General features: G+C 35.1%; 12 protein-coding genes and 1 long non-coding RNA gene across 35 annotated transcripts; 7 read left to right on the forward strand and 6 right to left on the reverse strand.

Moving 5' to 3' along the window:
• Positions 1-53,341: 53,341 nt before the first annotated feature.
• LOC145726916 (uncharacterized) lies at positions 53,342-54,282 on the forward strand. The gene is made up of 2 exons (XR_014177741.1): positions 53,342-53,835; positions 53,902-54,282. It is a non-coding gene; the product is annotated as an uncharacterized LOC145726916 (long non-coding RNA).
• A 16,202-nt stretch (positions 54,283-70,484) lies between these two features.
• ct (homeobox protein, cut) lies at positions 70,485-157,341 on the forward strand. 6 transcript variants are annotated; one of them, XM_081976214.1, is made up of 13 exons: positions 70,485-71,001; positions 116,183-116,323; positions 141,999-142,299; positions 143,732-144,319; positions 144,427-144,663; positions 149,493-149,835; positions 149,912-150,324; positions 150,722-151,156; positions 151,204-151,673; positions 152,914-153,604; positions 153,662-153,872; positions 153,935-154,076; positions 155,455-157,341. In XM_081976214.1, the coding sequence occupies exons 1-13, from the start codon at positions 70,876-70,878 to the stop codon at positions 155,752-155,754; spliced, it is 4,398 nt and encodes a 1,465-aa protein (XP_081832340.1). In that variant the 5' UTR covers positions 70,485-70,875; the 3' UTR covers positions 155,755-157,341. The 6 variants fall into 6 exon arrangements, with proteins under 6 accessions (XP_081832340.1, XP_081832339.1, XP_081832337.1 ...); XM_081976213.1 differs by having other exon boundaries at positions 70,487-71,001; positions 149,511-149,835; positions 149,888-150,324; XM_081976211.1 differs by having other exon boundaries at positions 70,490-71,001; positions 149,888-150,324.
• Positions 157,342-158,656: 1,315 nt separating this feature from the next.
• Positions 158,657-163,294, reverse strand: Gen (XPG-like endonuclease). Its single transcript, XM_081976217.1, has 8 exons — positions 162,894-163,294; positions 162,662-162,835; positions 162,290-162,401; positions 162,078-162,231; positions 160,277-160,528; positions 160,013-160,224; positions 159,802-159,958; positions 158,657-159,530 (listed from the first exon to the last, which is right to left on the reverse strand). Exons 1-8 carry the CDS (start codon positions 163,049-163,051, stop codon positions 158,716-158,718), a joined length of 2,034 nt encoding a protein of 677 aa, XP_081832343.1. The 5' UTR covers positions 163,052-163,294; the 3' UTR covers positions 158,657-158,715.
• A 135-nt stretch (positions 163,295-163,429) lies between these two features.
• LOC145726915 (macrophage migration inhibitory factor homolog) lies at positions 163,430-164,262 on the forward strand. The gene is made up of 3 exons (XM_081976220.1): positions 163,430-163,670; positions 163,799-163,968; positions 164,027-164,262. Exons 1-3 carry the CDS (start codon positions 163,563-163,565, stop codon positions 164,103-164,105), a joined length of 357 nt encoding a protein of 118 aa, XP_081832346.1. The 5' UTR covers positions 163,430-163,562; the 3' UTR covers positions 164,106-164,262.
• A 2,967-nt stretch (positions 164,263-167,229) lies between these two features.
• On the reverse strand, positions 167,230-210,280 carry LOC145726911 (uncharacterized). Of its 14 annotated transcripts, XM_081976199.1 has the most exons (42): positions 210,168-210,280; positions 209,033-209,474; positions 205,968-206,240; positions 204,601-204,871; positions 204,418-204,544; positions 204,185-204,360; positions 193,333-193,553; positions 192,945-193,115; positions 192,691-192,732; positions 190,182-190,623; positions 189,912-190,131; positions 189,480-189,858; positions 189,280-189,426; positions 189,064-189,216; positions 187,740-187,914; positions 187,592-187,686; positions 187,343-187,540; positions 187,056-187,292; positions 186,601-186,878; positions 186,114-186,542; positions 184,688-184,922; positions 184,415-184,600; positions 183,643-183,984; positions 181,862-181,921; positions 179,993-180,102; positions 179,755-179,935; positions 179,408-179,700; positions 179,265-179,356; positions 178,367-178,696; positions 178,184-178,308; positions 177,705-178,130; positions 176,305-176,469; positions 176,083-176,246; positions 175,895-176,030; positions 175,727-175,810; positions 175,486-175,668; positions 175,312-175,428; positions 174,503-174,556; positions 171,118-171,531; positions 167,904-168,854; positions 167,514-167,671; positions 167,230-167,443 (listed from the first exon to the last, which is right to left on the reverse strand). In XM_081976199.1, exons 3-41 carry the CDS (start codon positions 206,238-206,240, stop codon positions 167,543-167,545), a joined length of 8,811 nt encoding a protein of 2,936 aa, XP_081832325.1. In that variant the 5' UTR covers positions 209,033-209,474; positions 210,168-210,280; the 3' UTR covers positions 167,230-167,443; positions 167,514-167,542. The 14 variants fall into 14 exon arrangements, with proteins under 14 accessions (XP_081832325.1, XP_081832322.1, XP_081832320.1 ...); XM_081976196.1 differs by having other exon boundaries at positions 179,265-179,700; positions 187,056-187,286; XM_081976194.1 differs by having other exon boundaries at positions 179,265-179,700.
• Positions 210,281-210,773: 493 nt separating this feature from the next.
• Yeti (yeti) lies at positions 210,774-212,351 on the forward strand. Its single transcript, XM_081976218.1, has 5 exons — positions 210,774-210,929; positions 211,003-211,310; positions 211,415-211,683; positions 211,737-211,957; positions 212,014-212,351. Exons 2-5 carry the CDS (start codon positions 211,094-211,096, stop codon positions 212,120-212,122), a joined length of 816 nt encoding a protein of 271 aa, XP_081832344.1. The 5' UTR covers positions 210,774-210,929; positions 211,003-211,093; the 3' UTR covers positions 212,123-212,351.
• A 1,859-nt stretch (positions 212,352-214,210) lies between these two features.
• On the forward strand, positions 214,211-226,673 carry whd (carnitine O-palmitoyltransferase whd). Of its 4 annotated transcripts, none has more exons than XM_081976658.1 (14): positions 214,211-214,428; positions 214,619-214,787; positions 214,841-214,977; positions 215,030-215,306; positions 216,787-217,082; positions 217,136-217,363; positions 217,426-217,630; positions 219,431-219,564; positions 219,654-219,719; positions 219,988-220,053; positions 220,560-220,738; positions 222,263-222,516; positions 225,572-225,883; positions 226,127-226,673. In XM_081976658.1, the coding sequence occupies exons 2-14, from the start codon at positions 214,647-214,649 to the stop codon at positions 226,220-226,222; spliced, it is 2,391 nt and encodes a 796-aa protein (XP_081832784.1). In that variant the 5' UTR covers positions 214,211-214,428; positions 214,619-214,646; the 3' UTR covers positions 226,223-226,673. The 4 variants fall into 4 exon arrangements, with proteins under 4 accessions (XP_081832784.1, XP_081832783.1, XP_081832786.1 ...); XM_081976657.1 differs by having other exon boundaries at positions 214,629-214,787; XM_081976660.1 differs by lacking the exon at positions 219,988-220,053 and having other exon boundaries at positions 214,212-214,428; positions 214,629-214,787.
• Positions 226,674-226,897: 224 nt separating this feature from the next.
• On the reverse strand, positions 226,898-235,404 carry LOC145727182 (phosphatidylinositol 4,5-bisphosphate 5-phosphatase A-like). 2 transcript variants are annotated; one of them, XM_081976662.1, is made up of 9 exons: positions 235,166-235,404; positions 234,893-235,061; positions 234,666-234,836; positions 234,439-234,614; positions 232,304-232,534; positions 232,094-232,247; positions 230,943-231,080; positions 229,338-229,526; positions 226,898-229,285 (listed from the first exon to the last, which is right to left on the reverse strand). In XM_081976662.1, exons 1-9 carry the CDS (start codon positions 235,177-235,179, stop codon positions 229,226-229,228), a joined length of 1,302 nt encoding a protein of 433 aa, XP_081832788.1. In that variant the 5' UTR covers positions 235,180-235,404; the 3' UTR covers positions 226,898-229,225. The 2 variants fall into 2 exon arrangements, with proteins under 2 accessions (XP_081832788.1, XP_081832787.1); XM_081976661.1 differs by having other exon boundaries at positions 230,943-231,149; positions 235,166-235,403.
• Positions 235,405-236,300: 896 nt separating this feature from the next.
• Positions 236,301-236,914, reverse strand: LOC145727184 (uncharacterized). The gene is made up of 3 exons (XM_081976664.1): positions 236,753-236,914; positions 236,574-236,693; positions 236,301-236,519 (listed from the first exon to the last, which is right to left on the reverse strand). Exons 1-3 carry the CDS (start codon positions 236,820-236,822, stop codon positions 236,356-236,358), a joined length of 354 nt encoding a protein of 117 aa, XP_081832790.1. The 5' UTR covers positions 236,823-236,914; the 3' UTR covers positions 236,301-236,355.
• A 118-nt stretch (positions 236,915-237,032) lies between these two features.
• On the reverse strand, positions 237,033-239,910 carry LOC145727186 (uncharacterized). Its single transcript, XM_081976665.1, has 3 exons — positions 239,729-239,910; positions 239,460-239,576; positions 237,033-237,176 (listed from the first exon to the last, which is right to left on the reverse strand). Exons 1-3 carry the CDS (start codon positions 239,784-239,786, stop codon positions 237,073-237,075), a joined length of 279 nt encoding a protein of 92 aa, XP_081832791.1. The 5' UTR covers positions 239,787-239,910; the 3' UTR covers positions 237,033-237,072.
• An 84-nt stretch (positions 239,911-239,994) lies between these two features.
• On the reverse strand, positions 239,995-242,798 carry Idi (Isopentenyl-diphosphate delta isomerase). The gene is made up of 2 exons (XM_081976663.1): positions 242,528-242,798; positions 239,995-240,489 (listed from the first exon to the last, which is right to left on the reverse strand). The coding sequence occupies exons 1-2, from the start codon at positions 242,740-242,742 to the stop codon at positions 240,045-240,047; spliced, it is 660 nt and encodes a 219-aa protein (XP_081832789.1). The 5' UTR covers positions 242,743-242,798; the 3' UTR covers positions 239,995-240,044.
• Positions 242,799-251,624: 8,826 nt separating this feature from the next.
• LOC145726380 (lipopolysaccharide-induced tumor necrosis factor-alpha factor homolog) lies at positions 251,625-252,573 on the forward strand. The gene is made up of 3 exons (XM_081975415.1): positions 251,625-251,820; positions 251,873-251,993; positions 252,049-252,573. The coding sequence occupies exons 1-3, from the start codon at positions 251,772-251,774 to the stop codon at positions 252,149-252,151; spliced, it is 273 nt and encodes a 90-aa protein (XP_081831541.1). The 5' UTR covers positions 251,625-251,771; the 3' UTR covers positions 252,152-252,573.
• A 3,586-nt stretch (positions 252,574-256,159) lies between these two features.
• Positions 256,160-257,021, forward strand: LOC145726378 (uncharacterized). Its single transcript, XM_081975414.1, has 3 exons — positions 256,160-256,442; positions 256,497-256,628; positions 256,678-257,021. The coding sequence occupies exons 1-3, from the start codon at positions 256,370-256,372 to the stop codon at positions 256,944-256,946; spliced, it is 474 nt and encodes a 157-aa protein (XP_081831540.1). The 5' UTR covers positions 256,160-256,369; the 3' UTR covers positions 256,947-257,021.
• Positions 257,022-288,358: the final 31,337 nt, after the last annotated feature.

Below are 288,358 nucleotides of genomic sequence, written 5' to 3' on the forward strand. Positions count from 1 at the left end.
GGTGTCAAAGTTGAAAAACTTATATCGTTTCTTGTTAATGTTTCGCAAATCGCAGTTTTTTTAGTGTAAATCAATTGAATTTGCTAAAAATTGTCTAGTTTGGGTGATTGAAGTTCAGTAAGTAAACATTCAGACAGAAAACATTCCTAAGCAAATATAAATATCTCTCTAAGGTTTTGATAGGGAATTAAACTAACTACAGCTTTTGCCTTTAAACTTAAAGAAAATACAGAAGGTTGAAATTGTTTTCAGAAACTCACAGATCTTGCCATAATCAATTTTTGCTTTTAGACTTTTGCTGAATTCTGCCAAGAAATAGAAAATACAGAAAATTGAAATTGTTTTTCAGGGACTCACAGATATTGTCATAGTTTTCGGGAAATAACTCCTTTCTGACGCCTTTGAGAGCAAAATGTCCTTTTTTGGTTTTCGTAGAAAATCAAACTTCCTACACTTTTTGTCCCTTAAAATTTTCCTGAATTTTACCATGTGGCCGAATTACAGGGGATTGAATTTCCGTAAGTAGACATTCAGATTCTTTGCGCTCACTAAACATTCCTAAGCAAGTATCTCCATTCTGAGGCCCTTAAGAACCAAATATCTCTCTAAGGTTTCAGTAGAGAATTAAACTAGCTACAACTTTTCCCTTTTGCTGAATTCTACCTAAGAAAAAGGAAATACAGAAGGTTGAAATTGTTTTTCAGTGACTCACAGAACTTGCCATACTTTTTGCAAAATAACTTATTTCTGACAGGCTTGAGGGCAAAATGTCCCCCCTTTTAGGTTTTCGTAGAAAATTAAATTTTCAACAATTTTTGTCCTGTAATATTTTACTAAATTTTGCTATGTTGCCAAGTTACCGGGGATTGAAGTTTTGCAGGTTTCAGACACTTACTTGCGCTTACTAAACATTCAAAAGCAAATATGTATCTCCTTCTGAGGCTCTTAAGGACAAAATATCCCTCTAAAATTTTCGTAGTAAATTATTTTCTACAGTTTTTGTTCTGTAACATTCTCCTAAATTTTGCCTTTTGGCCGAGTTCCGTAAGTAGACATTCATAGGCACTCACTAAACATTCCTAAGCAAATATCTCCTTCTGAGGCTCTTAAGGACAAAATGTCCTTAAAATAGGTTTTGGTACTAGGTGCAAATTGAAGGTTGTTGAATATGAATTAGATTGAAGTTCTGTAAGTAGACTTTCAATAAACTTCTAGCAAAAATCTTTTTTCTGATACCCTTAAGTTAAGGACAAAATGTTTCTCTAAGATTTTGGTAGAGAATTAAATTAGTCACAGTACACTTTTGTTTATGTGTTTACTGGACACCCTGTATAACCATTGGTGTACACCACACCATCGTGGAGAAAAAATCAAAATTAATTTTGCATATAAAGTACAGAAAAAAAAATCAAAGCGAAGGGTATTTAAAAGCATATTTTTCTCGTCTTCTTTAAAGGCAAACATCGATATAAATTATTAGCAGAGAGAGCGAAATATTAACCAAACCGAAGGAACGATGGGGTGGTGGGTTGGGGTAGGGGGATCCGACGCGATCCCGTTCCCTTTTGATCTCCTCCCTGGATGAATATAACCGCTTTTCATTGAAAATTACATCCGCGGCGTTTAAATATTTTCTACAAAAGCTTTTCAGATGGAAATCATAAAGCAATATTTTCCACCTATCCATCCAGAAAGACTAAAAGGAAATCATTACGAGAAATATCTGGGAAAGCGAATAACTTCAGCAGCGATAATAGTTAGATTGCGAATGAATTTTGCATTGAAAAGTTCTGCTGCGAGTAGCGGAGGCTTTTCAAAGGAATATAGAATGCAGGTATCGCATTGCTTCTGTGCGTTTTTTTCTCTTCTTTGCCTTCGGGAACAACTCGGCGTACGTTTTTTGAGGAAATATTTAGACGGTAGATATTGCCATCAAAGGGTTGAAAACCATTGAAGTTTTCTGTATAATGCATCCGGAAGTGCCGTCCTTTGTTCGTCCAAGATTCTGTTATTTAAAACATGTACGATCCACAATAATTCCAATTAAAGACAATTTAAAAGCCGTGGCAATTAACGAGAGGATCGCATTAACAGCAATTACATCAATGTAAATGATCAGGAAAAATAAAAGGGGAATTAATATTACTTGGTGCATTCTAACTTTTAACAGTAATTAACGCCGTTTATTAATCATATCCTAATAAACACTTTAGGAGCTGTTCACACGAGAACAATGAGTCATTTGTTTTCTGTTAGTTTGGTTTTACATATCGATAAATCAACACAGGTCATAATATGCTAAGTACAGTAGATAGTGTCAATATAAATAATAATTGTAACGAGACTTTTTATTATCATTAAATTGAATACATAATTGGTTCGACCTACAATTAATTTGAGTTAAAGTCTTTTCTTAACCCACTACCAGGTGTAAACTAAAATTGATTGCGGTTATACACACTCTAAACATTTCATAGAAGCTTCCAATGATGTAATATAACGTCATATAACTTCCAAAAAGTGCTAAATCCGATTTAAATTTGTTTAAAAATATGTTTTTTAACATTTACCTGGCTCTCTTTGTGTAAGCTACATTCATCCTCGAAACCGTCCGCAAATGACTGAAATTCACCATCTGAAGAAATGGTTATCTTCTCTGTAATTACACAACCTATTACTATTCTGCTTTTGGTTTGTCAAAACTTCATTATCTACACTGCTACTGACATCAACATTAAAAACGTCATTTTTTCTTTTTACTAGCTTGTATCAACCTCCTGATCCTTTGATGATATGATTTTCCAATGAGCAATGAAACTTTTCACTGTATTTCATTTGCTTTGGGATACCAGACCCAAAAAGTATATTTTGAAGTTAAGTAATGTGTCTTCAACGAAATATAATATCTCTAAAGAAATCAAGATCAGTGGAAAAAGCTAGAACCACATTTACTAAAATGAAGAAGATGTTCTGCGTAAAAGAAGTAAGCCTAAAACTTAAAATTTGCCTTGAGAGATGTTACGTCCTGAAAAATCTCTTTGAATATATAATATCGAAGACAAAAAGAGTGACTAATGTGGAGGATGCAGAAAGAATTGACATTTACTATTAAAAAACGCAAACTGCAATACTTGGGACATGTCATGAGGGAAGATAAATTCCAGTTGCTGCACCTTATTATCCAAGGAAAAATAATGGGCAAATGATCCTTAAAAAGAAGGAATTCATAGTTGAAGAACTTGAGAGAATGGTACAATTGCAGCAACTTGTTAACTGCTTAGAACTGCAGTATCAAAAATACGCATAGCTTTGATGATAGCGAAACAAAGACTGCACCTAAAGAAGAAGAAGGTGTGATTCGAGTTCACATTTGATCTGCTGGTTGGTCAATCACTTCTGACTGACTCTTTTCTGTGCCATTTCTATTCTGATCTTCATCTCCTCATCTTATTGGTCCAATTGATTGACGATTTACTAATTTCTACATTACCCATTTTGAAGATATTTACATTGTCAAAATTCTAAAGTCTTCTTCTCATTTATTTCCATACTGTTCTGTATTTTGTTGTATCGTACCATCTTCCTCCTGCCGATACACAAGTGACTTGAAACTTTGTTGATCTGTCGAGAATCGTTTTATAATAAGAAAGCAATCCAATGCAATAAACGAAAATTCCGGCTTATTAACGAGGTACTAAACATGGAAACAAACGGCAATTCGGTAGCGGTTTAATAGACCCGACGACACGAAAAATGATCGTCTTTTACGAGAAAAACTTTAATAACCCCGCCGAGATACCACGGCCAGTATAGTTCCTATCGAATATTACGATCTTTATTAGCGCCATCTTCGGACAAGTTCGAAGAACTGGAATTTGATATCTATCGGGATTCGCTTCTTCTTCGTGGTTGAAAATGCGGAAAGCATGGCCGGCGGACGACTGTTGTTGCGGTTTGCTTAAGAAAAACTCGAAACGGGGTGAATTTTCCGGGAGTAAACAACTGGACCTCGACTTTTCCCTGTTTACCTCGTACAAACAAAACACAGACCGCCGCATACGTTTACCTTAAAATCTATTTAACGGCCGTCGGACCAAACATAGCGGTCAGGTTTAGCGTTCATGTGTGGAAATTTGCTATTTTGATTTATGTACGTTACGGCAAGCTTTGGCTGATGTTTTCCAGCTCGTTTTTCTGTTAAGCTCTGTTAAGTTAGACAAAGTTGGTTAAATTACACATCTATACAGAAAATCAAACAAATTTAGAATAACTTTAGAAGGGAGTTTTGCAACAGAATAAATAATAAGTACAATTATCTTTGTTCAAAATTCTCTAAGCGACTTGTGAGTCTTGTGAAATCGTACAAATCTCTTTTAGGTAAAGATATTAACAAAAGCTATAAGTATTCAAAAATTTGGTACAGTTCAATATTTTTTAATGACTTAATGTCCTGTGTTAATTAAAATTACCAAATAGTTGCTGTTTTTCATATTGTTATTTATACATTTGGAGGTTAGGTTAGGCTAAGAAAAGAGATTATTTTCCTTGTTGAGTTGTTGCTTTTTTCTCTGTTCATTTTGTGGTTTGTCAATGTCTCAATTGTCGCCTTTGTTTTTAATTTAGTTTTAATAGTAATAATTTTCTGTTAATGTTGGTTTTTCGGTGAAAATATTGTGAAACATTATTTTGCTAGTTGGACTTTCTGGAAGGTTTATTGCTGTTCGATCTTTCTCCGCCATCACAGTTTCCAATATGTCTTTTGGCTATTTAATCTCAGTTAGAAATATAAATAATGCGTTTAGCTCCCTCTTATTTGCTTGTCTCAGTTTCAAAGGCTTTACTAAGAATAGTTGTGTTACTAACTTCAATTTCAAATTTATAATCTAATTTGATTTTGTGAAGTTTAAAAATACCTGATTTTGTGGACGATCTGGATAATCGATGTGCAGAGCTTTTTAAGAAATTATAGAATTTGCCATTGTATCATTTTTCACAAAAGTAATGGTTCGTACAGCACAGGGTTCAATTTTTGTATTCAGTTATAAATCACCCTGTATATAGGTCTCCATGTATTTCTTATAGGAATGAGTGATTTGGTTACAGCTTACTTCCTAGTTTCACATGTACAATTGATATAAAACTGTATAATTTTTTAACAGAAGCCAATTAAAAACATGTATTTGCATCATGTACAAAAAGTTTTACATTGTTTATCAGTGTGTTACAGCTATACAAAAAATCAAACCAAAATAGGACACAACAACGTAGTACATGTTTTGAATGTGACAGCATGCCTCTTTATTTGTCAAATTCAAAACATGCACTTATCTAATACATTGTTACATTATCCTATTTTTCTTTAACTTGTCTCATAGTTACTATTTGAAATCTGTCTAGTTTAGTGCAAAGTCGTCTAACATACAATATTCCCAAATCATTCATTTTCGAAAAACAATAATATCATATTTGTGCAAGGTTGTCAAATCGTTCAATTTCGTTAAACCGAACAAAAATCACATTTCTGCAATGTTGCAAAACTGACAATTATTCTACTTTTGTTCGAAATTAATGCAGTGTTGCAAAATCGCAATTTTTTGTAAAAACGAACAAAATCACATTTTTTCAGTGATGTCAAACTGACAATTCTTATAATTACTTTTGTAAGGAGTATATGTTCTGTTCTGTTCGAGAGTTTCAATGGCCTCTTGCGTAAGGAGTAGGTATATCCTGAGCTTTAAAGCCTCATGGTTATTAATTTTTTCTTAAAAACAAAGCACAAAGGGTAAAAAGAATCAAATTTACAGCAGTTTTATCAGAAGCTAGAGTCAAGTTTGTTGCTGTTGGTTACTGTTTGTTTTTATATCTACTCCTAGCATGGTAGTGAATCATTACATATCTCATTTTGAGTTACGTAATGAGGGATTTTATCACACTAGTGCGGTAAAGTACCATTAGAGTACAATAAGACAATCATTATCTTACTAGTGCGGTAAAACCTTTCATCACGTAACTCAAAGTAAGAGTAAAAAATAACCAATTTCTAAGTAGATCGTAGATAAAGTATTGTACAGTACTCGTGTGGTATGGCAAATTAATGGACTCGTGTGATCACCACAACTCGGGACTACAAAAATGGTCATACCAGTCATACCACACAACTAATGTAAATAACTTGTTATATTATTAGTAATAATTGATAGTAAGACACACTGTGGTAATATTATCCGTGTGGAATAGCAAATTATCGTCTGACAAACTTAGTCTACGACCTCACCGTGACGATATTCCATTCGTGTCTTTAAAATGCTCATACCACATTAGTGATGTAAATAACTATTATCAAACTACGTTGAAGGCACATGTAGGAGTTTTTGTACTTTGCAAAACGTGTTTTTAGGTTCAGAAACCCAATAATTTCCGATTAAGAATAGTGAAAGTTTAAGAAGGGCGCAACTATGGGAGACCTGATTAAAACAATTAGTAATCAAGTTTTGCATCTGATCTTATGTCAATTATGGGACCATGGAATTTAAAAACAATTTGTGATTTTTTTTGTACGTACAATCAAAATAGCCTAGTTTCCATGTAACTATAGTGTTGTGACTTGCACAAAGAAGGTAAGTTACATAAAATAGAAGTTTCCAAACGAGTTGTTTTTGGTTGGAAATTGTTAAACAAACCAAATAGCAATGCATATTTAAGTTTAAGTCAGGTTATGTATAGATTTTTTATAATTTAGGATAGATATATCTAAGTTTGGAAAAACATTGTTGACAGATAGTGATAATCGTGAAAGGCACTTGATTAACTCCCAGATAAGAAGTTATGTTTGTATCTCTACTTTGTATTACGGCAACACTGAGTTCTCTCACCAATTCCTGGTTAAATGTCGATCAATAAAGATTTTGTTCATACTTTCTTATGATTTACCCAGTATGGTTTGTATTTTACTGATCTGGATACCCGGTAAACGGCACCGATTCCCGTTAAAAGCAATAAAAATCATCCGTATGGGCATCGTTATCGAACAATAACATCTTTCCGGAGCGCGGCTTCAAAAAATCATTTCTTTGACGCGCTCTTACGCTTCTATGCCCACGTAGGTAATTTTCCCATCGTACCTAGACGACATCTTGTTTGAACAATTATCTATGTTCACGCATGCCTAATCGCACGATTTTTACTTATATTTCTTTCGGGCCCAATTATCCCGGTCAATGTTTATGACGGGGTAATTGCCGATACAATCAGGCCGAGCAACAAAAGTTGCTATTTTGCGATCGAACATCGCTGATAACCGGCTACAATTAAATGGGAAGTTGATGGAACCAATCCGCACATGTGTGCACCACTATCATACATTAATCGGATGAACTGACTTAAGCCTAGCATCATCATTAAACATGATGATTGCAAAACCTTTCCGGCCATGGCGAATTGTGCAGCGGAAGTGACATAAAGGCACTACCTTTCAATTGTTTTTAATGAGTTTCCATACGACTTGTTGTCTTACGCTTCTATATTTTTTTACTTCAGATCGTACGGTTAGATCAAAAAATTCTTGATAAATAACTACGTTTTGATTTTTTTATACAAAAAAATACTTACAATACGTGGCGTGCCAGTTTGTGATTATTGCAACTTGCAATGCATGAAAATTGCCATTGTAATAACTGAATACTAGACTATAGGGTGGTTACGTAAGGAGTTCCTCAAGAGAGGTATGGTTGATTTTTTTCTTGGGGGTTACGTCATTATTTCCTTTTCTTATCTATTACATGCATTCCTAGTGCAATAGATTTTGACATTATCAAGGACGACATTGTTAGTTAAAAGTAAACAAAGTCATGATTGTAATGTGAATTTTACAATGTTTCAATGATTATTTACTAAGTGTGAGATTATTTACTAAGGTTTGTATAAGTACGGAAACGAATGAATTTCTAATAGAAAATACTTATTGGTAAGCTAGTGGTTCTCAAAGAAATTTGGTTATAGAGCAAAGGTATATTTAATAGAAGCTCACTACTTATTAATACGAAATAAGTCATGTTTCTGGTACCTTATGCTTTGAACCAGTCCAATTTTGTAAAGTACCACTATCAATTGCTTTAAAAGGCTTCGAACCAAAAGTGATCGAAACCATGGTTGTAATGATTTTATTAAAATATGCAGTGTGCTGAAATAACAAATTTCTGATAAGTTGCAGGTAATATAATAATTATTTAGGTTAGGTTAGGTTAGGTTAGGAAAAAAGAAAAACTTGTTAGATAACTCTTCTTCGTTGCGAAAGCCTTAAGGCTTGTTTTACCCATTTATTTGTCCATCCTGGAAATGTGCTCGTTCCAGTAGCATCTTCTAAGCGTGTGTCCATCTAACCACATCCTCTGTCTTGCATTCTTCTTTAAATTTGTTACTCCTTCTTTGATTTCAAAATGTGTTTCCTGTGATCATTCTTAGTATTCTGGTGGGGCTTGATATACATGTATTTTTCCATATGGTTGTTCTCTTCTCTCTTCCGTACGCCATTCTAGAATTCACCATATGGTAATATTGTTGAATTCAGAAACCAGATCTATTGTTTTGTTGCTTAGTTGTTAAACTCTATTGCCTTCTCTACAACCTGCCTGATAACAAACACTGCTTGTGTACACTGTAAATATCACTGTATGTTGTACACCAGAACAGTGAAAAATGGACCATCAGTATTGTACTTTGGCGACACAGAGAAACGAGAAGTAGAATTAGGTCCCAAAAGCCCTGGATCGATTATATCAAGGAAGAAGTAGGTTGAAGCTGGTTCCGGATAGCACAAGACCGACAGAAGTGGAAGAGACATATGGAAGAAGGCTGAAGAAGAAGAAGAACAACAAAACCAACCAACAAGCTTGTCAAACATCAATAATTCTGTTATAAGTTACAAAAAACTGCTTCACACCTATCACACTTGACAAAAAACTTTTAGGATTTAATAGACTCAAGGATACCCACACTGCAATTGGTACTGGCAAAGTTGAGGGCAAATTTTATGGAATAATTCTGCAAATGTTGGTTCTGTGCTGTTAATAACTTCTTCGATTACACCTCTCTGTGATGTTCTTTCCAGATATCTAAAATTAAATGTGGTTGTTTTTCACAAGCCAAAGTTGGATGATTGAAATTTTTTGCCTTTCAGTTTTTCAGTATGACGATAAAAAATCCTTTTTGTACGACTTGTATAATTTTGAGTGTTTATAGCACCTGTTTTGAAGGCGGGAAGGACTAGTTTCTGTCTAGTTTCTGATTGCTAGGACTAACAAACCAGGAAGTAAATACTAGGAGCCTGATTCTTGAAAGCAAGGAACGGAATTTTCAAGAGAATTGTCGATAGAATGTGACAGAAGAAGCTGACAATGGCGGGTTCCTGTCACATTCTACAGGTCTTTCTCTTGATTATTTCCTTCCCTCGTTTCAAGAATTCAACCTGCTGTATTTACCGTTCAGCTGAACAGGAAGTAACATAGAGGATTAAAGGGAATTTGTTGGAATGTTTTCATTTTATTTAATAATTAGGATGATTTTGTTGAAGTCGTACAAAAAATAGTGTAAGCATCACGAACAGTAATATAGCTTTACTGATCTCAGACAAATTAGGGTCACTTCAAACTTTGTTATCGATTAGTAAAGCTTACTTACTGTTCTTGATACTTAATATACTATTAATTTCGCAAAATCTCGGAATAACAATAGAATGTGACATTAACAATACTTAATAAACCTAAACAACCATACGTTTTTATTAACTTCTGTTTGAGTTTTTAATGTCTCTTCTTTTTCACAATAAATGTTAACATAAGAAACACGTACACGTAACGTTCATTTTTTTCAAAACATTATTTATGTTTATTTTGCAATCCCTAGAAAAAGCACAAATAAGTATGTTTCACACAAAAAGGTCGCTTTGTCTTGCGGATTGCAACTAATCATAACATAAATTGGGTTTGAAAAAATTAACTTTACGTTTATGTTTACGTGTTTTTTATGTTAACGTTCATTGTGTTTGCGTTTGCGATTTAATTGGGATTTATAATATGTGACATCTATATCTTACAGTTGACACCGGTTGTTATTTTGAACGGAAAAATGTTCCTGCGGCTATTAACATCGGGACCCAGAAGCTAATTAAGAATGTCAAGAGTCCGTAGTACATAAAATACTCGGAAGTGGTACGTGAAAAGAATGTAACCGCATTAAAATTAAGGCATTCTATTTTGTTTCCCTGTAATTTCAGAATATCGTTCCCATGGTTATTTTTTATGGCGACACGGCAGTGTTGATGGTCTCGACACGGATAAATCAACACCACTGAAAGTATTACATTTATTTAAACATTTATTGGAGAGTTTTAGTCTGCTAGGTATATTTTTTTACTGTTACTATAAATTATAATCTTATTTCCTTTTATCTTCTTTCCTCAGCGTTATAAAACGTATTTTTAAAATGTATTATTGTAATATAGAAAATAATATTTAAAATATAAATAGTACATACATGCATGCAGATGGCCCCAAGACAACAATGATAGGTATATAAAAACATTTCAGAATTATGAACCAAAACAAGACGGATATCTTAAATATTACAATAATAAGATAAATGGTGCTTTAAATCTGTTGTGATCTGTTTTTCTGCTGAATAGGAATTTTCTGAGAAAGTAAAAAATTTTGAAAACAAAACATAATTTTAGAAGCTTTAAAGTATTACGTATATTCTGCATAACAATAAATTCCATTCTAATAACTAACTTTTAAAGGTAGTGGAATTGCTACTAATAACAACAATATTGACAGTGCAAATAAATTCATCAGATGTTCAAAATGTCCAGTAGGCAAATTTACATAATATCTGTTTTCAGATTTGTTTGTAATTTTTATAATTCTCAAGTTTCGAGCAGATTAAGGAATTTGCTGAGACGACGTTTGGTAATTAATAATGTGTCGTCACATTCGTCGTAAAAATTAACATTTTTAGAAGTTCAGTGTGTGCTAATTTGGTAATTTGATTTACGTCATAAAATAAGGTAGTAAATTGTTTTCAAAACTTGTTAATTTTGACTTTATGTGAATAATCAGTAAAACACCCCCTTTCCCCACCTCTGCCTCGATGCACTGCAGTCTAATAAATAGATCCACCACCACCCACGGTTTCCAATCTGTTCTGGCGCTCCTTTAAGAAACAAAACCCGCAATCGATAATCCAGCGAAACTGCTCATAAGTCCTGGAGCTCGCTCCTCGAAACCGCTATATATGTTTCGGGTTGCTCCACGTCGAAAAAATTCGTGATGTATCGCCCCCTGTCTTTCCAGCTCCCAGATTCACCAGATGGATTCTCTATTTAGTATGCCTCCGACCTTTCAAAGTCCTTTATACTTTATATAGTGGCCGGAGATGTTTGTATAGTCAAGTGGTTTCTTCTATTCAGATTGACTAAATAGTCATTCGCGAAAAAGGGAAATGTTTCTTCTGATGCTGAATGGGAAGTTCAATAGTGAGGGTGGTTAAGCCAAAATATGTACTTATTTGGTTTTGATGACGGACAAATGGTCACTACATTTTTTCCTATTTAGTATAAAGATTTTTGCACATAACCTTGAACTAACGTGATTATTATCGTATAAGATGATACATTTACAGTTTGCTTTCTAAGTCAAATTCGAAATCTTTATAGTTAAGTCTTCTAAAGCTCATACACAAAGCAAAGCTATTCAAATTTTTGAAAGAAAGTGTGAAGATTTTTGAATAAACAAAACACAAAAATAGTCTTTATTTGATAACAACCTTTTATCTTCTTCCAAATCAATGTAAATCATGACCAGAAAAATTCTTCTTTCCAATCTTGATCTTTGACTCACAAATCAATTTTTTTACAGTTTTGATAGAAAATTATAAAAACTCTTCAAACCTTTCAAAGTTTTAACTTTCTAAGTTTTACTATTTTGACTGGAAACACCGTACAAAAAAAGTACTTTTACATCATTTTTAATTATGAATCGACTATTTCCAGGTTAGTTAAATTCTTGAATCTAAATCGATTCCAGATAACTTAAATATAAAAGTTTCCTAACTTAAAATAATGTGAGTATATTGCAAATAAATTAAGTTTTAACATTCATTCTCTTTTTCTTCTTGTGTATGTATAACTCTCCTATAATGTCTGTTCTCTTCCACTTCTGTCGGTCTTCTGCTATCCGGAACCAGATTCGACCTACTTCTTCCTTGATATCATCTATCCAACGCCTTTGTGGCCTAGCTCTACTTCTCGTTGTTTCTCTGGGTCGCCAAAGTACAAACATTCTCGTGATCGCCATAACAGCTTGATTTGGAACAAAGACGCCGTTCCTGCGGAGGGACTGATCAGCTAGGAATCGATTGACTGATTTTACTATTTCATTGCCTCATTCTCAGAAATGATAGCCAAACTTCGGATCGAAGACGACACCTGAAGAAGAGAAGAAGAAACCTTCAATGCTGATTATAGGAATTTTGGAAGAACACATTGATTCCATTTAAAAAAAGGTAGTGGATGTCGCTGGTTCGAAGAACTCGGCACCAACAGAGGCTGTGATAAGGTAAAAACCATAATCAAGAGAAATTTTGTTAACCTTACGTGATATTCTAAAGGAAGCTATTTTTAGGGAAGCCTTAGAAGATGAGTCAGTGGGAATAGTTATAAATGAAGAAGTGATTAATAATATGAGATATGCTGATGACACCGTCTTGTTAACGAGCAATCTTGAAGACACACAGCACCTTTTGGAAAGATTAAATGGGCGATGTAATGAACACGGAGTAAAAATTAACTTTAAGAAAACCAAGTTAATGGTAGTTACATAGTTCCCGCAGAATCTGAACCATGTGAACCATGACGGTGTCAAACACCTCGATAGAGAATGTGCCGACATATAAATATTTAGGGGGGATCAAACAAGAGAGATAAGAACAAGGGTAGAGATAGCCAGAACAACATTTATAAAGATGAAAAATGTATTTACGAGTCGGAATCTAATCATGGAACTTACGATGAGGATGCTTCGTTGTTATGTTTTTTCCACGCTTTTGTACGGAGTTGAGGCTTGGATCCTCAAGAAAAACCACATGGACAAACTGCAGGCCTTTACAGTGTGGTGCCCAGAATGTGGAGGATTCCCTAGACCGATAGAATTGCTAATGCTGAACCGGATGCAGAAGGAGTGCGAAATAGTTAACACCATAAAAAAGAGAAAGCTCCAATATCTGGGTCATATAATGAGAGGACAGAAATACACACTTCTACAACTGATAGTCCAAGGAAAGATGGAACATTTTCAGACGCCGCGTGTCCTGGATAAGGAACCTAAGGGATTGGTTTGATTGTAGCGACGTTCAACTGCTAAGAGCTGCAGTCAACAAGGTTCGGATTGGTGTGATGATAGCAAACCTCCGATAGGAGATGCACTATAAGAAGAAGAAGTTCTTTGCAGCTTTCATCTTGTAAAAACAGGTAGGCCATTCCAGAACATTTGGAATAAAGGAAAAAAAATATCATCTTAGTATCTTTACTGGGAGAAAAGTGTTGCTCAAACTTTTGCATTTATTTCCTAGGAACAGTTTTTAATGCCAGTAGGTACGTTCAGAAGCGGAAGCAAACTGCCCCCGTCCAGTTGTTCGGCAAATAAGACCGAAAGCATGAAAGTCAAGCAAGTCCGGGAAACAATGAAAATAATTCATAAATTGAACGTTTCGCTATATTTAATTGTTAATTTAACGTGAGTGGTGGGTCCAGGCCCGGTCTTAAGCGGACGGTAATTAAGTTTGTTTTCTATTATATTCAGCCGTATAGGTACCCGGTTGACCGGTCGCCATTAATAATTCACTTGTTTTGCACGAGTGGCCACTCCAGTGGCGTACGAGTACAATTAACCCTTTTTCTGGTGCGAGATGTTGATGTTTGTTGGTAACAAGTGTGTTTGAACAGAAAAAGACAAGTGAACAACAATTTTGAGGGTGGAAAAGGGCAAATCCGGCATACAAATGGAACGGGACGAGGGCCGGCTAATTTATTAATAAGCATTTAGGCAAACAATATTTCGGAAAGGAGTCCTTTCCGCACAACGAATATTCTTGAATCCTTAATTTTCCGGTAACGCGGTCAAAAGCAACATTTTGAGCTACTTTTCCCTGAAGGAATAACGTATTGTGGCCGGCACAATACGGTGTGGCAAAGAGTTAAACTTAATTTAGCTAAGCGGCCGAAGTGAGTGGCCCCGGCCCTAGGCGATCTGGCCTTTCTGAACTGTATGAATCGAATTCGGTTGTCTTTTGCAGAGGCGTAGATATTCCAGCTTTGTGTACACGTTTACGCCCGTTTACCCGTTTAATTTAACAAACGATATACAAAGGTTTCTTCTTGTTGCCTCAAACGGTCAAAAGTCCTACTCGAGATGCTCTCCCCCAGACCATAGCGGAAATTTATAATTCAGTATCACATTTAATCAGGTTGCGACCAGGACCGTGTTATTCATCCTAACATAATATACGGAAACACTAACAACTTCAACTAAACAAAACCTAAACCTGTCCTGATATTCACTCGCAAGACATTGGCTGGAAAGCAAAGTGACAACAAAACAACAAAATTTATTTAATGATGGAACGTGCGATCTGATGGGACCGTGAGTCACTCAATTTTCTGAAATTGGAATAATTTACAATTTGCTGGCATTAACCGTAATTGATGCTGTCTCCTATTACTCGACGATTAAGTTGTTTCTATATGATAATGAATGCGTGAATTATCAACCCAGAGGAAAGCGGTTACGATGATTTTTTAAGTGACACGAAAACTGTCTGGGACGAGTCATCAACATTTTAACAATAAACTTTTCTAATTTAAAAATAGTTTTATTTTTCAGATAACAATTCAGGATCAACCAGCTAAGAAGAAGACAATGATTCATCCCAGACCCAGATCTTCCGCCCCGGGTGGCGAGAATTTTATTCTCAAAATCTGGGTAGAACCTTTTCGCAGTTATCCCGGTGCTAACTGGGCTCTGACTGCACTCCTGGCATTTTCCCCCGCTTCGCCTACGCAAAAGGGGGAAAACCATCCCCCTAACCTAACTCACCAGACCCTAACTCCAAAACTTTAGGATGTAAAAACGGACGGACGAAAGCCGGCTGTTTGGAGCACCAGAGATGGACCAGCTGACGAAGAAGAGCGCCAGAAGAGCCCCTCCGTCAGCATCCTTTTCCCAGGACAGAGAACGCTGATGCAACTCTGGGAACTTCCCGAAAGGAAAAATTCCTGGACTTGTAGCGACTTCCTCTTCCAGACCTATCCTTTTGGTCTATAGCAATGGGAGGGTAAAAAGCAGTAGTCTTGCTTGATCCATCTATCTGAGGCCACATTCCCTGCTAAAGAATATTAGCGATTTTACAGATAATATTGTCAAGATTTGTTCAGTTGTTTAATCAAAATTCTTCTTACTAAAGTCCCTAACATCAGTGTGGCTAATTTATTGTGCAAACAATAGTTTTTAAATAAAAGTCAATTTTTAATATTATACAAAATAAGAGAGATACAAATACGGATAGAACTCTTATTTTTACTAAAAATGTTATGCTATATAGAGATGCTCTGCTGAGGAAAATAGAATCCCATCCATAGTAATTTCTGACTGCAAAAGTTTATATTAGTTAACACATTTTAACTTATTCCCATCAAAATTTGTATGTCTTGTCATTAAATTCCAGTTTTTAAACATAATTATCAGCTACATAGGTAGGCAATTTGTTTGAAACCAATTTAAACACTAAATTAGTGTCAATTTTCGAATAGTTCTGGAAGATTTATACAGTTGTGTAAAATCAACCAAAAAGAACCATAGCAAGTAAATGCTCTCAACTAAGAAACAGCCAGCCAAACTTCATTTAAGTGACATTTTGCCTGAACACTCTAGGTATCAGAAAACTTGCACAATGTCTTTGACTGTCTGTCATATTATGTCACATTCACACCTCAGCTTTATCCAGAACATTATGGAATATATTCGGTTAACCTAATGACTTGCTTCAAGCTGATTTAGACCATATGTCCATTTTTTCTATTTGTTCAGATTGATTATAACTTCTACCTAAATGAAAAGGGTTTCTGGGTTGGTCTAAAAAAATGTTTGCTTTGTTCGATTTTTCTTTACGTCAGTTTTAGCTAATACAGTAAATTAAGTTAATCAGATAAGTGATTTCTTTACTTTTTTCAAGCCAATTAAACCGTATTAGCACTTGAGTTCTTTTTTAATTCGGTCGTATATTGGATGATCCAAAACATTCCCAAAACGAAACATTTTTTTAGCTTATTTTATGACTAAAAGTTTACATAAACTTCAGTCCGTAAATGCTTAGTTTGCAAAATACATGGTGTTGAAGTTTTATTTTATTTTTTCTGTTCTTTTATTTGCGGTTTTCAACGTTGACAAACTGTCCTAATTTAATACCCAATTTTGTAGTCAAATGCCACCTTAATATTTTCCTTAAAATTGCTCAAAAGTCATTAATATAGTCACATTCGCCATTCTTACCATTTTCTTGACTTAGTACCAAATTTTTGCCATTTTGTCAAGTTGACCTAATTCATAAACTTATTCATCAATACGGTTCAGTAGCAACACCAACCTGATCATTTCCTTTATTGTACACTTGTAATTTTATTTAACTAATTTTTTACAATAAATCGACACATATTACGTATAGTAACTAATACATGATCAATATTCACATTTGAACGACGTTGCCAAGCAAGCCTTATTTGCTAATTCAGTACCAAATTTTTGAAATATAGTCAAATTAACATTTCACGTATAATATACTCATAGATGATTAATATTTACATTTTCCTAATTTATTACTAAATTTTTGTCATTAAGCCAATTTGACATTTTTTCTATATTTCTATAAATCATCAACATTCACGTTTCAGCAACTATGCCAAACAGATTATTCTCTTTAGGTATTTAGTACCTAAAATACTTTTTATTTTTTATGTTAATCATTTTGCTAATTTAGTATCAATTTTTGCAATTTTTTCAGATTGAAATTTCAGCAAAGATGCCAAACTGAACATTACCGTTATTTAGTACCATGTTCGCATTGTTACCAAATTAAGATTTGTTCAAGAAAATTACTCAGAAAGCCATTAATAATCACATTTCATCAACAGTGCCTAATCGATCATTTTCTTGGTTTAATACAAAATTTGCATTGGTACCAAATTAACTATTTTCCTAATTTAGTAACAAATTTTGGCAATACCTACATATAGCCAAATTGACATTTTTCCTATAATTACTCATATCGACATTGCCCAATCATGACCATGTTTTGTATATTTCACATAACCAAATTTAGTTCTGAATTAGACAAATTGGTTTTTTCTCTAATAGAAAACTTTTGTAATGTTGCCAAATGGATCATTTTCCTCATTTATTATGAAGGTTTTGCAATATTATCAACTTGACATTTTACCTATAATGACTCAATATTCACATTGACCATTTTTCTAATTTAATACTAAATTTTTGCAATGTTGTCAAACTAAGATTTTTCTAAAAATCACTCTAAATTTTTAAATATTGATGCCATTTTGTCAAATTGATATATTTTTTTAAATGATTCATCAATTATCTACCTTCACCAATAGCAACAATGCAAAATTGATTCTATTCTTTATTTAACACCTAGTAAACTGGTGTATAACGTTGCCAAATGATCATTATTCTAATCTAGTTATACATTTTTGTAATATTGTCGAACTGGAATTTCACCTATAAAAGATGATCAATATTCTCATAAGCAACGGTGCCAAACTTACCATCTTCTTGATTTTGTACTACATTTTTTTGCAATATTGCCAAAGTAAACATTATCTTAATTTTGAACCAAACTTTTATAATTACTCAAGAATGATTAATATTCACATATTAAGTTTCAAAAATCAGTTCGAATATTTGCCACGTTGACAAATTGGTAATTTTTGTTAAAAGTTAGTAACAAGTTTTTGAAATAATTCCAAATTGATCTATGTCTTTCTAAAATTACTCATAAACAATTAGTATTGATATTTCAATAGTCAAAGTTCTTCAAAATTTTATTAAGGATTGCCAAAAAATTAATAATTATTGTCATTATTAAGTACACTTTTCCTTAACACCATTTTTAACTAACATAAACTTGCTTCAAGACAATTTCAGCTATAAAAATATAAACAATAATAATAAAAAAATTTAAAATAAAAAACTAAGTTATTTTATCATCAAGTTAAAATTTGACAAACAGTAATTACTGTCTCCCTATCAGTCATGAGCTATTATAAAGTTTCTTGTTATTTTCTTCTTTAAAGAATTCAATTTTTTCCCTTTTAGACTTTTGCCAGAATAAACTATCTGAAGGGCCTATTAAATTGAACACCGTAAATGTAGCAGTCCATTTGCCTTTGCCAAAGAGCAATAACATACCTTGGGTTGGAACGATTGATAGGGCGAAAATCAAAGTAAAAAGGGATGACGTAACAATGATTAACATTTTTTGTCATTAAAAACATTGATTACCTTTCTATTATATTGTTACATTATTTTATTTCACTTTGAGTGTAGCCATATTTGCAACTAGAAACCAAATAGGTACCTACTTATGAAAAATAAAAGATTGTTATTTCTATATTATTACATGAATTTTCCTCTCCGAGAACAAAATAAGGATTGTAATCCAATTTGTCTCTAAAAATTGCTGTTTTTAGTAATTGCTATACACAAGTGTTTTGTACATACAAAATTAGATGCAATACTCTTCCTACTTATCATGAAATGCAGCCAATTGGTATTAGTGCAGTAAAACTTGCTGAATATCTACTTTCGTTTTCTATTATTCGAGATCTTTAACTGAAAGGTTGACGACTTTCTCGAGATACATAAACATTTCTAATAGAGCCGTCATCTTTAAATAAACACACCACTGGCTCGTTGGCAAATCGAAAAGTCATAAATCCAAACTTCGCGTCTTTACAAATTCTGCCATTGCGACCTTATTTCAAACTTCCGCCTTCTTCGCTCTCTTTAAATATAAATTCGTCTTGTCTCTAGTTATTTCACTTGACACGCACCCGAGCATCTATTTCGCATGGCAAGGCGAAGAAAAAAAAGCCCAGCTCTAGTAAAACGACCGCATTACACACGTGAACCATTCCTTTATCGACCTTGACTCGAACAGTCACTCTTCCCCCCTCCCCACTGTCGTTCGAACGGGCAGCTCGAGAGCGCTTAAAAATCAATCGAACTGCAAACGGTCGCTCGTCCCGCCCCTCCCTCTCCCCCCTCGAACCCCCCGATTCCGAACCGATCACCGATCGAGCATCGGATTGGTGGAGCTGGCGCGCAGAATCGATACATGCCGTTCTATTGCTATAGATGACTACCTATCGAACCAATCGGGAGTATATACACCGTATCCGTTATGTACCTGAAATGAACCGAACAGTGATCGGAAATATCGGAGACTCGCTTTCGAGAGTATATAAGCCCCTGCCGGATGGGATGTTAAGGTACGAGCATGTAACTAAAAGCCATTCGAACTTGGCCGTATATATTAAAGTTTTAGTTACCAGGCCGTTTGAGAAAGTTTCCGCCAGCTCAACCCCTATAAAAAGAAACTTTTTGTACTCCCTCTATACACTCGATTATTCAACCTTTACCAACCCAATTAATCCGTTTTACATTATGAAAAGTTTAGATTTACTTGAGTAACTGGGAGCTAGATTTAAATAGAACACTTTGTATAGTACTTAAATCCAACATGCAAATGTATTTCCAATATTCACCCAACATAAAGTATGTTTTCCCCACAACTACATATTATATCAAACTTTTGGATACTAAACATAGTTTGGCAACACCGCAAACATAACATTAAAGTTTAAGAATCCTCTTTTTAAGTTACCTAGCAGTAAAATAAAAACAACTACTTAAGTTTCATGATAAATTGACCGAAATTCACACTTGACTGTTTTTAATTTAAATTTTAAGACAATTTTCAAGTTAATATACTTGTTTGACCTAAATTTTCATGTGTTTTGACTTTTCTCTGCATTAGTCAATTGACTTTCTCAATCAAAAATTGACTGAAATTCGACAACCAAGTCAATTTTCAAAAGTTTTTATTTTTATGGTCAACTTTCAAGAATGTGGAGTCAATTTTTATGACGCAACCGTGAAAACTAATTTAGATTTTATTAGATTTAGATCAATTTATCATGAAAATTGACTGATTATCAAATTAATTTTTACGCAAAAAATCTAAAAAAGCAATAAACTGTAGAAATTGACTTGAAAGTAATATGTTAGACTCTCAATTATCAACATTTTAGGGCAATTTATCATGAAAATGGATTGATAGTCAGATTTCAGGTTTTAAGTCAATTTTCATGCTAAAAACCCAAGAATGCAAAAAAGAACGAAAATTAACTTACTTAAAAGTTCAAAGTCAAATTTCAATATTTTGCTTCATTTTAAGTTAAGTCAATTTTCATGTGTTTTGACTTTTGCTCATTGACTTTTTCAATTAAAAATTACTAAAATTGCATGCCTAAAGTTTAACTATTAAATTTTCAAAAAATTGCATTTTAGGCCAATTTATCATGAAAATCAGCTTGAAAGTCAAATTTGATATTTACAAGCTAAACCACGAAAAGAACAAAATCCCACAAAATTTCACAGACAGAAATCGCTAAAATGCATCTTTAGGTAAATTTATCAGGAAAACTAACTAAATAATCAAACTTCATGCCCATCCAAGTTCATTTTCTTAAACTTTGACTGTTTCTTTCATTTGTAAATTGTCAATTTGTGATTTGTCCAATTCAAAAATTGACTTGCATGACAAAAATGTAGGTTTGTGTACTGGCAGGGAATTCGTAGCCAGGTCGTAGAAATAAAAAAATATATGGCAACATTGCAAAAACACTCTGGTGTTAAATTTTTTTGAGTCTTTAATTTGCCTTTCCAACCAAAATAAAAGTTATGTCTGGTATGAATACTTCCATGCCACAATCTGGTAATTCTGTAGGTGTAAAGTATCGGATAACTGAACCAATGTAGCAAATTTGGTAAATTTATAGGAAAGCTCGTTGCTGATACCGAATCCATATGACAACAATGCCAAGATTTATCTGAAAAATAAATGTATTGATAAATTATTTAATAATTTTCTTTAAATTTCATGCACTCTGCCAGATTTCTGTTTTAAAAAATCGCATTTTGACGTAAGTATAGAAATTACTTGACAACACTATACTATAGGTATAGTCAAATGGTATAGATATTTGGTTTGAAAACAGTAGACATATGAGTTTGCCAAACAACTTGTAGAAATCAAGGGTCAACCACTGAATGCATGGAGTTATAAACCAAAAGGAACTACAATAAAGCACCTTGGTCATTACTCCATTCATTCAGCGAGTGAACTGTAGAACTTTTTGCCTCTAGAGTAATTTGCACCAGGTCCTCCCCCAAAAACTGATTTACGACAAAGTTCATCAACCTGGTAATAAAACTGAACCCTTTAGGGCCTGAACTACTCGAGAACGGCGTTCAGATCGAGGAAAACATCATCTTCGAGGTGGTTCGGTGCACCAGCTTCCCGCATCTGCGGATCGGCGTCGTAGTCGGGGCGTCGCCTGAGAGTCTCGTCGACGTCCCCCGCGCCTCGACGTCCGCGTCCACCGCAAAAATCGAACGATGCCGTCTATTTGAGTGCGCGAGGAGTCGAACGAGAGCGGGGTCAAAGGTCAAAGGGGGGGTTTGGGGGGACGCCTCGTCGATGGACTTTTTTACGATATCCGCCGCCCCCTGGGGGGGCCGATCGAACGGAGCCGTGAAGAAGGCGGTAGCGCCGATATATAGAGCGCGCCCGGTGGTACATAGAGCCGGGATAGAGTTCGATATCGGTGCTGATTGGTTGATGGCTTTTCGATTTTACGCGGACGGCCGATCGAACCACCTCCCAATGCAGATTCGTCACTTTTTTTTGTTTTTTGCCATTAGCCTCTCTCTTTCCAGATCTGTCACTTGTCCTCTCATTTAGATGAAATTTGGTCAAATTACAGATACTCATAAAAGTGCATATCTACTAGATAGTATAGTGGGTGAAGATTAACCTAAACTTAAATGATTCCGTGTATTATGGCGGAAATAACCTAACTGAAGATACTACATACAGTGACCTAGCAGGCCACGCATTGACCAATTTCTTCATATAGGTATAATAAAAAGAATACAATAAGAAACATAGTTTCCTTTATACTAAACGTACGAACAAAACGACGTTATTCTGCTAATTTCAAATTTTCAAGACAAGTAAAAACTCTGATTTCAATCGAAATCTAACAAAAATACAGTGTGTTTGATTTCAATAATATTATATTGTATGACGTCGCACTTTTCTGAGCCTAATGATGTCAAAACGCAACAGCTTCGTAATATGACCCTGAATCAGAGATCAGAGAAAGTTAAGATTAGAACATGCAAACCATTTTGCTCTATCTCATTCTGATCAGGAGCTGTGGCACTCCAAAATGTAATTTTTCAAACGTCAATATCTCGAAAACAATAGAATATAGATATAGGTTAGAATACATGAAACATACTTGAAATTGTTGGGAGAATCTAAAAATATAATAATAAACAGGGTGATCCATTTAAAATACATAGTTAAGTTGGCAGCAACTGCGAGCGCCTAAGGTGGTACTTCTAAAGTTCTTCCTGAAAACATTTTACACAAATAAAATATAATTTATCGGTTGTTCGTTTTATTATACTATTTAATTGCTACTTTCGCTGTTTTTATTTTTTTTCTTTCCTTCTTAATCTCTAATTTTATCTTCACTTTGGCTTCTTTTAGGTGTCATTTTTTCATTCATTATTAAGATTAGTTACAGTTTTTTTTTTCTTTTGCTTTCAGAATATTTCAAATTCTTTTACAACACAACAGTTTCTGTGATAACACCATTTTCGCTCACCTTTCGACACATTAATATAAAATGTGATGCTTTTTAAGGATTCGCACAGTATTTTTGTGATAAATGCCATTTCGGTTCAAATTTGCTTAAAATAAGTCACTATCTTAATGGGTTTTGCCATAAGAACTAAAAGCGTTGACAAGCGATTTTTTGGAATTTTTTTTAAAAATTATTGTGTTTAAACTCTTGGTGATTCACTTTTTTTTCTGAGGATTGGTGTAGAAATCATCTACAAAATTTCATATTCTCCTGGTCTTTTAAAGATCGTCAAACCGATTTAAGTAAAACAAAAATAACAGATTGTGATTCAAATTTGCTTGAAGCAAGTCACCATCTGAATAGGTTTGGTTAGGTTAGGTTAGGTTAGGCTAACTAAAAGCAGTAGCAAATGCGAATATAGATCACATCACACAACATAATTTTCTGAGAAACCATGCTTTTTGTAATAGGTCTGTTCCTAGAGGCAATTTCAAATTGGTTTCCAACTGAAAATCGGAAATTGTTGGCTTTTATTGGTTGAATGCTCACGTGACATAGACATTTTAAGGGTAACGGCCAATAGCTGAACATATTCCTCTGATTATTAGTTGGAGATTCGTTCTGCGAACAGACCTAATGAGTATTGGGCTCACACTCTTGGTTAACTGCTTTAAAACAAAAACAATAAATGTGATTGTGATTCAAATATGCTTGAAATAAGTCACTGTTCTAGTGAGTTTTGTTATAAGAACTAAAACTCGTACTGTATAATCTATCGATATCTTGCCCCTTCTAATAGTGACGCGACTGATAGACACTTGAAAAGTCAGTTGTCAAAAATGTAAAATAATACACTTTGTGCGGGAACAAATTATAATACCTAATATTAAAAACGCAATTAAATTCGTTTAAAAAATCGTTTATTATAAATACATGCAGCATAAATACAGTCCATTCTAATAAGATCTTCGATAAGATCCAAAACATATAAAGTTATAGTATAAGTAGTTTCAGGTTCTAACTTTCTATTTTATTTCAACTTTAATGTACAGGGTGTTTTCTATGTACGCAATTTCAGCTTCTACGCTTTGTATATCAACGTATGAACCTCTATGGGTTATGTGGAATAGTTATTCTGAATGTCACTAAACTCTCCCTCAATAATACCTAGTTACGCCACTGATATCAAATGTGACTAACAATAAAATTGGCAATTCTGTTACATCAGCATAAAAACTGTCTCTAAACTTTTTGGTTTGTTTTTTTTATAGTTTTAAATTTGAATACTGCAAACTGAAAAAGTCATCACATCATTAAAATTAGAATATTCAGATAATGATTAATTATACCAAGACTCAAATTTAAGATACCAAACTTAAGTGTATCAGGAATGTCAAGTTGTTCAGCCAACTGTTCTGCCTTGTCACCAGACCTTCATGTCTATTAGACGCGACATTATTGTTCTTTGGAAATAGACAATGGCCAAAATGTTTTTGAGAATGTTAGTGTAACCACACAATGCAACAAAACTAGCCTGATTTACTTAGTACACCGAAAACATCTAATAAGAAAAGACAAAATAGCTATGTACGTAAAATGGGACTATAAATCCAGAGTCCTATTTTCGAGTTTCAAATATAGATTGGTTCGAATAAATCACGCGCGGCTATTAGCGGCAAAAATCTGATCTTGAAATTATTAAAAGCATAGTGAATAATACAGTAGGAAATAATTGCCAATCCGAAAATATAGTGTGAAATATTCGAGGTAATTTGGCAAAGGGTTCGAGTACATTATGTCGTAATAAAGCGATCAACTTATTGTTCGTGTTTTTGGGTTAATTTTCAAAGCGTCCCCGGTAGAAATCTTCGATTTTCCAGTAGCTATATATTTCCACGTCTATATACTCGAGATTCTGCAGTGGGCATTTTTTCTCATCCAGATCCGTTCGTTCGATTTTCTCTATATATAACGGCGACGCAGGGCGTCCGATACATCGCGCAAGCACCGGCATCGGAGGCGTCGGAACGATTGGTCGATCACTTTCCGATAGATGCGGTAAAATCACGCCTATTGGCCCGATTGATTTTGTTTATTGGAAATCGGCTATATCGGGAACCAATCGGGGCAGTGGCCGACCGGTTTCGACAGCTTTCCAGATGAAATTTCGATCCAAGACAGGAATATTCCTGAATTTCCGTTTCAACCGGGGCGTAAATTCATTTATTCAAAACGAAAGCATTTTTCCTTTTTTTTGCCTATTCCGTCTCGTCCCGCTTTCTATTCTGCCAATTCCTGCAGCGGAAAAACTGCAATTATAGCCTGAGCAGGATTTGTCGCTGCGCGCTCGATTATTTATGTGTTTAGATTGAGTTTAAGTAATGCATGATAATGGAAAATGGAAAATCGCCGCCGGCTCGAGAGACTTGGAAATATCTCATCGTGAAGCGCACTTTTTGATTAAATTGCTCTAAAATTTATTGCTCGGATTCTATGATTTGCACGGTTCGGCTGAATTTTTTTTATATTTATTGCTATAGTCGTACATTTGTCCCCCCTTAGACTTAAGTGCCCTTCTTAAGGCGTGAATAAGCTTTAACGAAATTATTTCAGCAAAAAATTCGCTTCTATATCATCCAGACACACACTTGGCATAGTTTCCAGCCACTTTGGACAACTCTTTCACACTTTCTTTGTTTCCAGAGAGCTGCACAGAAACTTGAATTTTCTGTTTATTAAGAAGTCCCACACGGCTCTTCGCTTATAATTGCACCACTTCAGGACACTTGAAAAACACACTGAAAAACAGCAAGGATTCAGGTCCAATAGATCAACGATGGACGCAATATTCATATTATGCCAAATGATAGAAAAATCGATAGAATTTAACAAGGTTTTCTTTGTCTGTTTTATGGACCAAGGCATTCAACAGGATCCGACTAGATGACATAATTAAGATTCTAGACCAGAACAACATCGATTACCGGTGCCAAAGAGTACTACAAGAACTGATGAGGAAGTGCGTGGACTGTCTGAGGAAGTGCAAATAAAGACTGGCATACGACAAGGGGACCCTGTTCAACATCATTATGGACCAAATCATGGAAAATATTATAAAAGTGGATATAGGATGCTATGCAGATGATCCTCAGCAGCAATCCTCTTAGCAGAGAATGAAGACGACCTACAACGCCTGTTATACAAGACGAAAGTAACAGCACACAAATTTAACATAAACATTGCAATAGAAAAACACAGTCAATGATTATCTGTAAAGAACCCATAAGGTGAAAACTGGCAGTCAACCACCTAATAATCCAGCAGGTGAGAAGACTACCTAGGAGTGAAGCAATCAAGAGAAGCACGAACACAAGCAATAAAAGCAATAAAAGTCAGCGGATACCTGAGAGATATCATGTGGCGAAATAAAATGATGAGTACAAAAAGCAAGCTGAGAATTTACCAAACATGCGTAACACCTATTTTAACGTACTTCACCAAAACCAAAACTGAAACAACAAAAAGAATATCAAGAACAAACGAACTGAAAATACTAAGAACTATCAAGGGATAGAATAAAAAGCCAGGGTATCAGAGAAGAACTAGAAATACAGGATGTGGTAAGATGGGCTTGAACACGCAAAATGTGCTGGATAGATCATGTGGAAAGGATCGCATATGAAAGATATGGGCAAAGTGGGCCTTGTCGCAAAAACCGAAATCACGAAGACCGATAGGCAGACCACCCAAGAGATGGCACGAAAGCTCAGCATCACAGGAAGAGCGACGACGAGACTAAACAGGACCTATTATAATAAGTTATAAGAAGAAAAAGAAGAGAAAATTTGACGAACGTAGAACGAAACTAGTTTCAAATCGTTGGAATTGCATCAGGTTCTCTCTGTCGATACACTAAAAGAGTTGTACTATTGAAATTTCCTGCATTCGTTTGAGAACATCATCAAGTACGCAAAATGACAATCTTAGAGTTTCTTAGAAACAAGGTATAAGCTTGAATATAGAGGATCGAACTATTCTAACAACTTTGAAGCAAGATTTCGTTGATAATTTAACTAAAAAAGAAGAAAAAAAAAGTAAGTGAGCAAACTGAAGCAATTAAATCAAGAATTGGGCAAGCCAGAATCGTATTAAATTTAACAGAATAGGAATTGTGTTATGCAATAGAAGTCTTAACTTACAACTTAGAGTCAGAATACTGAGATCCTGTGTTTTCTTGGTGTTGCTATGCGAGGGAGTCTTGGACTGGAAGTATTTGAGATGTGGTCATATAGAAGGACCTTAAGAATAAGTTAGATAGACATGGTAACAAATGAAGAGATACTGGAGAGAATGAGAAAGGACAAGGAGATATAGATCATAATTAAAATAAGGAAGCTGCAATATCTACGCCACGTGATGAGGAGAGAAAAATATGTATTATTGCAAATGGTACAACTAGTACTACTACTAGTAGTTCCATTAGAGTTATTTAAACATTGTTTAAAGCTGCAGCATCAAAAGTGAGACTAGCCATGATGATAGTCAACCTTCTGAGCGGAGATGGCACTTGAAGAAGAAGAAGATACACTTTAAAACACGAGACGAATCTAAAATTCAGTATAACAAAAATGTTTTAACCATCTCTGTTCCTGTAAAGCTGACGTTGAGTTTTGGGATACTCTATGTATTACGAGGTTAAATAAATCATTTTTTTTATGACAAAGTGTAAACTAAAAAAACTGTCGTATCAAAGAGGCAAAAACACCTCAATGCCATATTGTATGATCACTTCTTTTTTCATTTTTGCTATTTATTGCACTTTAAGCACACAACAACTGTTTCGGGTGTTCAAAGGCGACAAAGGCCAAATGATTGTGTCGATCCAGAAATGTTTGTCACCGATCCAAAAATAACCCCCTCGCCCAAGTATCGAAAAGCCAGTTTGTGGTCGTTCCGACTGGATTATTTTCGGAATGTTCGGTTTGTTAGTTTGGCATTCTTTGTCTCTTCGGATTTATCGACTTTCTCTTAAGCGTCCAAACCCCGTATTTATTGCTCGTGTTAATCTCTCGCCACCGATACATACGTTCCAGGGATTTTCTCGGGGGCTTAACAACACAAAATTTCAACAAAAAAAATCGAAAATAATAGGTTTATATGCGTGAGCGATCTGGTGTTGTCTGATGAACAGCGTTGAAGATGACGTCGTTCGTTTCAGATTACTGCCCAAGGCGATACGTTGAACCTCTGTATAACTCATTAGGTGAATCGTTAAACAACCGGCAATAAAAAATACGCGATTGTATGAAAAAGGAAATTGTAAAAATGGTCTAAAGCTATATATGTAACGATAAGAGTGGAATCAGTCAAACGTGACCGCTAACAGTGGCGCACTTAACCATCCAAGTGATAATTAAGTATTGTTTTCAGTGTTTTAATGAGCCCTTCATTATGTAAAGGTTACCAAGAATTAACTAAAAAAAATTGCTAAAATATTACTGGATAGATCTCTTGCGCACAGGCCCTCTATCGATTGAAGTTGCTTTCAAAACTTAATATTATCATGAAATTTGTTTCTTATTCCTGTACTAGCAAACATCAGTAGAATTAATAATAATAGTTTAAGGAAAATGTTAAAAATTGTCAAAATTATGTCCAAATGTTTTCAAGGTACACATTAAGGGACACGAAAGGAACACAGAAGTAAGGCACGAATGTGAGGTAGAAGAATAGGTAGAATTGTCAGGTTGGGGCATAAACGTAGAGCTTGGCATGATCACGTGGAAGACCTTCAAAGAGATAGATAGAAGATAATTTCGTGGTCTTTAACATCTCAAAGGAACTGAAAATTGAAAAATACAGGCCAAAGACCTACAATATGTGGAAAAAAAAGAAGAAATGAAATATTTTACTACTTTGACGAAGTATGTCGAAAACAGCTGCAAGTAAAACAAACTAAAAGAAATACAATGATACCAAATTACACAAATGAAATTGGTGATAATGGTTTGTTCACAATTTGGAACAGCGGAGGAGACATTATAACACCTATTAGGAGTCTGCCATCACTGGTCGTCTATCAGAAGGCGCTTTCTTGGGGCATCTATACTCTCCTGCAGGGAACTGTCTTCTACATATTCAAGTTTCTTCTCTTTCTTTGTTCATTCTTCCCAGTTCAGATTCATTAGTCCTCCCATTAGATCCTCAGAATTCTTCTGTATTCTCACATTTCAAATACTTAAAATGTGGTCGCCTTTGCCAATGTCCATAACTCTACTCCATAGAAAAGTATCGAAAAAGCAGGATTCTGACTTTGATGTTTAATTCAACTTGTGACTTTTAACATTTTGATAAAGGTTTGTTTTGCTTTTTTTATTCTGCATTTAATCTCTTGAGAGTGGTCCCATTGTTCACTAATTATCGTTTCCAACAAAGTGAATTTGGACACTGTTTCTACTGGACTCTCTCTGATAAACAGTTGACAGTTTCGGATGTCCTGCATACTTGGTTTTACTTGTGATCATATTGTTCACTAGCACCGTTTATCCTGTTCATCAACTCTTGCAAGTCAATTAAACTGTCGGCAATTACTACAGTGTCGTCTGCGAATCGAATGTTATGGATAACCGTTCAGCAGGATTCCGTGGTAGGTGTTCCTCAATATTGAGCTTAAGACATATTTAAAACCGAAAAAAGGGGCTTTTAATAATGGCTATCTAAAAGAAATAGTAATTAAAAACCTATAAGGACGAGAACCAAAACGCATTGTCTGGCCGTAGTCCGGACAGGTGTCGGGGGGCCCCCATATCTTAATTACTCGCCACGACCGAATGCCCTCTCCGTGTCAGTTGTTTAAAATAGTGTAATTAAAGCCTAATTTATTAATTTATTCTGATATTGTTTCTCTTGAAGCGTAAAAATTTGCTGATAACCGACGAGATAATGACACTAATACTGGCCTAGGAGTCGGTTAAAATGCACGTTGTAACCAATAATTGAGTTTATATGGCTACCAGTCAGTAGCGGAGCTTAGGCCCTTGTTATACTAATTAAACGTATACAACAACAAAAAAAAAATATTTATAGTGCAACCAGTGTTGTAGTTGGAAATATATCAGGCGGAATAACGAGGGATTAATTGAATTTGTCAGACAAAACCGCTTAATTAAAAAAATTCTGCTATTAATACACCAGCGATGTAACATGCTAATGTGTAGTGGAAATTTTGTGCAATTAGTGCTGAACCATTAGTTTTACCAAGGAAACTTTGTCATGAATATTAATAAGAAGTTCAATATACCATATTCACAAGTTGCATCGAAAAAACGAAACACAAAATTTCATTATTCCGTGAATAATAATAACGGAACAGGTATCTGAAACCTTCAATTATACAGGGTCTAGTGATTTGATCGACAATGGTGTTTTAGGAGTAATTCTCTCCACTCTTCTCATGAGTTAAATTTGTATAACTCGTACCACTTCAAGTAGCGACAATTCTGAACTCATTATTAGGCTTTATTAATAAAAGAAACAATTTTGAATCGGCAAAAGACCTGAAAAATAGCGCCTTCTTAAACAAATAACCCGCCAGAACGCATCTCTAATAGCCATATGTACGCGGGGCACAATAAGCCATAGCCTCTTGGAGTTTGGAGAGCGCCATTTTTAATTGGAAGACTCATTGTGAAGGTGTCAAACGGCTCGAGAGCTCCTCTCGTATGCACGTGTTCCCATTCTTGTTTTGTAGCTTTGTTTCCCGCATTTTGTAGCCCGTATATTTGACGGATCGCTAGATTAGTCTAGGCCTTTGTTCGCATTTGGAAAATCCGCTGGAAATTTTTTTTTCCCTGCATAAAAATTAAATCTGCACGGTATAGTCTGGAATTTTTCCAGGATTCCTATCCTTTCCTTGGATTATTGTCTCGGTACTTGTCTTAACATAAAAATGTAAATAATTTTTTGAAAATTTTGAAAATAGCGTTGTAAGATAGATCTCAAAAAGTAAGAAAAGAAGATGTAAACCATTTTGCTCTCTCTTCAACCATTTGCCTACTATAGACTTTCTAATAGTAAAAATTCCAATGTTTAATAGTCAATATCTCAAAAAGACAACATATAGAGTTAAACTGATTAGAATAAAAACTGTCTAGATTAAGAAACAGCATCAGTTACTAGGCTTGTCGAAAGAAAATTTATTATCGCCACTGATTTTGTGTAGATTCGGCAACGTTGGAACCACAAAAATATTGTAGATGTATTCCTTATGGCCATATTACTTAATGAAATTTTTGTTTCAAACATGTATCATTTTTGGTTTCATAGATACAGTATCTCGCAATCCTCGCAATTAACAAATTATTTGGCCACCCTGTACAATATTGTATTTTGGTTAATATTATGATGTTGAGGTCTAGTCTCTCAGAATGCTACAGAGTACTCGTATCTATCAAGAAGTGTAATTTTAATAGGGCTCTTTCCTTGTTCTTTGCACAAATTGTTATTGTTAATTCTACAAATTGAAAAAAGAACACAAAAACACATGTATAATACCAAAATCTGGATCAGCAATTTTCCAAAAATTTTATTATTTCTCAAGTATTAGCTACTACACTTAAATAAAGTAATCAATTATAATTTTCGTTTTAACTTTTTTAACTCTTTTAACTACTTGATTTTGAAAATACTTGTCAGAGAAACTACTTATAACTGCAATATCACTAACCAAAACAAAGTGATTAACCTTTACCTTATTAAGAACCCTACTAAGATGCAATCTTGAACTTGATGGAAAAGTAATCGAGCAGAAAATGAAGTTTAACTATCTTGGCATAGAACTTTCCAGCCTTGGTAATATTGAAGCATAGGTGAGAGATCAAACACCAAAAGCTATTAGAATAGCTGGCTACCTGAATACAATATGGTGCAATAAAGGATTGGGAACAGAAATTAAATCGAGGATCTACAAAATCGTCGTGAGGCCGGTGATATATACACAGAAACCAGGCCAGAAACATCGAAAACCACAAGACTCGTAGAGACAGCTGAGATGAAGATACTCCGTAGAATCACTGGAAAGACGCTGGTGAATAGAGAGAGAAGCGAGAATCTCAGAGCAGCATTAACGTCAAGAACAACAATGACAGGAAGAAGGAGTGGAATGAACACAGAAGGAGGATGAACAACCGCAGATTTGCTCTCGACAAGCCCCAGTAGGACGAAGAGACGTTGGATGCCGCAGAAAACGATGGAACGATAGCCTCCAACAAGAATGAAGAAGAATGAAGAAGAAAAAGAAGAGAAATTACTTGACTTGACTTTCAGGTCCACCGTTGATCCCTAGGTTCTATAACGATGGCAAATTATTCTTTTATATGAAATTTGACCACAAAAATAATATGAGGGCTTTTTATGGGCACAAAATAATGGTTTGCAAATGTAAGATCATCACTTATATACATATCAAGTCCTTTCACTCCTCGTAGGAGCATAGGGCCTCTACAAAGATTCTCCAGCGCGTCCTGTTGGGCGTTAGATATTTGACTTGGTGCCATCTCTTGCTGTGGTCTTCTGCCTCCTTCAATACAGCTCACCGATTCACAAAAACTTGCAGCGAGTGTGTTATCCCAACCGTTGTTTTCCAAGTCTCACAGCCATAAAGAAGAACTGAACGTTAGACCTGAAGATACTCAGTTTGGTGTTTGTCGTGTAGTGGGCGGAGGACCAGACGTTTCTAAGAATTTGCAAATGCTTGTCTGGCCTTCTTGACCTGTCTCACCCTTTGCAGTGATAATGCTTCCCAGATAACAAAACTCCTAGGTTCCTATTGTGAATTCCCTGGCGTTTTTTGCCCCTAGTCGCATGCTGTTTGTCTTCCGGATGTTGATTTGAAGACTTGCTTTGTCTGCAAGTGTGACCAAGTCTTGCAGTTTATTTTGCATAGGTTTGCTCCAGAAGACAGATGTCATTCGCGTAGTCCAGATCCTCAAGTCTTTTCCAGAAATTCCTTGTTATGCCTCTTGGGGTGTTATCTAGCTTTCCCATGATGTAATCCAGGACAATGATAAACAAGAGAGGAGACAGTACACATCTCTGCTTAACTCCAGATGGTACATCTGGACAGTGGAGTGGTTATAAAAGTTTTATGATCTTAAGTGGTACGCCTTTCTTCTCCAATACTATCCACATATACGGGTGTACAGAGGCGAATTCCATTCGTGGGATTGTTCAATGATTATGCGTCAGGTGTTAATATGGTCAACACATGACCTGTTTGAGAAAAATCCTGCTTGTTCACCTCGCAGTGTAGGTTCTAAGAATACAAGGATAGTAATATTGTTCCGGCAATGGTAAAATTCTCCAAAGCCCGTCCAATTTTTTTTTTTCAAAAAGAAAATTGGACGGGCAGTAATTAATTGCTACACACAATTTACTGATTGTGAGTCAAATTGCAAGTGCAACTGTCTTATAAATAAATCTATTTTCGAACAACCGAAACATGCATTGGTCGATATTTAACTTTAAAAACCGCGTTCCTGGTTTTATTTTGCCTGATAACCGTCAAAACTTAAAAAACATGCGTTTGGTTTGCTTTGGTGTTGAATACAAATTTAAAGCTGTAACGAGTTAAACTCACAGTCTAGTTGGGGATTAAATCATGTGAAACGATGGGGTTCTGATGACGGTGACAAAATTCAGGGACACGGCCGTTGACAAAGCGCGTTCATAGATTGAAATAGAATCGCAATAAAAGCGGAATAAATTCTCTATAATTAACCGTATTTCATTTATTAAATCATTTCGAGTGATTTTCGAAAATTTATGTCCGTATTTTCGCTGTGCCGGTGATTCATCGCTTCGAAATTGAGCGTGTTTAGTTTAATGACTTTTAAATACTTCCCATACCTCGTAAATTTTGATGAATTTCAACGCCGGCCATCCAGGCTCGGCGCCATTAACTGCAATATTGTTTAACAATTTATTGTTAGGATTTACGCAGGGAAATACTGCCACAAGGTTTTAACATTTAATAGTTTAATAAAAAATGATGATTTGAGCTGAAAACTCATCGAGGAGTATAGAAAGTGGGATCTGGATGTAAATGTTACAAAAATGGAGTATTATAGGACAGTTTCTAGCAACAGGACAGATGATGAAACATTGCAATATACATATAGAATTACCTCGGAATGGAAATATCTATGGAAAAGACACTAGACGAGGCAATATCGGACAGAAACTTACAAGCAAGAGCTACCTCCATGCTGAACGGTATTCTATGGGACAAAACAATTACAAAATAAAAATAAAAAGAGATTTTCAACTCCATCGTGAAAAGCATAGTAACGTGAGTATGAAGTGAGGCCGATAAAAGAAAAAAAAAACAAAAAGAAAGTTAAAAGCAACAGAAATTTTGGAGAAGAGCGGCAGGAAAATCCAGGAGAGATAGAATCCCCGAATGAAACCATTAGACAAGAAATGGGAATACAACATGACATTATTGATGACATTATAACTAAACAGCTAATATGGTATGGGCACGTCTAAAGATGCCAGAATACAGAATCTCAAAGAATGTACTAAAACTTCTTGTTATGTATCTTGAATGTACTGAAACCGGAAACGAGGAAGACCACGCAGAAGCTGCATAGATGGAGTGGACAAGAAAATTTGAGAGGCTTGGCGATTAGAATTCGGATGAAATCACGTGAATAAATATCACGTTCCAAGTATGTAATGATAACTGTAGTTTATAAATTACCTAATTATTAAATTATGAACCATCACATAAAGTGATAAAGTGATGTCTGATTATAAAAACTGACCTTAAGTCAAGACCTTAGAGCGCGATACAGGACATAGGAAGGTGTGACAGAGAAGAAAATACTGGAATAAACACGTAAACAGAATGGAAGACAACAGACTTGTAAAAATGATGAACTTAACGAACCCAAGGCAGACCTCCAAAACGCTGGAAAGAGTGCTGGACATCAGAAGTCCGAAGAGGCATAATAGGACAAAACAGGCATTAGCCTACCTATATGGACACCCATATTAGAAAGAAAGAAGAAGGTATTCTTCGTGACTGACCCTGTATACTTGCAAACCTCGTTTCACATTCACTTCACGTACTCTAATTTATTATAACAATAACCAACTTTTAGAAAAATAAAACCAGTAGTTTTTGAAATACTTTTTGGACATACATGATATATAAAATGATGAACACTGTTTTATAAGGTTTGGGGTGAATACATTTTCTTCGGTGTTTTAAGTAAGTAAAAATAAATAAACACGATAGTGTTTAACAATTTATTGTTAAGAAATACTGCCACAAAGTTTCAGCATTTAATAGTTTAATAAAAAAATTATAGAAAAGCTGACAACACTGTTTTATGCGGTTTTGGGTGAATAAATTTTCTTGGGCGTTTTAAGTAAGTAAAAATATAATTAACGCCTGCGGTAATTATTTTTCCTTTAGCTTATCGCCGCTTAGTTTGAATTATTTATATATTGATACAGGTACGCATAATAATAATTAATAATACCTTTACAAGTCGATGGGATTTTAACATATTAAATGCGAATTAAATGTTAAGTCGACATATATAGAAATACAATAAGCGAGAGTGGCGATTAGTCGGCCGATAATATTCATATATGCCGAAAACTTATATGGAGTTGTTCACGCAGCATAAGCCGTAATAAAAGTGAGCTTTACATTCCTTAAAGTTCATTACGCAGGACAGGATGTAACTTGAACGGCTCACGCAGCCTGTACTTGCCTGTGTATATAATAAATTTATGTGCCTGATGGGCAGGAATCCGAGGGTTTCCTTATCTAAATCCTCATTAGGTGTAATTAGTTCTTATGTGCATTCTACACAAATTCTTCGATAAGGCCCCATTATTTTCTTTTTTTCGGTTTTGGTTCATTTTTTAGGTATTAACTTATTTTCTAAACGTTCAACTTCAAATTTAATGCCTTCCAAAACACTTTTCTTAATGATCATCAAGGCAAATTTTGAAAATTTTAAAAATGTAAATGTAGAGTGCGTGACCTGCATATTCTATAAATGTAGCAAAAAGTGCCTTTATAGCAATAGAAAATTTCAAATGTATACAGGAATATCATATTATAATGAATGGTTTATTTTTTCTTTTGACGGTTACATCATAATTTGCATTAGATTGCATTGTTGCTTTAAAGTAAACAAATACAAATATTTATTTGTAAATGCAAAATTTTTCATTTGGTAGATTAGTTTTAAAAAAATATAATGACATAACCTGGGATGAAGAACAACAAAGCAAAAAGCATATCAGAATTATCAGATTTTCCAATTTTTCCGAAAAATTACCGAAAATTTGTATAAATTTAATTTTCCAGATATTTTACATCCCCGGTAATAAGTATATTTTTAAAAAGCAATAAAAATAAAAAAAATAATTTTGTCCTACGTCTACTATAAAACAGCTGATAATGACCGTTTGTTCCTCAATAAAAATAAACAAACGATCTATATGGTTATGTCTTATGAAAGTGAAAAAGATCAAATTGAAAGCACAAATGTCAACTGTTTTGCGAAGTTGCCGGCTTGTGTCACATTTGATGGGCTATAGGCACGTCAACGTCAACGTAGACACAACCAGGATATTAACAATTTTCAATTGGATTTCTAAAATATCTAGATCATTAAATTACCCATAAAATTATATTGCTTGTTTGTAATAGAAAAAGACCCTAATTAGAGGCATACAGGGTGGCCTTTTCTAAAATATGCTTGAAGAACATGTTTTTTTCAAATTTTGAAAAATCCTATCCAGAGATATTTGAATAAACCTGAATTTTTACGTTGCAAAGTAATTTTTGACAAACATTTACCCCAGTTTTGCTGTAGAAATATTAAAAAAAAAAGAAAAAAAAACGAAGTTGACAGCTTGAAAAAATTTCTGGCAGAAAGTACGGGTTTTACTCACAAAAAATGTTGACAGGTAAAGATGACAATGATCATGAAAAAATTCCTTACAGAAGATTTTTCAGGTTACTTCACAAGTTTTTAGTTTAATAATAATTGAAGCCTAACTGACTTTTAAATGTGAGTATAGAACACAAAAGTGAACTAACTTTATAGTAGCAAAAATATTCCTTTTCTAGCATAATATTCTGTCCGGAAAATATCTTATGAAAAGGATATTTAGATCCAAAACCAATAAATTTCGTAACTAGATAGATAAACTTGCCACAAAAACAAAAATAAAAATATACTAACACATACAAGCTTATAATTTATTTAGGTTTTCGTCGCAGATACCGAGTTTCGCGCGTTCGCGATTTTAGGAAAAGCTATCACCTTAAGTAGGGACATATTTCATTTTCCGATGATGGAAAATATCAGGGGCGGAACGTTTTTTGTATGATTGGAAATCACCCATAAAAATTTCAGTGACATAAATTTACTTGCATTGATTTGGCATTTTAAGAAGTGAGCTAGTGGAGAAGTTTGAAAGTAGCTAAAAAAGGACAATCATATAAGCCGCCACTGGAAAATTCTTAGCCAAAAATTGGTGTATAATGGAAAGGGTGGGAGAAAACTGGAAGACGAAATATTGCGTGTCGTTGCTAATGCGCGGGGGGTTATTTACTATCCCCCCAGTGTTCGAAATCCCCACCTTACACGAAAAAATAATTCACGCGGATCCGACAAATGCGTTTTTCAAAAGTTATTTATTGTCGCCTATAGGATTTGCGTGTTTCCCGGATGCCAACTCCGGTTTTAAAACGCTTCGCACTCGACGTAATATCAAAAACCGTTTGATTCCTTCTGGACGGCCTGGAGGGCTTTCAGGACTTTTTGAAGTGACTCTCTTGCCAGTCGAAAAACTCGAAAACAAATCAACTGGAGTGATCCCCGTATCCAGCCAGGGAGAAGTCGGGATTCGATGCCGGCGATAATATTGTTTTTATTGTGATTGCCAGTCGCAGAAGCTCGGCAAATACGCCTTAGCTGGTTTAGATCGGCCGGAAATTGTATCCAGGAGTTACTGCCAGAAATAAGTTTTAGGTAAGAGTGTACAAATTTAAGAAGAACTGAACGTAGGTGTTGATTAAGATTTTTATCTGATCCAGAAGGTAATTGGAAGATTGTTCGAGCCAAAATAAAATTAGTTTACTATACGCAACATGCATGTAATTACCCTGAAAATCACAATTTTTAAGAGTAGGAACTAAAAAGTAATACTCGGTAAGAATGAAAAGTATAGTATTAATACAAAAATTATAATAATAAAAAGTAGTGCTAAGTTAGAAGGTTAAATTTTACCAGCCTATTGTATGTTTAGTAATAAACTAAACTAAACTAAAAATTTTTAAAACACACCATAAAAAGACGCATAATACAGAGTGTCAAACTTTCTGAACATTATAAAAATCAAACCATAAAAATCACGTGACTGGATAATTTTTATTTTCAGTTATTTAAACCATTATCTTAAAATTTGGATTTTAACAGATTTAAAGTAGATTATGAGCACGTGACTGTGTTGTATGAGTTGATTTAAACAATTTGTAATTTAGATTTACAAACTGACAATTGTCAAATAACTGTCATAATCTCAGAAACACGTCTTGTTTCCAAAAATGTATTAAACTGTAATTCTTGACAAATTTTGATAGTTTTGACATTAGTGACATATCACGTGGTTTTTGAAAAATAATTTAGTTAGGCAGTGACGTGAACAGTGTCAAAATAACTGTCATAAATCTCAGAAACACGTTTTGTATCAAATACTGCAAGAGAGCTTTTCTAAACCCTAATTTTTGCAACTTTTGAGCACAGTTTGACAATCAGAAACAAAATTGCTTGCACTTGGAGTGAGAAAATTACTGTTTTAAGAAAAATTTTGAAATCCTCATTAAATTTCCTATCCAATAACCTGAAAAGACATTACTAAATTTGGTACAGTCAGGTAGAAAAGAGGTGTCAAAGTTTGAACTGCGAGGAATACAGTTTGAAAGGACAGTCAGGGGTATCTATGCATGTAAAACCCACTTGGAGTGAGAAAAATTACTGTTTTAAGTACATTTTTGGAATCCTCATTAAATTTTTTATAACCTTAAAAAAAAACAACAAAATTTGGTACAGTCAGGGAGAAAAATCTGAAAATTCAAAAATAATTAGTTTTTTACATTTTTGTACTATTAACTTAAAAGTTTTTAGGCAGTTGAGGTTAATATTACAAATAAAACATTTTTACTTGAAATTTCTTGACTGAAGGTAAAAGTTGTATCCCATCGAGGTGCATTTGTGGTAAGGGTTCCTGAGATATTGAGCAAAAACTGAAAAAAACGAAAGTCAACTTTGACGCCTTCTAGCGGCTAAACGGGACAACATAGTCGTGCTCGCTTAACGTCACGTGATAGCCCCGTTTATTACCTTTCTTTTGTTATACGGTGTGTTTATACAGAGTGTTTCAAATAAGCGAGTTATGGACGATTTTCTGAAAAAGTGCACCAAAATTTCGCTCAAATTGGGAATTTCTGCTTTCGAGGTGGGTGGTCGAAGTAAGGCTGCTAGAGCAAAAACAATTGAATACCGATACAAACATTTTACATCAAGTAGGCCTAGAATTTGACGTAGATTCCAAAAATCGAATAAAAAATTATAAGTTTGGTTTGTTGCTCAAATTTGGGACACCCTGTATACTGATGGATTATCTAGGAATAAAGTATATGCAAATATCTACAAGATTCTTATTTGGTATTTTTTTATAAAATGAAAATTAAATAAGTTACAAGGATGTTAAAAATTCATTGAATGACCCTGTAAACTACTCCATTGTATTGTCAATAACTCGGTTATTTTGACAATTATAGGGTGGTTCAATATACCAATTTGTAGCCCTTGAAATTCTCTTTTGACCACTCTGTATAGCGTTTTTACCTAAAACGTCGAATAAGTGAGTTATTTACTGTTAAAACTGAGTTGTTTGATTTTAACAGTTTTTACAGTGACAGCCCATAACTCTGTTATTTTGTCAGTTACAGGGTGGTTCAATATACCAATTTGTAGCCCTTGAAATTGTCTTTTGATCACCCTGTATACCATATACAGTAGAAATGTCACGCTACCGAAAGATTAAAGCTTTTATACAGGGAATGTGTTGTCCAGAAGGGATAAAGTTATAAATAATATTTTTTTCAAAATTCATATTAATTTGAAAAGTGTTGAAGTTAGGTATACAACATTTTTCTGAAAGTTTCCGGTAATTTTCCGGAAAAAATTGTAAAATCTAAAAATTCAAAAATAATTCGTTTTTTAATTATAATAATTGTACAACAATCCAATATCAATTCAAATAAAGTTTAATGTACTTTTAATCATTTAACCCCGTTTGCACCATCGTTTTGTATGCCGAGCTTAATTTAAGTGTGGGTCAGATTGTGACAGTACAGGTGAAAAAAGTCACACTCTAAACCACACTTAACTTAAGCTACGCTTAAAGTTTGTCTTAAATTATCTCATTAAAATGCATGATAAATTTGATAATAACAATGACAAGTTTAACAATTGTTTTCCCTATTCTTATGTAATTTTTCGGTAAATGTCCAAAAATGGAAATTTTCCGACTCAAAAATTACCACTTTTACATCTCTGTGTAAAGACTTTAGTGGCTGGGTCATTACACCGGATGACCTGCGTACGATGTAAACTCAACCCAAAATCGCAAAACCATTATTTTAGTTTCTAGCGTAGTTAACGCGTTCATAAATTCGAAAATAAGACGATGCAGAGGCCTGTGCCGGTGCCAGTATCTTTTACCAGCAATTTAACGTGACTTACGCGCAGTAAATGGTTCGAACGGGTCTCCGCAAAACTGGCAAATTTTTCGCGTCAAAAAAATAATTATTACATTAAATAAACAAAAGTGAAATAAAAACGGACTAACACGATGTTCACGCGTTTATCCGCTTATCGCCATTCATTTGTTCCTGGCCATGGGCGACCGTGTCCGGTGGCGATTTTTGCCATAAAAACAGCTGAACTGGAAAATTAAATTTGGGAAAATGTTCGCACGCACATTAGTTTTTGTTTCTGTTTAGTGTCCAACGCCCCGAGCATGGCTTATTCTCTCTAATGTCTAATTGCTTTTCCTCTCCACCCCCACGAACGTCAATTGACTCAACCCCGCACTATTTAGTAGCATTTCAACAAAAGCCACTGTCCTAACGTGGACTACGGTGATTATTCTAATCGTGTCCGGCGATGCAAAGAAGTCCCGGACTAAAACCCCCCAAACAGCCGAAAGAAAGCCGGAAAATCGATCGTCCCAGACGGGAAACCTATGTTCCGGGGCATTTTCCTTCTTTTAATCCATACTTATTACTCTTTTGCTTTTCTCGGGCCGTGTTTTATTCTTTTCTGCCGCTCGAGCCGATGATTAACGGTAATTGTGTTCGGAAAAACACTATAGATAGAGCCATTTAGGAAAAGCGCTCAGGAATGGGAATTAGCTCCCCGGGGAGAGTTATAGTTTCAATGTGCTTCCTTTGCTACTTTTATAAAGTTTAAACAATGGACTCTGGGAGGGGTGGAGAGGTGGACAAAGGAGAGATCAATCTGACATATATCGTGGAAAAAGGGAAATAAGACAAGTGACTGTCGACTAACTCTCGGTGCTCCAGACAATTGAAGAGCGCTCGTCCTGCTGCGATGAAGTATGTTCTAATGAGCAACGCTCCCGGCATTTTATTGGAGAAAGGCCTACTAAGCTAAAGAAATCCAGCAAAAGTTTCTAATAAGATACTTGTTTGTGTCCTAATGTTAACAGTAAAATTATAAACTTTTGGGTAGTATAGATATTGTTACGATTTTCCCGTGGGTTTACACAAAGTCAGTTTAACTCAACAATTAATAAATTTATCTACACTTCAAAACACTCCGTACAATAATTAACACAGCTACTAAAAACACTACTACAATTCCACAATTATTCCACTATTTAAACTTTACCGCGTTCCCAAATTCACTACTACACTACTACACCGTCGTCGACACCGCTTCTTTTATATTCGCAAACCACGTTCTAGAATGACCGCAAAACGCTTCGCGATTTACCTCGAATATCAAAGATGCTTCCACGTGTCGCTTCCTAACTGTGGCCTACGTTAACACGCGCGCGGCCAGATATTGCGGCGCATCGGTTTCGTCGAGTATCGACCATAGTAGGCCCAAACCGTAACAATATGGAATGAAAAAAAAAACGAAAATATGTGGAAAATCGAAGGAAAAAATAAATTTAAGAGACAGGTAACTGTTTTGAATGTGAAGTTTGCTCTTTTATCAGTCACATTCACAACATTTACCAATCTTATTCTATTGTTGTCTCATGTCTAAAACTACTTTAATAAAAAATACCATTATTTATGTAATAAAGTTTTCTTTAGTAAGCTGTCTATACTTAACTTAACACTAAATTCATCATGTAAAAATAGTATTTAGTTATAAACTACATCTAGAACTGTGTCCATACTAGTATTGAGCTAATTTCCATGTTGTGAACTCCGTTAAGCTAAGAGGAATAGTTGTATCAATTTGTCTCAATTGTTTTTGAAGATCGTTTACAAATATGAAACAGTCCTTTTATGTCTGAACTGAGAATGTCATGGTGTTGATCGAGTTTTTTGTATTCCCAGACTCATCTGCTGCTTCCAAATATCGGATTTAGAAAATATTTTAAACTAATTATCGTACGTTTTGAATAATTTTACACCGACGTTTAATTACCCACGATCAATAGCAAAACCTATCCAACCCCGTGAGGAGTTGCCAGTCGCTCATCGGGTCCCTCCCCAGGTGGCGGATAGGGGAATGCTTCTCAGATATGAGTGGTACCGGGGAAATCAAATACCCCGGGAGGACCAAAACTGACACAGGATACGTCGGATCTCCAGGTCAGGAGCGGTATTCCACAGCAGCTGATCTCCAGGTTAGGAGCGGCTGAAAATCGTGGCCAGCTTGGAAGACTTAAGGGTAAATTATCCCCCTATGGCAAATTTCAAAACAAACGGAACTGGTCCCCAGGTGGGTAAACAAAACTCCCACACCTTTGATAAGGTCAGCCTCATGGAATCTGGGGGAGACAAAAATTCGCTAGCACGTAAACCACCTTTAAAGGCCATAAATCTGTCAATTGGCACTTACAATATCAGAACACTAAGAACTGTAGACCGCATGTAAGAGCTGGAAGAAGAGCTAGGGCATATCAATTGGGATATAATTGGCCTGTGTGAGACACGACTGCCAGAAGAAAAATGCACAGTTCTTAGGTTGGGCCATATGATCTATCAAAATAATAGTGAGATAAACCATCACATTGGAGGAGTAGAACTACTCATCAATAAAAGGCTTAAAAATCAAGTAATCAAGATGAAATCATTATCCGATAGAGTCATCTATATAATCGTCAAATTATCAGAAAGATATAAGCTGCAGATAATCCAAGTGTATGCCCCCACAAGTACAGCAGAAAAACAGGAACAACTTTATGAGGATATAACCTCAGCAAGAAAATCTGAAAAGACGCACTTGCTATAATAATGGGCGACTTTAATTCCAAAATAGGAGATACGAACACAGACAACATTCCGAACAGAGGAAAATGTGGGCTAGGCGCCCCAAACGAAAGAGGTGAGACGTTAATTAACTATCTCCAAACAGAAAATCTTTTCTGCATGAAGTCTTTTTTCAAAAAGCCAGCTAACCGAAGATGGACATGGAGAAGCCCAGACTCAAAAACGGAATTGACTTTATAATAACGAATAAAAAGTACTTAATAACTGATGTTTCAGCATTAAATAGATTCGATGCAGGCAGTGATCATAGGCTGGTAAGGGCAAAAATTCAAATTAATATTGGAACGGAAGAAACTAATCCATTAAAAAAGATTTCCAACAATTCTGGAGCTTCAACAAAATGTGGACACCTATCAAAGGAACATTAAAAGCAAACTCCCTTCCATTGCCCAGATGACGAACGAAATGAACCTGGATTAATTGACAACAGATCTGTTCGGGGGAAAAACCAAAATGCAGTAAGATTAAAAAAGAAACAAGAGACCTCATGAATATAAGAAGGAACACACATAGAAGTGACCCTAACTATAGAGAACTTAACATAATAGTTAAAAGGAGTATAAGAGAGACATCTCCGATGACAATCAAATTGAACTCTGCATCCTGAAGATTGAAGAGGCTCTAGCAGAAGCGGTGATCTCAATCCAAACTATCTGATTAGTCCATGGAAAGTGATGGAAATCCAACAAGACACTAGGAATCAGACATTTCCTGATCATCCCACATGATTGAAAATGTTGTACCCTGTTCTTACCTTTCCACACCGAAAAATTCAGCTAACTGTCAACAGTAAAGCACCTCATACTCGGGCAAAACACGAAGAAAAGGGTTTAATTCCCAGTTAAGGAAAATTATTTGACCACACGGACCAGTAGGTCGAACACGATAAACTTTACCAACCGTCAAACAAGTATTAAAACAAATTTGGTTTAATCCCCGTACAAGATTTTACAAAACCCAAACTTGTTATTTTCGTCAAAGTCGGCCATCACAAGTCATCCACTCGCGTTCCACCAACGACAGCTGAAGTACACACATTGAAGACAAATTAAATGAATTTCAAAGACGTAACCAGAATTATTATCAAACGCACAACGCCAGTTCCGTAAAATACAGCTTCTTCGAGGCAGTGAAGTTCTTGAAACTTGAATAGATATTAAATCAGCTTTTTGGCAAGTACCTTTGAGTGAAGGTTCTAAAAAACTATTCGCATTCACTGTGCCTGGCAGAAGTTTATTTCAGTTTATTAGAATGCCTTTTAGTGGGCTTTCACACCAAAGTAGCATGCTTTCTGCTTCCAGGCAGCATGTCGCACATGTACTTTAGTGTGAAAGCCCACTTACCTGAACAAATGCGCTTGCAGCTGGGCATTTTAGGGATGCTTGGTCGTATTGTAGATTCTAGGGGATTAAGACCCGATTCGATCGATTCCTGCCTTGGTTCATGTGAATGAACGACGCTTCTACTACCGTGACTGTTTCCTGATTTGACCAAGGTACGACTTCTAGTCATTTTGAAACATAGTCCAAGGCTTCTTCTTTTTCATCCCTGTCCGTCCTTATCCACTCCTGGATATAAGCCTCTTCCAAATTTTTCAAATCCAGTTCCTTTCTGTAACATTTTGAATATCGTCTATGGGATGTATCAATACTCCGTTTGGTCTGTCTTGGAGAGAGAGTCCCGGGCTACCATCAGATATTTGTTGCCCGAATCTTCGACTTGATATAATAATAATAATAAATGTATTGCTCAAATACACAGTATCCCAGTGTTCAGCATTATCAAGGTACATATACTTAACAAATTACACAATATACAGCATAACTATAACATTACCTATATGATGTAACTATTGTTAACATAAAAAAGTTCATCTAGGGAGTAAGGACACAAATCTAGAAGTAATTATTGTTTTATTTTTGTTTTAAATGTTGCATAGGCCAAAGTTTTTTATTCTGTCTGTTATTGATATAGCTCTTGTCCGTTAAGGTAAGTCTGTGTCTTTGTGTTAATAAGTTTTCACCCTGTCTTGTGGTATAATGATGTCTGCTTACTGTTGGGTTGAGGCATGCAGCTACAACGTGGAGCTGAGCAGTGTTACAATGATGGTCAAGAAGGGTTGTGTCACATATCACACCGCTTACATAATTTCTCAAGGTATTATTTATTAATAATGGATAGGTGAAACATACAGTTATTGTGGAGAAGGCTGGGTGTTCCTCACTTACCGCTTTTATGATTTGCCTATCATTAAGTTAGTGTCTAGTTGGTTCAGTAAAATGGTTTGCAAACCATGAAAACATCAATACATATCGGTGAAAGTGAAAAACGTAGAAACAAATCTCTTCGGACATAATACGGCAATTAGCGGCGTGTTGCGATCGTGAATCTAAATATATACCGAGTGTTATAAATGAGTGCGGAGGTGCAACTCGGTGTTATTGTCTCGGTGTCGATGCCAAGAATGCGCGCCCAGACAGGAATATATTGTGGGTGCAGTTGAGACCCCGGTCTTGTGCCAATGCATTTGTCGACTTTGGTTGATTTACTGGAAATTCGTTTTCCTTTTATTTTCTATTTGTTTTAGGTGCGTTGACATCGAGCTCGCGTCTAGTAGGCGCAACTCCCTAAAATTGTTCGGCCATTTTTTCCTTCTGGCGCTATGCAATTCTTGGGTGGGCACTCGACCGAATATCCACTATAATGTATAGCAGAAAAACGAGCAACATTCATCACACCGACAGCTTCATACAGACTAAATAATGTGACCAGGTACATTCCCGAATTAGAAATCTTTGATTAGCTGGAAGATTATTAGAGGCGACCGGCAAGAGGATCGAACTCGGTGATTCACTGAGCAGCAGGTGTAGCTCAGACTTATTGAATCAGTTTTCGCGTTTGTCACTTATACCTCATTTCATACACTTCACCTCCACTCAAAACCAATTACGTTTCATTAATCAACACTTTAACAACTAAAAATTAACCACAACTACTGAATTAACCTCCAAATTAACAAAATAATGATTAGTTATTGAAGTTACAGTACAATTGGACAGGACGAAAACTCTCCATATTGGCGGGCAAAATAGCTCTCAGGTGTCGCAATGTGTGTGCCCGGTAAAACGGGATGGCTTTATTAACTTTAGAGATAGATTGGTTCTATGTTTATTCTTGGATCTGTTCAATTTTGAAGCTACCGACTAGTTAATGTGGCGATTCGGCACCTCCCACGGTCCCTTAATGCGAAAATTTGCTGCAAATTGTTCGAGAAAATTCGGAAATGTCGCGTAATGTTTACGAAGTTGGTCCCCAGTTTAATCATCACCTCACAGTGTAGTTTCTTCAGCTTGTCTTATTCGCCAACCTGGGCAAAGACGGTTAACAACCAGTCCAAAAGTGATTCACTAGTTTTTACAATGAAAATTGACCTCCCATGTGTTGGTTTGCCCTCCCGTGTGGTGTTGCTAGTCCTCCATCGGGCGCCTCCCCAAGTGGTGGATAGGGGAATGCCTCCCAGATATGGGTGGTACTGGGGAAATAAAATACCACCACAACTAACACTGAAGTGGGGAAGCAGCAGCGTCAGAACTTAAGTGAGAACGGGCTCAAACTCAGAAAGTTCCAAGCGAAGTCAGAATGGCTGAATCGGCTACAAGACTGCGATGAGGAAGGCGAGGGGAAACCACCACATTATAATTCCCGAGTATAGTTAACATGGTAGAAGAAAATACAGAAACAGCCCTTCCCCGGCAGCCCTTAAATGGGCAGAGGGTGCGTAGAATCGCCGGGAGGCATGTCGCACAATGTTGTCGCAGGAATGAAATGATGATGAGAGAAGATGAAAAGACTGACAGTAGATATTCTCGGCGTAAGTGACACCCACTGGCCTGGCAATGGACAATGTAAAGTAGAAGACCATGCAATTTACTACTCCGGCAATTACACTACACAACACAGAAATGGAGTTGCCATAATTGTCGCTCCAAATATTTTACCGACAGTTAAATCCATTACCCCCCTTCTCTGACAGAATGTGGTTGATGCAATTGAAAGCATACCCTCTGGACTTAAATATAATTCAAGTATACGCTCATGACGATGACCTCATCATCGAAGAGTTCTACGAACAACTGGAAACACTGATTAAACTGACAAAGAAGAACGAAGTAACACTGATAATAGGTGACTTAAATGCAAAAGTTGGAAATGGGCGAATATCTGACGTTGCTGTCGAAGAGGAGACCGTCTGGTACGCTTCTGTCAGGAACAGGAGCTGGTGCGAAGCAACATGTTTTTCAAGCTTCCGCTAGAGCCTACCTCTGGATACATGGAAATCCCCAGCAGATTCAGCGGTAACACTTATAAGAAACCAAATTGATTTCATCATGATACCAAAACGATATAGAAACCTATCATGGGGCAGACGTTCATTCCGACCATAACCCACTGGTCTGCAAAATGGAAGTTAAACTGAGGCGTTTTAAAATAGAGAGACCTAAAAATACCAAAATAAACATTAGAAAGCTTCACAATCCTGGTATAAAACAGTTAGTTACAGTTATCCTTAAGTACGAGTATAAAAGACATAAACAGTTCTACAATGGATGAAATCTGCAAGTGGGACAAAATTAAAGACGCCATTGAAGAAACATGCACAACGTATTTAGAGCAAGACCGTAGAATCAAGATTCAACAAAATACCAACAAAGATCCAACAAAATACCGAGACATTCATAATAACATAAGAAGAAAAATAAGAGAGGCGAAGGAAAACTGGCTGCCGATGAAATGCAACGATATCGAACAGTGTGAAAGAAAATTCGACTACCATAACATGCATAAGAAAGTTAGAGAATTGACAACTAAAAAGAAACCAAGCTGCCTACATTCAGGTTTATTGGACGCAGATGGGAACCTAATATCCGAAAGCTCAGAGCTTATAAACATGTGGAAGACTTACACAGAACAACTTAGTACACACATGACGAGGTGCAGACAGCCATTAAAGAACGACAAGTTTTGGCAGCATTGACCGCATTTACCTCGGTCTCAGAATCTGATACTATTGTAAATCCTGTTATTTAGGTGCATTTTGAGCAATTTTTGACAAAGTTTCTGAAATATTCAACTTTTTTTCAAAAAATATTTTTGCCAATTTTGGGGTTTCGGCGACTGTATAAAGATCAAATTGTTTGTTAAGAGACTTCTCAGTGAATCATTTGCAGATGAGTTTTTAAGACTAAGAGAATTATGACTGTATGGACATTATGAATTTTTGATGTTTTTTATGAGACACAAAGGATTATTTGATCTAGAACCTAAACACGAATACAAACAAGAACGTTAAACGCCGGCTGTATGAAACACATACTTACATATACCGAAAAGTCAGCCAACTGTTGTGCAAAACTGTTAAAAGCACTTCCAAATGACATTTTGAAAAATGAAAATGTTTTGAAAATGAAAATGAATTGTTTTAGTCTAGCGTCTAATCTCTCAGCCTTGCTTTTAAGTAGATACTAATAGAATAGTATAAATTTCATATACTACATAAAAAAGTAGATGTTTCTGCTTAGTTAACTTTTTTCGGAGAAAAATGTACTTTTATTGTTATTCTACTTCTTATATGATTCTAATGTTGTGACACACTGTAAAGGACTTTTGTCTAATAAAATACCATTTTCACAAGAATACTTTAAAACCAACTTAGTAAGCATTTTGCAGGTTATTTAAGTTTTGCGAACTCTAAAATCAGACTTTTCACATAAGGTAGTGATTCCGGATATACATATTCAGTTTTGCTTCCTAGCTTAACCGGGAAAACTACTAATACCCCCCGACTCTCCCTAATAGAGCAGCGCAGTAAGTAAGAGCCTGAATCTTCGATTCCCTCGTTCTTGATTACCTGTAGCTGACTTCATGCATAAACTAAAACCAAATTGGCCTATAAATCTATTTCGGAACAATGGCTGTTTGTTTCGTGCACCCCGCCACGCAGTGTTCCTCCAAAACGGGGATGTTTGCGGAACAAATTAACGTCAACGGGGTAGGTTAGAATTTCGGTTTCAAAAAATGTCCCAACCGGATAAAAAAAAAGTCAGGGTGTATATGAAGAGCATTTCGGAGACCGCATGCACACACATGTGGGATGGCGGTTTTCCGCCCCGAAAAATTAGCAAAAGGGGTGGGACGAATATCCTTTTTCTGTCCCCGGCTTAGATTAAACAACAGAAACAGAAATGTAAATTCCTGCTCGGTGGCCGGTCGTAATTAGTGACGTCCGATCTAATGAGTGGGCACGGGGCCTGCCCGGGAACAATTTGCATCTTTGCAGCAAGATGGAAATTCTTCTGTAATTTCTATTTCGAAATTAACGAATGCATTCGGACTATGCGAGCTCCGCATGAAAATATTAGGCTCCGAATATGTGTTGCTAGTTTAACTAGGCGAAATCCTAATTAAAATTCTTCCGTTCAACCTCATTTTCTCTCTTTTTCTATGGTACTTATTTCCACCGAGTTTCCACCATATATACCTCTGTTAAAAAAAATACTGCATCTAAAGGGAAAATAGTATATTCTCCAAAGAGAGTATAATGATGAATAATACTCCCGACTAGACTAGACTATACTTTCTCTACGATGATTTAAAATCACTTCTGGATACTAACTCTTGAAAGCAAGGAATAGGATTCTCGAGAGAAGTGTTGATAGAATGTGACAGAACAGTTGACAATGGCAGGTTTCTGTTAAACTCTACTCTTTCAAAGTTTCAAAAATACACTTGTCATTTGTCTCAAAATGTAAACAATAATATAGCCATGAAGGATTTCACGGTCGGTCAAAACTGAAATATGAAAGTTATCCAGTGGAATTGAATTTCTTCCTGACGTTTCAAATTTCCAGAGGACACGATATTAGTTTTGAAGAGGTGGAGGTTTTGGATCGATCACAACGTACTATCCCAGATTAACTACAAAAGCCATTGAGATCTTTAAGCACGAGAACATCATCAACAGAAAGGAAAAGAGAGGACAGAGACAAGTATGGCACAGCATTAGTTTGGGGAAGTCTTCGAAGAACAATCGTGTACTGAAACAACACTTGTTTCTCAAGACAATAAAAAGTACTTTGATTAATGATTGATATCCTATTCCACATAGGGATTTCCATATAAACTTCTAATTATACTCCATCTAAATTGAAACAGCTACATAAGTACTCTTTAACAAAACGTAAATTTAGAACTGTCAATACTGTATATTTACTTTTTCTATATTTGACGTAGTTTTACTAATTAAGTAAAGTAAATTCATTGCATAACTCACTTTCAGTTACGTAATGAACGATTATACCACAGTAGTTTTCATTCAAAGTAAGTAATAGCAACTGAGAAATTAAAGATTTAAAAATGGTATGAGGTCACATGTATTGTTTCACCATTTGGCAATGTTGCATTTACCTAATACCGTTTCAAGAAAGACGATTCTATATCACGTTTTATATATTTGGTTGTTACATTTTAAACATCCAGAAAAAAAACACTTTCTTTATTAAATGTTATGTTATTTATTTTTTTTTTACTTACGTCCCTTATTTCTACATTAACGTAACTTTTAGGGTTGTAAGCAAAATAATACAAAATCATATTGTAATATGTTGGAAAAAAATTTTGGTTATGTTGAGTAGGTTCTTCTTTTTTGAATGTCAATGTCAATAGAACCATGTCAGTTTTTGTCTTTTTTCTTATTGTCTCTGTTGTAACAGATTGATCAGAACCAATGTTGCCAAATATTTATAATTGGTTCTAATTTTGGTTTCTAAAGTTGTTCCTATTTCATATTTAGGATTAGACATTTAATACAACGCGATTATACCCCATTTCGCATTGTTTCAACGCACTAGTGTGGAAAAACATCGCAAGACACAGTAAAATATCGCACTAGTATAGTAAAACCTGGTTTAACGTATCTCAAAGTTAGAGTCATCAAATTACTCTTTTTTGTGTTGATTATAGATAATACCACAATACATTAATGGTGTGATAAACCGAGTTGTGGTGATCACAAGAGTTCAATTAAGATTTTTTGGATGTTTAGTGAAGAGATCTCGGAAACTAGCAAAGCTACGAAGTCAGTTTAATCGAGAAAGATTTGCAGTTTGAGAAGACTAATTTACAACCGTTTTTTTTTTGAAAAAGTGTTTAGGTCATTATATATTTAGCAAAAACCTAATTTTGTCGATTTGTTCATCTAGCCAATTTATTATTGCATGTAGAAAAATGATGTTGGTAGATATTTGTGAGCCTGACAAGATAAACTGCTCAGATTATTTCATTCACTTTATTGGTTATTTTTGACATTGACATCATTTTTTTAAAATTTTTACACACCTAAACTGCACAAACATTTGATTAATTTACTCTAATATCATTACCAACTTTAAAAAAAAAGGACAAAAGTGCTACCGGTTTTGGTTTTTAACCCCATTGTGTGTGTACTCTACCGCAGATGAGATATTTCTAAACCTTTCAGGTGTTATTTTTTATTTAAATGCTCCCTATTGTATTGATTTTTACCTGAGCCCTAATAGTTTCTTAAAAAACTGTCTGCACCTTTCTTGGATGGCCTTAAAAAGAATCGAAAGGGAAATGACATGTTTAATCTGCTTAAACATCACTAACCTACATCTAGAAGCGGTCTGTTTGTGATGCTTGTATTATTTATATCATCATTCAAAATGTTTTTGATTTATATACAAATATGGTAAATTTAGATAGTAGATTTATTAATTGCGTTCTATAACTTGTAATTTATTTAAATTAGCAATAAATAATTAGTGTCATTGAGCAGTGAAAATAAATTAGATTTACTAAAAATGGTTTATACTTTCAGAATTTATAAGAAATTAGTTACAATCGTAAACTTGCATTGCCAAATTCATTACTTACTTTTGGTCGACACAACAAATTTGGTAAATTTATAATTAGTTTTTTGTCTAGTATGGGCAATTTGACAACAATGTCAGTATTTTATAATATGCATCCAGTAAAGCAGAATGAAATCCGAAGTGGCCACATTGCAAAAATGTCAAAATGTAAAAAATTCTAAATATTTTAAAACTTTAGTTTGACATTTTGGTACTCCAGCGGTTTTTAGTTGCTAGTTGCCAGTTTTCCTTATTTTTCCAGTTTTTCTCAAAAATCGATTCTCATTGCAACGATCACCACGTGACTAAATTTTCATTCCAGTTAAGCTACACCCACAAAGTTACAGTTGTCATTTTCACAAGTTCTGATTTGAAAAGTCCATTTGATGCGATCGTTTTTAACAAGGTTAGTTAGAGTTTACATTTCGCAAAATCAAATTCAGGATTGTTATAATCACCTGACTGAATTGTGCTAAAACTTGAATTTCAAATGATTCTGGTTTAATTTATGATTTTTCATGTTGAAATCGAAAGGATTGAAGTCGTTTCGGGCAATCTTACAATCATTTCAAAAAGTATCTATTACTGTCACGTGACTCTGTGTTAGTTAAAATATACTAGTTTTTCATGGAGCAATTTGTAAGAGTGAATGCTGACTGGAATCTCAACTCGACTTGAAAATTTTGGAAAATCACCCTAGTGTCTGAATGTCACGTGACTGATGACTGTTACATCATTTGTTTCAATCATCATCCAAGTCCAATTCGTCGGTTAAAATCGTGGAAATTGGAGCACTAAGGCGGAAAGTTCATTCGGTCTCCCTTTCGCCCGCTCCTGCTTAACAATAAAACGAAACTTCTCAAATTTTCAGCCGACAACTCCTTTCCAACAATCAGTACTTGCCACTTTCCAACAGCCCGTTTGTGGCCAAAACAATTGCCGACAACTACCCCGGAATCTCCCTCGACACGACCTGGTGCCGTCTTCCTCTGACCTGGGGCGTGCGACAAAGACGGCCTCGTTGACGCCGCGGCAGGAAAAGCCGGAACGGCCGCAAGTTAAGAATAAGTGGTTTTACCTAATGTGGGGCTCCCTTCTCGTATAAGGGCGTAAAAGTTTTGTTTTAAAGGTGACTTTCTTTTGTTGTGGCTTTCAAGGGGTCAAGGATACAAAAGCGTATGAATGAGAGGACGGTGTAGTGGTGAAAACAGGTGAGTGCAGATGAAAGGTTTTTTTTTAGCGCCGATAGGTCCTGAAGGAATAAATTACCGTTTTAGGCGGGTAGTGGTCAGGACGACCCTCTGGTGCCATTATCCTGTCGGAATCGAATCCTGGTGCGGCCAGGGCTGATCATTAACACCGACCGCGATAAATAAACACCGGCACTAAATCGGCTTCGGCCTGCGATGTCCTGCGACAGGACGAAATTCCTGTTGTCCGGCTATTTTCCGATAGAACGGAAATTTATTCGGCCTGCCCTTCTCACACACGCTTTACTAACTCGTAACCGGTACATGTGTGCATCCTGAATCATGGAGTGACGAACGCATTAAATTAACTTTACACAAAAATTATTGCAATCCTCTTTGAATTCAACGTTATTGAATTCTTGTATTTATTACAATATCCATGGTGTAGAAATAAAAAAAATCCAAAATTTTGTAACGTGTTTTTAATCAACATACGCTTTTGCATGTTACATATGGAAAAATTAAAATCTTAACTCATTTACTATTAGGAATATAAACTGCTCTAGCCAAATGAAACAGATCAACTAAATCAACAAACAGATACTAGTATAATTAGTCAAATATGTAATGACAGCTATTACTCACGAAGATAAAAACTCCGCGAGTAACTGCCTTACATTCAAGTAGAATACGGTTTGGAAGGTTTACAAGGTACATATTTCGATGATTCTGGTATCTGTAAAATAGTTCTATGCATTTCCCTCTCTGCAACATAAATCAAAATGTTTGCTGCTGTTCGTCAGAATCACGTGATTACTCTTTAATGAAAGACAAAACAAACACGTGACTGCCCAAGCAAAAACTGCAGATTGATTAAATAAATAATTGTCAAATTGGCATATATTATTTTTGAAACTTTGTCATTTGATTGTAAATCTCACTGATAAAAGCAAGTAAAAATTTAGATTTAAAAGACGATAAAAAAGTTTTTTTGTTTGTTTTAACCCTCTGTAGGTTTTAAAACTTCTATAGACTGTTTGGTTAATTATTTCCTTGTTAATCCGATTTTTTCACAAAGAGTTTTAAGCCTTTTTGCGGTTTCAACAAAGAGAAAACGAAAATCAATAAAGCTTCTCTCTATTGCAAATTGATGCTAAGACAAGGAAAAACCATCTTTCAGCAGTCGTAAAACTTCGCCGCTCTAAAACAATTAAAATACGCCCGTCTCTAAAACCTAAAATGCCGAAAACAGTTAAGCATTGGGGTGGATCGAAAATCGAAAAAATCGGTTGATTTGTGATCCAAAAGGGGTGTAACTCGAACGAGCAATTGGGGCCCTTATTCTTAAACTAATTCAGTAATCTTTAAGTTTTACCAGTCCTATTCCTTGCATAATTTATGTTAAAATTTCTTAAGGAAGTTAACCGAAAACAATATATTAAATGTTGGGTTTAGACACGATTTAAGTAGTTAATACAGCTGCTAAAAATTTTAGGTTGAAGAATCGTGTTCCAAATGCAGAAGGTAATGATTCCACCCCTTTATGCTAAGAGAGAGCAGCAGAAAGTTTATGTCTTTTGATATTTTATACCATCTTCGCCGCTGTGTTCCGATGTTCGATATTAGGATTTAGGGGTGGGTTTATTAGGGCCTTTTAGTCGGAACGATGTCCCGAATATGCTGGCAAGTTTTCAGTTTTAGTAGACTTCTGAAGTCCGCTTTTGTTTTTGGGATGGTAAGTTCTTGAGTTAAGGCGATTGGTGGAGAACGAAAGTTTCGTCTTAAGCTAGTTATCTGTTTATATGTGGAAGTTAATAGAGAGTTGTGGCTTTTGTTGGCAGTAGTTTATAAGACAGGTGTAAATTAGAGACAAGTACAAACAATCACATGTGAACAATTGTATAGACATTTTGTTTTTTATATTTAACATAAAAATACTCATGCATTTTGATAACTCACAACATTAATGACATTTAATGATGAATGATAATTGGACCACTCACAGGAGATCAGGTGTAGAATAGAGAACGCAAAGGCCGAGAAAGAAAACTCGAAGCCTTCGAAATGTGGCTTTACGGGAGTATGATGAGAATATCATGGGTGAATAGAGTGACCAACAGTGATGGAGAGTATGAAGAACTTTTAAGTAATGAATACCATCAAGACAAGAAAGCTTGAGAACCGCGGACATATTATGAGGAACAAAAGACATCAAATATCGCTTTTTAAAGTCCGTTCTGCAAAGGAAAGTTTATGGCAGAAGACCATCAGGAAGAAGATGATATGAAAAGCCATGATATTCTCACGGCTTACAAACTTAACAATGGTTCTCAAACTGCGCCAATATTCTTTGGCTGGGAACTCGCCCTCAGATAGATGGGTCAAGACTACTGCTTATTACCCTCCCATCGCTGTAGACCAAAAGGATAGGTCTGGAAGAGGAAGTCGCTACAAGTCCAGAAATTTTCCCTTTCGGGAAGTTTCCAGAGCTGCATCGGCATCCTCTGCCCTGGGAAGGATGCCCCCGCTGACGGGGACTGACTTTCTTCTTTCTTCGTCAGCTCGTCCATCTCTGGTGGTCCTGGCAAACTATAGGATGTCCAAACAGCCGGCTTTCGTCCGTCTGTTTTTACATCCTAAAATTTTGGCGAGTTAGGGTCTTGCGATTGGGGGATGGTTTTTCCTCTTTTGCGTAGGCAAAGCGGTGCAAAGTGCCAGGAGTGCAGCCAGAGCCCTGCGGAAAGGTTCTACCCAGATTTTGACAATAAAATTCTTGCCACCCGGGGGGAACGCCTGAGGGAAATTGTGGTCCTCTTCTTGGCTAGTTGGTCCTGAATTGTCGTCTATCTGAGACAGAAAGAAAAAACTGATTAATAATATAATTAGATATTAGATCTGCTTGTTTTAACATTGTTGTATTACTATATTGTACCGCGTGACCCAATAAGACTGTTCCTCGACCATATCTCATAATCTCATTTTCTCAATATATTTGAGGTTAGGAACGAGAATTTGAAAAACGGTTTTCACTGGCCTATTTGGATGTTATTTGGCTACTTTTTCATAAAAAAAGTCATATCATTCCATTTGTTTTTTGGAATTTGAGTCATAGTGTCAAAAGTAGCCCCCTGGCGCAGAAAGATTTAACTAAATTAACTATATTTTGGTTGATACTTATTGCCCAAGAAATGCTCTTTTCAAAAGAATTTGTTAAAATTGGTAAAACCGTTAAGAAGCTAAAGGAGGTTATTGCAAAAACAATTGATCACCTCACGCCATCTTTGTTTTTGAAATAACAGAAATTTGTTTTTTACGAAAATGATAGACAAATGAAAATGGTTCGCTTTAAAAATGAGAACTAGTTATAAGTAATCAAATAAAATAAAATAATTGTTAGTTCTAAGGTAATAACTTTTTATTAAAATATAAAATTGAAATAATTTTTTTGATTTTGCTTTTAGAGGCACAAGATAGTTTTAGTAATTTTCAAAAAGATTAGGAAATAAACCTCAATATTCACTTATATTGTTATTCAAAATTCTCTGTTAAAAAACTGCGTCAACTTCTATATGTATAAGAAGTAAATAAAAACGAAATTTATATAATGTTCGGGTTTTAATGAAAAAATCTGGCAACGTGGCACGTTAAACGTCAATGACGTACATCGGCCGATTTATTGCCTTCTACTGTACAAGTGATTTAAATTGTTACTAAAATATTAGTTAAAATTTGTGTCATTCAATTTTTTGTGCTCTGTTAGTTTTTGGTTTGTTAGATGATTAATTACAAAGAGCAAATTATGACCTATTCTATTTCTATACTTCAAAATGCTTAATAATTATTTCAGAAAAATATTATGAAGAGACTTATAAATTTCATTTCACTCATTCTAAAAGCTTCTTAAAAGTTCTTGTAAGTATGTTATCATTTCTTAAGAAGTAAGCTGATATTTTTTGGTTGGTATCGTGCATTTTTTTGCGTTTAATTACTGAAATCTAACAAAGGAAACAAAAGAAACCCCTCTACGTGATCGAAATAAGGCTATACATATATCAGAATATAAAGTAGGCTTCGTTATCTCCCTCCGATATCTGGTCGGTGTTAATTCCCGTCAGTTGCGGTCGCGGACTCCAATTTTTACCATTTGGAGATTTCGTGTAAGATAATCTAACGGACATCTATAAATATGGCGACCAATACCAGGGGGTCGTTGTAAAATTAATTAGATGGAATTGTGTTTGGTCAGGGCGACGTTGCCGAGTGCCACTCAAAATAATATCACACTCTACATTGTGTGAACCACCTGGATAGTTGGTGCATGAGTTGGCAACGTCGCCGTTGACAAGTCGCTAAATTCGGACATATCGATACCTCGCGTGTCCAGCTTTTGATAAAAGAGAATTATTGGCCCTTCGGGTTTTGCATTTTGTTTGCCACCGTTTGACTTCTCGTATGTCACCCACACACACACACACACGTATTACTAATTTTTGCTGGGGGTGATTGTCTTTGTTAAAAAAAATACCTTCTGCTACGGGTCACATTCAAAGAGCAGTTGCGAGGTAGTGTGTGACACCTATGCGAGATTCTTCAAGGGATCGTTTTTTATGGGAAATTTGCATATGAAGTGTCATTTAGGGATTTCTGGGTTGATCTGATTGTGATTTATCGTACAACAGATGTGTCTGGAGTGGGTATTATGGTTACGCAGGTATGAGGCATATAAGATGCATTTCTTTTTACGCCGAGCAAGTCTCGTGTTAAAAAATGAAAATCATGGGTTAGACGCATTAATGTATAAACATTTCTCAGCTTACTATTTTGACTTTTACTTTGTTATATTTCTGAAATAATTTGAAAACGTTCCAATTTACGATACTGAATCAAGATAATAATAGCCTGTATATTTTGTTTTTTTAATAAATGTTCTACAGTTAGTCATTCTAAAATTGTCAGGTATTCAATTTACAAAATGTCGAACCAATTTTAAACATGCAAAAAAAATTTCTTTGCTTTTGCAAATGTGGAAATAAAAGTAGATAACACTTTATTTAAAACAAGAATATTTTGCCAGAGAAATCTTATTGTTCTGATTTTTTTTAAATTGACTTTTAAAACAACTAAACAAATAGAGGTTAAATTATACGAAAACAATTATTTTTGACGATTTTGTGAAAGTTAGGTAATAATTTTGTCCGTCATTTAGGTGAACTCTACCTTTCCTGGGCACTATTTTCACTGGGCTATTGGTTCGTTACCACAGAAAGGTAAAAATCGGTTCGGAACAAAATTTTTACCTAATTTTTAATTTCGGTTCAAATGTCAAATATTGTTTGTTTTTTTCTATTAAACATTACAGGCGACCAACAATTTCATTGGAGTATAAATTACATCAGAAATCTTTAGAATGTGATGTTACACTCAATCCAAACGATTTCTCCCAAAAAGTCAGAATAACAGAGTTCTTAGGGTAATGATATACAATAACACCAAAAATATGAAAACCATGTTGATATAATGCAAATGAAGTTGCTGCCAATGAACATTTTTCATTAGTTTATACAGGGTGTCCCTGAATTGGTGTCACAAACTGTAAGGAGAGATAGTACATCTAAAAATATGAGAAATAGTTTCTATAAACATATCTTCTTAAAAGTTTTTCACAAATTAAAATTAATTTTAAAACATTTTTAAAGTACCATCAAATTGAATACAAAAATGTAACAGTGTATTGTCTACTATTTGTTAAAATAGATAAGCACAAAAACAAAAAAAAAGTTAAAGAAGATAACAAAATTTGTAATTTAATTAGCAAAACCAAAATGGAGAAACATTGTTTAGTCAGTGATTTTTAACTTAGTTTAGATTTTTACAATTCTTACATTAAAATCGTGTGAATTAAAGTACATCAAAACATTGACAGCACTGTAGAGCAAACAAACAAATCAATGCAAATTGAATGAAGCAACGATTTTGCAATATTGCTTCATTACTAATTAAAATTTAAAAAACTGATGTGTAAAATGAAACCATTCCCAATACGGGAATTAACTAAATCCCATCTATTTTCTATTTTAAAAACTTACAGTGTTGTCATATTTAAATCTCTTTTAAAACGGTCTTTAATGGAAAATTATAGGTTTTCCAATGTTGGATAAATAATTGGACATTATACTTATGTGTAAGAGTTACTTTTTCCTATTTTTTCCAACAAAATTCTATATTTTAAGGTTGACTTAAGTAGATATGTACCGAGTGGCCAACTACCGGATGGTACTGTACAGGGTGGTCCACCAGGAACCGCCGCGATCCATTATGGGAAAACCGTAAGGAGCATAATTCTGAAAATTTGATGATATACCAGTCGACGGGGCAGTTCATCTAAAATATTTTCAAAATGGTGGTGCTCCCGGTTATGCCGGAAATAGGTACTACATGCTTATTTTAAATGAAACACCATGTGTATTATTATATTTTTAGATTCCGCTAACAATTTCAAATATGTTTTATGTATGATAACCTATCTGCAACGGTTTTCGAGATATTGACATATGAAAAATTACATTTTCAGATTTGGGAGTGTTAGAGCTCCTAAGCAAAAGGAGTTAGTAATGCTGCAAAGTTTGACAAATGTAAATTTTTTTACTCTTATAAATTTTTGACACCTGTCAAAATTTAAAAATATTACCAGGTAATAGATCTCAAAAAGTTAAGATAGGAACACCCAAATCTTTTTGCTCTATTTTTATCTGATTAAGAGCTATGACGGTTCAAAATGAGAAAATGTCATTTTTCAAACATCAATATCTCGAAAACAGTTGCATGTCTGTCTCTAGGAGAATTAAAAAATATAATAATATACAGAGTGGTCCATTTAAAATAGTGAAGTTACTTACGGTAAAATAATAAAATAAATAGTACCTACGGTGGTACCCCAAAAGTAAACGGCACCCATTTTTAAAAAGTTGCAGTCAAACAGTTGATGTTAGGACAAATCTTACTTGACTCTGATATTATTAGCGCATTTTCCAAATTTTAATAAAACAAAATTATGAGTGTTTTTGAAAATGTTGAAAATTCAGTCATAAGATCTCAGAAAAATAAGATATGAACATGCAAACCATTTCCTCCTAACATGATCTGTTTGCCTGCTACATATTGAAAATTTCAATGTTTATGGATGGAAATATCTCAAAAACGACAAAATTTAGAGAGAAACTTGTTAGAACAAAAATTGTCGAAACTAAGTAGCAGAATCGAATTATGGTATCAGTTACTAAGATTGTTGCACATAAATACTTTGTTGACACTGATTTTTTCTTTTGTAGATGTGGCAAAGCTGGTCTCGCATTCTTAGTTGTACCACACAATAAAACTGTTACTCAAACACTAAATTCAGAGTGTTTACATGTTTCCATCAAAATTTTGAATTCTAGCATCGATAAGAGTCAGTTTCTTGGAGTCAGTTCAGTAACTTGTTCAGTCCATTGATTTGTAATAGTTCTCACTACTTACATTCCTATGTATAATTTTGAAATCCATATACTTGTATGTATAAACATCGTAATCACTACTTCTACTACTACTATTTTGTGTTTTTTCCCTTAGTTTTTCACTGTATTCATCATGTATGCAACTGAATATAACAATATTGGGCAATACCAAATTTAAACTGTTTTTGCATCTACTTAAAAATAAAGCGCGTTGCCCTATGATTCCCACCAAACAGGTTTCCTAGTAAATAAAAGTCTCAATTTTTCTCATGAGGTGCCTCAATCAATCCATAGCAAACTATCAGAGCCCCTATAATTAAAAAAAATCTACATCGAGACCCCTAAATTAATAATATTCGCCGTTGCACTGCCATCAACCCTTCTCTTTGTACAGTCCTCCGTCCTGACCCGACCTAGGTCTTAGCGAAACCTTTATTAGCGGGCCTAAATCGTATGCAAGGGTATGCAAATATACCGGTTTTTAGGTAGTGGATCTGATTAGGTACGTCTTCGGCATCTAATTTTAATAACTCGGTGTATTGTTGTTGGTATTTGCCGCATTGATCTAGGTGTAATTTATGTGAAAACTTTAACTCATTCGTGATTAGAAATCTCTCTGTCAGATCTTATTACTCGCCCAGGTGCACCTGGGCGCCCTGGAAGGAAAAAGTGCAAATTTGGCACCCTTTTTTGCATACACCACCAAGACATTAAAGCTCTTTAATGTATCATCGAGGGTATTGTGCTCCGAATATTTGCATGCCGAAAATATGTGAGAGCCAACTTCGATCGGATCGGAAATTTAAATAATGTATTTGCTTAAGGTATTACTCAAATGGAAAAGACGGGTAGTCGAATGATATTATTTGACTAAAAGGGGTTTAGAACTATGGCTGGTCTGGTCGTGATTTATTGTATACGGATGGGTTTGTGGGTCATTTCCATATCTAATCCCTGTGAGAGTGATCGGGTTATGGGAAATTTTTGGTCGCGTTTTATTGCTTTCTTTTCACCTCTAATGGATTACGATCGAATTTATACTTGTACAAAAATTCAACCCTAAATTGTATACATTTACTATTGCAATAGGTGCAACAAGCAATATTTTAAAAAGGACGTCACTTGAATTTTCATTAATATTTGTTGACTTTTTGTCTTTGAGTATTCAAATGACACAAATAGCTTTAGTGGTGTGTATTAGTTATATAAATTACTGTCATTGTTAGATCATTTAAGGCCACTCAAACTATTATATAAAAACAGTTTTAGACCAAATATCTGTTGAAAACTTGTCGTATAGCTTTTTATTGTTGGCTTGTATTTATAATACTTATATTCTTAAACTTATTGTTACAACGTACCTATTTTATTATAATATAGAGATTTTTGTAATTAAAAGAAGAAACTCTGACACACAAGTGTAACATCCAAATCTATAAATTTCCATATAGACCGTTTTAAAAGACAATTAAATATGACAACACTGCAAGTACGTTGTAGACAAATGAAAGTTGTCAAAAATGAATTGAAAAACTCAATAGTACTTAAGGCTACAAAAATAATTTTTTTCTCATTTTAATAAAATTGTCAAATATGGTTAAGTAAAATAGAATAACGCAACAATGTAGGTAATAAGAAGTTATATATTTATATTTTTAATTACGCATTTTACTAATTATTATCATAAGTGCAAATAATCATAAAAACATTTAAATATAAAATCTTGACATTGCCCAAGCTTGAGAACAAGACATTCTAGAACACACAGATGTTCCATTGTCCAAATGTTTAAGTAACACTCTGTATATTGTTTACAACACTAAGATTGCTTTTTTTAAAATTCAGATGAGTAATCAAATTGGAAGACAATAAACTTAAATTTACCAAACATGGACGAGACATTATAGGACTGAAATCATCAAAAGAATAAAACAAATGCCGCACAAAAGTATGTGCTTATTTTTCAATGTTGCCAGTTCTACCGTTAAAACGGTATATCTACCGTTTTTGTGCTTTATCTACCGTTTTTAATAGCATTGCTATTATGAGTATTATGTGTGAAACATTTTATATATTGCAAATTGCCAAATTATGTTCTAATTTGTAGTGTTTTTTCAGGTTATTGGATAGGAAATCTAATGAAGATTCCAAAAATGTGACTAAAACAGTCTCCACTTTTCCACTTCACAGTGAATTTTACAGGCAATTTTGTCCTTCACTGTCCTTTCAAACTCTATTTTTGGCAGTTTTCCTGATACCAAATTTTGTAGTTTTTCAGGTTATTGAATAGGAAATTTAATAGGAATTTGAAAAATGTGCTTAAAACAGTAATTTTCTCACTCCAAGTGGGTATAGAGGCAATTTTGTCCCTGACTATTTTATCAAACTGTGTTTCTAGCAGTTCATCTTTTGACACCGCTTTTCTCCCTGACTGTACCAAATTTTGAACTGTTTTTTTTTAGGTTATTGAATAGAATATTTAATAAATATTTAAAAAATGTGCTTAAAACTGCTATTTTTTTACTACAAGTGGGTTTTACAGGCGATTTTGTTCCTGACATCTTATCAAATAGAGTTTCTGGCAGTTCAAACTTTGACATCGCTTTCCTACCTGACTATACCAAATTTTTAGTATTTTTCCAGGTTATTGAATAGGAAATTTAATGAGAATTCTAAAAATGTGCTTGAAACAGTAATTTTCTCATTTCGTAGGTTTTACGGGCGATTTTGTTGCTGACTGGCTTATCAAACAGTGTTTCTACCGACCGCTTTTCTACTTGACTGTACCAAATTTGGTAGTGTTTCTTCAGATTATTGAATAGAAATTTGATGGGGATTCCAAAAATGTGCTTAAAACCGCATTTTTTTTAATCTAAATAGGTCACGTGACTGACTAGCTAAATTATCCTCTAAAACCAAATTTGACTAAAACCTGCAAGAATTACAGTTTAACACAGTTTTCGAAACGAATGAGATTTATGACAGTTATTTTAACAATCATCACGTGACCGTCTAGCTAAATAGTGTTCTAAAATCACGTGACAACTGTCACTAACGTCAAAACTATCAAACTGTGCTCAAAAGTTGCAATGCATGATAAGTTTGATAATAACAATGACAAGTTTGACAGTTGTTTTCCCTATCCAGAAAAATGTTCATTTAAGCATGAAGTAATTTTCCGGTAAATTCCCAAAAATGGAAATTTTCCGACTTGAAAATTACCGCTTTTACATCTCTGACTGAGATATTACATATTTTTTTTGTTTTTATTCAAATTGGTTTTGACTCAGATTTTGACATCAACTGTCAAAAGTCAGACGTTTATTACTTTCTTATTTCTATGACAACACTTGAATGCTTAAAATTACTGCGTTTTTAACTTTAGAGTCAAGTTTAATTTTTTTTCTTTATTTTTTTTTAAATTATTTTCTACCATTATTTTAAAAATTAGTTCTTTAGTCGTTAATTATTTTAATTTGTGTGAAAATCGAGGTAAAAATATTTAAAAAGTAATTTCTTCTCTCTGTTACTCATTGCAACTTCATATTTCAGTTATTTGTTTTTAAAGTTATATTTGATTATAAGTGCGATTTAAAATAAGTTAATTATTGAGAAAACGGAAAAAGTGCCTTGAAAATGTTTTGTTTTATTTCGATATTTTCATAAACAAAAAAGTTGTGAAGAGTTTCCAAAATTCGAAAAACGCCCTCTAGCGCCGCAAACTGCCAAGATATCAAAATACGGTTTTTGCTATTAATTTTTTCAAAAATTGTGCTCTAGACATGTATACTATTTTTTTTTCCTATCTAGCCTGGAAATGGGGTTTTCCTGTCAAAACACACAAAATCCATTTACAGTCCTAATTCACTTTTTTTCACAATTTTGTGGGTTTTTTACGCATTGTCCTATATAAACGTAGTAACCCTGCAGGTATTGATACAATCGTGATTTTGCAACAAAGTAGTGAATCGCTTAATGATCGTTTGTATGCTTGAGATTACCCACGTTTGTTTAAACAATGGCGAACACTACTAGCACACCGTAGCAATAATAATAATTATTAATAATATGTAATTCAAAAAAACTTACGTAAAAATCGGCCATTTGAACGACAGAACCGGGCTTTGTTTAACCTGTTCCAAGCATTTAAAGTGTTAGGATTGTTAAAAAGGATAGTAAAGAGTCCATCCCTGTTTCAGTCAGGATATTTAGCAACAAAACGCATTAAAAACAGATAAACTGATTTGAAACAAGCAGGCCCAACAATTAGCAGTTTCAATTGTTTAGCGGCAATTGTTTTGAGCAACATTTATTGTCGATGTGCTTGAGCAAAAACAATTGAGGGCAATTATACCGTTATTAATAAGAAAGTTGCTGTTATTGTATTTTTTTAGTGTTTTTAAAAATAAAAATAATGATCAAAAAATCATCAACTCAGCTGGTGATATAACATTATACTTGTACAGCCGGGCGGGTGCATTCGTTACACCTGACCAAACTTTCGGTTAAAGACAACGTGCGGCTTCCTTCCCGTTAAAAACGCACTAAAAGGCATTTATTTTATCTTTATCTGAACCTACATGCACGAATGCAACTGCTCGAATCGAAGGGTCCCCCTTTATATTTTTCATTATTGATTACACCCCTTGAAACGGAAGTCGAAGACGTTAAGAACACGGAATTATAGAAATTGTTTCCTGTTAATAAGGAACATTCAAATGAGGCCCGGTTTTTGCTTACAACGAGACCTTTGTCCTCTCTCGAAGGGAATAAACCTACGAACAGTACACAGATAACGTATCTGCCGCCTTGGCCGTATACAGGAACAAATAGACGAACAGGTGCATGATGGTTTGTGGGGGGCTAGTTCGCGTGTTCCGTGTCCGTTCGTTCGTTTACCGGGCCTAATTTTCAATAAATGCCTCCCATTAAAAACTATTTCGAAACTTGTAAATCACGTTTAGTGGAGCGTGTGTGCGTAACTTCCTTCTTGCCAATGACTTCCAGCCACACTCTTAAAGACGTAAATCAGAATTTCAATTTAATCTTAGTCGGAAATAAGTACGACTAAATAGACCAAAAAAATGTTTTTTTTTTTCAATTGGAAAATAATTTTCAGCATTCTAAATCCACTGAAATAAAAAATGTCCGAAAACTTCAAAAATTTAAATGGCAAAAATACCATAAACGTAATGGTTTGTTCTCGACGAACAATTTTGCTATTTAACTTTTTTTTCCATCTCTTAATATGAAGTGGTGAGGATGGTCCAAAGGTTGCTTTGACAGAAATGGAATATCTCGAAAACGGTTGATCGTAGAGACTTTATCCCTTAAATTAAAATGTCCCGACACACGTGTTCAATTTAGTTTTCGGACTTAGTAGAAAGGGTTTTTCCAAAATTTACGCCTTCATCCTAGATATCTCAAGAAAATCAAATGCAAAAATATTGCTTTCTATGGTCTGTTCCCTAAAGAATCTGATTATCTATCGTGGTATGAAAACTGCAGTACTCTATCTCTTCTGTACTATTTATTAGACCTTTCTGTAGTTGAAAACATTACTTTACTGACTAAATAAGATTAATAAATGTTTTAAATAGGGTGGTTATAATGTACCAGGGTTTCTCTATAAGCTGTTAGTTAATCCAGAGTTGCGTACATAAATTCAAAAAACAAACAAAAATGCTACAAATGAAAACTGAGTTGCTTGCACTAATTACTGCTATTATAACCAGCCATTTTGAAACATATAATAATAATAATCTTATTTAGTTAGTAATGTAATATTTACACCTGTAAAAAGGCCTTTTTTATCGATTTTTTAAAGATATCTTGTGTTACAGAAGAGATCAATCGGATTCTTTACAGAACAGGTAATAGAAATCATTTGATTTTTTCGAGATATCGAGGATGAATGAACGTACATTTTGAAAAACGCTCTGTACAGGAAAGACGATAAACTAAAACGTCTCAAAACAAATGTTCAATTTAAAGGACAGAAAATGACCCAAAAACGAAGTCTCTATGATCAGCCGTTTCCGAGATATTTAATTTCTTTCAAAGCAAACTTTGAACCATCCGCACCACTTTATATGAAGAGATAGAAAAAAAAGTTAAATACCAAAATTGTTTGTTGGGAACAGACAAATATATTCATCGTATTTCTGCTATAGCTTTTCATATAAATTTTTAGAGTTTTAGGACATTTTCTATTTTTAGTGGTGTCGAAAAGCCCCCTAACGTTGGATTTAGAAAGTCAAAAATTATGACAGGAAAGTGTTTTTTGGGTATTTACTGCTATTTTTTGTATGATTTAACTAGTTTTCGGTCTAAAAATCGGTTTCTTGTCATAACTGTCAGACTGCTAAAGCAATTTTTAATCAGATTTAGAACAAATACATATAAAATTAATACTCATTATGTGATGTCAATGACGTTTGTCGAAACTGTCCAGTGGTGTAAATACAGAAATATGATTTTCATTTTTCTACCTTATTCTCTATGTCACTGGATATTGTTCAAAAATTTCAGTATTTTTTACTTTACTTGTTCCATTTGACAAAATAAGTATCTCTAATAAAATTCTGATTTGAAACTTCGTTTACGAGACATTTGAGTTATTAAGAATTGTCTTGAAAACGGTGAAAATTTACTTACGAAGCTTAAAAAATGTCTTTGTAGCCAGTTTTCATAGTTTCCAGACAAATTGAAAGACTTTAGTATTGAAAATTGACTTAGAAACCAGTAAACTTACTTTGAAAATTGACTTGAGAGGTTTAAAAATTGTCTTTGTAACCAGTTTTCACAGTTTTCAAACAAATTTAAAGACTTTAGCCTTGACAATGGACCTGGAAACTGTGAAAATTTACTTGAGAGGCTTAAAAACTGTCTTTGTAGTCAGTCGTTATAGTTTTCAGATAAGTTGACAAACTTTAGCAGTGAAAATTGACTTGTAGCTATGAAAAACTACTTTAACTAGAATTTTTTACTACAAATTCACACATTTCAACCTTGAAAATTGACTTGAACACCAAAAAGTGACTCTGAACCAATAAAAAGTGCCATCAAAAGCTTAAAATTTGCATTTGAAATAAGTTTTCATAATTTGAAAATACGTTTCAATATTTTAGTCTTGAAAATAGTATTAAATACAGGATATTGCCATTAGATTCATGAAAATTGACTAACTTTTCAAGTTTTTTTACTTTGTTTTTCATTTTCATAGAATTCTGGACTATTTATAGGGCTTTAAAACTGCTTTCAGCTTTGAAAATCGAGTTTTGGGGTTATCTTCACCAAGTTTTTGACATAGCAGACTTAAAAAACTATTTTTACATTTTCCATAGGCTTAAACATGTCATTTCACGCTTCGTCAGTATTAAACTGACTTCTAGACTGTGCTTTAAGACTGAAAAATCGAATTTTGAACTAATTTTTATAGTAAGAGATAAGTTTCAGACTCTTGATGAAAGTAAACAATTTTGGCATTAAATGCTACGATATTAGTCTTGAACACTAGTTTTTAGAATTAAGTTAGTCGGACAATTCGGACTGTTACCAGTGTTTAATTGAATAAAAAAAAGTTTGAATTGAATGATCAGTTTTACACTACCTATAGTCTAAAAAATTGAACGCCAGTAAACATTAGTTTAAAAATCCTGTTTTCTGACTATTTTCAGTGTCAAAAATTAACTCGTAAACCTCACAGATGACCAGATTTGAATCCTTTTGAACCATTTTAAAGTAAAAAATACAAAATAATCCAAGTAGACATTTTTGTCAATTTTGAATAATATCCAGTGAGCGTAGAAAATAAAGACTATCCCCCTATATCGACGCGTCTAAAGCTGAATTCATAGTTTGAAATCCGCAAGAAGTAAGAAGTAAGCAGTAAACCGAATTAAAAATAAACAATATAGTTGTAGCACTTTCATTCATAGTTTGACAAATAAGCGCAAGCGGTAAGCAGCAAGAAATGAATCATTCATTTCTTACCTTGCTTCTTACTGCCTCGTGCATCGTCGGCTGCCTGTTTCACCCATTCGTGGGTTTTCGAATTGTCATTTGTCAAGTATCCGATCTTTTCTGGTTTATTTTTCTGGTTTTCACTTGGATTACTTGCAGCTTGCAGCTACTATGATAGAATAGTTATCGACAAAATCCATTTTCCGTAAAATTGAGCAAACATTCAATGAATAGAATAGAAATAAAAAATTCTAACCAAATTTATATTGTAAACAAAAAAATAAACAGTCAATTTATTAACGTCAAAGCGTCGAACTATTAAATTGAAACATTTGCGGAAGGTTACTTCTTACTACTACTGCTTGCTGCATGCCGCTTACTTCTTGCGGAATTAGAACTATGAATCCAAGCTTAAACCATTTTGAAGAATGTCATTCACATCACATAACAAGTACTCATTTTATAATTACTTATCAAAATTGGTCCAACAGTTTGTTGATTTGTAAAAAAAAAAAACCATTTTTTAAACTGAACTTTGGAGGTCTGTGTCTTCCTTAGGAAGCGTTCTACAAGCAAATGACATAATGTATGTCAACTTATTTTTTGATGGGCTATCGATTGGTGAATTAATAACATTTAAAACTGGACCACCCTATATTACAAACATCAATAAGTACCTGAAGCAAAAAATCTTCCTAAAAGCTTAAAAGTAGATGTTGTGTAAAATCGTAAAAGCCTGTTCGAAAAAGCGGAACGTTTTACTATTCACCCGCTACAAACGACCAAAACGAAGGGAATTATAGTAGAAGCGCGGTAGAATCCGAGCATTAATTCCTATTGAAGAATCTCCTCCAGTTTCATAGACTCGATAAAAAGACAGAACAGGAAAAAAACTATCGAGGGGGAGGTGAGGGTGGAAAAATCCGAATATGCGCACCTCACCCCCACACACATACACACACATCGCAGAAGGAAGATGAAAAAAAAAACACAATACATATAAAATAAGAGGGAAGGGGTAAAAGATATACGCGCACACTTCGATTTCTAGGAAAAAAGAAAATATATCCGAAGCAAAGCAATCCACTATTGGCCCGGCCGGCTCGAGACGAACCGAAACCTTTCAATCCATCTTGCTGTGGGCCAGACAAGGACCGACGTCCTCCAGGTGGCAGCACCTACCAATAGAAGGGGCGGAGCGAGTGATGAACGAGAGAGAACGCGAATAAGAGCGTGTAAAGTTGCACTGAGGAGTTGAGGATGTCATTCAGTACGGGGAAGTCTCTTCTTCGACGAGTACGTGATAGAGCCGCGCCGAAAGTGCACCAACTCGGGATTGCACGCGCGTGATTCAACTATTTACAAAACTATAAATGTGTAAAAATAAAAACTAAATTAGTTTAACATTGTGATTGAATGATTGTGACTCGACTAGTGATAAAGACTGTGCAAAGACGATTTTTTTCTGTGATTGCTAAAGTGTCTGGAACAAAACACCAAATCCAAATATAATGAGGAAAAACTTTAGTAAAGTGGGTTCGGATTGCTAGCGGGTCGGTATCATCTGTCCAAGCTGGCTGAATTGGAAGAAAGATTGGTCTTGATGCAGCCGACCACGGCTGCCAATGTGCCTCCAAGTGGTGGAGAAATGGATCTCCAGACGATGCAAAGTATGGAGTGGCTGTTTAAGAAGGAAAGGATTTATTTGTTGGCGCAGTTTTGGCAACAGGTTAGTTAAGCGCTCCTGAGCCCACGTTGGGCGCCAAATTTTCAAGTTTGCCAAAGTGTTAAAACCACCCAAAAACTGTCACAAAGCATTCGATTCTCTAAATGTTTGAAATTGTGAAGATGATTTTTCTAAATATTCTGAACTGACATAGCAGTTAGAGCTGAAAACTCTGTATAACTGGGAATGTAAATCTTCTCAATTTCCTATAAGTGAAAATGCTTTTTTCAAACATTCCAACCTGATTGGTATAACAATAACAGCATCTTATTGAAGACCTGAAAACTCTGAAAAATTTTCTTATTTTCAACTACCTACTCCACTTTGTCTCAAATATGAGATTCAGTGTTGGTATCTTCCACAACAATATGTTCTTATTACTATTCCGCTGTCTTTTCTAAAATCTCTTCTATTGAAAATGCAAATTGTCGTCCGAAAAATGTTTCCCCAGACAAGGGTTTTTGCCTCCAAACTACTTCCCTAACAAACTTTTTGGCAAATCTTTAATAAAACATGACAATTTTGTGGTTTTTTCTTATTACAAATAGAACAGGAAGAGAATTTGGTCAATTCTCCGATAAATCTTACTTAAAATAAAAATCAACTCTCTTAGAAAAATAATTTAAAAAAATGTTAATTGTGGTTAGGAAAATATTTTCCCAGACAACCAGGATATTTGCTTTTAATTACTTTCCTAACATATCTGAGAAAAATACTTTTGAATATTTTAAATTATGTTAAATGCAGCCCCAATTACTTTTTCAAATACAAATTATAAAGCCAACAGTCTTCCATGTGATAGGTACTACCTATTACAACTTTTTCTTGGGACAATAAAAAGTATCTAATAGAAAATCAAACCAAGAAAATCTTTTAAGAACAGGATATGCCAAATCAGGTCTGTTGGGATGCCACTCATTTATTATAAAAAAATTACATTTTCGAAAATATCTTCAATTTTGTGTTCCAAACAATATCTTCATCTGCTTACATTAGTAATCAATGCAAGTTAATTTTAATACACTCTGTAATTTACGTATTTTTTTATTTAGTGTTTGTTTATTAATTTTTGAAAACATGATACATCAATAAAGTTGGAACAAATTGAGTGTTTGAGAATAAAACTAAAATTAGAGTCAATAAGACACAAGTGACCCAGCAAATGCCATGACTTAACATTCTTCATAAATTTTTTCTTTACTCATATATTTAGAGCACTTTTAGAGGAAAAGCAGGTTTCTTCACTTATTTACAGTTTAGTTTTATTAAAAAATAAACTGGACAAAGTAAGTCGTAAATAACGAGGTTACAGTGGTGGAAAACTAAAGAATGACTGGAAAATACCTTTAAAAATAAAATTATAATTTTAATGAATATAATGTGGGAATTAACAACTTTTCACATATTACAGGCTCTTTGTGATTTTCGACGTTTTATGACTTTAAATGTTAATATTAGAATAATTATTACCTATCAAGATCAAAAGCATCTCACACCATATACTAATCTCACAACTGAAGTTACTGTCAGACACCCATTATTTAGTTAACTAGATTAATAAAACACTAAAAATCACAAAAAAACTTTACGTTATCAGGTTTTAACAAGACTTGTTACAGAAAGTTTTACACACTGTTGAGATTTTAGTAGAACAAATTGTTAATAAATAATTAGTGTAATAAAACCAAGAATAAAATGAAAACATTCCTTTATCCAAAAAAATGTAAATTACATGATTGTCCCTACCTATACTACTGTTGGTAGTGTTTAATAGTCAATATAATTAAATACCCTGTATAATGGTGCATGTTTTTCTTAAAAAAAGGAAGAGTAGGTAGTTAGTTTTCAGATTAGTAAGGTTAGGTTTGATTAAGGCGGATTAAGATTACTCCCAAGATTACTAGAAATTCCTGTGATTTGATTTCTGCTGGATTTCTCTAAGTCAACCAAAAATCACCTATTTTCTTATTAATTAGTACCTCGATTAGTACCTACTGTCTGGTGTGTACCATTTGTATACATATGTTTAAACACCACTTTGCATACACCTAGTTAAATACAATAAGGTAATTAATAAACTACTTAATTCTTGACTTAATTACTAAATTTAGAAACCAAACTGAAAATTAATACTGTTGGATAATAGGGCTGTATACGTAATTATGCCTATTTGGCTTGTTACCATTTATGCAAAATCTTCAATACAGTTGGAATAAAATGAACAAAATTGCTTTTTGAACTTTTTCCCAGCACTTATTTTATTTCCAGGATTTTTCTATTGAAAAAAAGGGGACAAAGACAAAGGAAGTCGTAAATAACGAGATAAATACTGTCATCCAGTGCTAGGAAAAGCAAAAACTGCCTCCTAAATACCCTGGTAAATACCCTCGTAAATACCTAAAAAGATACACTAATCTCAATAATAAAATTAATTAATCACTTGTCTTGTGTTTTTTTTTAATTGTTAAAAAACCTAAAATTATTAGGTTTTCACAAATTTTAAGAGAAAAATGTTGAAGTAAATATTTAAAATTTTCTCTTATTTCAAAATTTGGTACAGCTCAGAGGGGTTTAGTATAGCAAATTGTTAATACCTAATTAGTGTAATAAAACCTGGAATAAAACTGAAAAATAAAGAAAATTTGTATAAAGAAAGTTTCAGATTTTAGTTTTATTGAAGGTTTTATCACATTAATTTATTAATAATTTGCTATAGTAAACTCCCCTCAGCTTATTTTAAGTTTTGCAATAACTGCCCTTCATTTCATAAATTAGTAGGTATTTAGTAACAATTATTATAACTTTCGGATTCCCCTGTGACAACTTATTAATACTTAAATTAAAATAAAACACATATTTGTACATTAAAATACAAATTTACAGGGATATACAGGGTGGAGGAACTCATTATGTTTTACAGGCTAGAATTATTGCAACTTAGTGCTCCCTTCGAGGGGTGTGACACTTCAATAATATTTGGGTCACTCACCAAATAATACTAATAATATGCAATAATCTTACTAATCTTGATAATACGACATAATCCAATAATATAGTACATAATGCAATAATACTAATAATAATCTGAATAATACGAATAATACCCCATAATATAAATAATACAGCATAATCTTGATAATACCACATAATCCAATAATATAGTAAATAATCTGAATAATACGAATAATACGGCATAATATGAAAAATCATAAAGCGGTGGGAATTGTTGGTTATTAAGAATAAATATAAACATTTTAAACCAACTAAACCAACTGAAGATTGAAAAGTGTAGAAATAATTATGCAGGTATGTTTTTTTTGCTTGGTTATTATAAGGAGCTTTTTGCTGGGCTTGTGACAATAATAAACTGACAATTTTTTTTTTTTTATTTATTTATTCCCTAAGTATTTTGCCAAAATGTATTTATCATCTTTAAATTAATAATTTATGCAATTACATATTAAATTACTAGCGGGTGATTAAATAAGAAACAACATGGGCAGTATTGAGGAAATTAAAACAAAAATGAAATAAAAAAATATGACCATAAAAACCTCGATCAAAACACATTCAAAATATTGAAGTGATTGGTTCGCACATCTACGTGAAACCAGTAGTAAACTCGGATTTTGTTATGACAGCTTTATTTACTGATACCATTTTTGTATTCTAAATTATAATCTAAACAATTTTTAACTTACTCGTTTGGGCTTTTGTAATAATATTGCATCATTAATATAATATGTAATAATCCAAGTAGTAAAGAATAATCCTTAATAATACGCTAATCAAGCAATAATACGTATAATATCAGTATTATTTGGAATAATACAATAATACAGGTATAATACCAATATTATCAATAATATCGCATAATATTGAATAATCTATGATAATCCTCGTATTATATAATATGGGCCCAAATTTAAGAGAGTGTCACACCCCTCGGCTCCCTTACAAAATGACAACAATTTTTGTCTTGTTTTGTTGCCAGATAATGTGCAAATTTTATATCCGTTTAGCTTACTATAAACTAGTATTTGCTGTGTTTTTAATTTAAGCAATTAAACTGAGATAGATTGTGTAAGAAAATGTCAAGTATTACTGTACTAGTATTGTCTTTTATTATTAAACTAAAGAGTATTCCTCTTTTACTTTAGGAAATGCAGAGGAAGCGATCAATGTTGTTGGACTAGTTTTTGAAACACTCTGTTACTGAACATGAATGAGATTTTTAAGATTTCTTACGACTACATCACTGTTAGTAAAAGACTCGGTAAAAGACAGTCAACAAGTATAAAATCTGTATGTTTTTCTGGCATAACAATGAACCAAACTGTTTACATTTTCCTGTAAAACAATTCATGTAAAGCGTTAACACATCTGGACCCTAATTTTCCAATCAAATTTTTCTATCGTTTCTTGATATAAAACCGACTTGACACATTTTAATTATTCTATTCCCGGACAGCTAATTGTCCCGCGAGCTAAATTTACGTTGAAAGGTGGCCGAGTCCAATTCATTTAATTAAACTAAGAGGTAACATCCAATCGGGTGTCGCATCCATTTTATTGTTGCACTAAAAAGGTGTCTATTTTAAACCGTGTGACAAACGGCCGTTCAGGAATCCATTCTACATCATTCAATAAACACGATATTTAATCCCGGGAAATTTACGGGGCACGACAACGGTGTCGGCGAAGGAAATTTACAAGGAAAACAACGGGATTAGGCAATGCAGGGAAAGCGAGGCCAGTTCGACGATACCTTGATGTCGGGACCTGGGATTTTCGTGTCGATGTCAAGTTTTCATTCCGGTGGTTTTTTAAGAAAAAAAAAAAGATTTAGTTGTTTTTTAGTGTCTTCTTTATGACGGGATATTTCTGGATTTTTTCGAAATAGCTTTATTACAGTCTAAATTTGTTAGTAGAGTGCATTTCACAGCTAATTGCAATGACGCAATCATTGTCTTTGAACGAATTTAGTGACGTATGTTTAGTGATTGGTAAATCACCGGTAAAGTACTTATCTTACTTTACTAGAAAAATGTGACCTGTAAATTTCAAATACTGTGTTTCTCTTTGACTGTACCAAATTCTGTAGTGTTTTTTTGTATAGGACAGTTAATGAAGATTCTAAAAATGTGCTTAAAACAGTCATTATTTTACTCCAAGTGGGTTTTACAGGGGATTTTTCCCTGACAGTTCTTTTAAACTATGTTTCTGGCAGTTCAAACTTTGACACCGCTTTTCTCTCTGACTGTACCAAATTTTGTACTGTTTTTTCAGGTTATCGGATAGGAAATTTAATGAAGATTTCAAAAATGTGCTTAAAACAGTCATTTTCTCACTCCAAGTGGGTTTTCCAGGCGATTTTGTCCTTGACTGTCCTTTTAAACTGTGTCTCTGACAGTTCAAACTTTGACACCGCTTTTCTCTCTGACTGTACCAAATTTTGTAGTGTTTTTTTGATGTTATTGGATAGGAAATTTAATAAGGATTCCAAAAATGTTCTTAAAATAGTCATTTTCTCACTCCAAGTGAATTTTACAGGCGATTTTGTACCTGACTGTCTAAACTGTGTTCAAAATTTAAACCACAATATCTCGAATAACTCGAAAATTATGAAAGTTTTTTCTAACTTTCAATTTTAGAGACTAAAAATCGAGCTAAAAATGTTCCTAATCAACTCCTTAACCCAACACCGTAAGTTTGCCGGACCGTTTTTGCTTCCACTATACAGGGTGTGCAAGAAAATTATGGTGGTTCATTATTTTTGTCACCCTGTACGCAATTTTTAAGATAGAATTTTTTGCTTAACACCACTGGAAACAGGAGCTCAAGACGGTTAATTTGGGTGGTTCAACCTCCCTAAATTCGCAAAAATAACCGAGTTACAGGATGCTCAAATTTCAAATCACTGAAAATTTCAACTGATTTTAAAATTTGTTGATGTGTTGTCAAAGCTGGTGATTATGCTAAATAACTAAGAAACGGTGAAAAATTCGAAATATTTAATAAGAGCAAAAATATTCGTAAAGAACTGCTAAACTAGTTCCTGGAAGTTTGACAGTCCGTCAGTGCCGCATCTATACAGGGGGTGCATGAAAAGTATAGTGATTCAGATTTTGTGGCTACCCTGCACGCAATTTTTAAGGTAGAATTTTTTGCTTTACACCATTCGAAAGAGGAGTTCAAGTCGGTTAATTTGAGTGGTTCAACCTCCCTGAACTCGCAAAAATAACCGAGTTACAGGATGCTCAAATTTCAAATCACAATTTCAACTGATTTTGAAATTTGTTGAATCAAACCAGTTTTTGAAATGAAAAAATGAAAAATGTTCGTAAAGAACTGTTAAACTCATCCCTGACTTTCACAGTCAGTGTCTCTGCTATACAGGGGGTGAATGAAAAGTTTAATGATTTAAAAAACCACGAAAGTGCTTTTGAAAGTGAATTTTGATTCTCTCTAGTGGCGTTTTCCTAACAGCTACAGTCTCATGTTGTATTGTTTCTGAATTGAAAGCTGAAAATTGGTTGATGTGAAAGTTGGTCGGTTGTACAGTCAAAGGTGCGCAAAAAGAGGATTTTTGAAACTTAACAAAAATGCCAGCATAAATTACCCAAAACCTAACCTAACTTAGCCACCTTTCAAGTTTCAAATGGATAAATCGTGGGATAAACCTACCCATTTATGAGATATCGTATTTGTAAAGAACGTATGCGCAAAATTGGTTTAAAATAAGCGAGAAAATAAAGTTATGCATGAATGTTATTACCAAATGACGAAAGTAAAATAGTATATCAACAGTGACGTTTCTATATTAAGTTACTTAATTTTTTCGACGTTTACTCTGTAGATCAGAAAGTGTAGAAACATCCTGTATAACTGTGTTGTAATAATAACATCTACTTTAAGAGAAACGTTAAAATTTTGGAACTAATCTCCAACATGAGCAAATTGCAGTGAGAAATAATGTCGTCACGGCCATTTACTTTGAACAGTTGTTTAGGCAGTCACATGCTGAACCGATTTTTTTTTTTTTGGTTAGGCTTGTGGAATGTTTTGATTCCGCGGTTTCGGAACCAGAAAATAGAAAGAATCCGCTTGAAGAGCAATGGAATTTATTAAGTCGGCCCCGGGACGTCAGGAAGACAAATTGGGATCAGGTCCCCGAGTTCGGAGTGTTGAAACCGTGATATTCTTCCCCGATAAAAATAGACCGGGATTTTAATTCATCGACATCGGCCGAATGATGAATGACGATCGAAGGAGCGAAAATGAAAATAAAAATGACACAAATTAAAAAACACGAAAAATCATTACTACCGACATCAAAACAGCGGTAGTAACCATTCATTAATAATATTTTTACACCTGTCCGAAACGTCTCAAAACAAGTCAAACCTTTAAAAATAAACTCTCATACAGATCCCGTGCGTTAAAAATAACTGGTTTTGGGAGAAAATAAAAATACACGGGCGAAAGCAATAACGATGGCGTTTTTCAAGAAAACCAACACGACAAATTTGTTATTCCTATATAATAAAATAACGTAGTAAAAATGCGGACCGCTATTAAAATGAAATACCAAAGATCCTTATCGTATAAATCGAAAGAGAGATATTGCCTTCTTTTCAAACCAAATAAATGTCTTTCACCGGTCTGAAATATTGAGGAATGTTTGTCATCAACAAACCCGCCAAAAAACAGGTAAAATCACTTTTTGATTTGTTTTTGTTTCCAAATAGTAGGTCGCACAAAACTAATTTTCCTGCTCGCCTTGCCAATTCAATAAAGGAGAGTGTTTAAATTTAAACCCTGGTGACGAATAAAATTATTCGATATTGACGTCCGTATCAGCATCGTAAAGTATCTAAGATATGTCCCTTTCAAAGACGTGCAAAAAATACATTACTTTTTACGAACGTGGGTCGAATGGATTTTCAAAAATAAACTGATTTAATATTGTCCTACTGGTATGCTGGAAAGTTCTATATTCTGATCGATAATCAATAGTTTGGTCCTTAAGGCAAACTTTAAACGACTTTAAAGACAAAATGATGATTTTTCGAAATATTTTTGTTTTCGAAAGATGGACATTCCCGCAGTAGGAATATTTAGTATTTTCTTAACAGCTTAGAGAACAGGTAAATAGACAATTGAAACTAGCTGAACACATGAAAATACAGACCAATCACAATCTTGACTTTGAACAATGAGACCAATTACAGCTTATCTTGATCCTGAAAAAATTATTGTCATCTGCACTGACAGTTCGCATCAAAACATAGCATTTTAAATTGAGTTATGAGCCGAAAGGAAAGCTGTTCATTTGCCGTTTACTGTTCATTAAATATACAGGGTGTCCCTGAATTGGTGTCACAAACTGTAAGGAATTCTGGTTCTACGTCCAAAAATATGAGAAAAAGAGCCTATAAACTCTGAAATGCTACTTCTTCGAGAAAGAAGAAAAATAATATAGTTTTTGTAAATGTTTGCAAAATGCAGTTTTTTAGTGTAAATCAATTGATTTTGCATAAAACAATAACGAAAATTTTGGACTCGTTTTTGGATTAACAATGTTTTCTTGCCCCTAAGGTTTTCCAAAGCCCTGGACACTTCTACATCACAAATTTCTTATGGTAATTTTTCAAAAACCGACTGTTTTGAACTTGCATTTTATGATCAAAAACGACTGAATAAAGATAAACAGTGGCGGCAATTTGGTGAATTATAATGTTTTCTTTTGCTCCTAATACCAATCCAATACCACCACTGAAGAGTCTAAAAAAACCTTTTTTAATAAGAAAATAGTAGTAAGTAGATATCAACTGCTGCTTAAATTAAATGTGACACCTTGTATATTATTGCATTTTTACGGTTTTTAGATATTTACGGTTCTATGTGAAATTTAATATTTTCAGTCTGCAAAACAATAATTTTAATTTATGCATACCAGGAAACGTTTTTTCTTGGTTTTTGTATTTTGTCGTGTTATACAAGGTTTGATGATGAGTGGGTGAAGAAAAACGATATAATATATTATACAGGATGGTCAAAAAAAGAGCTCAAGACATCAGTCCTAAAAAAGGACGTTTTTCAAATTAAACCCTCCTTTTTCTTATAACCTTATTCTTTTGTATTAGGTCACTTATTTGAAAAATTTATTCTTTAAATTGATACATAGAACCACCCTGTAACTGTCAAAATAATCGAATTATTGAAGGTTAAAGTAGTAGCTGTCAAATTCAGTCAAAACTCTCTTTATTGTCAAACAACTCGTTTATTTGCAACACTTTGTATAGACTTTTTTAGGTCAATGGATAGAAAATATAATAGGCTTTCCAAAAATATGGTCGTTTGTTTTGATAGGGTGCTTTGTTTGGCCGCCAGAGGGCTCCAAAGCTAACTAAACGTTTTTCTTCACTGCAACTAACTTCTTTGAGGGATTTTTTTTTTAATCGGTTAGGTACGGCCCTGATATTTGGCACAAACCTAGCACAGTGAGTGTCAAATTTAGAGCCGTATCAAAAGAGCCCTAACCAGTCAAAAAGTGTTTCTGGGGCACCCTGTCTGTAAACCGTAAATAACACGCGTATTTGTAACACTTTTGTATATACTTTTATATGTCGATGGACAGCCAATGAAATGAGCTTTCCATTGACGTAGAAAAGTCGGTTGGTTAGTGGTACCGTTTAGCCACTAGAGGGCGTCAACTTTGACCAATTCCTTTTGTTTAATATTCAAAAACCCGCTTAATTGCACTATTTTTGCTGGAGTTTTATACGTCAATGGATAGCCAATGAAATGAGCTTTCTTACAGTCTCCCAATTTGAATGGATAGGTTAGACGGTTTGGCCGCTAGAGAGCCGCTAATTTTTTCATGACTTTGTTGTCACTTCCCACACTTATTGGGTAAATAACTTAATCACGTGAAGAAAGTGATACTTCCCTTGCACTTAAATTATACCCAAACTCGCTTGTTTCGTGCAACTTCAATCTGCGTGCGGAAAAGTATCACTTTCAGCACCTGTTCCGTAAATACCTATTTAAAATTAACAAAATATAGGAACAGAAGAAAAAATAAAATCCTGAAATAATCCAAGTTTAGGTAAATTACACACCCATTGGCTCGATGAAAACTATTTAAGCGCATAAATTTCGCATGACATGCACATGAGTTTGTAATGTTTATTATTGTTATTGAAACCCAACCCAGGCGCCCATCAATAAAAATATTGTTTCAAATAAATAAAAACAGAGTTTACGCGGTTTATGAAATTTTTTGGCCTTGTTGCCGCACTGCGCCCCATTTGTCACTATCACTCCAGTCAATATTTGCGGAATGCTAATAGGTTTACGATCCGGGAAGTGAAAAACCATTACGGCAACAAGGCTCGCAGGCTCTCCACATTGCAAGACCGATCAATTTTATTAACAGCCTCGCTCTTATATATGGTAAAATGTGTCAATAAAATAAACTACTACCAAGTTGAAGTTATTTATAATATCGTGGCCGTTCTACACCTTAAAAGTATCGCTTACATTTGTAACCTTTACTTCGAAATTTATTAGTTTCGTATTGGCGTCCTTCAGGGTATGGCAATTTCTTAGATAACGATTGCTATGTTGTTGGAATTAGAAAAAATGATAATTTAGGAATCTCACACAGGAGCTTCAGTCAGTAGCTACTAGGAATGTTTGTTCCACCTGTTTCTGAATAATGTCATTAGGTTTTTAAATGAGGAAGAAAACAAAAGGGTTCCAACCAGGTACCTTCTTAGGAGGTGCAGATTTCTGTTAAAATTACTGTCTTCTATTAGGTACTAGTTTGAAAAGACTACAAGTTTTTCAGCTCAATATCCCCTAATTCTTGCTTGACTTGTCCAGGTCACCTGTTTCTAGCTATTATTTATCGTTGAGATAATCATTATTCGAGGGGTAGACCACCGATAATAATTTGTACACCAAAATGCCTTTTTGCATACAAAATACCTTGAAATGCCTTAAAAATGACTGAAACTGCCTTGAAATACATCAAAATATCTTTAAATTATTTACACTGCCTCAAGATACCTTCAAATGTTTACACATTTATGGCATTCTTAAATTTAGTTATTATTTAAGTCCCCTGGTACTGAGATGATAGATCTTGATGAAATACATTCTTGAAATTATTTTTTTATGGTCACGCGACAGTTTTTAGGTTAGGTTAGGTTTTACCAAATTTTTGACACTTGATTTGACCTTGTGCCGAAAGCTTCAAATTGATTTTCTAAGGTCAGGTGACTGTTTTTCCAAATTCTGACAAACAAAAAATATTTTTTGACGTTTGCACCAATCTTCTAACTGTCATAGTAACCAAGTTAGCACGTGTCAAATAAAGATATCATGTAAAAGAAACAGTTGAAAAATTGGTAATTTAATTTAGACAGTAGTAAAATTTGATTCACAATTTTTGAGCTTGCAACATTGTAAAGGCCAGTTGACATTGTCAAAAACAGTCACGTAAACTTCAAAACGAACTTTTTTTATTATAAAAAATGGTTGTTGCAAAATACACGTTACGTGACGTTGAAAATGCAATTCTGTATATTCTTGCAACACTGCAAAGGCCAGTTGACATCTGTCAAAATTAGTCACGTGACTTTTAAAATGTGGTTTACATTTTAAAAATTTGGTAAAATAAATTTAGACTATTTCAGACAGTTGTAAAAGCTGAAATTGCAAGAGACCCATCACGTGACTTTGATTATATCATTTTAGAGCTTACAACACTGGCAAAGCCAACTGACACCGGTCAACTTTGAGCCTGCAACACTGTAAAGGCCAGTTGACATTGTCAAAAACAGTCACGTGAACTTCAAAACGCAGTTTACACTTTAAAAAATGGTAAATTAAATTTAGACAGTTGTAAAAACTTAAATTGCAAAATACACGTTATGTGACGTTGAAAATGCAATTCTGCATGTTCTTGCAACACTGTAAGGACAGTTGACATGTGTCAAAGTTAGTCACGTGACCTTTAAAATGTGGTTTAAAATTTAAAAACTTGGTAATTACATTTAGAATGAAGAGAGTCTGAATCTGAGAGGCACATCACGGTCATCACGTGACAACACTGTCCAAGCCAACTGACACCTGTCAAAAACAGTCACGTGACCTTAAAAATGTTGAAAAATTGGTAAATTATTATAATAATTTGTAATAAATATTGTTTCAACTCAATATCATGTAACAAAGATTTTACCATAATAACTACATGTGTCTATGCTGTTCTGTTTAATTTTCAGTCAATTTTCTTATATTAATACATTACATTTTGAAATATACAGACAATGCCTCAAAATACCTCGAATTACCTTGAGTGTGTACACCAAATTACCTTGGCGATCTACCCCTCGTCATTATTAAATTGCATTTTTCAGGCATCATAACTTTCCATTAAAGAAGTAACAAAATTTCTTGTACCTACTAAAATAAGACAGGATACCTGCATGTAGAGTAACAGCAAGGAATACCCAGAATGAGCCCCCCAATTCTGGGTGGTTTGAAAATTATGGCTTTTTCCAATACTATAAAATATGTAATTGTAGTGTCCAACTTTCATAAAATACTATGAATCTCGAAATAGCGTAAATAGATAGGGTTCTGTGAAGATTCAATTTTCTTGTTTTTATCGTCCCATTCTGCTTCCTTTAGTGACTTCATTGGATTTAAGACTTTCTAGAGTACCATGAACAATCATAACCAAATCATGACTTCAGCATTCATTTTATCCACTGACTATTCATTCACAAATTTCGCTATCTACAAAAACCTGATGCAAACACAAATTCGGGTACAAATTCCATGAATTTGTATACTGTTCTAGGACCGCGCATTAAAACGTAAATCAAAAGTCAACTTCGCATTGCCAACATTGCAATAAATCGGCACCTCGTCTCAAAAATTCAAATACAACCATAAAGCTTTCTCACCGGCTCTCGATCGAAAAAAAAGAAGCTGATGAGGACCTGCCAATAAACGATCTCCGAATTCTCCGGGAATTCCTGCGGAGCCGTCGTCAAACTTTTTCCCGCAGGAACAAAATTTAGTCCACTTTTTATCGCATCGGGGCGTGGGAAAAACGAACGAACGTTTTTGTTTTCCCGCGTTCCTTTGATTTCCAATCGGCGATTTGTTTATTGGAAACGTTCAATTAACCGATCGGGCCGAGGCCAACTGGACAAACCTTAATTCAATTAAAGCGGCCAATTAAAAAAGCATCGATTTAATCGACTGCTGATCGTGTGATTTACCGTTTATTGATTCGATTGATTAGTCGAGTGGGTTTGTGTTCATTGAAAGTGGCTATTTTCGCTTGAAAGAAAATTGGGATCGGCTTTATTAAGATCGCGCAGCGAATAAGAAGAGTATTGTAAGAAGCAGCGTTGCATAAGTAAGACGCGGAAGGGGGTGAAATTGGGGTAAAACGGGCTGGAAACTCGGCATTAAGCCATGTTGGGAAATGACAAACGAAAATAATTCATGTGGAATTCTTACATTTAGCCGGGAAAATAGAATTAGTGCTTCGCGCTCTATAAGGACCAGATTTCGCCACCCTTTTCGGAGTGTAATTGGGTTTTCGCCAGTCAAGCCTCGCTGTATATTAGTAGTGGATAAACAAATTTCTATACTATCTGAATACGTGAAAGTTTATAATTTTAAGATTTTTTTTTTAATTCAACAAAAAATATGAACATTTATATTGGAAATTATAAACAAATAAGCACTGGGTTGTTGTCAACAAATTGTTCACTATAGTACCAGTAGAGGATGATGGAATGATGGATGGAAGATGGTCGATAGAAGGAAGATTCCATTATTTATTTGTGTTGTTCTTTAAAAAGTAGCACATTTTGTCATACTGAAAATAGGATTCTTCTTCTAGTTTGTTTCTATTCTCTAGTTTGTCAATTATATTTATTTATATTCCGAAGAGTCTGTAGGTAATTTAAAAAATTTCGGTGTTTTCGAAAAAACTTTAGCAGAAATATGCTACAGCCAAAGGAACAACAGACTTACTATAATAGTAGTAGATTCTATAGTGATAATTACAAATTATTTTGGCTTTTTTGTTGGCTTACGTCTTTCAGAAGTATTTTATTTAATAATTTTTGCAAGCACAATTTTAAAATTTATAATAATTTGTTCAACATTTGCTGTCTGGAGTTTCATTAAAACATTTTTGTGTATGTCTTATTTTCAAAGATCTATTATGTTATGACATTAATTTTCATGGAATATTCCGACTATAACAAAGACGATTTTACTTAATAAGTGAAAGGAATAGTCATTTTTTGACACCATGCCAAACTCTCCATAAGTCATCTCTTATTATTGGCTTCACTGGAACCAGTTTAGATACATCACTTTTTATATTCCATCATCGTTCTAGAACACGTGATTTTGACAGATATCCGCCATGTTTGATGACGGACAGTGTCAGATCCTGAAATTTTGTTCGAGATCCTGTTAGTCACTCATTCCTGCTAAAAAAGTATACGAAACATGTATCCAAATGAAACAACAATTAGTGAAGTCTGTCAAGAATAAGAAAGCAGTGTCGTTTTTAGTTTGATTAGAAAATGTCAAAGTTTTTGTTGCTTCTCAGTGTCTTCCATAATTACTATATACGAGTAGATAGATTAGTGTCCTAACCAAATTACATATATTGAGAAAAATAACAATCGTCAAAAATCTAATGAAAACTAATTGTGTAATTATTCAAAACTTTCATATTTCATTAAAAGAACATATAGATTAGATAGTTTACAGTAAAAAACTTTGACGTAAATGACAGTTGTCACAAGACCTTAAGACAGTTTTCATGCTGATTATTACGTCACAACTGTCAAAAATCCTCTTCAGGAACTACAAAGTCCCCGAGAAAGTCCATTTTGACTTTGACACTTCACAGGTAATTAAAATGGTCACTTTTACCTGGACGGTGACACATTTCGACATTGATGGTGTAAATGCCACTTGTCACGTGACCTTCAGATAATTTTCAGTCTGATAGTTACGTCAGAACTGTCAAAAACCTTCCCCTAAAGCTGTAAAGTTCGTTTTACCAAATAAGAATTCGAGAAAGATGTAGGTAGTTTCTGCACTTGCTTGGAAAACAATTTTAAAAAGTAAATTGTTCATTAACAAAAATATTGTCAAAATCTATTATTGTCTTGAACTTTTTTCTAAATGAGAATTAATTTTTGGTGATATCCGGTTAAGAGCAACAACTAAGTTAAACAGTGTCGAAAGAGGGAAAGAAAAATTGATCCCGAATAAGCAACGCAAAATAAAACCGAAGATAACAAGCTGATCGCTTCTTAAACAGTTTGGCAAACCCTCTCGAACTTTTTCCACCCTCGATTTATCGGCAACTTGCATTCCTGGGCGTACGTCAGACAGGAAACCGTTCAGACGTGAAGACGTTTTTTCTTTGAGGGGATTTTCCGGGAATCGGAAAGCGTCTACACGTTAATGCAGGTCAGAAAAGGTGGTGTTTTTTTAAACAGCCAAAAAACCAGAGAGTCGTAAAATACCGGACGACTTTCAGGAATGGAAAAATGGAGTTCCATCCCCCTCTAATCAAAAATAAAAGAGCATTAGTTACTTTTATAATCCGGCTATTTTCTGATTCGCCCCGATACCCGGGGTTCTATATGGCTTATATGATTTATACGAAAAGCCTCGGACGCAAAAATCCGTAAAAATCTTTCATAACCCTTCATTCTGGCTCTAATATCGCCACTTCCCTGTCCCGTTGTTTTTTTGTAAAATCTCCCTTAAAAATCTCTATAGTCGGCGTTTCGATATGTGAGAGTTGTCGGCCAAATTTATATTTCTCTCGGTCCCGATAATGCCTTTACGTATTAGTAATTTTCGCCGGCCCTTAGCTACCCCTTTTTGCCTTCCAGAGCCGGACTTTGACGCACCAAACCAGTCACATGCAAATATTTTGGTGATTTGGTGAGAGACCCACAAGTCCGGTCCTGAAACTTCTCGCTCCTCTTTCCAGTCCGATTTCAAGGGGTGGTGGATTTATTGACCCCGGCATTTTGAGATATGCCATTGAATATATCAGATTTTTATATGAATTCATTTTTGACGACTGGACGAATGTATTTTTTTGTTTTCGGGGGCTCCACAGGCAAAAAGGAGGGGATATCCAGAACGACTTTTGGTGGAAAATTAATTGCCGGGGAGGTTTTATTGTCCTTTGGCAGTTTTCGGCCGAGGAAATTGAAAAATTCGCGCGAGTGTAAAATTTTTCTGAGGGGAAAGATATTTTTGTTTGACGCTCCTTTTTCGGATGCCTCAAATTTCCGAAAACAAAAAATCGGTCGGTATTAATTAAAAACTTTTTCCCGCGAACGAGAGCCGATATCTGCTATTTCATCGGCGAGTATTTATAATTCAATATATCATCGGGAAGTTCAGAAATTTTCCGGTGCCAGTCGATATATTTTAATTCGCCGAGAAACTTTTAGACAGCGGTTTTAGGATTAATTATTTTATAATCAGATTTTCCGAAGGGAATTGATAAATTATCGTCTTTCACCCTTTTTGGTATTGGCTCACTAACGTGTTGGATATTTCTCGATTGAAATCCTCTTATCTGATATACCTACACCAAGACCTACACAGTTTATTTTACATTTTGATGGTCAGAACATAACACCAATATTAGATTTTACATTGCTTCTTCTTCTTAGTCGTTTCCTGTGATGGCTTTCCATTTCTGTCTTTCCTCTGACACCGTGAATGTTTGGGTGAGGTTTTTGCCGGTTAGACTGGTTATAAGATCCACGTATCTTGTGGGCGACCTTCCTCTTGATCTTCTACCAGGGACTGTCCCCTCCAAAGGGAGTCTCTTAAGACAATTTGTTCTAACCACATGACTAAAGAATTTAGCTCGGAATTTAGCAATCTTCTCTGCCACCACAATGCTCAATCTCTGCTTCAATCTGAGTTGGTCCAGAATGGATTGGTTGGTTCGTCTCTCAGTCGAGGACATTCTGCGCCAGCCAAACATACAGAAGAATTGAAAATACCTCATGCGTAACGTATGAAGTATTTTCAATCAAAAACGCTCCTAACCAATCTCAGTTTGGTATTAAGGGATATGTGATGACTTTTTCATACTTTGGTTAGTCTGGTCATGGCTTTTATTTTGTTGGTTATTGTTTTGGCCATCAATTATCATTATTTTGGTTGTCTTTCTGTTTATCTGCAGGCCTTGCTTATTTCTTCGACTCTTCGTATAAGATTGATCAGTACTTCTTCCGATGCGGCGATTAGAAGTATCATCGGCGTAGCGCAAGTTGCCGATTGGGATTTAACGGCATCCAAATCGGCATTGGTAATTCTTCTCTGCCTGACCTCTTTACTCACTTTGAATCGATGTTGCCCAAGACTTTGAGTTGAACGTACGTGTAATTTGATTGACTTTGATAGTTGTTGTGCAACATCTGGTGACATCTATACTCATCTCTATGAGCCTCTTGATTGACTTTGTTAAACAGATCATTTGACTTGTGCGCTAATATCATTTAGGTACTTGTTTTTGTCGTTTCTGCAGTGGCGTTATATTGCTCTGTATTCACTTCCTTGTGTAGGCCCGCGGCAATGAGTTGTTTTTGCCATTTTTCTTCCAGGTTTCTTCTGCAATCCATATTTTTCTCTTTTTTTTCGCTCTGACTTTAGTTTGTGATCTAGCACTACTGTTTTTGTTTTGCTCCACAACGAGTTGGAGTTGTTCCCTTTTTTTTTGGTGCACCAAAAGCAACAGCCTTTGATGACTCTTATGTCTTCTCTTTTGAAATTTTTGATGGCTTCTTGCAAGTCAGACGGATTTTAGTGATGGCTGGCTTCTTATGGCGATGGATCGACAGAATCTAATATAATTAACTCCAGATTTTTTAGGTATAGTAGGTACTCTTTCAGAGGATTGATATGTTTTTCTCCTTCATTATTGCAATAAGTATCCGATTCATTGCATGTAAATTTAGCTTTCTATGCTGCATCACTGTTTTTGAGTCTATCTTGGACTCACCTTAAAAGATTCCAAATGATCTTTTGCTGTGTTTGAAGCGTGATAATTTGGCATAAACTAAAAAGAACATCCAGATATAAAAAGATCCTCAAAGAGCGACAATTCGATACGCGCTCGCATATACTTAAAAAGGGGGAGAGTGAACGACTTAAAAGAGACATGTGTTTTCGATATTTCAAATTCAAATACCACCCCAGACACACATCGAATAGCACATGTTCGGGAGTTTATTAAAGCGATTTTTCAAGCCTTTTGCTTGGATTCGTTTTATTTTTAATGACATGGGCGCGCCAAGTCGCAACCTACACGCTCAGACTGTACCGGAACCGAGTGCGAAATTTAGCTGTATCGGTCACAGTCTAAACCGCGACCATAGGATCGGTACGCCACTGGGTTCCACCAAGCTGAAACTGGAGTTTTTTTAATACGGCAACGACGTTCATTAATTTTCAGAGGCATTAATTATGATACGAGAGGAGTGTCTTTTATTGGGAATCTTTACCCGGACATGTGTCATTTTAATATTTGTGTCTGGGGCGACCTAAAAATAAACACGCCGTGATGGTGACTTGGACAATGATTTCTTGTTCTGGGTTTCATTGTTGTCGTTTTATCTACATTCAACGGCCATAAACCGAGCAGGAAATCTCTCACCTTTATATAGTGCAACGTTTGTCTAATTGAGAATAAATTATATGGTTTGTGGTTATTAGGGAGCTTTTGCTTTTTTTACGTCCGTTTTTAAAGACTTTCAAGGACAATATTGATGAAGACTACTACACTTTTTAATAATTCAAATTGCTTCAAAACTGAAATATTAGTGTTTACCCATAACTAATTACCTAACTAACGAATTTGGTTTATTGAGGTTTTTCCTAGATTTGTGTGGCTTTGTCAATGCTGTCTAATATTAAAACAGTATCATCTGCAAATGTTAAGTGGTCTCTTCTGTATAGTCTTCTTCTTCCACTGTTACAATCTCAGTGGTTTCTTCTTTATCACCCTCCTTCTTTTTACTGGTCTTCTTTCTAGGTTTGCCTCCTTCGATTATTGTGGTTTGTTCCACCTGTTCCGGCAGTTCTTCCACAACAGGTTTAGATGGTTTTTGAGTTTCTTCTTCCAGGACTGTCACTGTAGTTTGTGGTTGTTCACCCTTTTTTTCTACTGTAACAGTTTCAGTTGTTTCTTGCTGGTCACCTTTTTGTTTCTTGATTTTGCGTTTTTTAACAACGGTTTTCCTAGGGACCCCTTCTTCCATTACGATGGTTTCTTGAATTTCTGTTGGTAGTTCTTTAATAGCGTATAAAGGTACTGCATCCAAAGGAGTTACACTTTCTTCCACAGTTTCGGGTTTTTCACCTTCAATTTCTGTATCTTGTTTGTCACCGTCTTTCTTCAAAATCTTACTGTTTTTAATGGGTTTCCTCCTAGGAATACCTTTGTCAATCACTATAATTTCCTGGACTTGTTCAGGGAGTTCTTCCACTTTGTAGATCTCTTACTTCTTCAGTTGTAGTGATTTCGGTACGTTCTTGTACATCACCCTTTTGTTTTTTGATCCCCTCTTCTTAACCACCTTCTTTCTGGTCAGTTACTGTAGTCTCCTTGATTTCTAAAGGTAGTTCTTCGACGGTGTAAACTGGTTCTTCTTCAGGTACCTCAAAGGGTTTTAGTTCTACTTCTTCTAGAGAAGAGTTCTCAATTTCCTTGGGTTTCTTTTTGGTAGGTTTCGGTTTGATTTGTCCAAGGAATTTCTTGTCCAAGGTTTTTCAACTGTCTTTTTCTTATTCTTGGGTTTCTCTTCCAAAGCAGGTACATCTTCAACGGTTACCACTGTTTGTAGAGCTTTTCCTTCTTCTTTCACAGTGAGAATTTCAATTTGTTCTTCGATAACGTCGCCTTTTTGCACTTGAGTGAGAAGTTCTTCAACTACCTGCGGCATTTTTTCTTCAACTGGTGCTTCAAGTATACTGATAACTCTTTCAGGTTTTTTGAATTCAGTTTCTATGGTGGTGATTTCACTAATTTCGAAGTAAATCACTTTTACGCTTTTTGATAGTGCGTTTCTTAGATATTTTCTTCTTAGATCTCCATCTTCAATTACTACAGTTTCCTGAATTTGCACTGGAAGTTCTTCAACTAAGTATTCAGGTTTAGGTGCTTTTTCCTTGAAGGGAGCTTCGGTTTCCAGAACTTCTACCGTCGTTACTGGTGCGTGTTCTTCTTCTGTGGTAACGATTTCAGTAATTTCTTGTTTTCCACTTTTGTGTGTTTTGATAACTCGGGATAGCTTTTTCGAAAACTATGGTTTCTTCAATTTCTTCCGGGAGTTCTTGGACCACGTATTTGGGTAAGTGTTCTGCCACTTGGTGTTCTGGTAGATCATTCTCCAGGCGCATTTTAATTAAAGAGAAGTAAAAACACTTGAAGAAGTGAAGAAGATTTACTTAATTGATTTCGATGAAGAAAGAACTGATCTACAATCATTTTTAAGAACATCTTGTAAAGTGTGTTAATTACTATTTTTAGAGTTTCTCAATTACAAAAAGAACATACTCGAATCCCAGAAATACAAATATCGTTATTAAAATTGCCACTTTTAGCTGAAAAATTGCATGAATACTAAAACGCAGAAATGGCATTTTGCATCTATTTTTTCGATGCCAATTTAACAATTTGCTGTGTGAGTTAAATTCTCGGTCAAAATGATCAATTTTAATGAAAATGATTATTTAAGTCAATAGAATTTCAGTTTCAACATTTCTGTTAAATAAAGGGCTGATAATAATAACAAGGACGATTTTCTTGTGTTGTTTTTCTGTTTTTTCTCTAAATTGTCTTAAATGTTAATTTTAAATTGCAATATCTCGAGGATCTAAAGGTTTACAGAGTCGAGTTCTTTACTGAGTTGTAATATTTATTTAAAGCGTTTTAGACTAATATTCAACAATATTTTTTTATACAAGTTTTACCCCAAAACCAACATCTAAAAAGGGTCTTGTTGCTGCCCAATCTACATACTTTGTAACGCATTCCATTAAGCTTGAACTATCCATTAATTTCACTTCTGTGTGTGGAAGGAAATACCTTTATAAAAAGGCATTGCAAATAAGGATTTGAGTTTTCCATGTTAATTTTACCCTCACATGATTAAATGAACAATTTTGACAATATTTTTCTAGTATTTGGGGAATCAAAATGTTGACGATCGTAAAACAGCTGGCGACGACACTAATTAAAAAATTAAAAAAACGTAAAGAAACAAACAAAGCACCCAAGAAAACGTTGAATTCGAAACCAAATATCCGCAGATGCTGTTGATCTTTTATGAAGGCAATCGTTAAAATTTTATGTTTTTAATGATTTTATTGCATAGTTCTCTCCCGAGTAGATAAAATCGTTTACAAGAGTGGTGCCGATTTTTGATGTCGTCAATAAACAATGTTCCCAATGGAGTTTTATTGGCGCTTTTTGATGGGATCTGCGTTGTTCTCAAAGTTTGTTTATTAACAATTAAAATACATCTGGTTTTGATCGAACTTGATTCCGGCCCCCTCGTTTCGGACCACCCTGATCGACGATATGATTCAACCTCGCCAATTAGGTACTTCCTCTCTAATAATTGTCTTTTCTACAACCTGACATTGTGTAGAATCTCCAAAGAACAACATTTTCTCTACAAGACAACATTTATCACCGTTAAACCTATTTATTATACCACCACCAGCCGACCTACATACATAACAAACGATATCAACCGCGGCAAATTCACACTTCTCAGATTAACACCAAAACGGTTTTATGCATTTTGTTTTAACGACTTTAATAACACCCAACTATCGATGACTTAACGCTTAATTGACCGATGAGTCATCGATTTAAGCCACCAGAGCGATGGAAATTATTGCGAGATTAACCATATTTGTTTTAATCATTATTTAATCGAATTGTCCGTTACTTGGTACGGGTATTGGTGATCTAATCCACCGCGAACTACAGTGTGTTCATTTATCAATTATTTATTGGTTGTATGTGGTTTCAAGTTCAAGGTCGTCAAATATACAAATCATCACCAATATACTCGTAAACAAACAGTGATGATTATTATTGTTATTATAAATAAAATAGAACCCCAAAGGAGAACTTCTGAAACCGTAATTATTTGGAGTATACACTCAGAGTAATTCAGTTTGGAATAAATATACATTGGAATAAATTACAATTATTGTTAACTGGCTTATTTGAAATGGGACAAAAAGCCAATTTTAAAACGAGCAAAAAAAAAAACATCCCTATTTTTAAAATTTTACTCTACTCCCTGTCTAGAGTTGCGATTTTGTATTAGATTATTTATTTGAAATAATTAAGAATTAATGGACTTTATATGCCAAATAAACGTAAATTGTTTTTTTTTTCTTCTTCTTCTTGAAATATGCTTTCAGCTTGTTTTTCCAGCTTTAAGGAGTTCCTTGCGACGTCGACATCCAGCTATTCCTCCACCTCTTTGGTGGTCTGTCTGACGGTCTTCTAGAGTGTGGTTTTCCGTCTCTCGCAATTCTATTGTCTTCCATTCTGTTGATGTGTTGATTCCACTCTCTCTTTTTGTCTTTTTAGCAATTTTATCTTTTTAAATTGACTCGATTTCAGACAGTCTCAATTAGTTATGCTACTTTAACTTTTTTTTACTACTTTGACGATTGACAGCTATCAAAGTTAGTCAAATCAACTGTTTTGTGTTTTTTGCAAATCCCTTGACATTTGTCGTTTAACAGTCAAAATTTGAAATTTTATCTATACCTTTAATTTGACTTGATATTCTTAATTGGTGTAACAGATGACAGCGTAGACTACCTCAAACTTGGACTAGACTATTTTTCCCTATTTTTAGGGTTGACTTTTTGAGGTAAATTTTTGATCACCCCGTAACATTATTTTTGACGTGTTTGTGACCCACTCTTAGAACAAACTTTTTTAACACAAGAAAACACAAAAACCAAAAGAACTGAACTAAAAATATCAAAATTTGCATAAAATGGTAAAAATCTCAGTCTCTCTACAAGTTTTGACTTTTTTAGATCACCTAGTATAAAGCACTCTAAAAACACTAATGTACACAAATTCGAAACGTCTACATTTTTTATAGCAAATTTTAAAGTCTAAAAATTTCGTTCATTCTATGAAAAGTTTTTGGAAGAATTATTCTTTTTCCAAAGCCAGCAGCGCCGCTAAAATGAACTTTACCGAAGTTTGTGTTCTTAAAATTGAGTAAAATCAGGGGGTAATTTTCCCAAGAAAATTTACGAAAACAGACGTTTTAAACAAAGAGAGTAATCGGGAAATCCTCGGAAAAATGTTTGATTTCGTTAATGCTTTTGTTTGACTGTCGACGCTCGGCTAGGTCCATTTTCTTCGATAATTTGATCCCCGATTAACTGTCTAGAGATTTATCGAAATTGTTTGTTTAAGAGCTCTAAGTGGTGTTTTTTTTTTCTATAAGTGCAGTCTAGAAGAGTTAAAAAGAGCACGTGGTGCTGACATTCTTCCTCTTCTTGCGGCATTTAACATGAGCGACTTACGGCCGCTAATAGTCGAAGAATTCCACGGAAAAAAGGTCGATTAGCTTCGGGTTCAGGTGTGTCGAAGGATGGAAAGAACTCACCAAATGGCACGATTTCATAGAAGACGTTTTTAATTATAATGGCCGGTTGATAAGTATGGAAAATGTGGTAGTACCGGTAGGTAAATAACCACCATAACCGATCAGGCCGAGGCAAAGTGGAATAAATCTTGCAAGAATTGTTGCGGATTAATAGGACCCATGTAGCACGGACACTGGACGACCCATGGCGAACCCCATGGGTCGATAATGACCGAAAACAAATATATTGCGGACATTGCAAGCAACGAGGTGTCGGGTAACCTTGTTTTTTCGAATTGCTTGTCCATTCATCATATCGGAAAGATAAATAATAAATATACAGTTTTAGTTTCGTTCTTCATCCCTTTGAAAGATAATTTCAATTAACTTTTAAGGATTTTGCTATTTTTGGTACCTATGTAATTACCAAATTTTGGTATATTAATAGTAGTAAAACCAAATAATTTTTTTTTATTCTTATGAGACACCAAAGAGTAATACCTATGTTAAGGAGCTCGAATGTAACTTAACCTAACCTAAATGCAACAAATAGTTGTAATTTTTTAGTAAAAGTTTAAGAAAAATTTGTTGCAGAACAAAATTAAAAAAAATTGTATTTCTAGAAAATTATGAAATTATTTATGGTAAAGTTTTGCTCCTTGTCAACCTGAAAATTCGGTTCCTTCCTACTGATACAGAGTATCAGTAGTCTTGGTGTGGCTCTGATCTTAGTCAACCTCACAATTCAGCTTCTAATATACCGATATCATCGAAACTTTTAGAAACACAATACACTTTAGTCTATTAATTCTGTAGATTTGAGTTTTTTTCATTACACTATGTTTATACAAGGTGATTTTTTAATCAACCTTAGTTGAATTTAAGAAAAAAACATGGAAATATTCATGGTGAGGCTTTGCTCCTAATCAATCTTACAACTCTAGTCCTGATGAATAAAACTTGTTGAAACTTGGGACACTAATTAAACACTCATTTCGTTCACAAAAACTATCAATTTTCTATACCTCGTTCTGTTTTCGAGTTAGAAATTAATTCGAGTGAATTAAAAACAACATACAAATAGAGTAAAACAACTTAACAAATAAAGAATAAAAAGAAAAGAAGAATTTAAGGCAAAAAATAATAGCTAAAAGGGAACATTTAAAATAGAAAAAGCACTAAAACGCGAAACTTATTTTCTCCAACAAAGAAAAGGAGAAACAAAACACATGATCTTTACAAATAAACAGAAAATAAGAAAAAAAAAATAAGAAAGTAAAATTAAATGTTTCATTAAGAGAGTATTCATTCGGCAGTTTAGAATAATGGGTGTCACAAATTATTGTGTAAAAATGTTAAATTTCAGAGTTTTTGCTTTCAAATAAGAGAAATTCATCACTACAGGGTGTCCTACGATGAAAGATATCGATCAATAAAAAAAACTATTGGAAGGTTAGTTTTTAAAATTTGGTAACAAACAACATCAGCATGCCCAATCCAATTAAAATATTTATTATGTTATGACACCAACTTGATTATTTTAAATGAAACACTTGGTGTATTATTATATTTTTGAATATTCCTATTGATTTCAAATAGTTTTTATGTATTATCATAATCTATATCTATATGCAACGGTTTTCGCGATATTGACGTTTGAAATATGATATTTTCAAATTTTGTAGTGTCATAGTTCCTAACAAGAATGAGATGGACCAAACCGGGTTGCATGTTTTTGTTTTAATTTTTTGACATCTATTACGTGGCCATATTGGAAAATTTGACAGGTGTCATTTTTTATACTGTTATACAATTTTTGATACCTGTCAAAATAAAAAATGATCAAAAAGTTGAGTTACGAACATGCAAACCGTTTTGCTCTATCTCATTCTGGTTAGATTAGGTTAAGTTAGGGTGATATGACACTCCAAAATCTAAAAATGTCCTTTTTCGAGATTCGCAGATGTTGTGATACATAAAAAATATTTGGAATGGACAGGAAAATTCAAAAATACAATAATATACATGGTGTCCTTTTACTCCTTTTAAAAATAACCAAGTTGTGGAGGTGTCATGTGGAAGTGGGAGACCCTGTATAGCAAAAATAAATATAAAACACAGTGTATACATAGTTTTTAATTTTTAGCCCATTTATTAAAATTGACGAAGATTAATTGAAATTTTGTTATTGCGTAATATTTTGGTAGTATACAGGGTGTCCTAAGCTTTTTTGTGTCGGAGTCTAACATTGCAGATCAAACTTTTAATTGGTTTTTTGTGTAAGGCTTATTCAAGTTTTTCTCTATGTAAGCATATAAATTGAGAATTTTAATGAAATTAGTTACTTATGAGCTACTGGTGACAATATTGCCATATTGTATTTTTTCAGTCACACTGATTACAAATACTGGTTGGTTTTCAATATGAACACTCTGTAGATATTTCCGTTACCAAATATTGGGAATGACAGTGACGTGGGTACGAGACATTTCTACGATAAAAAGTGGTACTTCACTGACTCTTTGAGGAAGATATTTTTGAAATTTTCGAGAGTATTCGACCAATGTTGTTTTGGTAGATAATATTTACAAAAGAATATGATTTCAGCATTTTCTAGTTTTTTGAAGAAATCATAGCATAAATTACTTATTTTTTAATATAAAGGCTAAGGATGTTACTTTTTGTAATTTTGTCATTTTAAGCAGCAGGTTTGTTAACTTTTAACACAACTAGTTTTATTTATTAAACAATGACTAATTTATGTTAATTTCTTTTGTTTCAGGTATGTGACAAGATTCTAGTACTTCATATAGACGCAATTTGCAGTATTGAGGTACTATAGTTTGTTAAAATAAGGAAAACTAAGATGGAAAATAGTGTTTAATGACTATGGCATGAGATAATGAAGAGTAAAAATTTCGTTTCGCTGTGACATAGTTGGGATTTAATCTCTCTTTACTTCACAAAAGATAAGCATTCATATAGAAATCAAGTTGCTTCAGATCTATTGTAGAGAAAGAAGGAAGAGAATAAGAGCGTATTGTCCGACAATAACCTATTCTATTGAGGCAATAAAAAAATTAATAAACCAAACAAACAGAAAAAGGATATGAGCAATAATATCGAATGCCCTTTAGAAAGAGATAACTTCCTGTTTGGTAGCAATTAAACGGTATGAAAAGAGACAGGACACAATGGACAGCGAACAACAATCAATTGGTCCAATAAAGCAAATCGGAATTATTCACTTATACCCATAAGTTTATGATTGATGGGAATTAGTAAATTGTTACGCCGTCATGTCCGGTCAGGGGCGTGCGGATGTTTATTCTTTTTTTTTTCAGTTAGTTAGGAAAATGGACGTCCCGCCGTGCATTGTCATATCACAAAACACGAAACGGGTGCCACTCAAATTTCAAAATAGATCATTTTATAATAACCGCTAGTGTAGCGTAACAAAGGCCTATTAGACGACCTGATAGGCTCGTGGGAGTTGCACAATGAGACATTCAAGTCAGGACAAAATCACATCTTCTACGATTCGAAAACATGCAGGCATCGACAGAGGCGTATCCATTAAAGGATTATCCGAATTAAATTATGCATAGTTTGCCGTCACTTTGGATTCTTCTAGGCTTATATAACTAATGAGGGGACCCACTCAGAAAATAGTAAACACAACAGTTAAAATCGATGTAGGAAAATAAAACAAAAGTAAATCATACACACGTCTCTATATCAATTTTTCTGGGGTTATATATATGTATATAAAAATGCCCCCCCTACTCCCCCCAATTGGGGACTGGCTTCTCGCAATCCCCGCCCATTCGCGTCTTTTTCCCCCCTCCTGCCGCCCCTCGAGAACCGATCGCCGCCGCAATTTCCAATTTTATCACGGCAGCGCGTCGCGTTTGTTTTTGTCTACGGCCGGCCGTTGTCCGATCTTCTCCTGTCTTCAAACAGTACATTTATATACGGGCAGCACGATCGTACAATGGGTTAATAATGGCAGATTGTCTGTCCGTTCCCTTCCTTCTCGAGCTTCATATTTTTCCTCTCTTTATCCGGCCGGCGATCGAAGAAGGCAAAACGAGCGCGTGCGGTGGCCTTCGCTTGTTCCTTTACTTGAAATGTTGAAACATGGCCAGCCAACTCCACGGTCTCGCTTTGATGGAAACGACCAGACTACCTTTATTTATTTTGATTGTCGTTACGCCTATTAGCTACGCTTCTTCAGCTAAATCATCAAACTACAAAATACCGATTGCGTAAAAACACCCCTAATAGTTCTGACATCCCAAACTCAACACATTCCACATTGCTAACACCCACTTTTTAGCTTTAAATGCAAAAAAGTTGCACTACAGTGCTCCCAACTATGACAAATGAAGAAAAGAGCCCAGCTCTAGTTGGTGTGACAGCTGTCACGTTATCCATTGGCAAATATAGTGCAAAGCTAGTGTATGTCTATTCTGCTCTATCAAAGTCATTGAAACAGTACAGCAATACACTGTAGTTCTTCACTGAGCTTTCCATTGCTAACCTAACCTGAAGTTTGTGATTCGTCAAAAAAGTAGCAAGCTGTAAACTACCTACCTTTTGTGACTAGGACACATGATGGCCAGATGCTAACCCCCATTTGCACCATAGTCCAGACTGTAACATTTTCCATCTGTATTGTCACAGTCTGAACCAAACTTAATTGAAGCTACGCTTAACGTACGATGGTGCAAATGGGGGTAAGCCTTCTTCTTCTTCATGTGCCTCTGAGAAGGTTGGCAACCATCACAATTCGAACCTTCTGTTTTAAATAAATCCACAGAACTGCAGTTGAATCACATTCTTAGGTTGTTCAACCAGGAAAGGCGTCTTCTTCCTATGCTTCTCCGTCCCTGAATGAATGTTTTCTCATTTTTCTCAGCACTTTGTCGTTTGTAATTCTATCCATCCAGCTTATCCTCAACATTCTTCTGTACGCCTACAACTCAATGCTAAGCCTACATTTGGGTTAATCTCCACTTTATAGGTTCGGGATTGGTCAAGAAAATCAGCTTGCATGCTGCGCATGTTGACTTACCATGTGTGAGTAGTGTGACTATCAAAGTCAATATTGCAAGTTTGATTTTCACTAAGTAAATTTTCTGGACAGGTTTCTTCATCTTCAGTTGAACAGTAATATATGACCGTTTGACATAATAGAGTTCAAACCAAGACAAACACCAGTTACGTCATAATCCAGGTTTAATGTGTGTACTGAGGTTTAATATATGCAATCTGAGCGCGTCCTTTGTCTAAATATAGCTTTTTCCATCCATGCAAAACTTGTGTATATGTATCCTGCTCTATCAAAGTGATTGGAATAGTGTGGTAATACAATGTAGTTCTGCCGTAGCCTAACCTAACCTAACCTGAGAACTTTTTCAAAAATCTATCTAAGCTAGTTGTTACTGTGATTTGGAAAAAAGATCCAAAAATTAAGTGTATTTCATCTGCCATTTTTGAGATATTTTACTTACTTGCTAATGACATTCTTGCTATTCTTTCCCAATGATTTGTTTGTTGTTGATTATGTTATTCGAGTTTAATAGTATCAAAATGTATTCTAATTCGATGAAATAGCTTTTAAATCTGTTCTCAACAAACTATATTGGATCACTCTCTACAGTTTAGGAGCACTATTGTAGTTCTACAGACAAATACTTCTTTGAAACAGATCATTTTACAGCCCAGCTCTAGTGTTGTCAGTAAAGTCAACGTCAAATTTAAACAGGGTTGTGCTTTGAAATTTATAAGACTGAAATAAAATGTTTAAGCCTGGTATACTAAATATTCCTTTATCAGTAGAATTTCTTGGCTGAAACTGTATTACTAATTTGTATAATTACGCAGCTAGGATTCGAATTTTTGTATGTATAAATTGAAAATCAGTCCACTCCAAAAAGAATCAAATTTTATTTCAAGACTGCAGTTTTTGTGACAGAACATTTTTAGTATATTTAGTAACGTTACGTTATGGTAAGTACTATTGATACAATTATTGCTAAATTCATGGTACTTGGTACCAATTTGGAAAAACGGGTGTTAACTGCAAAAGCTCGATTCTGCCGCCCAGCTCTAAGTCAGACCGACAGCTGTCAACAGGTGTAACGTCAAACAAAGTCAGGATTGAGCTGAAAAGCGATTACGGTATTTAATTATGAATTTGTTATACCAAATTATAAACACATTATGGACGTTTCAGCTCGATTTTTGTTTCAAAAATTAGAGTTCATAAGGCGGAAACTAGACAATCACAACCATGAAATTTTAGTGTAATAATGGCAATTGTCACTTGTCAGGTCGAATATGTAGGGATGAGGAAGTATTATCTGTCAATCGAATTTGTAATGATAATTAATTTCAAATTCTCTGTCCATTTCGTCAATTTTGCTTTGCTTTAGATTGAAGTATCTGAAAATATTAGTTGTTTATACAGTTTTCTTATTACATTTTAGTTGTTCTTTCTTTTACCTTTATTTGCTTTATTATTACATATTTTTCTTAGTTCGTTCTGTAATTCAATCTGAAACTGATCTGACTCTCTTGAACAGATTTTCGTACTTGTTTTCTTCTTCTTTCACTAATAGTGGGTTTAATTAACTTTTAATTCTCATTGGCAGTGACCTGCAAGAATGCCCATTCCAAATGCTGTTGACTCTGAAATCGTCTAAATTAAATCTTGACTAAGGACACATCGCTCGAATGGGAATTCTTCAAGGAAACCGAGCTTAAACAGTCGAAATAATAATATTATCAGTCGTTCGGCAATCCGTAACAAAATCCGCATCAGGAAATCCAAAGAGCGAATTCAGAAAACTGATGTCTCCGAAATTCCTGCAACTTTACTGAAGGGATTAATGAAATTAACAGATAGAGTTTAGAGTTACTCTCCAGTCTGCGAGTCATGTGTCTCTTTGTTGCTGTCTCGCTCCTACTCTCTCGGTTTATATGCTGGTATTTTTCCGTTTGTCCTTTTCGCACCCGTACGATTGTAAGTGATGGGAACTTTAATTTTGTTAAGGATTTTGTTGGAATTATGTTCAAGAATTTGAAAGCGCATTGGCGTAGTCAGTTTTGATTCCTAATCTGTTTGTTAATAATATTTTAATTTTTAGTAGTGAGGAGCTTAGGTAATGTTTACTTACCTGGTGGTTAGCTGCAAGTTGTTTAATTGTTATGTGGTTTACTAAAGTATGCGCGACCCTGTACTTTTCACACAAAACCTTCAGGACACTCTGGGTATAGTCCAATTTTCAATAGGGTTTTAACTATTAACTGTTAACTTTATTATCTGGAAATTCAATTGTCTTTAATGGACACATCCAGAGAGCCCTAATCCGCTTAAGCAGGGGGGGAATTAGCAGTCCTCCAGTTTTCTCTATGTATAATGTGCGAAAGTTTCCGGGTCCGAGTGTGTTGTTAAAAAGGGTCAATCAAGCTACAGTATCGATTTTCTTTCACATTGGAGAAATCGCAATTTCTCAATATTAAAATTTATATATACGCCCCGAAGACGTAAAATAAAGGGAGCGTAATATAGACGTTTTGAAGAAGAAGAGTGAAAGAGGGGAGGAAGGCGGTCGGCAAAGGGTTGAAAATCGCAAAATTGGGGACGCTAACCCCTAGAAGACTAATTAGCTATCAAAGAGTGACAAAATTCTCAACGAGATAGGGTGGAATTCGACGTAGCCGTTCGTTTGATTTCTCCCTTTGAATTTATTGTTCTATACAGGGGAAAACAAAAAAATACTCGTACAAGTTACTTGAATTCTTCTTCAGTTGGCCTCCCAGACACACATATGTTCGGTTTTTTCCTCATATAGACAACCATCGATATTGGGTTTTTTTCTCTGTGACATCTGGCCCAGACTGACTGTTTAATAAGTCAGATTCTTATACTCACTACAGGAAACCTAAATCATTTCGTGCTGGTTTTCGGTGTCGTTCGATTTTAACGGGTTTAATACTCGTCTTAATTTTGGGGTGGTATGTTTTACTTCTTTTCGTTATAAATAGAGGCGATGCGAAACATGTGGGTTGGGATATGGGAAATTTGTCTTCGGCTGGGATTTATAGCCATCAGATCCCTTGCGGTTTTTTATGCAGTTTTTGGGGGTAATTTAACTTCATTTCCTGCTCCCAGGTTGATTTAGGATTAGCGTTAGAAAAAGATAGGATTTTGTCTTTAAAATGGGTGTTTCAAACATTAAAAGATTTGAAGGCTTTTTTAGATGGGAAGTTTCCTGATCGTAGTGTCAACTGGGGATTTAACCACCTGGAAGCAATAAAATTCTAATTAACACTCCTGCAAGATGACTGTTATATTTGTAGCCTTGTAGCAGTAAAAATGTCACAATAGAGTGGCCAACAAAAACTGTCTGGTAAAAAAATTGGCAATTTTTTAAAAAATTGGTAAATTGACAAACAATTGGTAAATCATCGTTTAATTCTGAACAAAATTTGATGATTTGAATTTGAAGATGTTCACAATGTACGAAAAAATGTTTCTGCAAATTTCTGGGGTTTAAAAATCACGGTCTAGGATAAAGTTTTAGTTTTCATAAATATTTAGTATCTACAGTGGTGTTAAAAGATTATTAAATTAAAAACTATTTATTCATTGCAAGAGCTTAGCCAACTACAGTATCTAAGCACATCTTTTTAAAACAAAATAACTGTTTACCGCAACTCTGTAAAATTAGCAGCTGTTTTTTAAATATTTGGCTTTAAAAAATCACTTAGGTTAAGTTAGGTTAGGTTAGATTAGTTTAGCTTTTAGGTTCCATTTCAACCTTTAATACAACCCTGTCTAAGTTGCTCCCTTTGCTAAATCACGTGCATTACGCATGACAATGTTTACACGCACTTTATTGCTTGGGTGAACAATGTTAGATCTAACATTTTGAAAACTTCTGTTTAATTCATCAAAAAAAAAACATAAATCTTCCAAAGGAAATTACATAATTATAGCATTTATATCAGCAACTCTAAACATTATAAATATTGCCTCATAGTGATAATGCCTTAAAACTGCCTAAAATGCCTCAAATTGTCTTGAAACACCTCGAAATGCTTCTAAATTATTTAAACTGCCTCAGAATGCCTTCAAATGTTTACACAATTGTGGCAATTTAGTTATAAGGCTCCTGGTATTGAGACAACGATAAACCTTGATGAAATACATCCTTAGAATTTTTTTTAGTCACGTGACAGATTTTAGGTCAGATTAATTAAGTAACATGCCTGCTTTTACAATTTGTACATTAGACCATTGTCAAAATGTCATAAAGACTAATGATTCCATAAAAATGACTTTCTCAGGTTACGTGATGCTTTTCCAAATTTTGAATATCCAAAAAAAATAAAATTGATTTTTTAAAGTCACGTGACAGTTTTTAGGTTAGGTTAGGTGACAACGTAAACGTTTTTCCAAATTTTTGACACTTGAATTGACCTTGAACAGTCACGTGACCTTCAGAACGCAGTTTAAACTTTGGAAAATTGATGTAGAATCCAAAAATGCAAAAATATATAGGGTGTCCTGTTTAAAAATTTAAGCACTCATATTTTCTTATTTATACTTTTTTAATTAAAAGAGGTGTTTTAGAGTTTCTAGTTGTGGCAATCCAGAAAATTAGTGGGTTTTGTTTGTTTGTGTGTGAAATTAGTGTACAATTACATTTTACTCAGCGGTTTACCCCTCGGGTAATGTCAATCCCTAACCAAAAGTTCTCAAATGTGTGGTTATTAACCACATAAAATAATAATTTAATATGTGTTGTATATTACGTTATAATGATGTTGTTTGTTATTGTATGTATATGTTGTGGTAGTCAAAACTGGCGTAAGTTTGACTATGACAAATTAGAACCTAAATTTACATTTAAAATCAATTGATTAGTTTCACTTTTCACAAATTAAGAATTGAACCAAAATAAAAAAAAATTTCGAAATTACAAACATTGGTCTGTTAAGCCAATTCTTTATTTTCATATTCAATTTTAAAACGTTTATAAAGGCTACCCGCTTTTATGCACTTTTGTAATTTAAAAAGTAATGGATTTATAGTCTCATTTCAACGAGATGTTATGGCAACAATGTTTCTTTTTGAATAATTTCATGTTTTAAAAATATTTTTTACTACAAATAATCATATTACTTTCAATGATGTTCATGATTTGTAAAAAATTTGTGGGTGATTGTAAAGAAAACCGTCTCTCTATAGCTCATCTCCCCAATTTGGGGAAGATCCAATATACAACACACACACACCCCAATTTCCTCCGTATACACCTTATTATTAATAAGGGCGGAATCGCGCCTGCATAACGCGAAGCTATATATTTTGATTTTTAATTCAAAACCCCCTGAACACAAGGTGTTTTATGGCCCTGACGTACCCACCAATAATAATGATCTTATATCTTTTTTTCTCCGCGGGCTCGTTTTTGTTTCATCTCTCCATTTTACGATCAGGTTTTTGGAAGAAACCTCCCTATCGCGAAAAAAAAAAAAACAAGGATAAACGTCTGCAATGCTTCTGTTTTTCCAGTTAAAAAAAAAAGTGTCAAAGACAAAGAGAGAGACGTACTCTAGACGGATCGTGGGCGAGCTACTCAACGACGTTTATGATTCAGACCGATCAGTTAGGGCGCGGTGATTCTTAATTTTTGAATAATCTGAATAAACATTAATAAATATGAAAATCAATTAAGCGACCGTATTGTTTACGTTTTGTTTTTATAATTTCGTGGGGTCATTGTTTCGGATGTTGTGGGCTTTCGTCCGGTTTTTAATATTTATCCAACGACTCCTGCTAGCTTCGATATTCTCTCGAATAATCGCACTAAATAGCTCCGATTGTGAAGACAATGATGCACACCCTTGTTGTAATTGTTATTAGAGCAGTTTTATAATGGTACCTATCAAAAGTTTAGCAAAAACAACATATTTTTCTGTTTAAATTTGGAAGATGATATTACCACTGCAATAAATAAAAAAAATACACAGGACAGGACATAACAGGATACTAATAAGTTTTAGGAATGTCTGATATTGAAATATCCCAAGCCACTTCGTTAATTGCAACTTCAAATACCTGCTAGTTTATTATTAGATTTTCCTTCGACCTGCGTTCGCTCTTCTTTCATCCCCCTACCCCGTTTGCCCTTCGCTTCCACCCATTCGGTCTGTGTAACTAATTTGATCAAATTAGCTATTATTCGGATTTATTCGACGAGGTTTCGGAATGTCAAATTCGACTAGGATTAGCTCGATTTTTTGTTTTTACTTCAATCAGTTCAGTTCAACTGAAACTGATAAAATATTTAAATTTTGAATCCAATGAAGAGTGATTCTTCCCATAATTTCAAAAAAAAACCTTTGACACATTAAAAGATTATCGCAAACAAAATAAATATCATATTTATTCTTGGCAAATAATTGAAATTGATAATTCAGCTGATTTACAGCGGATTACATCTTAACCGAAATACCGAGCGAAATACAGTGTGTCCCAAATTGGTTGGCAAAACGTCAGAGGATTTAAACAATTGCTTACAGCTCTTTAACAAAGCTAAAGAGAGTTTTGAAACTAAGACATTATTAGGGCACTTTTTTACGTAGATCACGATGACGTAATTAGAAAAAATATGGCCGCCATCCTGAATTTTTACATGTGTGTGTTTTTTAAATTATATTCAATTCAAAAAATTTGGTAAAAAAAATGTATACAGTGTGTCCCGCTTTTCATGAGTACCCCTTAATAATCCAGTTAATACATATAGAAAAACAATAAAATATATGATACAGGATGGTCAAAGAAGGAGCTCAAGACGTCAGTTCTAAAAAAGGACGTTTTTCAAATTAAACACTCCTTATTCTTATAATTTTGTCTGATTCTCTGTTCAAAATTAAAGTAAATTTGTATTAGGTCACATATTTGAAAAAATAATTCTTTAAATTGATACATCGAACCACCCTGTAACTGTCAAAATAATCTAGTTATTGAAGGTTAAAGTAGTAGCTGCCAAATTCAGTCAAAACTGTCTTTATTGTCAAACGATCCGTTTAACACTTTGTATAGGCTTTTATATGTCAATGGATAGAAAATATAATGGGCTTTCCAAAAATATGGCCGTTTGTGTTGATACGTTTGGCCGCCAGAGGGCTCCAAAGCTAACCAAACGTTTTCCTTGACTGTAACCATTCTAATTTCTTTGAGAGATTTTTTTAAATCGACCAGGTACGGCCCTGATATTTGGCACAAACCGATTACACTGAGTGTCAAATTTAGAGACGTAGCAAAACTGTAGAAATAAAATCATTAAGGTCTATTTTCGCTTGCACTAAGTGGCCAATATAACGCAAAACCGATTGGGATAGTGACGGTGTTTCCGGCAAATTTGACCCTTACGAAAATTGTCATTTTCAAAATCGGTTTTTCAAGAAATTTCTATGCATTACGTCGTAGTAAACTTATAGTAGCTCATGTAACCGTGTTTTCCTAAATTTACTAGGGTCAAATTAGCCCCAACCAGTCAAAAAGTGTTTCTGTCAAAAGTAAAACTACAAAATGAAATTTTTTTTATTGTTTACCAACGGAATTCATTGAAATTACCAAAATTTATTTATTTTACTTATATTAATATTTTAGTCGTAAATGTATAGAAAAAAATATTTTATGATTTTTTTTATAAAATAATTTAGACGATCCCAATTTTTGATTTAAAGATTTCAAAATACTGATATCCTCCAGTAATGTCATTTAATTCCTAGTAAGTTAAGTACACCATAATGCCCCAGCAGTTTACCCCTCGGGTTATAAGACTTTAAAACCTGGATAAAGGGGTTTTTGGGGATACTGATTCTAAATCTGGCAGAAAAAGTTAACGAAAATCGGTCCTAATATCTTTTTTCCAAAAAATCTTTTTCTCGGAGAAAAATAATTTAATTTGGTAACGGGGAATAAGTTTCACATAAAATTCTCTAAAACTGTCTCTTACGGTTACCGAGATTTCAATACATGTAGAACCAATTTGGGACAAACTGTATAATAGTTTTCATTCTTGTGCGGTTAGCACTTCTCAGAGTCGGTAACATAAACAATCAAACCCATAAACAATACACACTTTATGTATTAGGTGACGTATCAACTAAAAGCAATAAATGTCTGTTCTTCGTCAGTTATCGATAACCAAAGTGTCTCAATGGCAACTTGAATTATGTTCCCACTTTCAGTAATCAAGCCTCTAGACCCGACGTTTTTACTGGTTTCTGTGGTTTTAAGTTAATTTAGTCTAGAGTTTGTGATCATCGAACGTCTTCAAGAGGTTTAGCTTCCAATAAATATAGGATATTGCCTATTTAAAATATTTAGATTGACTTAGCATGGGGTAAAAGTGCAGCGCACACATGTTTTAGTTTATTTTGAATTTCCTGCCACCTTAGTAAAGTGGCTCTTGAAATTTCAAGGTCTTTATGTTCCCACATACCTAAAAATAACAACTACAGTAGTTTTAGAGGGTAAATCATTTTGCATTTCCACTAAAATGGGGTCGCTGAACAGTGTTGCAGACGCGGAAGAAATGTTTCAAAGAAAACCGCAACCTGTATTGGTATTGTTGTTATTATTAAATAAAAAAAAAATAACATTATTCATCCTATGACACTTTTCGGAGAATCGCAATGGCAGATCGAAAATAAATGCTCTTTGTTGTCTTGTCGGAACGGTTTTGTTGCATCGAGCCCGGGAATCTGTTTTAACAATTAACATGTTTTTTTGTTTGGTAATGTCAATATCAAACGCATAATATTTCGACACGCCTGCAGCTGCAATAACATTTTAGAGGCTCATTGTTTTCGCTCTAGTTTCATATTTACGTTGTTTGCTGCCTGCGCATTACTGACTAGGCAAATAAGAAGAATTATCTAAATAATAGGGGTCAGTTAGATTCATCAAACCAACAATGAGCGACAGTGTCATGGTAAAATTGTGAACCAATTACAAATTAAAATGCCGACTGCAACAGAAATTGGTACTTCCGATAACGTTCCAAACACAATACAATGTATTTAGGTCGTTTTTGAGTTCTTTGCAAGTCAATAAGGAAAAATATAGATGAAATTACGATATTTTATACCGTGGTGTAACATTAATAACTTGATAAGGCATACATTGAGTCGGCACAAAATCAAGCTTACTGAGAAATAAATTTTATCAATTCATATGGTTACTTTGTGTGTGTGTTATAACGTCGCATACAATTACACTCAGTTTCTATTAAGCGCAAATTTTCCTAGAAAAATACCTAAAAGATGTATTAAATTACTCGTAAATAACTAATACGACACGATCTGTACTTCTCGAGCTTTTGCAATTCTAAGGTTAAAAAAAACCCACGCTAATTTATTAAATTACTACTCAAATTGGGTGACAACAGTGTGTTTGGATTCCGTTCTTTTAATGTCACCAAAGGGGCCATGTGGTGCATTTTAACTACGTCTGGTGTTTTTGTTGGAAACCCAAAGAATCACAAAACTAATCACTGAAATGTCTGGATGTGAACGATTTTCGGTGACAGGCCCAATCAATATAACAACAGAAATAGATTTGCTTCTTTTATTTCATGTAAAGTGGAACGTCAGTCAATGTACGTGTAACTATCTAAGTTGTTTTGGTTGGTTAGGTATAATGTTACACAGTTTTTTAGATTTCTCTACCAACAAAGTAGAAATTCAAAAACTACTTTCATTACAATTTTTCAGTGTACACCGCTGGGGCATTATGGTATGGCATTACTGGAGGTACATTGGTATTTTGAAAATTATTAGGTAATAGAATTGGGAACGTCTAAAATATAAAAAAAAATCCATAAAATAATTTTTTCGATACATCTACCATTCAAATTTAAACATAAAGTTTGGTAATTTCAATGAATTCCCTTGGAATACAATGAAAAATTATGAATTTTGTAATTTTACTTTTAAAAAATTTTCACGTTCTCTAGCGACAAAACCGTACTCCTAACCCATCAACTTTTATACGTCAATAGAAAGCTTATTTCATTGGCTATACATTGACATATAAAAGTTTATACAAAGCGTAGAAAATAAGCTAGTTATTGCCGATTGAACGAAAGAATGCACCCAAAAAGAATGAAAAAATTCAGTCAATTTTGACACCCTCTAGCGGCCGAACTGTCTAACCTATCCATTTAAATTGGGAGACTATTAGAAAGCTCTTTGCATTGGCTATCCATTGACGTATAAAACACTACTAAAAGTGGTGCAAATAAACGAGTTATTGGAGATTGAACAAGAGGATGCACGAAAAAAGTCATAAAAAAAATAGTCAACTTTGACGCTCTCTAGCGGCCAAACCGTCTAACCTATCAATCCATGTTTTGGAACTTTTTAGAAAGGTCATTCCATTGGCTCTCCATTGACATATAAAACTCTAGCAAAAATAGTGCAATTAAGCGGGTTTTGGAATATTAAACAAAAGAATACATCAAAAAAAATTGGTCAAAGTTGACGCCCTCTAGTGGCTAAACGGTACCACTAACCAACCGACTTTTCTACGTCAATGGAAAGCTCATTTCATTGGCTATCCATCGACATATAAAAGTATATACAAAGTGTTAGAAATACGCGTGTTATTTACGTTTTACAAACAGGGTGCCCTAGAAACACTTTTTGACTTTAAATTAGAAAAAAATTAGAAAAACACGGTTACATGAGCTATTAAGTCTACTACGATGTAATGCATAGAAATTTATTGAAAAACCGATTTTGCAAATGACAATTTTCGTAAGGGTCAAATTTGCCTGAAACACTGCCACTATTCCAATGGGTTTTGCGTTATGTTGGCCACTTAGTGCAAGCGAAAATCGACTTTTTGGAGCCCTCTGGCGGCCAAACGAAACACCCTATCAACACAAACGGCCATATTTTTGGAAAGCCCATTATATTTTCTATTCATTGACATATAAAAGTCTATACAAAGTGTTGCAAATAAACGAGTTGTTTGACAATAAAGACAGTTTTGACTGAATTTGACAGCTCCTACTTTAACCTTCAATAACTCGATTATTTTGACAGGTACAGGGTGGTTCAATGTATCAATTTATAGAATAAATTTTTCAAATACGTGACCTAATATAAACAAACCTTAGAACAAACCTTGTATAACACGACAAAACACAAAAACCAAGAAAAAAACGTTTTCTAATACGCATAAATTAAAATTATTGTTTTGGAGACTGAAAATATTAAATTTCACATAGAACGGTAAATATCTCAGAAACGGATACAGATAAGTGTACCTATGACATTAATACACGAAATATGTCTAGAATATGACGTAGAATCTAAAAATGCAATAATATACAAGGTGTCCATTTAAACTAAGCAGCAGTTGATATCTACTTCCGATTAAATCGTTGCACGCATATTTTCTTATTAAGAAAGGTTTTTTAGACTCTCCAGTCGTGGTAATTCAGAAAATGAGTGGGTATTGTTAGGTTAGGTTAGTTATTGGGAGTTATTAAGAATTACTGGGCATTACAAGGAATTAGTGGACATTATCCGGCATATTAGGAATTAGTGTACAAAATTGTACTTAGCGGTTTACCCCTCAGTGTACACAATCTTTTCACCCAAAAATGTATGTATAATTGTTAATCGTTGGTTAACAGGTGTTTTGAATGTGATGTTTGCTTCTTTATCTGTCACATTCAAAAGAGTTTTTAACATTGTTACGTAATTTTATTTTACTTTGAATTTAAAATTTCTCAGAAAGCCTAAGTTTAACTGGAAATTATGAGACGATCACGTGACATTGAGAGTACAAAATCAGTTTAAATAATAAAAAATATATTATAAAATGATAACCTTATTAAAGTCTAATTTGATACTTTATTGCTTGACCCTGTATATTCACTAAAGTGTACGGTTCGCGCATTACAATCATAATATTTTTTTCTTGTAGTTTACTGAATTTAGACGTTTTTTACTAACTGCTAAATAGGTTGAGTTTTACAATACAATTTTTTTAACGTCTCACATACTACTATAAATCAATTTTTTGACAGTTTTAAATTTGTTAACAATATAACTTTCTTTCATGTATTTTTCACCCCTCACCCCACAGTTCGTTTGGTGTATCTGCATATAAACGAAGCAGGCAATGATGCCAATAATACCAAGCAAAAAACCGCGCCCTTATATAAGACAAAAGGGCAATTCGAAGTTAGATTTGAATATTTGATAGTGATTTATAGGCGTACTTTCATAGAGGGTATATATACACATACAACGAGCCTACGAGTTATATGAAGTCGCCGAGGGGTGATTTAGCCGTGGGGTGTGAAAGACGCATCTCTCTCCCGTTTGCATAGATGGAATATTTAATAACTTTCGTATTGGTTTCGGTCATAAAGCATTATTTTACATATCAATCTTTGGCTGCGTATGTGATGTACAGACCCTCCTCAGGGCCTGTACACGCATTAACCAATAAAACCAGTTTTGTGACTCACCCTATACAATCAAAGTGGTAATGTAAAAAACTTTTAATACAAAAGCCAATAGTAACTCGATATAAGGGCAAACTTATCATCCCTTTGATCGGTGGTTCGACGTTAGGTTTGTCTCTTTCCAACTTAACGAAGGGCAAAGGACAGTGATTGTGTGTATATTTAATGGCAGGACTGTTTCTCATGGTCAAATATGCAAATTTGACGATATGACGTATCGGGATTATATATCTTCGGTTTTATAGATCCATTAAAGCATGCACAGGGGTGTCGGTAACCTACCCTTAAGAACAATAGGATCGCATTTTGTTTTGACCTGAGGGTAGTTTTTCTGCTAACGGACAATCTTAACCCCTCAACCATCACCGTTTAAAATAAAGTTCTGAAAAGCCGTCACTTAGTTAATTAACTTATAATTAGCGACGTGGACTTATTGGTTCTCTAAAAAGGGATCGACTCGGGGAAACTTTTCGTAATTAAACAGTCAGAAAGATACTTTGGAAATATAGCCGGGATATCGACAGATTTACTTTGAGGATCTGCGACTTCGAGGGCCCAATCAAATTAAAACGAAGCGGTCTTAATTTTGTCGCGTAAAAAGGGGGGATTTTTCAACATCAGGGGAAAAAAAACCGCGAAAGTAATCTTCAATTAATGAGAATTAAAGGGTGCGTAATATCGATGGAAAAGTTATTGCGATCGTCGTGACAGACGAGAAAAATCAGTTAATTACCTTTTTAGTAGAAATTTCAGCGCAAATTTGTATTAAAAGGAAGCTAGAAAAATTTTGCATTGTAATACCTTACAATTTATTTATTTGTATTTATCTACTAATCGTTGTGTATCATATACAAAGTCGTGACACCCTGTAATACAGTAAAATTAATTACTCTTCTTTTAATATTTAGCAATTTCAAAAACGTGCATTTTCAAAAGACTTTCATATTTTAAGTATCACTTAAAGTTAAGTTTACTTGCAATTTAAATTAATATATCAAAATTATTATATAGGGTGTTCCTAAATATGATATACAAACGAAAATAAGTGATACTTATTTTAGGGCTAAAAGTCCATATTGACCTAATTTCCCAAACGTTTTGTTTAGCTGCAGTTTTCCAGATATAACAATTTTTTTTATATAAATTACTTTATTGTCTGCTTAGTTTAATATGTTTAAAACCCTTTTATTTTATATGTTTGAAAACCCTGTATCTTGCAAACGAGGTGTTCATATAACCTTCATTATTAACAAAAGCCAAAAAACTCCTTTCGTTTGTACAGGGTGTTCAGATGTTTTACTAGAAAAACTAAATTTTCCGGCTATACAGGGTGTAAAGTGTTTTTTAAAGTCATACAAAATATTTTTGTAATTCCAGCGTTGCCACATCTACATAAAATAAATATTTATGACTACTGACAGTACTGATACACCATTAGAATTTTTATCTCTCAAAAGTTGTATTTTAAGTTGTTTAACCCATAAAAAAATTGAAAACCACCAAAACGTTAGTGGCATACTGATTTTTGACAAATAATCAGTGAGTTGTAACCAAGGTGGTCACTGACACGTCACTGAAATTTTGAGAATTTTTTCCTCAAAAGCGACGCAAAATTCGACAAAAATGCAAGAAAGCAAAAAGTGGTATTTTGTAGTAAACTTGTTGGTTTTGTGGTTTAAGTATAAGAACAGTTTGACACGACATTTTTGACAGATATCAATGCGTCATGTGACACTTTTTTTGTTATTTTATTTAAACAAACTCCCAAACTACAATTTCTCTATTTTTTTAAAGTTTTTAGATGCTTCTAGACTGCTTTGCAAGACGTTCGATTGCTTTTCAAGCATTTTGGAGTTTCTATAGTGTCTTGAATTTTTTTAAAATCTTTTTAGACTACTTTAGAAACATTTTTAAGATTCTAGACTGTTCTAAAGGCTTTTACAAGCTTCTAGATTGTTTTGAAAGCTTTTGGAAATTATTTGACTACTTTAGAAGCATTTTAGAGTTTTTATAGTGTTTTTGAAATTTTTCAAACCTTTTTAGACAACTCCAGGAACATTTGGAAACTTTTAAACTATTCTATAAGCTTTTCAAAGGTCTAGATTGCTTTGGAAGGCTTTCGATTGCTTTTGGAGCATTTTGGAATTTCTAGTGTTTTGAAAGTCAGAGTGGTATTGATTTTTTTTCTCGAAAACGACGCAAAATTCGAAAAAAATACAAGACAGTAAAAAGTTGTATTTTGAGTTGTTTAATCTAGAAAATAATTCAAAATTCCTACTATGCTCACCTTATTAAAAATGTAGAAATTCAATCCACGACTCATTTTTCATTATTTCTTTCTCATTCCATAAGAAAAATGAAAGTAGAGAACGGTCGCACACAAAACAGGAGATTATATCATTTTTTTAACTTAAAATTTTTCGATAACTAATGAAGCAAATATATTATGTATAGCTATTATGTATTGTTGGAAGAGTAAAAACGAAGAAACTTGCGAAAAATGCATATAATTTGTAGTGTTACATTAAAAACCAATTTTCTTGAAATTCTTGAAAAAAAAACCATTTGCGATTATGTTTTCAATTTTTTGGAAAAATCGTAATGTTAACCGTGTTTTGACATCTTTTTCAATCCATGACGCTAGAGGGCGTATTTTGGTAATTTGGGTCAATGTCATAGTAGTAAATTGAAACATTTTTGAACTTATAGGCAATTATAAGAATAGCATTAAAAAAGTACAGTAGTAAATTTTTTTTTACCGAATTTTTTTATATTTTTGTCCAATACTATAAGTATTCTGGGTTTTAGATAAACTACAATTTTTGGAATCTCCCAAACGGTGAATGGATTTTTTGATTTCTTTGAGTTATCTTATACATTTTTAAAATTATATCCAAAAACCATAAATTCTCCTGAATATTATTTAACTAACAAGGAATGAAATTTTTTTTTTAAATTTGACTATTGTCAAATCCCCATTTTTACTCTGCTGACCAACTTGACAACATGATGATGTGATCCTTAATAACGAATGAGTCAGATTTCTGACAAACTAATGGAAGTCTAATAAATGAACCAGGCTAGATATTATTTTCAGTAACTGAAGACGTTTAATCGTATGCAGCTGACAAACACCGCTGTAAAGCTCCCATTCACACCAACACACAAAATCAACCAATTTACGCATAAACAACCGGAAATCGGTAAACAATGGCTTAGAAAATTGGGGGCGCGTAGCATTTGGCGCCCGCCCCGATTGTTTTGACGGACTTTTCAATTAAAAAATTGTCCATTAGGACATAATGAGGCCTCCCCGCCGACCCGACCTGGATCCTGGCAAACCAACCACCGGAAATCTGGTCAAGTCGCGTAGGAGTGATTGACGTACGTATACGTTGAGTCTTTTGTTTCACCGTTAACAAGACCCTTTCGAATGTCTTTTGTTTTTCAGTCAATCATTTGCATTCTCATTTTTTTTTTAGGTATGAACGCGGGGGTTGACATTTAATCCTTTTTAAACGGATCTTTTGTGCCTTGGCCAAATCGAGTTTCTCTTGTTTTTTTTTTATTTCCCTGAAATCTTCTCACGTAATACATTGTGAGGTAATAATAAATCTCCGAATCTGATCGCCTTCGGATCGACGACATGTATAAATTTTTTAATATCGCACAACTCCCCACGCAGATATCCGCGTATATTGCCGTCTACGTGTGATTTATACGATTTCTAATCAAACCAGGGGATTTAGATTTAGATTATTAAAAAAACCGCCGATTTCTATATGCAAAACCGACCCCCTAAATCAAACAAAAAAGGGGGAAGAAACGACCACAAGTAGTAGTTAGTAAATGGTTTTTTTTTTGCAGAGGGCGACTCTAGCTGAAAAAGAAGTAACAACCCTAAAAGAACAACTGTCAGGCAACAATGGCGGTAATTGCGAAAACAAGGACACCTCAAACATGGACAGGCAAAGTTTGGAATCAGAAATCGTCGCCAAAGACGACAAGGTAGGTCACGTTGACGTCACCCTCCCTTCTAGTAATCATCATCATCATATTTCACCATCAAAATCGTATTTGTCGTGATTCGGTTCGGGAACAAACGAGGTTAAATGGCCATATTCCCGCACGAAATCCATTTTTTTTTTCGCATCGAATATAACAAGTTATATTGAATATTGTTGTCAAAGGGCATTAAGCGGCATCGGGACCTATCGAAAAACAAAAGAAAAAGCGCCCTAAAAGGGGAACGAAACACGCGAATCAAAAATAATATAAAACCGAGGGGGGATCGATCTTTAGACGTGTAAAACGCGACGGACCCTGTTTTGATTATGTTTTTACTCCCCCCCACGAAAAAAAAATAATAATTTAGGTTGTTTGAAAAACTATTTCTATTAAAAACAACATTTACATGAAGGCGACAGCCGATTTCGTTTGACGGACATGACGTGACTGGAACGTTGTATCTGGTGGATAAAAAAACAGTAGTTTTTATTGGTAATTGATCGTATCAGGTACCCGGAGGGTCAACGGAATTGGAAATTATCACGTGATTAGCGGACATAAATTCGATTAGCCCGAAGGCATTGGGGATTAATAACAAATTTATTAGCTGGGAAAAAATGGGGTGGTTATTTTTGTGTTTTCCCAGTTCTGTGAATAATTTAATGTATAGTTAGAATAGTCAATGTGACAATATTACAAATATTTAAACCAAGAAATTGTGCTGGGTTAGAAACTACAGAACCTTGACTACCATTATTGTAGAAGAAGAACTAAAATTTGTTTAAAGAAACTCTTCAAGTCTCAATAAACTGTAATTCTTTCTGCAAAGGAAGAATAGGTCAAAGTTCCTAAACAAATAAAATACTCTAAACTTAGGAAGAATAGGAAGGAAATTTAAGCGGGACCAGAAGCATTATTCTTATGTACCAGTATTGTAGTTCAGATGTACAAACCTGAAGGAGTAGACAATACGATCCTCATGGAGTTATTGAAGAAGAGCAGGTTTAGTAAGGTAAACTAAAAAAGCACAAAATACCAGATATCACAGAAGAAAAAGAAATTAACATAAAGGAAGCAACACTAGAGGAAGCAGTGTATATTTTGGAAAAGTTGCTGGAAGACGTAATAAATAAAAAAATTAAGCAGAATCAGAAGGTTATCTTTTACCTAGTTTAGAAGCGAAAGAAAATAAATCTGAAGGAGTAGAAGATATGATCCGCATGTTATTGAAGAAGAACAGGTTTAGTAAGGTTAAACTAGAAAAGTACGAAACACCAGAAACCACAAGAGAAAACGAAATCCTAGAAATGTAACATAAATAAAGAACACCAGAAAAAGCAGAGTGTATTTTAGAAGAGTTGCCGGAAGACGTTCTGGAAACTGATGTCCCACATGGAGCTATTGAAGAAGAGCAGGTTTACTGACGTAAGCAAAAAAGCACTAAATACCAGATACCACAGGAGAAAACAAAAGAAAATTAACATAAAAGAAGAAAGACCAGAGGGAGCAGAGTATAGATTATTTTTAAAAAGAATTCTAGAAATCACTGTTATTGAAAAAAGTGTTCCTATACGTGAAGGAGTAGAAGATATGTTCCGCACGGAGCTAATAAAGAAGAGCAGGTTTAGTACGATAAACTAAAAAAGCACAACAGAAACACTCTACAAAACAAATTTTGTATTATAATATCAGAGGAAACTTTCATAAAAAACTGCTGTTAAAGCAGCTCAAGAAGACCAGGCACATTGTTAACAAACTTTCCAGGAACAGACAAATCATTTTGAAGAACTTGAATATGACAATGAAGAACTAGCATTATAAGTATGTACTTAATTACTTTTAGAATAATTACTGTTTTAGAAAGAGTTTCAAACAGTTTTTAATAAACATTGAAACCTTCAATATTTGTATCAGATTGTTTATTTGAAAACCAAATTTTACTCAACATGTTCAGTTTTATGGAATTCCAAAAAAGGTCACATTTAGGCTTTTTTGCTGAATCTTCCACCTTGAAAGTGTCATTTAATTCTTCAACAATCATCATCTTGAAAATTGTTTAGATTAAATTGCAGAATAGCCTCATTTAGTGGGGTTGTCAAACCAAAATCCGTTATTGCTACTGATTTCATGACAACGATCACAAAGAATTTGAGATCTGGTTTATATGAGTATTTTTGAACACCAGAAACATCTTAAAAAAACAAAATCTTCTAAGCACTACACCACATGGTCGAGAAAAAAACTCAGTGGAAAGTTTAAAGAGTTATGACTTTTGAATATTTTCAGATACAAAACAAAAACCAAACCGTTCTACGTCAATGTCATTATTTGAACATTTTAAAACGCTTGGAGCAGGACATCTACTAAACATGTCTCCAGGTTGTTTTACTCTGGCATCGAAAGCACTGTATCAGGAATAAACCATTAATACATGCCTTATAAAACCCAGAAAAGAACATCTGGTTCACTTAGTCTTCTAGTGAATAAATCTAATCAAACCTGACCACGGTGTTAAAGAATAATTGGCAAGTCGTTCATAAAAAGTTGGTCAAGACAATGTGAAGAATTAAGTTTTACTAACAAAAACAGAAACTTGCAGCATTTGTGGTTAGGTTAGGTTATACATACTTTTCATACATAAATCCTTAAATTGTCCTTGTAAAATGACAGTTAAACGTATTTTTCAGGTAGATTTTTAATTTGTTTAATTTTTTTAAATTTCATTTACTCTATCCATGTATTTACTACACTAATACTCAACAGAACATTAGCGTTCAGATAATCTGAAGGTTTTTACGGTGTGTTTTCAAATTCGTATTATGGTTTAAGTTTTTAAAGATGTCAACTTCTGATCAAACTGCAAACTAAGCATTAATGAATTATCTGTTAATTATATGGACAAATTGATTGTATTTGACTAATTGGCTAGTGACGTATCAGAATAAATGCATTTTGGTTTCACATAACTGATAAGTGTCCAATGAAGAAAAAAATGAGCGATATCGCCCCTATAATAGTGTTGGTATGCCGATGGCCGATTTGAAGTTTCCGTTTCCTCCCCAAGGCGATAAGTTGCGGCGGTATCGAAGTTCAATGCCTTCTAAAGGCGATTGATTATCGTTATTATTTTATAAAATGTTGCTAAAACCGCTGTGGTAAGCGCCGTTTTATAAGTATCTGATTTATGTCACGGTTTCGTTGATAAGAAAAGCGGCAGATACGGTCTCGAAGATCCGCCACATCCAACGGACAATATACAAATGAGCCCCGATCCGAACATGGGCAAAACAAAATAACTATCGCTCTTTTGAGGTATTTGAGTTGGCGATTCCGAACATACTTAAATCCCGGTCGGTTTTATTTATTTTCTCTAGGTTTTATTCGGCATTGCATGCGAGGATATTATAAACTTGCACTATATTTCGAATAATTTAGTACGAGCGATTTTCCGCAAGATAGGGGCAAATATTCGAAGCGGATAGGCAAAATACTTTCGGTTTGTTATAAATTACGTAGTAAAAGGGCTCGTATTTCGATGGGACGTGTAACGCGTACGCGAATGCCTTATTTATTTTGAATGCTTTAGATTAGTCGAAAAGTCGATTTGTTTGCTTTAATAGCCGCGCCATTTGCATGTCTAGAACGGATTTAAAGTGATTTTACAGTTGCGAATAAACACGACATATTTTTTGTGCCTTTATGTATACACACTCGTATTAGGAATATTACGACCCTCACCCCTTTCATAATAATGTGTTGCACATTTAAAAATGGCAATTTTTCTCCCTTAAACCCTCTTACTCACTAATACACACATCTCAGGGAAATTATATTAATCACCCAAAAATGATCATTAATAATATTTAAAGGACTTCGGCCTTCATTAAAAACACCACTTCGCCCTAAAATAATGACATTAACCCTAAAATAACGACCCAAATATACCGGTTCAGACATATAGCGAAAATATATTATGTTCCTTTCTCCCATATTAGTATCGAATTTCTAATACCCTTCAATTTTACTTTGTTTTAGATTGTTTGTAGGAAAAGCTTTTAGGGTGCGAACGCGGAAGCCAAAGACCCGACAGTATTCCAGATCAATTAATTTCAAACAATCATGCATGTTAAATACTAAATAATCTGAAAAACATAAATTACTGATTTTTCAATATTCTGTGATTAACAAAATCCCTCTGATGACCAATTGTTCTAAATAGAAAATCCGTGTGAAAAATATTATCAGAGTGACATTTTATCATTTATGCTAATCATGTTTATCAACATCCGGGCAAAATCATCAATTTTCAATTAATAGTGAGTGGAATTAAATGAATCAATAAGGATGTTTTTTAATATGGAAGCGAACTTAATAAGTACCATTGTAAGATCGATTTTAGATCCCATTTTTCCTGTATTTCCGTCTTAAAGTTGACTGTTTCTTGATTTTAAAGTGTTTAATTTTAAAATGATCTCGTGACTGGAAAAGAAAAGTTTTAATTTTAAAACGGTCATGTGACTAGAAAAAATAATCACGTGAATTCGAGGATTCGAAATTAAAATTGAAAGTATACATGTGACTGGAAAAAACCTTAAATTTCAATTCAAAAACAGTCACGTGACTGAAAAGTTAAAGTTAAAATTTTAGAACGGTCACGTGATTAGAAAAACCAATCGCGTGAATTCAAAATATCAAGGTTAAAATTGAAAATATTCGTGTCACTCGAAAAACCTAAATTTCAATTCAAACCCGGTCAGGTGACTAAAAAAAATTCAATTTTAGAACGGTCACGTGACAAGAAAAAATAGTCACGTAAATTAGAGAATTAAATAATAAAATTGAAAGTATCCATGTGACTCGAAAATTAGGAAAAAAACGGTCACGTGACTTACTAGATCCACCGCGACGTAATGCTTGGAAATTTTTTGAAAAACTGTTTTTGCAAATGACAATTTTCGTAAGGGTCAAATTTGCCTGAAACACCGCCACTATCCTAATGGATTTTGTGCGTTAGGTTGACCAGTTAGTGCAGGCGAAAATCGACCTTAATGATTGTATTTCTACAGTTTTGCTACTACCCTAGATTTAGCAATCATTGTGCTAGGTTTGTGTCAAATATCAGGGCCGTATCTGCCCGATTTAAAAAAAAATCCTTTTAAGATATTAGAGCGGTAACAGTTAAGGAAAACATTTATTTGGCTTTGGAGCCCTCTGGCGGCCTAACGAAGCAACCTATCAACACAGGCGGCCATATTTTTTTGAAACCCCATTTTATTTTCTATCCCATGACATATAAAAGTCTAGACAAAGTGTTGTGAGTTTTGACTAAATTTGACAACTACTACTTGAACCTTCATTAATTCGGTTATTTTGACAGTTACAGGGTGGTTCAATGTATCAATTTAAAAAGTGATTTTTTTAAATAAGTGGCGTAATACAAACTTGTTTAATTTTGAACAGAGAATCAGACAGAATTATAAGAATGTGTTTCGTTTGAAAAACTAGACTTTCTGTCTTTTTTTAGAACTGATTTTTTTACCACACTGTATTATTTTGACGTCTTTCTGCTTACATCTTTCCTGATATGTATACATTAAAAATGTTTTGGAGACCGAAAATATTAAATTATACGTAAAATGGTGTAAATATCTCAGAAACGGATACAAATAGGTGTATGACATTAATACACGAAATATGTCTAGAATTTGACGTAGAATACAAAAATGAAAAAATATACAGGGTATCTCATTCCGGTTAATTCGTTGTTTTCTTATTTTTACTTTTTTTAATAAAAAAGGTTTTTTAGACTCTCCAGTTGTGATAATTCAGGAAGTTAAGCTAGGTTAGGTTAATTATTAGGAATTACTGGGCATTACAAGAAATTAGTGGGCATTACTGGGATATTAGGAATTAGTATACAAAATTTTACTCAGCGGTTTACCCCTCGTTTAAAACAGTCTCCAGAATTAGCTCTGTAATCATCAACTTTTGGATTAAAGCAAATATGGCTAAATCGCTTTATTTTAACCCCAGCTAACTGCGGCAGAGCGTTGTAAAGACCTTTCAGGGACACCCTGTATAACGTTGTCACATACGGTTCTAAAAACTTACATTTTAGATAATTTAAGTCATATTACTTCCTGAATGCTTTCTTCCATCTCTGTTTGCGTATTTCAAATTAAAATTTTGGGCAAACTAGACTCTTTTGACTAACATTCCCTGACTGTGCCCTTTTTAAGGGCCGATTCGCGTTCGCTCAAGTATTTCAATAAGAGAAACATGCGGAACCGAAAATCCTCCGCTTTTCACCGAGTTTGCGATTTTTTTGGCGGTTTTATTTCGTCTGAAGAGATCGAGATCAGCTGATCATGTTTAATTAGCAGCATACGCGCTCACAAATCTTGCCGGATCCGATTGAAGTTTTTTTTTGAAGGACCCCCCCCCCTCAACAAAGAAAACCGAATGCAGTAAAAATAGCACAAAAGTCTCCAAAACATGTGCTTTTCGATTTTTATCTGTTAGCGATTGCATTAGAAATGCTTTTTAATAGATTTTTTCGAAGTATTTACGAGCCCATCGCTCGATAAATTTGTCTATTTTCGCTGTTAATGTGACGTTTTACAGCAGTTTCTAAATTGATATAATTTAGATAAGGGGGAGCGACTCTCTTTTATTTTTTCAAGTGAGGTGCTAGGGAACTGAAAATACCAGTTTTTTTAAAACGACATTTACGCACTGGGAACGGTTTTGACTATTTTTAAAATGCCGTAAAAACCTCCGAAAACATCGATCAGCGATTTTCACTTACCGACGACAATTTTTACGACGTTTTTTCGGGGGATTTTATGGCCCGTAACGGTTTTAATTGCCTGTGGATTAGGGGCACTTCTTGACAAATACGTTAATAACACACTGCTAGCTTGTCAACGCTTTTCTTGAAATTATTACGCTTTTTAAGTTGCTTTAATGTAGAAAATGCATCCACGTTAAGGATTTATTACCCTTCTCAAATTTGTAGCTGTACAAAATTAATACAAATTGGAATAACTTATTTTAACTCCATAATTGCAACTGAAATAGAACCTACTTTCAGGCTACTGGAGAAATTTATATCTTGAACTAACTCATTTGGTGTTTTTATGTATAAAATTGTTAGAACAAACTGAATTGGATTGAGATACGTTACTTCTTGACTACTGCCATTCATAAGTAACGTTTCTCTTGACAACCTGTTAAAAATAATTGTTTTGTCTTCCAGGATATGTTTTTTTACAAAAAGACAGAATTTAAGTCGCAAAATTTGGAAATATTAATTTAGTTTGAGTACCTGCTATAAAAACAATTCTAAAAATACTTTTCAGTTTCAGTTTTCAACATCAATTATGTCTTCAATATGTAAGAACAAATTTTATTAAAATCTACTAAAAAATAGATTTTTACCTTGAACACCCTGTAGCTGCGAAACAAAATCATTGTAAACCAAACTGTATAGGATAATTTGGTTCGCAGGATTGGAGATAGTCAATAAAGGTAATTTTTAACAATTTCTTTAATTTAAAGTTATATTATAATTTTTAGTTAACAGTCATTTTGTATAGTGTTAAACTAAAAGGGTTTTTCTTATATCTAGTTTTTTGAAAACTCTGCAAAAGACAGTTTGTTCGATATTTTCTGAATAAAATCGCATTAAAGTGCAGTTTAAATCCGGTAACCTAACACTTCTTCTAAAATATTGTCAATGTTGTCGTATCAAACTAAAAAAATACCAACTCTTCAACGTAGTGTATAAAGTCTACACCAGAAAATTTTACTACAATTTGCAAGAATTACATTTTAACACAGTTTTCGAAACAAGACGATTTTCTGAGATTTAACAGTTATTTTGACAATTGTCACTTCATAGTCTTCTGAAATCACGTGACAAGTGTCAATAACGTCAAAACTGTCAAATCAGGGTTTAGAAACGTTTTCTTGCAGTATTTGATATAAAACGCGTTCCTGAGATTTATGACAGTTATTTTGCCAATTGTCACGTGACCGTCTAACTAAATAATGTTCTTCAATCACGTGACAACTGTCACTAACGTCAAAACTGTCAAACCATGCTCAAATGTTGCAAAAATCAGGATTTCAAAACGTTATCTTGCCGTAATTGATATAAAACGTGTTTCTGAGATTTATGACAGTTATTTTGCCAATTGTCACGTGACCGTCTAACTAAATAGTGTTCTACAGTCACGTGACAACTGTAACTGACATCGAAAGTGTCAAACCATGCTCAAAAGTTGCAAAAATCAGGATTTAAAAACGTTTTCTTGCAGTATTTGATATAACCTGTTTTTGAGATTTACGATCTTTGTCAATGGTCACGTGACTGCCTAGCTAAATTATCCTTTAAAACCACGTGATATTTGTCACTAATGTCAAAACTTAAAAAACAATTATTCACACAACCTAGCACAATGATTGTCAAATTTAAAGTCACAGCAAAACGACTGTAGAATTAAAATCATTCAGGTCGATTTTCGCTTGCTCTAAGTGGTCAACATAACGCAAAACCCATTAGGATAGTGGCGGTGTTTCAGGCAAATTTGACCCTTACGAAAATTGTTATTCGCATATTTCTAAGCGTTACATAGTAGGTCATGTAAGCCTGTTTTCCTAATTTTTCAGGGTCAAATTAGCCCTTAACCAGTCAAAAAGTGCTTCTGAAGCACCCTGTTACTAAACCGTAGATAACACGCGTATTTTTAACTCTTTGTATACATTTTTATATGTCGATAGACAGCCAATGAAATAACTTTTCCATTGTATAAAAGTTGATTGGTTAGTGGTACCGTTTGGCCGCTAGAGGGCGTAAACGTTGACCAATTTTTTGTTTAATCCTCAAAAACTCTCTTAATTGCACTATTTTTTATACGTCAATAGATAGCCAATGAAATAAGCTTTCTAAAAATATCCTAACTAAGGTTGATAGGATGGACGGTTTGGCCGCTAGAGAGCGTCAAAGTTGACTAATTTTTTTTATGACTTTTTTGTTGCATTCTTCTGTTCAATCTCCAATAACTCATTTATTTACCCCATTTTTAGTAGAGTTTTATATGTTAATGGATAGCTAATGAAATGAGCTTTCTAAAAATATGCCAATTTAGGTTAATAGGTTTGACGGTTTGGCCGCTAGAGGGCGTCAGTCTTTTTTGTTGCATTTTTCTATTCTACTAACTCAGAATTCTTAGTGATGCTGCCAAGTAATGCTCACTAATTCCAAGCGGTTTACCCCTTGATAACGCTAGTCTCTTAAATGCCATCTATCTTAAAAAGTAGGCGTTTGAAACCAAAACAATCCAGCTGATTTGCATGAAAAACACTTAAAGCAATTTTTCATTGATGTTTAACTATCCATCTATCAACCCACACCAAATCTCAATGTTTGTCGTAGTTTTATAAAAAAGGGCCCCAAAAACAATTTTCTCTCTCACATCTTCGATGAACGATAATAAAAAGGATGATTTTCTCCCCAAAAAACAGCGTCAACTAATACCAGTGAGACCGTTCCTAAACCTTTACAAATACTTCTTAAAAAGGATAAAATCGCCCTAATCGGTTTATCGAAAGTAACAAGACTTAAACTCTCTCGGATCGATTTCTTCTTGGTTTTTAATGCCATATTGGGGATCTAATCCTTTCAGTTGAGAACCTGTTAACAAAAACACTTAACAATAATCAGAATTTTTTTCATGGGCGCCATTTTTACCAGTTATCCCTGAGTGGTAATCACACATGCATGAAACAATTCACTGCAATAACAAATGACTTAAACAGGAAATGATGGCGTCGCTTTTTTACCTAAAAAATGGACGAGTAAATGTGTTAATAGTTTTCACACTGCTGATTTGGTATATGATTAAGTTCTGTTGTTTCCAGCTAAAAGTGAACCTTTTAATACTTCAAACCATGAAGGTATAAAGGTGTTATCGTAACGACAAAATGATAACGTGAACCACCCAAAGATTCCCCTCAGGCGATGATGTGTTACCAAGTCATTAAGGTTCATGAATATTTTATAAAGTAGTTTTGCGCAATTATTTTAAAACTATTAAATTACTTTTTTCTGTTGTTGATGGGTTTGACATGAAAAAATCGAGATCAGTTGCATAACTATTCCATTGTTCTGCGCTGAACTTATTTGGTTCACTCTGTTTATATATTACAACATCCAAATGTAATAATCGCAAAATTATCAGGATTATTAAAAATATATTAGTGTGTTAGAAAAATTGGATCGGAAAGTTGCAAAGGTTATCACCAAAATTTGGCAAAACGCTGCCGATATTGATTTTTTTTTTCCACTCATTAATACATACAGAGTAGTGTGTTAGTTAAGTGCCTTCAATCTAAATCGCAGTAAGTCCTAAAAAACATTCCGCTAACATATTAGAAAGATTACAATCAAAGTGTAAAAAACCCAACACACCCGTAAAAAATCATCAAGTGTAATATTTCATTTTAGGAATAATTTATAATCATCAAGGCCGATATTCAATCTGTAAATCCGGTTTTTTCACTTAAGTGATTTTTATTACACTTTGGGACCAGTGTCTGGCACTTTTTGACCATTTGATTCTTTAAAATAATAATGTTTGCATCGGGCACGCCACTGCTATCAGGAAAGAAACCCATCAGCATCGAAAAGGGAGATACAGCATTATCAATCCGAAACCCCCTTGTCTTTTAAAGCATGCGATATTTAGAATAGGTGGAAATAAATGAATTCGCACACGTTTGAGTGAGATAGAGCGTGTTTTAATTACTGGGGTCAGACAGAGATGGGCGACAATCAATCGATGTTATACTTCAGTCTTCGTGGGCATAGAACACTAATTGTCTGATATAAGGGGATGATCGCGGGAAGGGCGACCAGTGTGGTAGGTTTTTCACTTCATTTTGTTTTATGAGTGACAATTAAAATTCTATAGAAAAAATCAAATTAAACAACGATGACATCACAAACGCAAAAAGTAACTGCTTAATCAAAGGTGCCACATTCTTAAACTGATATTTTTACAAGACTAACTGAAGAGGTTTATTTTTCTAATACCACCCTGTATAAAAGACACGTCAAAAGCTAAAATGTTGACCAAATCCGAAAATCTGATTTTTCAACGTGAATGATGTATTCAAAAAACATATATTTAAGGTTTATTTTCATTTGCAATCATATTTTTATAGCAAACTATTTTGTTCCAATGCAATTTAGTCGTTTTAGTGTTTAGTAGTTGTTGGTGTTATTATATTTTTTATTAAATTTCCTCCAAGTGGCCTAAACTTAGGCCTATGGTTCTTTTCGTGAATAAATAATGGTTTAAGTCACTTGATTTTTTTGCTGAAAAAACTACGTGACTGACCTTCACAACAACGACAATTTAGGTGAAAGTCATCATGGTTCATTTTTGTTTGCCATCACTTTACATTTTTACGACGAATTACATTGTTTAAGTGATTTGGTTCGCGGTAAATTTGACCATAATGACATTTTGTTAAAGGAATTTTTAGAATTTGTGAATTTCGATACAGTAATAGCAATTTCCTTGTCATTATGGTATATTTTTCTTTCCTCTTAGTATCTACACTTATGACTAATCCCGTGGCTCAAGTGGTTTCTTTGAAACTAATTTCGACCATAATGCTGTTTTTTACAATTTATGTTTTGCTCCATAAACTGTATAGTATAGAGATAGAAAGAAAGGAAGAAGAGAAAATTCCAAGAGATTTTAAGAAGAAAATGATGAAAAAAGGCTAAAAATGCAAATCAAAAGCAACACTGCAGGAAATTGAATTTTGATATTATAAAATGCCAAGTAGGTATATGTATTTCTTGGAAGAACCGCCAAATTTGACAGTTCGCACGTCACGTGTCAAAATTTAGCTAATCTGGACAGGAATCTGCAAAAATCTCAGTTTAAAACAGTTTGCTTGCCAGAATTCGAGACAAGACGTGGTTTTCAGCTTTCTGACCCTTATTTTGACAGTTATCACGTGAGTTTCTAAGTAAATGGTATTCTAAATTCATGTAGCAGTTGTAACAAACGTCAAAACTGTCAAACTTTAACTAAACTGAGCATGAATGTGCAAAAATCTCAGTTTAAAACAGTTTTCTTGCACTATTCGAGACAAAACGTGATTTTCAGCTACCTGGCAACTATTTTGACAGTTGTCTCGTGACTATCTAGGTAAATAGTATTCTAGTTTTATGTGACAGTTGTAACAAACGTCTAAACTGTCAAACTTTAGCTAATCTGGGCATAAATCTGCAAAAATCACATTTTAAAACAGTTTGCTTACTAGTATTCGAGACAAGATATGGTTTTCAGCTTCTTGGCCATAATTTTGACAGTTGTCTCATCACTATCTAGGTAAATAGTATTCTAGTTTCATGTTACAGTTGGAACAAACGTCTAAACTGTCAAACTTTAGCTAATCTGGGCTTAAATCTGCAAAACCCGCAGTTTAAAAATAGTTTTTTGCAGTATTCGAGAGAAGAGGACATTTTTAGCTTCCCGACTATTACTTTTGATAGTTACCACGTAACTGTTCATATTCTAGTTTTATGTAATAGTTGTAATCAACGCCAAAATTGTCAAACTTTAGCTTATCTGGACATGAAAATGTAAAAATCCCAGTTTAAAACAGTTTGCTTGCCAGAATTCGAGACAAGACGAGATTTTCAGCTTCCTGGCCATAATTTTGACAGTTGTCCTATAACTATCCAGATAAATAGTATTCTAGTTTCATGTGACAGTTGTGACAAACGTCAAAACTGTCAGACTATAGCTAATCTGGGCTTAAATCTACAAAACCCCCAGTTTAAAATAGTTTTCCTGCAGTATTCGAAACACTACGTGGATTTCAGATTACGGACCATTATTTTGACAGGTATCACGTGACTGCCTAAGTAACTGGCATTATAGTTCCATGTAACAGTTATAACAAACGTCTAAACTGTCAAACTTTAGCTTATCTGGGCATGAATATTCAAAAATCCCAGTTTAAAACAGTTTTCTTTTAGTATTCGAGACAAGATATGGATTTCAGCTTCCTGGCCATAATTTTGACAGTTGTCTCGTCACTATCTAAGTAATTAGTATTCTAGTTTCATATGACAGTTGTAACAAACGTGTAAACTGTCAAACTTTAGCTAATCTGGGCTTAAATCTGCAAAACCTTCAGTTTACGACGACGTTTAAGAACATTTTCAGCTTCTTGACTATTATTTTGACAGTTACCACGTGGTGGTTAAGTGTTTTGGACGCCTAACGTGAGTTTTCACAAAACTTTACACAGGTTTTCACAGGTCTTTTTTTGTTTTTAGTTATTTTTGGTGTGAGTGAACGCACGTCACTGTACTGACGGGAGCTGTAGCATCAGCAACGAAATACGGGTAGAGATCTAATATTTAAATTAGACGTAGGCTTCTCTCTTCTTTCCCCGTTGGCAACCCTTATTCGGATCCGCCGTGATGCGTGTGCCCGTGTGTATTCGTTTTTACCTTTTCTACCCCTTTCGAACGGCCTTAATTAGTAAAAATTTCCGATCTCCAACTTTGAGTCTCCCTCCCCCTCTTCCTCACAGCTCCCTCTCCGGCTGATTGATTGTAGGTCTGAAAGGGTGAGCGTTTTTTTATTTCAATCGTGATCCTGAATTTTTCATATCTCACTTCAGACACGTGATTTCCATTTTTTTCGGGAGGGATTAATTGAGGCCTCCGTGTATTAAGGTTTTATTGTTCCACAGTGTAGTTTACAAGGGAGGGAAAAATCTTACTCCCTCCCGAGTGATCCGTCATAATTAATTCCATCGAGGGTAGCGCGGGGGTGGTGGCATGTGAACAAGGAAAAAAACAAAAAAAAAACAAAACAAACGCTATCTAATCTGATTATATGGCCTACTACGACGGGCTTTATGCCTTATTCTTCGGGGCGATTTTAATTTCGAAAGTGAAATTTATGGTGATTGGGTGAGTTTTAAGTATGACGGCGAAATGAGGGAGAAAAATTTTATTGGTCGCAGCTTCCGTTGCGATGACTTGTTCTCAAACTTTCCTGCTTTTAATGAATAATAATGAAATACGCGATTGTTTTCGAAACTTTATTTATTGACATCCCTGTAGGAGGGAAAAAAACACATCTTCGCGTGCCTAGACCTCACAACATCAGCAATTATTATAGGAAGCTGACGGTTCTTCTGTTGACTTTACCGTTATATAAAACCTTAACATGATCTACAATAAATTCCCTACTGATAAAACCAGTGGCGTACCACGTTAATGATGTACTAGCAAACCAGTAATTTAGCCTTTCAATTTCTGATGTTGATTATCATTACACAACCTATTAAAAGGATTATCGATCGGAAACAGCAGAATTTCGTAAACAGGATGTGAAATAACAAAATAAATTAGCGATCATTAAGTTCAATTAAATTATTATTAAACCGCGTATATCAATATCCACAGCAATTTTAAAGGTGTTTTTTCACCTGAAAGCTCTAAGTAGTGCAAAACTTTCACAATTTCGGTCATTAATTATTATTAACACAAGTGAGTGTCTGTATGCGTGAGAAAAATGTCATTCAAGGTTTTGTTAGAAGCACTAATAATTTAATTTGTCTTTAGGGGTCATTTTTGTTCAAAAAGTTGATAAGTAAATATGACAAATACTGTTGGTCAAACGAGTTGTTTCACGCGAATTTCGACGTTAATGAACGTTTTACTAAATAAACTGCGTTGAACTCAATTTTAATAAGAATTAGTTTGGGTGTTAGGTGTAGTGGTGTTACTTTAATAGAAACAAAAATTTCATTTATTGTCATTACCTACTAGACTCTTTTGTAATAATGGGCGTTTTACCGGTAAGGTAAAGTGAAACTTTCAGGGATAAGTTTAGCAGTTCTTTACGAACATGTTTGCTCTCTTTCAAAGTTTTCGTAACTTTCACCGTTTCTGAAATATTTAGCAAAAACTGGTTTGATGCAATAAATTTTCAAATCAGTTGTGGTTTGAAATTTGAACACCCTGTAACTCAGTTATTTTTGGGAGTTTAGAGAGGTTCAACCACTTAAAAGAACCGTTTTGAGCTCCTCTTTCCAGTGGCGTAGAGTAAAAAAAAATATCTATCTCTATCTATCTATTTTAAAAATTACGTACAGAGTGACAAAAATAGTGAACCCCCATAATTTTCTTGCACATCCTGTATACTGGAAAACCAAACAATCCTGCAAACTTCAGGACTTGGGTTATGAAGTTGATTAGGAACTTTTTTGGTTTCTTGCAATTTTTTTGTAATTTTCACCTTTTTCGAGAAACTGGTTTGGTGCAACCAATATTTAAATCAGTTGAAATTGTCGTGTGGAATTTCAACACGGTTTAAAGGACAGTCAAGGGTAAAATCGCCTGTAAAACCCAGTTGGAGTAAGAAAATTATTATTTTAAGTACATTTTTGGAATCCTCAGTAAATTTCCTATCCGATAACCTGAAAAAACACTACAAAATTAGGTACAGTCAGGCAGAAAAGCGGTGTCAAAGTTTGAGCTGCCAGAAACACAGTTTGAAAGAATAGCTCGGCGCAAAATAACCTGTAAAACTCAGTTGGAGTAAGAAAATTATTATTTTAAGTACATTTTCGGAATCCTCATTAAATTTCCTATCCGATAACCTGAAAAAACACTAGAAAATTTGGTACAGTCAGGCAGAAAAGCGGTGTCAAAGTTTCAACTGCCAGAAACACAGTTTGAAAGAATAGCCAAGCACAAAATCGCCTGTTAAACCCAGTTGGAGTAAGAAAATTATTATTTTAAGCACATTTTTGAAATCCTTATTAAATTTCCTATTCAATAACAATAAAAAAACACTACAAAATTTGGTACAGTCAGGCAGAAAAGCGGTGTCAAAATTTGAGCTGCCAGAAACACAGTTTGAAAGAACAGCCAGGGACAAAATCGCCTGTTAAACCCACTTGGAGTAAGAAAATGGCTGTTTTAAGCTCATTTTTGAAATCCTTATTAAATTTCCTGTTCAATAACCTGAAAAAACATTACAAAATTTGGTACAGTCAGAAAGAAAAGCGGTGTCAAAATTTCGAAACACAGTATTTATAATTTACATTTACCGGTTATTTGTTTGCTTTCATTTTCCATACTTATGGCACTTATGGCGAATCCTGTTGTCTAAGTGATCTATTACATGTTAATTTCAACCATTTTTTTTTAAATTTAGGTTTGGCCCAAAAAATTTCTGTACAAACATATGCTTTCTCCATAAAGAAACGTGTGTGTGTGTCTGATATCTGACGAGAAAGAAAGAATAATTGTCCCTCAGAAATGTTTCAGTTTTCCCTTAGTCTTCATAATTTTGGCAAATCCGGTTGTTGAAGTGATTTTTTTTAGCAAAATTTGGTCGCATACGAATTTGACAGAAACAATAGAGCCATTTTCGTCTGCCATCACTTTCAATACTAATGACAAACCATTTTGATGAAGTGATTTGTTTCAAGCTAATATCGACCACATTGACGGATTTCAAATTTAACAACCACCGCCGAATTCAGTGGAAAAAAAATAGAAAATAGTAAATTGCCTCTTTCCAGCATAGGTAAACCATAAACGGCAATTTTTGATTTAGTATCATAGGTCATTTCAGTTTTCCCAGACTTTGATCAAGTGATTTGTACACCATTTGTGACCATAATAATTGAAAAGAGTAATTTTCTAACATGATTTTTTTTTACGAAAATAGTAATTTAATAATTCATTGTTATTACGTATCATTTTTGTGTCTCATTGCACTCCAAACTTACGACAAATCACGTTGTTCAACCAATTTGTGCCAATCAAATTTGACACTTTCAAACAATTTTTTTAACTATAAGCAACTTGTACGCCACTGGCTCCCTTCGAGACGCAGGAAAAGGGTTTTAAAACAGCGCCGCCACATATTTATAATCAATTATGGAAATGAGTCACTCTAGCAACGCCTCGCTGATGCCGCCGTGTGTACACGTACGAAAATTTCATTAAGATAAACCCAAAAATGTTTGATTTCACCCTTCCCGCTAAAATCGCTCCATGAAAGGGTTGATGTTTATTCCCCCGTACTTTCTGAATGCGTAATTCTTTGTACGGTCAGTCCTGAATATTTAAATTTTTCATTTTTCAGCTTGTTGGTGCAGCTTATCCAGTTTGGTACCGGCGTTGGTGCGGTTTGTCTGTTTTAAAAATAGCTTCGCGAATAGACAAACTAAAATAAATCTGTCAATCAAAATAACCACGCTATCTTTGCAAATTAATGGTTTATTAAAGATTGACGTTTATACGGAAAATGATATCGAACAGTTTTCTCTTGGGGTGGAGGGAAAATTTAACGTCAATTTTAGAGAATTGTTTCGTGGGCTCAATTGGAAATGGATTTCCTATAAACACACAGTGGCGGCGTGTTAGTTTAATGCCCAAAATTTCAAATCAGAGGTTACAGTCCAAAATCAGTTTAATTTTTTCGTTGTTTTTGATATAGCAGAGTGTAATAAACGGAGAGTTTCTGTATGAATTAAAATATTTTTCTAACAAAAAAATACAAACAAAATTGGTATTACGTCACAAAGTTCGATAAAACCATATGATTTCTAATGAAAACCAAGTTGTCATTGCAGTGTTTCTGTCAAACTCTTACATGCTTCTGCATTTCAAAAAAGATGTAGGACAATTGGAGAAGCTTATATTTTTTTCGGCAATTTGACAACCTTGTCAATTTTATCATCTGCGACGTTTTGCATTTAGCGTAAACTCATCAGACAAAAACTTTGACAATGATTTTCACTCTGTCGCCTGAGCGAATAAAACCCAGTAATATGATACAAGTAATGACATAAACGAAGAATAGAAAACGTGGAACAAACAAAGGCACTGCATCCAGTTCCCAGTGCCGTTATAAAGTCCCGGGGAAATTCCGACGAGGAGTAGAAATTGGATCGCGTTTTATATCCTTCAATAAGACAAATTCCTCCATCCACGTATCAAATAAAGTAATCTAGCAAGAAGAGTCGATATAACCCTTCCGGAACACCTCAGCCACGGCATATTAATTCGGATTTCAATTTTGCCAGAGATGCCAGATTTACGGGGGAGACTGGCTAATTACGTTCTGGCAATGTTTCCAGTCGTAGGATTTGGCAGAAAAAAGTGAATGTTGGTTTTTTTTAATCAGAAACGAACCGTTTAAGAACAACGACACATCGGGGACGCATTGTAATTAGTAAAATGGATAAGTGTGGGGTGGGTTTAATGGTAAAAGTCAATCGCGACAAAGGGGAGGTTGAGGGATTGTCTTAGGGGGCTTTGCCGAAGCGTGTAATGGTGAACAAATTAATTAAAAAAACAAACAAACATGTACAGAGTGTTGGAATAAGGTATAAACTGTAAATAAAGCAAATTTTCTTAATATCAAACTGGACCACTGTGTTCAATATACAGTGTGTCCGAGTGATGTATAAAAAGTTTATTTTTGGTTCGCAACCCTTTACTTATCGAGCTACAGGTTGTGTTATATTATAAACACTCAAATTGTCAAAATTTTCAAACAATGCTGCCAATTTGAACATCTCGAAATTCCGTTATTTTGAAAGTTACAGAAGTCTAGTTTGAACCACTGTGTAATAACATGGATTTTTTAGTATTAAATATACCCTGTCAAAAACGTCAACGTCACGTCACGTGACTAATTTTGACAGATGTCAACTGGCCTTTACAGTGTTGCAAGAACATGCAGAATTGAATTTTCAACGTCACGTAACGTATATTTTGCAAATTAAGTTTGAACAACTGTTCTAAATTAAATTTAACAAATGATAAACATTTAAATTACATTTTAAAGTCACGTGACTGTTTTTGACTTGTGTCAGTTAGCTTGGACAGTGTTGCAACCTCTAAAATGGCATAATCAAAGTCACGTGATGTGTCTTTTGCAATTTTAGCTTTACAACTGTCTAAAATAGTCTAAATTTAATTTACCAAATTTTTTAATTTTAAACGACATTTTAAAGGTCACGTGACTAATTTTGACAGATGACAACTAACTTTTACAGTGTTGCAAGAACATGCAGAATTGCATTTTCAACGTCACGTAACGTGTATTTTGCAATTTAAGTTTGAACAACTGTTTAAATTTAATTTACCATTTTTCAAAGTTTAAACTGCGTTTTGAAGTTCACGTGACTGTTTTTGACAATGTCAACTGGCTTTTACAGTGTTGCAAGCTCAAAATTGTATTATTAACGTCACGTAATGTGTATTTTAATTTAAAATTTCAGCTTTTACAACTGTCTAAATTTAATTTACCAAATGATCAGCATTTAAATTACATTTTAAAGCCACGTGACGGTTTTTGACAGGTGTCAGTTGGCTTGGACAGTGTTGCAGGCTCTCAAAAGGCATAATCAAAGTCACGTGATGTGTCTCTTGCAATTTCATCTTTACAACTAAAATAGTCTAAATTTAATTTACCAAATTTTAAATTTTAAACCACATTTTAAACGTCACGTGACTAATTTTGACAGATGTCAACTGGCCTTTACAGTGTTGCATTTTCAACGTCACGTAACGTGTATTTTGCAATTTAAGTTTTTACAACTGTCTAAATTTAATTTACCATTTTTTAAAGTTTAAACATTACGAGGCATTTTGAGCAATAATAGAAGCTTTGGGAGATATTTTAAAGGCATTTCAAGGTATTTTGTATGCAAAAAGGCATTTTGGTGTACAAAAAATTATCGGCGGTCTACCCCTCGATTATGCTACTCTAGTCTGTCAGTTGTCGGAATGACAAAATCAGGCTTAAAAATACAAATTTTTTCAAATTAATACACTTCACGTTAATCAACCATCTTTTTTTATATTTTGTTTGATGTTTTTTGAAAAATTTTTCTTCCACAATTGCTTAAAGGGCTATTTTTACCATTTTTAAACATCTATTTACCTATACCTTTTTGTAACACCCTGTATAAATAACCAACATCATACAAGACCTGATGATGGAAACTCCATCTCTTTTTCATCCCTCACCCCAATGCATCTTTGTCTCATTCATTAGCGACTTGGAATCAGGGATTTCTCTTGGGCTCTTTTCTCTTTATATTTTGAGGGTATAATTATTGATTATCGAGTCTATCTGGATATGTGCGGGGCAGGGGGACGAGGGGGGCGACCCTTGATTAAGCTACATGGAAATCTCACCCCTTTCGGGGGTATCTGAAGGCTGACTGATTGGGCAAAGGCGTGCCGATTAATATTTTTATGGGAAATCGATGATTCCGACGAAGGTTAACAAGACTAATAATAGCATTTGGCACAAGTTGTTAGCTTTGTTCTTAGGGAATGTGTGTTTAAATAAGTCGAGGCAGCGTTGAGTTTGCTACTACACATATAGTCGAACAATGGGTAATAAAAGGAAAAAAAAATAAAACACTCGGTCAGTCATTCATGGGAATCCAGGCATATCAAAACATTGTTAATCACTTTAGGGGAAGAAGCAACCTGTATAAGTTATGCGAATGATTTTTGTTTAAGTTTCTTGAACCGATATGAAACAGACACAGTGGGATATTTAAAAATGATGATGACGAGAACTAATCAAACACGGTGGTTCTGGAAGCCACGTCCGATTGGCTGCAAATATACACAAAGGTGTGGAAATCATCAGCTTTATCAGTAAACTTGTTTGCTTTAATTACAAAACGATTTCGAACGAAAAGCAGTAAAAGTTAAGCCACCTTATTTGCGCAATGATATATTTATTCCTCCAATAAGGGCAATAGACGACGGGCGCCATATTTTATTGCGTACCCAGGGATTATTTCTGTTATCTTCCCCCACATAGCAGTGATTTCTCGATTTTTTTTTCAATGATTTACAATTAAGACAGCAGCGCCGTTATGACAACAACCGTTAAAAACGTTTCAAACTTCTTATATTAAAACCGGGACGTCACTGAACTATTTACAACCCATACCATACAAGGAATATGTATCATATATTTATCTACCAGGTTAAATCAATGTTTACCACTTCAACGTGAATTTTTCATTTTACGCCATGCTTTATCAGGGATTAAATATCAACTCCATTTGCTTTGAGCGCAATAAATTTATTAAGTTTAATTTATTTATAATATCATTTACCTGATATAGCCGAGATTGTAATGTTATTAATAATTATCAGTTATCAAGACAAGTCATTTTAATATCAGTTTTTGATTCGCACGACAAAATGGCGCACCATGATCAAGTAAGTTTTCCTTGTTTTTCTACACTAATCACAATATTGCATTATTTGTTACGTACTTGTCACTGATTTTCACATTAATCACTGTGTAAACTAACCAAAATAAAATTTCTGCTTAAATAATCGATAATCTAAACCTCAGAGTATCTTAAACCAGCTAACAGAAAATGAAGAACACCATGACCAATTTTACCAACACATTAAGGCTAGCTGAAATTGAAGAGTTTTGAATGTGACGGGTAAGATGCAAAATGTCACAGTCAAAAGTTAGCTTAAACCGTTCTTGTTACTAAGCTCGTTTACTGCTGTTTCTTTGTTTTCAACGTCTCTAAAAATAGTGAAAATATCGTCAAAACGATCGAAAGTATCAAGACTAACTTAATTGGTCAATAATATTGTCTTGACAACTAAATTTATTTTAACTGAGTTCCTATCTAGGGAAGTTGAACAATTCCCTTTTTAAGAAGATATAAATCAAAAGTAAAAGTGTTAAGAAAAAGAGTAGAAAAAAGGAACTTCTTCTTCTGCTGCGTGTCCATTAATGGATGTTTCTGATCACATTTGTTCACTCTTCCCTATTACGTATGGTTGCTCTCAGTCCTGTCCACTGCCTAATATTACGGAGCCATAACATCTTTTTCCTGTCGATTCCTCTCTTTCCCTCAATCTTCCCTTTAATTATCAATTGCACGAATTGGTACCTCTCGTTGAGTATTACGTGGCTCAGGTATGCTGTTTTTCAACGTTTAATGGTGTCTAACAGTACGCGGTCTTTATTGATTATTCTCGAGACTTCATCGTTGGTTCTTCTTGCAATCCATGGAATCCTCAGTACACGCCTATAGACCCACATCTCGAATGCTTCCAGATTATGTTCCATGTTATCTGCAATTAGACCTGTGTCGTCCGCATAAAGAATGACCTATACACCATTCTTCTTCTTCACCTTAACTTCTAGGGCTTCCTTTTAAAAGGGTTCAGAATATAAATGGAAAAGAAGTGGGAAGAGAACACACCCTTAAAATTAAAAAGTTGTCCTTAAAAATCCGAGAAGAAATATGAAAGAAGACAAGCTGAAGAAGCAAATTCCAGATGAAGCTGAATCCGGCAAAACTGCTTGTTGAAGTTGCAAAGAAAAAGAAAACTCTACGAAAGAAATCTTCAAAGCTTAAAATAGCTTGATTTGGTAAAGATTTTTAGAAAAAGAACAAGAACATTAAGAAAGCCAAGCTTTAACAAGGAAAAGGACTTAAGTTGGATGAACTGTTTGAATAACCACCCAAATAATGACAAATGTAATTTTGATGAAAAAATCCCAAAGAATATATTGAAGAAATTTCCACTAAAAGTTGGTTTTAAAAAAATGCACCAAGAAAAAAATGTTGTTATTCTAGTTGTGTTGAGGGTAACATACTTTTCAATATTTAATTCTAATATGTTATGCTATCTTAATGAACGTTTAGATCATATATTTGCTCGTATATTTGGTACTTTTCAGGGCTATACAGTATAGAATCACTCTATTTTGTATTAATATATTTTGTATTGCAACTTATAAGCAGACAAAAACAGACTAGCCTAAAGTTCTATGAAGAAACGAGTGAAGATCAGCCGAAAGACATTGAAAGACAAATATTACACACATCCAAACATTTCCATATTTCCAAGTCAAGAAAAACGGTGTCTAAAATCATATAATTGAAAAAGAAAACAGAAACCAAATCCTCTCACAAATCCATCAAAAAGAAGAGATTAATTCAGCGAACAGCATTGAAAAGCAAAGAAAAATCAAAAAGAATATGTAGCTGGCTAAAGAAGAAGAGTTAAAACTTGAAAAAGATGAAGTTGAAGAAATTGTGGTTACCACAATTCTGCAGAAAGAGTTGTTAAAGTACACTATAAAGAAAAGGTCGAAAAGAACCCAAAAAAAAGTAAAGAATAAGGAAAAGTAGATAACATGAAAGGTTGTGCACAAGAAAATCTTATGACAATTTCAAATGAAATACAGAGATGCATAAAACTGGACACAAACCATAAAATCAATGCTTCATTAGATTAGAACTAAAATAATGTTACAAATAAGTAAATAGATACAAAACAATTCAATTAAAAATGTTTTAATAACAAACACAAAGAGCCAGAAAAACTAGTCAAGGAAGTAAATAACAGAAACAGCAAATCAGGTCCATCAGAATATAATTAAAAGAGGCAGAAAAGAATGACAACAAATAACGTTCTGAAGATTCAGAATAAGACCAACAATTTTGATCATTTCTTTAAATTTATTTAAGTTAGGTTTTGTTAGGGGTAAATAAAATAAACTGATATTTTTGTATTACTTGTACTCTGAGTAAAAATTGACCTTAATCCTTTCAGAGTTCTAAAGTTCTAGTAGTTTTTAGATAAATTACAGGAGTTTGGCTATTTCTCTAAAATTGGTTAACTTTAACGGAAAGAGTAAAAAAATTAACAAGTTTTTTGTAAATGCAATACAGGCAAGCAATTTTTGTGTTACATCGTGTAGATCAAAAGTGGCAACAGTTAAAACATTCGAGACTGGAAAACGGCAATAAATATGGAAAACCCAAAAGCTAATCCGAATGGCCGAATCAACAAAACCCTCAAAAACCCCGTCGGGGATGGTTTTTGTCCCCGACTTGCCAAAACTTCCTAATGAGGCAAATCGATGAGCTAATCCGACACCCACGTCGAATTCGTCGCATGCAAAAAGTGGAAGTCACGTCGTTTATCATTTTCGCGATATGTCTGCTAGATGTTTTACAAAATATCGTGTCTCCGGGTATCGATTACGACGAAATAACGATATTAATGCACCCGACCATCACACGCCAAACTGCAATCGATAACTTTAAATTCGCCATCGGGATATCCCCCAGCTAAACAATCAAATTTCCTTCGATTTCCCCCCCAAGCCACCCCTCCGGGGAACCACCATCTCCCTTCCGATTAAATACACCCCTTTCCCGCTTATTAATACTCACAGAACAGACAAAGATAACCAGATAATAAGTACAGAACCGGATTTAAGTTTAAGTGGAGTCGCCCTAACCTAAAGAAAATTAGTAAGTAAGCAAAAAAAAAACTAGTAAGTAGCTGGAACAGATCTAACTCTACTAATGATGATTATTCAAAACTGTTTTTTTAGCTTTAACTGATGTGAAAGAAATGGATTTTAGTGATTTTAATCCTCAAAATCGATATCATTATACAGAGTGTCATATTAAAAAAAAACCTTTTCAATTTGACATTTGACGTCGCCATGGCCAGCACATTTAACGTTTCTTTTGTTCTAATCTTAGTGTTTGTTAGGTTAGGTGCTCTTTAATCATCAATTCAAAAATAATTTTTGATTCTTATCACAGTGTCTTAATTACCAATTTTTTTCTGAAAAATTCCTTCAAAATCATTCAGTGTTGACAATTAATACTTAGGACATACTGTATAAAACATACATACAGACATACAGGGTGTCCCACGACGAAATGCATCGATTTAAGCATTGATGAGTATAAAAACAACTACAAATAGAAAAGTGTTGAAATTTTGATTTAAAGTTTTATCTAATAACGTTTTCGATTTAACACAACATGAACATGATTTGAATGTAATTTTCAAGCTTTTCCACGTGGAAAAGGTCATTTTTTCGCTTTGTGAAGGTTAAATAAGAAATTTGTCCGGTCCTGAACGAAACCAAAGCATATCAATCAATTACTTTATATCGGAAATAAAGACGTTTCTCTAATCGCTCTTCGGTCCTATATTTTGAAGGAATTGATTAATTTGTATGGTTATGCGAGAAGGGAAAACGTTTGTTCCGCCATGGTTTGTAATGTTTTTCCACCTAGTTCCAGTTTAAACAATAAATCTTATCGCAGTCGTCAAGTCAAGAAAAGAACGCGCACCAATAAAAAATCCTTGATCCAAATTAAACTGAAACAGTAAATTTTATTGTTTTATTCTAGAAACGATTTTAATGTCGAGATACGACCCGTTTAAAAATAATAAAAAAAATTAAATGCTAGCAATTTACATAATTCCCCAACAGAAATGTGTAACTAACCTATTGTGTATATTAACGGAGAGATGTTAATGAGATACCAGAGTTTCTAAAATTGTTTATTGTTAACCGAAAATAGGTTATTTATGTAAATTGAATGGTATCATATGCCCAAAAAATTGTGCGTTTAAAATGATTCATTTTACGTAACCTCCTACAGCTTTAAACCCAAATCCAAAAGGATTAAACAACCATAAACATTATCCATTTACGTAGTTTTACCTCACTAAAAGTTAATCCAATTCTGTATTAACGTTAACCGTTTGTTCTAGATTAATCAACTATTGGAAGAAGTCCAAAGGCTGCAAGGATGCATTAGCAGTATAAAGGAATCATCTCTAACCCAAATAGCCAGGCTGGAAGAGCAGCTGGATCAAAAAAGACAGCACATAGTGAGACTAGAGACTAAATTGGAAGCCCAAAAAGACTACGAAGAAGTCAAACGACAAGTGGCTATTTTGAAGTCTGATTTGGTGAACAATCCCCAATGCAAAGACATTGAGTTGCTTCTGGAGAAGACCAAGATCCAGGTGCAAGAGCAACGGGACAAAAGTCCATCCAGGGATAGTGATGGTATGATTTATATTGTTTGTTGTAGGATTTATTTATGTTGCATTAACACTAACCAGTACTAACGAATCTAGTTCCCAATCTCTTCATTCACATGATTTTTTGACTAATAGTTTCCGTTTTTCACGCGCCACCGGCTCTAATTTATAGAGTTTTTTTATTTCTCTAATTAGAAGCCGAAATAAATTTAATATAATTGTTTTCGAGCTCATGAATACTGCGAGAGATAAGGCTGGTTTCGTTTTATTTTCGGCGATTTAATTAGCTATACTTATTGTTTGCGCTCGGGCGGATTATTAGGTATATTTCTCACGTAATTATGATTCTTCGGAGATCGGGCCTCCTGGTCGTTTTCCATTTACTAAATGGAAATTTAAAGTAATCCGCTGGCGGATCGTTAATTTTTTGGGGAAACGGTAATTCACTGATTATGAATCCGAAAGCTTATTCAGAGCGAATCGGTCTATGTATATGACACACACACGTTTTTAAGCTTTACTCGACCAAAGCAAAAAACATCAAATTAATTCAATTTCTATATCAAAAAACATCAGAAGAAGTAAAATTACTTTTCAAGTGTGCCGTTGAATTTGTAAATCAATCAAACTTCACAAAAACACTACTTTTCAAATATTTCCATCTAAAACTTCAGTACTTAACATTTCTTTGTATTTTTCGAAACTAATGAGATAATGAACTTTATCGTTGATTCACTTTATACGAGTTGTTTTGCTCTATCTCAACTTGGTTATTATACTCCAAAATTACCTACGTTTTGGAACCCTCAATATCTCTAAAAATAATTAATCATTCATACACAAGATATTCCATTTAAAATGTTGTTTAATGCTTCTGCACGTCCTACCTAATTGCACATATCTAAATTTATTTTAGTTTTGCTTCCTAACCTCAAAAAACTCAGTATGATTCAACAAACACGATGACAGTGAAAAAGAAGCAGTGGAAAATTGACTTGGCTGTCTTCAATTGAAGATGATTACATGAAAAATGTAAAAATTCTCATTGTCCATTTGTGCCAATCGAGTAACAAACAAGCCCATCAAAACCGCCATACTCGAATAAATCGTTTCTTCGAAACTAGAACAGATTTCATAAAATTAGTTCCCACGTATGACGACATTGCCGAAGAACAATCGCTCTCCAAACTGGTAACAATATAAGTTAGTTGTTTCACAAAACCGCGGCAATAAAAATAATAAAACAGTTGCTCAACCCGTAAGTCGCGCTGAAGAAATTGAAAGTGGAGGCCACCCCGCTGACCCGAAACGTTCTCTATCGATTTTTCTCGGCCGGTAGCGTGACCCGCGATCCTAATCGCCCACTTCACATACTTATATTGAAAAATCACTTTTTGCAATCGTTGTTTTTTAGTCAGCAACTAACCACCCTCTGTAACTAACAACGTTATTTCCAGGGGTGACCGATCATCATCAATCGACTCTACCACCACCCTCAGCTTTACCCTGTGTGTCCCCACCCACCGCCCTTCCGCACCCTTTCCAAAACGTAGACACGTTCGGCAGCCTGCTGGGCGAAGAGATCGTCTCCTCTTGGAGGAAAAACATAGAGACTCACCAAAAATCACCTTCCGTAGATGGTCTGATAACCAAGAGCACCACGCCGCTGTTGGAGAGCAACGTGGAGAAGAGCAGCGCGGCGTCCACTCCCCAACCATTAGACCACAGTCCTCCAAGTGAAAATCCAATGGTCAATGGCAACCCTAAAAGTCCGCACGAGGACAACAACAATCACAACAACCACAACAATAACATTCCGTTGGCGGCCACCTTCAGTTTCTTAAGGTCAGAGGATGCTTTAAAGAGCCCTTACCGGTTTGAGGAGCATCGACCACCTTTTAAATTTGCTGAAGAGCTAGGGATGGCGCCTGGATCGATGGTGGGCCGTTTAGGCGAAAGTTTAATACCAAAAGGCGATCCCATGGAGGCGAAACTGCAAGAAATGCTGAGGTATAACATGGACAAGTATGCTTCACAGAACTTAGGTAAGTTAAGGGGTTTTCTAGTTACTATTTCCTTCAACTTCTTGTGCTGATTTGGGTGCTTTATAGACTAAATGATCAAAAATAATATAGAGTTTCTATTATTCCAGACACCCTTCACATAGCTCGTAGAGTGCGAGAACTGCTCTCCATTCACAATATCGGCCAAAGACTATTTGCCAAATACATCCTAGGATTGTCCCAAGGTACAGTTTCGGAACTGTTGTCCAAGCCAAAACCTTGGGATAAGCTGACCGAAAAGGGCCGGGACAGTTACAGGAAAATGCACGCTTGGGCATGTGATGAGAACGCCATCATGTTGTTGAAAAGCTTAATACCAAAGAAAGGTGAGGAGCTACTTGGTATTAGTTTAATTTTAAATTTAACTTGCTAAATGTACGATTGAGTGAGTGGTTTATTTAAAATATTTAGTTTCCAAAGACAATTTCTGTACAGAAAGGTTTGAATATTTGGATTTTGATGACGAATGCCACAGTGCTGTCACGTATAACGTTTTTCTGCAATGGACAGGAAATTGTGATTATCTTATGGAATACCCTATAATTTAGTTAATTACAGCATTTATCGTCTCAAGTAAAGTATCCAAATCTGAATGTTTTACCTGACTCAGTCAGTGAAATGGATCAATAACAGAGATTTCTAAAAATTGAGCATTGATTGACGTGAATCTATGTGGGAGGACATTCAAAACTTTCTGAATAATGAAAAGAAACAATTCTTGACATTCGACTATAATTACATTAAATACGAAACATTTTGTTTCGCATTTAGCTGGATTCGAACCAACGACCTCTACCTTTCCGGTTTTTTCACTGAGCTAGGAAGCACATTGGTTTTGCTTGGCCTACCGGAGACTGTTGGTTCGAATCCAGCTGAATGCAACATTTTTACCTAATTTTTAATTTATATCCCAACGACAAATATTACATATATCCTTTTATTCCGTATATTTACCGATCGTGGTGATCATTCAGTAGTTTCTCTGCGTCCAATCAATCTTGCTGAAACCATTTTTCATAGTTTAATGTTTGGTTATCGCTTAGAATTTAGAATACATTATGTATTTCAATTTGATTTGAAGATTTGGTGACTTAAATTCATATTTATTGCTATTTAAATCGTCATCGATGAAGAATGAATCAATTTAACAAACATTTACCTTCCGTGAATATGGCATTCAAGTTTCCAGTGTAAAACAATAATGTTTTCTTTCCCATTTAAAAGTAATGTGACAAAACTATTTTATTGACAAAATTCGGATTGGCATTGCATCTTTTGGTCAAGGTTTCACAAAGTTCTAATCACATTGCCTGTCATAATCGTGTTCAAATATAGCTCTTGCACAAAGGACCATTATCTAATGACAAAACTTTTCTGATTTCAGCAGGCATGTACGAAATATTATTTTCTTGAGCCAGTGTTCGGTGGAATAGTGATGTTTAAGAAAATTGAGCAAAACGTTTGAGGCCTTATTTCCTCCTGTTGTGCTATTTGGACAAATTTTGTATGAAGTTTACTTACATCAGAAGACTTACATCTAAATATTTCTTATTAGAACTTGTTGGTATGCTCGTCTCTGTTATTTAGTCCATTTTACTGACACACACAATTAGTAGTAGTAAGTTTTCTTTACCGATTTAAGGTGAAACATTAAATCCTTCCTGTGCCAAAATTTGTCTCTATTTTTCGATCAATTTTGTCTTTTTTACTGCACTTACTCTTCTTCAAATATTTACAAACTGAAGACATTTTTAACAAAGCGGTCTATACTAAAACATTTATCCTTGAGTTAACTTTTCATTGAAAGATAGTATTACAAATACATTTATTATCTGGTGGAATTATGCGTAAAGATCAGACAGGAAACGCCAAGTGATTCACCCGAAATTATTTATAACACGATATATTCTGAATCCACGGTCTACCAGGCTCTTGATTACTGTTTAATTGAATTGATTGTTTCTCGGTAGGAAAAACCACGAGGTTGAAATAATTTACGGGTTCCTTCGGAACGGATGCCCACATGTATATGACGATTTTCAGTCATATTCTTGATGGTGTAACAAAATCGAACGTCTCTGTGTCTAATGATCGAGTAATTATTACTACTTGGATCTATTGTGTTGTGGTATTCCCATCGTTTTCTACTTCTGTCTTGCGGAATAATTAGTCTATGACAATTTTTTTTACTGGTTTTATTGCGTCAATTCGACCGCAATAGGTGGGCAATTATATTTATTTATAGTATAATGATGTCTTTTTACAACTTTATTGAAATAACTCAATAATGGCGACGAGTGACCTAATAGAAGCGAAATCGTGACGATTCGCATAATAATTCATTTTCCGCCGATCCGCATCAATAAATCCACGATAGCAGCGGGGAGATAACGCACATTTAGTTAAAATAATTCAGGATTTTCACAGGAAACAGGGTTAGCGAACCGCATACTTTATTATAATAAGCCTACAACAGAGTAAAGTGACTCACACTGTTGATTACAAAATTAAAAAAACGAATTACCCCAAACCTCCTTATGTGCATGTTAGTTTTACGGTTCGAACGAAAATTGGCATGTGTCATCTCTCGGATTTTTCCAATTTCCATAGGCACATTCAACCGGAATGCACAATCCGCAACTGAATCGAAAGAATGCGTTTTTGTGCGGTGCCCATTCTTCCGCAAAAACAATATCCGGTCCACATTAGTATCAATGCAAATGACGGTCTCATTTTCCATATTTCCGCGATATTTTCCATCGGGATGATTGCCCGGCGATCGGTCCACCTCTCCCATTCCAATCCGGAATAAAAACACTGATTGACAGGTTTACTGAACAATAGCTGTTTTTACAAGCTTTAGCTGTTATAGTTTGTATGAATTTAGGAAGATTCAAAAGTGTACATTACAAGAGAATTCCAAAATAGAACAGAACAAATCTTAATTTGGCAGCCCTCATTGAAACTTTGTTGTTTGAGTAATTTATTACATTGCAATTGCACATATTACAAAAAACAATCATAAGATCAAGATGAAAAGGATTTGCTCTGTAAATCATCTAGAAGATAGTTGGATTCACAAAGCGATACCCGGATGAACGGTGCCTAATTACAACAATTACCGATCAAAAGAGGAAAAAAACTAAGAAGATCGATAATTATTGGCTTCGGGCTGACGCTCGCACTACTTTTACTCGAAATTTTATTCGACAAGCGTAAAGTTATTTCAATTCTTTCACATTGACTTAATCGTTTGATGTCACGACAGGCTGAATGATACTTGTCCTAGTACTGAAGGCAGATGCAGGGAAAAAAAAAATAATCGAGACAGTAATGTTTATGCCTTTCGAGGCAGCATTAATCCAACAATAAAAGCGATTTTATAGCGTAAAATAATCCCGAACAAAAGGCTGCGACCGTCAGCGGCTAATCAACCAACAATGAAGCCCAGCAACGAGCTATGAAAATGGAGAGAAGACCGAAAAAGTCACAGAAAATTGGATGGAAAAGCAACTGCCACAAGATACTTACAAATGTTGCTAAAGCAATATTGATAAACTCAAGGTCTATCACAAAGACTTCATTGACCTAACAGTGATGAGATATAAATTACGAGTCTGACCGTAGGTTTTTGCGTTATAAAATTGATTATAGGTAATACCGACGATGATTTTTAAAGCCAATTATAAGCTCGTTAGGGGCCAATTCCGATGTTTACGAGATTTTAATTGTGGATTGCCCGTAATTGTTCCTGTGCATCTGCACCTCGCCTGTTCTGGACCGTGTAGCCAGAACGCTTAAAAACATTAACAAAGCGATAAACTAAGTCCCGGTGGCAAATCATCGCGGTCATTAAGGAAACGTCCAGAACGCTTGTCCATTATCGTATTTTCGTCCAAGGTTTAATAACTTTATTGTCACCTATCCGGGAATCGAAAATATCATCGGAAAATGCGCTTCTATGTCTCATCTTTCCTTAGACAATGAATCAAGCGTTGACTGTGTGCCAAGTTATTTTGTTCATTAAAATTGTTGCGACCGCGATTGTTTTCGTTGGGCGTGAACGTCTCCTTTCGACATGTCTCATTTAATTTTGGCTCTACATAAATATTCCTTTATAGACAGGTCCTAATTTCCAACTGAATTTGCGACTTCGTTTTCTTTTTTTCACTTCGCTAAACACTAACGCACTTCGGAAAATTTAGTAGTTATATATCACACCAGATTACACAACGTGATCCAGTGATTCACTAAATTTATGAATCAGAAAATAATGTGATTATTCAAATTTACAATCAGGCTGTTAATAATCATTGGAATGACGATTTGCTTATATTAACTTTCATGAGAATCTGGCAAATCACCACTCCAAAAAACCCATATTTTCAAATTTGTCAAATTTACACTAACCCACTTGTTATGTAGCTGTAATTTTTGCTACTAGAGTGGCTAATACAGCAGTAAAAAACAAGTTGCCACATTTAAATATCTAAAGACCATCAATTTTAAAGATCTAAACAGCAGGAAACAAATACGGTAAAAAATAAACAATATAAAAAATTCTCATTCCACATCAAATGACGACGTTTTAATATTTGTCTTTACCGTTTTGTGTACCTTGCAATCTGACAACGACAATTGTTCCATGCACTCATCAAGCAATTATCCTCGGTCATGGGAAACTGCACAAAATATCCTAAAAACCCATCTAAATTGTATGATTATTTTTTGAAAACCGTCTCTGTACAGTTACTGGTGTATGTACAGAAATTGCACCGCAAAAGAAACAAAGCACCTTCAACTCCAATACACAAAACATAGGAAAACAATCAAGACCGGTGATTAAAGCGGTTATGGTTCGCGTGTCTACTATTTCGTTTGCATGAGTAAAAACCCGTAAAAAGTTTATATAATTTTCGGGGATATACCGATAAAAATCCTTAACCCGAGTTAGTTGATCCAAGAAATCGTTACGGAAAGAAATTACAAGGTGGTTGGAAATGCCGAATCGATAACATGCGGAACAACCCTTAATTTACTTTTAGCTGTACAAAACCTACTAATTAAGGTTTAGCCATTAAAATAGTGTTTTAGAATATAATCCAATCGAGAATAACCACAACTAAGACGTTTTTTTCCCAAATTATCCTTACAGATAATTTTTCGTCTTCAGGAAAAGAGGGTTCGCTCCCATTCGGCCGTCCTGAATCCGATCTAAGTGACGAAAGAATAGCTCACATCCTAAACGAAGCCAATCAATTCTCCACGCATATCAAAACCGAGTCAGACACTCATAGCAATGAAGACTCCAAGTCTCCACACGGTTGCAGCAGCCCCTTCTCCAAAGAATCATCCTTAAGTAAAAGACTAAAAAAATACGAAAACGACGATATTTCACAAGAAAAAGTAGTCAGAATCTACCAAGAAGAACTAGCCAAACTAATGAGTGGACGAAGAATGGATGACATGCGAAGCCCTAGAGAAGGATTCCCACCTGGGTGAGTCCAGCCACACAACCATTATTAAGTGCAGCGCTAAACTAATATACAGTATGTTCCTCCCGCAATTCTTTAGCAATAACCCTATGGACCGTACCGATGAAATCCGGATAGCTTTGGACGCCTACCACCGAGAAATCGCCAAACTCAATCAAAACCCACATTCAGCCCAAATGCCCTTAGGACTGTTGGCCCTTCAGCAACAAGCCTTGGCTCAACAACAAAACGTTCAGCCAATGACTCAGCAAAGTTCAAACGGCGGCGTTCAGGATCTCTCCTTGCCAAAAGACAAGACGAAAATGGTAAATGGAATGGATGATGGAAAGGACAAAGACGAGGATTCGATGTCCAGACATTCCGGAAGCGCCTTCAGTTTGGTGAGGCCTAAGCTAGAACCGGGAACCACGCCAAGTGGGAATAGTACCGCTTCTAGCCCACTTGGAAATGCCATTCTGCCACCAATGACTCCTACAAGTGAAGATTTTACTTGTAAGTATGATTAAACATTAAGCTCATTATGTAATCAATTACAAAAAGTCCAAATTTGTTTATCAAATGAATTGTTTCGTTAAAATGTTATTATCAATACAGTCACGTGGTGTCATCCATATTGCTTGAGAGATTTAAGTGGACAAACGGTTTTTTCTTGTGATTTGTTTCTCAGTTTTTGTTTGTACAATTTCGAAAATAGAGAAGAGGTCTAGGCTGAAATATCTTTTTATAGATACACACAATGTTCTGTATACCAAAGTAGCGGACAGTTTGCCGTGTAGTAAACACAACAAGGCAACACTTGTATATTGGATGACAGTTGTTATTAAAACTAACCGTCTAACCTGATTCTAAAATCAACCTCAATCACTAACGTCAACAATAAAATTTCTAGCTTCAGCAGCGGCCTCGCCTTTACAAAGAATGGCCTCAATCACAAACTCGTTGATCTCCCAGCCACCTTCCCAGCCCCACCACACCACCAGTCAACGGCCACTAAAAGCGGTTTTACCGCCAATCACCCAACAGCAATTCGACCTATACAACAACCTGAACACTGAAGACATCGTGAAGAAAGTCAAGGAGCAGTTAAGCCAGTATTCGATATCGCAACGATTGTTCGGAGAAAGCGTTCTGGGGCTGAGCCAGGGCTCTGTTAGCGACTTGTTGGCGCGACCAAAACCCTGGCACATGCTCACACAAAAAGGGCGCGAACCCTTCATCCGAATGAAAATGTTCCTTGAAGATGGAGATGCGGTGCACAAACTGGTGGCCAGTCAGTACAAAATCGCTCCGGAAAAGTTGATGCGAACGGGAGGATACGGTAACGGTAAGTTGAAGTGGTTTTTTCCGTATGCTGTAACTAATTCTAACTAGTTGTGCGGTTTACAGCTTGTGCCACACCAATGTCCAAGCCAAGTCTTCCAGCCAATCAAAAAATGCTGTCGGAAGCTGCAGGGTTGTTAAACAAAATTCAACAAGATTCTCAGAATCTTCTTCCTGCCTCGATGCAGCTAGGTCCACCCCAAGTAGGGCAACCACAACCACCTCCACTAGGACCACCGAGTAGCGCCCAGATGGCTCAGAATCAGCTACTGAACCACCTGGGATTGCCACATCACCATCCGATGGCGTTGCAAAACCAGGAGATTTTGAAGAAACAGCAAAGTATGCAGAGCCACGGGATTCCTCCGCATTCTCCCATGGGCCACCAGGGCATGAGAAACATGCACCAACATATGAGCCCTAGCGTATACGAGATGGCGGCTCTTACCCAAGATTTGGATACCCAAGTGATTACCACTAAAATTAAGGAGGCTTTACTAGCTAATAATATCGGTCAGAAGGTAAGATCACACACTCTGTAGAGTTAATGATTATGTATTCTTGGTTTTTACGTTTAAGTTCAATCTTACATCTGGTAGATTAGCCAGTAATTGACCAGCATCCAATAATTGACCAAAAACATTTCAAAAAAACAGTAATAACATAGGTAGTTAACTTGAAATGGCTTGCGGCATTTCACCTCCACTAATAGAGAGGGTAAGTTGAAACTGGTTTTTGCACAATAACGTCTTTAACATCGGATGCGCGTTTGGTGTACCTTGTTTAGTGTTAAACGACACCTGTAAGCAAGGTGAGGACACACATACATTATTAAATCTGTAGTCATCCTGAATAGAGTATTTTTAAATTCAAAGTTAATTTTTTTGTATAGAAACACAGCGGTCAATTACTGGAATAAAATATACCTAGTAATTGTCCACTGTGGTCAATTAATAGGGTATTAGTAAAGCACGTTGTTTTCTCACAAGCAATACTTTAGTCGTTATAAAATAATAGAGTGTGGTTGGATAAAGTTAAACGTTTCCAGTATTTAACCACATAAAAAGTGGTGGTCAATCACTGGATTTTCTTTGTTCTGGCTTCAATATTATGAAAAAAAAGAAAGGCTTAAAATAAAAAAAGAAAGGGATAAACGGGAAGAAGCGTTTTTAAAAGAAAAAAAGAAAGAAGAAGCACTCAGAAACCTTACAAATAAAAAAAAGAACAGAAAAAAGATAAAAAAAAGTTAGAAGATTCTGACACTCCTGACAGTGATAAATGAGAAAAAAGGTAGTTACCAAGTAAATTTGTATACTTTTTTAAATATGGTCAATTACTGGTAAAAGCTGTGGTCAAATATAAAGTTGATCATGGTCAATTTTAAATGTTTTTTTACAAGTCTAAAGGACGTCCCTGATTGCTGGTAATATACAAATACAATTAAAACAATTTAAAAAAGAGCTGTAGATGGTTTAAATAAAAATTTAACTTAACTGGTCAATTACTGGCTAATCTTTTTGGTTGCCTAAGTTGAATAAAAAAAGTAAAAAACTTACACAAAAAAGTGTTTATTACTACAAAGTGTAACTTATAAATTAACCAAGGCTAGGAATTTCAAAATCTTACTCAATTAAATCAATGACTATCATTACAACTATCTAGAGATTTGCTAAATCAACTATACATACAAAATATTTGAGAACTTTAAGTGTTACTTAATTTCATCTGAAGCAAAAAGCTGAGCCCTAAACTCTCTTCCAGATCTTTGGAGAAGCCGTTTTAGGTCTCTCTCAAGGCTCCGTCAGTGAACTCTTATCCAAACCTAAACCTTGGCATATGCTGTCAATCAAAGGTCGAGAACCTTTCATTCGGATGCAACTGTGGCTTCAAGACACTCACAACGTGGATAGGCTGCAAGCGCTGAAGAACGAACGAAGAGAAGCGAACAAAAGAAGACGAAGCTCAGGTCCGGGTCACGACAATTCCAGTGATACCTCCAGTAACGACACCTCCGAGTTTTATCACTCGAATAGTCCTGGGCCCCAAGGACCGACCAATGCTAAGAAGCAAAGGGTTTTGTTTAGTGAAGAACAAAAAGAAGCATTAAGGCTGGCTTTTGCTTTGGATCCCTATCCTAACGTGGCAACTATTGAGTTTCTGGCGCAAGAACTGAGCTTGAGCAGCAGAACCATCACCAACTGGTTCCACAATCATCGGATGAGACTGAAGCAGCAGGTGCCGCACGGTATGCCTTCGGACATTCCACCCCGCGATCAAAATTCGACACAACAACCTTTCGACCCGGTGCACTTTAGGGTGTTATTGAACCAAAGACTTATGGAACTTAGTAAAGAAAGAATGGGGTTAGCCGGAGTGCCCCTGCCTTATCCACCTTATTTGGCAGCTAATTCCAGCCTGGCAGCGTTGATATCGCGGGGATTGTTGCCGACAAGTACGTACAATTAACCAAACCCTAAAAATGAAGTTTAATGTGACAACTATTTTGCAGATGATCTCAGTGAACTGTCAGCAATCAACAATGCAATGAAGGAACAAATTAGCGGCCTGGATCTGAGTATGACGTCGTTAAAACGGGAACCGAACGAGTTTGAAGACGAAGACGACGTTGAATCCAACGTGGGGTCGGAAGATTCGAACAATTCGGGAAGTTTGCATGATGATTCCAAGACCGACGTCAGCAAAGAAGCCAGTATTTCCAGGTAAGCATATTTATCAACTTGGTGACTTGGCAGCATAGTAAATGTACGTTTTTGTGTTCCAGCACTAATCCGAACCAAGGCAGGTCGTCCAGACGGAAACCGGCCGCTCCCATGTGGGTTAATCCACACTGGGAGGAGGAGAAAAGCACACACCAAAGTCAAGACAAAAGCCAAACCAATCAAGATGAAGTGATAATTAATGGGGTAAGTGTCAGACAAGAATTTAGTTGTCATTTAGTAATACTTGAGGAATATACAGTTACTAAAAGCAATAACAGCCGTAAAAAGAAATATTGAGATATACGAACAGTCAATGAGTCAGTAAAATGAAGTTGTATGAATACTTTGGTTAAGATAAGTTTGTAGAGTAAAAGTATCAAAATTAGAAGAAGAAACCTTCTGAAACACCCTCCGTAGTTTACGAAGGAAGCCATTCTGGACAAATGTGTACAGGGCTGAAAACATTGATTTAGACGTTTTTTAGCGCGATTATAAGTTCTTGAAGACACTCACTATTTTGATTTTTCTTTATTTAAAAAACTGGTTATCTAATATGTTACTTAGTTAATTTCTGCAACAGAATCCTAAAGGTTTGTCCGCGATAAACTGAATCCCAAAATGTGTTAAAAAAACAAAAAATATACAAATAAAGTGCGGGATTTTTCTGTTACAAGAAGCGGTTTTACAGATAACTACAAAATTGCAAAGGAAAGATGGTCTTAACTAGATCTCCATGACATTTTTTTTACTTTATAATTTATTCTTTAAAGTTTTAAAGAGATTAAGATTTAAAGCAAACTAGACTCACTAAAAAGTGTCTAACACCATATTCGTTCTAATTAGGAAAATGGTGTTTTTTTTGGTGCTCTTGGCAACGTTGTAAAACACCTATTGCGCACATCCGCGCTGCTAACCGTTTTTAGGAATCGGGGTAATCCATGCTTCTTTCCATTCTTTCCCCGTTAATATATCTGGTAAACAGTTCCCTTATATTATGAGTTTTGCTGTCCCAAATTTCAGTAATTCCGCTGGTATTCCTTCTGGTCCGCTAGCTTTTTTATTTTTCATCGATTCCAATTGCTTTTCGTATCGACGCTTTGCTAACGTCCACTCGTGAGCCCTCCGCTTGATACGCTTTTGGAGAGTTTGTAAGATATGGCACTCTATCCTTTTTGAGTTGTTGTGAGTAATGTTGGTACCATTTGCTCATCTGAATTGGTTGGAAGTTTACTTTATTTACGGTGTTAGATTTTAGGTTTCTGATTAATTTTCAGGCTTCTGATGATCTTGTTCCTCCTAGGTAGCTGTTCACTTCACTACATTTTCTCGTTCTCTCTTGTAGGTTGTACTATCATCTAGGACTTTCGTGTGTTTAGCCATTTCTGACATGCTTTTTGCTTTGTTGTTCTTTGATGTTGTAGTTCTTCATTCCAGGTTATGTCATTATGTTTTTTTAAAGGGAGATGTACCGCCCATACCCAAAACTTTATTTCCACCCCATTTTAGTTTTAATTTTAATTTTAAATCAACTGGAAAAAAAATGTCTAATCATCGTAAAATAACAAATCAATTTTTTTTCCAGGTATGCGTAATGCAAACTGAAGATAACTACGCACCACGCAGAACGTCAACGGAAGAAACCGTCCGAGTAGAACCGCAAGCGGTTCTGGATCGGTACGAGGACGACCGGAGTGACACGAGCAGCGTGAGCAACGAGGGTAACCGAGCGCACGAGAGTGAGAGAGACACTAGAGCGGGCGCCCAACCGGAAAGAGGAAGCGCTCAACCGGACGAGCCGGAAGCCGACGACCGCGAATCGAACGGCGACCGGAAGCCGGTCAAAACGGAAAACGACGACGAAAGGTGGGGCGATCTGATGTGAATCGGACAAGAACACACGTGGTGTTTGTCGCAAGTTAAACAAAAAGAGACCTCCTTGAAAGTGAATAATCGCGTGAAGCGAGAGAACCAGTGCAATCATCCGTAATGTGGATTTAAAAACTTTTGTTAGGTTTATTATAGGTTATTATTGTAAGTTCTAAGCTGCCGAGTTGTTGGTTAAAACGAGGAGAGTTCTTACACCACAATGGCTGAAAGAACCTTATAGGTTTTCCCCAGAACACTGTGGCAAAAAATCGAATATTTATATACAACAAATGTGATGTTTTATTTAATTTTATTAGAGTTAAGATTTCGTTAGATTAATTATTACGACAAAGTTGTAAAATATACCTGCAAAATCGTAAGTCTTGCCAAATTTTTTCGAATACAGACACTAATAATAGCTTTTCTTTCTTCAAAGGAAATCACCGTTATCATTTTGCTATTTAATTGTGTATTATATACATTTATTAATAATAATAAAAAAAATAATAGCAATTTTAGTAGTTAAAGAAGACTGTTACCCGTTATATTGAAAAATGTTTTAGTCCGTACAAGAAAAAACAAGGAAATGGAAACAAAAGTAGAGATGACGTGAAATGTTTTAAACATTTTGTGATATATATAATCTTAAAAAAAAACTAAATTTTTGTTTTTTCGTGCTTTGCCTGACACATTATTGTTTTCAACCTTTTTTTTTGTAGTAAATGTATATAGATCAAATCTAAATCAAAAAGCGACTTTTTTTAATACAGTTTAGTCTAGTCTGCAAATACCTCTCCATACGAGGACATTGAGACCACACCTAATAATGATTAAGAGGCCAGTAAACCATCAAAAAAACTTTCTCGTATAAAGTATCAAATCGGTTTTCCAGATCTCATTTAAAAAGAAATCGCAACTTTTAACTAAGCTTTAATTTTCCAAATATTTGTAAAATACCTTCGTCTGAACATATCGTTAAATTTAAGCTCAAACTCGGTCCACCTTTTACCACTTTATTCGTAAGATTCGTTCATTACAAATTTGTTTTTTATATAAAAAAAGGGGCACGAAAACGGTTATATTTGTGCAATATTACACGAACGAGTGAGGCTAGCTCTATAACAAAAAAAAACTGTAAAAAAACTCAGATACGTAAACTTTTGTCTTAACCAAGACGTAATATTTAGCAAAACCTGTATAAAATGCACATTTTTAAAGAAATCCATTTAGAATATTTTAGAAAGAAAAAACGAAATAGGTTTCTCTCAATTTTTTTGTACACTTTGCTTTGTTGCGTTGGTTTTTGGAATGCAAACCACTTTGTATAATATTGTTTGGTGGCCGACTTGTTCTAAAACGTTTCTGGGCTGTTTTACGTACTATTTTTGTTCAAAAATTCCAATTTTTGCCTAAAAGCGCTCTAGGTCAAGTCGGTTTACACCAATTTTGTTTGTTTCCGTTACTTATATGAAAAGCTGTTTCCTACTTGTGTAGAGAATTTTTTTTTGAATATATCCTGTTTTTATTGAGGGTTTTATCCTTGTACATAATTATATCATATCAACATTGAGAATTTCTAAATTAAAATTTTTCTCTGTATTTATTAAGTGGTTTTATTACACCCACAATTTTCTGCATTTCAGCCTGAAAACATAAAAGTGAGTCCGGATTTCTAGAAATTTTGCTTTTTGTAAATAATAAAAGCAGCCAACTTTTGACATCTAATGTGAACGATTTATGCAAAAACGCATCATTTGACAGATTTTGTTGATGCTTTTTTGCTTTCTTCTTCGTTTTGAGCTTATTTTAGTTTTTGTGCTTATTTACTGCTATTTTTGTATGGTTTAACTAGTTTTTTACAAAACAAGCTTTTAAAAATAAACTAAACTAATAACTGCTTTGACAAAAAATTGCTATATTGAGATATTGAAGGCTTCTGAACAACAAAAACATGTTGCAAAATGTATAAGTATCAATTTACAAATTTAAACTGACCGAAAAATTTCCAAATACTCCTGAAGTAGTCTAAAAAAATGTAAAACACTGTAAAACCTCTAAAATGCCTTGCAAAGCTTACAAAGCAGCCTAGAAGCTTCTAAAAGCTTTTAGAACAGTCTAAAATCTTCCAAATGCTTTTCAATTTATCTAGAAAATTTATCAGTCTAAAAGCTTCCGCATGCTTCTGAAGCAGTTTAACAGCTTCTAAAGCCATCTACAAGGTTTCAAATGTCTTAAAGGAAGTCCAAAACCTTCAAGGCTCTTTAAACTGCCCAAACACCTTCCAAATGCTGCTAAAGTAGTCTAAAAAGATTTTAAAATACTACAGAAACTCCAAAATACGTCTGAAGCCTTCCAAAACAGTCTAGAAGCTTCCAAAAGCTTTTAGAACACTCTAACGGCTTGCAAATAAACTTTAACTGGAAAAGAAGCTCTCAAAAAAAATTCAGCAGTCTAAAAGCTTCTGTATGCTTCTAAAGCAGTTTAAAAGCTTCCAAAACTTTAAATTCACATGTCTTAAAAGCAGTCCAGAACTATCATTGCTCCTAAAGTAGTCTAAACAGATTTCAAAACACTACAGAAACTCAACAAAATGCTTTTAAAGCAGTCGGAAGTGTTTCAAAATAGTCTAGAAGCTTTCAAAATCATTTAGAACAGTCTAAAAGGTCCAAACGCTATTTTAAGAGACTTATTTGTCTTTATTGTAAAGATCTGTTATAAACCAGTTAAAGACTTTGAACCCACATAACAAATTATTAGATTTAAGGAGCTTGAAAATGTATTGACTGTACCGCACACCTAAAGAGGCTTTTAAAGATCAAAAAGGCTCTAAAAAATTAAGACCTTGCAACTTTCGACCTTACAAAAAACTCGTTAAAGAAGACTTTTTTTTGTTGGCAACTACAAAGAAAGCACAGATGTTGTAAAGACACATTTAATAAACTCTCGACTAAAAAAGTATATAAAACCTTTTTCCATACTAAACACATAAAGAATCACTGTCTAAAACCACACAATCATCCATATCATCCGCATCAACATTGTATTCCTCAGTGTCACTGCCTTCACTATCAAAGTTCTTGAAAGTTCTATTAAACTCCACTTCAAACATGTCGTCGCCAGCAAAACTTTCCATAAAGAAACTCATTTGTTCAGGTTTTCCATCAACCGTGTCGTCCAGACAAATAACATCATCATTTACAACTTGCTTGCTGCCAACATACTCGACAGCTACACGTTTAAGTTCATCGGCCACGTGCTTCCTGGACACAATATTGCTTATAACATCGGACAAGTCCAGATCGGCTTCATCACCAAAAGATGACGCGTCCAGGTTGAAGGACAATTCATTCTGGTTGCCTTTTACTGGAGTTGACTTTGGACAACTCAATATGGCCTTTTTAACGAAATCATCTAAAGTGTTTTTAACTGGTTTGAGTTTCTTCTTTGAAGGTTTCTCTTTAAGGTTTAGACCACCAAAACTGCTATTCAGCTCGTCAATTTGTTTAGTTGAACGTTGTTTTCTGGTTCTCTTCTTAGCGGGCTTTGAAATGGAGGTATCACCAGGTTGAGCTGCCAGGTCAGGGTCATTTTTCTTGCGTTTTCTCGGCTTGACTTTTGATAATTTAAACTCCTCCACTAAGGTCGGGTAAGCTTCTTCCACCAAGTTTTGAGGTTCTATAGTTGACCACAACTTTTCCACGTCGACGTTATTGTCTGCGATCTGATCATCAGGAATTAGTCCTTTGTAACAACCGTCAGGGTCGGTCCAGATAATTTCGTAACTTGGTACACCTCAGTTGGTATAAAACATTAGACATATTTTAGAGTCTTTATTTTCTTTTGTAATATTTTTTAAAAAAACTAAGACTAAGGTAGGAACTAAAGTGATTCAAAAAAATTTTCAAATCATGATTAAAAGCTAAAAACTTCAACTAAATCAGTATTCCAATATTTTAATTTGCCTTTGTTATAAAGAACGAAATAACCAAAAGACGAACTAACCAATAACCAAAGAGTAACTCAAATGCAGTATTTGGAACAACAACAAACTTTTAAAACTTACCTTTTGGATTCCTAACTTTTTTGATTTTCAAGGGAACCAACAGTCCTTTTCGGCCATTTAAAAGTCCGGAATTACGACACTGCCACCTGGTTAAAACTGGAAGAATCTTCTCAAAAGCGTATAGTTCCTCCCACTGTACAAATTTGCAGGAAAATTTCTAAAAAATTTTCATTTTTATATTCCAGAGCAACAGGATGAATTAAACATTTACAATAAACTGCACGAGATTGGGTTGCCTCCATTTTATGTCCAGTTGAGTGACGTTGTCCTTTTTTACTAAAAATTCCTGAATTAGTGACTCATTAGGAAAATTTGGATCCTGGATTGCCTTCGCTCTAATGGAGACTTCGTTTTTGATATTTTGGCGTTGCTCTTTGTACTTGAAAGGGTCGCAGCCTTTGGTGGTTTTACAGGGGCTGCAACCTTTATTCACTCTTGCTCAATAATCTGCTGGTAGTTTTGTGATAAACATTACCATTTTTAGTGTGTGATTGTAGTTTTCCGTGATGTCCGCAAGATGAGCATATATTCTTGTCACTTAACTGCTTCTCATACTCATCAAAGAGGTTTTTGTTAGTTCTCCACGACCTTAACCTTTCCAAAACTTCATCATCAGATAGTGTCTCAAAAAACTTCAAAACTGAACTTTTGCCAACCCCATGGACTCCGTCAGAATAATCAGAACCAATTAGGAGGGCCATTGCAATAATTTTGTTGCGACCAAACTCTATTAACAAACATAAACGTCACATATACTGTTTTCGCGGAGTGAGTTTACCCATGCGTCACGAAGGCTACGTCATTTATAATCATATGAATCAAATCAAGTTTTCGTCAATAAACCTGTTAAAATTTTGCGTGAATTGTCAGTCAGAAATTAGAGATGTTTGGCTGCAAATTTGCACTAAAACCACCTTATACCAAAGCAAATCAAAAATATCTTGACCGAAATAACATTTTTTATTTATGAGAAGGCTCCGTTTGGATCATAGAATTCCGTCTAAATTTGAAACCTAATTTATTTACCAAAATTCGCAGAGATGTATTACCAATATGTAGTATTTCTTTAACTTTAAGCTCTTGATTTAGGTTCTAGATGGTTACATGTTTCTCGAAAATAAATACAACAAATTAAAAATTCAATAAGACATTCTGAGTGATGCTGTAGTATCTCATATCTCATTTTCAGGTTGCAATCCACTTATTATATTTTAAACCCGCTGGAAAACATTTTAGACACTTATTTTATTTTTTCTATGACTTTATTATTAATATGTTTGAAGAAATTTTTATGAAAAATCTATAATGCAACCCAAAAATCTCAGTCTCTGGAAACAATGAAATGTTAATAGATGTTTCTTACAAAAGTAGATATATTTTACTATTATTAACATACTATTGTTGTATATCATATAATGTATTTCAAACATCCATTTTAATGCTTTCAGATAAATCAGTGGTCTTGGCCCGTCGATAACATCCCGATTTACGTTTTCTAGGTGAGGAAATCATAAGATTACTTGCTTGCTTTTTCCGAATCGAATAAACAGTTTTGCGGAAAATTTTCAAAGCACCTGCAACCTTCTAGTATCAAAAAAATACATCAGTAAGAATATGTAAGGTCTTAAAATTTCTTATTTACTTCCTGAACAGATGATAAAGCTTCTAAAGGTCCTCTATTGGTTTTTTCCAATTCAAAATATTCACAAGTTAAGAATTAACTGCTGGGCTTGTCTGTGGAGAATTTTTCCAGGCATTTTCCAAAAAAAATACTGTAATAGTAAGTAATTCCGAATTTACGAAAAACCAAATGGCTAAATAAAAACCATAATAGACACTCCCACTTTTTTTTCAAAACAGGTTAGTAATTGTGCCAATTTTGGTTAGATCGTGACAGCCGACATAAAAAAAATAAAAATATTAATAATAATATTATGAAAGTACTTACAGAATGTTAAAAGCGTAGAAACAATAGCTCTTAAAAGAACTGTGGTGGTGTGGTAAATAGAAAACTTTATAAATGATTAACAACACAAAGAAACGGAAAAGAATTAATAGTAAACAAATCCAATAAATTTCAATGGTTTTCAAACTGACAATGACTGAAATAGAAGCCCTAATCAGTAAATGTTTTTTTTTGGAAGACATTCACTTAGATATTTACCCTTTCTGAAAGTGAACATTAGACAAGGATGAATATCACAGGGGGATGACGCAGGGGTAAACTCAGTCCGCGAGAACAGTAACTTTAAGTAATTACTACTCTTGTCACTCACTTAGTTTTTCATTGGCAGTACGAATGTCGTAAACATCTACAGAGCCGCCTGCGGCTGCCTGAGTGCCTTGAGTAGAAATTGAAAAGTTTCTGTAAACCACCAAAGCCCCATAAGCAAAACAGTCAGAATCCTGACTAATACACCCATCAACCAGCTGTAACATATCAGAGTTACTAAAGAATTGTTTGAGTTAACTAGGAGAACATAGTTACTCCATCCTCATTCAAATAGGCGCACAAGCTTTCAGCTTCTCCCTTGCCTTTTACACAAGCCAAACCCATATAGCCAAGCATTTCTTCACATTGTTTTAGCACAAAATGAAATCTAGTGGAGAAAAAATAATTTATTATCTTACAATTTACAATACAGTCGATTTTGTAATGCCTGGTTTATACAGGGTGGTCCACTTTTTAATGTCAATAATTTACCATTTGATAGCCCATCACAAAATAAGTTGACATGAGTTTGACAATTCCTAAAGTTTGTACACCATAATACCCCAGCGCCACAGAGGTTTACCCCTCGGCCATTTTCAATACACCCTGTATATTTCAGTTAACCATTTCTGACATTAAATATCTTACCTTGTTCTGTCTTTACCCGTCTTGACTCCAGAAGTTTTTGGTTTGGCCCCTTTAAATTGTATAGCATTCCGAGCACTAATTGTATCATATTTCAGTTCAGGAGCTTTGCCTTCCAGTACGAAAACCGGACTCACACCCATTAACAGCAGATAGCAGGTGCGAAAATACAAATTTCTATAAACGATTTACTTTTTTTATATACAGAGTATTTTTTACAAAGTACAATTTCTACCTTAAATACATTCGAGGTTGAACCTGGTAATCCGCTATGTTTTGGGCTTCGCAAATCCAACAAGACAAATCCACAGCTACAGTTTTTCCTTGGAGCTCATAGAGTGGTTTTCGGTCACAAAAAGGGGCCAATAAGCTCCACAATTCCTTGACACCCATTTTGTTATAAAGCCAGGTTAGTTACAGGCTGTGTGTTGTACTTAACTAGTTGATCAGTCAGTCAGAAAATAAATATAGTAAAGTAAAATAATAAAATAAATAAACAATTTAAAATTTCAAAAAATCAGTTAAAATTTGAAACATAACCTCAATCTTCTTCTCTGTAAATTAAATTTAACAGAACAAACCTTCTTTTTGCCCTATTCGTTTTGACGGTCATTACGCCAATCAGACCAATTGTGACGTCAGGATGATGTAGTTTGACAGTTGGTCAAATTAAAAGTGGGCCAGATTACGTCATTGTGACGTCACACGCTAACTGATTTCTCTATAGCTTCTCTAATTGCTCAAAACGAACGCATTACATAACGTTAAATGTCAATTTTAGCACATCACATAACCTAACATCGTACAAAACAAATCCAATTTTTTACTTAAAATTTTTGAGTCCTATCAGTAATTTATTTACATTCTTTTATATCCGGCAAGTAACTCAAAACCACAATCGAACATGCCATATTTTCGTTTGGAAACCAACATCCCTCAGGAGAAAATTCCTAAAGATTTTCCTAACACTCTGAGTAAAATTCTCTCAACCAGCTTAGGAAAACCTTTAAGTGTAAGTAATTTTCCAGTTTCACATTAAACCACATCACAAATCATCTTAACAGCGTTACGTAACCCGCACCAGTTAAATAACTGTAGGTTTTTAGAGCCCAATTAATAACTTTATAATGCAATTTCCAGTACTGTGCTGCTACAGTGATCGGGGGTGTAAACATGTCTTTTGGAGGTACGGACGGACCAGCAGGCCAAGCGAGTTTATTGAGTATTGGAGCCCTTGGAGTTGACGAGAACAAAAAGCATTCCAAGGCATTGTATGATGCTGTTGAAACTATTGGTATTCCACGTTCTAGGTAAAAATTGTATTTGTTTTGTTAATTTTTAACTATCTATCTGTTTTGTCTTTATTAGAATGTATATTGTCTATGAAAATGTTCCAACTAGTAACCTGGGATACAATGGCACCACATTCCATGATTTACTGGGTTAGTGATGGTTTTGGTGACCATTTAGTTCTGTGTGACCTGCATGACCTTCAAGTTCTTTGATTGTTAAGTTTTAAGTTTTTATTTTTTTATTTCATTTATTTGGGAATTTTGGTTGTTGTGTATGTACTCTCTAGTGAATTAATAAAAAAATGGTGATTATTGTGTGATTCAATGGTTACCTATTGTCTGTCTAAGATAAACTTTTACAGACTATGATTATTTCTGATTGAGATATTAAAAAAAAACTATAAACTGTGAGATAAACGTCTGCCATTAACACAATTTGAACAAGAGTTCTTAAGTCAGTTCTTGATATGAAAAAAATTGGACAAAGATTTCAATCCAAGTTATAAATAAAAAGCCAAAAAGTGCCTAATTTCAGTTAATAAACTGCTTCCATTCTAGGAAAACCTTTTGGTTTTGTTTACTCCAATCATACAAATTTAAACCTCAATCATGCAAAGGTGTCTTTTCCTCAAAAAAAGGATACCTAATAATCTGATAAGTGGTTATTAAATTGGATTTAAAGAAGATTTATTTACTGATCTTGATCCTCTAAAATGGTGTGAAATAAACAGTGACTTGCCAAGTAGTATTAATTCGTATTAATTAAGATTAAATCTAATTAAGGTGGGAAAAACAAACATAGCAAGTGACGTCAAAAGTCAGATTGACATCATCATACAACATTCTGTTTACATTAGGTATTTAACCATTTTTCTTCTGTTTCTTTTAAAGATGACAGGGGTCCTTACTTGGCATGTGCTAACATTAAAATAACCGAGATATTTTACATGAAATACAACAGTGTAATTGTAGGTACTAGATTAGTAAAGGTAGCACAATTTGACAACTCCCAACTTGGATCCTATGATAGCTAGAAAGTTCGTTCAAACGTCAAAATTTAGCTCCTAATCCTAATATTGACTTTTACCTGAATACAATTTTCTTTAAAAAACTACCAAAAACCAAGATATTAACAGGGCTGCTCTAATAGTAATCCAAGTAAATAAGTTTTCCTACTCGCCTGCAGTTTTCCGCACTCATTTGAGTGCGGGAAGGAGTAATTTTCTGCACTGAGTGCAGTAAAGTTACTTTTCCCCATTGCAAGATTAATTTACAATAAATGTATAATAGACCTGCAATTTTAAAGTTTATATGTATAAGCGAAAATACCCATTTGCACCCAAAACCCTCTATGAGATGTTCAAGCGAAGAAAGTGTAGTAAAACAAAAAAACATTTAAATCAAAAAACCATAACTGATTTCTCAATTAAGATTACACTTTTAATCATCTTTGCACATAGAGCCTTTCATTTTAGTAATTTTACTATACATTTTTGCTTTCCCAAACTGCGCTTTGCGTCTTTGGGGCAACTGCAGTGCGGGAAAATACCACATTCCCCACTTATTAGGTAAATAACTATTTATTCAAGATGTCATAAGTTGACAGCTCACAGCTTGGTACCTATGACAGTTAGAAGGTTCGTTCAAACGTCAAAATCTAGCTCGTAATTTCAGCTTTCTTTTATCTGAACGCACTTTTCTTTCAACAATTACAAATAACCGAGATATTTTGCATGAAATACAACAGTGATGTAACTGTACTGTGTCACTATTTGACAGTTCCTTACTTGGATCCTCGGACAGCTAGGAGGTTCGTTCAAAAGTCAAAATGTAACTTGTAATTTTGGCTTCTTTTACCGAAGTACAATTTGCCTTCAAAAATTACAAATATCCGAGATATATGACATAAAATGCAGCAGCGTAACTGTACTAAAAATTGTAAAAGTGTCACAATTTGACAGCTCCTAACTTGGGCCCTATGACAGCTAGGAGGTTCGTTCAAACGTCAAAATGTAGCAAAATACTTCTGCTTTCTTTTCTCAAGACAAATTTTTAGGGGAAAAAAACTAGTAACTTAGAAAGCCGGCCTAGAACACTGTTGTGCACGCCAAACTGAAATACAAAACTTCAGTATACTCTCTTCCACATATTCCAAAAGGGATGATTTCCCCAGTTTTAGTCCACTGGTAAACATATGAAAAGAAAAAAATCCCTATTTTTCACAGAAAAATCCGCTAATCTGTTAACCCTGCTTTGTCTCATGTGTCTGCTGATATGTGGCGTAATTTGACACAAGTTTTTTTTGTGAACAACTTGAAAATTGAGCAATTAGAAAGTTGCGGATTTTGCTGTCTGATAGTTCTCCTTATTTTGATATTAATCAACCCTATGGGTTGCATTTGACGACTCTTTCCAGTTAGGCGGTAAAATATTAAGTTTTTGTAAAAAGCGCCACCTGTCGACGAGAGGAAACCTTAAACAATTAATTATAGTGCCTCTGGTAGAAAAAAACTGATATTTTCAATGGTGCCAAGCTCAATGCTCTACAGCAAAGAGTTTCAAAGTTATCGCAATTTCTTTTAAACAACTTTTGACTTACCCTCACCATTTTATTTCAAGAGATGGAGAAAAACAGTTTTATAAAAAGCTGTTACTAGTAAACGTAGCTTCTTAAGTATTTTCCAAGTGTCATTGTATTGTAACTTATTAGTACGCCCTCATGTGAATATTTCCCGAAACTAAAAATATTTTCTAACAATTCTTTGGGCCTCCTTATAATGTATATGTATTTGTATGTTCTTGGCACTCAACTGAAATAAAAGAACCATAATTTAAAAAGTCAAAAAAAGTAGTACTTACCTTTGTTCATTGACTATAATCTTAGTTGGATATAATGGTTAGGTTAGGATAGACACCCATTTAATTGAATTGGAATGTGAACCATTGAAATTTAGACATTTCTTAACCAAGCCAAAAACGTCAATGCATTCATATTGTTGACAGAGTTTGATTAACTGATACTTTTTTCACCTGTGTTGTCACAGTCTAAACCACACTTCAATAAGCTTACCTTAAAGTTTGACAGTGCAAATGTTGGTTAGTGTATACCTACTTAAATATGTACCACCATCCTGTATTTATTTTTCATTTCTTCATACTACTTTACTATCATTTTTTAAGTATGCAACATACAAAAACATACCTTAAACTAAACTTTACAGAAGAGATACCAAATTTTGTTTGTTACGGGATTATCTCATACCTAATAAAACACATTCATGCGCCTATAAGATTTACTGCTCGTTCCTCTTATTCATTATGATAAACAATAAACTAGAATAACAGGATATTAAAAATAAATTATTACCAAATATAATTAATAAACTAGACTTTTCAAATGAAATATCATACAATATAAACAATAATTATGATTATACAGCCTTCATTCTCACAATTTTTCCAATGTAGTAATCAACTTGGTAGCGCCTACGAACTGTCATCGCGTGTAAAAAAAAACAGAACGTCAGCCTGGTTGACATCAATCATAATGTTACGTTAATCACCTTTTCATTGAATCGCCCCCGTACGTTAACTAGGTGTCGCCCCGATCCTTTTGTCTCTTATATTTGCCCATATACTCTAGTTGTTGTCTCCGGTGCGCTTCCATTAACGCATTTAATTCCGCTTTCTGTCTGTTCAGCATTTCTTCGAAAGTCTCTTCCTGAATTTACATTAAACTTTTTAATTTTCTGCCACCTTAAAGATAGGTTACCAAACACCACAGCGCATGCTTAAGTGAATAAATGAATAAGTGAAAGTATTAGTGATCAAAACCAACATGCCAGACACTAAAGCAGTTTACGACACGCCCCTAGTGGATAAGGGGAGAAAAAGTAGGTTCAGCAGCCCTCTATACATATAGTTAAACCCGTTTTAGCCGCTTTGACTCTTACCGTTTCACTGTCAAAATAAGTTTCCAGATACACCTGTATGGGAACTGCTTTTTTGGGTACAGGCAACGGATCAACATATCGTGGACACGCCCACCTCGCCAATGAACACGCAGACGGATGGTTACGCATTAACACGTGATCACAACATGTGGTGGCTGTCACATGCGAGTCCCACCAGGGATTGTTGTGATCACAACAGTGAGGACTGCTACGGTAACACGCGGAATTGAATTTAACTTGTGAGCTGTCAGTACGTCTGAGTAAATTTTCTGCCGAGCTGTATATGTGATTGGGAGTCGCAGTCCTAAAGAACTGATCCGAAGCGTGTATAGTGTGATAGGTTTGTTCCTTAACCCTAATTTTTGGCACGTCTTTGAGCAGATTATGCATCGACTTTGACTGTTTTGCTTTCCAATTTCTTTTTACCACTTCAGTGGCTATTCCTATGCGTCTTTTTCTAATTTTTTTATAACCCATCTGAGTTTCCAAGACTGCGGGGCTGTTGGTTCTTCGCTGACGCATTTGACTTTCTAAAGGTGACGCACCATTAAAATCGTTCGGATCAGGAGTTTTAAATAAAGTCGAGTCGGCCAGGTCCGGACAAGACATATTTTTGTCCCATACATTGTTGAGAACCAGGTTCAAATTATTCGGTTTTGTCTCCTTTTTCAATGTTTTGTGAATGTCGGGCATGCTTGTGGTTAAATCCCCATCGGGAGGTATCACCACTATCTTGGGAAACTGGCGGAACGACTTTGATTTGCGCCGTCCCATAAAACAAGCCCGACGTACGTTTTCCTCTTCACTTTTAGAGATTGGCATAATGGTTTCGATTTCCTTTTTCAAATCTACATAGCTTAATGATTTTTTCATGAGCGAGGTGGTGGAGTCTAAGTTGTGTGGCATTTGAAGAGATATTTTAGGTTTGCGAGCTGTTGCGGGGCTAAAACGCTACAAACACATACAAAAAAAAAAACAGAGTTGTGACTAGCTCAAAACCTGTTTAGATTGAAAGTGATTTCCAAAAACTGCTCACAACTCCGTAAATAATTATAACACAAAACTAAATTAGAGCAATATGAGTTGCTGCTGTGAAAATGAGCGAATCTACTTGTTTACGTACAGAGAAAAACACAAAATTAAGCAAACACATTAACAACACACAAAACTAATTAAGTAGTTGGTTTTATTTAAAATTTTAGTTTTTTAAACGCCACAGTGTCGCACAGTGGATCGAGGTATATGAAAGTATGAATTCGCTGCTATTTTAAAACTATTAGATTAGCGGGTAAAGCCAACGGTGAAAAACACAGTGTGGTTCAGTAAAAAGCGTATGCTACGTGCAAATGTTTATTGATCCTTTGTGAACCGGTTTCGGCACTTTAGACCATCATCAGCACTCAAATATTGACCACCCTCTAGGTTTTTTCGATTTTCTGTCTCTGGGCTTTTCAATCATGTAGTATTGTCTAACTGAGAACAAAATGTCACATCATCAAACCTTTCAGGACTTAAAAATTCAATTAATGTTTGGGGTACCGTTTTGCTGACAAATCCCCCATTTTTATGAAATATCTTAGAAACGGTGCAGGATAGATATAAGGAAGTATTAACATTAATTACTAGCCTTCTTAAAAGAAATTCAAAAATGTTGATATAAGAAACAGGGTGTTCTATTTGAAAAATCAAAAGTTGGTGTCATTTTTGCACTGATCTGGCAACACCGCAAAGTCCAAAATATTTTGAAAACAGAGTTTGAACTCAACCCAGGCTTCAGGCCAGAAATCTAGAGTCGTTCTCTAGATACTTCTAATATACCATAACCGTGAATCACCCTGTATTTCTCTTTCTTATTATTTAAATGACGTTGCGTAGCTAGAACATATTTTTTTATTTAAAATTCAGGGGTTTGATGGTTTGGAAAAACACAACACGCCAATTTTGATTTTTGGTTACGGTTTTCCTTTATGTATACAAAGTGTCCCAAAAATAAGTAACAAATGTAAACTTTTTTTTTTAAATAACCTATTTTTTATGTTTGGATTTTATATCGAATTTTAAGTGTATTTTATATTCCACCTAAGCGTAACAGTTATCGAGATATTTCCGGTTAAAGATATAAATAATTAGATATTGTAACAGGATACAGGAGTACAGGAGTACAGCTACATTTTGCATAGCGATGTTTGGGTCACTGTGTAGCTCTTGACAAGCTGAATCGGCTAGTTTAGAAATAGACAGGGTGTTCCATTTGAATTTCCTGACTTCTGGCTTGATCAACGCAGTGACGTCACTTTTCAGGCATTTTTTTCAGAAAGTTTTGTGCAAATTTAACCTCAAATATCTTGAAAATTGTAAACATTTTGTAGTGCAATGTTTGGGTCACCATGTAACTCTTGACAAGCTGGATCGACTGGTATAAAAATATACTGAGTGGCCCATTTTAATTTCCTGATTTTTGGCAGGGTGAACGCAATAACTCAAATATCTTGAAAACATTTTGTCTTGCAATATTTGGGTCATCGTGACTAGCTGAATCGACTGATATAAAAATATACAAAGTGTCTCATTTGCAATAACCGATCGACTGGTAATAATGTACAGAATGTCCCATTTGAATTTCCTGATTTTTGGTCCGGTGAACACAGTGACATCACTTTACAAGCACTTTCCAGAAAGTTTAGTGCCACTATATCCTAAAATATCTTGAAAACTGTAAACACTTTGTATTGTAATGTTTGGGACACTATGCACTCGTAGCTCTTGAAAAGCCGAATCGAATGATGTAGAAATATACAGTGTGTCTCAATTGAATTTCCGGACTTTTGGCCCGTTGAACGCACTGACGTCACGTTAGAAGCACTTTTTTCCAAAAAGTTTAGTGCAACTTTGATCTCCAATGTCTCAGGAACTAAAAATATTTTATATTGCAATGCTTGGGTCACCGTGTAGCTCTTGAAAAGCCGAATCGACTGGTGTGAATAATACAAGGTGTTCCATTTAAATTTTCTGACTTTTAGCCCGTTGAACGCAGTGACGTCACTTTAAAATCAAAATTATATCAAATTAGGAATTTTGCATAATACATTGACTCGATCCACTGCGTATCGTCTTGATACTACTACTGCATGTGCTAATTCGCTTACTTAATGATCAAATAAAACCAACAGAATCCTACATATTTACAAATCAATATAAATCAAGTTTCACTTACCCTAACTTGAGAGATTTCTTCTTCAGGTAACTCTTCCCCTGTATTAGGCAACGATTTGACTAGTGTCGTCTTCAACGAATCAAACGTGGTATTAATCACGGTGGTAAAGTCCTGACCGGTAGTTCCTTGAGCCACGCCCGCAGGGTGGGGTTTCATAAGCGGAGGGGCACTCGAGTGAGGCGTGCCAGCCACTGAACTCACACCCACTTTACTCTGATTGGACGACTGAGGATCGCCGCTGCTACTGCCGCACGAATCGTCCCTCTCCCTTCTGTTCGGTTCGGGAAAGTGCGGTTTCGTTTCCACGACAGGCGGGGTAAGTTTACTGCGATCGGGTTCGGTTACCACGCTCACTTTGAAGCGAGAGATTCGACGTTCCGGTGCGTTTGTGTCTGAGGCTGGTTCCTGTAAAGTCTGTTAACACAGGGAAGACACTGATATGAATTGGCTTAATGAGCAAATTGCGTGTTCTGTACAGGGTGAACATGTTATGTGTCAGTACAGTAGTATGCCAAAATTAGTACTTCGAGAATGGAAGTTTTACAACTGTCCATTGCATTTCAAAAAAATACGGAAAGAAAAACCCTGCAAACTCAATCGGGTTCTAGAAAAACAGAACATTTCTGCTAAGCTAAGCCGCGATGTTGCCGGATTACTTTTGATGATTTTGGATCTGACATGCCAAATTTGCAAAATGTATCAAGGTACTCTCCATCCCAGCCAAAGTGGCAGTGACACAATAATTGGTGACGTCACTGGTCATTTTTGGTTACCGAAGATATCAAAAACACAAATACAACTCACACAAAATAATAACTAAATCGATAAACTGAAATTCAAGAAAAAATTCAGAAAAACTTAAATTTTAAATGGCGTTGCGGACCTACACTACTTACAGGATTCAAGGAAATTTGTTAAAATATTTTCATTTTATTTAATAATTAGGATGGTTTTGTTGAAGTCGTACAAAAAATAGTGTAAGCATCATGAACAGTAATAGCTTTACTGATCTCAGACTTACTTACTTTTCTTGATACTTAATATGACGTCAAAATTTTGTTTCGCTCAGTTCACAACCCATAGACAAGGAACGACAATTATTTCGCCACTGCCGCTAGCCATGGGATTGACTTTATGTACAGGGTGTCCGGATTTAGTGTGTTTCGACAGGAAAACACCATTTCCCGATTTTGAAAAAAGATTAATGGCAAAAACCGTATTTCGACATGTTGTCAATTTTGGTGTTATCTAATTGCCTTCCTCATTTTTTTTTTTTAAATTTACTTTAATGATCCGTTTATTCTAAAATTAACAACAAAAATTCGTAATTTCAAACGTAACTTAAATCTTAAAACTTGTAAGTGTTCATAGCCATCATTTTATTTCTTTTTTTGCTGACTGACCAGCTATACCGCACTGTTACCAACCAACCGACCAATACAACTGTTATTTATATGCAATATAAAAGCTGCATACCAATTTTCAGCTTTAGTAAATTCGTTGCATTACATCAGAAAAATCGAGTCACAAGTTCTCACTTTGGTTTGACTGACCGCAGTATGTTTTTCTACGCAACCATTGTCATAAAGCCAGTCGAATCCATTAAAATTTGCATTACATTGATTATTTTTAAGAGAAAATCATTTGAGAATGGCTATTTTTAGAATTGATGTTTTTTTTATTATACTGTAGACAGAAAACTCTAAACTTTCAATATTTCTTTTATAAAATAGACATTTGCGAAACTCGACACATTACGGTGTAATAACATTATCACCCTGTTCAGGTTTGCAGAACAAGAAAACGATTTAAAATATTCGTCTAGTCTCTTAGCGACGTTATGACAAGCACTAGAAATAACTTTGATTTTTAAAATATAATGATTATTAACACTGTACTACTTGGTTAAACTATGTTTCTATCTACATTATTTTTTTTGTACCTGGTGACCCAATAAAACTGTTCCTCGGCCATATCTCGGAAACCGTTAGTCGTATGACTATGGGGTAAAAAAAATTACCGGGCAAACTGGCCATGAAGAATCGCTGGAAAATATTTTCAAGTTCTAAAAATGACCACGAGAGGTGCCAACTGCCATCTTAAATTTGAAAATTGCATTTTCTAAAAATCGTTCTCCAAAATTTTGCATAACAAACTACAAAGTTTTTGTTCACATTTTTAAAGAGAACCAGTTTATCTAGCATTTTCGTAAAACAAAAATTTCAGTTATTTCAAAAACAAAGTTTGTGGGGGGTGTTCAATTGTTTTTGTAATAACCCACTTTAACCTCTTAAAGGTTTGACCAATTTTAACTCAAACGAAGATCAACCATAATATAGTTGAATTTTACTCCGCCAGGGGGCTAGTTTTGATACCTTGACCCAAATTCCAAATAAATCAAAAAATCAAACGGAATGATATGACTTTTTCTTTATGAAAAAGGACCCAAGTAACATCCAAATAAGCTAGTGAAAAACCGTTTTTTAAAATCTCTTTCCTTACCTCAAATATTGGGAAATTCAGATTAATGGATGATTGGCCTTCAAAATTCCATTCATTTAATTTTCCAAATATTTTAGTTTAGAAACAAGATTTTGAAAAACGGTTTTTATTGGCCTATTTGGAAGTTATTTGGCTACTTTTTCATACAGAAAAAGTCATATCATTCCTTTTGATTTTTTTTGGAATTTCTGTCATGGTGTCAAAACTAACCCACTGGCGGCAAAGGATTCAACTAAATGAACTATATTTTGGTTGATTCTTATTGTCCAATCAATGCTATTTTCAACGAAACCAAATTTGTTAAAATCCTTCAAACTCTTAAGAAGTTAAAGCAGGTTATTACAAAAACAAAGCACCATCTTTCTTTTTGAAATAACTAAAATTTTAAAGTTTTACGAAAATGCTAGATAAATTGGTTCTCTTTAAAACTGTCAACAAAAACATAATAGTTTGTTATGCAAAATTTATCGAAAATGCAATTTTTCAAATATTTTCCAGCTCCTCTTCATGGCCAATTTACCCAGTAATTTTTGTAACTCCAAAGTCATACGACGTACGGTTTCTGAGATATGGCCGAGGAACAGTCTTAATGGGTCACCCGGTATATGACCTGACCAAATGTATAACCTTATGAAACAACAAAGTTAGTGATAATGTTCTGCTTTCAGTGTTTTCCTCAAAAACCACTGAGACAAATGAGATTGATAACAGTACAATGAGGTGACAAGCTTGAACAACTGCCAAATGTAAACTTACTTTGAGAATCATATTGAAACTATTATTTAAAAAAAATTAATAAAGGAAATAACTAAGCATTACTATTAAATCAGTACCTACTAGCCCAACAGGATAGGGGTAAAAAGCAAAATGGCTTTTTACTTACGCGCAACAATTTTAACTTTTGATCTTTGATAAAAAGGCTGACGCGCCGTTTGAACTGCGAATCAAAGTGAGACACTAATTAGAAATTATAAAAGTAAAACGCGCTATAGTTTACTGATATTAAACTTTTAGTCGAAAAAATGCACTAGGTAGAACACAATAAAAAAATCTCAGTAGATTGTTTAAAAACCCTATAAATCACAGGAAAGGAAATTGAATAATTCGATTTGTTTTTTTGTAATAGCTGTTCCAACTTCAAACTGGTGTTATTAACGTCAAAACATTTCCTACAATACCAAGCAATTGCTTGAATGAATTTATGGCAGGCTTGCCATGTTAATTCTATAGTTTAACCAAAAATGCACTTCATTCACTCCCTATACATTAGTTTTGCCAAAATGTCATTAAATTTTTATCGAGGAGTTTACCAAAAACGATAGTAGGTTTGTTCGCACAGAAAACCCTAACAAACGTCACAGAAATATGTCAGAATTGGTCAGGAGATGCCAGAATCACGTGAGCATTCATCCAATAAAAGCAAACATTTCTTTGGTTTCCTGTTGAACACCAGTTAGGAATTATCTATGCAAACAGGCCCACTAAGTCGATCTAGAGAAACGTCAAATTCGCAGATTTTCAGAAATATACCAAAACATTTAAATCAAAATATTATCTCCATGTATTGGTAAAAAGGAAAACTAAGAAAAGCTTCAGCTTTTGACAAAAGAAAACGTAGTCACATGATCAGTTTAATACAAACGACTTTCTTGGCAAAGTTGAAAAATCAAAAACACAATCAATAAAACATACCTGACTGACGCTAGCTCCTGTCTCGTGTAGTTTCTCCAATTCTAACTTCATGTCACGCTTTGCCTCCTCGATCACTTCCGCAGTTTTATTCTCTATGGTTTGATTCTCCAATAAAACCTACAAATGTACGGTTAAATAAGATTTTTATGTTCATTTGTAGGAGTGGATTATTACAGGTGGTTTCTCGTTGATTCGTTTCAATTGATCGCTCAGACCGCTCAAATCTCGAATTTTTGTCTCCGACGCTACAGGGGTGTATTGAGTGTTGAAATTTGGCTGTTCTATCTCTATAACGGGGGACAGCAACTCGGAGGAAGCGGCACCGCTTGCAGGGGCGCTACCAGACTCTACGCGAAGCTGCAATTTTCCAATTATTCGTTAAAACAAGTAAAATAAATCAGTTTGTAGAAAAAACCTTATTAAAACCGGGAGCAGTTTGCGCGTGGCTTTCTGGCGGAAAGTCCAACGAATTCACTACAGTATGAGGACTGGAAGGTGTCTAAAAAGCAAATAAGTAGCAAACTAGTTACAATGAAGCCAATTTAAGCAGTTAAAATATGTTACTAAACAAGTGTCAACATACCGTGGTTGGCGGTACAAAATGTCCAGGAGCCCCAGGTCCCATATTAGCCAATTGATGTTGTAGATTCCTAGAAAAGTTAAGGTCGTACACGACCTCCTGTTGCGGGGTCGAGGCTTGGCTGTTCCTGTTCGATCCGCTAATAAACCACCAATTAACAACCCTAAGTCACCGCAACCACGTCCCCTTACCTTTCGAGTACGTGCTTCAAATCGGGGGCAACCTTTTTGCCATATCCTTGCAGGTTTTCTTCCACTGACATCGAAGACTGAAACGAGTGAGAATGCGGCTGGGAAGCTGTAGCTAGATTTTGTACCGAACCTGAAGGCGCTATCGGTTGCGGTTGAGCATACACCTAAATATAAGTTTCACTTGTACTTTTAGCTTCTATCCAATTGATTGCAAGTAATTACTTGTGACGGCTGATAGATTACTTCACTAGGTTGATTTGTGGGGACTTGCGTGGGCATCATCAAGGATTGTTGCGGTGAAATTACAGACTGTTGTGGTACCGTTGCCATGGGTATGTTTGAGGTAGTTTGATACGTCATTTGAGGTACTTGGGCCGTTATATTTGGCTATATTAAACAAAACACTTTTAGAAATATGCCATAAGTGTCCAGTTTAAAATGATAAACAGGGTGGCTTAATTTGCTTGCTTGTTTTTATAAGGAAAATCCCAAAACCAATAAGAAATTTAAAAAATATAAAAGGCGTCGCCGGGGTATTTTTTTAAGGTCCGTGTGATGCCGAGACAGAATCTTTTTGATTGGTGCAACAGAAATTCGCTATTTTTTTTTGTTTTGTTGTAACTGACAAATTTCGACTTTTGTGACAAGGTTTGTAAGCTCGTTTTATGAGTTGATGATGATCTGTTAAAAATAACTTTTTCGTTCATATTTTAAACCAAACTTAGGTTGTAAATCTGACAGAATGAGTGAAAAAACTCACAGTCTCAACTACACAAGTTTGGCTTAAGTGCGAGGGTGCAATAACTCTAATGTACGTTTCCCTACATTGGCTAGGTTAAGTTTAGCTAGTTAAGTCGTTAAGGTATCTGATCATATGAGATAAAGGATTACAATTTGGTTGTGCTCTATAAAATAGTAAGTGTTTACAGAACACACCACGAAGTTAATATTGCATCTGTACAATAGAGTTTTGGTTTAGTAATTATGTAAATACCTATTCTAGGATATAACTATATAATTTTTTTTGAATTGTCCCTTATTTCTCTAAAAAGCTCCATAACAAGAAAAAACTGAGATAGTCCGCAAAAAGAGTAAATTTATAAAAGTGGTATTAACAGAATCGCAATCTACGTAAAAAAGTCCTTTGATAATGTAAAAATTCTGTTATTTTTACCAGACTCTCATAATAATGAAGTTACAGGGACTTTTCCAAAATATGTAAAATTCCCTGTATGGGGATATTGAAATAAAGCTATTGAAGATACAAAGTTGGTTTAAATAGAAGTAAAGTTGTGTATTAATCTGCTTAAAAATAATCAGGGTTAATAATGTTCTGAGACACCTTGTAAGATAAATATTTCGTTAATTCAATTGATGTGACAAAGCAAACCGCGGCTGAATGCATGGCAAAATGCGTGTTGACCTCTTAGATACCGAAAAAGAATTTATATCGTTTGCCAACGTTTTTGTAAACTTGTTTCCATCCTGACAGTTGACTAAAGTTGTTAAAGTGTGATAATCTTTTTCGTCAGATGCAAAATTAACACCAACAAAATATTAATATAATTCACTTAATAACAATCATCAAATCTGCAATATTTGCAGATGAAAAAAAAACTCACCTGATGCCCAGGCTGGACGTACTGACCGTTCACATTACCCATAGAAACAAATCCCTGTTGAGGAGCTTGATTGTGCACCGGCACACCAATTGGATCAACCGTTTGTGCCACTTGAGCCACTGGCTGGATGGGTGGGGCAGGCTGTGGGGCAAACTGTGCCTGAGCAGGCGGAGCCACGTACTGAGGCTGACATACGGGCGGCAACATTTGATTGGTCTCCGTCAGAATGGGCGGGGTCTGTTGATTAACTACCATAGGCTGAGGCTGCTGGCCTATTGTAGTTGGCGGAGGAACGGGTTGCACTGCGGCGGCTGGTTGTGGAATAAACTGAGGCTGTTGCTGCTGCTGATTAGGGGCTGGAGTTTGAGGGGTTGCAGTGAACCCAGGCTGCTGCGGTTGTGTTACCACTGACTTTGTTGCAGACACCTTTACGCGCATCAATTAAAGCTTAAGTCAACTTAACATCAACTCACACTCACCTCCATATTGCTCAGAACTTTTTTAGGTTCTTCTTCCTTTTTAGGGTGACTGCTGTTCTTCAAATTATCTAAACTTATTTTTAACTGTTCGATCGTGTTGATTAGCTCAGGGCCGCAAACTTGACCTTTTCGAAGTAAACAAGTTAATTATTTATGACTAAGTAATACTTGCAACAAGCTCACCAGTTTCATTTCTTGAGGACTCTTCTTTCAGACTGCAAACGCTGATTCGCTGCTCCATCGGCTTTTCCACGTCCAACCTGGTACTTTCAAGAGGGGCTGAAGTTTTCCTGGTTGGTATTGCGCTTGTTGTTGTAGGAACGTTTGAATTTGTCGGCGGCTCTTGAGGAGGAAACGTTTGAATCAAAGGCGTGGCGGTTTCGAGATTCGGCGGTTGAACTACGGCTGGTGGTTGTACCAAAGGTTGGGGACAAGCTTGTTGCTCCAAGATTTGTGGAACCACGTTACTGGGAGGTGGTGCGACCGCTTCCAAGGGTTGATTTAGAACTGGTTCTTGATAAATCAAAGTATTAAAGTTTTTTGTCTCACACTACTAAAACGATCAACGATATAATACGATTTTGTACCAACAACATTCAAACATAGTAAACATCATATTCTTATCAGAAAACACAGACGTAAGCAACGAAGATTTGTAGTTTCGCTATAAACCTGTCAATCGACAATAATTCAAAGACTTGTTCTAAGTAGTTTTGTATTTTGCATCAATCAGATGCACCTGTAAATTGACCAGCAAAATCATACGCTTTAACGCCTCTAGACTTTTTCCTTTAAGGCGCTCTTAAACCAAAACAGTATGCAACACAAGATGACTTTGTGCAGAGAATCAATGCTTGACATTTAAAATTTTTGAAAAAAGTTAATTTATGCATGGAGCAAGACGGTAAACATTTTCAAACACTTTTTATAATATTTCGCTAATTAATAGTAATTTAGAGTTACAGCTATTTTTATATGTTTTTATTTGGCTCGATTCATAATTTGTCCAGTTTGGCCAACGAATTTGTTCTAAACATAATTCTGAGAATTTTCCATTATAAATGTGACATAACTAACTTACCACTTATCACTTTCTGTTCGCTGACATCAGAGTCCGCGGGTTTGTCCTGAGGCAAGTCCAACTGGCCACTTAAAACGGGACTAACTAAAAACCTGGAGATTTTTCTTTGAGGTGATAGCGATACGTTCTTTACAGTTTGGTACTTTGCTTCCGTAGCTTGAGAACCTTCCACGCTTTCCTCGGCCTGGGACCCGCCACTTTGGCCTCCGGCTGGAACCGTCTCTTCTTTACCCTCACTTCGACTTGCAGCGTCGTTGCCCACACTCATAACAAACACTTTGACGTTTACTTTCTGGCCGGGAAGCAAAGCTGGAGCCTCAGTTTGCTTTAAACTGTCTTCCAGTTCAGTTTTAAAAGCGTCCGCGTGATCGAGAGTGTCAGTTTTAAGATTGTCGCGTATTTCCACTTCTTGATGTTGCGGTACCCCGCTCTGAGCCTGAAGTAGCGTTTAATTATTATAAAACCCAAATAAAGTAAGTTTTATTTTTACGTTTGTTGGAACTTCCTGAGGTGCCACCAGGCAACTATCATTGGAGTAGCTGACGGTGGTTTGTTGCAGTAAACCGTGCGTTGGTTTGTTGTTGGTTATGAAAGTATGTTCCGGGGTGTATTCAGAGGCAGTGCTGGTTTTTCGTGACACTGTTCCACTGGAATTAAGGCTTTCCCTACACCTAATTAAAAAAAAAAAACGAAATTGCGGGGATTGCTTTTAGTGATTGAGTAAATACCTCATGTTCTGATAAATAGTGTCTGCTAAAGTGGTTTTGATAGCTTGCAAGTCATTGAAGTTGTTTCCCTCCATTTTTGTGTTCATAATTTGGCTGCTTGTTTCATCCCTCTGGAAAATGTTATTATTGCTATAGGTTATGAATCGTCAGGTTTAATTTGCTGGATTTGTCTAGTTTAATGTGTATTACAAATATTTTTGACTATTGATGTTGATTATCTGGTTCTATCCCACAAAAAAAATATATATTTCTCTTTCGTTTATTCGTACGAGAGCACTATATTTCAGGGTATATGCATACAAAAACAGTTTTTAGCTGTTATAACATTAATTACATCATGAAGTAAAATGTTATATTTAAATCATAAAAAAAATGTTAATTACGACCTCATATTGCTAAAATGGTAATAAAAAATGAAACAGTTTGGTCAAACAAGCTTTCAAAGAGTATTTTCCCTGTCGAGCAAGGGTGAAAATGTTTATCCTCACACAATAACAAACAATATTTGACATATGATTTGAGAGTCTTTATTTATGTCTTTATCTGAGCTGTGCAAGATAATGCACTATTTATAAGAATGAATGGAAATTTATTCTTTTAGATTTTCATTTAAAAACGATGTTCGAATCTTAAAAGTGAACGTTTGTTTAAAGCCCACCTTTCTTGAGTTCTTCAACAAAATTTCAGCTTGAAATTTAAAACTGTTTTCAATTTTAATTTATAACCAATAGATTTTTTTTCCATTTTAAACTTAATTTCTCAAGGTAATTCAAATAGAGCTGTTTATTAAAAATTAGGAAAAATTGTTATTCTGCATAGGCAAAGACACTTATCACTGAAGAGGTCAACATATTGAAGACAAGCTTCATATACCAACTAACACCTAAAAATCAGACTAAACCTAGTTACCGATAAGCCGAGCAAACCAATGTGAAATAGGTAGGATAACTCAGTCATAGGTAGAATATTATTCCGAAAAAGCTTAAGTTGTTGGTTCGAGTCCAGCTGAACGTGAACAATATTTTTCTAAATTCTTATCTCTAAATTATTTTACTAACTTAATACCTTAAGTAATTAACATGAAACTTATACATTTTTAGGTTATAATTTAACATTTTTAACACAAAGGGTTACGAAATTTGTATTTGAACTGTTTTGACCATTATTTACATTCTTCAGATATTTGACTTTGAAACTTTCAAATCGGATGCTGAACGGATCACGTGACTGCTTTCGACTTTTTTAATACAGATTTGATACAGAATTACCAAAATAGCAGCAATAATACAATTTATATTTTTTTGCTTAGCCTTCTTGTATATGAAGAAAAATAAATCATAGGAGACCTCTGATGATTTCATTTGGAATTAAATTTATGACGATCTAATAAAAACGTAATAATAAGTATTTGATCAATACTTCAGTTACTCAGTTATTATTTTAAATTCTAAGTTCAATGTAGACAAACAACTGCCTTTTTCAAAATTGTCTTTGCTTTATTGGCAAACACAAAAATGCACAAATAGTCTTTTTCCCCTAATCAAAGGACACTCCTTATGTAGTTTTAGCATGTAAATTACTTTTTATTCCTTCTTTTTTCTTTTGAAAGAATCTTGATAACTACATCAGTACCTTGAACACCTGCCGGTACCACAACAACAAGTGGTACCTAGTAAACAGGAAATCAGAATAATCTAACAGGTAAGTTAGTCAAGTTAAGTAAAACTCATAGTACTGTAATATTATCAGTTCAGTATCGTGGGGTTCGTAATAGATAACTTATTTTTAAAATACGCTTTTGAAAAAATGTAATAATCAAATTAATTATTTAGCACAACTAACATCCTCCTACTTAACGCGTATACTTACAGATCTGTGTCGCCTGTGTGTCTTTTTAGTCGACTGCCTCGTAAGCGAACCATGTCTAACCTTAATATTTGCAGCATAAAGAGAAATGATAAAAACCAGTTAGTAATAAAATCGATATTTGATAATTGGACACTAAGAAGCGCTTCCTAACTATACACGAGAGTAACAGTAAGAAAAAGAATGAGCGGGAAATCTAAGCCGGACCTTAATCAAAAAGCAAATAAATAATAATACTAACACATCATTCAATAAGTCCCGGGACTAACCCACAGGTGGCACTACAAATCGCATTTTTATATTTTTCCCTTGAAGTGCCATCTTTCAAACGACAGCTGTCAAATCCTGAGCTCATTCCCTCCAATATTTTGTTTGTGAGATTTTTTTAAAGTGAACAACTTTTGAGTTTTTTTAAAACATGAAAAAAAGTGATTTTCGTGTGCTGATTAAACACTGTTTCCTGATGGGAAAAAACACCGTCCAAACAGAACAATGGCTTGAAAAATGTTACGGAGACTCTTCTCCATCGAAAACAACGATTTGTAGTTGGTTTGCTGATTTTAAACGCGGTCGTACAGACACAAATGACGCTGAACGGTCTGGACGCCCAAATTCGGCTGTTGTTCCAGAAAACATCAAAAAAATCCACAAAATGATATTGTCTGATCGTAAACTGAAAGTGAGTGAGATAGCTGAGGCCTCAAAGATATCAGAAGGTAGTGTGTTAACAATTTTGCATGAACATTTTGGTATGCGAAAGCTGCTTTCGAAATGGGTGCCGCGAGTGCTCACTATTGACCAAAAACAACAACGAATTGATGATTCAGAGCGCTGTTTGGAGCTGTTTAACCGTAATAAAAAGGATTTTTTGCGTCGAGATGTGACCATGGACGAAACCTGGATCCACCACTACACACCTGAATTAAAACGGCAGTCATCTGAGTGGACTGGACCCGGCGAAAGCCGTCCAAAGCGACCAAAAACGCAACAATCGGCTGGCAAGGTTATGACCTCTGTATTCTGAGGTACACACGGTATATTGTTCATTGACTATTTGGAAAAGGGAAAAACAATCAACAGCGACTATTATTGTGCATTATTGGACCGATTGAAGGATGAAATCGCACTAAAACGGCCCCATATGAAGAAGAAAAAGATTCTCTTTCATCAAGACAATGCACCGTGTCACAAGTCCATAAAAACGAAGGTCAAATTCAACGAATTGGGTTTCGAATTGCTTCCCCACCCACCGTACAGTCCAGACCTGGCCCCCAGCGACTACTGGCTGTTTTCAGACCTCAAAAAAATGCTCCAGGGAAAGAAATATCAATCAAATGAGGAAGTCATCGCTGAAACTGAAGCGTATTTTGAGGCCAAGGAAAAATCGTTCTATAAACATGGTATAGAAAAGTTGGAATGATTGTATCACTCTAGAAGGGAACTATATTGATGAATAAAGACGAATTTCATGAAGAATAATTGTTTTTCTTAGTTGGTCCCGGGACTTATTGAATGAAGTGTTACTTGCTTTTAAATTATGGGTTAGTGTAATGCCTGAAATTTAGAAGGGCAAAAGCTGGCGTTGATGAGAATAACAAATCTGGATCATGGTTTTAAACAGCTACAAAATTAGGATTTTAGAACAACTGTTTTAGCAATCTAAATCAGAAACTAAACATTTTGACAGATTCTGGAAGTCCAACTTACTACATATCAGACTAAATGCCTATCTAAAATAGAGAGCTACGTATCAGCCAACTACATAGCAACATCCTACGTCCTACCTTCCGCCCCTCCCGACCGTGCGACCCAGACCTGGCACACTCAGGTATTTGATCAGGCCGCAATTTCAGCTCGGTCATGACCTCCTTCAGGTGCAACAGAAGCTTATCGTGTTGTCCTGGTTTGAGCAGATCCTGCTTGGTCATGCCTTCGATAATGTCGGACGCGGTGGTGTCCAAACGATTGAACTTAAAACTGATCGTTTGCTGTTTGGACACCAGCCGACACTCGACCGTCCCGTCTTTGTGGACCGCATCCACGATAAGTCGATGCCGAAACGAGGTACGTTTAGTGGAGCGTCGTCTGGTCGGTTCTGGGTCGACACCAGTCGATGATGAATGATCCTTTTTGAAGTTTTTTTTTAAGGCAGCAGCAGGTGGACAAATTGAGTAAAATTTAGTTAAATTTGAGTAAAGAGTAATAAGCTTCAGCTAATAAAAAAATATTATATCTTAACAGATTTGTGAAAACCAAATAAATAAGACGAAATGCGCATGAATAGGCAACCTACAACGTAAATTTTAAGAAATACAAATTACTTAACACATAAAAAAAGGTGTTGTTTTGGCTTATGTAATGAGGTAAAACAAAATCAAAACTTTTTTTTTCTTGGTCATACCATTTCAAGATTCAACAGTATTCTAGGTTTAGTATTTGAAATGTCAACCCTAACCAACTTTGTGTATTTTATTTCATTAGACAGTGTAAAGAATCTTTTAAAACATTTAACAGGAAAAAACCTTTTGAATATGAATTCTAAAACAATTATCTTACCTGTTCAGACACTGACAAATCCAAATCGTCGCTATTCTGTTGATTTTGAGCCAGCTTTAAAGCTAACTGTTCCGCAGACAAAACGGACTCGACGGACATATTGGAAGATCCATTTTCAGACAGGATTTCTTCAGGCATGCTCTGAGACTGTTTCAGCAGTTCTTCGTTGACCATATGCTGCTGCATCTGGTGACAATTAATTTTCAGTTTAATTCAACGTTTCATCCCAAGTTGCTTTAGCTTCTGTACACTAAAAATCGGATATATTCACACCTGCGGATATTGCTGCGCCAACTCTTCCGCAATCACCTGCTGCTGTAGATGCGTGTAATCGGAACAAGCCGATTGCGAAACGGTCGACATACGCCGGTGTTCCGGTTGCACCGGATCGAATGATGGCATCGGAGGCAGCGAAGTGGTTGAGGCTCTATGTTCCTTCAAGCTTTGAGCCGCCAGTTTTTGTTGCAGTTGTTCGAGGTTCATCGGTGGAATATCGGTGGCCGAAAGTCTGTAAAGTTCAATTCAAGTAAAGTGACTGTTACGTGATTATCTGTCTCTTTTGGCTGTTATTATGTAATTTGAGTTCAAAGTTAAGAAGTCACTTTAGATTAGCAGTGCATATAGCAAGCAGAGCGAATTTGATGTCACATGACGTAACTTGACAGTTAGTCCAATTGTGGTTTTGCCAAATTACGTCATCGTGACGTCAAATTCGCTCTGCTCGCTCCATGGAGCTTGAAAATAAATGCGGCCATTGATTGATTAACAAAATGATTATAGTTTTAGGTTATAACTTAAGGCATGGGCTACAATACATTATATATTAAGCTGGTGTTGTACTTCTACAGCATTATTTTAGAATTGGAATTTTCGGACGTGTAATGAACGATACTTTTCATTATCAGACACTGAAAAACGTTTACATCAGTTTAATATGTTATTAACAAAACCTTGACATTTGACAAGATAGTTATTGTAGTTATAAAATTCAGGCAGGTAGTTGTCGTATCATGACATTTTATGTAAAGCTCACTCAAAAAATGTCAATGTGTTTTAACCGATTTTAGCTGGTTTAGCTTTATTCCATATTGGATAGTAATCTAACACAACAGACTCTTAAAAAAATGGTTTTATGCAAGAAATAATTCGTTTTTGTCAGCGCACCGGAAAACTCACCAATTAAAAACAGAGCACCAAAAATGGGTTCTTTTGTGCGTCTGCACGGAAAAGATAAATTTTCTCGACTATGAATTAGTCAAGAAATAGATAGTTTTCAGAGTCGTATACTGAAAAATATATTCACGTTTTCTGCTATAAACTGAAGCATGAGCAATTTCAGTCATTTTATTAAGTCAATTTTACTTTACATCCAACCAAAGTGAAATACTCTCTCATGTCAGACTTAACTTCTGAAGAGACTTTCATAACTGTTCAAGTAATAACTAGCTAGGCTTCCAGTCAATCTTAAAATTATTTTAAAACAGTAAGTATTAAACTCATTTCCTGGAACACTAGATTTCCTGTCTCACCAACTTAAACAAGTTGCAAGTTTGACTTCAAATCCAATTATTATTTGAAAAGAATGCTTTTACATGCCTTTATAATGCTTACTTCGGTAAAAAAATAATATAAGGTTTTGACCAACAATTTTTTTTAAACTAAATTGAGTCCTAATTCAATACAAATTAAATGTACTTACCGATGACCCATCGAATGTCCCATTTCGGGAACTGACTCCTGACCAATCGGCTGTTGCTGTTGCGTTTGCTGCTGAGGCTGGGGCGCCACCTGCTGTTGAATCGGCTGCATTTGGTTCTGACCGTACTGCGGCTGATACATTTGCTGCTGATCCACACTTTGTTGCTGTTGTTGCAAATACTGCTGCTGCACCGGTTGTTGCTGTTGCTGCGGCTGACTGTATTGCTGATAGGGAATTTGTTGCGGCTGTTGTTGCTGTTGCAGCACTTGCTGAGGTTGTTGCTGTTGTTGCATTACTTGTGGCGGTTGCTGCAAAACCTGCTGCTGTGGCTGTTGTTGCAAAACTTGTTGTTGTGGCTGTTGTTGCAATACTTGTTGAGGTGGTTGTTGTTGTTGCAGCACTTGTTGTTGCTGCTGCTGTTGCTGATACCTGCACAAAGCACTTTGTTAAAATCAAGAAACCACGTTTTTACACTATTTTTGTTTACAATTGGTTTTGTTGCTGGTATTGTTGCTGTTGCTGAACAAACTGTTGCTGTGGCTGTTCGGTCTGGTATTGCTGGTGAAACTGTTGCTGCGGCTCGTTGGTATAACTTTGCATCGTTTGGTAAGGTGGTTGGTAACTTTGGGTGGGTGGTTGCTTAAAGTTCTGCGCTTGCGCCGGAAAACTTTGAGGCGGTTGGTAACCCTGCGATGGTGGTTGAAGATCCATTTGGCCGTCGGCCATTCGGTGCTGTTCGACCTGAGGTTGGTTAACTCCGGCCACCTAGAGAAGAACAAGCTATACCTTGCTACTTAACCGTTTTGAAAAAAATATATTATTAATAACTGAGTCTGAGATGTCAAAATACATATTTGAAATAGTTATAAGAAATCATTATGAATGCCACATAACCAAACTACAAACTACTACCTACTCAAAATCAAATTAACCGACTTTTACCTGAATAAACTCAGCATGTTGGGCGACACCTTCAGCTATAAAATTCTGCTGAACAAATTGAGTGGGAGCGCTCTGTTTGTGAACAATCGGCTGCGATTGGACGCCCGGTTCTACCGAGGTCTGACGTTGCAATTGCGCTGTAGGTGGCGACATCTGTGATTGATCGCCAGCCAATTGAGGCTGGCCTTGTTGAGGCACCGCTTGAGGAGGTGGATAAATCACGTTCTGTGCCTGAAACTGGACAGTAATTGAATATTTTTGTGAGCAAAAACCACGTTGAGTGCCACCTGAGCCTGATTATCTGATGGAGGCTGTTGTGAATACTGATGCTGCAAATCCGATTGCTGAATAACATTGGGTTGTTGTTGCTGCTGGTACTGTTGTTGTTGTTGTTCTTGCTGTTGTTGTTGTTGATACTGCTGTTGTTCGGGCGGCACTTGTTGCATTACGTTTTGGGGTGGTTGTTGCTGATATTGTTGTTGATACTGCCAAACATTTTCTTTTATCAACTGCAACTTTTATACGCACTGTCTTACCTGTTGCTGGGCATTTTGTTGCTGTTGCTGTTGGTTGATTTGTTGCTGCTGTTGATTCATTTGCTGTTGTTGTTGACTCAACTGCTGTTGCTCAACTAAACGTCGCAAAAATGTTACAATAGAAACAAACCGGCTCAAACTAACGAACCTTGTTGTTGTAACTGTCTTTGTAATTGTTGATACTGCAACTGTTGGGCTAACGCTTCCTGCTCCTTGTTCTGTTTCTCTTGTTTCTCTCGTTCTTTATTGATCTGAACGATTTGTGCTTTTAACAACTGCGCCACGGTTTTAGCGTCCTCCTCGAAGATTATCCCCGATTTTGCCTTAGAAAGAGCATAACATGAACATCAACACTGTTCGTTGTAAGGAGGGACTAAAAATTATTACCCAATCTTACCGAAACGTTGAATAGGAAGTTAATGCAGTTAAATAAATCGCTCAACATTTTTCATAATTGTAAGAACGTCCTGACGTAAATTTGTCACTTAAATCAACCTAAATTTATATTGTTTGACAATGTGTTGACGTTATTGGTATAACCGTTTTCTGACAATTCTATCAAAAAAAAAACTTTTTGAAAGTCTGAGGGTCTGCCTGAATATTGTTACTAGTTTTTTTTTTTAATAACGCGTTACTGCTATTAGTGCTCCAGCAGGGTTCCCAAAAATGAAGGTTGAGGAATGACTGAGAAGTCTTTTTTACTGGATGTTTTTTACATTCACATACTAATTACCAATTTTACCAATTGAATAAATGTCACATAAGATAACTTACAAAAATGTGTCATTGTATAAGAAAAAATCCCGAAATTCGTAAAAAGTTGAAATCAATTCAACGAAATATTCGTTTATGAGTACCAGGCTTAAGATTCATGTTAATAATCATTCCTTAAAACTTAAGGTAGCCTCAAAGAGTAAAAATAATAAGTATTATGGCTATCTTAAGTTTCAAGGAACCCTCAAGGAATGATTATTAATATATGACCTTAAATAGCAGGTTATATTTAGCATAAAGATTACCGCCAATGCAGTTACACTGAGACGTTTCCTATCCGTCCAGTTTTACGTAAACTTCACCAATGATTCGTCCTAAGTTGTATAACAATGTGGCTACTCTAATGTAGCAAAAGCCACAAAGGTCCATAAGGTAGTCAAAAATACAATTTTTAAATTATTGGGGCATCAAACCAGGAATACCTCCAAAATATGTCCGCTAAAGTAACCGAAGCAAAAACCAGTAAAGTTTGCAAAAATACTCATGCTAACTTAATAATTAATATTTTATTTAAAAATAGGTATAGGAACAATTTGCTATTAAATGTTTAATTTATAACTATGTAGCACTTGATGTATGTGTTCGATTTACTGAACTAAGAATACACGTGCATTTAGTAACTAGATTCCGGCATTCATATGTTTTAGTCCACTGGGGTAATAAAAATACTATACTATACTGTATATAGTAAAACTTACCATTTCGGCGGCAATGGCGTCATACTTGTCAGTTTCCATATCAAATTCAAACTGTATAGCCTCGTTCTCCTTGTGTTTATGCGTGCGCTTTTTAGGATCAATCACCCGCAGACGGAATACAATTTTCTTGCTCTCTTGGGACACCACTTCAACCTGAAATAAACACCTCAATTCGTAATATGCGCATACAAAACGACACTCCACAATATTACCAACCTTCAGGCCAACATCTTCTTCGAAAAAAGCGTGCTGTAGCAAATCCTTTACCTTAGGCCGGTCTTCCTTTCTCGGTCTTATGCAGCTCTCGATCACGTCCTTGATCTCAGGGTTTTGGACTTTATCGAAGCTTGCCGGTTTTACGCCCTGAAAATTTTCCTCAAAAATTTGGTGTCTCATTAAATCCAGCTTTGTTTTACCGATATGACTTTTTTGTAAATTTGAGCAGGTCCAGTGCACTCCGAGTAAGGATACTCGCTGGTGGCCATCTCTAACATGCACATACCAAACGCGTACACGTCCACTCCTTCGTCGTAGTGCTCTTCGTACATTTCGGGCGCCATGAACTCGGGTGTGCCAATTACCGACTTGGCAAAACTACGGTTCTTCAAAGTGGCCAAGCCCAAATCACCGATTTTAACAGAGCCAGTAGTACCCGTTATGAAGATATTGTCGCATTTAAGGTCTCGGTGGATGATTGGAGGAGACCGCGAGTGCAGAAAGGCCAATCCCTTCAAAATTTGCCGACACCACGACTTTAGCACTTTAGGGTTGATTTTCTTGAAACGACGCAAGTATCTGCAATTTCGATTGTCTCAAACTTAATGTGTAATCGGTGAACCACTACGCACGTTTTTAAAGTGCCACTTAACATCAACTCGGTGACCAAAACGATATTTTTCTTCTTCGCAGCGGAGCTTTCCCAGTAGTTGTAAAACCGCACGATGTTTGGATGCTGCAATTTTTTCAGCATTTCCGCCTCCTCTCTGAACCGTTGCCTCTCAGCTTTGTTAAGTTTCTTTTCCTGTAGCTCGCACCAAGCTACCGCAACTCCAGTTTGTGTATCCAAACCTACAACCACCACATTCAGAACTATTTTTAAAATCAAATTCGTACAGTACCTCTATAAACTGTTTTGAAAGAACCACGCCCAATTTCTTCTTCATATTTGAAGAATCGGCCATCTGGACTAACCGCTATTGGTCGATAAACGTCATCATCGTCTTCTTTACCTTCACGCTCCTTTAGATTAACCACTACAGGCTGTTCGACTTCTAAATTACTGTCAGCATTCTCATCATGCCGATCGATTGTTTGTTCGGTAATTTCTGTCATTTCCGCACTTTGGAAGAGATTCTTAGGTATGTTGTATTTGGCACCAACTTCAAGCAGTCTCATATCGTTTTGTGGTATGTCAATGTCGTCTTCGGCGTTCGAGTCGGTTTCGATGGGAATCAAGCTGGTCACCCCGCCATGTTTGACTGTTTTCTCCTTTTTGCGTTTCGGTTTTTGTGGCCGATCCGTTAGGGCCTTGTCCACATTGTCGCCCAGTTCAGTCAAGATCTGGCAGAAAACTTTCTTTTTGCAATCGAGACATCAGACATCAAAATATTAAAAAGCTGTCAGGTTTTGAGTATGTGTGTTTATTGTTGGTAAATAAGACAAATACATGCGGATTAAGCAAGAAAACCCAACACAACAGCCTAAAGTGCAAATAATTTTTATATGAAGCTTTCTATGAGCAAATGAACTACTCGTCAAAAAGAATAGCAAAATTCAGTTTATTTTCTTAGTTTTGAAACATTTTCTATTACATGTGAACTGAGCGAGATGAAAACTTGACGTCGTCAATGACGTGTATGGTATTTACGAATTTTTAAAAATGTGAATGTTTGTGCTGACGCAGTGCGACGGTCAGACGTAATTTGACAATGTGTCATCTGATCGACATATTTAAAAAACGAACTACTACGACTTATTTTGTCATCATCTTTTCCCTGTTTTTGTAATACTTCTATGCGTAAGAATATAAGTTTTAATGTTAAACATCATGATTTTTGCATTTTTATGCTTGGTTCCATGCCTAAAAATATTAAGAATTAACGTAGATGAACACTATATTAGACCTAAATATAATGTAATACTTAGGAACGAATTCAGAATCACAATTGAGGAGCTCCTCACTCTTACCTTTTGCGTCTCATCTCAAAATCTATATGTATTCAGAAACAAAAAGTTGTGGAATAAATGCTGTTTACCACCTCAACTAATGTCAGAATTGGGCAGGATTCTAGGACTATTATAGGTAGCTAGTTAGGTCCTTTAACTGTATCTCACTTATAGTATTTTGCGGTAATTTCGGATTTAATTGATCTAAATAGTCTAAAGTAAAATATACTAGTTTGTAATAAATTGTTTTTAGTAAAATGTTCCCCAAAAATTACATAAAATTACCATAAATTGGATGATTTTTTTTGAATTTTTGGATTATACTGAGGATGATGACGTTTCGTTTTCCGGTTTTTTTCGATTCTAATTGCTCACGGTACTTACTAATTCGGTGAGATAAGTTTTTTCTTCAGTGGTTATATATTTTCTAGACATTGCTTACAAACACCATTTACAACACAAAACACACAAGGTTAAGAAATGCGGGTTCCATGTCAAAAAAGTGAAACACAAAAACTAAAAGCCATCTCAGTGCCATCTGGTGTCGAACGGGCAAACTATTTTTGACGTAAATTATTTTATGCTTAGGGTTTTGGCATTTTTAGGATATTTTCGCTGTAACATGTTCTTTTAGAAACTCACAGTCAAAACTAACAATTCACTGCTAGAGCATTCTGCATTCAGGATTTGATCTTTCATCAGTTTTATCATCTCAATAGACATTAGACAGACAGACAGGATACATTCTGAATGGTTTATCCTTAAAATAGACCTAGTTAGAACATAATTCAACAAGTTTTAACTAAAAAATGGTCTACTGAAAGCCAGTTGTATCTTTCAAAAAACTCACCCTAGTCATCCTGACAACAGTTTTCATTTATTTTGAATATTTGAAGAACAAAACATAACCCGACCCAACACAAAACCTTCAAAGCCAATGTCAATTGCCAAAGTTAGTGACATTTTTTCGCTAGATGGCGCATTAATGGCAAATTTGTATTCATTAGCTCCTTAGCAGTTAATTACTTGAGTGACTTATCTCGTATGTATTTTAAATTCGGAAATTAAGGACGACCTCAGTTTATGCTCAAGTGAGAGTAAACTTAGGAGCTGGTAAGGTGAGGATGACGAGATCCTCAATTGTAATTCTGAATTCGGGCCTTAATGTGTCACATTTACCTTAACATCCTGTACTGTTACATACAATGAATCAAAAATAAATTTATAGTCCTGAAGATGACCATAAACAAGATCAAAACGTTTACTTGTGAACAAGAAACATCTGCGTTGTATTTTGGCCTCACTTCAACCTAAACACATCTATTAAGATAACATGTAACTTATTGCTGTAATAACATTTTTCTTATTGAAAAAAAAAAAATTACAGAATTTTGGTGCTTCATTGTTTTTGAAGAGTAGTTCAATTCAAACCACATAAAAAAAATTAAAAAGGACTTTAACCTGGCTGCTTGGATCACTATGACAGCATCCCTCGGTGAAAAACTAATAAACGAAAACCAAATGGTTACATTAAACACTACAAAGCAAGTGTTGAGCTGATTGTATAAAAAACTGAATGATGTTTGGTTTCTGTTTAGGAGAGATAATGAAGGTGGGTAACAAAATGGTTACTGCAGCCCCAACTTCCAAAGTGTGGTCATGATGGTTGTTGATGGATATCGCACCAAAGTCAGTTTAAGCACCGTTGTCCTTACCTGTCCGACGACCAGTTCGGAATCTGGCATTTCGCTACAGGAATCATGGTATTCCTCGTAATCCTCGACGAAATTTTTGGCGTCTATAAGCGTGTCATTCGATGGCGCGTGCTTAATTTTCGGCGGGTACAAGCAGGACAGTATGTCGCCGGTGTTGCACCGGATACGGGACTACAAAAATACGGCCTACTTCAAAATATCAAACCCCAAGATAGGTTAAGCTTTCTGATGATGATCATGATGATAACTACTATGCCAATTAGAACCCCCGCAAGATAAGAATCATACGAATGTGACTAACCCACTTAAAATAGGCTGTGCATAGAACTAACATGCAGCGGTGCGAAGGTGATATTATTTACAGAGCAATTCTTTTATTTTTCTATACCTTGTATTCAAATTCTTCTTCTTCGTTTTCCTTCGGTTGTGTCGCGTCTGCCACGGCCTTTTCTTCAGTTTTTTGCGCACCTTCGCTTTCCTTAACTTTAGCGGCAGACTGTACCTGGTTCTTTTGAACAACCTCAATGGCCATATCCAAGACGTACTCCAGAACGGACTCGACGACGCTAAGTACGTCAGAGTCAGACTCCTCCGTAGTTGGCGTCGCACCTAAACATAAATGTAAAAAAAAAACTCAAAAGCACTACTCGTAAACGTACTAACTGGGTGGGAATTCATGCTGACAAGTTGACGCGTTATAGTAAACCCGCACGCTCGTACGCACCTAACATTCATAACAATAATAAAAATACTAAAAAAAACTTTAATTGCACCTTCAATAACATTGTTTCGGTAGATTATCTGGCGTCTCATTGACAGATGATAAGTTATCAGTGCGTATACAAGATTTTCGTGTGAAGGACGCAGTTTGGAGGAAGCTTTGAGTGAAAGTTCATAAATGAGTATGATGATCAGACCGAAAAGAATTTACGTAGCTTTGGTGACCAAATATAAACCTGAAATTTACATTTAGGAAGTTGACCAGATATTTGAATCTATTTTTTGCTTAAATTCCAAGTTTGTGGACTTCCAAGTACATTTCTCTACAGTCAAAACCATTTTCCACATAAATTTCTTATTTAAACACTGATTATACCTGCTTGCGTATTGTAAATAAATTGCGCAACCTCTATAAAGGTTTACAGGAGTATTATAAACAAATATGACAATATCAGTCATTGCACTATGTTCGATTTTACACAGCCAGTTTTGCAAAGTAGTGAAAATTCAAATAGTGCCAAAAGGTCACCTCATAAACCAACATTTGTCAAAATTTATAAATATTTATTTAGTCTATACAACTTAAGAAACATACTAATGAAGCTAGAAGAGTAGAAAACCATACTGGAAAATAGGACTTTCTTCATTACTTTCACGAGTTTTCTCTTCTTGTTTATATTAGTTTTTACAAATCTTCTCGCCATCTTTTTCTATGACAATTACTTCCTGAAATTCGTTTACCTTCTTATTTAATAGTAAGAACTTCAGTATTTTGATTCTCCTTTCTATACACACTTGTAATAATAACTGTTTTTTTCAAAACCCTTTCTCTATTTGTTTTCAACAACTACTTTTTTCAATAAAACATTTTAAGATTTTTGATGATTTTGATACCTTCTTATTCACTTTTCCTTTGGCCTTTTCCAGTCCAAGAGTGTCAACCTCTTCAAACTTGTCTTAACAATTCTAGTTGAAATAAACTCAAAACTTTAGATAAAACTAAAAAGATAATAATTTCTATATCTAAACCAATACGAAATACAAAATTCTGGCAGAGCAAAAAGATAGTTGACCTCCATTATTATAACAGGTACGGCGCAAAGCTCTCAAAACAAATTTTTAGACTCATTATTCAATTTAGACTATTTCAGTTCAAGTACTTTTTACATTTGCAATTGGTGAGACGCCGTTGTAAACTAATTTAGAGTGTAATTTATGTAGAGAAATATGAAGCTACACTTAACCATATTTATTATACTAACGTAAGCTCTTACGCACATAATCTTTGTTATAAGCAACAGGAATTTATATGGCAAAAGTAGATAATTCTCTGTAGACACAATCACAGTTGAATTTCTTGCAATTATCCATAATATCATAACTAAAAAAGTAGCAAAATACATACAGAAATAGAGTAAAACAAACATAATGTAAATACTTCTACCAAAGAGAAGCAGTTGGAAATAAGGAATGTTGTTTCTTGAATTATTATAAACTACTGTTAATTAATTTATTGTAATAATTTTAAAAATTAGTAAAAGCTAAATTAAGAATGAGCTAAAGCTAAATTATAAGTGAGACAAACAAACAATTATAGAAAAATCGCATATTTCTATAATAAATTGCCACACTGGACGCCTAAGGATTATAAGTTCTTTTAAACTACTAAAATTATTTTAGGAATCCAAATACTAAATACTTTTACTGCAACTACTCAATAGCAGTTTAATAAAAGTATTTGTAGGTACAAGTACAGCCCAGTTCTAGGCTTGGGCTGAAATTGGTGGAATATTTCTCCCACAGTTTTCTCTTAATTTTATTACAACTTTTAGTAGTTTCTAGTTTTCGAGATAATTTAGGTCTGTACAAATTAACATTGTGACAGAAAACTATGACGACCTGGAAATATATTAAAACTCACCAAACTCTGAATCGTTCGATCATCCTCAGTTCAAGAATATCAGTAGACGCATTATTATACAGTCAATTTTATATAATTACAATCAATCTACAGACCATAGAGAGCGACTTGAAAATTGAATTTTGATCTATTATTAGTTTTTAAAATTTCCTTGATCTGTATTAAACCAATTCTATAAACATGACATACTCATATCGTTATACTAAGTAAATATGCATGTAAATAGTCGATTTACTTTGCCATATAAGAATGAACAGATTACGAAGGCGATAATCGTTTAATTTCAAAACAAATATAAGATGCGAGTTTTGAGATTTCCGCGCAAGTAGCGGTACGGAAAAAGCTCGCTTGCAAATAAGAAAACAATTTAAATTTTATCTGACTCATAAACAAACACCTCCTTTCAATAACTTTAACAAAGAGGAAATTATCAGGCGAATTTCCGCTGATTCGACTTAAAAAATCGGTTTCTGTGCAACATGTCTGAGAAAATTGTTCCATGCAATTACTGTTTATTACATTGCTGACCAATTAATTTTTAGGAAAAGTTTATTACTTATTGTAATCAAATCTCAACAGTTTACTTAGTTATTATCTTTCCAGTAAATACCTTTTATAACTACTATTTTTCGGTGGGTGGCATTAAACTTACTAGTAGACATGCAATTAAAATTTGGTGTTTTTCTAGTAATAAACTAAATCCATAAACATTACCCTTATGAAAACGTATCCATCTTCTAGTCCCTCTACAAATTTTAACACTAAACCATTACAATCCAAAACACCTCGCGACTAAATTTAGCACTAGGTCCTAAGGGGCTAATAGAATAATGTGTTGTCCAAGAGCACGACCCAACTTAGTAAATAAACATCTTAGTAATTTGATAATGAGCCAGCCGTTTTTGATTAACGTTTGTTGACAACAACCGAATTTGAATTTGATGTTTGTCACCGGACAATTGCAGCGGTTTGAGCCCGCCGATTGCACCGGTGCACATTTGTTTCTGTTCGCTAAATTTGCAAACGCTTGAATCAACTCAATCGCTTCACATTATTATTATTGTTGTTAATTTTTTTTTATTTATACAGAAGTGTGGGGCGACGATAATTATTCAATTTGTCGGTGGCCGAGAGAAAAATCCTTTTACTTTCAAATAGTTTAATAAGGGTCTAGTTGACCTCTTCGACGAGATGCGCAATATTTACTAACCGTAAAAATGCTTTACATTTAGCTGCAATAATAAAAGGTTTTTTTGCATATAAATTATTCGTTTGCTAAGTTTGTAACATGAGAATATTTGTTTAAAACAACCTTCAAAGAGAAATTGTGTAAATTACTTAGTGCCAATTAAGGTGACTAGTGTATAGAGTTAAAATCTTGATACAATCTGAATTCTACATACAGGTACATCATTGTATCAGGAATACAAAATACTGTATTATGTCTGTAGTCAAAAACCCGCCAATTAATAAAAATTATTAGTGTTTTACCAAAGCTACTTTTTACGAGTGTCTGTTAGTTTTACCACAATGTCCACATCTGCAGATAAACAAATTTTTGGACAATATTAACAGAAAAATTTAATTAAATACATGTATAGTCTAGTATAGTGAATCAGCAGCAAAAAACGTATGTCGGTGATTAAATGTGATATTAATTAATTGCCAAAATGATTATAGTTTTAGGTTATAACTTAAGGCAGAGCTCTGGAACTTTTCAGAATGTTCTCAGTAGCATTTAGAGATCTTTGGCACATTCAAAACGATTTTAGAGGCCTCTGATAATTTAAAACAAGTCTGGGAAGGTTTAACACTTGTATAGAGGGCTTTGGCACTTTCTAGAAGGTTCTAAATGACATTTAGAGGTCTATGGAAGTTTCAAACTGGTCTTAGAGGACTCTGGCAATTTAAAAGAGTTCTGAAAAAGTTAAAGACAGTTGTAGAGGGCTCTGGAACTTTTCAAAAGGTTCTTAATAGGATTTAGAGTTCTATGGAACGTTCAAAACGATTTTAGAGGCCTCTGATAATTTAAAAAGTCTGGGAAGATTTAAGACACTTGTATAGAGGGGGCTCTGGCACTTTTTAGAATGTTCTCAGTAGCATTTAGAGGACTCTGGCAATTTAAAAGAGTCCTGAAAAAATTAAAGACAATTGTAGAGGGCTCTGGAACTTTTCAGAAGGTTCTTAATAGGATTTAGAGGTCTATGGAACGTTCAAAATGGTCCTAGAGTCCTCTGGCGACTTAAAAGAAGTCTAGGAAGGTTTAAGACAGTCCTAGAGAGCTCTGGCACTTTTTAGAAGACTCTCAATCGCATTTAGAAGTCTATGATACTTTCAAAATAGTCGTAGAGGCCCCTGGCAATTCAAAAGAAGTCTAGGAAGGTTTAAGACAGTCCTAGAGAGCTCTGGCACCTTTTAGAAGGCACTCAATAGCATTTAGAAGTCTATGAAACTTTCAAAATAGTCCTAGAGGCCTCTGGCATTTTAAAAGGGTTCTGGAAAAGTTTAAGACTTAACTCTGAAAAGTTTAAGTTTTAGAGGGCTCTGGAACTTTTCAAAATGTTCTAATCTCTTTTTTAACTACAACCAGTTTTTTATCTCTTGTTCTCTCAGGTGGTCTTTGATAAATTAGCAGTAGAAAACACACTTAAATACTCGTTTAAAGAGAATTTTGCATGTGGGATAGTAACAATATAGTGCTAAAAATTAAGATATGTATTTTTTGTGAATTAAGTCAGATTATTGGTGGAAAGTCTGACATTGAGGATTATCCAATGAATTGTGAATATCAGCTCACAGTAGAATAAAGAAATCAATGAAAGTGAAAATTTTCTCAATCTATCAGGATACGAAGAGCATAACAGAGATATTGCATACACAGGTATTGAGTATTCAAAGGAATCCATACATACTCATAAAAATGAGACAACACGGCAACAAGTCCACAGGTGCAGTATTTTTTACTGTAAATTACATACATGCTGCTTTTTCTTGACCAACCACAAACTACGAATTTGTGGACTTACCATCAGTCTGCCAGAGCGGATGTAAAGTAATGTAAAAAACTAATTCCATTTATCAATTATGTGGATGGCAAATAGAATACTTTTTAAAATAATCAATAAACATGAGAGACAAAATGAGTCAATTAAATATAATTATATAGATGATTTGACGCATTATTTACTTTAAATTTGGTAAGTCTAAGAAACTGCTTGCTTGTATTCAAATATCCCAAAAACAACATTGAGAGTGTTATCTGATATTTGGGAAAACTCATTAGTAGTTGGAGTATTTTAAAATTTAAATATCATCTAACTTCAGAAAACTAAGATGTTTGGTTAAATTTCAACCCTTTTAATAACACAACCTTCCAAATATTGAAAAATCCAATGCCACAAATTTCGTGTAGATGGCACAACGCTGAAATCATTCCTACTTAGACACACACAATGACTGTCTTGTTTGCTGTATATTCTTTGCAGACAAAAAATGTATAATTGTACGAACTCTGTTCAGCTTTGATTTCCAATGGTTCCTTTCTTAAAAACCTGAATTTTGAATGACGTCCAAAAAATGAAAAAAGAACTCCGACTTCTGTTCACAAGGAATTAGACAAGTTGCATGCCCTTCAAAAATAAATCATTTTGATGAAAATACCATTATATTTTTCTTAAGCTCCTTAAAATAAAACACATGCTATGAAAATCATGTAATCCATGGACAACTCTGTCGTTTCCAAGAAATTAAGAGTAAATTCATTGAGAGATTAAAATACCGGTAATAATTTTAAAAGTTAATTATAGATTGATACTACGTATTTCTCATTTGAAGACATTTAAAAAAATACTACTGTACCTTAAGTGTTCATCACTTCAAATTGTAGTAAGATAACCAGTTAAATGTCAACTATAAAAACTAGGATCAACCCGGTATAAACACAACAATGACACCACAACCAAATCTAAAGACCAGGTTATCCACAAACAGATAATAGACGATAACAGAGTTGTCTTATCGTAAAAAAAACGTAATTTTAAAGAAAAATATCGTTTCTACTAATTAGATATTTCTATGAAATCAATTATCGTTTACAAACTGTAAAACATAATGGTATGAGAGAGTTTTAAATTAACAGCGTTTGCTAAAAAGTGTCTCATCACTCATGCATTTTAATGATCAAAAGAACGAAATCTGCACAAACCTCATGTTGCCACAAATATTAAAGGTAAGTAAGTTCTTTTTGCATTACTTTTTACATTTTGCATAATGTTTGCTTTGCTAGAAAGCATCTTAATGACGATATTGATAAAAATTAAGATAATGATTACTGAAGCAACAAATGTAATTAATACAGTAGAATTTCTGGAGGTAATATGCGCGTTTGGTATGAAGAAAAAAGACAGAAAAGACTTGTAGTGTAGGAGACGTTAAACTATAATTCTAATAAGAATAAATCGATTTTGTCAGATAATATAACCAAAATTAACAAAACAGTCGTTAACACTTTTAGTTTTTATTCTAACTCGACCACTTCTTATAACCTTTAAATTCGAATATTAAAAAGACAAAGAAATAAAACCCCCGCACCGACCACTAATGTTGTTAATTTCGTGTAAACAATGTGGACACAATAGTATTAGCGTTTTAAGATAAGAAATGCGTCCTCTGGTGGTCAATTTTGAAAAAAGTTTCGGGCATCCTAGCCGCCATTTCTCCGTTTGTTTACATTGATTTTGATTAGGTTAGGTTAAAAAACGGTACCGCAAACAATGCCAACAATGTTAGGTTAGAAACAGGTTGCCCGATTTTAGTTTTAAATGGCGCGGGCGGTGCGATCTTAAGTTGTAACACCAATATACTTAAAAATAAAACTGTCTTTAAATAACATTGCTTGTCAGAGATATTGTTATTATGTCAACAATGCTCAGAGTCGAATAAGTCACCAAGGAAAGTTCCGATAACACGAACACGTTATTCCCTTTGTTTTGATCAGATGACTCAACTTGAAAAATTGACAAAGCTTTATCAACCTTTGGATTACCTACTTGCAACTTACTGTCAATAAAATTACTTCAATCTCTTACCTATGAGATTCTGATTCATGTCCTCGTTATCTGGTAGGTACTAGTGGTGGTTATACAGAAATTGTATCTGTGCATATAGTGCGTTCTAATTCAAACGAGCCATCCTAATTAAATCGAGAACTGTCATGTTTAAAAAAAATTCTGCTACTGAATGGTACAGTCCGATTTTCGAAAGTTGACCAACACGTGACAAAGGCAAATTTACGAATTCAGACACATACGTATTTGTGAGACTGGCAGCGAGCAGTATATAAAGGTATAGTCAAAACTTTACCCATTTGAGATGACGCCAACCAGATGAAAAAACACGCATGTCTTGAATTAGATCACAAATTGTAACCTACAAATGCTTTGAAAAAATGGGGCGTTCCGAAATGACTAATCTCGAATATCATTGATCAAGAAGTACGTTTACTTATCGTTCGTTCGCACTAAAGGAGCTTGGTAATTAACAACATTTTAACATTTTACCAAAATGACTGACTGGTTTTCCAGTTGGGGCTATAATTTTCTGCGGCTATTTTCATTTAAAACTAAAATTTTGCAAGGAAGAAATGACCCTGCTCGAAAAAATGACGTCATTTCAGAAAGGTAAAATTCCAACTATAGTATTATTTGCCAACCTGACAACTGACATTAGCATGAAATGAGAATGGCCGCATTCGTATGAATGCATTGAAATAAATCGATTACTGACTGAAAAAGCTTTACTTAAACGTCATTTGGCCCATCAAAATCCGATTTTTCGATTGCTAATCGATTTGTTCTTATGAATATGGCCATTGTGTAAGCTACTAAGTTTCTTTGGTCACGCGATAGTCAACTTTCGGGAATCAGACTGTATTTTAGTTTCCTACAAACTACTTGTGTCTTACTTTCTCAAAGATTACCGCATCAATTTCTTCGCATTAAAAATAAAGTATTTTGTTCAGTGTTTTTAAATATCTCATTCAGATTGACACTGACATTTAATTCTTGACTAACTAATCATAGTTCGGGTAAATTTATTGCCATTGCTCCGGCAATCCGGAATTTTAACAGTGTAATTACCTAGTCAATTAAATAATCGTATCTTCTAGGTAGATAGTAGTTGTTCAAATTGGTCATCATGACATTTTTGGCATAATCTCAGTCTTTTCATAAAATTAAAAATTTTAGATCGTAAAGTTTGTACCAAAGACCATATTTCGTAAGAATAATTAAATACAATTTCCTAAAGTTCTTCCAGTGTATGACTTCTGTTGAATACGCCGAACTTTTCAAATAATCCCAAATATAAAAATTACAAGTTAATTTAGATCGTAAGGTAATAGACAGGTAGAGACATACAGTGCGTTTTTTTTAACGCGCAACATAGGATTTCACGTGTTAAATTTTTAAGCCCATGTTAGACCATGTTATTTTGGAACTACAAGTATAAAACTTGACGGGTGGCTATTTCGTACCCCGAAGCTTAAGTAAGTTTACCAATTCGGCCTAAAAAGTGTTAAAAAGTGCAAAAAATCATCTTTTTTCGAAAAGGTTTTATCGTTTCATACTCCCTGTATGCATTGTTGTTCTTTGTTGTTTTTGATACTGGCACGGCAGGTAGCAGGTAAAATTTGGCGTAGAAAGTTAAAACAGGGTGATCATTAACTTTATATCAAGAAAGTTAAGAACAAAAGAAGTATTTTTATAAGTGAATGGTTCAAAGTGACCTCCGTTTGAAGCCAAACAGTATTCCAAACAATCATAAAATGCCCTTTTGACGTTCAAAAGATGTCGGGTCGTGATGCAGTCAAAATATGTCACTTTACCTGCTACCTGACCTGCCAGTATAAAAACAACAAGGAACAACAATGCATACAGGGAGTATGGAACGATAAAATCTTTTCGAAAAAAAATGATTTTTTTCCAGTTTTTAATCACTTTTTAGACCAAATTGGTAGACTTACTTAAGCTTCAGGGTACTAAAGACACACCCGTCAAGTTATAGACTTGCAGTTCCAAAATAAAATGGTCTAACATGGGCTTAAAAATTTAACACGTAAAATCCTATGTTGCGCGTTAAAAAAAACGCACTGTATAAATATTCTAATATTCTTTTTTTTAATTGAATAATGTTTGAATAATTATTATGACTATTTTATGTGTAACACAAGAAGAAACAAGAAATCAACAAATAAACTTACTTAGTTTAAAAACTGACAGCCGCTATAAAAAATGTTGGTTTGTCAGTAGCATTTAGAGATATCTGGCAGATTTAAAATGGTCCTAGAGGCGTTAAGAAACTTTTCAGAAAGTGTTCAGTAGCATTTAGAGGCAACGGGCATTTTCTTAATGGACCAAGAACTGACATTTTTTAGCTTTTGACATTTTAAATCAATTCTTGGAAGGTTTAAGACACTTGTAGAAGCCTCTGCCAATTTCTAGAAGGTTGGCAGTATTATTTAGAAAGCTCTAGCACTTCCAAAATGGCTCTACAAGCATCTGACAATTTAAAACAATTCTTGGAACGTTTAAGACACTTGCAGAGACTTTTGGCACTTGTCAGTAGCACTTAAAGGCATCTCTGGCAGATTCAAAATGGCTTTAGAGGACTCTGACAATTTGAAACAATTCTGGGAAAGTTTAAGACAGTGAGTAAAGTAACTAGACTGACTAGTAAGACAAGAGGGCTGTGAAACTTTTAAGAAAGTTCTCAGTAGGGTTTAGAGGACTTTCAAAACGGTTCTAGAAGACTCTGACAATTTAAAACAACTCTGGGAAGGTTTGACACTTATAGAAGCTTCTGGTACCTTTTAGAAGCTTTTCAGTAGCCTTTAGAGGTATCTGGCACTTTCAAAACGGACCTAGAAGTTTCTGGTAATTTAAATCAATTTTTGGAACGTCATCAAAAATCTTTCGGGAGGAAATAAAATGGGGGAAGCGTTATCAGAATTTAAGTTTGTTTTTTGTTATGAATTTAGTTAGGATAAAATAATTAAGTCGTTTGTAACGTTGGGGTTCTTATGAGAGTGATTTCGCTAACCGAGTTATTAGGCACTCCAATGAAATGTCAAAAACAGCTGATAGAAACTTTTGAAAGGGCACACACACTTTCTTATGAATTTGGCCGTTTTTGACATTTCACCGGAGTGCCTAATACTGTAATTTATTCACTGTTCTTTCACCTGTTCAGTTTGTAAGGTAGTCTTTAGGGCTACTGATGTGCAAACGCTCTGTGCCAGCAGCCAGTTTGATAAAAATTAGTTCTTAGTACTTAAAACACTCTGCATAATAGTTATAGTACTTTAAAGTTAAAGTTTTTACCGTCAGAAAAAAGCTAATAAATCAAACCGCATCAAAATCCATTGTTTCGTTGTGAAATAGCGAGTTTATAAAAATTATCATACAAGTTTAAGCTGTGTTAATTTGAATAACTTCGTATTTATAAGTAAATAATGTAACACACTATAATAATACGTACGAGCGCTGCGTTGGTTTAATTCATATTTCTAATAATAATTATTATAGTAACTGTGAATGCTCACCTTTGTTAGGATCATCATCATCAAAAAGCTGCACATTACAAAATCTTTTCCTGAACGGAGCCAAATTTTCAATTATATTATCGTAGGGAATACTGCTGCAACTATGCGTCCTACTTTTCTTTTCCGCTTGAGATTCCAATTGATTTTCGTCCCCTTTCAATTTCATAAACGTATACCTAACAAATTGGTACACACTGAGCAATTTAGACACAGTAAAAAACGCGTGTAAATACCTATTTAAACTTGTGGTGGTGGTAACAATTTTGGTAGTTTCAGTGTCAGTTTTCACAGTCCTTACAGTGGTAGTATTTTCCCTTGGAGGAGTTTTTTGGCATTTGTCCAAGCTCTCAGTTGGCGAGGCTTCAATAGAATCCGGTTAAGTTTCACTCACTAACCGTTCACATTCCCTAACCTACCTCTCACTTTCTTACCCTTCTTCTTACTGCTGGACGTTTTGCCTTTAACTTTGACCTTTTGCGATCGTTGGGGCGTCTTGAAAACGTCCTCGTCTGCTTGTACTTCCGATTCATTGGCTCTGTTAGCGTCATTGTCCGAATCCAGAGTATGGTATCCTTTGGTGAGTTTGGTGGCATCTTGGGGCGATGCGGCCTGGTCTATGTACTCGATGTTATCAATTTTGTCGAAAGCGTTAGATTGAATGTCGTTTTGGTAACTCGTCGATTTCGGCTGTAGGACGTCGATAATACTATTAAATGTCCTAGTTAAAATTCAAAAGTAATATGCTATGGCTTTTCTGATTAGTCCGTATTTGCCATTAAGATTGTATGCATATCTAACATTATGTGTTATGATAGTTAATAAGCTGATGAGGCAAACCCCTATTACATTGATTGATACTACACAGTTTAAACAAAGAAGTACTAAAGCGTAAATTTTTATCAAATATATCGATATTTCTTCAGAGGAGAAGTTTATAGCAAAATTAGAAATGAAACATTCTCAGAATTTTACTTGGACTATTTGAAAATTCTAAATTAGATGTGTTTCTTGGAGAAACCACACTGTAAGTAGTCCCTTTACAGCTCCATGGAGCCAAATTTGACTCTACATTATGTGACAGCAATCATAATTCTCAAAACCCATTGACCAATGACCTGAAACCCCTGAATTTTAAAAATTACACTGAAAGAGCCAAATTTTACAGTTTGGACGTTAAGGACCAGATTGATACTTTGCTTGCGTCCCGTGACAGCTGTCACAAGTGTCAAAACATCATCTCAGTTGCGACGTTTTTGATAGCTGTCAGGTGACGTAAAAAACATATCGAACTGTCACTAGCCTCCCTGCTCAATGAGTTTTAATAGTTATAGCAAGTGTCACCTGACTATAAGCCACAAGGTGATCACCAACTGTCAAATTTAACGTCACAACTGTCAAGTTTAACTCAAGTTACGAGTAACCATTTGCGGCATGATTCATCAAAGAAATGCGACTATTTAATATTTTACAGTTTTCCGTAAATTCTTTGTAAAGAAAAGTACTTTTGAGCATCTTTAAGGAAAATGCCTAAAAACGTTCAAAGGTACAGATATAAACAACACGTTGTTATGTTAAAAACCAACCAAAAAAAAATTATTGCTTAATTAGCAACAGTTTTCTTTTGTTAAACACTTCTTTCCCCCTGCACAGCAATTTTTGCTCACATGATTTATCTTCCAATTGGTAAAAAATCCTGTTTCAATAATTCAAAAATTTAGTCTTTGTCACGACCCTTGGCGTTGATTCCAGTTTTGTTTTGTAATAATTATAAACAAAATCTTACCCGTTCATCTTTGGAAACTTTTGAAGGGGGAGCGACGGCCGTTTGTACCAAAGCGGCCTCCTCCCCCACCTCTACCGAGGCAATCGATGTCGCTCTTCTCTGCTTGGTGAGGTCGCCCTTCTTACCGCCGCTCGATGTCAAAGACCGAGTCCAAGATAACGGCCCCTTTACACGGGACCCACCCGATGATCCTGAACCGCCCCCGCCTGTTGTCGAGTCGATTGAAGAGGCCTTGCTGCGCGGAATGGTTGCAAACGTCGTCCTGTTGAACATCTTTAGTGAAAATCCACCCTTAAATCATCTTGTTTTGTGTCAAATAAACCATTTAAAAATACCATCTAATCTTGAAACTTTTAAGTAAAACAATGATGTTTATTCTCTGTTTAATTTCGCTTAAAGCTGACTGAACGTAATCTGATTAAAGGCGGCACTTTTATTGTCAGCAAAAAAGTGAAGTAAGCGAAGAGATCAGTCTTTATATGCAGTATCTAAATCAAAACTAAAAAGCAGATAACAGCTAATTAAATATTTTAAAGTAGTGTAAATTCAAGTGCAAGCAATTAAACAAAGTTTGTTCTAACCAAAGTTAACAAGACCGTAATCATGACTTAATTGCATATTAATTAGTTCTATTTGCATTAGTCATATAACTTTCTAGTAATTTAGTATTATAGTATTTCTGACATCCATCTTGGAACCTCCCCAATCGATATGGCAGCAAGATTAAGTCAGTGCAGTGTAAATAGAAAACAAATCTAATAACTTAGGACAGTTTTACACTATGAACAAATTTTCAGAATACATAAAGGGTGTTGCTTAATAACAGGATCTAACTTTAAACTAGCAATAACTGAACCAGATTTAAATATAAATATAAATAAAAGAGACAATAGTTAGTAGACATTAAAGACCTACTAAAGAACCAAGAACAAAAGATAGATTGTGTGATTAATGAACTTAAAAGCGAAATGGAAACCCGGTTAGAAACCTTAGAAGAAAAAGTCGACAAGAGAATAGGCGGAGTCGAGGAAACTGTGGAGAACTTACAGAAGGAAGTTAACATACTGCAAGAAAAGTCCTTAAAGCCAACCTTAGTCGCCAGTACTAAAGCCTGCCCAAATATCAAACCTCAAGTTTTTGAAGGCAAGACCTCGTGGCAGGTTAACAAAAAACAGTTTGAGGCTGCTGCAGAGGTAAAAAGTTGGACATCAAGTGACAAAGCCACTGCCTTGGTTTTGTTTGGTTTGGTTTATCTGGCTTACCCAACTGCCTCACAAGACATTAGGGAGCGTATGGCGGTCCGTGTCTTTGTAAGGGGCCTGAAGGATTGTGATACAGAGCAAGCATTACGACTAGCCAGATGCCAAACCCTACATGATGCCCTCGCCTACGCCTTGGAGTTAAGCGTGTCTCGTGAAACAAGTGTCACGAGGAGGAATGATGGGAAAAGAGAAGGCAAAACTATCAAAATTACCAAAGGAAGCCGTCTGCACCATTCTTTCCATGTTGAATCAGCGGTGAAAAAGGACATTATCAACATCAGTGCTCCAAACCAAAAAGGAATGGTAAATTATGGAAGAGAAAGCTTAGCCAATGTTCATCAGAAGCAAAAGCTGACTGAAAATCATCATTGTACTGATGGGTCTGGATCTTATGAAGCAACATAAATTCCATTTGGATTTGGAAAATAGCGTAATCAAGACTAATAAAGACAAGTTTAGTGTGAAGCCGAACAGACAATAAGAAAGGTTACATTGCAAGGACATGACTTGCCCAGAGCCTTGGAGGCAAGACCTTGTCAGGAAGGCTGCAAGCGCCTTAAAATGGCCGAAACTGAAGCGCCGTGCAGAAGAGTGGTTTTAAAAAGTGAAGTAGTCCAGACAGAAAATATTGGATCATCATCGTCAAGACATCGACTTAGGAGTTCCTGTTGAAAAGACCCCTGAACAAGTTTGGAAGAAGTCGTTGACAATGCAGATGTTATAGAATCAGTAGCAGCGGAATCCAAACTGGTAACCTGGGCTGGCTACTCCTCTTTGGAAGAAAGGAAAATTGACCAAGTTACAGAAGACCAGGGGCACGTTGAGAAGCGAATAAGAAACGGCGGCCACGAAATACAGCAAGGTCCACCAGGAGTAAGAATAAAAGGAAGCCTATATAAACAACTGGGTTATGCCCGGTTTTTTATATCTCCAAATTAACAATTAAACTAAATTTGCATTAAAGTTGCAGCAGTTGTCAGTGTTTGTAAACAAACAAAATATAGGGAGCAAGTAAAGAGTAACAAGTGGTGTTTTGTGTGGAAAAACGGTACAATAGATTATAGATTATAACCATCATACTTAAACAACTGCATTTATGGTAAGTCACAACAAATAATGAGATCATGACTTACAGAGTTTAAATATCACTAGTTACTCTAACAGAAAACATGATTAATTGTAAATTGGTACTAATGTGAGTTTAGAGAAGTCAAGGTGTGCAACCAAAATATTGTTTTTTTTTATATTAAAAGAGATATCAGTTAACATTGCCAAGACATTAACAGTGTTAAAACTAACTACATCATAAAGAGATCTATTGATGTTTCAGGGTCTTATTAATTATATTAGTAAAGACAAATTTAAGCTTTTAATTAAGTTTTTAGAGCAATTTATTTTCTCTATTGTGATTAAATGATCAGCTAAAAATAAATCCATATCCATGATTACTTTTTTTACCTTAATAAAAATCACTATAATATAATAAAGAAAATTTTCTTCTAATAAAAAATGGAACTAATTAGTTGACAAAATATGTATACAGTTTTTCCTCTGATTCTTAGCTTTGAGGAACTGAAAATTATTCTTGAAAATTTCTATGTGAGGCAAAATGGAAACTTGGGCTTCTTTTTATTAACTAACCTTCTTTGACTTTATTAAGAAAGCTAGCTCTCAGAAATTTAGAGAGATAACCAGGTTTGTTGACCAATATTACCTTGTAATGGATGTTAAATAAGATTAGATGGTATTTATCAAACAATAACCAGGATATAGGTACTATCAATATGGATAACAAATACTCACGATCCTTGATGAAGCTTGGGGCAGGTCTGTCCCGTGGTTTCCTTTTCAGGATGACAGGCCTTGCACCAGGGCGCCTTCAATAAGCGTCTAAAGTTTTTGCGTTCTGGACTAGCATTATAGCAATGCAGAGACAATGATGATTTCGAATCAATGTCCAGTATGAATAATTTAAAGTAATTTTTGCTAAAAGTCTTGTCTTTTTTTTTAAATATCAGTTACAACCTAATTTTAATTGACTAAATTGATTATTCTATGTATTAGCTTATAAACTAAATGAGCACCAATTATTTAACTAGAATTTTATGACTAAGAGTTTCTGGCTAGCTTTTTACAGTCTTATATGCTTTCTAGGTGTGTTAAAGGGTTATACTAAAATGGTATTTCTATCACAATTTGACTGGACTCGCTGTCGGCTTTAATCTCAATAGAGTTGCAAGGAATCCTGAAAATAACATTATGGTCAATGACACCTACTAAGTTTAGATGTGGATGTAGAAAAAGTTTTTGCCATACTGAAGTTCCAACAGTTATGTGTGATAAAAGGGTTACTTCTAGTATTCCAGCAGATCCAAAACAAGTAGTAGGTCAGTGTTATGATGTGACTCATGAGGTTTGAAAACAATGCCAGTGCAACCATGTCTTCAATATGAAACACTTATTTCTATTCTATTGTATATTTATAACACAGCGTCTTGTTAATTATGCTTTAAGCCCGAACCACTTTACAGTCTCTTTAAAGGTTTTATAAGTACAAAACTAACTTTTTCTTCAAATGTTTTTTTTTTAAATAACCTGCCATTGACATTGGATCTTGATTAATTAATAAACATCCATTTGTGGATAAAAAATCGAGACTACTCCAACAAAAAGCAAGCAGGCAGATACTTTGGGCATAAGACTTGTAGTAAATATTGATCTAAAGGACCGGCGAACCCCCACACATCACAAAAATCATTATGTGGAGGTATAATTTGCAAAAAATAAACTAAAACGCACTCCCGAATGTCGGCGATTTTCCCCGTTAATCCGGGAAACTGGTGCACAAAAATTGTTTACTTATGTTCACAATTAAACAATGTTACCGTTTTCGGCTTTATTTTATGGCAAAAACCTTTTATTTATCCAAAATTCTTACATTTCTCAAGGAAAAATGACACCACCCCAAAAAACAGATGAGACACTTTCAATTTTTAACGTTAGGTGGCGCCAAAACATCATTGGTTGTTCTGTCACTAGTGTCATTTCAGTGTGAAAATTTTCTACTTATTTTTTTTGTTGTTTGGTAAACTAGTGATGGGCTATTATTACTGAAAAGGTGCCAAAATCCATGAATGACAAAATCAACTAGGTATAAACAAAAAAAAAAGTTTAATAAATAAAACGAACCCAAAGAAACAAACTTATTAGGTATTTACTACTCAGAAGTGTTAAAGCCAGAAAGCTAAACAAAACAACATGTCTAAGTCTACTTCTAGTTTTAAAGCTGAAAAATCTACTAATCAACATAAATTACAGCTTGGTAATTAACAACATTTTTGACTGCTTTAACTAAGACTACTGACTGATTTTCCAGTCGGAGATAGTTTTATTCCATTTAAAACCAATAGTTTGCATCATATTTACAAGACAGAAATGGCTCTGCAAGTTTTCTTTTTGTAGAATTGAACAGATTTCTAACCTGAAACCAATCTATAAGATGATTATCGATATCGATATCCGTTTTCACCAAAAGAATCTTTGACAACACAATACCGACCGACCTTGGCCAGTGACATTTGAATTTGAGTATTTGACATTTGACAGTTTTAAATAATTGATCCAGAGAAAAGAGCATTTTATTTCAGCAAATTGAAAGGTTTTTTTTCTATACAGTTAGTAAGAAGAATACTAATTTAATGTAAGTGGGATAATATATTTTTTAAATAGTAAAAGCAGATTTACCCAATAAATATTTTTACTTCTTTTTTCAGCTCTTAAATCCATTGAACTATACTACTCTATAATTGACCTCAAGAAGAAAATCTCAATTTTTACATAAAAGTACTCCCAAACTTCAAGAAAATGAATGCTGACGAATTTCTCGAAGATAGTGACTCTAGTGACGAAGATTATGTACCTGAGACCAAAGTCGAAGAAGCTCCATCTGAAGAAGAGTCAGATGGTGACCAAGAGGATGCCCTGTCTGGTTCTGACTCAGAGTCAAAATCTAAAGGTAAAAAACGTTTGAAAACAGACAAAAGGAAGAAAAAGAAAGCTAAAGGGAGTACACCAAGTGAAGGTAAGTGTATGCATGTCAATATTTGTCTATTCTCCTGTATGCCTTTGGTTGGTTACTATGATACATTTTTTGTATCCCTAGTCAAAATGATATGTGTATTGCAGACTCAAAAAACATAGAATCACAAACAACACCTGACCCTAAAGAAGAAAAAAAGCAAGTTGAAGACATTTGGGCTGATTTCATAAAAGACACAGGTTTTAAAAGTAAAAGTGCCAAATCAGATTGTCCTAGCCAATCAACTAAAAAACAGGAACAAAATACTAGACCTGCACCTTCACCCTCAAACAACCAAACTAAAGAAGCTAACAAAAAAGTGAAAGTTACCCAGATATTTGAGTTTGCTGGGGAAAAGGTTGAGGTTGAAAAAGAGGTAACAAAACTACTCTACCTAAAGTTTTTGAACTAGTAGAAATGTGTTTGAAGGTAAGTGTGGACTCTGCAGAAGCCCGACTTTTGCCATCTAGCCACTCTAAAGTTCCTAATAAAAAACCAGGAGGTCTCAGTGGAATTGGTGGGGTTTTAAGTCAATTAGGCAAGAAACAAAAAATTAGCACTTTAGAAAAATCCAAACTTGATTGGGACAGATTTAAGAAGGAAGAAGACATTGAAGAGGAATTGCAGACTTACAACAAAGGCAAAGATGGGTAAACTTACCAAACAACACTTTGTGTTTTAAGTACAATAATGTTTTTTTTTTTAGCTATCTGGATAGGCAAGACTTTTTGGAGAGAGCTGACTTAAGAAGGTTTGAAATAGAGAAAGAAGTTAGAAATGTGGAAAGAGCTAAAAGGTTTAACAGCAGTGTATAATTTACACTATAACAGAGACCTTGAGTGGTGCTCAGCCCTGTCTAATAATATATTTCAGTTTTAAAATATTTATATTTAAAACCAATCTGCATTTGAATTACTTTATAGACAGCATTCCAGATCTGATTTTCCTGTCAAAAGTTGTACAATCTTTACATTTAAATAATTAAGAATTAAGTATTAAAATTGACTTGTATGACTAAAGAAATATACACTTTTTGGTTCCTTATCTTTGTGTTCAATTCAACGTTTTGACACTCTGTCACAATCACATAATTTGATTTGACATTAAATCAAATTATGGTCACTATAATGTAAATTGACGGTCAAACTATAATTTTTGTCAAATTTCATCCTGATGTTTGATTCATTTCTTCAACTCCAGTAGGGAATGTGGCAGAGATGTAAAATTTTCGGTAATTTTCCGGAAAAATTGGAAAATCTGTAAATTCAAACATTTAAGTAATTTTTTACATTTTTGTACTATTAACTTGAAAATATTTAGACAGTTGAGGTTAATTTTGAAAATAGAATATTTTCATATGAAATTTCTTGACAATTCTAGTTTTTAATTTTTCAAGGTAAAACAGTGCATGGTAACAAAAAAGTGTATAGAAGGTAAAAGTTGCATTCCATCGAGGTACATTTGTGGTAAAAACTGCAGATTTTTAACCTGAAACGTTCCTGAGATATTGATCAAAAACTGCAAAGAACGAGAGTCAACTTTGACGCCCTCTAGCGGCTAAACGGGGCAACTTAGCCGTGCCTGCGCTCAACGTCACGTGATAGCTCCATTCATTAGCTTTTTTTTGTTTTACCGTGTGTTTATACAGGGTGTTTCAAATAAGCGAGTTATGAACGATTTTCTGGAAAAGGCCATCAAAATTTCGCTCAAATTGGGAATTTCTGCATTCGAGGAGGGCGGTCAAAGTAGGGCTGCTACAGCAAAAACAATTGAATAACGATACAAACATTTTACATCAAGTAGATTTAGAATTTGACGTAGATTCAAAAAATCGAATAAAAAATTATAAGTTTGGTTTGTTGCTTGGAACACCCTGTATACTGATAGGAATAAAGTATATGCAAATATCTACAAGATTCATATTTGGTATTTTTTTTATAAAATGGAAATTAAACAAGTTACAAGGATGTTGAAAATTCATTGAATCACCCTGTAAACTACTCCATTGTATTGTCAATAACTCGATTATTTTGACAATTATAGGGTGGTTCCATATACCAATTTGTAGCCCTTGAAATCCTCTTTTGTCCACCCTGTATAGCGTTTTTACTTAAAACGTCACATAACTGAGATTTACTGTTAAAACTGAGTTGTTTGTTGTAAAGTTTGATTTTGACAGTTTTTACTGTGACAGCCCGTAACTCTGTTATTTTGACAGTTACAGGGTGGTTCAATATACCATTTTGTAGCTCTTGAAATTGTCTTTTGATCATCCTGTATACCATATCTAGTAGAAATGTCACGCTACCGAATGATTGAAGCGTTTATACCGGGAATGTGTTGTCCAGAAAGGAGAACATATAGAACATCTGTTCAATTAAATCAGATTACTACACCCTTGCATAAAATTATAAATAATATTTTTTTAAAAATTCATATTATTTGGAAAAGTGTTGGGGTTAGGTGTACAATATTTTTCAGAAAGTTTCCGAAAATTTTCCGAAAAAAAAATTGGAAAATCTAAAAATTCAAAAACAATTCGTTTTTTAATTAATTGTACAACAATCGAGTAATTATTCAAATAAAGTTTAATGTACTTTTAATCATTATGTCTTAAATTATCTCATTAGATTAGAATGCATGATAAGTTTGACAATAACAATGACAAGTTTGGCAGTTGTTTTCCTTATCAAGGAAATTTTTTATTTAAGCATAAAGTAATTTTCCGGTAAATTTCCAAAAATGGAAATTTTCCAATTCGAAAATTACCGCTTTTACATCTCTGGATTGAGATCACAGTTCACAGTTGCTGGTTGCAGAAACATTTTCTAAATAGTTGGCAACATTGCATTGGTTGATTGACAAGTGACACTAGACGTTAAGGCAGTAGTAAAACGTTGCCACATCTATTGTTATTGTAAACGAAAGTCCCTGAGTGGAAAGCAAGTAAACTTTTCCTCATTAAAAATGTAATTTAACAATAGGAAAAAGCCGTGTGTGGTTCCGAGTTCAATTGTGTTTGGGATTTACGTTAACCTAATGGTGTTCTTTAATTCATGGTGAATTAATTAATATAATACTGCATTAATTAATCGTCGCAGACTTGTGCTTACGTGCAAAGGTTGGTTGAGTGTTTTTTTTTCTAAAATAGTTTTAAACTATTCATTTCTTCGTATTTTCAGATTGTACACTATTAACGTTTTAATTAATTAAGGTTTTAAATTGCTTAAACGATCTGAAATGATTACTTCCACATGTTTTAATAATACAAATAAAGAGTCCCTATTGGCTTCTGTCTACATTTTTGCTAGTTATTTTCAGATTTAATTTAATCAGACCATGGCGGAGGCCCATGCTGCAGTCGCTTTTTCATTTTCAATCACCCATGAGGGATTTGACGTAAATTTTGATAGGGAAGTTTTACATTTGGTGTGGCAGAGTGGAGTTAGGTCATGGAAAAAACGAATTGCCAGATTGCTGGTAAGTCTTGTAGTAAAGTAAAATCCTCGAATATTTCAGTTTATTTCTTTCAGAACAATGTCCACAATGGGGTCTATCCGGGCCATTACAGTTACCTGTGTATAATAATAGGAATTGTATCAGCCATGCATCTTGGTGGTATAAAAGCACCACTAAATCTACCTACTAAAATTTTAAGCATCTGCCCCTCGTAAGTATATAAACCACTGAGAAAATGTACAAAAGAAATATTGAATTTTCAGACAATCACCATTATGGCAACTGGGGGCTTGCACTTTATCCTCACTAACCTATTGGCTATCAGGGGTTTACTTCTTGAGGTACTCCCTCAGACTATTGTTTATGTATAAAGGTTGGATGTATGAACTTCAGACTAGAGACAGTCAACCATCATTAAAGACCAAAATATGGATTCAGTTGGTGAAAATTTTAAGGGGCTGGAACACCCCTAAATTGTATAGTTATCAAAGTACACTTCCTAGACTACCTTTGCCTTCAGTACATGATACTATGACCAGGGTAAGTGATTTTGTTTGTTTTGATATTGTGTGTTTGTTAAGTTGTTTGTTTATTAAGGTTACAAAAATAACACATTATAAAGTCAAAGAAGGTAGTGAAATTTCTATATTCAAATAGACCAGACTTTCCAAACTTAGGTTTTTGTTATTTTGTTAATAATGAATCAATGCATTTTTTAAAACAGCTATTTATTTAAAAGTAAGACATAAATGTGATACCTTATTAAAGTACATAAATGAAAGCAAAAAATTACTGTAATGAAATTAATGACTGACTGATTAACTGTTAATGAGTGAATAATATTTGTTAGTAAAAACCAATGTGCAGTGTGATTTATCCAAGCAGTAGTACTATTTTGGATTGGTAATTTTGCGTCACCTCTGCGTGAATTTGACTGACAGCTGTCAGGTGACGTAAAAAACATATCAGTTAATGTCATAACTGTTAAATCTAACTCTATGGAGCTATAAATACAACTTGCAATGCGATTTAACAGAGAAATACAACTAATCTGCATATTCCAATTGTATGTTAGCACTGAATGAATTTTGGCAATTGACAGCTGTCAGTTGGCGTAAGAAACATATTAAAGATTTACTTAGCCTCGTAAATGTCAACTTTGAAGTGTAAATACAAGGTACAACAGTTTTGCATTTGATAGTTTCATTCATGTCACTTCTAAACGAGTTTTAATAGTTATAACAAATGTCACCTGACAATAAGCCACAATGTGAAGTGACATTAATGCTTGTTTCCCCCACACTTTCAAGTTGATTTTAAGTACCTACAACTTGAGCTATGTTGAGGTTTGAATGTGACAGGGTGCAGAATAACACAGTCTAAACTCAACTTATCTAAGCTGTCCTTAAACTCAATTTAACCAATGTTGGAGAAACGGACATAAGTGTCATAAATATCAAATTTAACGTCATAAACTGTCATTTAATGTCACACTGCCAAATTTAACTTCACAGAGTTACAAATAACAATTTGCTGCGTGATTTATCAAAGAGATGCGACTATTTGACAACATTTTACAGTTTTACGGCACTGTTTAATGAGTTCTGACCGCTGTCAGGTGCTAAAATCTTGCCATTAAACGTCGTAGCTAGTGCAGTTGGTCAATGTGGTCTACGTTGTTCCAACCACACAAATTGAACATTTCTTGAGCTTTTCGATATTGCCAAAATGACTAAATCAGGAGTTTTTGCATTGGCAACGTTGAATTGGATGTAATTTTACAAAGGCATCCTTTTCTTTTTATTTTTGGAACCTACATGAAATTTTAAGCAATATTATTTATATCAAATATTTAGCTGTACTGTTAGACCTGTTTTGAATCTATTTATGCAAATTAAATTTGAAGACAATGTTTAAAATTCCATGTTTTTTTTCTGGCAAACAGCAAGCATTGAATCATAACTGACAAATAAAAAGAGACTTACGAGACGATTCAATCTATAGTAAATTATTTCTGTAGTATTTGAGAAGTGCTCGTCCACTTCTGGATGACAAAACGCACGCAAGAATGGTAAAACTGGCTGAAGAATTCGAGCACGGTATAGCCAAAAAGCTTCAACGATATTTGGTGTTAAAATCCTGGTGGTCTTCAAATTACGTCGCCGATTGGTGGGAAGAGTACGTGTACTTACGTGGTCGCTATCCTTTGATGATCAACTCGAATTTCTACGGGATTGATGCTATTATGCTTCATCCTACCACTAATCAGGCAGCCAGAGCCGGATCAATTATTAATTCACTGTTGATGTTTCGTAGGCAAGTTTAATTAGTAAACATCTAAAGTTCATCTTATTTGGTGATTTATTTAGGTTGTTAGATAGACAGGAACTGGACCCTATTTTAATTCAGGGTTTAGTGCCTTTGTGCTCTTGGCAATACGAACGAATTTTTAACACTACTAGAGTACCAGGTAAAGAGGCTGACAAAATTTTGCACTTTCCTGACAGCAGCCATATTGCCGTGTACCACAAAGGACGGTACTTTAAAGTGTTTATTCATCATAGAGGACGAATATTAAGACCCCCAGAAATTCAAATGTAAGTCTCAACTGGTGGTTAAATGTAAGCAATTATATTTAAAAAAAAAATGCATGAAACAGGCAAATTGAACAAATTCTAAAAGACCAATCGGAGCCTCAACCTGGGGAGGAGAAATTAGCGGCATTGACTGCCGGAGTTCGAACCCATTGGGCCCATGTTAGAGACAAATATTTTTGTCGGGGCGTTAATAGGGCTTCGCTGGATGCCATTGAAAAAGCCGCCTTTGTTGTGGTGTTGGACGACTTTCCATACGAGTTTGATATGGTAAGTTTTAGTTAATTAAATTAATTGTGTTTCCTAATTTTCCTGGTAACATGGGAAAATTAAAATCTATAAGATATTTTGGGTCTGATGCTAATTAAAGGCAAAGTTTTGCGTTTTTACTATTCTCATGAAAGTTCAAAATTTGAAAAGAGTTTTTGAGAGTAAAGAGTTTTAGTTTAGTAGACTTTTATATGTCAACGGATAGAAAATATAATGGGCTTTCCAATAGGTGCTTCATTTGGCTCCAAAGCCAACTAAACTTCTTTGAGGGATTTTTTTTAAATCGGTCTGTTAATATTTGGCACAAACCTAGCACAGTGAGTGTCAAATTTAGAGCCGTAGCAAAACTGTAGAAATAAAAATCATTAAAGTCGATTTTCGCTTGCACTAAGTGGCCAATATAACGCAAAACCCATTGGAATAGTGGTGGCTTTTCAGGCAAATTTGACCCTTACGAAAATTGCCATTTGCAAAATCGGTTTTTCAAGAAATTTCTATGCATTACATCGTAGTAGACCTAGTAGCTCATGTAACCGTGTTTTCTTAATTTTCCAGGGTCAAATTAGCCCTAACAAGTCAAAAAGTGTTTCTAGGGCACCCTGTCTGTAAACCGTAAATAACACGCGTATTTTTAACACTTTGTATATACTTTTATATGTCGATGGACAGCCAATGAAATAAGCTTTCCATTGACGTAGAAAAGTCGGTTGGTTAGTGGTACCGTTTGGCCACTAGAGGGCGTCAACTTTTACTAATTTTTTTGGTGTATCCTTTTGTTTAATATTCAAAATCCGCTTAATTGCACTATTTTGATAGTGTTGATAGTGTTTTATACGTCAATGGAGAGCCAATGGAATGAGCTTTCTAAAAACTTCTCAACATGGGTTGATAAGTTAGATGGTTTGGCCGCTAGAGAACGTTAAAGTTGACTATCTTTTTTATGACTTTTTTCGTGCATCCTTTGGTTCAATCTTCAATAACTCGTTTATTTGCACCATTTTTAGTAATGTTTTATACGTCAATGGATAGCCAATGCAATGGGCTTTCTAACAGTCTCCTAATTTGAGTGAGTAGGTTAGACGGTTTGGCCGCTAGAGGGTGTCAAAATTGACAAATTTTTTCATGACTTTTTTGGTGCATTCTTTCGTTCGTTAATAACTAGCTTATTTATCACACTTTGTATACACTTTTATATGTCAATGTATAGCCAATGAAATAAGCTTTCTACGACCTATAAAAGTTGATGGGTTAGGGGTACGGTTTTGTCGCTAGAGAACGTAAAAATTTTTAAAAGTAAAATTACAAAGTTCATAATTTTTCATTGTATTCCAACGGAATTCATTGAAATTACCAAACTTTATTTATGTTTAAATTATAATAGTAGGTGTATAAAAAAAAATATTTTATGACTTTTTTTTATAATATAATTTAGACGTTCCCAATTCTATTAATAGTTTTCAAAATGTACCAATGTACCTCCAGTAATGCCCATTAATTATTCCATAATTTCCGTGCGGGCGCACAACACGTTTTTTATTACTCCTAATAGAGATAAAAATACAGTGTTTTCAAAGAAGTTTAATAAAAATTATATTTTTAGTTAGGGTCAACAATTAAAATTTAGTAAAACTATTGTTTTTTCAGTTGAAAATAGTTTGCAGCATTTTTTTATCACTTTGCCTTAATTTTTTTCTGAACCAGTATACGATCAACAATTCTCCAGATGTTGTTTCTTGACAAACCAGATTTCGAGCCTTAAAACCCTGTATAGAGACTACAGCCTGTTTTTTCTATACCTAGAATGACCCTTCCAAACTAGACAGATACGGTAAAGTGTTGCTGCACGGACGAGGCTATGACCGTTGGTTCGACAAGTCTTTCACCCTGTGTATAGGAAGCAACGGTAGATTAGGTTTTAATGCCGAACATTCATGGTAAGTAATTACATTATACAGGATGTCAACACACAAGGAGGGGGGAGGGTCGTTTGCAAAAAAAATTTGAATAATCCTGGAAATTATAGGGCAGACGCAGCTGTGGTGTCCCACCTATGGGAATGGGTAATCACGGAAGAATCGTACGATCCCCGGTAATTTAAATTCTGAAAAAAAAAGACTAATTTGCCCCCCTTTTTTAGCTGCTTGCTTCCCTATGGTTTTGGCATTTGTACATATAAATACTTAGACTTGAAACCCAAGTAAACCTGTCAAAATCAGAACAAAACCGAAGGTTTACATGGGCGATTTTTTTATGTAGAACTCCTTAACAGTCGTCAACTCCTTAGTGACATTATTTTTCTTTAACTCACACACCGGTGACTGGATTTACCTCCTTTTTTTTTGGTTTCGACTTTGTAGGTCTGACGCTCCAATTCTAGCGCACTGCTTGGAATATATTTTGCTTGAAGAGGCTGAAACTCCACGGTAAACATTTTGTTTCTGTTTTGTTTTATTTTTGCAATGCTCTCTCAATTTTTCTTTTAAAGTAGCGTCAGGGAGCTTATTGGTAGTTTATAAAGTTATGGCCATCAGGCCCGTATTTCTTCATTGCTTAGAGGCGTGCGTGACCTACAAAAAGAGCACCAGTTTTTATGTTTTAATACGAGCATGCTCCCTGTGTTTTAGCTAACAATTGTTGTAAATAGAAGTTAATAATTCTGCTAGTAGTAGACTTTTATGATAATTTATATTAACAGTGTAGTACTTTAAGATTTGGTTCAAAGCAGCTGTAAGTCATGAATTTGTCTGAGTAGAATACTTTTTCTACTAGATAAGAATTAATTTAACAGTTTATGACATACAGCTGAAATTTGTAAATAATTAATTTAATTTAGTGTCTTTATTCGTATGATTAGGGTGGGATTATTGTTAAAGATTGTCCCACCTTAATAATAAAAGAACGAAAACTTAGGGATAACTTGATGGTTTAGATTCGACGATAACGGTAATACGTTGGGAAATCCCGAGTTTACTCCTCCGCCTCCCTGCCGCCTAAGCTGGGAAATATCATTCGAGTGTCGTAATGATATTGAAGCCAGTTTAGACTTAGCCAATCGGCTAATCGAAGATCTCGACCTTAGGATATACGTACATGACCGATATGGAAAAGGTATTTAAGTTTTTCTCCCATATTGTATTTCATTACTTAATTGCGAAACAAATGTGTTTCATTATCAACGTTTTCGTCGCTATGGATAACGTTTTCAGAAAATTTAACTCGCAAATAAAAACAACTTGAGCTATAGAAGTAACTATACAGGGTGTCCCACGACGAAAGACCTCGATTGATATTGGAAAAAGTATAAATAGGAGAGTTTTGAAAATTTGGTAGGATACTGATGTGGGCATGCCCAATCCAACTAAAATATTTTCAAGATGGTTGCACTTCCGCTTATACCGGAAGTCGATCACAACTTTCTTATTTTAAATAGAACACCCTATATATTATTACATATTTGGATTCCTCACAAAATTCTGACCAACTTTTGTATAGAATGCCCTATGCCTATCTCTAGCCGTTTTCGAAATATTTGATGTTTTTCCAAAAAAGTGACAGTTGCAACGCTCAACATATTTTTGTACTATGTTAAAACCGTATTTCATTTTGCAATGAAACTTTGGGTTATTGTAAATAAAGGATCGTTTTATTAAACTGAGGGTGCGTAACGACTCATTTGTATACAGGGTCGTCAAAAAAAAATCATAAACTTGCCACTAAAAAATATGAAAAATCTCAAGTTTTTTAAATGGAAACCCCCATTTTTTATGACGGAATCATTTTGAGCATTAAAAATTACTATAAGTTTCAATTTACTTGCCTATACCTAAATCCAACCCATTTCGTTTTATTTGAGAATAAACATTTTTTTATTATGCTGCACAGTTTTTCGAAATATTTGATGTTTTTCCAAAAAAGTGACAGTTGCAACGCTCAACATAACATGCTTTGCAGTTCTCCAATATCACCGTGTGTCAAAAGCATGGCTAACTAGAGTACCAACTAATCCCAACCATGCAGCCTAAAATATCTAAAATATTCCTATCTAAAATATAAAATATCCTATCTAAAATATTTTTACTTCCCTATACCTATCTTGCACCGTTTCTTAGATATTTCATAAAAATAGTAAATTTGTCAGCAAAATTCTCAAGTTCTGAAAGGTTTGCTTATGTGACTTTTTATTCTCAGTTAGTCAATACCTCATGGTTGAAAAGTTCAAAGACTGAAAATACAGAAAATACCTACAGGGTGGTCAATTACCTTTAAGTCGGATGGATAGAAAAACTGTCAGAAGTTCGTTTTTTTAAATGCAACCACCAATGTATTATGGTTTGTAATAAAAGAACATTAAATTTAGAACAATTCTAGGTATACTCTTCCTATACCTAACTTATTTTGCTTTGATCGAGAGCCACTTAAGGTACGGGATCTCTTTTTGGGGTGCGTGCTCTGCTGGGTTGTTTTTTTTTAACTAGTCGAAATCGGAGGAAATACAGGTTGTTAAAGTGAACTAAACGTATTAACTCTGTTTATTTGGATCCAAGTTTTTTGGGGATACTTGGATTTTAATTAATTTTCATTGACGTATGACCACTTAACCCTGTTTTAACTTGACGTTATTTTTATCTTTAGGATTTATGAAAAAATGTAGTCTTAGTCCGGATGCATACATACAAATGGCGTTGCAGTTAGCTTACCATAGAGACGCGGGCAAGTTTTGTCTTTCTTACGAGGCCACTATGACCCGATTGTTTAGAGAGGGTAGGACAGAAACGGTCCGTCCCTGCACTGTCGAATCCTGTGCCTGGGTCAAGTCAATGGAAGATCCAAAGGCATCGGTGGAGGAAAAAGTAAAATTACTTCGAATAGCTTGTGAAACACACCAGGTACGTACTTAAATAATTATTGTAACTTACGTAATTACCTATGAATGAAAAAATTTGATGGATAAGCATCAGTTTTGTCAACAACATAATATTAAAAATTGAAACGCGCAAAACATTGTTTATTAGTCATTTTATATACAAAACTACAACTCATATTCTATAAGGGGCATACCTAGAGCCCTTAGTCAAACTCACCTTCATTTTCCGGTTATTTCGAGCCTTTGGTGCATGAAATGTTGGATAATCCTGCACCTCTGGGCCCTTAACCGTCGTTACCTTTTTCCTAGAGTTTGCACTAAACAATCCGGCAGAACTTTCACGCGTAACGGTCAAAGCCATGCCAGGTCTGTTTAGCCACTCTGTCAGTTCACGTTTTTCGTCCTTAACCGCATCTCGAAGAGTTTTCCTTAAAACGGGATCTCCTCGAACGATGTTACCGAAAAAGGACGTACTCCTTACTGTTGTCAATAGCGACTTTCCATCTAGCGCCCGCAAAATGAGGCACCAGACCTCGACCGGGAGGATTGGAAGTAGCGCTGTGCAAGCAGAGACAAATGGTACGAGTCGGTACATGTTGATGCTTGAGCAGTCGAAAAAATAATGATGAACTGGGATTGTGTGGCCTCTATTTATACTAGAGATGGGAGCGCGCATGCGTGACGGAGGCGGAAGGCGACATGTTACTGTGTGCGCTGATCAGACAGAGGCCTCTTCAGTTGTCCTAAATCTCCGAAAAATCGTTTTAAATGGCCAGAAGTCTCTACAAGTGTTTTAACCGTTAGAAAAATTGTTCCAAATGGGTAGAAGCATCTAAATACTTTTGAAAACTCTTTTTTTACCACGATTTACCAACAAGATCGCCATTAGATTTTAATAATTTTACTTTGTGTATTGTGTTACTGTGGAAAAATAATTTTAATGCTGTTTTATATAAATGTTATGTGTGTAAATGCCTCCGTGTATGTCTTCAAATGAGTTTTAGTGGAAACAATGTAACACGGAATCAAAATAAACAGCGTGTCCTGAGGATGCGGAAATGAATTGAATTGAAATGAAAACGTCTTAAAAATTGTCAAGTGCCTTTACAAGAGTCCTAAACCCTAGAAAAATTGCTAAAATGGGCAGAAGCCTCTAAATGCTATTGAAAACGTCCTAGGAATTACCAGAGAAGACTCTACAAGTGTCTTAACCCTTAGAAAAATCGTTTATAATGGCCAGAGGCTTCTAAATACCATAAAAAAAATTCTAAAAATTGTCAGAAACCTCTTCAATTGTGCTAAACCTTAACAAAATAGTTTAAAATGACCAGAAGCCCCTAAATACTATCAAACACCTCCTAAAAATTGTCGCCAGAGGACTCTACAAGTGTCCTAAACCTCCGAAAATCATTTAAAATGGTTAGAAGCCTCTACAAGTGTCTTAACCCTTAGAAAAATCGTTTATGATGGCCAGAAGCTTCTAAATACTATCGAAAACCTCCTAAAAATTGTGAGATGCCTTTACAATAGTCCTAAACCCTAGAAAAATTGTTTAAAATGGGCAGAAGTCTCTAAATACTATTGAAAACAACCTAAAAATTGTCAGAGGCCTCTAGAAGTGTCCTAAACCTCCGAAAAATCGGTTATGATGGCCAGAAACTTTAAATACTATCAAGAACCTCCTAAAAATTGTCAAGGGCCTTTACAAGAGTCCTAAACCCTAGAAAAATTGTTTCAAATGGGCAATTCAAGGGGCAGAAGCCTTTAAATACTATTGAAAACGTTCTAAAAATGTCAGGTGCCTTTACAAGCGTCCTAAACCGTAGAAAAATAGTTTCAAATGGACAGAAGCCTCTAAATACTATTGAAAACGTCTTAAAAATTGTCAGAGAGGACTCTACAAGTGTCTTAAACCTTAGAAAATCGCTTATGATGGCCAGAAGCTTCTAAATACTATCGAAAACCTCCTAAAAATAGTCAGATGCCTTTACAAGAGTCCTAAATCCTAGAAAACTTGTTTCAAATCGGCAATTCAAGGGGCAGAAGCCTTTAAATACTATTGAAAACGTTCTAAAAATGTCAGGTGCCTTTACAAGCGTCCTAAACCCTAGAAAAATAGTTTCAAATGGACAGAAGCCTCTAAATACTATTGAAAACGTCTTAAAAATTGTCAGAAAGGACTCTACAAGTGTCTTAAACCTTAGAAAATCGCTTATGATGGCCAGATAAGCTTCTAAATACTATCGAAAACCTCCTAAAAATAGTCAGATGCCTTTACAAGAGTCCTAAATCCTAGAAAACTTGTTTCAAATCGGCAATTCAAGGGGCAGAAGCCTTTAAATACTATTGAAAACGTTCTAAAAATGTCAGGTGCCTTTACAAGCGTCCTAAACCGTAGAAAAATAGTTTCAAATGGACAGAAGCCTCTAAATACTATTGAAAACGTCTTAAAAATTGTCAGAGAGGACTCTACAACTGTCTTAAACCTTAGAAAATCGCTTATGATGGCCAGAAGCTTCTAAATACTATCGAAAACCTCCTAAAAATAGTCAGATGCCTTTACAAGAGTCCTAAATCCTAGAAAACTTGTTTCAAATCGGCAATTCAAGGGGCAGAAGCCTTTAAATACTATTGAAAGCATTCTAAAAATTGTCGGAGGACTGTACAAGTGTCCAAAACTTTATTAAACTATCGAAAATCTTCTTACACCTACGAAGATTCTAAAAAGTTCATTAAAAGTTTGTGCTACTCACATATTCTATCTGAAAAACTTTTCTTTGTTTAATGACACTTTAATTAATGTTTCCTGATGTGGACTTATTGGAACTTTTGCACTCTGACACCATTTTTCCTTGAATAATAATTGAGAAACAAGCAAAGGGAGAATTAATATTCACACTAAAACAGACATCACAAGCGCTAAACGCGACCGAACTGAAACGTGCCTCATGACGTCACACGGCACTTCGAAATTCGTCATATTAGGGCGCTTGGTTTACGTCTAAACTTGCGTACATCGGTCTTATTAAGTAATCTTGACTTTACTCGATTTTGAATTTAGTTTTTTATTTTTCAAGAGGGCGGTAAAAGACGCAATGTGCGGTAAAGGTGTCGACCGGCACATTTTTTGTCTTTTTGTCGTCTCCAAGTACCTGGAAGTGGAATCGCCCTTCCTGAAGGAGGTTTTAAGTCAACAATGGCGGCTGTCGACGTCACAAACACCTCACGGTCAGACGAAAAGGATGGACCTGAAGAAGCACCCCAAGTGCATTTCGGCAGGTGGTGGTTTCGGACCTGTTGCCGACGACGGTTACGGCGTTTCCTACATTATCGCCGGCGAGGATCTGTTGTTCTTCCATATATCGAATAAGAAAAGCTGTCCGACAACGGTAAGTCCAATTCACCATGCTTTTAAACGATAAAGTCATATTATTATGCTTGTGTAATCAATTGTCTTAACGTAATTTCTTGTATTTTGGGAACCACTGGCCTCCTAGATCCTCCGACTTAACGCTATTGAATATTTTTTCCGTCCAACATCCAAACAAAAAATCATCTTCAATCCCACTTATTCCAATTTAACCTTCTTCTGTATATTACACAACATGGATTAAATAAGCTGAATTTTCCAGGACTGTCATAGGTTTGCACGTAAAATTGAGGAGGCGCTGACCGACATGGAGCAGCTCCACGTGCAGTACAATCAAACAATCAAAAATACGGTTTAGTTTTTATTTTTAAATATTTTTATACTGGTCAAAGCTGTGTTGTTAAAGTTATTCATATTTTAACTGGGGTATTAAAAACTATCCCCGTTATTTTTTAAGTACCTGTCGAGTTATTTACTTGCTGTATAATATTAGATTTTTACAGTACTTAATCATTATTATGGAGACGCGTTTTTGTGGGAAGAATTATAACGAGCGTTAATTTATTTGGAGAAGGAACCATGATGCTGTCGTAATATATTTTTTAAATTCAACAGGAGTTTATACTTTTAGTTTTTTACAAAAAATACAAAAATAATTGATAAAAGTCTGTAAAATTTTTTCGTTAGTGAAATTATTTATATTTTTATTTACGACAGCTTGATAAGCTGGGACTAAATTGGTTTAGAATAAATAAAATATTGTTGATTAGTTGATTGAATAAAAGACCCTTTTGACTGAACCAACTAAAGATTTGTTTGATTCAATAAAACATTAAACATATTACCATTAAGTTATTCATAAGATTTGATAATGAAAATAGTATATTATTCAACGAGCTTTTTATGGAAGCTATTAATCCCTAAGGGAGATGTTTACGCAAATCTCCCGTGAGTCTTGCTCTGAAGTTATATGACCCTCATTTCTATGCTTCTATTATTATACCTTCATACCTATAAATAAAAACTTCTCTCATAATAAACTAAAATTTTTATTGGGTCAGTTAAAATAAAGCACTAACCGTCGTATGCACCAAAGATATTTAAGCAAGTTAAATGTTACATTAAATGTGACATTTTTTTGCCTTATCTGTCACAGTCAAAGTAACATTTAACCTAAACCTGCTTAAATACGTTCGGTGCATACGACGGTAAGTCAATAGAACTATAGAAATGTAAAACAATAACAAATAACAACTTTTGACGCTTTGTAATATGCAAAACATCTAGAAAAATAATCACCACATTTTTTGTTCATATACAGAGCACTTTCCCCACCACCACAATAATATATGTAATAAAATTACGGACGACCAACAACAAAGACTAGAATAAAACCAATTTAAGGGTGAAATTTGTCTAAATACAGGGCAGACAACCCTTAGCTATTTGTCATAAAAAACCGGTTAAGTGACTGGCCTAAAAAGTGTTTATCATTACACAGGTTAAAGCACACCCTGTATAAATAGCTGCTAATTAAGACAAGGCAAATATCAGGTTTAGAGTAATCTTAGTAACAACTCCATGCTAGTCTATAGTATAAGAATATACTATTGTACTACAATATTGCGTAATTAGCAAAATATCCTTTTAATGAACAAGTCGCGTATAATGTAATTAAATTGTACATAAGTTATTAGGTGAACTCTCAATTTCGTTGAGCAGAAAGTAAATAACTACAGGGTTATTCACGTTATTCGACAAGGAAGATTGTGACTAAACTATTCACATTCAAAAAAGTTTTGATTCTGGGATGGATATAAACTTATTGGAGGTATCTTTTAAAAATATTGTTGTTGTACCAAATGCAGAAAAAGTATCAAGTCATGTTTTTTTAAATAGAACACCTAGTATATTACTTTATTTTCAGAATCTACCTTGAAAATAAAAGGTAATTTTATTGATGTTTGATACAGATTATCAGATATTCCTTAATTTGTAAAAATGTAGAATAAATATTAACATTTAAACATTCAACCTTTCTTTGAGATTTATTGACCAAAATTGGTTTGGGTGCTGATAACAGATTCAGTTTCATGATCCAAAAGTGATAAATGGTCTAGCTCATATAGGAAGTTACGCAAAAACTTAAATTTGTAAGTAGTATAAACTTGTCAAAATCAAATAGAACCCCACCTATTTTATGATTACGGTATATGCAAAATTTAATTACCTATCGAAAATTATTAAGGTTGAATCGACATTTGATGTTGAATGAAATCGACATTTCTTAAACTAGAGCTGACTTTGACCGATTTTTGATATCGTTCAAATCTCTTGGTTTTTTGTCCAATTACATATCTATCGTTCTAATCTAAGTAAAGCTTAGAATAAAATAGTGGCTTTTTGTAAATATGCTATACAAGTTACAAAAATAATTCATAAAAATGTTTAAAACGGCGACTACAAACACAAACATACCTACTCCGTTTTTGAATCATCAACATTATTAAGTATCTGAATGGATATACTCCTAAAAATTTCGCTAATTTGCTATTTAAGCTGTCATTTAAAACAGTTTGAATCTGTGGTAATTTCTCAAGGATATCAAAAATCACTCAAAATCGGTGCGAGTTCGAGAAATGTTGACTTTCCAAGAAAACGCCAACAGTTAGCCATAGGAGACCTCAATAATTTTAAGTTATGTTAAGTTATTAATGTTTAAAGGTTGCAATTATTGGGTAAAAATTTTGAGACATCCTCTATGAGCTACACAAGTTCTCACCCAAGGATCCTAAAACTTGATCATTTGGCAGTTCCCAAGCCAATTTGGTTAATAAAAACCAAACAGAGGTTGAGTGATTAAACATTAAATTTTGTTCTAAATTTTTACAAAATAACGAATATCTGAGAAACTGTAAAGTTTAGACGTACCAAACCTCAATGTAATTTTATTTTTAACGTAGATTCTGAAAATCAAATAAAATACTAGGTATTCCATTTGAAAAAATTAACTTTTTCTGCATTCGGGACAACCGGTACATCTTAAAAATATTTTTAAAAGATATCTCGAATAGGTCTATATCCATCCTAGAATCAAAAGTTAGTTGAAAGTGAATACTTTAGTCACAATTTTCTGGGTCGAATAACGTGAATAACCCTGTATAAAAATATTTTTTTTTTGCAATTTTATGCAATTAAAATCAAAATAGATGAATGCAGCCAAACTTATAGTCAATTAAAATTAAATAGAGCAATACTTTCGAAATGTTAAGCAGAAAGGTTTTTCTTACCCTTCAAATAACTTATTTTAATTTAAAAAACATTAATACGCTTAACGACGTAAATGTACTGAAGTTTTAAGTCAGTCGCTTTCAGTTTTAATTATTGGGAAAGGCTCGCTGACTCCCAACACACTCATAACCTAAAAACACTCGCATTCACAGCTTCAGTAATAATTTGGGGAAAAAACTTACCTTATCCTCTGTTTGACTAAAGTATACTAGACAGTAGTTGCCGCGACATCTGCTGGGCAAATCAGGAATGGTTACTTCGTATTTGGCTACCCTCTCAAAACTTGGGGCGGCAGTCCTTTCTTTAGTGGGCGTGGCGCACTTGCTCACATACTCGTAGGTTACGTAATCGTCCAATGAAGCAAAATGTTCCTGAAAATGTCAAATTTTACGTTAGTTTGACAACCACTATTGCAGAAAAAAAATTTAGTGTACGTCAGCAAAAGTGGCATATTACTCAAATGTCATTTTTAGTCTGACAGCTCAGTACCATTTATGTCAAAAAACTAAAGTTTTTCAAGAAACATTACAAAATTAGTTCAGCTTCAAGAAAATAAGCCATTTTCCCGTTTGATATTGTTGATTCGCTCTCTAGTGGCAGCGATAGATTTTGAAAAATTTTCTTTTCTAAAGGCTGTATAAAGTGTCCGGATTTAGTGGGTTTTGATAGGAAAACCCCATTTCCCAGCAAGATAGGAAAAAATTAGTAAACATGTCTAGAGATTTTTGCGCAGTTTGCGGTGCTAGAGGGCGTTTATCAAATTTCGCCTTTCTTGAAAACTTTTCACTTTTTGTTTATTAAAATAAACATAAATAATAAAGTTAGTAGTAAGTAAAGGCTAGCCTTGTAATTGTCTTGACAAAAGTTCTTTAACAAGTGCTAAAATGACATTAAATTTTGAATGCAAGTTGGGTTAAAATTGACTTAAAAATAATTAATTTTCCAAAGTTTAGTCTGCGTTTTTAGGGTCACGTGACTGGTCTTTACAGTGTTGCAAGCTCAAAAATTGAGTTATCAAAAAAATTAGAGTTAGAAGACTCGTTTAAACGTCAAAATTTAACCTGCAATTTCAGACAACCGTACAAAAAATATTTTTGTTTGTTAGAATCTGAAAAAAGCAGAGTCACCTGACCTTAGAAGATCAATTTTAAGCTTTCGACAGAAGGCCAAATCAAGTGTCAAAAATTTGGAAAAACCTTTACGTTATCACCTAACCTAACCTAAAAACTGTCACGTGACTTTAAAAAAATAAATTTTAAGCTTTTGTGTCTGCAAAATTTGTAAAAGCAATCAGATAACTTTGAGGAAGTAATTTTTTCTTGAATCATTAACCCTTATGACATTTTGACGAGGGTCAAAATTCGAGGTATTTCAAGGTAAATGAAGCATTTTAGGCAGTTTTAAGGCATTACAACTATGAGGCATTTTGAGCAATAACGAAGCATTGTGAGGTATTTTAGAGGCATTTCAAGGTATTTTGGTGTACAAAAAATTATCGGCGGTCTAATAACCTACGTCCTCAAACTTTCTCTCTCAGTTCACATGTAATAGAACAATAGGAAGGACAATTATTACGTCACTGCCACTAGCCCTGGGACGGACTTTAGAAAAGGTTAAAACTAGTACTATACATACGTAAAAAAAGCATATGTCAAAACCTGTAAGTGTCAAAAATACTTGTCAGTTGATAGTCTTCACAGAAAGCTAACTTGACACTTTGATTACAACTTTTGAATAAACAAAATTTTCTAATAAAAACCTCCCAGAAATAATAAAATCACACAAACCTTGAACAGGCCAATCCAATCGTCTTTGGTGGCTGGAATGTCCTTGGTGACCTTGTAGTAGGCCTTGTTGTCGTGCCCGTCCTCCCAACTGATGACCTTGTCAAACTGTACCACGTGCTCCGAGTAATCTGAAAACACCTGATCGGAAACGCGTTGTTCCGGTATTAGGTCCACAGCGTTCGATTTTAAGTCTACTGCTCGTGGTATCTAAATAAGTGAAGGCTAACGTAGGGACGGTTGCAAAACAAAACGATCAAAACAGATTAGAAATGAAGGTTTAGTAGAAGAAAATGGATGTTAGGAGATGCCCTTCACCAGAATTGAATTCAGCTGATGCTAACGTGGAAAAACGATGTCTAATAAGTGAACAAAATGGGACAAAATAAACTGCGAGCCACCTCAACCGGGACAGTGATTTTTTTGGGTAATTTTTAAAACTTTGTCAATTTTCATGCGATTTGGACTATAATTTGAGCTTAATTTATTGGCTTTTGGTTGATGGAAAATGCACCGCCACTGTACTATACTATATTGATGTTGACCTAAATAACACTTCCTTATGATAAAACAAAACCAAAAAAAAAAATTGGTCAAAAGCGGTCTACTTGAAAATTTCACTTTTTTGCACGCACTTCTTTCACACCCTATATAATACAGTTAGAGGGCATTAAAGCAAAAGTTTTTTTACATCAGTAAAAGCCAATAAATCAAGCCCAATGACAGTTCAAACCCCATTAAAATCTGTTGATTCGTTTCGAAATGGCGAGGTTTTAAAAATGACCCAAAAATATCACTGTCCTAGTTGACGTGGATAGCAATTTATGTTTTCTTAAAGGTGAAAAATAATAATCAACTTTGTGGTGTGTTTAAGTACCCTTCAATAATGCCATTTTGTAAAAAAAATGTATATATTACATGCAATAAAAACAGAAAAAATAGGAAAAAGGTATAAGGTTTGCAAAAATCGATAGGCAATTTATTTACATTGAGATTTACCAAATTGTAAAATGTCATAAACACCATTGATTAGGAAACCCTAAGACCAAATTAATTCCTACTTTTATTACTGAAATACTTTAAAATTAAATTTCCAGGATTTAAAGACTTATATTTACTAGGTTAATGATGCAAAAAAATCGAAAATAACTTACTTTGATATTGAATTCGGCACTGACTGGTTTATGATCACTCAACAAATAGCTGGGATGAGACTTATACGAAAGCTGTTCAGCTTTCAACGTTACATTTTCATAATTATGGGAATTAACACAGTACAAAATCCTATCACACCATGCAGGTCTTCTCCTAAAAAAACTCAATCTTCAGTTTTTTTTACACCTTAAAAAGGTTTTTCCACCAACTTGTGGTCATAGTTATTTGACCCCACATCAAACTTAAAAGTAGGTGGAAAGTCAGGGTCTTTCTCCAAAAACTCACTGAAAGCTTCGCCCTTCCTCATTACATACTTGAGCTGGTCATGTTCTAATAGTTTTGCCAGCTCTTTTTTCAGAACTAGCCTCTCTATTTCATCAGGTGTTCGATCAAACTCTTCCATAAGGCGGAAGTTTAAATCTCCAAACCAGAACACATAACTACAAAATTTTTAGATTTAACAAACAGATGGGATAGACGAGGGGTCAACCGCTGGTGCATTATGGTGTACAAAATGTAGGAATTAGTGGGAATTACTTGGAAATTGCCAGCAAGACATTGCCAAGGAATTATGAGCATTGCCGGGGAATTAGTGAACATTGCTGTGGATTTAAATTAGTGTTTTGAAACCCTAACCACTAACCAATCAAATTTTATAAATTAACGAAAAGCTTTTTTCATTGGCTATCCAGTGACGTATAAAATCTTATATGTAAAGTGTGGCAAACAAGCGTGTTATTTTCGGTTTAGTGACAGGGTGCACCTAAAACACTTTTTGACTGTTTAAGGGCTAATTTGACCCTGTAAAATTAGAAAAGAACATAGTCACGTGACCTACTAGGTCTACCATGATGTAATGCTTGGAAACTGCCTTAATAATCACCCATAACCTGATGGATTTTGCGTTAACTTGACCACTTAATGCAAACAAAAATCGACCTTAATGATTTATTTGTACAATTTTGGTAGGGCTCTGGATTTGACAGTTACTGTGCTAGGCATCAAGGCTAGGTTTGTGCCAAATAAATTATTTATGATTAAAAAAAAATGCTGAAATAAGTTAGAGTAGTAACAGTCAATCAAAACATTCAGTCAACTTTGGAGCCCTCTGGCGGCCAAACGGAGCAACCTATCAACACAAGCTGCCATATTTTTGGAAAGCCCATTTTATTGACTATCCATTGACATATGAAAGTCTAACAAAGTATTGCAAATAAATCAGTTATTTGAAATAAAGACGGTTTTTCCTGAATTTGACAACTACTACTTCAACCTTCAATAACTCGGTAGTTTTGACAGTTACAGGGTGGTTTATGTACCAATTCCAAGTATGAATTTTTCAGATAAGTGACCTAATACAAACTTCATGTTTTTCTCCACCCACTTTTAGAACAAACCTTGTTTAACACAACAGAACACAAAAACCTTTTTCTGATCACTGTAACTATATGTCTTGATGTTGATGTAGAAAGCAAAAATGCAAAAAATATACAGGGTGTCACATTTACATATATGTACATTTAAAAATATACAGAGTCTCACATCTGCTTCCAGTTAAACTGACAGTGTCAGATAGATAAAATATTGTATGCATTGAATTTCTTAATTCCAAAATTTCAAATTTCTCTAAATATTTGAATTGTATAAATAATAGAATTTTTCTAAATATTGAACATTTTTAAAATGTGCATTCATTAGCCTTACAAATATTCCCAAAATTTCATTTCACTCAAATAACAAACAAATCTATAAGAAATTTAAGTTCAAATGCAGGACCCTGTATAACAATTATGTTGAACATGTTTTTCAAGAAGATTGACCAAGAGACCAAGTAAAGATAATTTAAAGATTTTTTTAGGTTAGAAAAAACATTTTCCAAGTCACATGACAGTTGTTGACGTGTCAATTGAAACTTTACAGTGTTGCCAGCTGCAAATTTAAATTGTCATGATCACCTAACATGCTTTTACAATTTCAGCTTTTTAAATGTAATCTATTGACTTTTCAATGTTAAAGATGACATTTCCCAGGTCACATGACTGTTGTTGACAGGTGCCAATTTAACTTCACAGTGTTGCCAGCTGTAAAGTTAAATTATGAGTCATATTAATGTAGCAACTTATGTTTTATTACCACTTATGATAGAATAGTAATAAGTTGGACAGACAGAATAGTAACAGAAATAGAATATGTTTTTAGACTCTCCAGCTGTGGTAATTTAGAAAATTAGTGAATACTGGCTAGGTGTTATTGGAAATTATTAGGAATTACACAGAATTATGAGCATATTAGGAATTAGTGTACAAAATTTTACCCAGCGGTTTACCCCAGAGATAAATCATACTCATGATATAGAATTTTGGAAGTTTCAGACACATGAAAATCTTGATCTTTTATAATACTGTTGTAGTCTTCCACACGATCTTTCAACTGGTTGTCATGGGCACTTAAGTGAGAATTGACAAAGCACAAAGAGCAACCATAAATGCTTAACCTAATACTAACAGCTCCTTTGTTACCCTTAAACATTTCAGCTGCTCACTTAATCCTACACTTAGCAGAAAAACTTACCCACATTCCAGCTAACCCTGTTCGTGTATATTCAGACTCAATCTCCCTCACATTAAGTAGATGCTTTTTCAATGCAAACACTGACAGTAACAAACCTTGCAATCTAATTGATTTTAGTTTGATATAGCCACGGTTGTCCAGAATACGTCGTAGAGCTGTAGTCCAAGAGTCCTACATTAATTTAGTTGTTTTTAAAGGGCTTTTTAAAACCAAAAGGATGGCATTACATCAAATAGGGTGTCCATGAGCATGTTTTGTGGTTGAGACTTAACCTCCTGCAAGCCAATTACATAGAAATCTGGAAGCTTTTCATTTTTTTGGCTGGTTATTGAAAGCAAATCTTGGAGACGTTGGTCTGGGTTGCTGGTGCCAACATTATAGGTTGCAAGATAAATCCTAAAAAAAATCATTAAACCAGTTTTACAGTCCAGACACTGGCTTATTAAATTTAAATCTTAAAGCAGTGCCAAACTGTTAATTCAATTTAAACCACAATTTACCTTAAATTTTCCATTTTGGGGCCAAGTACAGTATCTACTGGAATTTAAAGTGGTTCGCACTCAAACGGGTTGTGTGACGTTTTTAAGATATTTAAATTACACCCAATTTTCATTAGGTTGACCTGTTTGAAACCCTGAAAACATGTTTTTTATTTTTTTTTTAATTAAAAACCAGTTAATTTCTATTTATAAATTTGTAAATAATAAATTAATTAATGACTGTCAAGAAGTAAACAAAGAAACTGACAGCTGTCACTAGTCAAACGTCAAACTTGCAGAGAAATGTCGGAGGTAACATGGGGAATGCGTTCGGTATTTGGTTTTTAACTGTGTTCCGTCATCGGATCATTATTTAAGGAGAGACTGTCGATATGATATCTTAATGTCCGACAGGGTTATTATTTCATCAATAATGACACCTGTTAAGGTCAATTATCTAAGAAATAATGCCTTAGGGCGTTATTTTTCATCATGGCCTCAAGTGAGGGCATTATTTTTTATAAGTACATATCTACAGAATGAAAGTTGGATATTAAACATTGAAGACACCATAGGCATTATAGGAAATAATGCCCACTTAATTACTATTAAACCAGTGATCGGAAGTATAATACGCTTATGCGCTTATTATACATAACTTTATACATGTAGAATATGTAAACTGATGTGATATTATAAATTTTTGAGTAGCTCCGTTATTTGAGGAGCTACAAAAAAATGTAAATAAGAAAAGTTTTGGATAATTTCATCCTCTACAAGATTGTATTAAGCTGTCTTTGCTCTCAGGAGTCTCGTTAAGGAGTTAACAATAATTCAAACAGGGTGCACCACACTGATGCCTTTTTGTAACTTTTTCTCCCTGACTGTAGCAAATTTTGTAGTGTTTTTCAGGTATTTAAATAGAAAATTCAATGAGGATTTTAAAAAATGTGCTTAAAACTGTCATTTTCCCACTCCAAGTGGGTTTTACTAACGATTTTATATCTAACTGACCAAATTTTGTAGTGTTCGTTTTTTCAGGTCAATTGATTTAAAATTTAATGAGGAAATTTGCTTAGAATTGTCATTTCAGCACACACAATACAAAGTTTTATACATGTAATGTATTATAATATAATATACATACATTTACACATTCCTGATTTAAACCTCAATATATTAAAATAAATAATTATACAACCACAATAACATCAGTAAAACTCATTCTGATAACCGCGATGTGGAGTTAAATCTAGACTAGGATCGGGAGATCTCGAAATTCCTTCGTCCACCGACTCAAATCTGGTATTTTGATAGGAAGTGAACCGATTCAGATCGCTGGGTTCCTGGTAGTGGTACTCCTTCAGACTACCATCTGCAAAGCAACATTATAAACACCCAATAGTAGACTAAGAAAACCCATTCAAACCATAATCATCCAAACAGGAAATGGTGATATCGATTAGAGACCTATCGGGAGTGGATTTTTTGAACTCCTTACAGTTGACGGTACCTGAAGGGCAAACTTGCCCGAAACACGTTGGAGCGGCTACGACAAAAACCACCCTAACAAACGTGTCAACCCCTAAAACGTGGTTAGAAACTTACCATATTGTTGGGAAGTGTGAACGCACAAAAGTACGCCCAACAAAACTGTCACGCAACTAAACCTGAACATTTTTTCAAGAAATGCAATTCTGGTATCTCAATATATACGAGTGCGAAGCTGTAAGATATCTGGGACGTAGAGTGATAATTAGCAGTTTTTATCTTAACGAAGACAGTTCTGGAAGTAATCAATAACACTCTGAGGTCAGGTCGGTCGCGATAAACAAATTTATTAAAATCTTTCAGTGGAGTGGGCCAAGTTCAATAAAAACTACGAGAATTCATAATATTTTAGTATATTACATTACTTTAATACGTCACTAATTTTCGTCAACTTCGTTTGCCTCATCCTCATCTAAAATGTCCTCGTTTTTGAGATGAAGTTTTATGGGTTTATGCATTACGTGCGTTTTTAGTATCCCACCTGAAATTTAGCAGATATTAGTACTTACACGAACAAAAAAATTGGTTTTAAGGGGTAGAATTGTTTAAAAATGATTACAATTTTTTAAGATTCATTGATTGGAAGACCAAACTCAGTGGACCAGCTGATTTGCCTACCAATATTATGAATGCATTTAACCCAAAATTGTCCCAAGTTATAAATCGTTCCCCAATCGGATCTTCGGGGGAACTGTGTTAAATGAAGTCAGGAAGGAGAGACTAAGTCTACGAGGCAAAGTAAGTTTTGGTACTGGGAATGTGCGTAACTTATATGAGGCCGGAAAACTGGCCAACCTACTAGAGGAAATGAAGAGACTGAAGATGGACATTTTGAGTGTCGCGGAAATGTGCTGGCCTCAGGCTGGAGTGTGTCACGTTTCTGGAGAGGTCATGTACTATTCAGGAAATAATGACAGAAATGTATCATGTAATATGGTTTAGTTTTGAAATTTCGAAGAAATAACAAGAATTATGTGTTTATTGTTGATGAGCTAATTCCAAGTATTGTAGATAGTAGTTGAAGATATGCCAAGACGGTATTTACGAAGATCGACGCAGAAATTGGAATTTTTGAATAATGTTAATTTTGTTACAATAAATTGAGGAACAATCACATTTTTTTTTTATCTCTAACTAAAAAACCTAAACCTAACTACCAAGTGTTGAACACATCAATTAAATCTTTTTGCAATGACGATAGTACTTGTGAATTAATCAGAAGTTTTCCGCTTGAAATTTGATCTTAAAAGTCTAATTTCAGTAATCTACCAATTTAACAAAGGTCGATTTAGTTTCCTAAATTTACTGGAATAACTTTCTGGTACTATTCCAAAAGTTTTCCACTTAAAATTTGACTTAATAACACGAATTTTAGTAATCTACCGATTTTACAGATGTCAATTTTGTGGCCTAAATTTACTGAGCGTATTTCAAAACTACAAAAATAAGTAAGTAAGGAAAGTTGTGGTAAATATCATCCTCTACAAGACTGTATTAAGGAGTTACAGGGCAAAAAGCGACAGAGTGCACCAAACTGCTTTTTTTAAAGTAACTTCAATTTGACTGAGCATAGCTCTGTTATTTGAGCAGCTGGAAAAAAGTGTAAATAACAAAAGTTGTAGGAGATTTCATATCCTACAAGACTGTATCAAGGTAGTTTGCACATAAAGGCCACCTTAAGGAGTTACAAAGCCAAAAGTGACCGGGTGTACCCAACTGCTTTTTTAAACTAACTCCATTTCGACGATTCTGTGTGTTCTAAAAAAAAATAAAACATCCGCAGAATGTTGGGTAAGGTCAAAAAAAATGAGCTTCTCAATTGACATTAGTAAAATCGATACAATTCTAAAATTAGTCTTTTAATGCCAAATTTGAAGCAAAAAAACCTGTAATATTCCTAGTAAAAAATTAGAATCGTATTTAAATAAAAATTAAGTTGATGATGGTTACTAAAAACAGAAACGTCGGGCTTTAAATGTAACGTTGACATGTTTTAGGGGAGAAAGGAAGGAAAATTGCAACGACAGAGTGTCAATTATCTAAATTATCTTCCTTCAACAAAAAAAAAGAATCTCACACGAATGTGTGGTTCCCTGTATACAGTGATTGCTAAATATGGTACAGAAACGCATTCTACAGCGAAAACTAAAGTAACTTTGCTTATACCTTATCTCAAACAAAATTGGGATGATGTCACAAGATTCAAAAATAAGTTTTCTATTGACAACACTGCAGATGTAAAAAAGACAATAAAACAGAATTATTTGCATGAAAATTAAATTGAGGACCGTTGGATTGGTAGCAATGAGCGCTGTTGCCGAGTTTATATAAATCTTTGATGCAACATGGTTGTTAGTGGTGTTTGGCACTTATAATAATTTTAGAGATACTTGACTATATTTTTTTGAATAGACAAACACACCTGGCATTTCTAAAATTATTTCAAAAATACGAAAGAGTTTTAAAAATTGTCGGAAATGACTGAACTTGTAAGAGTTTTGAAAAGCACCGGGGGTAATATTGTTATTTTCAATTGACACTCTGTATATGATTCTACGTGTGCTGAACTGTCAAATTACGTCACATACACTGAAATGCAAATTTCCATCCACCATTTTACTGAACTAAATTTCCAAACAAATTGTTTAGAGGGTAATTTTGTTTTAGTTTGTACTCTCCCTTTTAGGAATTTATCTAAGTCTAAAAAATTAAATTACTTGAGTAACTACAAGGTGACAAAATATATATAAAAACATAGCATTACCATGATCATTGAGACAGTCGATTGTTACCAAAGCAGTTGTAACGTTAATGATAACAATATTTCTGTCGCACTTGGTGGAGTCCAATGGGCATGGTTGATTGAAACAATACAGGGCGGCTGCAAAAAAGATTCCACCACGATTACGATAGTAGCGCAGATTAAATCTGAACTGAGTAAATGAAATAAAAAAAAGCAGAATCGTTAATCTTTCACAACTTACATACAGAGCGAACCGATAATTATTAAGAGATGATTTGTGATATACCTACCCAAAGAGGGAGAGAACAGCAGAAAAATAACAATAAACCGGGTCATAAATTTATACATAATTACCGCTCGGTCCGTCTTTTTCTCTAATAATTCAACAAATAACTGCTCGTTAAGATTTTAAATTATAACATCATAATCATCGGGAGATTTTGCATCTCCTCGTCGAAGATGATAAGCCCGTATACGTGGTGAAATATATCCCGCTTATTATCAATCGAGACCTTCACGGTCTCGACTTCTTTTTTGGGTTTCGAAAACATTTACGTACAGAGCTGGATCCAGGCTTTATTCGTTTTCAATTTTAAACCTTAAACACTACACAAAACGAGTAATTTTCTCTTGGTTCTTGTACTGGTCCAAGTTGTGCAGATTTTCCCACCATTCGTCCAATAAATTGTAGCGGCAAATCAAGTGGAACCAAGGCGTGAGCTGGGCCTCGTTATGCTGGATAAAATCGTCAAACTCGCCCTTTTTCACGTACTTCACCTCGGCCACCTCGTTAGGATTGGGATTAAGACGGACGTCCCGTTGCACGAACAAGATATAATCGATTTCGTGCTCTCCATACTTGCCGTCGCCCTGATCTTTGTAATGGACCCTAGTCAGGTAATTAAAACTTTCGATGGGAATATCTTCAAGGGGAATGCCCAGCTCGTAGTTCAAACGTCTTTGGGCCGCTCTTTTGATGCCCAAGGCGCCCTTTTCTTCTTGTTCGTCCGGTATTTCTGCTAGTGGATGGCTGCAGCAAGTGTTTGTATATCTGAAACGATCATACTTTTGTAACTTATGGTTTTGTATGTGTTTTACAACATAAAAGCACTACAGGAATAGACAAATCATTACATATCAAGGAAAAAGCAAATGTTTCAAGTAGGATTTCATCAATGTAGTGATATCAAATAGTTTATGTTGACGTATTTGTTACGTGTGTCTTAATTGACTCACTTTTTAATTAAAGCGTCCAAACTAGACGAAGGCAGTTGCCAATCCTTAGTTCTATGGTTGTTTTAAAAATGGCCTTTGTATTTATGCAGTGGAAAACACATTAGCGTCCAGGAACACATTACCATAAAGGTGATCAGACAGGAAAAAGGAAGAAATGCACCTTCCCTACTTCCAGTAAACGTAAATTTGGCCAAAACCACATTTAGCACAATTTAAAGGTGTCCATGAAGAACATCTTCCTTTTTCCTTTCTTCTAAAGATATCTTTACTGTGAGAAATATTTTACTGTTCACTATAGAACAAGGCGAACTGTTATAAACTGAATTCCTCAACATACGCAACAAAATCCTGAAAAATTCAGAGAACCCCCAGTAATACTAATAAAAAATTGGAAAACGCAAATACTTAAATGATTTATGACATGATATTGTTGGATGGGCTCCCTTCGGAGAAGACACACAAGCGACATTCCGGATTCTGTCACAGACCCAGAATGTGCATGTGTCTTCTCATCTGACAGTGACCCGTGAGAAGTCTGTGTTTCTGGATAATTCCATAAGGAACTTCGACTTGTTTCTTGGAAAGAAGCCCATGAGACATCGCAACTGCCGCATGCCTCCGGCCTCCTCCCAAGCAATATCGGATCTTTACCAGAAGATACGGTCCACAATGGTGGATCCGACCGCGCTGGCTAGTCCTACAATAGGATCGGGTCCTACGGGTCTCTCTTTGGAGCCACGAAGGGCCAATCTGTCCGCCTCCTCGTTTCCCTTAACACCACGGAGTGCACTGGAACCCAAGTTAGACGTACCATAGCCATCCGCGTGGCGAATCAGCTTTTAAGGCAGCCATTGCTGCCTTGCTGTCCGTACAGATAAATAATCCTTCCGACGTAGCGGTTAGTTTAAAATGAACTAAGTAAAGCAACAGTGGTGACCAGTATAGGCACAAAATTAATCAATACAGTAATAACACTTATCAATAAAACCAATAATAATTATGGCAAAACTATTAATACCTTATGGTTTCTTTCTGTATATCTGAAACCAATAAAGTATTATCGATAACCAGTGCACGAGCGCCTATTTTAGTTTGATTGCATGAGTGCAAAGTTGTCAAAATTATAAATTCATTTTCGTTGCACGAATTGTATTTAGGAAAGGAATTCAATGAATTGCATTTTGTTTAGTGCAACCCAGCTTATGTCTGACAACGTATTGTTTGACAATTTCAGTTACCATAAAGTTGGATTAACACAACACTACACAAACACAAGCATATTATAGAAATTTAAAACATGAGACATACACATATCCATTTTTGATTGAGACATACAAAGAATCCATTTTTGTTGAGAATACTTAAGAGTTATTCAATTGGTAACTTATTGATTAATTTGGTTCAAAACCTGCAATACCCTTTGATGACTTTTCATGTTTCGTTTTTGTCTTGTTTGGTCTTCTAATTTAATTTTAAACTTCTTTCCTTTTTTCTCTTATTTTGTTGCTGCTTCATTGACAGTAACAAAAAACTCACGTAATTTACATTGACAAGAAGCTATGCTATTGCTGTGCTTGTGTTGTGTTTATGTTGGGTTGTGTCAATCTATAAATCCAGCTTGAAAACATTCCTATTAACAACTTTAGTAGTCAGTATACATTGCTACTGCCAATAATTAGTTATAATATTGTTCCTATATGCTTTATTAAATGCTGTTTGCATTAAAGTGAACTTATTTTAATATCTACTGTTGTATAAAAGTTCTACAATGTGTACTGACTGTAATTTTGAATAACTCTGATTATCTAATGCTACAGTGGATAATTGAACCTACATAAAATTGAAAAACTTACGTAAGAGGGTAGGTAACTTTACCAGCGGCCCTTTTCTGCACCAAAAACTCCCCTTTGGAGTTAAAAAGGAAAACACTGAACGCCCTGTGTAGTTTAATATGTCCACCGGCGTGCACTTGATGACAGTCTCTTTTGGTGGTCTCTCCTATAACTCGATCGTTTTCGTCTACAAGAAAACACTTTTCGTTCAGTAGGGCCTCTTGAGTTGGATCCATATTTCTGTTCTTAACACCTTCACACTGTTGCAAGTCGCTTGAAAAAATATTTCTCCATAATGACTGCTACTTTTATATACAATCTGCATAAACGAAATTGTTCGTAAGTGCTTGACTCGGATCTTATCAGCATCTTTTAAAGCACGAGGCACGTGGAACCCTATTTACGGGTACCACTTATGCATATGAATTGAATTTTTGAGACTTGACTTTGACCGCAGTTTCTATAAGGAATTTTCAGTATTTCTACTTGGAGGCAGTACTTGAAAGTGCATGCTTAGTTTAATTTATACACTCTTCATCAATTTTTATTTGATTACATCGTTATTTATCAGATTATTCAACTATAAAACGAATGAAGGACAGTTGATGAGTGTCACAATAACTTTCTTTTTTTTTATTAGTTGTTGTGCAACATCTGGTGACAACTGTACTCAACTCTATGAGTTAGAAAGTACAAATGGCGTTTCCAAATCTAGGAATATCTTCTTCTAACGCAGGTTTTTCATCCACCATTATTACGTCGTTTCATATCGGAACGCCATTTGTACTTTCTAACTTATAGAGTTGAGTAGAGATATCACCAGATGTTGCACAACTATTATTTCTGGCATCCAGTTGACTATACTGGAATGAAGGTTTTGTTCTTTGGTACCATCAAGCCGTTGCCATTGATTTTGTATAGTGGTCACTTCGTTCCAATTCAAATCAATTCGCTGGCCCTATAGCCTGTCTTAGTCTCTGATGATCCATAATCAGAGGATTGGGATTGATAAACAAAACCTCACCTGACCTCACCATTTCTCTTCATGCATTTTTCTTGTTTAATATAGCCTGATTAGATGTTGTATTGATATTTGAATAAATGACTGAAATTCCAACATGCAGCAATCTAACCGAAAGAGAAACGACCAGTTTCAGAGTTATGCATATTTCAAACAGTATAAACACACCCAACGTGTAATATTTCAACAATTTTGAACCGGAAATCTCGCCATTTGTACACTTAACATAGATGGTCAACATTGCAAAGGAATCATACACGAACCGAGAACAAATGCAAACAGTCACACAAGAACCAGCCGGTTAAGTCGCAGGAAACGATCGCTCGAAATGCAACTAGATTGGTACCAATAAACGTTAGGAACCCAATCATGATTTTATGGCGGCGCTTAAATTTTAAGCACAAATAAGCGCTAATTTAAAAGCTTTTCAAAATAGCTTCTCCATGCTGAGACGCTTTGCAACGCTGTTGCCAAATATGAACGTTTTCCTAGTTTTGCCTTAGTAACTCCCATGGGATCAAACTGGTCGGCGATGGTGGTCATTCAACACATCCGACAACGTTAGCCTACCAACCAGGGAGCAATAACAGATTCCTTGGGATGTATTTTTCTTTTCGAACGAGGGACGTGATTCCCAGCGAATGGCGAGGATTATACGCAACTTTACGACTCTAAAGCCGTTTACGGCCGTTGTAAAACTAATCTGTACTGGTCTTTGTTTAACACGTGTACTTTGATACAGAAATTATTTGAATAAGACCTGGGAAGTGACCTTTATGTCCGCTTTAAAGATGTTTAGTTAAGTCGGATTAGGTACAGCCAAGTCTCTTGTGGACCTATTCAATGTGGTCTATTAGCAAACGTATACTGAAGCATCAATGAAGATAAAAATGTCATATTTCTTGAGTTTTTAGGATGTTTCTATTTTTGCCGTCTTAACATTGTGAAATATTACTAACAATGGCGTATTATTGTAGAAGCATTCCAAGTCCGGGTTTTACACAAAATTTAAATAATATGATACATAAGTATGCAAGTACACTGTCTAACCTTAGTGACATTGTCTGGAGCAAGATAGAAATACAATAGTTAGCTGAAAAATCATTATAAAAAAATCATATGAAGGAACACTTTCAGCCTATAGACTTTAAATGCATGTGGTAGTGTTTAACTAATAAAATTGGCAAACCTTTTAGAACCGAAAGAAAGAAAAGCAATGCTAATTGATGAGTCTAACGAAGGTAAAGAAAAATGCTTAAAAGTTAGTCAGTTTGCGGGAGCGGATTCGATGTAGTTTGATAGTCACATGACAACTTCATCAGAACATCAGAAAAAATGTGTTACGAGCAACCGTCAAATTACGTCACATTCGCTTTGACTAACAAGTTCTTCTTTGTTGAACCCATTGATTTTATCCTCTCTTCTTACCTGTTTGTCATACAGTTTTCTAGATACTTTTAATCACCATCATCTTCGTGCTGAAATCGTAACATTTTCATGAACCATCGAAGGTTTTAAAGATTTTACCAAACGGTTTTAGAAACTCTGACTGATCATGAAGAATTATCTTATCAACCTATTATAGGCATTAATTTAGCATTTATCAACATCTTCTCCAAGTGTATAACCTATCCGTTCTGGATGCTGGATATCATAATGTCTATTCTTACTTTCTACGTTCTACTAATGATTTGTCAAACCACGTTCTAAGACTTGTCAACCAAAATATTCTCCTTCAGCCAGATGCTCTCTTGCTGTTAATTTTGCCTTTTAAGGTTTCCTGTAGCAGCCCGTAAGTATCATCCGTATCATCATTTTGTTGTCAACAGCCTTTTTCGTGGTCCGTCTTCTATGCTTCCTTGTTGTGTGCCATCTGATGCCAGTCTCTACCAACCTTCTTTCTGATATCATCCAGCCAACGTTTCTGCGGTTTACCAGCACTTCTTTTATGTATCTCCATTGTACTATGCGCTTTGTCCACCTGGACTCGACATGTCTAACCCAGCTCCACTTCATCCGAGCTATTCTTGCTATGACATCCTCAACTCGTGTTCTTCTCCTAATCTATACGTTCTCAATATGGTCTTCAAGACTTACTTCGAACATTCTTTGCTTTATTCTGAGTCTATTTGTAAAGTAAAAATTAACGAAGATACGAAAACATACAAAAGCAAATTAAATCGAGGAATGCGCCAAGGGAATACAGTATCGCCAAAGCTATTCACTTTGGCTCTGGAAGACGTCTTCAGAAAACTTCAGTGGGAACAAAAAGGAATAAAGATTGATAGATCGTTTCTAAATAATCTACGCGTTGCAGATGACATTGTCATCATTGCCGGAAATTTATGCAAACTAAAAGAAATTTGCATTAATAGGATGAAGCTTCTAAAAGTATGGGGCTGACAATGTACATAAGCAAGACTAAAACAATGAACTTCGTCAATGCTCATCATATCAACGTATGAGACAGAGTGCTGATTGCTTGAGGGTGGCTCAGAGAGCTATGGAACGTGCTATGTTGAGGTTTTACCTTAGAGATAGTTAGAAGAAGGACGTGTGCTTCAGACGTAATATTACGAGTAGCCGAGTTAAACTAGAGCTGGGTAGAGTATGTTGCACGCCAGAGCAGAGAACAATTTCAGATTATCAGGGTTGTACTTTGGCGACCCAGAGTATCAACGAAAAGTAGAGGTAAGCCACAAAAGCGCTGGATAGCTGATATCAAGGAAGAAGTATGTCGAAGCTGGTTCTGGATAGCACAAGATCGGCAGAAATGGAAGACTCGGAGAGGCTTATGTCTAAAAACGGATGGGAGAAGACTGAAGAAGAAGAACGTTAGACAATTGTAACTTTAATAAGGACTTTTCCATCTAATTTATTGCAAACTTCAATGTATTTAGGTTTTACAAATGAGACAGAAATGTTAGCATTTTCGATTTTTCTAAATTGGACCTAATAATAAGTTTCTAGATGATAATTGGGTAAACTTAACTTTCAGGCTAAAAAAGCTGATTCAAAGCCATTTTCAAAAACTTCTCAATATACTTTTGGTTCTTAATAATTCAAACGGTTTTAGAGTCCAAAATGCGCCTTGCGTTCTTGTGCTAGAAACTCCACCCAACCAGTCCCTAGACCAATATTATTGGATGATTCTTTATAACACTCTACATTTTAATTGTTGTGTTTTCTGGCTACGACTGTGAGTATAAGCAAACATTTTAGTCCAGGATACGGTTGTAATAACAACCCGGAACTAATAACAGAGAAAAGCAAGGCAAAAGACTAAATAAAAACCCTTAGATAGCCTTAACAATAGTCCTGGCAACCAAAAGTTGTCCAGACGTTATCAAAGACGTGTTAAAGCTACGTATACAAGTCCCTGACCCCTTAGTCAAAAACAAGAACTCACTTAAATGATAATATTTTTAAAGACTTTCAAGGTATCAGTGGGTTGATGATGTTTTTATCAACACGTGGGTTCCAGACAAAATCTGGATAAGAGATCTCTTCGGTTCCTTCCTGTAAATGATTGGTTGTTTAACACAAATCAAGTTCTACCCCGTTTTGCAAATTCAGTTCAGTTAGGCTCCATAATGTCTATACTATTTGTTTATTCTTAACATTGCCATGCTTGAATTTCACTCTCGAGATAGTATGATCTATCTATTTAATCAGGCCTAAACATCCATTTTTGGATTAGGCCTTCTCTTCTTTCCTCCATGCCTCTCTATGTTTGAAGGGTTTGTGTCCATAAGTCATCCGACCATCGCATTTGTGGTTCCCTTTTAACGTTTATTACTCCACGGTCTCCATTGTAGAATAATTTTACTTGGTAGCAACACTAACCATGTTTTTTTGGATATTCTGTGACAGTTGTAACATGTTTCAACTAATTATGGTAATAAATAATTCATGTACGATCAAACAATAGGGAGTAAATTCAATATCCTTGTGCTTAATAGTAATTTGATGAATTATTCAGCTCGTTCAGGTAGCTAAAACAATTGATGGCGATTACGTAGACAAAATATTATATCGAATGATATATATTTAGTCGGCGAAAGTCGAAGGTACAGCACGCTGACGCCCACCACACTTTACAAAACATTAACTTTGAGACGGGAATCTTTCTCAAAGAGATCGGCGTTATCTAATGGCTTCGCTTAAGGTGGACACAATGAAGTATGCTAAATAGAGTTATGAAAGTGTACCGGGATACGCCCATGCAGTAAGTTATTGCATAATGTTTCAACAATTTTTAGCTTAATCTTGTATTCACTTATTCAAACAAACACATACAACCTTTCACCTATCATCGTTGCCGTGTTGGTTTAATGGTATGACGTTAATTTTCTTGACAATCTGGTCAGGAGAGTGATCAGGCTGAGGGTGGATGGGTAATTTTTGAGGAAACCGAATAGACTTCCTGTCTGCTCCTGCATTGGTTAATAATACGTCTGGTTAACTGATTGTGGTGAGCTGGAGGCAGCAATTTACGAGGCTTCATTAGCGTCCAATTACAACTGTAAACGTCGTCGATTCTCGCCGACCAACCAGATAGGCAAATTTTTCCTTCTTCGGCGTCCTCCGAGTGACGTTCAATGGGATCCTCGGTTTGATTTAATGAGGACCAAACTCAACGTAGATCAGATCTGATCGATCCCACGGATTATTGACTGACGAACTGTGGCGCGGCTTTTTTTTGCATATCTCCCCTTCGACCAGATGCAAATTTTCCTCGATCCGATGATAACCACTTAATATCGGGCAATAATTCTACGTTTCGTCGATTGAGCACCGAGATTTATCTGACCAAGTTAAAAAACAATAAGTATGGTATCCGTGCCGTTTATCTGTCTTGCACGGACCACCCTCGGTTAAATAGTAAACCTGCAGGTTTACGGACTCTCGGGTTGTTTTCTCGGAACATCCGATTTGATGCACGACCGGCCGAATCGCTGCCTCGAGATGACTTATCGGCAACTATTTAGCTAACTTGTGTCGTTTTTACATTGTTGCCTATATAAATGAAGCTGGTACCTTGTCGAGAAAACTTGCTTCATTAGATGACTCTACTTTTGTATCGGTTCAATTGATAATCCTGCTAGCTTCATGTAATTTCTTGAGACCAGACCTTTGGTTCCTATCAAGGTCCTTTCTGCGTTCTTGAAGCAAGATCTAAAGGACAAAGACCAGATTACAGTACACTTTTACTACCAAAACCCGTTTAGCTGTTAAAATCTGTAAGTTTCCTAAGCTTCTAGTGTGGATCGGAGACTTATTATGTTTGCAAGCAATATGTCAACTTCGATTTCTTAGTCTTGCAAATTTAGCAAATCTTCCCGGTTTTGCTTTGCTCCGACAATAATATTGTGATGTTTGTTTTTTTAAAATGAAATAAGAATTTTGACATTAGAATTAGTCTGTCTCACTTATTTCTGCAACGTATAACCCAACCTAAAGTCAAAGCCTGTATTAATCTTGTAGCTAAGCAAGTGAAATGTTTTGATACCTTCTGCATCTTCAACGTGAATAGACGGTAGTAACATCATAAAATAAACTGATGGTAAAATTATAAACCTAGGGACCAAAGGTTTGTACACTACAATTAGGTATTAAAAGACACTTTGGTCACAAACATTTGTACACCCTGTACAAATTTGAATAGTTTTTTATGGTTTGTTTGACACATTTTGACGGTTGAACAGCCTGTGTCCTGAAATAAAATCACTAAAAAGGGGAACAGCAAAACTGGAGCAATTACGACTATCTACCACTCCGTTACTGTATCTTTTAGTTTCAAATGATTCAAAAAGATTCAAATCTGGTCATCTGGAAGGTTTACAAGTGAATTTTTTACCCTGAAAATAGTGAAAAACAGGATTTTTAGACTAATTTTTACAAACGTTCAATATTTAAGACTATAGGTAGCAGTGTTGTCAAGTCTAAATATTTAATGGGGGTAGAATAATCACTCAAAAACCGGTAGATCAAAACAAATTCATTCATTTTACATTATTATACTCTCTTAACAGTCTTTTAACAGTTGTCAAAAATTTTAATGCTATAAAAACCGTAGTTTAAAAATACAGATTTTTCATTTTTTCATTAATAATTGTTTTTTAAGTTTTGGAATTAGTGACAGATATCACGTGGTTTTAAAAGATAATTTAGCTGGACAGTCACGTGACCATTGTCAAAAATCATAAATCCCAAAAAACTCTCTTTATATCGAATACTTGTAAGAAAACGTTTTTAAACCTTGATTTTTGCAACTTTAGAGCATGGTTTGACAGTTTTGACGTTAGTGACAGTTGTCACGTGATTATAGAACACTATTTAGCTATACGGTCACGTGATAATTGTCAAAATAACTCTCATAATTCTCAGAAACATGTTTTATATCAAATACTGTAAGAAAACGTTTCTAAATCCTGATTTTTGCAACTTTAGAGCATGGTTTCACAGTTTTGACGTTACAGTTGTCACGTGATTGTAGAGCACTATTTAGCTAGACGTCACGTGATAATTGTCAAAAAAACTGTCATAATTTTCAGAAACACGTTTTAGATCAAATACTGCAAGAGAACGTTTTTAAATCCTGATTTTTGCAATTTTTGAGCATGGTTTGACAATTTTGACGTAAGTGACAGTTGTCACGTGATTGTAGAACACTATTCAGTTAGACGGTCACGTGACAATTGGCAAAATAACAGTCATAAATCTCAGAAACACGTTTTATAACAAATACTGCAAGAAAACGTTTTTAAATCAGATTTTTGCAATTTTTGAGCATGGTTTGACAGTTTTGACGTTAGTGACAGTTGTCACGTAATTGTAGAACACTATTCAGCTAGACGTCATGTGATAATTGTCAAAATAACTGTCATAATTCTCAGAAACACGTTTTATATCAAATACTGCAAGAAAACGTTTTTAAATCCTGATTTTTGCAACTTTTGAGCATGGTTTGACAGTTTTGACGTTTGACGTGATTTGACGTGTGACGCATGGTTTGAACATCTGGATTTTGGATTCTGGAAACAGTCCAATTAAAATTTTCGGACTAATTCATTTTAAAGGTTAATATTGCAGCCTTTAGTGCCAAATTTTTACTTTCATTACTAAAGATAAAGAAGACTTATTATTAATCGATTTTTCTGTCTTAAAGCACTAAAAACAGTCTAGATTTTTATGAAATTTTCGAATTTTTAACACTGAAGTGTCTAGAAGTCAATTTAATAGTGAAAAAGCTGGAAATAATATTTTTAAGTCTATGAAGAATGTAAAAATGTTTTTTCTTCTAAGAAACTAAAAACTTGAAAAGTTAGTCAAAATCAATTATTATCGCACTAGTGTGATAAAATTGGTCATTACGTACCTCAAAATAAGCTATGTAATGATTTATTATCATGCTAGAAGTAGATGTAGAAAGTTTTAAAGCCTCTCAAGTCAATTTTCAAGACTAAGTCTTTGAGTTTGTCCAGAAACTATGAAAACTGCGTACAAAGACATTTTTTAAGCTTTTTAAGTTAATTTTCACAGTTTTCAAGACATAATGTTTAAGTTGGGTTGGTTTTGGGTTTTTGAACGTAACAAGTCAATTATCTCGTAAACGAAGTTTCAAATCAGAATTTTACGAGATACTTTCTCAATTTCTTAATGTGAAAAATAAAATTAAAAGAAACTGTAATTTTTGAAAAATATCCAGTGACGTAGAAACAAGGCGGAAAAATGAAAACCATCTTCCTGTATCTACGCTGCTGGACAATTTTGACAAACGTCATTAACATTACATAATGAGTATTAATTTCAAAATTGCTCCAACTGTCTGACAGTAGTGACAGTTATGACAAAAAAACAATTTTTTAAACTGATATTTGAAGGACTGTATTTTCCTTTTTCAGGAAAATGACAACGTATGTCAACTTATTTTTTAATCGGTGAATTATTGACATTTAAAATTGTACCGCCCGGTATAAAAAAAAAATTTAAAATCTCCCAAAAAACAACAAAAACGTTAGTTTAATTATTCCGTAAAATGTTGACACTACATTTTACTTAAGGAAAATTACTTTACAATTATTATTACAGTGTAAGGTGCACCATACATCGAGAACGTTTATTTTAAAATTGCAGAGTAAACAAACCTGTAAAGTCAGTGTTTTAAGATAACTTATCTGGTCTTATCAGTTTAACTTGAAGTAGGTTATTGGGTTCACAATGCCATTTTTCCGGTAAACAATGTCACAGAATCTTCTTGACATCCAGAAAAATGTTGACGCTAAATCTGGTAAGGTTTTTTAACAGAGTTGAGGGTTTTAAGAACGGTTTTGTTTCACCAGACTTTGGCCGCTATGCAATGTCCCTGACATGCCCAAAGTGCCATCAGTACACCATAACCACCATCCACAACTCTCCAAATTTAAAAACCAACCTATTTGCACTCATTTTATGTCTTCTAGGGTAAGTCAAAAATCTTAGTTAAAACCAATAATTAGTTTAAACTTTTCCTGCTTAGATGTGTCTGCTGTTTCTGGATTCCGTACATGAAAAATGACTGCAACACTAGAAACCATTACTGTTCGATTTGCAATGCTTATTTGGGTTCCTATTCGAAATGATTGCTATAAGGGCAACCTTAAGGGTTTCATAAATTTACAAGAACCTCGCCTGTTAGTGTCGAGTTAGTTAACGCTTAATAAACATTCCCTTAGTGCCGTTAAGGCACGAAAGGATGCATCACGTAATCTGTATATTTATAATGCGGCGAATTTGTATCTGTTTATGAAAATCTGATCGTCGTGAGCAGACACCCATGGGAAGACGTGAAGAAACCTTTCTTGGGTTGTTTACGGCGTGCTCAGATGGTGTGAACCATCGAATTGATTAAACTATCGAGAGGAGAAACCAATATGGGTTAGTTTGGAACCAAAATCAGAATTTTCAAAATTTTTAGCTTAAGAATTTGTACTTTTATTACATTCAAAAGTTTCACTATACCTATTTATTAAATAAAAAAAATAATTAAAATTGTTTTGCCGTTCTACTTTTTTTTTTTGACACAGAGGACTTAAAAGCCAATAAGAAAATTCATAATCACAGCTGAAATTTCAAACAAATCCTTTTCGAAGTGATTTATTCGATTGTAACTATTTCTGAACCTTTCTTCTGTTATGAGATATGTCGTAGTTTTAATATGTATAGTCTATTCACGATTTTTTTGGATCTTAAAAAAAATTATTTACGGATTTTTTCAGAGTAAGACACTTAAAGGCTAAAAGTTAACCCTGAACTTTGTCCCATTTTTCTATTTCTTATTGATACTTTCACCCTGTACAGTTAACATTTTATAAATTTGTTAAATTTCGAAGGATGACATTTGGTAAGTTGTCTTGTCATAAAACTACTTCTCTGCTCGATTCTCCTGAGTTAAATTATGTATTAATACTAGATAATATGCTACTCGATGAGAATTTGTATTATTCCTACAACAATGGAACATTTTCCGTCTCGTATGGTAGCTATTATTAGCTTTCCCTACATATTTAATAACCATTCATCTTGTTAAAATTACTTGTGGTATCCCCGAGATACATGGAATTTTGTAAAACAGTACGAGGAATAATGGAGGTGTAAATCAAAAATTGAAAAACCGGCATAAATATCCCGAGATGCCTACCACACCCATAAAATAGCACAATGTTCCATTTTTGAGGATTTTTAAAAAAATTGCTTAAAACAGTATTTTTTTCACTCCAAGTGTGTTTTGCAAACGATTTTGCCCTTGACTGTCCTTTTAAACTTTATCTCTGTCAGTTCCAATTTTGACACCGCTTTTTTCCCTGACTGTACCAAATTTTGTAGTGTTTTTTCAGGTTATTGAAGAGGAAATTTAAATGAAGATTCTAAAAATGTGCTTAAAACCGTCATTTTCTCACTCCAGGTGTGTTTTACAGGCGATTCTGTATTTGACTGTCTTTTTAAACTCTGTTTCTGTCAGTTCTACCTTTGATACCGCTTTTTTCCCTGACTGTACCAAGTTTTGAAGTGTTTTTTCAGGTTATTGAAGAGGAAATTTTTATGAAGATTCTAAAAATGTGCTTAAAACCGTCATTTTCTCACTCCAGGTGTGTTTTACAGGCGATTCTGTATTTGACTGTCTTTTTAAACTCTGTTTCTGTCAGTTCTACTTTTGATACCGCTTTTTTCCCTGACTGTACCAAGTTTTGAAGTGTTTTTTCAGGTTATTGAAGAGGAAATTTAATGAAGATTCTAAAAATGTGCTTAAAACCGTCATTTTCTCACTCCAGGTGTGTTTTACAGGCGATTCTGTCTTTGACTGTCTTTTTAAACTCTGTTTCTCTCAGTTCTACCTTTGATACCGCTTTTTTCCCTGACTGTACCAAGTTTTGAAGTGTTTTTTCAGGTTATTGAAGAGGAAATTTAATGAAGATTCTAAAAATGTGCTTAAAACCGTCATTTTCTCACTCCAGGTGTGTTTTACAGGCGATTCTGTCTTTGACTGTCTTTTTAAACTCTGTTTCTCTCAGTTCTACCTTTGATACCGCTTTTTTCCCTGACTGTACCAAGTTTTGAAGTGTTTTTTCAGGTTATTGAAGAGGAAATTTAATGAAGATTTTAAAAATGTGCTTAAAACCGTCATTTTCTCACTCCAGGTGTGTTTTACAGGCGATTCTGTCTTTGACTGTCTTTTTAAACTCTGTTTCTCTCAGTTCTACCTTTGATACCGCTTTTTTCCCTGACTGTACCAAGTTTTGAAGTGTTTTTTCAGGTTATTGAAGAGGAAATTTAATGAAGATTCTAAAAATGTGCTTAAAACCGTCATTTTCTCACTCCAGGTGTGTTTTACAGGCGATTCTGTCTTTGACTGTCTTTTTAAACTCTGTTTCTGTCAGTTCTACCTTTGATACCGCTTTTTTCCCTGACTGTACCAAGTTTTGAAGTGTTTTTTCGGACATTCGATAGAAAATTTAATGAAGATTCCATAAGTGTACTTAAAATAGTCATTTTCTCACTCCAAGTGTGTTTTACAGGCGATTTTGCCTTTGACTGTTCAAACTCAAACTCTGTTACTGTCAGTTCTAACTTTGACACCGCTTTTTCCCCTGACTGTACCAAGTTTTGAAGTGTTTTTTCGGGCATTCGATAGAAAATTTAATGAAAATTCCATAAGTGTGCTTAGAACAGTCATTTTCTTACTCCAAGTGGGTTTTACAGGCGATTTTGTTTTTGACTGTCCTGTCAAACTGTGTCTGTCGGTTCAAACTTTGACACCGCTTCTCTCCCTGACTGTACCAAATTTTGTAATGTTTTATCAGGTTATTGAAGAGAAAATTTAATGGAGATTCCACAAGTGTGCTTAAAATAATCATTTTCTCACTCCAAGTGGGTTTTAAAAACGATTTTGCCCTTGAATGTCCTTTCAAACTTTGTATGTCGGTTCAAAGTTTGACACCGCTTTTCTCCCTGACTGTACCAAATTTGTGTGTGGTTTTTCAGGTTATTGAAGAGCAAATTTAATGAGGATTCCATGAGTGTGCTTAAAACAGTCATTTTCCTACTCCAAGTGGGTTTTACAGACGATTTGTCAAAAGAAAAATTTGTGTCTGGATGATAAAGAAAAACAGCCCAATTAATGCCGATGACTATATATAGTTACGTCATCCTGTTTTACTTTGAATTTTGTCATATTATTATTATTTTCGTATAACATTTTAATTTTCAACATTAAAAGCTACTAAACGTTCTGTTTTGTTTGAAGAGAAACAAATGACAGGAGATTTTCGTGACGTCATAGGAATATTTATCAGTAGCGTACCAAAAAAAATTCAAATACACAATTAATTGTTACGTTCCAATTCTTGTTAAATTAATATTTATATTAAAACAGGAAAGTGTAATATGCCCCCCCACTGCATTACACGACTTCCAAAGGTCAGGTGCTTGCTATTACTTGTTTTTTTCTAGTATTTATCATTACCCTGTTTATTTGTAGATTTGTTATCTTTAAGGAAAAAAACATGTTTGCTTCTGCAACAAAGTAATATAGGTATATATAACACTACTAATTTACTGAATAGTATATTAAAAACCAAATTCAAAATTTTTGCAAAATTTTATGAATCATTACAGTCACCGTTTATTTTGGTGGAGTCCTCTAATGCAATTTCTAATTAACGTAACGAAAAAAAAGCTGAAAGGTTATCAGTTTTCTCGGAATATCTATGCCCACGTAAATAGTTCAGATATATTCCAACTTGTTGCGTCAAAGCTAAAAACAGTGTATTCGCAATTTTGCCATATTACTTGGAAAATAACGAGGTTAGTCCAAAAATGTGTTTTTTGTTTTTAAAAAAAATATGTAAACCCTTTAGCTTGTGCAACATGCAAATTACTACCTACAAATTAAATTATTCAATTTTATTTTTGTGCTTTTTTTCCCGTTGATTTTTCTTATTGCCATCAATTGGCTTTTACTGTTTTTGAACAAAAATGCTCACTTTTCGCACCCCTGGTATAAAGTAGAGGCGGACTAGCATATGAGCATTATTTTTGAAACATTACTCATTTTTTTTATCAAAACAGCACGATTATTGAAAATACTCAAACCAAAACAATAACACATAACTCACGGTCGTGCAGTCTCATACGTGATTTCAGTTGCAAGTCATAAATTATTCATGTACGTTTAGTACCTTAACTATTTCTAGAAATTTTACAGAAATTACTACTAATAATCAAGTATATTTAGTTCATACTTATTACCTTCATCGCTTTCCCTGTGTACGGTAGACGGTTCAAGTGATTTTAATTACAAAATGACTGCAATTAAAAATCTGGTGTTCATAATTTTGATCGTGATTACTAAGGTACTAGCCCAGGATTCCTTAGGTAAACCATTTGTTTTTAAGCGTGATCCATCACTACTAACACTAAATATTGTAGAAGTAAACCCTAGGGCTTTTTGCTACTCCCTTAACTGTCCACCAAACACTACGGTATGCGGCAAAGTCTCAGAAGTGTCCAAAACCGACAAGTCAAAATTGGATGTTCAGATCAGATGCTACAACGATCAAGGTAATGCCATTAACGTGATTGAAAACTCAGCACAAACATCATATTTTAGGTACCATCCTAGATACACATAATACCACCGAAGTCAATCACTTCGGGCCTGATGTGTATTATAAGGGTACCAAACTGTCAGCAGTGGTGAGGGTACCACCACAACCAGAAAATGACGATTTTGGCTGGGCCAACAAGTACGTTCCTTTGTATAAAGTGTTCTATCCTGACACTACCACTCAAAAGGATGCTCCGAAAGTGGAGGAGATTTTGCCTGAAGATGATAGTGCGCCTAACCCCAAAAGCGAGGTAGAAGATTTAAACAACTAATAAATTCACTTTGTCGTGTTCACTTTTGTGAGAATGTCATTTATTTGTAAAATTTGATGTTTCAACAATGAAAAACTGCTATTTTATTATTACTCCGACCCATTCACAGGCTAGTAGTGTAATATAACGTATGTTATCATTTTTTTATACATTAGCCGGTTTCTTAGCGTCCTCCAGCCTCTTCTGTCTTCCAAGTCCCCTGGTTGCAGGTTTCGTTCTGACATAGCTTTCTTTATTCCGCCGGTCCTTGTCGCCCTGGGTCTTCCTCTTTTCTGTCGGCTCTATTTGAGGATCGGATTAGGTATTCTAGTATCTTCCATCCTCTCCACATGTCCATACCATATTACTGGTCTACGTTGGATCTCTTCTGCTATAGTTGTCTCTACCTTCATAATTTCCCTAATTTTGTCATTCGTTATTTTTTCCAATCTCGACCTTCCTGCTGATCTCTCTTCTAAAGATAGTAGCCGGCGCTCTGAAATTGTTTTTATTTGCCAGGTTTCACATCCGTACAGCACTATACTTTTGAATATTGAGTGGTATAAGAGGTGCTTCTTTTGTTGAGAGATACATTTGGACCACATGATCGAGTTCAGGCAGACTATCACCTTTTTCCCTTTTATAATTCGGTCCTCTACTTCTTTCTCTCTACGACCTCCGTTATCAATTTTTGTCCCCAGGTATGTATATTCAGTACAGCAGCTATCGTTTCGTTTTCTTGTGGGTGAAGGTCATCTCTGTCGTCTCCAATACATAGATTTTGGAACGGTCGACCGACAGCCCCCATTCTTCGTACTCTTTTAATAGCTTTCTTGTCAAAGTCCCCTTTGTCTTGTATGATAACAACCTGATCATCTGCAAAGTGCAGGTTGGATAAGGTTCTGTCATCACTTATTTGTATGCCCATCCCACTACATGATCTTCTCCATCGCCTCAAAGCTTCGTTCAGATAGATTTTAAATAATGTGGGAGAAAGACAATAGCCCTGCCTTAAGCCCTTCGTAACTGGAAACCTGTCTGAGATTTTGTTTTTCAATTTGATCTTAGATGTAGAATGGTCGTGTAGTTGTCTGATCGCAGCTATTAACGTGGCATTAATTCGGGACCTCTCTAGTACTTGCCATAGTTTTTGAACGGGTACGGTGTCGAATGTTTTTGTAAGATTGACAAACAGAAGATACGTCTCTCTGTTCCTGGCGACTTTCGAAAACCAGCTTGTTCTTCAATTTCCAGAGGACTGTACTCTTCCTCTATAAAGTTTCTGAGAACTTTCTCATAGAGACGACTCATTGTACTGGTAACAGATATACACCTATAGTAAGAACAATCTTCTTTGTTTCCCTTTTTGTGAATCGCGGTAATCCATGCTTCTTTCCATTTAGAGGGAATTCTTTCCTCGTTAATATAATTGGTAAACAGTTCCCTGATATGCTTTATGAGTTTTGCTGTCCCAAATTTCAGTAATTCCGCTGGTATTCCTTCTGGTCCGCTAGCATTTTTATTTTTTATCTCTTTCAAATGATTTAAAAATTTAGATTATCTTTTGCTTTTGTTATACTTTGGATCAGTAGACTATTAGAACATCAGAAAATTTCCGACTTTAGTTCTTGCTCCCGTAAAAGTGGTGCTTTGAACCCCCTGAGATAGTCGAGTGTTTGCACACGTATTGAAAGAGCTTTATTTGTCTGTACTCTTACTGCTCTCATACTTTTACGTGTAGTAACTGGTTTGCATTCATATCACAATTGACAAAATAATGACCAAGCATTATCAACAAAAAAAAAACATACAAAAATTTGAAATACGTCAAAACAAATTGACTTGTAACTCATCGTATCTATCAGGAAACAGCAAAATTTATGGTTTTGCTAATCACCGGCACCAAAAGATGCAGCATCACGTAACAATGTTGTTTGCTCGCCCTAAGTTTGTTACATAAAGAAATCAATGCCAATCTCGATAGAAATCTACACAGAATCACGCCGTGAAAGAAAAAATACCATTACTTGCGGTTTTTTTGTTGAGTGGTTCGTTGTTCGTGGGTTCTTCTCTGTGAAGTGTACATTATTTGTCGTGGTGGGCTTAAGGAGTATTTCAGTTTAGGCGAATGTCTCATTCGCCTAAATCAACAGGTGCGCATCTTCTTTGGTCGAAGACCGACTAGAAGTAGAGAAAAAAATCATCAGTCTTTGACTGATCCCGTGCCGCAGATATCTTCCAATAAACAATGGATCAAATGAGATGACTAATCAGAAACCATAATGCCACTTAGATGATTTGAGAAGATAATCGGTGATTTTGTATTGTCTTGTGTGGTTTCGAGGAATCGACGTTTCGGACCGGAAATTTTTCGCTATTGACCAAACACTCGAAATGAGTGCGTAAATGTTTATGGTGCTGGTTAGAAGGGCGGACTTCCTATAGTTGGAAAAACCTTAAGGTCAATATTGATGCATCTATTAACACTTGCACTTGAGCGAATGGACTGCACGAGGAATGCAAAACCCGCACTACTCAAACGGATTTATTTGCCCACCAATTAGCACTAAACGTTCTTAGGCGAATTTCTTGGTAAATGGTTAATGACATTAATGAGACCGATTACCTTTCTAATTATTTTCATCGCGTTTACGGTCTATTGAGGCATTATTCGCCTCGCGTGAAAATGAAGAGTCTTTCAGTGGTCTGATGGCCTAGCCGTGCGGACGCGCTCTTTGAATTTTTATCGTTCTTAAGTAGGAAGAAAATGCCGCTTTTTAAGGTTTTTATAAGATCTGATTAGACCGACAAGATTGCGAGAGATTTGAATTTTAAGACGGGTTTTTACCAACTAAACCTTTGTTTGCCTGCGATGGCACGAGAACGTCTATTGATTTCCTGGATCTCATATAAACAAATTGCTCGTAAAAGTTTGGACTCAAGACTTTTGGGAAGTTTCCTGAGTTGCATTGGCGTCCCCTGACGGAGGTCTCTTCTGGCGCTCTTCTTGACCTCCATTTCTTCTATCTTCGTCAGCTCGTCCATCTCTGGTGGTCCTGGCAAACTATAGGATGTCCAAACAACCAGCTTTCGTCCGTCTGTTTTTACATACTAAATTTTTGAGGAGTTAAGGTCTGGTTAGTGGGGGATGGTTTTCCCCCTTTTGCGTAGGTAAAGCGGGGGAAAGTGCCAGGAGTGCAGTGAGAGCCCAGTTAGAACCGGGATAACTGCGGAAAGGTTCTACCCAGTGTAGGGGGTACTAGGCCCACTGAAAAGCCGGCATCCAGCATGCCGTCCTCTGGCCAAACCCTGTCGAAGGCCTTGGAGACGTCTAGCACCACGGCTCCTGTCCCTTCTTTCCTGTTGAACTCTTCCGTGATGTACTCGGTCATCCTCAGGACTTGGAGTTCCGTTGATAGTGTCTTCCGGAATCCAAATTGCTCCTCGGGGATGACGTGCAGGTCCTCTTCTTGCTCATTTGGCATCCTGAGGATGATAACTTCTGCCACTTTTCCCAAATGATGGCAGGAGGCTGATGGACCGATAATTCTGGGAGAACAGCGGGTCCTTTTGTTGTTTCGGAAACAGGATAACATCAGCCATCTTCCAGTCAGCAGGAAAGTGCCTTAGTCGAAGTATTGCATTAACAAGTTTTATGAGCGCAATGTTTCCTATCTCCTCCCATCCTAGGTAAATTGTGGTTTCTCCACCAAATCTGTAAATTTTTGGATTTTTATCGGAGTTTTGAAGACAATTGTGATTTTACCTCAAATTTTCGATTTTTTCGTATCAGTAGAAAAAAAACTATTTACACTACTGGATTCTACGCGAATGTTTTATATCAAATTTCAGCTTCAGACACCGACATAGTTTTTGCCCGTCTCTATTAATAAGATCACTTCCCATTTAAATACGTCCAATTTGGCCTACCCTGTACAGTAAAGAAACTTATCTTCAAAGATCTGGCAGGCCTTCATTGTCCACTGTTTTCATCACTTTAAATCGTTTCACGTGTTATGAAGAGACTTGAGATAGATGATTCGGTCGTCCTCATTATTTGCAAGCAAAACCAGTGTTTTCTTAAAAAATTTAGCTACAAAGTAAATAAGTTAGGTAGAGACATTGAAAAGGTTTGGGCTTTTCCTTTGGGTTTTTGGAAAGTTTCACCTTAAAAACTATATAAACACTTACAGAATGACAGCATGATTTTGTAATTTTGTACTAGCCCCTGATGATGAGTTGGTCTTACTGTTACCCCTGTAAATAATTGGTAGTTTGGATTCTTCCTACTTTTTTAGAAATATTCCAAGTGTCTCCATATTTGATTTGATTATAACAAACCAAGTTTTTACCGTACTTTCAGTATATCTCTAGCTTCTCAGTGAAAGAGCCAATTTGCAAGTGGTTAGTTGAGTTTTGCTTTGAAACTAGACATTTCACTCAAGAATTTTTTATTGTAAAACATTTCCTTATAGGTCGAATTCCAATTTACCGTTTGTAGAGTGTTATCGGTAACGACCAATCGCAATTATTGCGATTTAAATATCTTGCGCGTTTCAAAGCCGTGAAAATAAGTCGAGACATACCATTGCGTGGCCGGTTTTGTCGTCATCCGATCTTAACGGCACCTTTTTTTTTTAAAAAAGTATAATCGGTTCTCAATTGCTATTATTACACACAGAGAGGTGAGAATATCTCGTGTTAAATCTGAAATATACCGAGAACAATGTTGCGCTCGTTGGGTTCCACCAGAGCCAAGTCATATCGGTGTGGCACCAAATAATATGAAGACATATACACGCACACAGCGGAAAAAACGACAGAAAAAAAGAACCCAGGTGAGGCATTAAAAACGGAAAATCTTCGCATGAGTTATATTATGATGACGGGTCCGAGATAAACCGATGCGGTACCTATACAGAGTGTTCCGTTTCGCTGACGCCGGGCTACAAGCCATCTAATTTCGTTAAAAGGTTGTTACGTTGAAAAGCGATGTCACGATAGTCCTATGTAAAGTCCGTCTAACTGTAACACTCGGGCTTATTAGATTAAAATACACACACGGCAGATTCAGGTACAGTTAACGTCCTTTTAAGGATCTTCCTTATGCCTTCGGATCGAGAGTATGTGTGCGTGTATGGCGCTTGATTAAGCATCGGGGTATCAGTTTTATGACCAGCTGACTAGGAAACTCGCTGGTACTACACTAGGGTGTGTTCCAACAATAATCAGTGCCGTATTGGGTGTATTTTCTTACAATCAGCTTCAATACTTTCTTTACTACAAAGGTATTAATCCACCAGGACGTCGAGAGTAAGGAAACCAGCCTCTAGCGAGATCTTGTTTCAGAGGTAGAAAACTATAATTTAATAACTAAATAACAGTTAAAGAATAGGAAATGAAACATTGGGCGGAACAACTCAGAGATTCAATGAAGAAACTGTTAATGACAGTGGAGACATGTCAAAACTGTTCTGCGCAGTAAACAAAATGAGAATCAACAACACCTTTTTTGACCATGATATGAGTTATAAATACACTTGGCAAAACACAAGAGAACAGCAATCGGTGATAGACTATATTATAACTAACAGTGCGTTTACTCCACAGATGATACTAGATGTGAGAACACTTAACGCTGCAAATGTGGGCAGTGATCACAAGTTGCTACTTTGAAAAATTAGACTAAATATACCCGCAACATCAAAACCTAAACCACATTACTTAGAAAAATTCAACATTAAATCTCTGGAAGGCGAAAGCGTGAAACAATTGTACAAAAGTAGGCTGTCACAGAAGACAACACAAAACCCAATCAACAGAGAATATACTGTAGACGAACTATGGAGAACCCTAAAACATAATTCCTGAACGCAGCCAACGAAGCTCTAGGAAAAAGACAGGTAGATGTCAATAGAACAAATAAAACACCATGGTTTACATCGAAAATAAAGGAACTATCAGAACACAAGAAGAATTAAAGCAACAGAAAATTGGGATCTATATGAAACCGAACGAAACAGAATAAAAGCTAGAATCAAAGAGATAAAAGAAGATTCACTAAAGAGATGGAGAGAGATATGTACGGAAGCCAGAGAAAGATATGGGGAATGCTAAGATGGAACAAATATAAATCAAGGATACTATGCAGACCAATAAAATCAATGCGGAAGAGTGGAAGTTATATTTCGAAAACCTATATAAAGAAAATGAGGGAATTGAACAACTACTAATAGAAGAAGGCCAAGAAGAAGACAATGACACATCTTGAAACATCTTAAAAATCGAAAAAGCCCGAAACCCGACAAGATAACAAATGAAGTGTTAAAATACGGGGGGGACAACCTACAAAAAGAAATATTAACTCTCTTCAGAAACATCATAATAGAACAAAAAGTACCAAATAAATGTAAAAGCAGCATAAGGATACTTACATTTAAAAAGGGCCAGAAAACAATCCCGGACAGTTATCATGGAATAACGCTTCTCAACAGCATCCTCAAAGCCTTCACTAAGACTTTGTTAGAGGAAATAAACAAAACTATATGCTATCTTCATTGTGAAGCAAATAACAGGAAAATCGATAGAGTTCAATAAACCAGCTTATATGTGCTTTGTCGACATGACTAAAGCTTTCGACCGGATATTAAAGAAACCAGATATTAATAAAACTAATATACGAGATCAATAACCACTGTCGGACTAGTATAAAAGTAGGACATCTATTAACTGAAGAAGTGCAAATGTGCACAGGAATAAGACAAGGTGACTCACTTAGCCCCTTTATATTCAACATGATTATGGACAAATGTTTCTTTTACTACCTAAAAGAACAGGATACAAAATGGGGAACTCTTCAATGTTGTCTGCTACGCAGATGATGCGGTGCTCATTGCGAATCCTGAAGACGACCTTCAGAGATTACTGCACTCCTTTAATCAATCAGCAAAACAATTAAATATGGTCACAAACACAGACAAGTAAAACTACATGAAAACACGAATCCCATAGAAATTGGAAGAGGAGTACGCCAGGGAGATACGATGTCTCCAAAACTGTTCCGTCCTACAATATGTATTCAAAAATCTAGATTGGGACCAAAAGGTCTAAAAATAGACGGCCAAAGTCTGTCAAACTTACGGTTTGCAGACGACATTGTTTTACTATCTGACAACTTGGAAGATATTAACAGAAGAGTTATATTCTCCTAGGCGGCTTAAGGCAAACTTAGAGACGTTTTCAAAAGCGACCTTCCAATATGCTTGAAAAGAACAGTTTTCAACCAATGTGTTCTACCGATTATGACCTACGGCGCCGAAATCCTATACCTTACCAACGCTTCTGCTAAGAAACTAAAAGTAACACAGCGCAAAATGGAGAGATCGATGCTTGGTGTTTCGTTATGTGACCACATTAGAAATGAAGAATTACGCAGAAGAACAGGCGTGACTGATGTGGTCGTATATGCAGCAAAACTCAAATGGAACTAGGCGGACATGTGGCTCGCATGCAAGATGGCAGGTGGACAAAATGATTACTTGAATGGAGACCCAGATCCGATAAAAGAAATAGAGGAGGACCACAAACCAAAAACTGGATTCGTAGCGCGCAAGACAGAAAAGAATGGACTCAACTAAGGGAGGCCTATGTCCAGCAGTCGACGCAGAGGGCTGATTGATGATGATGATGAAGAGACATTGTGTGGAAAAACAAATATCTCAACATAAACAGTAAAATAAGAGTATATAAATCGACAATCAGACCTGTCATAGCGTATGCAGCCGAAACAAGACCAGACACATCGAAAACATTACAAATCAGAAGCGAAGATACGGATGGTGAGACTGGCTTGGGAAAGAGCACCAGCAGGACGAAGACCGTTAGTGTTACCCCGAATGAGATCTAAGGACAATTATTGGGACGTACAGTCGGCCAAGACCTACCCCGGGTTGTAGATGTAGAGCAATTTAATTATTGACTTAACAGAGTTTGCTGTCAAAATGTTAGTGAATCACCAATGACATTTCAATTCAATTTAACTGAAGAATAAAACAAATTTTAAAAGTCATGGTACATATTTGTTTCAAACCGACATACGTTCATCAGTCATAGTGATATCAGCAATAATTCTCATAAAATGAACATTCTAGTAAGTCTAAATAAAAATGAGGCGGTAGAGAAAAGAGAGAGTGGCAGAGGAGGTTTTAAGTACTCTGGATGATATCTCTGAATAAAAAATGTGACAGTAACCCCTTAAAACGTCAATAAGAATAAACCAATAAGCCCAATCCCCTAAATATTGTCCTGTTTCGAAAGTGAGAGAAGAAAGAACATTTCGTAACGTGTCGTAATGAGTTTAAATTTGGACTGCTTTAACACTTCTGAAGCAATTAAAGTGTATAAACCTTCGAATAACCGTAATCGTTCATTTTGGCACTGTAAACAATCCGAGAACGTCACATCCGACTAAAACCCAAAAGTGTGGCCCGCTATTCAGAAAGGAGGCGAAGCATGAATATGTAATAAGGGGACTCGTATTAGGACCCCAATTGTATAATTCAACATGTTTGGAAAAGTTGCAAATATTAGAAAATATTTTTAGTGGAAGCAGATATTTGAAAAAAGGGAATTCTATTCCCTGCGTTCAAGAATTAGGGCAAATTTTAGCCTGCTGAGCAATTGTGGCTGGGGAATACTGCCCTTTTCGACCATCTAAATGAAAACTATCTTCTTCTAGTTCTGTTACATTCTATCAACACTTATTTCAGAAACTATATTCCCTGCGTTCAAGAATTAGGGCACTGGTCTCTAATTTTTAAAGTAGGGAAAGGAGTTCTCAATGAGGTGAAAAGTTAACATTGGAAAGTTAATGTTACATTCTGCATACCTTTCTCTTGATAAATTCCCTCGTTTCAAGAATACACCCTCTGATGACTTATGAATATTTTGCTTGTTCTGGTTAAATTTGAATCTAGTTCAAATATGTATTCAAGCATTCAAAAACCATTTAAACTGAGATTGGTTTGAATTATGATGGTGTTCAACAATCAGTTCCCCAATTGTAATACTTTCAAAAGCGTGGACCCAACGATGTGCATAATTGCCAACTGCACACCGGCAACGTGTATTAAAAAGAACTGAGAGGTCAATGATTTCTCTCTTTTTTTTGTAGTTGATTGTTTGGCCCCCACGTCATTCACTCGCCAATATGAGTACCTACATCATTACGTTAAAGTGGAACTATAACAATCAAGGGCTTTAAGTACTAACATCTACGATAATCTAGACCATAATGCGAAAACTATACCTTGTGCTCGGTTAAACTGATCCGTGGGTATCTATAGATATATGGGCGAACCGAGAAAAATGCTCACGTATATGTTAAAGGATCGATACATTCTTTGGTGTACTCGCCTAAAGAAAACACGCCGTAACACCATATAATTCAATTAAACATTAATACACTTGATGGGGATGCGTGCTCGCCTCTCAGAACCCAAAGAAGTGAAAAAAAAACCTTCCATGCCGAAGGTCCATCATTTATCTGGGGGATAATTTTAACCGATAGAGACTATAAGTCGATGCCGATTAAACTGCACAATCGGGCACAATACGAAGGCGTATTTTTACATTTCGTGGCGATATATCAGGAGATTTTAGCGTCCAATAAATGCCAAACTGACTCCCTTTATGGCCAGTAAATCTCTGGAGATTTTTTCCTATTTCAAAAACCGATAATGACATTATTATTCTCGTTGGTCGTAAAATTAATATATATGCCGCAGGAATGGCTTAAGCCCTTTGTCGTTCCTACGGATTTTAATGCCTTTTGTGGCGTTGGTTGTTTCAGGATTTAATTATGCAAAAGGCGAGGATTGATTACGCAAACCGTTGCGCCATAAATTGTAATTAGATTCTCTACCATTAGACTTAATCCTTTCAGTGATAACAAATTATCACGCTTCTTTTGTCTCATTTACCAATACAAAACTAAAACAGTTAGTTATAGTATTTTGAAGAGATATTAGGAACTTTATGAAACTATCATCATCAGTTGTTGATAGGACAAAATTAAGTTAGAACTACCATTTGTTTGTTAATTGTTAACTTCAGAGTGCGGTATAGTGACAGATACGTAATATTAAATTAATTGTGTTTTTGGTAGTGTCTAATAAGATTATCTTTAGATCGCGTCAAAACTCTGTTTTTAAAATATTTTCAGCATTTGCAATGTTGACAGATCAACCAAAGCTAAGTATCAATTTCGAAGTTTCAAATGGAACACCCAGTATTATTAATAGTCTTCTAACGATGCTAAGTATTTTTCATTGACATTGTGAAATTCGTGTCATTGCTCCTAACCAGATTGAGATAGTTATTCATTATTTTTTATCTCCAAAACAGTTAATTATAATATGGAATATGATACATAAAACGTACATTAACTCGTTGGGAGTATTTAAAAATATAATAAAATACAAGGTACTCTAAAAAGAAAAAACGTCCCAAGCTGAAAAACCTGAAGAAGAAAGTGTCAAACTGAAGATTGGTAAATGTCTACTGCCTGAAGGTGAGAACCTGAAAGAAAATCCCCTGGTAAGGCGACTGAACAAGAAACAGAAGTGGTGAAGAAACCTAAGCCAGAGAAACCACAGGAAGGTAAAATAAAACCAAAAGAAACTGAACAGGAGGACACTCCAATCAAGTTCGAACCCTACGACATTGACCACAGTGATGTAGAGCTAGAAACACCGGAAAAGGAAGAAACTGATAATATAGAGAGACTCCCCAAGAAGAAAATAATCAAGTACAAAAAGAAACCGCGGGTCAAGGAATCTCCTGAAACTGAAACCACTCAACTCGAAAAAGGCATACCAAAACCAAAACCAGAAGAAGAAGAGGAAGAGGTTAAGTTCAAATCAAAACAGAAACCTAAACCTTCTGAAGAACTCGATGAAATAAAGTTGAAACCTTTCAAGAAACCCAAAAAACCAGAACCTACGGAAAAGGTGCGTTGGGAAGGCCCAGATTATCAAATGGCCACTGTGGTGTATGAACTGCCAGAAGAATATTTAGAATTTGTAGCAGACACACCAGAAGGTCCCGTCAAAAAGACCAAGAAGATCAGGAAGATCAAGAAAAACCAACTGAAGAAACTAAGTAATCGAAACTGTACAGTCAGAAAAAGGTCCAACGCAAAGCACGGTCACTACGGTAATCGACTATGTAGCTGATGACTATGTCGTTCCTTATGAAACTGCTGAAGCTATTAAACTTCCAAAAGAAGAAACTGTAGTTGAAACAGCAGAAGGTATCACCAAGCGATTGAGTAAACGAAAGATTAAAAAGCCTAAAAGCAAACGCCAGAATGAGGTCATAGAAATTGTCACTGTAGAGGAAGAAGACAAGAAACCTCAAGTTGTTGTGATAACCTACGTCGAAGATATTGAAGAACTTCCAGAAGAAGAAGAAACATCAGATCTTCTAGGTCTGTTGCATCTGAAACCCGAGAAACCCAAACCGATATTAGTAGAACTTCCTGAAGAGGTTGTGGTAGAAGAAGAAAGTCATTAAAGATAAGAGAAAGTATAAGCGACTTCACAAACCTAAAGAAGAAATTATTACTATAGTGACACAAGAAACTGAAGGCCTTCCGGACCAAGTACAGGTAAACATTGAAGAAGTCACCCCTGAAGATATAACAGATGTTTTGGAAGGTACAGTCTCGCAAGAAGTACCAACTGTAACGGAAATCACTGAAAAACTAATAGATTCTAAGCCAGTGAAGAAGAAGGTTAGTAAAAGGATGACGCATAAGCGTCTAGGTGATAAGGCTGAAGTGACTGAAGTAGTAATCACTGAAAAAGATGGTCAGCAAGTGACTGAGGTGAACATCTACGAGACTGAAATCTGCGAATTACCACCAGTTGAAGCAGATTTCTTCGAAACCCTGTATTTTTCTAATAATTGAGATATCCGAGCGAATAAAAAAATAAAATGTTCAGAACGGGTCACAATTTGATGTCAATTGTCAGTTGTTCAATCCACAGGGTGTCTCAAAAAACACCGAAAATTCCTTACTTCCTTTACGTCCCTGTATATGACATAAAGACAAACCATTTAAAAATGGTAATAATGCAGATGTATTCACGAAAGAATCAAGCTGCAATACATAAACAATATGAAGGAGTTCCAGAGAAAATTGATTTGACTAAGTGTAAATTTTGACCGTTTCCCTATACACAATAAATTTTGTGAAAATTATGTAATAGTAGACTTGTATTGGTGTAGATGGAACAATTTCATATTTCATGACTGCGGTTTAAGACTTCACTCTATTAATATTTCAAATGTCTTTTGGAATTATTAGTTTGGCTAAAACGTCTGGAATTACATTAGTGGTGAGTTTTTATCTACATGGGATAGACAATATAGGAGCTTCAAATCCATAAACGGCCATATAAATATCAGAACAATCCTAACTGATTTTGCAGCAAGTAAAAATTGAAGAAGAAACGCTTTTTTTGAGTGGATACTGAACGGTACCAGTAATTAAGTAGAATTAAGCGAACGAAACCCATAATTAATGCCGCTTTGTGTACAATTTGTTGGTGTAAGTCGTGACGTGTAAATGATTCTTTGAATTATCAGCCAATATTTAGACAAGAAGAATTTTAATTAATTGCTCAATTAGCATTTTAAACGTAAGGCAACGTGCAATGGAACGAAACTAAAACCTTAATAACTCCATTAGTGTCTTACTAATAATTACTTTGTGTCAAACGCAACGTGGGTACATCAATTTCAAAGAGTGTTTGTTTGCAAAAAGCCATTTGTGTTGGTAATGCGTTCGACTATTAGTCGTAGTCGGCAATTACCATTCCTCGAGTGTTTTGTCGCTCTTTAGATCTGCGAGTGTGTCCTATGCAAGAAAAAGAGATTTATAAATTGTTCAACTGTATGTAACTAACGAAAAAAATCAAACATCGGGTTTTCCGCTGGTTTAATCAATTTTGCCACTGTCGCGCCGCTAGTATTAAATCGTTTATTAACGAGACGTCATTTTTATTGTCCCGTCTAAAAAGCCGTAAAAAGAGAAAAATGGTCCCTAGACTAATGGGAAAACTCCGATACGAGTAAGCATACAATAAAAGGAGCTTTATTATTTGAAACCGCACCGAGAAATAATCAATTACCACCGACGGAATTAATAGATCTCTTGTTGCTGGAAGACGTATCGGACAGCACAATGTACTTCTGCTAAACGTCCCTATCATAAACAATAACTAATGGAGGATCGAGGTGTCACAAAAGAATCTATGAGATATTGAGTTTTTAATAAAGTCAAACAATGCAGAAATGTTCGTACAATAAAGCTGCATTTACATTCACTTCAAAGTCAACTTTGTTATGAAATTGGCAAGCTTGACATATGGACGTCTATAGTGACATTTACATTAAAAATAATTTCAATTTGACTTCAAAGTCCACTTCAAGCTGCTTGGCAGATGCAGGCAAAATGACCAATTTATATACTACAATTTGAATTTTCCAAGGATTTTTGTCTTTTAAACATACAATTTTTATTATATTACGTACACGACGACAATCACACTTTAAATGCTGATGTATTTACATCACATGTAACCTAAAATACTACAGATTTACCATGTCATTGTAAATGGTAAATAGAGAACTGTCAAATTTGAAGTGGACTTGAAAGTGATTGTAAATGTAGCTTAAGTTGCAAAAGTTTAACGTGACCAGCTGAAATAACACGCTACTAATTAGGAAACCAATCAGCACGTTAATTATTTTTCACTTATATTACATTTTATAACGAGAAGGTTTGTGGACTTTTTCTAGACCTCTCAAAGGCTTTTGATAGCTTGAACCACAGCATTATTCTAGAAAAGCTGAAAAAATACGGAATAGGAGGGGCTGCTTATTCTTGGCTAGAATCATATTTGATGCATAGAACGCAAAGTGTTAAGTTGTATACTCACCAAGAGCAAGTCAAATCTAGCAAATTATGTATCACTCGCAGAGTACCGCAGGATAGCAGTCTAGGTCCACTTTTATTCACAATATTTCTTAACGATCTTCAGTTATGCTGATGATGCAGTTTATTAAATAAACTTGAAGGCTTAAAATATGCCTTTTAAGTCAGTTTTTTATGTTTTTCAGACTAATTTCAAGTCTCCAGTCTCGAAAATGTACTTCAAACTCATGAGAATTAGCTTTAAGATTTAAAACTTGGTTTTCAAGTCAATGTTAATGGTTTTCATATCAATTCCAAATTTCAATACTGTACTTTTGAAAATTGACTTCAAACCCATGCAAATTGACTTAAAAGCTTAAAAGTAAGTCAAGTGTCTTTCAAGTCAGTTTTCATGATTTTCAGACTAATTGTAATCCACTGTAAACTAACGCACTCACCCTGTATATTAAAAAATTAAGGGACCAAAAATAATACATAATATTATTATTAAAACACAAGACACTACAATAACAATCTTAAATTGCTAAGCTTAAAGCAGTTGAAACTAAATTGTTTAAAATGATTTCTTAATTCACAAAACAGAACAAACAAACGATAGTCTCACAGTAAATCTTACGCAAAAAATTACACAAGCTCGTTATTTTAAATTGTTAGAAAACCGAAAATTAGTGATTTTATACAGCAAGTGTGTAATGGAGTTCAGAGATAATTGACTGAATACAACCAGTTTCGCAGGCGGAGCTTGAAAATTAATTGTTTGACGTGTTTGGAAAAAAATAGTCAACAGGACGATTATGGACTTGTAAAATGTTGATTTTAAATCAGGTGAACAGTAATAAATTTAAATTAAATCACCGATCGAGCCAATTTGTGAGGTCTGGCCGATTAACCAGTGTTCAATTATACGTACGAGTATCACAACTTTTGATAATCCAGTTTCGTCCAGTGCGTTTTAATGTCGTATCATTGTGTATACATTGTTGAAATCTCTTACCGGTAAAATTTTAATAGCGGAATTAAAGCAGATATCTGTTTTCCGCATCTCTGACATAAATTAACCTTTAATACTAACATGGAAACATATACGGATAGTTATTATTAGTACAGTCGTGTGAACTTTGTTGAGAATCCCGCATTTCAGTAAAAGTATTCCATTTTCACTCGTTTGGGAAAAAAGACGTAATAATTTATTTGTTCTCTTCAATTTTTTATTCAAGGCACGGGACACGCAACCCGTGCATTCCCACACTTTATGTTTCTGTTATTGCCCATTCAGAAAGTGAGCGTTAACGCTTTAACAACAATTTATCAAGTCCGAAACTTAATTGGCTTTGTTTTCAAAAATTTTGATTTTTCCCATTGCTTGGGCAATTTTACTCTTCATAATTGCACAATTATTCCGGTCCTTGCGTAGCGTTCACCCATATGCATGAAATATTTAAAAACCCATTCTATTTGTGACTTGGTACCCACAAAGTCTGAAGGGTCTAGGATTTTAATATTTACTTTAGGTGGTTGCGATAAAAATCTCCCTCTTATCTACAAGGTTCCTAGAATATTGTTATTTTTATAGTCTGCTAGGGTTTAGTGGTAACATGACAGTTTTACAAGATCACTAAATTTTGAAAGCAAATACAGAAAGTTTACCAAACTACACCATTTACACATGTAGTTTAGAAAGCGTCAGTTGAATTTTAAAAACCAAAAAATGGGTATAAGAGTTATCACTTGTATTTAAGAAAAAGCTTTTTAAAAAATAATTTGTAGTAAAAGGTAATTGTGCTGTCATGGATACAAAGTGGTCATACAGAGTGCTTAGAATGAATACTTAATTCTGCTGCCAGAATCTTCATATCCAGTATCATAATTTTTTGTTTTTGCCAATTAATTGGGTAGTGCCAATTAATTGGCAAAAACACTCGTTAATTATAAACTACCAAACGGCTTACAGTTGGATTAGAAGACTTAGTAAATGCATCCAGGAGATCAAAGAATCTGTAACAATCGAGACTGTGATGTTTCAAAAACCAGTCCCTCTACTTGAAGAACTCGCTGAAGAAATATTGAAGTCGTGGAAGAAAAATAAGAAGAAAATCATCAAGAATGTTTAGGTTGTACCTGCCAAGACACATTTATCGTTACGATAGAGAAAGAAGGTAAAGTCCCTCAATCCACTGTCACACATGAAGAAGTCCTAGACCAATCGGAAGAACTACTAAAACCCACAGTTCAAGAAGTAGCATACATTGAAAAAATGCCTGAAGAAGTTATACAAACTGAGGTTGAAACTTTCAAAAAACGCATCATCAAAAAGCGACGTGGCTATAAAGTAGAATCAACCGAAACCTTCACTGTACAAAAAAAGGTAAAAACGAAGGTTATACATGACGTAACTGAAGAAGAAATCAAACCCATTGAAACTGAAGAAGTTGAACCAGTTTACATTGAAAAACTCCTAGAAGAAGTGAAGAGCCGCTGGGGCCCTAAGAAGAAAACCATCAGAAGGATACCTCTGTCCCAACCTTAGATCAAGAGAAAACCAAACCCAGGGTGTGGAAGACATGATCCACATGGAGGTTTTGAAGAAAGCACTAGCAAAGCAGCTACTACAATTTAAAGCCCCTAAAGAGGAGGAAGCAGAAGAAGAAGAAACAGTAACCGGAAAAGGAAAAGTCAAGAAAATATTTAAAAAAAAACGGAAAGTACCAGATCTAGAAATTGAACAGTCAGTCATAGCTGAAGAATTACCTGGAAAAAAGGTGATTAAAAAACTCGTCATCAAAAATCGTAAACAGATTTAAAGACAAAATTACCACCATCCAAACAGTTGAGGAAGAACACAATACTATAACAATTGAAGCACCAGAAAGTGAAGAAGTTGAACCAGACCGACTGGTTATAGTGAAAGAAATTCCTGAAATAATCGAGGTAGGCACCAAGAAAATCATCGAAAAGAAGATTATTAAAAGGCGACGTGGCAGCAAGCAGGAAAACACTGAGGTAATAGTGGTTGAAGAAGAAGGCAAACTACCGCAAGTTACAGTAACTGTAGAAGAAACAGACTTTCCTGAATAAATTGTAAAGAAGCTTCCAGGAATTGAAGAACAACCGGTTGTTATTGTAGAAGAAACTCCAGAATCAGTGAAGTTATACGAAGATGCCAAGCATAAGAAGATTGTTAAGAAGAAAGTGACCAAAACCCCTAAGGGTGACAAGCAGAAAACTAAAAAAGTTTTCACTGTAGAAGAAGAAGGTACCTACCACTTCTATTAGCATAGAACAAGTGGATCTTCCCGAAGTTTTGGAGAAGGGAAAAATAAACCAAACCCGGAAAAAATCTGAAATTACAATAACAATTTCAACAGATCTTTTCTGAAATATAAGTGACTAATTTGATATAAAACTTAGGATTTCTAAAATCCCTCTTATGTTGTACCTAACACATGCGGAAAGCGTCTTTCCAGTCCTTTAACTGCTTGCCCTGCAGGGGCAACTGCAGTCTCGTGTGGGAAAGTATTACTTTCCGCATTTGTTAGGTAAATAACTATTCCAGCGTCTTGTACAACATTATTGCGATACAAATGTATCCAGGGGACCTTAATAATCCTTTTTTTGTATTAATAACATGTGATTTTTACACAAAGATAAGTGGAAGTAAGAAATACGAAAATTGACAATAATACTAATCAATAAAATTACGTTAAGTTGTATTATTTTTTATCAGCATTCCACTTTCGTGTTGTATAAAGTCTGTACGCATTGGTGATTTCAAACGGAAAATTTCCTGATCAGAAACAGTTTAACTAGCAACAATCTTTTGCTAAAAGAATTTTAAGCTGCACAGCCGCCGTAAATACGAAACTAATCTTCCTCATTCCATTCCGTGCGGATTCTTAATGAAGAAACAAACGTTTTCCATTCCCAGTCCCTATTCATGGCAAGGCTTATTATAAACGGTGACAGTGAATGTTTGCGAGGCAGACAGTATGAATAGGACCGAGGTTAAGGTTTAAATGATTTCTTTTGAACGTTCTGTTGCTGAATATTTTTCTTCAAAACCCGAAGATGTGATCTCAGAATGCGTATTATTTTCGTGATAGAGCCAGAACCTGATACCATCTGAAAATATGGTCAGAGCTTCGAATGGTAACTTGCTGATATGCGGTTTGGCTTCCTAAATTTGACAGCCGGCTCTCCTTTAGTGTACGCTGATTAATTAATTACGTATTACGTACAGTGCCTGTTGGTAAATGGCGGCTTCCTGCAGGAAATGTTGGTAAATCTTGCCAGTAGCTGGTAGGAGGTCCTTTTGTCATGCGTGTGTATAAGCAAGTTCATTGCCTTAATGCAGACATGCTAAATGGTTCGAGTGCATATATTTTGTTTAGTTAGCTCTTTTGTTGTGCGTTATTTATGTCCCTGTACCGTATTGTGTTGGAGTAGGCTATACAGGGTGTTCTGCAAGTAATAACTTAAGCACTCAAAGTGCGCTCAGTCATTTATGTTTTACAATACAGTATTCTTTTTATGCTATTTCGTCGCGGCAAAAGGTAATAAAGCACATTAACATCTGTACTTGTAAAGGTGTTATTGTCGTTGGAATTCTGGTTCTGGCCGTCGTGATTTGTTGGGAGTTAATCAAATACCATAATTTCAAGGCACTGAAGTCATAAGTAAGTATTACTTAGAAGCACAACTGCTGCTTTATTAGAAAAGCCAATTATAATACAAAATTAATTTAAAAAAACTCAGCAGTTTTAATACATTTGTTAACGTAGTTTCTTCGTCATTCTACAACTTTAGGAGAATCAAACTTTTTTCGAAAAAGCCATGTTTGACAATCCAAAAAAGAAAGAAATCTTGTTATTGCAACTAATGCAATATTAAATCATTATTACGCAGCATGCTTGTGAATGCTAAGCCTTGTCACATTTTTCTGAATCTAAATGAATCTGAAACTTAACGAGTCCATTGAATAATGACTGAAAGACTTTTTCGTCTGTAAAATTTACCCTTCCGCAGTCTTTGCGTAGCAAATTATTTAGCACAAAAATTTTGGCAGTTTTACAATTTTTGAAAGACGCAGGCAACGCGAAGCAAATATGTAACAGTAACAACTATCCCGGGCGAGGCATGGATAAATTACTTCAAACAAATGTTCGACGAAGATGAGACTCACTACCAGGAAAAGCCAGCAATGGCAGAAGCAACTTCCCGTATCACCCACGAACTAGTAGAAAAATATACCAAGAAACTAAAAAACAGAAAAGCCCCAGGAATCGACGAATTGAACAACGAACTGATAAAGTACAGAACTGACAAGGAGAAATAACAATACTGTGCTACCCGGATGACGCAGTAATTATATCAGAAAACGAAGATGAGCTGCAGAGACTACTTAATCAATTCTACCTGACAGCGAAACGCTACAATATGTTGATTGCAATAAACAAGACAAAATTACTAGTTTTAGCCAAAGAACCTAGATGATACAAACTAGCTGTTTGTAACGACGAAATAATAGAACAGGTGATGTCCTTCAGATAATTAGGGGTTGAAATAACCGCTCTCAAGACAGGAGATCTGAGGTAAAGAATCAAATAGATAAGGCCTCTAGAATAGCCGGATGTTTGAATGACATTATATGGAGAAACCAGTTAGTTCCTAAAAATAGAAGCAAAGGCCAATAATCACATATGCCGCAGAAACCACGGCAGACACCAGTAGAACCAAGAGCATAACCCGAACGGCAGAGATGAGAACGCTCCGAAGTATCACGGGACACACGCTACGTGACAGAATACCCAACCAAGAAATAAGACGAATCTACGACATACAGGCATTGTAAGATTGACGAGACATGGCGAAAGTGGAATCAACACATCAACAAAATGGAAGACGATAGAATTGCTAAAATTGCGAGAGACGGAAAACCACACTCTCGAAGACCGCCAGGCAGACCACCAAAGAGGTGGAGGGATAGCTGGATGTCGACGTCGCAAACAACTCCTTAAAGCTGGAAAAACAGGACAGTGACATTTAACGTCAAATTGACCGTTGTAATGAAATCCCCGACCCTAAATTAGTCGAAAAGGAGTAAAAACTCAATTTTTGACCTTTTGGACCGCTATCTTGGATTATCTGGAACCCAGACAGTTAACATCAAATTGACCGTTGTGATTTGATTTCTTCTTCTTCCAATGCGCATCCACTAATGGATGTTTGCGATAACATTTTCCATTTCTTCCTTATTTCTTGCGGTGTGTATCAGCGACTGTACATCGTTCAGCCCTGTCCACTGTCTGATATTTCGCAGCCAAGACATTTTTTTCCTTCCGATCCCTTTCCGGCCTTCGATCTTGCCTTCAATCAATAGATGTAAGAATTGATGTTTCGCATTATATGCCTCAAGTATGCCGTTTTTCTTTTCTTAATCGATTCAAACACGTTGTCTGTTGACTCGTCTTAGAACTTCTTCGTTTGTTAGTCTAGCCGTCCAGGGTATCTTCAGGATTCTGAAAGCCTCCAATTTGTTGATTGCAACCGCCTTCAATGTCCAACCTTCCATACCGTAGAGAAGCACCGACCAAACGTAGCATTTAGTGAATCTGAGCCTTAGGTTAAGGTCAAAATCGGAACAGGTAAGCACTCTTCGGATACTTAGGAATGCCTGTCGAGCTTGTTCAATGCGACATTTTATTTCCTTGTCTGATGTCCAGTCTTCGAAAAGCCAGATGCCTAAGTATTTAAATTTACCTACTCTTTCTATGGGCCTTGCGTTAAATGTTATGGTGGAGTTTCCAAACATATTTAGGTTTCTAGAGATAGCCATAAACTTTGTTTTTTTGGTGTTGATATTTAAGCCCATTGATTTGCTCTGTTCTCCTACCTTGTTGACCAGTTGTTGTAGGTCGTGTATGTTATCAGCAATTAAGGCCGTGTCGTCAGTATAGCGGATGTTGTTTAATTTCCTCGTCTTCCAGGGCCTCTTGGAATATTGCTTCCGAATATAAATTGAATAGGAGTGGAGACAGCACACATCCCTGTCGTACCCCCCTTCTAATCTGTATGGCGTTGGACATATTATTGCCTAGTTTGATTTGCGCTGTTTGGTTCCAATATAGGTTTTCAATGCAAATAATGTCCTTTTGGTCTATATCAAGCCTATTGAGGAGCTGCATCAGTTTGTGGTGTTGTACGCGGTCAAATGCCTTTTCATAGTCTATGAAACATAGGCACACATCCTTTCTCTGATCATAGCAGTTTTTGACAAGCACTTGTGTTGCAAATTTGATTTAAAAGAGTATAAATTCAATTTTTAACATTTTTGATTGGTTTGATAGACAGTTAACGTCAAATTGACTATTTTGAAGAAATTGAATTTGAATTTTAGGGCCCGCTAATATTAGGTTTGATCAAAAGAGGTCGCCGATTTAGTATCCCGTCTAAGCTAAAAAGCACTAAATTAATAACGAGAAATTCATAATTTATTACTGCTGGCAACAGAAAGAGCAACTAGCTTTATCTATGGTAAATTAGTTACAAGTTCAAATTTATTTTCATATTCTTGGTATTTCCGGAATTTTCATGATTGTGTTGGAATCCACTTAATTCCGCTTTAAGTTGATACCATTACAAAATTGCTGTTATTAGTGATGGACGAGAGCTGAACTTATTTTGAAACTCAAGCGTCATTTATCTGTAACTCTAAGTTAATTACCTTAAGGGCACTAGCGCAATATTGGAACTAAAGTGTGATTAACTGCGATGTTATTGTGTGATTGAGTGTTGGTTTCCATTAAAGAGACTGATGATTGCTTCCTGGTGTTGGCGCATTTAGATTCATCGAAATCGCATAAATACCTTCCGCGATGATTTTTTCGTTTCGGTGGGATTCTTCAGCGAGATTTCAGAGACCCAAGGCAAAAACCAAACTGCCTATAGTTGGGCCATAAAATTTTTCTCTCAGCTTTTTGCCTAGGCGACAAAGAAACTAAAAGCCGTAAAAATTCTTTCTTAATTACTTCAAAACTGAAACGTACAAGGCGAGTCGCCGTTGCCAGTTTTTTCGCTAGAAAAACTTAATTTTCCAATGACGAAGACAGCTCGAACAATTAAAAGACGTTTTATAGTCTTATGCAAGTTTTTCCGGTTAAACAAATGAACCGTGGCTCAATCTGTATGTTTTTATTGTTGGGTTCTCAAACGAGCAATATAATGTCCAAGTGTGATTTTTTGATGGGTTTGGTACCGAACCGCACAAGTATTTCCTCATTCTTATAAATTACGTCTGGTGTTGGGAAAAAATGTTTGCCTCTCCTTTAATAAATATTTTTAGGCGTGGCATGCGTGATGTCTCTTTCTCGTCGTGGAGACTGCGAACCGCGACCATTTATCAAGCCGGTACCCCCACGTTTGCATATTATTATTATCCATTACGCGTTTAATTATTGTTTCCACCGTCGGTTGATTTACGGCCCGATGCGTTGGTACCCAGACGCATCGGAATTTCCATTTTGATGGGTCCCTTCGGAAGTTCGAGGCCGGATAGTCGACTTGCAAACTCCTCAACTCTTTCTCTTCGATTCACCTGCTATTAAAGCTCCGCTCCCTCAGGCTTTTTAGAGCCTGGAATATTATTATTTCGTAATTTATGAGCCTGTATCGATGGCTCGGAAAATTATGTGTCGTACTGCCCGCTGGGCTCCAACAGAAAAGCTCTTCTTACATTTCGACCAGTGCAACGAGGGTTTTTGTGTTGTCTTCTTTTTATGATGCATATAAACTTGTAAATGCCGTACTGGTACTCTTCACCATATTATAGTGAAGGTATTATTACATGTTATTAACTGTAATCGATATCGATCGTTTGTAACCCGTATTAGAAAATAATAAGTGAAAAAAGTTACTAGAAGGTGGTCAAAGGCATTTAACTTCTTCTTCTTAACTTAAATAGGCGTTTTTACACTAAATTTATTTTATGTTTGAAGCCTTACAGTTACAGCAATCAAATCAGTAAATTCATATTAAGTTGTTATACTGTTGGATAGCTTTTCTCATTTGCACCCATAGCTATATAAAAACACGACAGGAATATCTAGGTGACGAACCAGATGGTCCCATACATGCTCACGGGGAGGAAGGGAAGATACAGGTAGAAACGGTAAAAAAAGCTGTTATGGATCTTAAAAATGTGCGGAAATGTTAAAAAACGGAACAAATAAACTTCACAACAATCTAGCATTTATTATTAACAATTTCCTAAATAGTCATCCATTACCAGAACCTTGGAAGAAAGCATACATCTCGTCAATTCATAAAAAAGGAGATCAGACGAACTGCGACAATTATAGAGGAATTTCAGTCACTAGCACCATGAATAGGCTTTATGGCAGGATATTACGAAACCTAATAGAGGATGACTTCAGGCAAAACGAAGAAGAGGAACAACAAAACAAATAACAGAGGAAAGAGCTGCAAAAAACATAGAAACTCATATCACATTTGTAGACCTTCAGAAAGCTTATACGACACTGTACCAGTTCGTAAACTGTGGGAAAATCTAGAAAGATATAGGTAGTATCACTTTCATTCTAATTTATGCGATGCAAGAAATCTATCACACAAGATCACGAATAAAAATGGAAAATATATAACTGAAAAATTTCCAGTTACCAAAGGACTAAAACAGGGATGCTGCATTTCACCAACCCTTTTCAAAATATATGTAGCATGCGCATTAAAGCAATGGAAAAGAGAGGTTCATGGAATGGGTGTATTTACACACTTCAGTTTGCTGATGATCACGTCGTGCAAATGATGAGAAAACTAACAGAAGAGTACAACCAGTGGAGTCTAACTGCAAATCTCACGAAAACTAGGTATTTATGTGTGGGCGAGGAGCAGAGCAATCTGGTACTCGAAAATGGACAGCAAACTCCATCTTGCCAAGAATACGTATACTTGGGTGTTACATTCGACAACAGGAACCGACGTCAGAGAGATCGAAAAAATAATTGTTCAGACCAAAACAGTTATTGGGTACCTCTACGGCATACTGTGGAGTAAGGATATCACTAAGAAACGGAAATATAACATTTACGAAACAATGATAAAGAGCACCTTATTATATGGAGAAGAGACATGTGAGTGAAGGCTGAAGAAAAAACTGGAGGCGGTGGAGATGGAAGCGATGAGAGAAAATCTTTATGTATATCCAGAAGGGACCGAATTAGGAATAAAATAGTAAAACAAAACGGATGGGTGTGGAAGTATCTATAATTGAAGACATAAATGTCAAACAGTTAAAATGGTATGGGCATGTACAACGAATGCATCAAGACTACCTAAACAAATCTTAGAATGGCAACCTATGGACTGACGAAAAAGATGCAGAGCCAAAATAGAGTGGCAGAAGACAATACACAAAGCCATGAGTGAAAAAAAACCTAATAGCGGACGACTGGGAAGACCGAAGAAGGTGGAGATTAAGTTTTGCAGAAGCCAAACAGTATCACTAACGAATCAAGGTAATTATATCATTGGGTAGCATTTTTCATTCGCTATCCATAGCAGTAAAATGAACGATCTTATTTATCAAATAAGAAAGATATTTAGGATCAAATGAATAAATGGCTGCCCTTCAGAATCCAAACAATATCACCAACCAATCAAATTGTATAGTTTATATCCAAAAATAAGTCTAATTTCTCTTCTTTTTTCTCCATTTTAGAGGGGACAATTGCTGCTCTTCACTGCGACCGTCGGTCTATTGTGGCTCACGCATAAGATCTCTTCGATCATAGCTTACTCAGAATATCCAGCTCTTCCAGAAACCGGATGGCTTTTCAGGGCGAGATGTTGTCCAGATCCTCTGACCAGAAGTGGCATTCAGCATCATCTGCCATGCCAGTCCGGTGCATGTGGGCCCTTAGGCGGCAATGACTGATATAAGTGCCGTCATAGCCTTTAAGTGATGTCTGCTGAGTTGTAGGAGATTATCAGTCCTAGTCTTGGACGTACCCTTCATAAATTCCTTGGAATGGACCATCACCGGCGTTCTCACCCATGAGCCGGAGTGCTCTTCGTTGCACCACTCATGATGATACTCTTTGCTTCACTGTGAGCAAGACTGATCACCGGTTGTTGGTTCATGAAGGCTTCCTATGATGCTTGTTTCGCAAATTTATCAGTCCATCATTACCTGTGAAGCCGGAGTGCTCACAGAGCAGCTGCGCTCCAAGAGTGTTCAGTGCTTTTAGACAGCATCAACCGGCTTTAACAGATTTTTATCGATTTCCGCTCAGATAAAATCGAAAGTTCTCCGATCATCCTCCTGGAGCAGATTTCGATGGTAAACAGTTCTGTCTGGAGGACCGCTAGGGTACTGCCAAGTCCCCTATTAGGCAGATGTTCAGTTTGTCATTGCAAGCCGCGGCTTTTATCCCTGTGAGGGATTTCAAGTCGTCCGTGAACCAGAGGATATCCGCTTCGATAAGGTGGTGCCTGGAAGGATGTAGGATGTCATCGTCAGAGACTCGCGGTTTAGAATTTCCAAGTGCTCCTAGCACGGGTAAAGTGATGTATCTGGTAAGTGGCCAACCTCGCCTCTTTCTTCAGGAGAAGCTGAAAAGGAGGCAGATTGGGTCCGGACAGGAACTAGTCCTTAGTCACTCAAAATTAGACAGGTCGTACAAAAAAGTATCTTTCAACTCATGCATAATATCCTTGGCTGTAGTTTTGGTTTTCAACATTTCAAGAACATTGTCTGCCAATAAATGAACAATTAAGTTCCGAGTTTTTATATGAAGCTGCAAGTTTATTTGTGGCGTTTGATTCCGGTGGGTCTTTCTCCAACATTTCCAAAACACCTTTTGCTGTAGACACATCTTGAAACTCCCAATTTGAAAAGCCGTTTCCATCAAAGAAAACTCTAATGAGCTAAGGAAACAATTTCAAATTATTAATTTCTTACAATTTTACCGTACAAATAACATTACAGCCTTATTAAATATCATACACTACTGTCTCTTTTTTCTTTTTTATTTAATCTTTAAAAAGTAAATAAATGATGGATCAGCTATTAAGCTGTGAACATGCATTCACTAAAGCCAATTCAACATAATTTATAAAAAGCGTAAATACTTCTCTTTCGAGAGTAGACCATCTGGCATCTCATATAAAAACTGAATCGCCGGGTTGATTACAATATGGCCAATAACGGCTTTTTGAAGCATGAAAAAAGGCGATTATCTGCGACCTGCCAGCTTCACGATAACAAATAATTAATCTTGGAACCGTTGAATATTAATACCATGGCAATTTTTTTGAAAAATCTCATCGTACATTTGTGGACGCTTTGAAATTGATTAGACCATTTTATAGTACCGAAATTACAATGAATAACTAAACAGTCCATTAGTGGTGTGTCGACTTGGGAAGATAAACCGATAAATTCGGTTGACGTTAAGTTCAAATCGTCTTCAAGTTGGAATCGATATATCTCTCCCAGGACTGAGTGTCCGTTACAATATCCTTATTAAGAAGTGTAAGATATATACATACAAAACCTGTTAATGTGTGCATTAAATGGCAAATAGGTTGAAACCAGACTAGTATTTATTACACCTTATGGTTACCAGATGCGCTTACTAGACTTTGATATCGAGACTGCGGCGCTTATGGACGCGTTTTTGCTTTATCAATTGGACAAGAAGAAATACGGAACGACCCTAGTAAGTTACCATTTAAAGTTTGAAATGTTCTCTCAAAAGTGCAAAAAGCGGTCAAATCCTACAAAAGAAAAGTAATAATAAATAGATTATTGATGTTTGGGATTTTGTAGGAAGAGAGATAAATGTCAAGTGAAAATTTAACATCAGATTTAAAGCCTGCCAAATGCGATGAAATAGAGTTTATATAGACTGTCCCACGTCGAAAGACATTGATCTTAGAAAACTATCGATAAGTGAGGTTAGAAAATATGGTAATATAGTGTACCGTTTTTCTGGCCGTTTTGCTATATCTTATTCAGGTTAGGAACTATGACACTGCAAATTCAAATGGTTCTGATACAGAAAATATTTCAAATCGATAAAAGTAATTGAACATATAATAATATACAGGGTGTACGGTGTACTATTTAAAATAAGGGTGGGGGAATGAGTAGTTTATTAGCTGTCACTGCCGGTCCCTAGCCCAGAAAACGGAGGAAGGTTCTCAGGCAAGGCCAGCAACCTACCTGGGGTAAAAAGGTTCTTAAGGCTCACAGAACTGAAAGGATCGCCTGGGATAACAGACTGACCAGCACGATGATAAACTTCTTCTTCATGTCGGAGGTTGGCTATGGTCACTGCTATCCTTCCTTTGGAAAGTGCGACTTTGAATAGGTTAGAGGACCATTCTCGTAAGTAACTAAGCCAGGAGGCCTAAGCCTTTCTTCACCTTTCAACAGACCTCCTTCCCACGATCTTTCCCTGGATTATGAGTTGCAGAATCTCATACCTTCGACCTCTCATAACGTGCCCGTGGTATTGCAGTTCTTTTACTTCATGTAGGATCTCCACGCCCTTCTCCGTACTTCTTAGGATCTCTACGTTTGTAACATGTTCGGTCCATGGTATTCTCAACATCCTACAGTATGTCCACAGCTCGAAAGCTTTCAATTTACGCTCGCAATATACCTTCAGGGTCCAAGCTTCCACACCCTACAGTAGGACCGGGAATACATAGCATTTGAGCATATGAGTTCTTAGGTTCAGGCTCAGATCGCAACTAAGATCTGTATAGTCATGAAGGATGCACGGGCATTCTCAATGCGAATTTTCATTTATAAACAATAGCTTACAGAACAGTTGACACTTGTCCCCAAGTACCCACATACAGATCCTCAATTGGCACTTCAGTTTTGATAACAATCATGTATTTGGTCTTCTTAACATTAAGTGTTAGACCATATTCTCGACTAGATGTGATGACGTTATTCAACACATTTTGAATGTCAGATATGTTTTTGGCGAGAAGTACTGTATCGTCCGCATAGCGCAAATTGTTACCCAAAATAAACCTTCTTAATTTTTAAGGGCTCTGGTGAAAATTTCCGCTGAAAGTTTTTTCGTTTTAGAGCTTCTATTAGTTGTTTGTGTCTCAGTCACGAAAAAAGATAAACGATTTTGGAATAGAAACTGACCACCCTTCTGACCAATTCTTCATTTCTCTTAGGTTCTTTGATCAAGGTTTTTCCCCCTTTGGAGAATATAAAAAACCGAAAAACCATTAGATTTTACTCCATCATGCCAACTTTGGGTTTTTTGAGCAAGGTTTTTGGTCAACCATCACCTTAAATAGTTAATTTTTGCAACCTGGGTTACGCTGTCCTCCCTTTTAGAGTGACAGCCAGTGGATATGTGACAGATCCGTGAATTTTAGCCCCTGAGGATGAATCGTATATACACTCGAAACATGTTGGGCAGCTTTTAGCTACTACATAAAGACTTTGTGGAGACTGACTTTGTGTGTTTACGAGAAGGGTAGTCTTGACCGACTAGTTAGCAAGGAGAGGTGGTCTTGAGGTTCTCAAGACCGATACCCTAAGAACTCCACCTCTCTTTGTGTGTTTAGCTTGTACTTCAAATAAATCAAAGGTATAACGCGAGTAGCAGAGACCAAGACTCTAAGAACGATTCTGGAAAAATCCAGAAGAGAACTGGCCCTAAATTCTTGAGACTAGAGAAAAGAGTTATCAAGAGAAAGAAATATATAATTTGACAGAAACCTGCCATTGTCAACCACTGCTGTCACATTCTATCAACACTTCTCTCGGCAACTCTACTCTGTACGTTCAAGAATTAGGGCCCAGGGTGAGAAACACGGATATTTGGGAACAATATGGAGTGCCTGACCTAGTGTGATGGGGAAGACAAAGAAAGTGACAGTGGTACGATCACTTTAAGAGAATGGACGAAAACCGTCTACCACGTATCGTGATGGAAGGAAAACCAGTAGGTACCTGTGGAAGACCACCTTGCAATCAACATCCCAGGAAATACTGCAGGGAGTGTTTAGAATTAACAGATTGTAAGTTCTCGGAAAAGTATAAAAACTTGTGCGGTGCACTTCCAAGAGGCGGAAAGGGTGAAAACCTAGGAGAAGACCACGTGGATGTGACAGTGACGGTTATAGTTTCCACGAGGAATGACTATATCTTTACTCGGATTGTGCTTTAATCGATTTTTTTGACTTTTTTCTGTGTGTAAAGTATTTTTTGTGAAAAGCACTGAGAGGCCTGCCTGGGGATGACTTAGAGTCAGACAAATCCTGGGCAGAAAGAAAACCCAAATTGCCCCATAAAGGGAGCAGAAGCCAATCTCCCCCCCTGTTAGTTGGGGGTTCATGAAGGAAGGAAGAAATCAGGTAAGTGTTTATTCTAGGATAACCTAGAAAAAGAAGCTCCACAAGCAGGAAGGCAGTGTACAGCCGGAAAATGTTAAAGCCAGAAAATGAAAAAACTGAAATACCGAAGGATATGGATCTAAGGAATTTTGACAGAACAAAAAAAATTGATTAAAATCATTACCGATCCATTAGAAAAAAATGGTGTTGGATGTCGCTGGTCCAAAGACCCTAAACATTCGAAATGACCATCAAGTGATATTCCAAACATCCATCTTTGTAGCTTTCATCTTGTAGAAAAAGGTAGACCGTTTCGTAACATTTGGAATACCCGGTATACTGGTTTAACCGCCCTAAGTAATAATAAATATTGAGATACACGAGGTCTATAAGACACCTGCATAATCTGACCAATATTGTATAAAAATTGGCAAAGTCATTTGAAACGTAACGTAACAATTGGACGGTTGCAGCATAACGCAAAGTTATGAACTCATTGTCCATTGTTTGTCATCGAAGGTGAACAACACGAAAGAAGACATTTTATTTCAAAATGATGGTAAAACATGCCAGCCTCAACAAACTAATGATTTTTCGGGTTTTCGCGTTCATGTACCGTTATATGGGCATAGTTGGTGTCACATGCTAATTGGCATATTGGTATGGGTTGGTTTTCGTGTTCGCCTAGCGGAAAATACGACCAAACAACCGGAGTGGCATTTTTCCTGTAAACGCAATATTCGTAACAAGACTAATAAAATGAGTTTAACAGTAAATATGGGCGTGTATGGTATTCCATTCACGGTTAAGCTTATATTATTGCACTAGTGCAGATTTGATTGCAAAGCTCAATTCGGGCCGAGCAGATCAATCTTAGTGTCAGTTCTATTCTACATACTCAAAGATTAATTTTTGCTCGGCTTAACATATGTTGAAACGGTCCTTTGTGCTTCGCAGTTGGCTAACAACTAGCAGAAAAATGGGCTCGTATATGGGAAAGTAAAGCAACCACATAATGGGTTTTAGACGGCCGCATTGTTGGCTTTACTGACTCGCAGGCGGATTGGAATAGTCCCAATATCAATTACATATTGTTGTCCACGGTTAAAACCACAGGAAAAGTAACACAAAGACAGCTGTTGACCAATTTCAGAAATGCCAATAAAAATTTATTTAATCTTCTAACGATCCGGGTTTTTTACTTAGTTGACCATTGATTAAATCACATTTTTTCTAATAGTAAGACCATTTGGTAGAAATAATAGCTTTTATGACCACAACGTATTTAAGAGAAATTATGTTAATTGATCTGAAAGTTTTTTTTATTGTGATTTCGTTTTTAAGATACAGAGAAAAATTGACAAATATCAGTTTTAAGGGGTGTACCTAATTTCAGATCTTAAAAACACAATTCAAAAACCGATGACGGTAGAAAAAAATGACTACGCCACTGGATCCTCGAAAAAATATCCATATTTTGAATCCGTTTTAACCTCTTCAAAACGATTGAAGATATCTAAGATATGGGGGTACCCCAAAACTGATATTTTTGTCCAAGCATACATCAGTTATTATCACCACTGAAGAAGTTGAAAGAATCTCAGAAGTCCGAGAAAAAGTTTCCTACAGTGTTCTTCCTATAGAAGTACAGGAAACTGTCGTTATTGATAAGGGTCTGACCAGAAAGAAGAAACCATAGAAGAAAACTCTACGTAAGGAGAACAAGAAGTAACTGAAATTATCAGTGTAGAAGAAGAAGGTAAACATCCAGAAACACAAATCATCCTCCCTGAAGAAAAACAAACGCAAGAAGAACAGGTGAATGAAGAATTACCAGAAGACGTTTAAGAAGTTACAGTGCTTGAAGGTTCGGTAAAGTGAAGCACGCTAACAAAGAGAATAATCAAGAAAAAATAGGACGACAAGGAAGAAGTAACTGAAACTATTACTCCAGAAAATAAAGACAAAAAAACCTGAGGCAGTAATCACAATTTGTGAAGAAACATCTCTAGAAAAGAAGAAGAAACCTAAAGAGTTACCC

This window comes from Ips typographus, linkage group LG3, assembly GCF_016097725.1.
Source record: "Ips typographus isolate SLU linkage group LG3, UJ_Ityp_2.0, whole genome shotgun sequence".
NCBI classification, from domain to species: domain Eukaryota; kingdom Metazoa; phylum Arthropoda; class Insecta; order Coleoptera; family Curculionidae; genus Ips; species Ips typographus.

Bases quoted from the DNA above. Each gene is read 5' to 3' on its own strand.
- ct (XM_081976211.1), top strand. From the start codon at position 70,876: ATGCAGCCGACCACGGCTGCCAATGTGCCTCCAAGTGGTGGAGAAATG. The intron at 153,605-153,661 runs GTACGTACAATT...ACTATTTTGCAG, and splicing joins GCGGGGATTGTTGCCGACAA to ATGATCTCAGTGAACTGTCA. The intron at 153,873-153,934 runs GTAAGCATATTT...TTTGTGTTCCAG, and splicing joins AAAGAAGCCAGTATTTCCAG to CACTAATCCGAACCAAGGCA.
- Gen (XM_081976217.1), bottom strand. From the start codon at position 163,051: ATGGGTGTCAAGGAATTGTGGAGCTTATTGGCCCCTTTTTGTGACCGA. The intron at 162,836-162,893 runs GTAGAAATTGTA...AATCGTTTATAG, and splicing joins CAACCTCGAATGTATTTAAG to AAATTTGTATTTTCGCACCT. The intron at 162,232-162,289 runs GTAACTATGTTC...GATATGTTACAG, and splicing joins CCTATTTGAATGAGGATGGA to CTGGTTGATGGGTGTATTAG.
- LOC145726915 (XM_081976220.1), top strand. From the start codon at position 163,563: ATGCCATATTTTCGTTTGGAAACCAACATCCCTCAGGAGAAAATTCCT. The intron at 163,671-163,798 runs GTAAGTAATTTT...TGCAATTTCCAG, and splicing joins GCTTAGGAAAACCTTTAAGT to TACTGTGCTGCTACAGTGAT. The intron at 163,969-164,026 runs GTAAAAATTGTA...TGTCTTTATTAG, and splicing joins ATTGGTATTCCACGTTCTAG to AATGTATATTGTCTATGAAA.
- LOC145726911 (XM_081976194.1), bottom strand. From the start codon at position 206,240: ATGTTCAACAGGACGACGTTTGCAACCATTCCGCGCAGCAAGGCCTCT. The intron at 193,116-193,332 runs GTATAGAAAAAT...GTATTTTTGTAG, and splicing joins AAGAAGAATTTGAATACAAG to TCCCGTATCCGGTGCAACAC. The intron at 178,131-178,183 runs GTGAGTGTGAGT...ATGCGCGTAAAG, and splicing joins AAGTTCTGAGCAATATGGAG to GTGTCTGCAACAAAGTCAGT.
- Yeti (XM_081976218.1), top strand. From the start codon at position 211,094: ATGAATGCTGACGAATTTCTCGAAGATAGTGACTCTAGTGACGAAGAT. The intron at 211,311-211,414 runs GTAAGTGTATGC...TGTGTATTGCAG, and splicing joins AGGGAGTACACCAAGTGAAG to ACTCAAAAAACATAGAATCA. The intron at 211,684-211,736 runs GTAACAAAACTA...ATGTGTTTGAAG, and splicing joins AGGTTGAGGTTGAAAAAGAG to GTAAGTGTGGACTCTGCAGA.
- whd (XM_081976658.1), top strand. From the start codon at position 214,647: ATGGCGGAGGCCCATGCTGCAGTCGCTTTTTCATTTTCAATCACCCAT. The intron at 214,788-214,840 runs GTAAGTCTTGTA...TATTTCTTTCAG, and splicing joins AACGAATTGCCAGATTGCTG to AACAATGTCCACAATGGGGT. The intron at 215,307-216,786 runs GTAAGTGATTTT...TTATTTCTGTAG, and splicing joins TACATGATACTATGACCAGG to TATTTGAGAAGTGCTCGTCC.
- LOC145727182 (XM_081976661.1), bottom strand. The intron at 234,615-234,665 runs GTAAGTTTTTCT...GAAATGTTTAAG, and splicing joins CAGGGTTAGCTGGAATGTGG to GGTAACAAAGGAGCTGTTAG. The intron at 232,535-234,438 runs GTATGATTTATC...AAAATTTTGTAG, and splicing joins TCCAAAATTCTATATCATGA to TTATGTGTTCTGGTTTGGAG.
- LOC145727184 (XM_081976664.1), bottom strand. From the start codon at position 236,822: ATGTTCAGGTTTAGTTGCGTGACAGTTTTGTTGGGCGTACTTTTGTGC. The intron at 236,694-236,752 runs GTAAGTTTCTAA...TTTTTGTCGTAG, and splicing joins TCACACTTCCCAACAATATG to CCGCTCCAACGTGTTTCGGG. The intron at 236,520-236,573 runs GTTTGAATGGGT...GTTGCTTTGCAG, and splicing joins TTCCTGTTTGGATGATTATG to ATGGTAGTCTGAAGGAGTAC.
- LOC145727186 (XM_081976665.1), bottom strand. From the start codon at position 239,786: ATGTATAAATTTATGACCCGGTTTATTGTTATTTTTCTGCTGTTCTCT. The intron at 239,577-239,728 runs GTAGGTATATCA...TCTTTTTTGCAG, and splicing joins GCTGTTCTCTCCCTCTTTGG to CCGCCCTGTATTGTTTCAAT. The intron at 237,177-239,459 runs GTAATGCTATGT...GCTAAATTTCAG, and splicing joins CGACTGTCTCAATGATCATG to GTGGGATACTAAAAACGCAC.
- Idi (XM_081976663.1), bottom strand. From the start codon at position 242,742: ATGGATCCAACTCAAGAGGCCCTACTGAACGAAAAGTGTTTTCTTGTA. The intron at 240,490-242,527 runs GTAAGTTTTTCA...TGATCGTTTCAG, and splicing joins AAAGTTACCTACCCTCTTAC to ATATACAAACACTTGCTGCA.
- LOC145726380 (XM_081975415.1), top strand. From the start codon at position 251,772: ATGTCACAGAATCTTCTTGACATCCAGAAAAATGTTGACGCTAAATCT. The intron at 251,821-251,872 runs GTAAGGTTTTTT...TTGTTTCACCAG, and splicing joins AAATGTTGACGCTAAATCTG to ACTTTGGCCGCTATGCAATG. The intron at 251,994-252,048 runs GTAAGTCAAAAA...TTTCCTGCTTAG, and splicing joins CTCATTTTATGTCTTCTAGG to ATGTGTCTGCTGTTTCTGGA.
- LOC145726378 (XM_081975414.1), top strand. From the start codon at position 256,370: ATGACTGCAATTAAAAATCTGGTGTTCATAATTTTGATCGTGATTACT. The intron at 256,443-256,496 runs GTAAACCATTTG...TAAATATTGTAG, and splicing joins ACTAGCCCAGGATTCCTTAG to AAGTAAACCCTAGGGCTTTT. The intron at 256,629-256,677 runs GTAATGCCATTA...ATCATATTTTAG, and splicing joins CAGATGCTACAACGATCAAG to GTACCATCCTAGATACACAT.